General features: G+C 39.2%; 1 protein-coding gene and 1 pseudogene across 1 annotated transcript; both read left to right on the forward strand.

Annotated features, from left to right (window-relative positions):
* The first annotated feature begins 8,816 nt into the window (after positions 1 to 8,816).
* On the forward strand, positions 8,817 to 197,209 carry wdr11 (WD repeat domain 11). Its single transcript, XM_052089447.1, has 29 exons — positions 8,817 to 9,009; positions 17,246 to 17,357; positions 26,171 to 26,324; positions 26,777 to 26,950; positions 27,776 to 27,968; positions 48,458 to 48,623; positions 49,792 to 49,894; positions 51,889 to 52,093; positions 59,902 to 60,002; positions 66,834 to 67,013; positions 92,649 to 92,733; positions 113,301 to 113,407; positions 121,507 to 121,582; positions 122,971 to 123,079; positions 126,186 to 126,310; positions 127,813 to 127,960; positions 153,986 to 154,092; positions 154,175 to 154,289; positions 155,931 to 156,102; positions 156,647 to 156,755; positions 159,160 to 159,222; positions 159,470 to 159,535; positions 161,084 to 161,273; positions 174,085 to 174,180; positions 176,513 to 176,678; positions 178,131 to 178,228; positions 182,672 to 182,817; positions 190,762 to 190,841; positions 193,700 to 197,209. The coding sequence occupies exons 1-29, from the start codon at positions 8,912 to 8,914 to the stop codon at positions 193,900 to 193,902; spliced, it is 3,747 nt and encodes a 1,248-aa protein (XP_051945407.1). The 5' UTR covers positions 8,817 to 8,911; the 3' UTR covers positions 193,903 to 197,209.
* Positions 197,210 to 272,924: 75,715 nt separating this feature from the next.
* Positions 272,925 to 288,358, forward strand: part of LOC127617774 (neurexin-1a-like) — a 233,428-nt pseudogene continuing 217,994 nt past the window's right edge.

The following is a 288,358-nucleotide window of genomic DNA, read 5'->3' on the forward strand; positions in this document are numbered from 1 at the left end:
TAGACTGGGACTATTTTTAGCTTTCTTTTATATATCTATATATATAACCCTGTGTGTGTATATATATATATATATATATATATATATATATATATATATATATATATATATATATATATATAACAGGGTTAGGACGGTTACTTTTGAAATGTATTCCACTACAGATTACAGAATACATGCTGTAAAATGTCATTTGAAACATATTTTGTTTACAAATTGTATTGATTACTCAAGGTCAGTAACGTATTCTAAATACGTTGGATTACTTCTTCAGCACTGGTAGATTTTTTCACTTGTTTGCCCTAATATCAAAGGACTTACTAGAAAAAAGAAATTATGAGCTAAAGTAAATTTTCTTGATAAACAAATTTGATCGTGTCTAGTAACATGTGTATGTAAAATGGCTAGAAATAACATTTGAGCTTAGCGTAAAGTTTATTTCTATTTCTCCTGCTCCAAAGTTACTTCAAACTTATTTCTCTGTCTGCTCGTACAGGGGCAAAATTTCATCAAAATGTTGGGTGTGACAATAAACATAACAATTCTCAAGAGCAATTTTTGAAGGGGACACCAAGGGTTTTTTTGTTGTTGCCCCATTTGCATTTGTATTATATTATTTCTTAAATAATTATTTTAAGAATATATCATTATATTATTTACAATACACATATTTTAATGATATTTTAGGGGGTCCTGACCATGCACTTTGGATCACATTGTTTATATGTATAAATGTTTTCCATCTGAAAGGACTAAATATTATATTAAACAAAAGGATAACTTACTCTTCAGTATTCAAAATATGAAGAGTAAGTTGAATGTAACTGTATTCTAATTACCAGTGATTTAAATTGTAACTGTAGTGGAATACAGTTACTTATATTTTGTATTTTAAATATGTAATCCCGTTACATGTATTCCGTTACTCCCCAACCCTGTATGTATATATATATATATATATATCTACAGTATCGGGCTACCCTGGAACATGATTTTGCCTCTTTTAGCTCGAGCAACGCAAACAACCAACTCTTTCTGCTGAAAGCGGTGAAGCCGAATTAAGAGAGCCTTAATTCGGGTTTCCTTCAGCTGCAGGTTTATTGATGAGAGCCCTATGGGCCCGGTCGCTCTCCAGCGGCAAAGACAGCAACTCCTTAGGAGTTGTGAAAAGAAGGCAGATGGACGAGGGCCCTCAATCGATTCCGGTAAGCCAAACTATTCTAATGTTGTGGCAGTGGCTACAGGACTCAAGATCAGTAATCTTTGCTAGCAACTTAGCATTACTATCAGATAGAGCGGCACAAGACGCTTCCAGTGCAAGCATGCATGCATCCAAAACATTAGCGTTAGATTCCAGTGAAGCAATCGTGTTGGTATGGTCGAAAACCGCAGTTTGAACACTGTCTATCTTTGACTCGAGTGAAGAAATACTTTAATTAAATTCCGCCATGCTAAGCTCGCTGGTAGCGTCGTCAGCGAGGTCTGTTTTGGGGTCTTTCCTGCTTTGTTTAGTCGGTTTGTTAGTATCTTGAAACACAGTTATACAAGTTTCTCCAGTACGATCAGATTAAAACTGAAATGAGTGCATAAAAGGGCTCAAATGGTCAAGAAAAACACAAAGTGCTGGAGAAAGACACAAACACGTTGACTCCATCTGTCTATATATTAGGGATGTGCATCTCCATAACTGAAAAAAAAAATATTTAATCACCTTAAACAAAATTGGAAATGATAAATAAGTATTTTGTCTCAAAATAAATGTGATAATTTCCAGGATATTAATTTGCTACATGAATTTGCAAATATAAAACATTATTAAAAATTAGATTAAATGACCTCAGTATCAAACTTTAGACATACAAAGATCTCATGGATCAGGAATATTTTGCAGTTCATAGTGACAAACAGGTGTTTAGGAAAGTCCTGTGATCGTTTTTGATGATAGTGTTTTGAGAGAAAATAAAATCAAAGGAGCCTTTTACCCTGCAGAGTCTTTGGCCCCGTTGTACCCTATTATACAAGGCTTTTTTTGAGTGACTCATGTTTGTGAAGACAGAATTTAGAGATCAAGGACATATTTATCATTTTCTGAAATAAATGTGTTTTCTAAACAAAGTAAAATATCACATGGTTCTAAGCATATGCCTTGCTATGTGCACTTATTAGACCATCTCATTCTAGTGCTGAATGCTAAGGATGAGTCTAGCCTACAGCCTCAAAAGGACTGATCTAGGAAGGACACAGCCTAATTAGGCTTCTGCCTTCCATTTGAGAAGAACCCTTAATATCTTATTGGAGAAATGTTTGCAATGGTAGTATTTTTTTAATAAAAACTATCAATTGCAAGGATTCATACCTGTGAATGGAAATCTGTCATTATAAAAACATTTAAAAAGATCCTCATTCAGTAATAATAAATGACTGTGATTTGGCCCATCCTGGTGTTCATTTCCCATTAACTCACTGCTTAACCACCATAGTACGATACATTGTTAGAGAAACAAACTAGTTAGTCATGACTGTTTCCCAAAACTCTAGTTACTATGTCGCATATCCATAATTCGAACCACGTTAGTTCAACAATGTAGAGCTGTCATTAATGACATTGCTCGGGGGGTGGAGTAATAACTTCTGCAGAGATCGAATGTATAACAGCTCATTTACATGGACAGAAATCTGTTTCTTGTGAAAAAACTGCTCAAGACATGAAACAGACATTTACGTTTAAATGCACTTTGTTAGTGGTGTACTCTTTACATCAGGATACAAGTGGTTCGGTCAGTATGCAGATCCACAGCCAAATTAATCCCACATGTCAGCAATTATTGTGTGAATCATGTCATGCAATGTCATTACTTCATATTCAACTGCCAGAATAATGTCATTAATAAATTATACACTGTAAGTGTGATTAAGAATCCTATGTATGTAATGAAATACAAACCTTTATTGAGTATAAAATCTATGTAAAGATTTTATACTCAATATACAAGATAATCGCCATGATGATATAAGCCAAACATGACACAAAACACAAGTCTAAAGAGAGGCCTCATTTTTCCCAAGCCACAGCATGTTAACTATGGGGGGATCTTAAAACCATGAACCCATTAACAGATGAATACAATAATTTGATAATCAAATTAACTGTGCCCTATTACTGTCACAAATCACTGAAGAGACACTCACATTTAGCTATTTAATTTAGATGATAATTAGCCACCAAGGTGTTTCTATCCATTCATCAGGCGCATCAGTAGCAGGTGTAATAATGACTTTCCTAACAAATACAGTATCTAAGTGTGTATCAAATGCTCAAAATTGATGGCTTTATAAGAATCCTACAGCTTGAGGACAGAAGGCGAGGAAGAAGACATGTAGTGTATGTCTTCTGCCTCGCCTTCTGTCCTCAAGCTGTAGGATTCTTATAGGATTCTCATTAATATTAATGCCTACATGAGGACAAATTTCTCCCCACTTGACTCTCTATCTGATAGAGGACCAAGATACTTGAATTGCTTCATGTTGTGAAACCACACCTTCAGAGGGCCACAAGAAAAACTATGCCTTAAGTCCAGCAGTTCTTAGATGCACTGCATTATTGTGCTGTGGGAAGTTTTATGGAGGTTGTTGGTGATGGCCTGTGGATCAGCAAGTATTAGGTCAGCAAGGCTGTGAAAGCTGCAACACCTTAGCTTTTACAGCTTATAAACACCATGCTGACTTTCCCCAAAACAACACTGCAGTCACGGAAATCAGTCAAGGAAGAGGGGGTCATGCTGCTACTGATGATGATGATGATGATGATGATGATGATGAATATGATGATGATCCACTGAACCCACATCAAAGCAGAATGCATCCTGCAGGAGCAGAAGTCAGAGAACATTTAATTCAGAAAATATTAGGTTAATTTTTTCATTTTTAAACACAGTTTGGTTACTGTATTTTCATTATTTCATCTGACTGACATAACTTGTGTTAAACATTTTGTGTAATTTCCTACCTTGGTCTATGTTTTTTCCCCTCTGCAAACATTAATTGAAAGACTGCTACCATGTGTTTGTTTGGTTATTCATGCTGATCATATAAAGGGGTCATGACATGCTGTTTTTTCCCTTATAATGTTTCCACTTATAATGTTAGTATAGTTTTTGTTTTTTTCACCAAAACTAAGAAATAATATATAAATATATAAGTCAAAAACTCTCAGTTTCAAGCTCTCTGGTCCTTTAAGACTTCAATGTAAATGCCCACACTTCTTATTGGCTAACATCGTGAAGCCCTTCCAATACAGCAATTTTTGAAATGCAATGCAAAGAAAATGAACAAACTCTACACAACTGTCATGTATATGTGTTATGTTCATGTTGTTTCATGTCTTTTACTTTCTAGTTTAGTTCCTGTTTCACGTCATGTGATTCCTGTTTCCCTCCATGTTCATGTGTCTTGTTTTCATTGGTTCATTGTCTGATTACTTTGTTATTAGTCTTGTCTTTTCATTGGTTGCAGTTAATTTAGTCTTGTTCTCCCATGTCATGTATTTAACCCTAATGTTTTCCATGGTCCATTGTCAGGTATTGTTAATGTAACTCTGTTGTTTTGGTCAAGTCAAGTCAAGGTCAGGTCAGGTCAAGTCAAGGTCAGGTCAAGTCAAGTCAAGTCAAGTCAAGGTCAGGTCAGGTCAGGTCAAGGTCAAGTCATGTTATGTTATGTTATGTCAAGTCTAGGTCATGTTTATGTTTACGTTTTTAGTTGGGGTTATTGGAGTGCACGTTTGGAAAATAAACTGCACTTGGGTTCTTCACTCCTTCGTCATCGCTTTCATCTCTGCCTGTTGCCAACAACGTTACAACAACATTATAAAACTACATTTCAGGATTAACACATAAATGTACACCCTGAATGTATTAAAATTTTTACTCAAGCGGCACCATTAACTATCAAACAGTCATGATACTGTATATGTAATATTCATGAATTAAATAGTTAGCATGGATTTGCTGTTACGGTTTATCTCCCCATCTTTCAATAACAGTTCCTTTGCAAAGCTTGAATCATATTGTGACTGGTTCAAAAGCAATCCACTCTGATCTGAGCCAAAAACATACAATCCATGCTGAAATGTTATGAATATGCAAATGTAATACAATCCACGGTGATGGTGGAGCAGCAAGATTAAATAATAATTTGACATGGCGCCTTTCAAAAGCAGCATGAGATATATAATAAAGATCAAAGCCATTCATCTAGTGCAAGTTTATGTAGAAAAACATTTAAATCCAGATTTAAAGGTGTCCCGTGTAAGTCTCCTTTGTATGGAAAGCCAAGAGGGTCAGAATTCATGTGTTTTGTATTGCCATATTAAGCTTTGAAACTGCGTTTTCTAAACGCCGTAATGCGTTAAGTAAATGCTGTTAGGAGTTACATAAATAGCGTACTCCATCACACGTTAAGTTAACGCGCATTATTTTAGCGCCTCTTGTAACTTAGTTAGCGCATTAATTTGCTCATGTACATAAGTCCTCTAACGCGTTTGAGTTATCTACAACAAGTCGGAGGATTCAAATCATTTATGGCAACATTGTTGCCAACGTAGCGACAAGATTTAGTGACTTTTCAGACCTCTTTAGCGACTTTTATTCAAAAAAGCGACTAGCGACAAATCTAGCGACTTTTTGGAGAAACCTCAGCTACTTCTGTAGAAGAAAGTCGCCAATACTGCCCTGCGAGAGCGTGGTCTTGCTTTCCTGCCTGGACTTGGAGGCACACCTCTCTCTGCATCTACTCAGTTCAGTGAGACTGGCAGAGAGAGAGGTGAGCAGGCGAGAATGCGGAGCAGCACAATCAGTTGACGGCACGGCAGCTGACTTAGACGTGAATGAGCTGCGCATGTGCAAACAGCGTTGCCAAGGACCAATCACGAATCTGTATTGTTTGATCCCCTTTAGTTTTACATTTAAAGAGTTTAATTTGACCGTTTATTTGTATTCTTTTCATGCACTCATCACAGGAGATTTTTTGATGGTTGTTCATTCTGTTTCTGAACTCTCTGAATTCATACACTTACTTAGACAATTCTGTACATTGTACTTTATTCGAACACGTAACAAAATTTACATTTTGCTACATTTGTATATAGGGAATTAATAGGGAATTACAGTATGTACAGTAAGCACAGGGAAGCAAACACATGTAAAGGGCGGACACTATGCAAAATGTAAATGACACGCGGTGACATCACGAATGTTAATTAGTGTATGACGTCATCTAGCAACATTTAACGACTGTTCGAGCAGGCTTTAGCTACTTTCCATTTAAACTAGTTGGCAACACTGTACGGCAATGACGGCAATGAACTTTGTCTCGCAGTGCAAACACATATTAAATGACTTCAGCCAACTTTTGGCTAACTAAGCTGGATAGGAGTTATGTACATGAGCAAATTAATGCGCTAATTAAGTTACGTGAGGCACTAAAATAAAATGCGTTAACCTAACGCCTTACAGCGTTTTGAAAACACTGTTTCAAAGCTTAATACGGTGATACAAAACATGTGAATTCTGACCCTCTTGGCTTTCCATACCTTTGGATGAATCTCCAATGATATTCCCTCTCTCTTCTTCAACTGTGACTGACTGTGAGCACCAGTGGGCGTGTCCAAGAGTGCAATGATGAAAAATAGGTGTTTATGTCTTGATGAATAGGCAGACCTAAGCAGATGTAGTTGGTCTTTGTGATTCTACAAGCTGCACAAATTCCAAACAGGCTGTTTCTAGAGCCTTAAGCAATAAATGCTTTTTTTTATATTAAGGTGGAAGTTTTCAGTTCTGAAACTTACAGTATGTTTTTATAGTACAATGACCTCTTATATTTCAAAATATAAAGCAAAAATGTATTCCTCATGGCATGACCCCTTTAAGAGTTAACACCTGTCAAATGTAATTGTAGTGATTGTTCCACATTAACAAATTCACAGAGGATTTATCATTCAAGTGCATCAATTTATCAACATATTTATAAGTTTTGTAAATAAAAACTAGTCACTGAATAATCAGTTTTTCACATTCATTTTGTACAAATTCACAATATATGAAACAAAACAACATTTTAATAGATGACCGATAGCTTGTGACTGCTGCTGTATGTCTGCAGTCTATTAAACATAAAATAATGCAGGATTACTGCTGTAGTGGCATGGTCAGATTAGATTTTCAGTATTTGGGAGTAGCTATTTTTAAAAAAAATTTTTAAAGAAAAACAAAACAAACAAACAAACCATATTTCCTGCCTTATCCACGGTGAAGTCCTCAGAAATAAAAGGTGCTGTATTCTTTTTTGCATTTTATAATGTATTGCCTGACAGGTTTCACTGAAATAGAGTGCAACCATGGCTGCCCCATTTTTTTTAACCTGCCTTGCATCTAGAACTATTTTTAAAAAACTATTTCAATAGGGATTTTTAAAAAATTCTTCAAAATTGAGTTATGAGCTATGAACCAAACCAGCCGAGATGATTCACAACATTAAAACATGCTGCCATTTTTTATGCGATTTGACTTCCGTATTTTGTTTATACTGACAACTTATTCCATGCGTATTGTGAACAGGATGAGTCAATATTGGTGGCAATATAAATACTGACTGTGTGGAGAAAGGAGTCATTTAAAGATAAATGACAAATGCTTCAGATTATATAAATTGCATTTGCAGTTAGGGTTAGTGTCAGGTTAAAGGGATAGTTCACCAAAAATGAAAATTCTCACATCATTTACTCATCTTCATGATATCTCAGATGTGTATTCTTCAGCAGAACATAATTGAAAAAAAAAAAATAGAAAAATATCTCAGCTCAATTGGTCTTTAAAATGCAAGTGGATGGTAATTCAACTTTTGAAGCACCAAAGATCACAGATAGTCAGCATAAACATAATCCATACAAGTCCAGCTGTTAAATTAATGTTTTCTAATGTGACATCATCACTTTTGGTGTGAAAAAGATCAATATGTAAGTACTCTCTCTCTCTCTATATATTTTCTTCAAATGTGTTCTGGTGAAGAAAGAAAGTCATACACACCTGGTCATGAGGGTGAGTAAATAATGAGAGAATTTCCATTTTTGGGTGAACTATCTATTTAAGGGTAGTGGGTAGGTGTTATGTTTCTGTCTGACTCCAAATTAGACAGCCCGATTAATTTCTTCTAGACATGACCTTCTGAACTTGCCTCAGAATTGTGGTTCACATAGTATTTATAATCAACAATTGAAAATTAATTAATTCATTCATTCATTCATTTTTATGAAATTTAAATGACTTGGGGGAGTTGCCCAGGTTTAAGCAAATGTCATTAAGGAAATGTTTAGATTAGAGAAAGGAAAGGAAAATGTTGCTATTCGTAAGGGAATTTTCCAGGGAGGCTGATATGTAAATCAATATTGATTGACCAAACCAATAAAACATTTGCAGAAGGTTTACAATTTATTTTATATGATTATTATGCTTCCATACACAGATGATTTCTCCCTGATATCTTATTCATATCCCCGATATCGCATTCAATCAGAAACAATATATGACCCAAACTTTAAAACTCAATGAATGACAGCAAAAGCTTTATTCTGTTGTTCCAGTGAATAAGCATAAGTGAATACACCTGCATGACTTTTACAAATACTATATAGTTTATTAATGCAATATATAAAACATTAATTCATTAATTAGATAAAACAAAACTGCATGAAATTGTAAACAGTACATCTGTCTGAGAGCGGAACTATAGATGTGAAGGAACATTTTCCAGACTGAACAATAACGCGACGTACCGTAGACACTTCCTCATAACGCAGCTCGGCCATTCATTACATGAAAAAAGAACCAAAATATACCTCCTTTTTGTGTAGTTTTGTCCTATGGCTTCAACCATGATTCCTTACACTGTAAACATTAAACTGGCCGCTCGGACACTGACCGGAACCCTTAATTTACAGAACAAGACAGCAGTGGACTGGTGAGTAGCATTAGCATTAGCCTCTGCAGTCATTGGCTGTCAACACTTACAAGTGCTCTTCTTATTAACACAGTTTGACGCTTATAAACACCATTGTGGGTTCACAGACATGCATTAAAATGTTTCTCAAGTATCACATATTTGAGTAATTCGGCTGTCAAATCAGTCTTCCTTTGATTTTATTAAATGACAGGTTTGTCGCTGTTTATTTACTGCACAATATGTCCGTGTCATTAATATCACTAGATTGTACACATTACTTGTCAGTACTGTTACATCAGTTCATGCAATCATTGGTTGTAAACACTCACAATCCTAAAATAGCCTAAATAACGTTTGACATTTATAACCGCACTGTGCTGCTTTCTCAGACATGTGTTTATATGCGTTGTTATTGTTAAATAATTGAGTAATAAGGCTGTCAGCTTAATTTTCTTTTCATTCTCAGATTTGTAATGCTGTGAATACAGTCAACAAGCCAGTAAAGACAGTGTCAATGATATTAGATGGCACCACTGGTGTCTGAAGTGTATTAGTTTGTCTGTGACAAAGCACCGAGTAATGAGGGTATTTTTAATCATCAGTCGGTGGCTATTAAAATATTGATCTGAGCAGAGTTTCTGTCACACTCCTAGCTAATCATGGCTGCACCCTGCAGTTTGTAAACCACTATGCTGGACAAACGTCTTTGGCTGTTGCGTGTTAGTTTAGAGAAATATTTTAAAATGCATCTTGAAGTGAATTTCTCATTAAAATTGCACTGCCTTACAAAGGCATTCCATGGGTACGTTAATATACAGTTGAAGTCAGAAGTTTACTTAGATTTAATATTTGCAAACTATAGTTTTGGCAAGTCATTTAGGACACCTACTTTGTGCATGACATGAGTGTAAAGTTATGATGTAGAGAAGCAGAGAGCAGCTCAATGCAAATGTCTATAATACAGTACAAGGTGCAAATGAAGAAGCATAAACTGAAGGTGCATTGTACAGAATGAGGTGTAAATATATGTATGTGGCCATAACAGTGCAAGCAGCATCAGGAGGTAGAAGTTATGTGCAAGAAATGTGCAAGGGAATGTGCGAAGAAAAAAAAAAAAAAAAAAAAAATTAATAAAATAAATTGTTAGTAATTGTTAATATACAGGTGAAACTCGAAAAATTAGAATATCGTGCAAAAGTTCATTAATTTCAGTAATTCAACTTAAAAGGTGAAACTAATATATTATATAGACTCATTACAAGCAAAGTAAGATATTTCAAGCCTTTATTTTATATAATTTTGATGATTATGGCTTAAAACCCCAAATTCAGAATCTCAGAAAATTAGAATATTACATGAAATCAATAAAAAAAAAGGATTTTAAATACAGAAATGTCGGCCCTCTGAAAAGTATAATCATGAATATGTACTCAGTACTTGGTTTGGGCCCCTTTTGCATTAATTACTGCCTCAATGCGGCGTGGCATGGATGCTATCAGCCTGTGGCACTGCTGAGGTGTTATGGAAGACCAAGATGCTTCAATAGCGGCCTTCAGCTCTTCTGCATTGTTTGGTCTCATGTCTCTCATCTTTCTCTTAGTAATGCCCCATAGATTCTCTATGGGGTTCAGGTCAGGCGAGTTTGCTGGCCAATCAAGCACAGTAATACCATGGTCATTGAACCAGGTTTTGGTACTTTTGGCAGTGTGGGCATGTGCCAAGTCCTGCTGGAAAATGAAGTCAGCATCTCCATAAAGCTTGTCTGCTGAAGGAAGCATGAAGTGCTCTAAAATGTCCCGGTAGACGGCTGCGTTGACTCTGGACTTAATAAAGCACAGTGGACCAACACCAGCCGATGACATGGCTCCCCAAACCAACACAGACTGTGGAAACTTCACACTGGACTTCAAGCATCTTGGATTGTGTGCCTCTCCATTCTTCCTCCAGACTCTGGGACCTTGGTTTCCAAATGAGATGCAAAATTTGCTCTCATCAGAAAAGGACTTTGGACCACTGAGCAACAGACCGGTTCTTTTTTTCTTTAGCCCAGGTAAGACGTTTGACATTTAAAGCCCATGTCCAGGACCCGTCTGTGTGTGGTGGCTCTTGATGCAGTAACTCCAGCCTCAGTCCACTCCTTGTGAAGCTCCCCCACACATTTGAATGGCCTTTTCCTGACAATCCTCTCCAGGCTACGGTCATCCCTGCTGCTTGTGCACCTTTTTCTTCCACACTTTTCCCTTCCACTTAACTTTCTATTAATGTGCTTTGATACAGCACTTTGAGAACATAAAACTTCTTTTGCAATGACCTTTTGAGGCTTTCCCTCCTTGTGGAGGGTGTCAATGATGGTTTTCTGCACAACTGTCAGGTCAGCAGTCTTCCCCATGATTGTGAATTCAACTGAACCAGACTGAGAGACCATTTAAAGGCTCAGGAACCCTTTGCAGGTGTTTAGCTGATTAGAGTGTGACACTTTGAGCCTACAATACTGAACCTTTTCACAATATTCTAATTTTCTGAGATTCTGAATTTGGGGTTTTCATAAGCTGTAAGCCATAATCATCAAAATTATATCAAATAAAGGCTTGAAATATCTTACTTTGCTTGTAATGAGTCTATATAATATATTAGTTTCACCTTTTAAGTTGAATTACTGAAATTAATGAACTTTTGCACGATATTCTAATTTTTCGAGTTTCACCTGTATATAGGCCCCATTTCCAGCAGCCATAACGCCTTATCCTCGAGTAGTCACGCTAATTTGGTACCAAAATTCACTTGCCATTATATCAAACACAGTTGAAAGCTATTTGGTTCGTTAAATGAAGCTTAACATTGTGTTTTTGTAACATTGAGCTTTTGAGTTGCCACAGTATGCAATAGACTGGCATGTCTTAAGGTCAATATTAGGTCAAAAATGACAAGAAAAGAAACTCTAGAAACTCATCAGTCAATAATTATTTTGAGGAATGAAGGCTATACAATGCTTGAAATTGACAAAAAACTGAAGACGTAATACAAAGGTGTACACTACATTCTTCAGAGACAAATGATAACTGGCTCTAACAAGGAAAGAAAGGGATGTGGAAGACCAGATGTAAATAAATTGATCAATTGTCACACATTATACATACATTTCTGCATATACATGGTGAAATTATTTATTTTTCACATATCCCAGCTAAGCTGGGGTCAGAGTGCAGGGTCAGCCATGATACAGCACCCCTGGAGCAGATAGGTTCAAGGGCCTTGCTCAAGGGCCCAACAGGGGTGTCTTGGTGGTGTTGGGGCTCGAACCCCTGACGTTCTGGTCAGTAACCCAGAGCCTTAACCGCTGAGCCACCACTGCCCTTGTTTAGTAGATGTACAACTAAACAAGAGGATAAGTACATTAGTGTCTCTAGTTTGAGAAATAGACGCCTCACATGTCCTCCGCTGACAGCTTCATTGAATTCTACCCACTCAACACCAGTTTCATGTACAACAGTAAAGAGAAGACTCAGGGGTGCAGGCATTATGGGAAGAATTGCAAAGAAAAAAAACACTTGAAACAGAAAAACAAAAAGAAAAGTTTAGAGTGGGCAAAGAACCACAGACTTTGGAAAACAGATAATTGGAAAAGAGTGTTATGGATCTTAACCCCATTGAGCTTTTGTGGGATCAGATAGACTGTAAGGTGTGTGAGAAGTGCCCGACAAGACGGACACATCTATGGCAAGTGCTACAGGAAGTGTGGGGTGAAACGTCACTTGAGTATCTGGACAAACTGACAGCTAGAATGCCAAGAATCTGCAAAGCTATCATTGCTGCATGAGGAGGATTTTTTTATGAGAACTCTTTAAATTAGTTTAAGAAGTTCTAGGCCTAATTTTTCTTTTTTTTTTTATTGTCATAGTAATATTTCTCGTTATTAATGTCCTGACTATACGTTGTGATCAGCTGAATTTCACTTTGGTGAATAAAAGTATGAATTTCTTTCCATTAGAGCAAAATCAGTACATTATTTCAATCTTTTGGCCGCCATTGTATATATTGTATGTTTGTATATATCCATCCATCCATCTTCTGTGGTTTTTCCTTGGCTACAAATTCCACAGTTGTATTGAAACATTCTGTTACAGTTTATTGTGATAAATGTTGATGTGAAGATGTGAAAAGTCGTATAATTGATGCTGGTGCAGGACAGATGTTTTATTTTTACTTCATCAGCACTTTTCAGAATATTACGGTTGTTTAGACATTTGACATGTTTGAATTGCTAAATAGTGCTTTAAAATTGAAAATTCTTGTGTAGAATTCAAATTCACCACGATTTTGAGGGAAGCCTTATTTAATCGTGCATATGAGCTGCTCTGTGCTATCCTGTCACTGGAGCTTGATGCCATGTTGACAGACATGCACAAATAGAGCAGAGCACAACATCAGGCTTCAATCACCCCCACACACATCCTTGTCTCACATGAGAAACATATTTAGCGCTTATAAAGTGAGATGAAAATCAGAAGGTTGCTGCATCGCCTGACGGAAATTCGTGTTGATGTGGCTGGCCTGAGAATATTAAAATAAGCGTGAATCTTAAAAAAATATACATTTATGTTTACACGTTTTATCGATGACATTGCATCGTTGGTTATTTGATTGATGGATCGTTACACCCAATATATATATATATATATATATATATATATATATATATATATATATATATATATATATATATATACACACAGTGCATCAGAAAAGTATTCACAGCGCTCCAAAATGTATTAAATTCATTATTTTCCTCAAAATTCTACAAACAATACCCCATAATGACAATGTGAAAGAAGTTTGTTTGAAATCTTTGCAAATGTATTAAAAATAAAAACAAAAAAAATCACATGTACATAAGTATTCACAGCCTTAAACCCTAAACAAAACCTCGAGTTTAGCAGTCCAACATAAAATCATTTTACAGTAAAATAGAGCAATTTAAGTAACACTTAAATGTTTTTCTAACAGGAATAACTAAAACTATTGTATTCTGCATTAAATCTCAGTGGGGCAAGGAATATAATTTAAAGGATTTACAGACTGTAACAGTCACACGGTTTACGCCATTTTCTCACTCATACATGGCCGTTAAAAATTAGATGACGCATGGTGTAGAGTTACATTAGCAGCAGTGCAGAAATTACTTTTAACATGGGGTCGATGAGGAAACACTTAGAAAATCAACCCTCTACGATCATGTTGGAGAAAGAATCGTCATCGGCCAGTAAATGTTTGTTTTTACTAGCCAGACTTTTGACGACATGTAAGCATAATGTAACTAAAAAATATATTAAGCAAACTGAGAGAGGGGTCCTCTTCATGTATATTCACACAATATAGTATATTGTAATTAATTTTTTTGATTTTGCTTTATGATTTTAATCACATTTTAGCTTTTTAAAATTGTACAAATTTCACATTCTATCAATTTATATGATGTGAAGAAATCACATTTTTAATAATGAGACAAGCTGTTGTCACTGTTTGAAATTTTGTACACATTTGTAATAAAACAATTAACAAGGTAGGAACCTAATAATGAAAATTTGGGTCACGATTGTGAAATTTGGGTGACAATTAATTGTCAAACAAATAATTGCGATTATGACGATTAATTGCCTGTTTTAGGACTATGATAATTAATTGTCGGTTTTAGATGTTTCACGAATATGTTGATTAATTACCATACAAACTCACTATGTGTGCTTCATGCACACAACAATGTCATTTATGCAAATTTAGCTTGGGTCATATAATAAAATAAGGATATATGATTTCCTTTTCAGGCTTCAAAAACATGAATGACAGTCAAATAAAATTATAAAATTGAAAATAATTTAAATAATATTTTAATTATCAAAATATGTCTAAATAACTAAAATATATCGCTCTTATTTGTCCAATTTACTTTTGATCCATTGGACTTTTTCAATGTTTTGTTTTGCTTCTTTTGTAACCCAGCCAACCTGTATAGCTATTATATTATATTATATTATATTATATTGTGTTGTGTTGTGTTGTGTTGTATTTTGCAATAATAAAATATTTCTGCCTTAAGTCCTTCACTTTCACACATTATTTTAAGGCTTTGTTATTAACTCACAAGCCCTTATTTCTCATGAAGGAAGACTTTGAGATTTTGTTTCTTGTATTTGATAATTTCCACAGAAATAGAGCAGGATATCTCCTCTGTCTCACTGCCTGTTATTAACACTGTGTGAATAAACCCACAATGAGCACGGACATTTAACATTTCATGGCTGTTAAGTGAAACTGGAGTGCTTTGCGTTCACAAAATGAACCCGTTTCTATTTTCGCGGGAGTTTGGCACAAGTCTCTGTAGACGGCGTGCACATCAATGCTCTTGAGCAGTGGTTCATCTTCACACACGCTCAAAAGAGCTGATCTTTTGACGTCAGTGGTGCGGTTCCCCGAGATGCTTTGAGTTCAACTGAATGAGACATCATCCAGCTTCTTAATCAACTGCATTTTATTCAGTAAAGGGGCCTCGGACACTACACAACTCTATCACTGGCGAGTGAAATGTTAATATGTACTTGCCAGTGGCTAATAACAGACGTTTTTTGGTCACATAGTGCAAAATTTACTCGTATATGCGAGTGATTTACTCACAATGTAGAGGGCTGAAAAATCTATTTTAAGTGACAACTACGAACAGAAACCCGTGTTGTAATACTATGTCATGACTTACGCTGCGGCCATCTTGACAAGCGCTCCGGGACGTTTTCGCTTCAAGTGTTTGTTCATGCCGGTTGTACGGCTGTGATAAGCCATTACCAATTTGCAAGTTTTTTTAGCTGCTGCTTGTTCTTCTGGGAATCCATGCTTAAACCAGGCGCTGCCATTTTAATTATTCCATTGCGATGCACCGCCGCATGTTATGCAAATCGACGTATTTCTGTAATCGATGACGTCGATTACGTCGATGAATCGTCCCAGCCCTAATAACTGGTGAAGACTACCTTCTTACCTTTCTGTTCACTTCAATCCATCTTTAACTCACTAAAAACAAACTCCCTCTTATTAATAAAGCTGCACATTGGCAATTTTCTTCACGATAAGAAATGCACAGTGACATTATATTATGATTCATTAAGTCACGAGCATCGTTAAAATCTAGCTGCATTAAGCGTGCATGCTCGAGGGACAAGCGTCCCCACGAAAGAGTGTGCATCAGCCGGGTGCAGTTTCAATCTCTCCCCCTTAGATCAGGACATTTGCACAACTCATAGAAGAGGCACTGACCATACAGAGCAATGCCTGTTTCAGAGTTTGCAGTAATTTACATGATCTGCTTCTGTATTATTTGAACTTTAATAAAGCTATAATGCATTAAATATTACTGCAATTAAGATGTAACACTGGGGTGTTTCCACAACGAGAGTGCTTCTGAATTTACTTATTTACACATACTTTGCGATCTACATCACCTGAAGCTGTTTGGAAAGTTTAGAGTGCATCTGAACTGTGATCTGTGTAATTGTTCCTCTCCTCAGTCAGGCGTGAACTGCAGTGCTGCTCTCGCGCACCATCATTACAGTTTAATGTGATCTCATGTTACGTTAAATGAGATCAAACGAATATTCGACAGTGGAAAATTTTTGTCTGCAAATTTTTAGTTTCAAAAAACTGTTTCAGCGCAATTTGAGTGAAGCGCCCATAGACAGCAGTTATTTTCTGGACTACCAAAAGACTGTTTGTTTGTAAACAGTAACTTATAAAGTAAATATATTTCTGATCAGTACCGCTGCTCCCTATGTGCATATTACGCAGTCTGTGGAGGACAACAACTCACTAGGGGGGCACCGTCTTACCCTAGTGGGGCACCAGAATCTCCACCGGCTGCTCTAACTCTCAGATTATACGCTGTTGAAGGACCAGTTAGCAGTCACGGAACAGACGATCGGCTCGCGCTCCCACCCACCCACACTTAGGACATCAGTTTGGCCAGTGGCTGCCCTGTTTATGATGTTTTTTTAAATGCTTGTTGTAATGTATCATGTACCACATGTAATTGCGTATAATCGCTATTAATCGCAGAAAAAAGTACGATTAATTTTTTAAATGGTTAGGTTAGTTAATGGTTTTATAATGCAGTAGGCCAAAATAATGTCTGTTACATTCGTTTTTCTCTTTAATGTTTCAGTATAAATATATAATTTATATATAATTTCTTTCTTCTCTGTCTCTCTCTCAGGGGATGGCAGGGTCTGATTGCTCAGGGCTGTCACTCCAGTATCCTCATCATTGACCCAAAGACATCTCAGACCATTCAAGTCCTGGAGAGGCACAAAGCAAACGTGGTCAAGGTGAGTTTTAGGGGAGTCTCACTCAGCCAGAACTGACAATCTGCAGATAAGTCTGGTCCACATGACTGCTTATTCTGACTAAGATCGGCTTACAGGAAGAGACCTCCTGACTTCCATGCAAAGTGACCAACCCAAGTTAAATCTGAATAGTTCATACCACAACAATATATTGATAGCAAAAGAGCACAACATTCCGGGACTAAAAATCCCTATAGTTTTCTCCATAGAAAAAATATTTTTTAATAGTGCTGGATATTGATCTGATATTTCTGATTCACAAGCTTTTGATTCCAATTCGATATCGAGTCAGTATAATCTTGTTGTAATGTCCAATTTGCTGACATTATCTCTCAGCTAATGCTGTTAATTATAAATTGATCTTCTAACCTTCTGTGTAAGCCTTCCAAGTACAATTCTAAAATATTAATTTAACAAATTACATTTGAAATTACATTTGAAAAATGTAAAAATTCAGGGTATTAAATGTCTTGAAATTATATTATATTCATATATATATTGTGTATGTATAATTTGTTTTGTTTACATGCATCATTTGTACTATTTACTAGAGGTCGACCGATATTGTTTTTTTTCAGGCCGATGCCGATCTTTTGAAATCCGTGTCGGTCGTTGGCCGATATGTGCTTGTTTTTAACCTCTTATTTGAACCTTTTATTTGAAAGATAAAATGTAACACAAATAATTACTTAAGATAGACAAAATTTCTCAACAAATACATTTATTGAACACTTGACCAATCTGCACTTGTAGACTTAAATTAAAAATGTATAATGTAAAAACATATTGTATAAATAATGTATAACAAATATATTAATTAAACAAAGCAGGTGTTACGAACTGCTCCGAGACATGAAGGTTGAGATCCAAATGCAGCTTTAATTAAGGGGCAATCCAGACACGTAATCCAATATTCAGAGCATCCAAGAGAAGCAAAGGCATAACTAGGGATGGGTATCGTTAAGGTTTTAATGGTATTACTATCTTACCGATACTGCTTATTGATCCGGTACTTTAACGGTATTCTTAACGGTTCTTTTTGTTATATATATATATATATATATATATATATATATATATAAGATAAACGTTATATAGGCACAGTGATTTAATTTTAGGAAGGTCTACTAACATTACTGTTCAGGTGTGGTCTAAAAAGAAATCTAATAAAGTAATCAATTGTAAAATAACACTGCATAGTTTATCATAGATAGATTAATGCTTATTAAAGCAGAAGTTATTCATTCAAGAGCTGTAAGTGATTTTCTCTTTGCCTTTTGTTGTTTGATTCGCAGTAATGGCTCAATCGTCAGCATGTTTATTGGACAGCTTCCCCTTTAAGACCGAGTACAGATCTAATAGGCTCCTGATGCACAATATTTTCTCCCAATTATTTCCATAACTATGTCCATTTAAGACATAAACTGTGTTTAAGTGAATCTCCAAGCCGGTCGTTTTGACATATTTTTGTGTATATTTGATCGTTTAGACGCGCACATGAAACCCAAAGTAGCCTATACTTTGCTTGTCTCTTTGCGGTCTGTTTCGGAGCGTGCGCCGCATTGGGAACGGTATCTCTTGCGCTCTTTTAATTATTAAACGCGTCCTGCAATTTAGCAACAGTAGCATTTTACAACAATCACCGATCGTGCTGATTCTGACGTTAAGTTTCAGTTTTAGGGAGAAATGTCAGTGCACCGCTGTGAAGGGAAAGAAGTTGTGCTAGACAGAATGCGGCTTATGTATAAATATTATTTTTATAATCTTTGGAAGGCGAAATCTAAAATAAAATCCGACTAATATCACAGATCTAAACCAGGCTATGTTTGAATGTTTAGTTCTGTCCTCCGTCGTCACTCATTATGCAGGGCATCATGTTGTGCTCGCTGTGGCACCGTGTGAGCGAGATCTCTCTCTCTCTCTCTCTCTCTCTCTCTCTGACTGCGAATAGCTAAATTGCATCACAGACAAATGGTTTCATATTATTATACATAGAAATGGCTGGCGAGATAAAATAACTTTCTCTTTATAGCAATAATAAATGTATTTTCTTAATTTCTCCAGTACCGACAGCAGAACCGATAACGTCCGAGCTTACCAAAGCCAGTCCTTCAATAGCCTATAGTGCGTTGGTATCTTTTTTTATTACTTATTTCTCTGCATTGAGAGACAACCCTCTCAAATATAAGACACACAAACAGAACAAATAAAAGTCTCAGATTCACTGCCTGTAATTGCAAAAGTCTTGCTTACTTATTGTGACATGATAGCAACCCTTCTGCTGTGATAATGCAACTTCAACTACGCTATCAAAAACTGTGAACTGTATGTCAATGATTGACTTATGATCAATAATATGGTAGGAAACAATACATTGTATTCTAAAGCCGCTTTTTGTATTGTCTTATCAATGATTAACTCTTCTGCCACAAGAATGTAATGCATTTTAATTATCTGAATATTTTTTCTTTTATTTTATATATATATATATATATATATATATATATATATATATATACACTCACCTAAAGGATTATTAGGAACACCTGTTCAATTTCTCATTAATGCAATTATCTAATCAACCAATCACATGGCAGTTGCTTCAATGCATTTAGGGGTGTGGTCCTGGTCAAGACAATCTCCTGAACTCCAAACTGAATGTCAGAATGGGAAAGAAAGGTGATTTAAGCAATTTTGAGCGTGGCATGGTTGTTGGTGCCAGACGGGCCGGTCTGAGTATTTCACAATCTGCTCAGTTACTGGGATTTTCACGCACAACCATTTCTAGGGTTTGAAAAGGGAAAAACATCCAATATGCGGCAGTCCTGTGGGTGAAAATGCCTTGTTGATGCTAGAGGTCAGAGGAGAATGGGCCGACTGATTCAAGCTGATAGAAGAGCAACTTTGCCTGAAATAACCACTCATTACAACCGAGGTATGCAGCAAAGCATTTGTGAAGCCACAACACGCACAACCTTGAGGCGGATGGGCTACAACAGCAGAAGACCCCACCGGGTACCACTCATCTCCAATACAAATAGGAAAAAGAGGCTACAATTTGTAAGAGCTCACCAAAATTGGACAGTTGAAGACTGGAAAAATGTTGCCTGGTCTGATGAGTCTCGATTTCTGTTGAGACATTCAGATGGTAGAGTCAGAATTTGGCGTAAACAGAATGAGAACATGGATCCATCATGCCTTGTTACCAGTGTGCAGGCTGGTGGTGGTGGTGTAATGGTGTGGGGGATGTTTTCTTGGCACACTTTAGGCCCCTTAGTGCCAATTGGGCATCGTTTAAATGCCACGACCTACCTGAGCATTGTTTCTGACCATGTCCATCCCTTTATGGCCACCATGTACCCATCCTCTGATGGCTACTTCCAGCAGGATAATGCACCATGTCACAAAGCTCGAATCATTTCAAATTGGTTTCTTGAACATGACAATGAGTTCACTGTACTAAAATGGCCCCCACAGTCACCAGATCTCAACCCAATAGAGCATCTTTGGGATGTGGTGGAACGGGAGCTTCGTGCCCTGGATGTGCATCCCACAAATCTCCATCAACTGCAAGATGCTATCCTATCAATATGGGCCAACATTTCTAAAGAATGCTTTCAGCACCTTGTTGAATCAATGCCACGTAGAATTAAGGCAGTTCTGAAGGCGAAAGGGGTCAAACACAGTATTAGTATGGTGTTCCTAATAATCCTTTAGGTGAGTGTATATATATATATATATATATATATATATATATATATTGTTAAATATTTAAAGATAAATATGTATAATTATTTTTTCATTATATATTGAATTATTTTTATACGAGGGGCTTTCTCAGCAAATATTTGTAAATGCGATTAATCACGATTGATTAATCGGGACACCATGACATTTTTATCCATTGACAGCCCTAATTTTAAGGCCTCCCTTCAAACTCAGTGCCTCTTGACATCATGGGAAAATCAAAAGAAATCAGCCAAGACCTCAGAAAAAAAAATTGTGAACCTCCATTAGTCTGGTTCATCCTTGGGAGCAATTTCCAAACACATTAAGGTACCACCTTCATCTGTACAAACAATTGTACGCAAGTATAAACACAATGGGACCACACAGCCATCATACCACTCAGGAATGAGATGCATTCTGTCTCCTAGAGATGAATGTATTTCTGGGCGAAAAGTGCAAATCAATCCCAGAACAAGAGCAAAGGACCTTCTGAAGATGCTGGAAGAAACAGGTAGACAAGTATCTATGTCTACAGTAAAATGAGTCCTATATCGAGATAACCTGAAAGGCTGCTCAGCAAGGAAGAAGCCACTGCTCTAAAACCTCCATAAAAAAGCCAGACTACAGTTTGCATGTGCACATGGGGACAAAGATATTACTTTTTGGAGAAATATCCTCTGGTCTGATGAAACAAAAATTTTACTTTTTGGCCATAATGACCATTGTTCTGTTTGGAGGAAAAAGGGTGAGGCTTGCAAGCCAAATAATACCTTCCCAACCATGAAGCATGGGGGTGTAACATTTACCTTGTCTCGTTTTGCCCTTACCTCTTCTTTGCCCATTTTGTCCCTTTTTGTCTTCCGTAAGTTTTACTTTTGTCCCTTGTTTAGCTCCACAGTCCCCTTGTTAGCGTTCATGTTCTCTGTTATTAGTTTCACCTGCACCCGCCCCCTCTGGCTCTCGCACTCGCTCACAATCACCAGAGTATTAGTTTCACCCGCACTCGTTCCAATCACTAGATTATTAGTCTCACCTGCACTGTTCGTTTTCCCCTATATATACGCTGCCCTTTCGCTTCACTCTGGTTGGTTATTGTTTAGTTACCCCTTCGCTTTGCCAGCTCTAGTATTTCGCTAGCTTCCCCTGTTTGTACTACTCGCTGGTTTCGTCTCTGTGTATACTGATTTCCCGGCTTCGACCTAACGCTCCCCTTGACTACGCTTCATTGGATTTGCCCCGTTGTTGTTTACTGATTTCCCGGCTTCGGCCTTACGCTCCCCTTGACCATGCTTCTCTGGATTCGCCCTTTGTACTTTTGCCTGCTTTCTCAATAAAGCTGTTTATTCTACATTGTGACTAACTCGTCTTGTGTGTGCGTGACAGGGGGTGGCAGCATCATATTGTGGTTGTGCTTTGCTGAAGGAGGGACTGGTGCACTTCTCATAATAGATGACATCATGAGGACGGAAAATTATGTGTATATATTGAGACAAAATCTCAAGACGTCAGCCATGAAGCTCTGTCACAAATTGTTCTTCCAAATGGACAATGACCCCAAGCACACCTCAAAAGTTGTGGCAAAATGGCTTAAGGACAACAAAGTCAAGGTATTGGAGTGGCTATCAGAAAGCCCTGACAGACCCCCGATAGACAATTTGTGGGCAGAACTGAAAAAGCGTGTGCGAGCAAGGAGGCCTACAAACCTGACTGGTTACACCAGTTCTGTCTGGAGGAATGGGGCAAAATTCCAGCAACTTATTGCGAGAAGCTTGTGGAAGGCTACCCAAAAAGTTTGATCCAAGTTAAACAATATAAAGGCAATACTACCAAAGTGTAAGTAAACGTCTTTCCCATTGGGAATGTGATGAAAGAAATAAAAGCAGAACTAAATCAGGCTCTCTACTATTATCCTGACATTTCACATTCTTTAAATAGTGATCCTAACTGACCTAAGCCAATGCTTTCTACAATTACATTTCAGAACTTGTGAAAAACTGAGTTTAAATGTATTTGGCTAAGGTATTTGAGATTCACATGTGTTGTTTATAAAAAAAAATATAAAAAATGTGTTTAGCCAGAAATATCTACTTTAAGATGTGTTCACATTGCCAGCGACACCGCGACACAATCCCATTAATTTTCAATGAGAGCACAGCGACTTCTGGCGACACAAGCTTTCACGACCGTTGGTGACCAGATGTGGGCATGTCCAGTGACGCGACAAAGTTGAGACAAGTTTAACTTTATTTAAATAAATAGCAACTTATGGCAGCGACAGCCAATACGAGAGAATTCTCTCTCTCTCAGCTCCTGCAGTAATGGAAAGATCAGGGGACCCACCCTCTGCAGCAGCTCATCAACCTGGGTCCTGTCAAGCCTGAAGTACTACTGGTACTGGACTTTATCCAGGCGCAGCTCCTGCACCAGCTGGTGGTACTCACCGTGCTGACTCTGAGATTGAATGTTTTTGTGGAACAAGACAGACCGGCGTTTGCTTTTTCGCCGCAGATAAACAGCCGCTATGGCAAAGAGCACACCTTGTTTCTCGTTCATCTCTGCTATAAAGCATTTAATGTACTGAGTCCATTTATATTTAGTCTTTTCCCTCCAAAATGTTTGTTTTTAGCGGCAAGGAAACTGATTCGCTGTCAACAGCAATGGAATGGCATCTGTGAATGTCATTTATAAACGTTACTAGGTAACCAGTCTAACTGCCAACCTAACTACTAGCGTCTAACTGCCAGCCACTGGCGACCTGCAGCAACAAATTCGCTGGCAGTGTGAACGCAGCTTAAGGATAGCCGTCAATGGAGAAAGATGCTTTTTGTCCCCAGTGAGCTGTAGTTACGGCATCTCACTGCCAGGTAGCCACCTGGCCGATGCTAATTAGCCAAATACCCCTTGTATTGCGTAGACTTAGGGTTAGTGATTTGAACAAACCCCCATCACTAGGTATTAAGCATTGTAGTGGGAATTCACCTGTAAAATGAGTCCGGCCACTCCACTGGAAAAGATTAAGCAAAGAAAATCTTTATTCATGTGCCCGGGTAGCCCTCATACTACCAAAGTATACCTCAGAGTGCTACAAAGGTTAGTTCCAAAATACAGAATATTTATCCAACACAATTATACATATACATTTTTCAGAAGACAAAGAATCAACTAAATGATTGGCTAAATATAAAAAGTAATTACCATCTTTCTTTACCTTAAAAGGACAAGCTCTATTCTTCATCCACACTAGTCTTCCTCTGCACATTCCATAATAATAAAATGTGTTTCACTCTTCTGCTGTGTCCTCTGATAAAACTGTTCTCTGCCTCACTTTTCCTCTCTGACCTTTCCAGAGATGGCCATACCATCGGTCTGTGAAACTTCAGTCAGCTTGGCTACAAAAAGAGAAACTAATAAACTAATGCATTTGAACATGTTAATTTACAGGAAGCAATTTACAGTTAATAAGAAATAATAGAAAAGAAACAGAGCATAATGAGGATTAATAACAATTATATGTCCACATTATGCAACTCATCATGCACTGTGTGGTGAAGACTTTAAATTAATATATTTTCCCCCATTGTGAAGTCACAGAGCCACACCAGTTAAATTTGCCAAGGAAAGGTACGATTATTTATTCTGTTAGTTATCAGTCATAGGAGAGTGAGTGATTATTTTAATTTTAATTATGATTTTATGCGATGGTCTTTGTTGTCTTTACAATATTTCTCTTTTTCTTCCTCATTTTTCTCTAAAGAGCAGTCTTTTATCTTTCTCTGGAGCAGTTACATTTGCAGGATGTATTTAAGCATATCATAGCAGTTTAAAATAACTTCCCCTCCCCTTATAATGTAAAAGACACATCAACACATGCAACTTCAACTCATATAAGGAAAGCTTACACTTACAACCTTGACGGCTTACATATGCAACCTATATAAAGCTTACATATGCAACCTTGACTTACACTAGGCTTTAGACATGCCGTGACTTACGCAACATAACATAAAGACACAAGTTTGATTATGTAATACAAATGATCACTAATGCTACTGAATTAAATACTACTACTAAATGACTGTGAATTCTAATGATTACTAATACTAATCAACATGAACATTTTAGTCTACAGTGGAAACCCATTCATTTTCTAAACTATCGAACTTAGAATTTCCACCTGCAGATGATACCACACGAGAGATAATATTCCTGCATTAAAAATGTCTCAGACTAGAGTGGGAAACATGAACCCATTTTTATTAGGAACCGGCTCCATTAAAAAAAAAAACATATGATTTACGGTTCCTGAATGCGTTTTTTTTTTCTGACAATGTGGACCAAATAAAAATACTCTGACATTGGTTCATGCTGCACTTTTCAGAGGCAACGCTGCCCCGGTACTGGATCTACACGGTGAAACACACATCGCGACTAGTGCCATCAAATAAAAAAAAAATATTTTGGACTCTTATGAGCCTGTTCTTTTTAGTAAATCAAAAATACTTCTGTCAGAGCAGTACTAGCAGTTATGACTTCCCGCATGTCTAGCTCGAAACTGGTTATTGTGTTACAGTATGTAATGTTGTCCTTAAGACTCCTGAGACTTCAATTCGGCAGTGCAGTTAGGCCTACATATTATGACTTTTGTTCTAATCAGTAGAATGTTATTAAAAATAATAATAAATGAAGTATGTTAGCATAATTTGTATTTAATATATAGTTACAGTAGGATCAATTACTGGGTTGCATTTATGCTTCTTCAAAGTCATTAAAAGTGTGTGATGTCTTTTGCAAGAAAGAATTGCAAAAAATAAATAATGAAATTAGAACTGGAATCAAACCATTACATACAATTCCAGTGCACAGCTCAGACCTACCTAGAGATCAGAATATCATGATCGTCTACTTGGGTGTAAGCTCTTTTGACCAGGAGCAACCATATAGCAATGCCCTGGCAACCCTAGTATGGTGGCGATACGTTTTGCATGGGCATACACAACACATTCTTTTCACAAAATGTAAAACTCTAAATAAATAAAGTTTTATTGTCCTGCTTTTTCCTCCTCTAGGTGAAATGGTCCAGAGAGAACTACCACCACAGTCTCAGTTCACCTTACTCTCTGCGTCTGGCATCTGCAGACGCGGCAGGGAAGATCATTGTGTGGGATGTGGTGAGCGGTATGGCCCACTGTGAGATTCAGGAGCACTCCAAACCCATTCAGGGTAAGAACCATTCCTGCTTTTACAGTCTTAGTGCTAACTGAATGGAGAACTAAGAAAAGGAAAAGACATGAATTTTATTCTTGTATCATGATTTGACATTAAAACCAGGTCCTTTTTTTTAAGATTTGTTATGTTAGGTTGTGTTAAGAAATTCTATAAAAATGTTGTTATTATTTACTCACCCTCTTGTCATTCCAAACCATGATATTATTATTATTATTTTCCTGTGGAACACAAAAGGAGAAATTTTGAAGTATCCTAACAAAGATCTTTTCTATACAACAACAGCTCATAGTGACCACGTCTGTTAGGATTAAAAAAAATATTATTAATAATTATTAACTTTATCTTTGTATCACTGGTTGTCTGCTACAACAATCATGCCTTTTGTGAGCTAGTTCTTTTTAATGAATCACCCTTTGAATGAATCTCACATGTAAATGTTGTATTAGATATGGACTGGCTGTGGGCTCAGGATGCTTCACGAGATCTTCTGCTGGCTATACATCCTCCCAACTACATTGTTCTATGGAACGGAGACACAGGCACCAAGCTGTGGAAGAAGAGCTATGCTGAGAATATCCTGTCCTTCTCCTTTGACCCTTTTGAGGCCTCCAATCTGGCATGTGTGTATTAATTTGCAATATTTTCATACTAGAAATGCACAGATACTAGTGCTGTAATGCCAGCATTGGCAACTGAGGTTCGAATCATGAAAAGATTGTTCCTTTTGAATAATGTATTTTTTATAATAATAATTATTATAATAATAATTATAAATATAGCTGCAAGCAGCGATTCCGTGGTCAAGCCAATTATCAGCACCATGAGCAGCAAAATAACCTTTGTGACATATTTTTGGTTAGAGTCTGTTGAACAATGTATGAGGAGTTAGAAAAAGTAACCTTTCAATCATAAAAAACATATATTTTTTAAATGAATAAAAATAGCTAATTCTTAGAATTTTTGTCCAGTATGTGGCGCTGTTCTAAAACTGCTCTGGTAGTATCTGGGCATGATGGTTATCATGCAGGAAAGCATTCAAGAGTTTCTAAGCCAAAATAGCAATTCTTCTCTCCTGACCAGTAGGGGGCAGTTTGCCAAAATATTGCAGGTAAATTTAGGGTCTAATGGTGATGACGTTTTTTATCAATCCCTCATAGCGTTGCGGAGATACAGTCGCAAGTTAAATTTTGCGTGTACTTTGTCGTTTTCCTTGAAACGCCATTCGAAATGTATGATTATCAAAATTCTGTGAATACATTTTTGTTGTGAGTGAATCTAGATGATGCAGGCCAGTTTTCTTGCAAATCGGACAAACTGTCTAGAAGTTCAAAAAAGTATATATGTGTATATATATGAAGTATTCTTATGAACCATGAATACTTTGGCCTTTCACTAAACTAATTCTCCAATTTCTTCTATTTGCTTCTACCCATCTTTTGCCATAGTGCTGACCAGTGAAGGTATAGTGTTCATCACAGATTTTTCTCACTCTAAACCACCTGGCAGTGGAGGTAAAAAGGTTTACATCGCCAGTCCTCACTCAAGCCCTGCCCACAGCAAACCTGCCGCTGTCCAACCCACCGGCGCCAAGAAAGCCCTGAATAAGGTCAAAGTGCTCATCACCAATGAGAAGCCCACGTAAGTTGTATATCAAATAAAATGTCCAAAATAAGTGTTTATTTTTTATTTATCTTGACCTGGGTAACTGAAATGTGCACCACCCAAGGAACATAAAGAGACCAAGACAACAACTTTAGGTGGTGCTGTCCTAGGTAACCTATCATCTGCAATATGTCTACCAAGTTTTGTTACAATATGACAAAGCGTTCAAAATACCCATCAGTTTAATTTAAAATTCAAAATGACAGACAGGCAAAGTGGCCGATGGCAAAATCTGTATCATTGGATTCTTTATGACCCAAGGAATCCATACACACCAATGATTTTTGGGAAACTGGTTCAAAAATTGAAGACAAAAATATTTATTTTAGATTTATTGAACTGTAGGTGGCACTGTCAACAAACTTGACAAGTACCCTCGGATCATGGACCAAATGGCTCATACAACTTTTTGTTTCTATAGGCCAAAACGTTGCTGAGCTACAGCTTCATTTCCTGTTTTAGGTTGACATTGTTAACTTTGCGTTGCCATAAATTTTCAACAATGGTAAAAAATTCTTTAAATTTAAAGCAAAATTATTTTGTGATGGCTCTGTATTACGGAGCCCCCGAAGTGACCTGTGCAAAAAAAAAAATCTAAGAGACTTTCCGTGCGCACGAGAAACTTTCGCGTGCGCACGAGATACTTTCGCGTGCGCACGAGAAACTATCGCGTGCGCACGAGATACTTTCGCGTGAGCACGAGATACTTTCGCGTGCGCACGAGATACTAACGCGTGCGCACGAGAAACTATCGCGTGCGCACGAGAAACGTTTCTCGTGCGCACGCGAAAGTCTCTTAGATTTTTTTTTTTGCACAGGTCACTTCGGGGGCTCCGTACTACTATATAGTTTGGCCTAGAGACCCCAATTTGTTCTGAGGACTATTCATTACCACCCCTGTAAGTGTGCCAAATTTCATTTTCCTACTTAAGGTTAATAGGTTACTGCTGCTATAGATTACCATTGAAGAGGAATTATAATTATACAAAGAAAACAAACCCATACAATTGGTGCCTTGCATCTCCGGTGCTCGACTCCTGAAAACACTGTAGTCGGAGTCTTTCTTTGTAAAGATAAATCTCTAGTTTTAGCTCTGTCTTGAAGCATTTTTGTTTATAAGCGGGGGTGGACTAGAACTACAAACCAGTCCAGGGCCTTTGTCCCCTAATATCTGCCTATCTGTCTGTTTGACGGTCTGTCGATCTGGCCATTCCATTCTTCTTATCATCTGTCTGATTGTCCTTTCTCTCTGTATGTGTTGTTTTGGAGTGTGATGTCAGTGGGAGTTTTTCGTCTGGTTTTGTTGTCTATTGATCGTGTCTCTTCCTGTCTATTTGAGTGATGGGTGGTGTTCGTGAAGCCCCTCTGCTCACACCCTGTCTCTTCTCTTCTTCTTTCTTATTAGCAGTCGGGTTTCCCCTGCCCACATCCCATCACCCCCTGCTCTCCACAATGCACTCTGATTGATTGTGCTCATTCCCACAGTTCCCTTCCATCCTCTAAACATAAAGAATGACTCTGTCAGATCTCATTAGATCAATATTAGTGCTGCAGCACTTAAATGACATAAAAGTAACGAACATAACTGCAATCTGGGTTTAAAGGGGTTGTAGTCTGCATTTTTTTTAACACTTCAACTTGTAATATTAATAAACCAATAGGCCTCAAATGGGCATGCATTGCAGGGATTTTTTGATGGGTGTAACATTCTGTCTACACTGGAAGCGTCCATTGTGGCACATCTTACATGGTCATCATGTCTAGTTCCATTTTGCACAGCACACACTGGCGTTACTACACAAATTAAATGGTATAGAGCGTTTGTGTTGATGCGTACATTGTAGACAGCCTCAAGCCATTGCGGCACGTCACGTCAACGGATGCGCCGTGTAGACATGGTGTTATTAATAAAGCAAAAGGCCACAAATGGCTATGCATTGCAGTGATTTTGCGATGGATAAGGGCCGTTTTTAAGCACAACGCAAAGCAGAAACTCTTACAACAGCAATACGATAAAAGACGCCCTCTTTTTAATAAGCAGTTTTGTGTATTATTAAAAGAATAGTTCACCAAATTGTTTTTTATTTCTTTCATCATTTACTCACCCTTGTGCCATCTCAAACTCAAATTGCTAGGTAATACATACGACTCCAGTGGTTTAATCCATGTTTTCTCAGGCGATACAATCAGTTTTGGGTAAGAAACAGACCAAAATATGATTCATTTTTCTCTTTAAATCTTGCCATATGCAGTCTCCTTGGCAGATTTTTAAGTTCTATTACACTTTATCATTCTTGACACATGCACAGGACATGTGATTTTGGTCTATTTCTCAACCAAAACTGATCCTATCACTTAAGAATACATGGATTCAACCACATGACTCATTTTAATTACCTTTATACTGGCTTTATGTACTTTTTGGAGCTTGATTTGTATAGATATATTCACTTCATATCTCCATCAAAATATATTTGTTGTGTTCCACAGAAGAAAGAAAGTCATATGAGTTTAAAATGGCATAAGGGTGAGTACATGATGAGAGAATTATAATCTTTGGGTGAACTATTCCTTTAATGTTGAGAACCAAAAGTAGTTACTGTATATACCAACTCACATATCTATTCTATTCCGTCCTTCTTACCTCACCGTGAGTGAGTGGGTCAAGTTGCTGAACACCCAATAGGTGTTGTTAAAGGGATAGTTCTCCCAGAAAATACAATTATCCCATAATTTACTCACCCTCAAGCCATCCTAGGTGTATTTGACTTTCTTCTTTCAGCCAAACACAATCAGAGTTATATTAAAAAATATTCTGGCTCTTCCAAGCTTTATAATGGGAGTGAATGGTACTTTAGATTTTGAACCACAAACAAGCACATCTATCTGTCAAAAAGTAATCCATATGGCTCCATGGGGTTAATTAAGGCCTCTGAAGTGAAGCGATGCATTTTTGTAAGAAAAATATCCATATTTATAAACTATAACGACTGGCTTCAGGTAACGGCCGTCCACGCATTCACAAGAGAGTCGAGTTCCGGCATATGATGTACAGGTAGGTGTAGCGTAAGCTCAGGTGAGAAGTGACGAACGTGGAAGCGCATGGGATAGAGCAAAAAAAAAAATATGCTAGTCACGAATTAGAAGACAACAGCGAGGATTTTTAAAGAAAAATGTCAGATTTTGAACTAAGAGAAGAGGAGATTGAGTTTTTTGCCCAGAGTTTGAACCTATTTGTTTGAACCAGAGTACACCAACCAGGAACTCCGGGAGATGGAGGTGGCTGCAGCAGCAGCACAAACAAAATAATCTGGTAGACCGAGTGTACGGGAGACGTGGTGGTGCTCATGCAGGAAATGTGAGGTAATTCCAATAGAGGCTGAGAGTGTTTGCCATGAATGGACGATTGGAATGACTGGATAGATGCACCAATGCACCATTTTAAGACTAATACAAATCTACAAATCTACTCACTTGTTTTAGCCATTTTCCTTTGCTTTAAACAAGCGCACTTCCTCGTTCATCACTTCTCATCAGAACTCGACTCTCTCATGAATGTGCTGTTACCAGAAGCCAGTGATTACAGTTTAGAAAGTAATAAATATGAATATTTTTCTTACAAAAATGCCTCGCTTTGCTTCAGAAGGCCTTTATTATCCCCCTAGAGCCATATGGATTACTTTTTTGATGGATGGACCTAAGGTAGCATTCACTCCCATTATAAAGCTTGGAAGATTTTTTTTAATATAACTCTGATTGCGTTTGGCTTAAAGATGAAAGTCATATATACCTAGGATGGCTTGAGGGTGAGTAAATTATGGGATAATTTTAATTTTTGGGTGAACTAACCCTTTAAATGTAGGTGGTCATGTGTTAGATATCTACTGTCAGAAATCCAATGATTGCAGAACAATCTTTTAAGACAAGGGCTTAGCGCACTTGGGGAGTGCCTGAAGGAATGGTCTAGGAAGCCAGCATGCAATGCTCTAAAAAGAAGAGAAGAGCTCTTATTAAATTGCGACTCTCCTCACTCCTGTTGTGAGCCTGGCTAAAGGACGGCCTTTAGAAGAGTCAGGGCGATGATGACATGAGGGAAGGGCGGATTGTTCCGCCACAATGCGTACATTAACGTTCTTGATGTGCACATCCATTGTTGTTGTTTCCACGTTTCTCTCCTGTTGTTTACTGATGATTACATGTTCTTCTAGTGATTCTTTGTGACAACAATGGCTCAGTGGTGAGTGTTTCTACCTGGTGGACCCACTAATTATTGCAAATAATTCCAGTCGCATGTGCAAACTTGAGTATGCACGGTTAGAACAATATGGCAGCATGCGTTCAGTGCTCGATACATCATTATAATTGTACTGTAAACTTTATTTTCTGTCCTAATGATAATTTCTTGTCAGGTTGTCCCATAAGACCCCATTTAGCTCTTGTATTGATTAAATTGTCACAGCACATGCAACCGCACTTCCGGGTTCTTCAGAGCAGTAGTTTTAATGATGGATATGAGCAGAGCTGCAGTTTTAATAATCTTTTTAATAATCAATATTTTTTATGCAATAATATGTTATTAATAGCTGTCATGAAGGGATATCTACGGTTTATAGCAACAGAATTGTTCAGACAGAAATTTGTACTTGATTTAATAGGCCTGTTTGATTTTGTCAGACATGCAATCAGTTGCTGAATACACAACACTTCTAAAGCCTGAAAAACATGGGATGTAAAAATAAACTACCATCAGACATGCAATACTGCTTAAATTATTTGTCCATATACAGTACAGTTAATAATAATAATATTTGACATATTCAATATTTACATGTAATAACAGACAGTTTCAATTGAACAAGTTGTTTAATGGATTCAGAATAAGTGCAATGAGAAATAGTAAAAAAAAATTTTCTTTTACAAACAGTCACTACATGCTGCAATGTTGGCGTGAAGGAGTCCTGTTCATCCCGTTAGATCCAAATGAGGGTCTTGTTCATATAAGATCATTGTTAGATATAGCTTGTGGTTACACTTTTGAAATTAAATTCCTTCTTGAAATGTTAAAGTACCACTAGCAGCTGCGTGGCAGTTGTGTCTTATTAGAGCAGATGAGGTAACAATGATGGTGTTCTGTGAAATGTCATACTTTGTCAAGTACTGGCAATGTTCTAATTCACTGAACTTGTTGAAATTTAAAGAAACTTTGAATGAAGTTTGAATGAAGCACCCATTGAAAGCAGTTCTTTTCTGTGGTGCCAACAGATCCCGGATGTGCCGCCACTAAAAATATGTTTGTAAACAGTAATTCAATCTATAAGACACTGTTGTAAAGACTGTTGCTTTGAGGTTGGTAATATGATTTTACCATGGTTAAGGGGGTTTTAGGCATTGCTACACCCCTTACTTGTGCAAAGAATACTGTAAAGCATGCCCTTTTATGGCATATTGCTTTAATAATTCATTAGGTGTTATCTTGAAAGTTTAAGGTGGTTACAATTTATTTATTGTAAATTAAACTGATTACACTTTGTTTTATTAGGAATTAGGAATACCTTTATGATGCATTGCGTTTATAAGCTTCTTTGTATCTGCCTTGGTTCATTCTGCCAACTCTGTTTCCACCAGTCAGTTTGTAAACACAAGGAGGATAGCCATGTCTTTGTGTTTTAACGATGGTATCACCATGGGCAGTGTGTGGGACGGAGCCTCATATCTGTGCCTGTAGAACACGTTTGTGTGTGTGTGTGTGTGTGTGTGTGTGTGTGTGCGCGCGCGTGCCTGCATTCGTGTGTGTGTGTGCATGTGCTGATCTGACCGTGTGTGTGGGGGAGTAAAGGATAGGAATCTTACAGCTCAGGGGACGCTGTTCTAACACTGTTATGGTGGCTGTTAGCTTTTTTGATCAGCTCATACTGTAGCAGCAACATTGAAGAAGGTCAGAGATCTAACAAATCCTACGCTTACATCCACTCATCATGACATAAAAAATAACAAATTCCAATGCTGGATCACCACACATTATAACACACACGATCAAAATTGAAAACTTCTGTTCAAGAACTTAAGTTGTTTCCTCTGTATTTGACATTTCTCTGTTGCAAGCCATTTCATCTAGTGGTGGGGATAGAATTGGCCATCGTTAAAAGGGGTGGGGACAAAATTGGCCATGGCAAAAAGTTGTTGGGAAAAACTTGGTCATGACAAAATAAATAAAAATGGTGGGTGCATAATTGCCAATTGCAAAAAGTGATAGGTACAAAATTGGCCATGACAAACAAATTGTGGAGAAAACATCAACCACGGACAAACGTTGTTGGTACAAAATTGTCACTGGGAAAAAGAGATGTGTACAAAATTGCCAAGGAAATAATTCTTCTTATTTTCTACTGAAGACTTGAAGACTGGAATTCCTGTTAATTTTGCTGCTACATCATCCAGTGCACTAGTTCATAATAATGTGTAGCAATACATTTATATTAAAATAATGTGTAGTTAGAGGTTTGTGTTTCTTTACATATTAAAGAGTAATTCCAATTAGTTCCACACATTAATGTAAAGATATTCTAAACTGATTATGTAAAAACAACATTGGTATCGGATCGGTATCGGCCGATACTGAGGTTTCCCATATCAGAATCCGATCAGAAGAGAAAAAGTGGTATCGGTGCATCCCTAGTTGCCACGGTGTACAGTGTAGTGTTGTCACGGTACCACAATTTCAGTAGTCGCTACCAATACCAGTTTCGATACCACAGCAAAAATATGCTAATATGATAATCTGCTATTGAACACAACAGTTTAGTTATTTTTAATTAGTTAAATAATTAGTTTATTATTATTATTTTCAAGAACTTTCCAGAACCTTTTTTAAAGTTTATTTAGTTTTATCATCAAAATGGTGTCTAATAAAAAAAACTAAAAACTTTTTAACATGTCAGTGCTTTTTTTTTTGCCAAACTTTTATTCAACAGATGTCTTGCTTGTGATACTTTATTATTATTATAGAGAATATTACATTTTACTATAAAGTTGTAATATACTTTTATTCAATTTCAGGCATCTAGATTTTATTTTGAATCGTGCTTTTATTGTGACTTTTTTTTTGCCGTATGCTTCACTTTTCTGGATAAACAGTTTGTGACACTGCGCAGTGTGATCATTGAAGACTTAAGTCATGTCTGAAATCTCATCTCTTTAAACTGGCCTTTAAGTCTGATGAATGAAATGTAGCACACAGTTTTGGAGTGTTTGTATTTTAGATTACTGGTGTTTGTGTATGTGGTAATTTTGAAATGTTGTATGTTTTAAAGTATATTACGGTGACACACTTTCGTTAACTGTTGTTTTAAATGCGATATAAATAAAGCTGAGATTAGATCGCAGATGCTGTGACTTTTAATTATAGAAATATATATTTTACGATTTTACTCTGCTTTGTCATCTCATACATCGTGAATGATTCTCAATGTTTGTGGAGTTTCTAGTGGATGAGATGTTGGATTTATTTAATGTACACATCTCTTCCACAGTAAGATTGCAGCCTGTTATCGTTTTAATAAATCATACTAGGGCATGTCATGATTTTAATATGGATTAGAATTATTGTCAGTGTACAAGAAGTAACAGAGCACGAACAAAATATTCAAAATAAGCTTGTGAGCATTTTAAAGCTGTCGTGTGTCAGTCAAACTGTGTGCTGGTACCGGATAGATTCGGTGCTCGGTACTGCAGGAACACTGGTACAGTTAGGCCTACAACTTTTTTATTTTAGTATCGACTTGGTACCGAAGTAGCGGTACTTTTGACAACACTAGTACAGTGTTACCAGTTTTACTTGGCACAAGGGACAACACCGATGTGAAATTTTATACTGGTGGAAACATTATGCATGGAACACTTTCTTATATTTTTAAGAACAGATGACAGAAAAGCCGTCTATGCGCATGTATGACAGGCTGTTTTTACGGAGGCATGCAGTCTCGTTGAACATACGCATGTAAAAGGCTCTCACTCTTTTGTTTCAGCCTTCTGAAATTGTTTTGCAAGAACAGTATCATCTATAAGATTGCTGCAAATGACCTCAGACATCTCATCTCATCTCAGGAGGTGTTTTGAGTTCAGTTCACTTTATTTCCACAGAGCAGTTCATTGTGAACGCAACTCTGCAGCCTATACATCTGTGATTAAAACATAAACAAGTTCACCTCGAACCATGATTTATATTTCAGTGATTCTTATCATCATAATTATTGTTTACATTTAGAATTGTTGTTAGATCTTAATATGTATTTGACATTTTTTGTAATTTTCCACCATTGTTATAGACGGATACTTGCCTGATGGTAAATGGAAAGGTGGTTTTATATATGTTTTGTTTTACCACTTAATTATTTTAATTGCTTTTTCATTTCTTTTGAAGTGCAATTTGAATTTAGAAATGTCTTTGGTTTAATTTTTCAATACCTTTAATTTTCAGTGCAAAATCACTTAAGCAAGTATATTCACCAATCCCTCAGCTGGGGTATATATATATATATATATATATATATATATATTTTTTTTTTTTTTTTAAATATCGTGAACTTATTTCTTGCATATCACCCAGCCCCAACACATTCAAAGTCATCACCCTTCTGAAAAGCAGCTCAAATGGGTCCTGGAATGAAAGGTAATAAAACACCTTGGAACACCCAGAAAATAAACACATTAAACTCGCAATAACCCACAATAAGTGATGTATTTGCCCGGACAACGAAATACCCGACCAGTAGCCCATGATTGAGAGAATTCACAGATGAAGTTAGTTCGTTGCTCTTCACAACTGTTTAAAAGCCATCTTTCAAAAACACACATTTTAATTGCAATTCATTTTTTTCAGTTTCATTAGAATTTTTGGTTAAAATAAATAAAAAATAAAGTTCAAAGTTTGAAATCAAGCTGCCTTGCATTATTGTGTAGGCCAGAGGTGCCCACACTTTTTTGTGTGATGATCTACTTTTAAATGACCAACTCAATAACACAGTTTCATTTAAAATAAGAAAATGCTTGTTGGGACTACTGCAGGTATCCCTAAATGGAATTCATCTTCTAATTAAAAATATATAATAATGTTCAATGTTGATATCATTCAGTTTTAAAACTAAACCCAAAACACCCACAGCACAATAGATTACAATAGCCAGGGCATTTATGACACAATTTACGAAATTGCGATATACTGCACGGATTAGGCAAAACTGAATGGAATCGGACAGTTTTGCCTAATCCGGGCAGTAGCATCGCAATTTCGCGCTCTGTTCTCAGAAGTCCTTGGAAGGCGTGTATGCGCAAACCTAGTTGTCATGGCAACTGAATAAACAATACATCGTCTGGGCAATATTTACTCGTTAAGTGCAAGTCAGACAGAAACTAAAAGAAGAAAAGACATTATATTTATTTTTATTAAAATGTAACGAAAGTACATTTAAATTGTGTGTGATCTACCTGCATTCTTGCGATCGACTGGTAGATCGCGATCAACGTATTGGGCAGTGGTGTAGGCTATTACTTAACGAAAATTACCCTGTAGTACCACCTAGTGTCCAATCAGCGGTAAAACCGGTGTTAGTGTGTTTGAACATGAACACCGCACCGGTGTGAAAATGATTATACCATAGCAAGTCTAGTGGGACAAAATTGGCTTCTGTCCAATAAGGACAAACATCTCCGATGTCAAAAGAATCCATGTTGAAGCAATTAATAGTCATCGGCATGCTAGAGGCAGACATGTGAGGCGTCATCACCATTGTCATTGAAAACACTGCCTATGCATTGCTGACTGCAAGGAGTGCTTTTGCAGGAGTGTGATAAGATGAAAGATACATTTTGTTAATTTTCATAGTTGTTGTTTTTTATTATTATGGTGGTTTGGTTTTTCTATTTATTTTCTTTTGTTTATGTTTTTCATTGATGGATTTGAAAAGCAACAGGATCACAGCATGTGCAATTTATATATGCATCATTTGTTTTCTGTCAGCGGTCCTCCTGGTAACAGCTTCAGCATAAATGTTTGAGAGAAATGGGGCATGTCAGACGTATGTTCAAGTTTTCAGTGGGAGAAAGTATTATTTCAGTTGAAATCGATGAGCTTGTTGGAAATTAGCATTTTGAACGAAATGCTATTTTTGAGGTTGTAAGTTAGGACTGGAGGCTAGACCTTTTATAGTTCTTCTGTTGTTGGGCCGCTGTATTCATTTGTTGCACTGTTTATCAAAGAGCTTCAAATCAGATGTTTCTTATACACCTCACAGACTATTCATATACATCTATTTAAGAATAAAACTTTTGTTGGTGAGTGAAAAATCTAGCTTCAAAGGGTCATAAAACACCCCGCTTTCAGATGAAGTCCTCCTCACAACCGTTTTGAAAAATGCAACTCAACTGGGCATGGACAGCGTGGGAAAAATTGGGTTGGACAGAGCAGTGGAGAAAAAGGGGGCGAGCAATCTATCGTCAGTCAGTTGCCCATGCCGGATCTCACTAAATATCAGAATAAATATGACTAATTGTAAGATTTGTATGGCTGGCAAAGTTAAAGTCCAGCTTAATTTGTTGAACGGCATCAGTTTTTTTTTTTCTTTTTTTTTTTTCTTAAAAGACCACAACACACCCTGTTTCAGCACAGTTGAGTTCTCGGCACATTTTCCAAAAGATGCAGCCAGTGGAGTGAGGGGAGAAGGAACACAACAACTGTCTGATCCAGTCACTTTTGCATTTTTTCACTAATGCAAATAACAGCATCAAGAATTCCCATAATTACTTGTAACAAAATGCACAAATAAATTCTACACTGTTTTGTAATCTCACTATACAGTATACAGATATCAACCCTCTCCACTAAGGCGCTTGAAGGCAGCGGTGGTCATGTGGTTTATTGAATAATCATGACACAGTCTCATTAATAATTATAAGACACTGATGATGTGATGATGCACTATAGTACAGGGAAACTTCACAATGTGTGACGTTGACTCTGTTGATTTTAAACCAGGAAGATGAAAATAGCACAAAACATCTCTAAATTATCCACTTTCGTATTAAAATTAAAATGAATGGATATTAATTACAGCCTTATTCCAAATTTTATTAAATTAATTATTTTTCTCAAAATTCTACAAACAATACCCCATAATGACAACATGAAAGAAGTTTGTTTGAAATCTTTGCAAATTTATTAAAAATAAAAAACGAAAAAAATAACATGTACATAAGTATTCACAGCCTTTGCTCAATACTTTGTTGAAGCACCTTTGTCATCAATTACAGCTGCAAGTCTTTTTGTGTATGATGCTACAAGCTTGGCACACCTATTTTTGGGCAGTTTCTCAAGCTCCATCAGGTTGGATGTGGAGCATTGGTGGACAGCCATTTTCCGATCTCTCCAGAAATGTTCAATCAGGTTCAAGTCTGGTCTCTGGCTGGGCCATTCAAGGACATTCACAAAGTTGTCCTGTAGCCACTCCTTTGTTATCTTGGCTATGTGCTTAGGGTCATTGTCCTGTTGGAATTTGCTTAAATACTGATACAGGCAAATTATCAGTACTGGTACTACTCGACCTCAGTGCTGCATTTGACACTGTCGATCACAACATACTTCTTGACAAGCTGGAAAACTGGGTGGGGCTTTCTGGGATGGTCCTAAAATGGTTCAGGTCATACTTAGAAGGGAGAGGTTATTATGTGAGTATAGGAGACCATAAGTCTGAGTGGACGTCCATGACATACGGAGTCCCTCAAGGCTCAATTCTTGCGCCACTGCTGTTCAACCTGTATATGCTCCCAATGAGCCAAATAATGAGAAGGAACCAAATTGCTTACCACAGCTATGCAGATGACACACAGATCTACTTAGCCCTATCACCTAACAATTACAGCCCCATTGACTCCCTGTGCCAATGCATTGATGAATTAAACAGTTGGATGTGCCAAAACTTTCTTCAGTTAAACAAAGACAAAACTGAAGTCATTGTGTTTGGAAACAAAGATGAAGTTCTCAAGGTGAATGCATACCTTGACGCTAGGGGTCAAACAACTAAAAATCAAGTCAGGTATCTTGGTGTGTCTCTAGAGTCAGACCTCAGTTTCAGTAGTCATGTCAAAGCAATAACTAAATCAGCATACCATCATCTGAAAAATATTGCAAGAATTAGATGCTTTGTTTCCAGTCAAGACCTAGAGAAACTTGTGCATGCTTTCATCACCAGCAGGGTGGATTATTGTAATGGACTCCTCACTGGCCTTCCCAAAAAGACCATAAGACAGTTGCAGCTCATACAGACCGCTGCTGCCAGGATTCTGAGCAGAACCAGAAAATATGAACATATCACACCAATCCTCAGGTCTTTACACTGGCTCCCAGTTACATTTAGGATTGATTTTAAAGTATTATCACTGGTATATAAATCACTCAATGGGCTAGGACCTCAATATATTGCAGATATGCTCACTGAATATAAACCCAACAGATCACTCAGATCATTAGGATCACATCAGCTAGAAATACCAAGGGTTAACTCTAAGCAAGGAGAGTCTGCTTTTAGCTATTATGCCAGCCGCAGCTGGAACCAGCTTCCAGAAGAGCTCAGATGTGCTCCTACAGTAGTCACATTCAAATCCAGACTCAAAACACATCTGTTTAGCTGTGCATTTACTGAATGAGCACTGTGCCACTGTGTGTCCGACTGTTTGTACTGTATTTTATTTTATTTTAAACTGTTTCAATTATTCTTATTTTTTTATTCTTATTTTAATCTCTTCTATGTAAAGCACTTTGAATTACCATTGTGTATGAAATGTGCTATATAAATAAACTTGCCTTGCCTTGCCTTGTACATTGCTGCATTCATCTTTCCCTCGATCCTGACTAGTCTCCCAGTTCCTGCCACTGAAAAACATCCTCACAGCATGATGCTTCCACCACCATGCTTCAATGTAGGCATAGTATTGGCCAGGTGATGAGCGGTGCCTGGTTTCCTCCAGACATGATGCTTGCCATTCAGGCCAAAAAGTTCAAATCTTTGTTTCATCAGAGCAGAGAATTTTGTTTCTCATGGTCTGAGAGTCCTTAAGGTGCCTTTTGGCAAACTCTAGGCGGGCTCTCATGTGCCTTTTACTGAGGAGTGGCTTCCGTCTGGAGTGCTGCAGAGATGGTTGGTTCTTCTGGAAGGTTCTCCTCTCTCCACAGAGAAACGCTGGAGCTCTGTCAGAGTGTCATCGGGTTCTTTGTCACCTCCCTGACTGAGGCCCTTCTCCCCTGATCGCTCAGTTTGGCCAGGCAGCCAGCTCTAGGAAGAGTCCTGGTGGTTCCAAACTTCCATTTACAGATGATGGAGGCCACTGTGCTCATTGGGACCTTCAGTGGAGCAGAATTTTTTCTGTACCCTTCCCCAGATCTGTGCCTTGATACAATCCTGTCTCGGAGGTCTACAGAAAATCCTTGGACTTCATGGCTTGGTTTGTGCTCTGACATGCACTGTTAACTGTGGGACCTTATATAGACATGTGTGTGCGCCTTTCCAAATCATGTCCAATCAAATTAATTTACCACAGGTTGACTCCAATCAAGTTGTAGAAACATCTCAAGGCACCTGAGCTCAATGTTGAGTGTCATGGCAAAGGCTGTGAATACTTATGAACATGTGATTTATTTATTTTTTTTCTCCCCGTTTTTATTTTTAATAAATTTGCAAAGATTTCAAACAAACTTTCATGTTGTCTTTATGGGGTATTGTTTGTAGAATTTGAGTAAAATAATGAATTTAATAAATTTTTGGAATAATCATTTCTTTCCGGATGCACTGTACATATCTGGTAACATCTCAGAAAATGTAGTTTAGTGTTTCAAAACCCTTTAAGTGATTTTTTTCCATTGAACAAGTCATGCTGCATGCACTTCAAAGACACAAACAAATGCAGATACACTTGGAGACCATTGTAATCAGTGATGGAGCAGATGGAGGGCAGATGTGTCCCCTTGAGTGTCATTTCATAAAAAAAAAATCACATGCAGCACTTATAACGTCAGTCTACCTGTCACGGTAGTCTGTTTCTTGCTCAGCGCTAAGGTTGTGGGTTCCATTCCCAGGGAACACATGCTGTGTGTAGTACTTATAAAATGGAAACTTTGAATGCTCTATAAGACACTTTGGATGACTTGCCAATTGCAGCGTCTGTCAAATGAATCAATGTATAGAATGACTAAATGAATATTGAGGCAGATATCGAGCCCCTTTGGAAACCTTTACATAATCTCTTATGAGATATTTGTGTATGCCGAATCACTTTCCAGAGCTCCTTTATATTATGTGCAGTTAAAAAGCAATTGATGTTTTAAATTTGAGACTGTATAAGGAGTAGGAGAAGGACCAATTTAAAAATAAATAAATGGGAGAAATTACAATGTTCAATATGGCATAGAAAAGTGATTTTAAGTCATATATTAGCAAACAGTCTTTCTGCATTAAAATATATTTATTAGAACAGAACTTGCATGCCAGAAATAATTGCATAAATAGAGTTCCCATAGTTTGTTTTCCATGGAAGATTTTATTTTAAATAACATACACTTTTAAGACAGACTTGTGATGTTGTGTAGGTGAGTATGTTTTGCATTGACATCTGCTGTTTTGATATTGCGCTCCTGATATTGGTTTCTGTTTTGATGCATTACATTTTTTTATTTTTGGCAAATTACAGATTTCTCGCAAGTCGGTAAATTAATCGGTCAAAATAACCCATAAGTCCTTCCTAGGAATTTTTTTTACTAAAATATTCAATTAGTAATTTTTATGTCATAAAGTTCCAGACCGAAGTTGATGTAATTCGCCTAAAACGGGTCAAATTGACACCGGGTTCTACGCAGAGGTGGGGGACTCGAGTTGCAAATTTAAGGACTTGTGACTGAATGAAGAAAATGACTTAACTTTGACTTGAGATCCAGCGACTTGAGACTTGACTTGACTTGAACTGCATGACTCGACAATGACTTTAATGTTTTTTATTATTATTATATTCAGTAACTTATTATGTAATGAAATGTGTTTAAAAAATATTGCGAAAAATTTCAAATTGGACTGTGTCAATAAAAAAAGTATGAAAATATGCAACGCAGATTTCATCAGACATTTAAAAAATCACAAGGAAAGGTAAGTAAATAATTTCACTATCCAGAAAGATTCATATGTAAAATTACTGTTCAAATGTGTGAGGGTTGTCAGTAAATTAAAATAATTCACGATTAATCTCATGTTTTATAGCATGTCAACTTTGAAATTACCTGACATTGCCTCTAAATGTGTGTGCCTTTTCTAAACCTTCTCAACAGTCAACAATATACCATAACCATTTGTTGGCAATATAAAAACATAACAGAGAGATTTGCAGTCACAAAACTTTATTTAAAACGTGACAAGTAGTACAAAATATACAGAATGTCTCGGGACAAAATCCAAGTGCTCTCATAGTGATTGTGACTTCTGTAGACTTTAACTAAAGCCCTTGAATGCAATACTTTTCTGACTATTTTATAGAAATATATCTCTGAATAGAACTGACTGTCTTCAGAAATGTTTAACTTTTCCCTCCATATAATGCGGGGTTAGGAACCTTTTTTCACTTTTTTTTGAAAGAGCCATACCACAAAAAAATTATTTACTATTTAAAAATTGTTTTTTTTTCAATAAAATGCTTATAATACCCATAGACTACTCAAAAACAAACAAATATGCAAATATTAACAGGTAACATGATGGAATGGAATATGCAATATGGAACATGCAATATGGAATTGAGCACACGCGTTTGTGTGGTTCTCCATAAAATTACTTGTTCAGGTTCATGAAAAATGTAACTGCTTTTGGGCTGGGCAATATGTAAAAAATATTTTCATGATAATCACATTTAAAATATCACGATATCTGATTATATGGTGAATATTTTTGCTTGATTGATTTTGCTTTAAAAATTACATTAATTTATTGAAACACGAAAAACTTAAACAAAAGACATTTCTAAATGCACCTTAAACGAAACGAAAAAAGCATATAAACACCTCCCCAAATCCAAACATTTACATCTCCAACGGCCCCATTTGCCATCATGCAAGTATCAGTATGCGGTAACAGGTGCAAATTAAGAACTAATGACAATTATAAATGTAAAGATATCATAATAAATATGCCTATTAAATTCAATGTGTTCCCAGAAAATGCTGCCAAATGTGTGTTCTTATCAAGAGTGTTTGTTTTCCTTTTGTTAATACAGTTTATGCTGCCTAAAGAAAATAAAATAAAAATAATTTTGGTTCAAGGTGAACATGTCTTGTATTACTTTATGATTTAATAATTTTCATCTTTGTTTTTTTTATATAAAGATGCCTGTATATATTACTGAACCTGCAGAGTTGCGTTCACAATGTGTAAGAGTGAACTGCTCCGTCACAGCACCTCACGAGATGATCGGAGATCATGTGCAGCATTCATAGACTACACTATTCTTCCAAACAGTTTTCAGTTGAATGAAACAGAGAAAAAGGAGTGATAACTCTTTACATACGCTTGATCCATGAGACAGAGTCCCGTTGCACGCCTCTGAACAAACAGAGAATCAGACACGAGCATTGACGGCTTTTCTTTTGTCTGTTCTTAAAAATAAATAAAGTGTGTCTTCTTGACTTTTTGATTTCTTGTCATGTGTCACTCTGAGACGTCTTACAGGTCACCCACATGTTGTGAGGAGATGAGCAAAAATATTCCTGCATGAAATACATTTGGACAAGGAGCTCGCAAACTGGATTGAGGCTCGTCGCATTTTGCGGGTGGCGGGTGCTATATTACACCCTGGGTGCACATAAAAATATAATGAACATTCATAAAATCACTCGTAGAAAATGCTCTTAACAGACCCTGAATGTACGTCTTTATGAGAAGCAATTTCATTTTATCCTCTGAGCTCACTTTACACACTCATCAAATCAGACACGCATCGGCAGCTTTTCTTTCGTCTGTTCTTCAAAATATAATCACGTTTCATCAAACACCTAACTTTTTGTCTAATTTCTTGTAATATATCACTCTGAGAAGTCTTACAGGTCGCCTTTCTCAGTTGCTTATCCATCAGCAAATTACTCTTCATGAAAAATCCACATTTTACGGGTGTTCATTTCAAACCTTGTTCACCAGGAGTAGCTATACGACAAATTCGGAAGAAAGAAAATCAAAACTGTCATTGACTTCAAGCTTTGCAATCACACCCACTTTGATTTGTCTGAACTGCACTTGAGACTTGACTCGAGACTTGATGTTAAGACTTGAGACTTGCTTGTGACTTGAACATGTGTGACTTGCTCCCACCTCTGGGTCTATGGATGAGTTAAAAAAAAAAATGTTAATATTCAAATTCCTGTAGAACTTCTCTATCCATAATCCCAAATATATATCTACCAATCAAAGAAGTTTCTGTTACCATGGAAGTGGAAATTTCAGCCAAACAGCTCAGCAGTGACTGCTCACCACCATAAAGCTTTGCTAGTGATGTAATCAAGTTTCCCAGCACTCTCAAACTGCTGATATATTTATATAGATTGTACACCTGTAATCAATGACTGTAAGTTGGAATGCCAAGGTGTACGTTTTTGTTGGTTAGATTACAATCTGAGAAAAAGCACGGTTATCCAGTTTTAAGATTATTTGCAAATTTTCTTATGCAAACAGCACTGAGACAAATAAAGTCAAATTATATCACCTTTAAGCGTGTTAGTGGAAATGTTTCTCAGGGATATATTGATGCTATGCGCAGCTCTACAATATGAAAACTGATGAAAACACAACAAATACTGTAAATAGGATGTACATAGTAAGAGACTCTCCAGCATAGGGCAGAACACATGCTTATGCTTACAGGTGAAACTCGAAAAATTAGAATATCGTGCAAAAGTTCATTAATTTCAGTAATTCAACTTAAAAGGTGAAACTAATATATTATATAGACTCATTACAAGCAAAGTAAGATATTTCAAGCCTTTATTTGATATAATTTTGATGATTATGGCTTACAGCTTATGAAAACCCCAAATTCAGAATCTCAGAAAATTAGAATATTATGAAAAGGTTCAGTATTGTAGGCTCAAAGTGTCACACTCTAATCAGCTAAACACCTGCAAAGGGTTCCTGAGCCTTTAAATGGTCTCTCAGTCTGGTTCAGTTGAATTCACAATCATGGGGAAGACCTGAAAACCATCATTGACACCCTCCACAAGGAGGGAAAGCCTCAAAAGGTAATTGCAAAAGAAGTTGGATGTTCTCAAAGTGCTGTATCAAAGCACATTAATAGAAAGTTAAGTGGAAGGGAAAAGTGTGGAAGAAAAAGGTGCTCAAGCAGCAGGGATGACCGTAGCCTGGAGAGGATTGTCAGGAAAAGGCCATTCAAATGTGTGGGGGAGCTTCACAAGGAGTGGACTGAGGCTGGAGTTACTGCATCAAGAGCCACCACACACAGACGGGTCCTGGACATGGGCTTCAAATGTCAAACGTCTTACCTGGGCTACAGAAAAAAAGAACTGGTCGGTTGCTCAGTGGTCCAAAGTCCTCTTTTCTGATGAGAGCAAATGTTGCATCTCATTTGGAAACCAAGGTCCCAGAGTCTGGAGGAAGAATGGAGAGGCACACAATCCAAGATGCTTGAAGTCCAGTGTGAAGTTTCCACAGTCTGTGTTGGTTTGGGGAGCCATGTCATCGGCTGGTGTTGGTCCACTGTGCTTTATTAAGTCCAGAGTCAACGCAGCCATCTACCGGGACATTTTAGAGCACTTCATGCTTCCTTCAGCAGACAAGCTTTATGGAGATGCTGACTTCATTTTCCAGCAGGACTTGGCACCTGCCCACACTGCCAAAAGTACCAAAACCTGGTTCAATGACCATGGTATTACTGTGCTTGATTGGCCAGCAAACTTGCCTGACCTGAACCCCATAGAGAATCTATGGGGCATTACTAAGAGAAAGATGAGAGACATGAGACCAAACAATGCAGAAGAGCTGAAGGCCGCTATTGAAGCATCTTGATCTTCCATAACACCTCAGCAGTGCCACAGGCTGATAGCATCCATGCCACGCCGCATTGAGGCAGTAATTAATGCAAAAGGGGCCCAAACCAAGTACTGAGTACATATGCATGATTATACTTTTCAGAGGGCCGACATTTCTGTATTTAAAATCCTTTTTTTATTGATTTCATGTAATATTCTAATTTTCTGAGATTCTGAATTTGGGGTTTTCATAAGCTGTAAGCCATAATCATCAAAATTATATCAAATAAAGGCTTGAAATATCTTACTTTGCTTGTAATGAGTCTATATAATATATTAGTTTCACCTTTTAAGTTGAATTACTGAAATTAATGAACTTTTGCACGATATTCTAATTTTTCGAGTTTCACCTGTATGTGCATTCCAGGCACAGAATGGTGCGCTTCTTTGAAACCAGAATGCTTGGCGTCCCTTCAAAAGTATGTATTGTGGGTGTGCAACGTGGTTTATGGCATCTAAAAGATTTTTTTTTCTTCTGGTACAGCTTATTAAAACAATCTGTCACACTCCACCATGAAGAATCTTCAACTGACTCCACAAAAATATTTTCCACAACAAATAAACCAGTGGACTATGCATAAGAATGGGTACATTGCTTACAGCAGGCGATTTAAAGTCTGATAATGACTCCGATGGAAATTTATTGTTGAATGTTGAGTTGGTGTGTGCAGCCTAAGATTCACCTGGTGATATCTGGTCAAGCACCACGTGGACTCTGTCCATAAACGTTGTTACAGCTGCACTAACCACACAGGCACAGATATATTCACATTTGGGCTCGCACGAAAACTCTTTTATATTATATACTGTATGTATACAGGCCACTGATATATATATATATATATATATATATATATATATATATATATATATATATATATATATATATATACATACAGTTTATTATTTTTGTCACATGTAAATAAAACATTTCATGGTTTCAACCATAGATTCTAAATTTTTATAGATAGATTAACCATGACATTTTTTGTATTTATTTAGGATTTCATTGATCTCTGTTTCATGGAGTCAGTAGTTCATTCCTTCTCAGAGTTTAGGAATACAGTCTTTTTTTCTGATGGTCTGATATTTTTTGCTTGGAATCAACAAGTCTTTCTTGCCTATGCAGAAAATGAATGGTGGAACAAAACCTCTGGAACCAAGTCTGCTCGAAAAGTGGGAGGCAATTGTTCACTATATTTCCTAGATAGAAAATAGCTCCCTGGGGTTGTTGCCAAGATGTCTGCTTAGTGGACTCACTTGTCTTGAAGGGACATTTTTAAAATGGAATCGTGTAATATGTGATGGCATGCTATCCGTACATGTGTGTTTTTGTGTGTGTGCACAGGGCTGAAGCGGTGACTCTTAATGACTGTCTCCAGCTCTCATATCTGCCGTCTAAGAGGAACCACATGCTGCTGCTTTACCCTAGAGAAATCCTCATCTTAGACCTGGAGCTCAGCCAGACTGTTGGAGTGGTGGCCATTGAGCGCTCCGGTGTGCCCTTTATACAGGTGTGTGTCTGTGTGTGTGTGTGGTAGGGATGAGACAATCTGTATGCCAGCAAATGTGTCATTCTTACAAACAGTTTTATATGTTGATTTTTTTTTTTTTTTACAGTAAACTTCTGAATGATTTTAGGCATTATAGCAGACAAATAATGTCTTCGTAGGTGAACTGTATACTTTATGTGCCACTAGCATCACCAGATGGAATTACAAAAATAATTGCTGTTTTCCCAAACACCACCCTTGTGCGATGTGTTACAATCACACAGTCCCACCCCGAACTCATGTCAGTGGTTGAGGTAATGATGCTGTGTCAGGTTGATTGGGATGCTCAAACAAACATAAATGTTGAGCAAAAGTGTTTACAGTCTTCAGGGTTTACATTACAAGCCATGTGCTCAAGGTCATAAAACTACAAGGCAAGATATCTGTGACACGACCCGAACTGGCTCATTTACTTCATTGGTTTGAGTTAATTTTTCAAATATAATTTCTGGTTTGGGTTGGTGTTAATATTATTATAATAAGTGTATGATATTATATACAGTATATATAAAGGTGCCTTTATTCATTTGTGAATGACTCAAATGCAAAAAGATGATGCAAGTTTGTATATTCTGAACTGTGCGTTTAAGTGTTTTTGTGTATGAAATTGTATTTGCAGTTCTGATGAACACATTCTCTCTTTGTCTCTCTCTCTCTCACACACACACACACACACTCATTCACTCTTTCTCCCTCCATGAGTCTTAGTGTTGTTAAGTGTCATAAAGCACATGTTAGAAAGGCAAATTGCATGACTGATGGTGCAGCTGCAGGCACTCATACACGAGACTAGACTGACCGTGAGCATAAGCCAGCTACACACACACACACACAAACACACACACAAACACAAACTTGTTTTTTTATCATTGTGGGGACTCTCCATAGACTTCCATGCATTTTATGGATTTTATACTTATCTAATGATAATTTCAATCCCCTAAACGGGCATTTGACTTGGAGCTACTGAAACAAGGTTTTTGTAAGGAGTGGTTTGTTCAATTTTGATGTATGTTGAAGCTTCATGTAGACATTAAAAACAACACATAATAACAATAATAACAAGACTTAGTTGATTCATTTATTTTCAATAACAAATTTATTTTTGTGTGTTGTCTTGTGTGTGTAGGTAATCCCCTGTGCCCAGAGAGACGCTCTCTACTGCCTCCATGAGAACGGCTGCGTCACACTGCGTGTGTGTCGCTCCACAACACTTTCTCCTGATGAAACAGGCAAGAAAGGCCCACCTGCTTGCCCATCCATCTGTCCGAGATTCATATACAATAGACCGCTCTTTATAGTTTTAAATTGTTTCAATTGAATAGCATTTGGAGCCAACATTTGGGAAAGGATTATTTTGATTAACCATCAGATTGAATTATATAAGATAAACATTTTCACCATCTAATACTGATTTTCTGCTCATCGTATGCCGCACACACCCGCTGCAGAGCGCTACTTGCTAATACATGTCTGACAGAAGTGCTTAATGCAGACTATACTTTTAAATGTTGTTTTTTGTGAATTAGTAATCAAAGTCTTTTTCCAATCCATCATACAGCCTTGATGGATATCACACCGATGTCTCAGAGATCAAAGTCTGCATGTTTTACCACTTTCATAACTGTCACGTCCATAACAAAGAGATATGACATCCGTAACATCCGTGTTTTTTTTACCCATTTTTGTTAAAAACGACAGGAATTAAAAGGGCCAAGTTGTCTTTAGAGTGCCAACCCCTATAGATTCTGTGACTGTTATTATTTCTGGATTGTACCTTTCAGGTCACAAAGTTTTTACAAAGTGCTCATTGTCTTTTATTGCCATGTCTATACTGCAAGAACATTTGCTGATCTAAAATGGGAAAAAATGCTTGTCTATATATAAAGTCCAGATTCTATTTGCTGGGGTTTGTGATTATACAAACACATGCTTCAAATCAATGGCAAAGAGTACTTTATATGTGAAGTTAAATTCCATGTCTTAACTGCAAATGCCAGGTTTACAAATCTGGAATTGAACAATTAGTTATTGTCTAATAAAATTATCTTCAGAATTTAAAGGTGCTATATGTATGATTGACAACAAGCATTTGAAATAGGTACTGCAGTCCAAATTCAAAATATTGGAGAGTTGTATGCCCCGTCCCAGACTCAAAGCTCATGCGGGTTGCCAGAAAGTTGACATGCAAATTAGCCATCTCATCTGTTTTAAAGGATTTCTGGGCTTTAAGCTGTCTCCATCTTCCAAAGGCATCTTCAGTATTTATCCTTGTTTCACGTCGCCTCTGGTCATGGTGGTTTTTAGATGGATGGCAAGGCTTTTTAGGTCAGGTGGAATCTGTTATCTCTGATCCAGTTTGTTTGCTGGCTTCCATGGCTGCAGCACGCAGTGTTTTTGCCTGCAAACTTGTTCATTATCTGGCAACCCGGCGGTGTCGAAATACTATTGGTGAGTGGACAGTGGGCAGGATCACACAGGCTAAAATATAAACAGAAATTCCAGCCCAGAGTGGAAACTTCAAATTAGAATATACTGGCTGTAGCATTGTTATCAAAGAAGCCAGTATTACATCTTAGCATTTTTCCTAATTCTCTAATGACATATTATGTACATTTTATGATTTAGTGCAGTAAAAATATTACAGATAGCACCTTTAAGGCAAGGGACATTCCTTTGCCCCAAATTATTAACTGACTAGCAATAGCAAGCCGCATATCATGTCATAAACTAAAGGCTATAGTGTGCAACATTCTCCGGAAGTAAAAATCCCATAATATTTTTTTCCATAGGTATCTTAAAACCTTTAAATAAAAACATACTTACTGCAAGATCAGAGGTTGTTAAACAATGTTATATGCTGCTGTTGAAGCCATTAGTCTGTGTTATTTCAACTTAATAACAAAAATCATCATGTTTAATAGCAGAATTTCTGGTCAAGAAATACTCTATCATCTACTCTTTTATGAAGGAAAAAAGAGTTCAGGATCAAGAAGGCTGAAGAAGGGGGTGTGCACTGTTGTGCTCTTTAGCTTGTAAAAAAAGAAAAGAGCCCTTCAATATGTTTACAGAATTTTAACATGGATCTTCTAATAAGATTGTAGAGCTAGAATGTTTTCCATTTTATAATTTGCTAGTAGTCAGTCTCTGGTGAATTATGTCCTAATGATGAGGGATGTGTTTTGGAGTTTCCTGTAAACACGGACCATCTTCTGTGTTTATGCAGTGACGGATCCTGAACAGAGCACGCAGGAGTTGGTGTACGACCTCCGTTCACAATGCGATGCCATCCGCATCACTAAAACGGTGCGGCCGTACCGTGTGGTGATCTGCCCTGTTAATGAGAACAGCGCTGCCTTAGTGGTCAGTGATGGCAGAGTAATGCTGTGGGAACTCAAAGCCCATGCCAGTAAACCTTCATCCAACCTGAGGTATGGTTCATTAAACATATAAAACAAAGCAGCTACAGTATACGGGTACTTTGATTAAAGGTCAACTGTCAAGAAATAATGTAATTACTTACGTAATTCTGATGTTGATGCAATGAACTAGACTTCACAATATTAAGATTTGTAGATTTGCCTTGAGATGCTGTCTGACTGAAATTAAGGTGAAGTGTGTCCATTTGTTTAAGTGGTCTGACATATAAACCTCTAGGTTAACCAATAGTTTGGGACAGGACTACATTTTTGTCTGACCAAGTGCAGACAAGGCAAGTCTTTTGGAAAATAATATAATATACATAAAATATAATATATTTACTCTAGTACTTAAAGCCTTTTTTGGGCCATTAAGATTTTGTACTGTACATTGTGACATTATTTTCATGGCAGTTAATAATTTTACCCACCAATTGTCTTTACCACAATGTAAATGTGTGTGTGTGTATATATATATATATATATATATATATATATATATATACACAGTTGAAGTCAGATGTTTACATACACCTTAACCAATTACATTTAAACTTTTTCGCAATTCCTGACATGTAATTATATCAAACTATATTAGAACTTTCTGTCATATGTCAGTAAGGTTCACTACTTTATTTTAAGAATGTGAAATGTCACAAATACACTTTGTTTGTATTTGGTATCATTGTCTTTACATTTTTTAACGTGGGTCAAACTTTTTGGGTAGCCTTCCACAATCTTCTCACAGTACAGTGCATCTGGAAAGTATTCACAGTGCTTCAGTTTTTCCACATTTTGTTATGTTACAGCCTTATTCCAACATTTATTAAATTCATTATTTTCCTCAAAATTCTGCACACACCTGTCTATATAAGGTCCCACAGTTAACAGTGCATGTCAGAGCACAAACCAAGCCATGAAGTCCAAGGAATTGTCTGTATACCTCCGAGACTGGATTGTATCAAGGCACAGATCTGGGGAAGGGTACAGAAAAATGTCTGCAGCATTGAAGGTCCCAATGAGCACAGTGGCCTCCATCATCTGTAAATTGATGAAGTTTGGAACCACCAGGACTCTTCCTAGAACTGGCCGCCCGGCCAAACTGAGCGATCGGGGGAGAAGCGCCTTAGTCAGGGAGGTGACCAAGAACCTGATGGTCACTCTGACAGAGCTCCAGCGTTTCTCAGTGGAGAGAGGAGAACCTTCCAGAAGAACAACCATCTGTGCAGCACTCCACCAATCAGGCCTGTATGGTAGAGTGGCCAGACGGAAGCCACTCCTCAGTAAAAGGCATATGACAGCCTGCCTGGAGTTTTTCAAAAGGCACCTGAAGGACTCTCAGACCATGAGAAACAAAAGATTGAACTTTTTGGCCTGAATAGCAAGCGTCATGTCTGGAGGAAACCAGGAACCACTCATCACCTTGTAGCGGATTGACTGGGTTTTTCTTCTGGGTGCCAACTTATAAGTAAATTATAAGTACATTTTTTAATCTTAAAGTCAATCATACAAAGGTTCCAACTTGGTTTTTTAACAGATGAACCATATTGAACATAAGACAATCATATTACAGATAACAATAACCTAATTTGCATTGCATGAATTTTTTTTATAGTCATTTCATTCTCCTACTATAAAAAATAAAAACAAATAATAATTCATAAACAAAAAATAATATATATATAAATTCCTCGTGAATTCATTTCTCTAATACAGTTTTCTAGAGGTACATCTCCTACACCTGATTAATTCATACAATTGACCGTTGATCTGTAACCATTAACAATATAACTGGAATAATACATTTGTTACTCACAATACAATATTAAGCCATCAAAGATTTATAACAGAAGTTCAACACGCATTGATTCAGTCTACACACTTCGAACATTCATGATTCAATGATTCACTTCAAACTCTTCATGATTCATTCAACAGTTCAAATTCTCAGGATCTCTCACTGTCCAACAATTCAAAAGTCTCAGTTCAAAGATTCAATGTCTTAGTTCAACGATTCAGTGACTCAATTCAAACGCTCAGGACATCTCACTGTTCAACAATTCAGTGACTTGATTCAGTGACTCAATTCAATGCTCAGGACATCTCACTATTCAACGATTCAATGACTCGATTCAATGACTCAATTCAACGCTCCGGACATTTCACTGTTCGGCGATTTAGTGACTCAATTCAAACACTCAGGATATCTCACTGTTCAATGATTCAGTGACTCAATTCAAACACTCAGGATATCTCACTGTTCAACAATTCAAAAGTCTCAGTTCAAACACTCCTCAGCAACGGAACAAGCAAAGGTCCTCAAAAAAGAAAAATAAACAGTGAAATACTTGTTGGAAGTTCGGTCTGCACCAGAGTTCAGCGGTAATGGAAAACCGGAATTTCACTTCACATCAGCCATTTAGTTGTCATCTCTCGTCTCGTGGTCAGTATTGTTCCATAGCGAACTGCCAACCGTAGCTACCTGAATCCGGCTCAATCACTGTGTTTAGACTTCCAGTATTAATCTAATTTTCACCTCTAACCTCCAAGTTCAGACAAAAATACCGTTCAGGTTAGTGAGTAAAGTACATTCTCTCTCTAGCTACCCCCTTTCCATTTTGTTTCTTTACTTTTATACTCGCAACTCTCTATGACAACATCGCCCTCCTGTGGACATCAGCACCATTTTTGGTGACAACTTCCAGTTCGTCACAACCTGGCAAATACCATCCCTACAGTGAAGCATGGTGGTGGCAGCATCATGCTGTGTGGATGTTTTTCTGCAGCAGGTACGGGACACTAGTCAGGATCGAATGAAAGATGAATGCGGCAATGTACAGAGACATCCTTGATGAAAACTTGCTCCAGAGCATTCTGGACCTCAGACTGGGCGAAGGTTCATCTTCCAACAGGACAACGACCCTAAGCACAAAGCCAAGATAACGAAGGAGTGGCTACGGGACAAATCTGAAGGTCCTTGAGTGGCCCAGCCAGAGCCCAGACTTGAACCCGATTGAACATCTCTGGAGAGATCGGAAAATGGCTGTGCACCAATGCTCCACATCCAACCTGATGGAGCTTGAGAGGTCCAGCAAAGAAGAATGTGCGAAACTGCCAAAAATAGGTGTGCCAAGCTTGTAGCATTATACACAAACTTGCGGCTGTAATTGGTGCCAAAGATACCACTGTTGGGCCCTTGAGCAAGACCCTTAACCCTATCTGCTCCAGGGGCGCTGTTTCATCTCTGACCCCAGCTTAGTTGGGATATGCGAAAACAACTGCATTTCATTGGCTCTGTACCTGTACTCTGCACAATGACAATAAAGTTGAATCTTAATCTTAATCTTATTAAAGTTGCTTCAACAAAGTATTGAGCAAAGGCTAAAATGTTATTTTATTTTATTTTTTTCCATTTTTTTATTTTTAATAAATATGCAAAGATTTCAAACAAACTACTTTCATGTTGTCATTATGGTGTATTGTTTGTAGAATTTTGAGGAAAATAATGAATCTATTCCATTTTGGAATAAGGCTGTTACGTAACAAAATGTGGAAAAAGTGAAGCGCTGTCAATACTTTCCGGATGCATTGCATGTTGCTGGAATTTTGGATCATTCCTCCAGACAGACCTGGTGTAACTGAGTCAGGTTTGTAGGCCTCCTTGATCGCACATGCTTTTTCAGTTCTGCCCACACGTTTTCTAATTGTCATTATGGCCAAACAGTTCAATTTATGTCCACATGTGCACTTGCAACTATAGTCTGGCTTTTTTATGGTGGTTTTGGAGCAGTGGCTTCTTCCTTGCTAAGCAGCCTTTCAGCTTATGTCGATATAGGACTCTGTTTATACAGTATAATCTATATCTACAGATATAGATACTTGTCTACATGTATTCTCCATGTATCTTCACAAGGTCCTTTGCTGTTGTTCTGTGATTGATTTGCACTTTTCGCACCAAACTACGTTCATCTCTAGGAGACAGAATGCGTCTCCTTCATGAGCAGTATGATGCTGCGTGGTCCCGTGGTGTTTATACTTGCGTACAATTGTTTGTATAGATGAACGTGGTACTTTCAGGCATTTGGAAATTGTTCCCAAGGATGAACCAGACTTGTGGAGGTCCACAATTTTTTTTTCTGATGTCTTGGCAGATTTTTTTTGATTTTCCCATGTCTAACAAAGAGTCACTGAGTTTGAAGGTAGGCCTTAAAATACAGCCACAGGTACACCTCCAGTTGACTCCAATCAGAAGTTAAATTAGGCTTGACATAATTTTCTGGAATTTTCCAAGCTGCTTAAAGGCACTTTAGTGTATGTAAACTTCTGACCCACTGGAATTGTGATATAGTCAATTAAAAGTGAAACAATCTGTCTGTAAATAATTGTTGGAAATATGACTTGTGATGCACAATGTAGATTTAGACATACATAAATATTTGCATAGATAACAATAATTAAATATATAATGATTAAATACTTATAAATGGTTAGATTAAAATAATTATAAATTAAATATATATTATAAAAATGATAAAATAGATAATTAAAATACATTACTTAATTGTGGCACACGTGTAAAGCATTTAAAAAGACGGTAACACTTTACAATAAGCTTCCATTTGTTAACATTAGTTAATAATATTAGTGAACATGACCCGACTTCGGATAAGCGGTTGAAGATGAATGAACTAACAATGCACAATACTTTTACAGCTTTTATTAATCTTAGCATATTAAATAATTTCAACATATTAATTTCAACATACATTTCTCAAATCAAAAGTTGTGTCTGTTAACATTAGTAAATGCATTAGGAACTTACAAACAACAATTAGATTTTTATTAACAAACATTAATAGATGCTGTAAACAATATATTGTTAATTGTTTGTTCATGATGCCTAATGCATTAACTAATGTTATCAAACATAACCTTATTGTAAAGTGTTACCAAAAAGTGGCTTTAGTATGCAATATTTTATTTATTTCCATATTATTGAACTTATGTCTTTCAATCCATTTTGCCATTGAATTTGTCTATCATCCGAGATTTATTATAAGGGCTTTTCTAAGGATGCATCATTGCACACCTGTGCGTCTCGTTTTCGTCACGTCATAAACACCGTTTTCTAACATTAACTGAAGCTCCTAACCCATATCTGAATCATTTTACACACTGCACTGCTGACACACGATTGTCTGATTAGATAATCGCATGGATGATTGTTGGTATCAGATGGGCTGGTTTGAGAATTTCCGTAACTGTTGATCTCCTGGGATTTTCACTCACAACAGTCTCTAAAATTTACTCTGAATGGTGCCAAAAAAAAGAAACATTCAGTGAGCGGCAGTTCTGTGGACAGAAATGCCATGTTGATGAGAGATGTCAACAGAGAATGGGCAGACTGGATTGAACTGATAAAGTCTACAGTAACTCAGATAACCGCTCTGTACAATTGTGCTATTCAGAATGCAATTCTGAGATGCGGGTTGGTGCTGTTTTGTACAATATTAGGCAGGTGATTTTAATGTTGTGGTTGATCAGAGATTTTTGTGGTAAAATGTGTTTATGTGTCTTGTAAGTAATGTCACAGTGCACAAAATCTTAATGTATCAATAAAGACATGTATCAAAGTTTGCACACTGTTGCTCCCAAACCAATGTAATTACCTTATCAAGAGTTTCATTCTTATGAAGATCATGTAGCTCAAAGTCACTTTCGTTTCTCTCTTGGTGAGGTCATTAAATAGTTTTGGGAGCAACAGTGTACTTTGTTGCATGCTTCTATTTAAACTTTTTTTTTTTCTTTGGTCGTGCAATAGGATTTCAATAATTTTTGTTTTGTTCAATTAATTGTGTGTACTAAAAAATTTTCATTTTCTTTATGTAAATATAATTGAATATTATCATTTTTTATTTCTTTGATTTGGGGTTAAATATGACAAGGACATTTGTGTATTACATTTACACGTGAAACTCGAAAAATTAGAATATCGTGCAAAAGTTCATTAATTTCAGTAATTCAACTTAAAAGGTGAAACTAATATATTATATAGACTCATTACAAGCAAAGTAAGATATTTCAAGCCTTTATTTGATATAATTTTGATGATTATGGCTTACAGCTTATGAAAACCCCAAATTCAGAATCTCAGAAAATTAGAATATTGTGAAAAGGGTCAGTATTGTAGGCTCAAAGTGTCACACTCTAATCAGCTAATTAATCCAAAACACCTGCAAAGGGTTCCTGAGCCTTTAAATGGTCTCTCAGTCTGGTTCAGTTGAATTCACAATCATGGGGAAGACTGCTGACCTGACAGTTGTGCAGAAAACCATCATTGACACCCTCCACAAGGAGGGAAAGCCTCAAAAGGTAATTGCAAAAGAAGTTGGATGTTCTCAAAGTGCTGTATCAAAGCACATTAATAGAAAGTTAAGTGGAAGGGAAAAGTGTGGAAGAAAAAGGTGCACAAGCAGCAGGGATGACCGTGGCCTGGAGAGGATTGTCAGGAAAAGGCCATTCAAATGTGTGGGGAGCTTCACAAGGAGTGGACTGAGGCTTCAAATGTCATATTCCTCTTGTCAAGCCGCTCCTGAACAACAAACAACGTCAGAAGCGTCTTACCTGGGCTAAAGAAAAAAAGAACTGGTCTGTTGCTCAGTGGTCCAAAGTCCTCTTTTCTGATGAGAGCAAATTTTGCATCTCATTTGGAAACCAAGGTCCCAGAGTCTGGAGGAAGAATGGAGAGGCACACAATCCAAGATGCTTGAAGTCCAGTGTGAAGTTTCCACAGTCTGTGTTGGTTTGGGGAGCCATGTCATCGGCTGGTGTTGGTCCACTGTGCTTTATTAAGTCCAGAGTCAACGCAGCCGTCTACCGGGACATTTTAGAGCACTTCATGCTTCCTTCAGCAGACAAGCTTTATGGAGATGCTGACTTCATTTTCCAGCAGGACTTGGCACCTGCCCACACTGCCAAAAGTACCAAAACCTGGTTCAATGACCATGGTATTACTGTGCTTGATTGGCCAGCAAACTCGCCTGACCTGAACCCCATAGAGAATCTATGGGGCATTGCTAAGAGAAAGATGAGAGACATGAGACCAAACAATGCAGAAGAGCTGAAGGCCGCTATTGAAGCATCTTGATCTTCCATAACACCTCAGCAGTGCCACAGGCTGATAGCATCCATGCCACGCCACATTGAGGCAGTAATTAATGCAAAAGGGGCCCAAACCAAGTACTGAGTACATATGCATGATTATACTTTTCAGAGGGCCGACATTTCTGTATTTAAAATCCTTTTTTTTTTATTGATTTCATGTAATATTCTAATTTTCTGAGATTCTGAATTTGGGGTTTTCATAAGCTGTAAGATTTAATCATAAAAATTATATTAAATAAAGGCTTGAAATATCTTACTTTGCTTGTAATGAGTCTATATAATATATTAGTTTCACCTTTTAAGTTGAATTACTGAAATTAATGAACTTTTGCACGATATTCTAATTTTTCGAGTTTCACCTGTATGTCATTTAATTCTCATTGTATTTAATAAAACAGTTATTCTATTACAGTATTTTTACTGTAATGCAGCCAGAAAATGAATATTACAGTAATGCAAATCCAATGAGTATCACATTGAGATTAATGAGAATTACAAGCAAAGTCAATTATAAAATGCCCAAATAAAGCAATACAATGATATTTTTGGAAGACTAATGCTTCATTTTTATGAAAATGTCACAATGCAAAAAATCCTTTGGTCCTTTAAACAGATTTTCATAGTATTTACCCAATCATACATCATCTTTCTCTTAGTTCTGGCCAGCCGCCTCTGTATTCCCCTGTGAATTTCTGTGGGACGCCTTTATGTCAGAACCAGAAATGCATCCCGGATCTTTCTCTCAACACAATGATTGGTAAGATAGCCATCACACATCACACACACACACACACACACACACACACACACACACACACACACACACACACACACACACGCGCCGCGCCTTGCTTTCTTCTGGCACCTAAATATAAAACATTTAAACAGTCCCCTGAGCTTCATTCTCCTTCCCTTGATTTGAGGAGATATTTCCAGGCTGAAACCCCAAGGCTTCCCTCTGCTATCTGTCCTTTTCAGCAGGCGGCTTTTGTCTGCACATCTTATGTTACCTCTTAGAAGCCCACCACTGATAACACTGTTGTTGTCTATGGCCTGGTTTATCTCCTTTTATGTCTTTAAACAAAGGTATTAAATAGCATTGATGAGTGCTTCCTCTCGTTTTTTGTGCATGGACGATTTGGAAATCAAGCCTGATGTGCTTGTCTAGTGTGTACTTGTTTGCAGGCTGTCATGCGAAAGTGTGAGCGTATATGCACACGCTTATATATGGCATACATGTCTCACACTTCTGAGAGCACCGACACATTTGATCAATATCACATTTTTAAAGGGCCATATTCTACACTCTTGTTGAATTTTCTTTCTTTTTCAGTTACTCACCCTCATGTCATTAAAAACCAGTACAACTTCCTCTCTACCATGGAACACAAAAGGCAAATTATGGAAGAAAGTCTTGGTCATTTATTTCCGTATAATGAAACTGAATAGGGATAAGTGTAGTCAAGCTACAGGCTTTTGAAGTCATACAATAGTTTTGTGTGATGGAAAGGACTTATTCACCCATAAATGTAAATATTGTCAATATTTTCTTACCTTTATGCTGTTATAAACCCATATGACTTTCTGTCATCTGTGGCACACAAAAGCACACTCTGAATTAAAAATAATTTAATTCAGAGTTCCCACAGTCCCACATTTTACTGTCCAAATAAGGGAATTTATAGCAAATATAGAAATACCATTATTTCCATGACCTCGTCATGCCTCATTTTCCAGTCTTTGCGTTATCTGAGCACTCCAAATGAACCACAGACCAGCCACATGTCAGAAAAGCTTCTGAAGAGCACGTAAAGATGAATCACTTTGCAGCACTGTGATGCATGCGCCTTTTGCCAAGGTTCTCCCGCTATAATGCAAGTGAGGATTTTGATAGTGAAAGCAAAGCGCTACGTTTCACTTTAATTTAATATTTGCATAATGGCAAATGATTTGGGTCCATTAATACATGCTGTAGTAATGAATCGCATGAGGAGACGCCCGCTTCTTTATTTCTGTTGAGAAACATATTTTGAAATAGTCATAGAATCTTTTTTCATTTTCCTTCATGCAAAATAAGGGTTCTTGGGTTTAATCGGAGACCCTTATCATAATGTGAAAGTGAAGAATTTAGGACAAAAATATATTACTGTTGCATAATATTAAAGAATAGATTAGAATAGAACAGAACAGAATTGTCTGGGTTGTCTTGGTTATATTAAAAACTGTGTTCATGTAAAGTTGATCAAAAAGAGAGACATATTTTAAGTATTTGGAATTATTTTAACATTTAAAATATAATTTTTCATGTCATTCTATCACTGTGCAATATTTTAAGTTTTGAAACCTTAAAGGAAATCATTTAGCCCTTTTATGTGATTCCAAGTTCATTATTAATCCATTACAACATAAGATGAATGTGTATTAAGTTACATACAGTACACCTTAAGAAGTATGACCATTTATCACCATAATCATGATTATATGTATGACGATTTATTGTTAGCCAAATTATATAATCATGACTCCCATGGGGTCTGAGTTCTTATAAGGAGCTGTGGTGTGAGCAACAAAGGGTCTGAGACCTCATCAATGCTAAAAGGACCAAAAAAAGGAACTGTGTCCTCCTCTAAAAGCACTGAGGTCATTTGCAGCTGGTTCTCCTTTTGGTTCATTTGAACTGAACTGGGTTTGGGTCATGTAAAACTGACTATTTGTGAGACCATCCTTATTTCCAGGCCTGGAAAAGACATGAAAATGTATCAAACACTAAAAGTGATGGCAAAGTCATGGAAATTTCAAATAGTGAATGTACATTTTTCTAGTTTTCCTCTGCACTAAAATATCTCATCAGCTAGATAATGCTTTTGTGTATAATAAAACTTCCTTTCAAACCATAATTATGACCAATTTGTGAGCGAATCATTCTTATGAGTCTGCTCTTCTTAATGAATACGTTAAAATGGTTCACAAATCAGTCGGAATAATGCAATATCGAACTGATCTAAAACAAATGAATAATAATGTAAAGGGAACAGGGGAAAGGAGGAGGCGAGAACCAGCTTGAGAATATAAATAATGAAGAAATAAACCAAAAGACACAAACACACACGGACGGACAGCTGCCCGTAAACATTCTCTCTCTCTATCGCAACACCATACGCAGTCGGCCTTTATCCCTCTCGGAGGCTTAATTAGCCTGATAAGGGACCGGGTGTGTAAAATCACGACCCGGCCCCGCCCTCCACCCTGTCGCAAATAATAATTTAAAAAATGCCTGGAAAGGTAATGCAAAGTCATGAAACCTTGTGAATAAATGTTGTGGTGGTTGAATTCAGTAAAATGGTGGTACATATTTACTCACTTTACCAATTAAGAAAGCACCCTAGGTTTTCAAAAATTATGGCTAACCGTTTAAGTTCTGACATCTCTTATACATATACATCAGGTGGGGTTTATTCGGGCCGCAGCTCTTAAGATAACATTAGGCGTTTTATCACTATCATGTGGTCAGTGGCGAATGATCAGCCTTCGGTCGCTGCCATCTCACTTGACACCAAAAATGCATTTGATATGGTAGAGTGGGATTACCTTTTTAAGATTTTGTAAATATATGGGTTTGGGAATACATTGATTGGATGGATTAAGTTTATAGGTAGCGGCGGTACAAACAAATGGATTCATTTCGGATTAATCTAATTACCCCTTATTGTTCTGTCTGCCCCTGGAAACATTATCAGCCACGATAAGAAAGAAGGATGATTTTCCAGGTGTGGTGGCTGGAGGTTTGGAGCATAAGCTTTTGCTTTACGCAGATTATATTTTATTATTTGTCTCCAACCCTACTACATCTATGCCTTGCCTCCACAGAATTATTAATTCCTTTTCTAAGTATTCAGGATGCAGAGTTAATTGGTGTAAATCCGAAGCATTGGCTCTGACAGCATATTACCCAGCAATGGCTTTCCAGCCAGGCGCCTTCGGTTTTCAAATTATGTGGGCAGGTGGGCTTGCATTTATCTATGATTGGGAAGATTAATGTTATTAAAATGAATTGTACTCCAATATTAAACTACCTTTTAAAATATTTCCCTATAGATGTCCCCCTCTCTTATTTCAAGCAATTTGAGAGCATAGCGAAGTCCTTCATTTGGAATGGTAAACTTCCCATATTACATTTCTATAAATTACATAGGCCTATTGCCAAAGGTGGGCTAGGCCTACCCAAGATTTAGTTTTATTATTATGCATTCAGTCTCAGACATTTGGCTCATTGGTCACTTCCACCTGAGAGAACCCCTTCCTGGTTTTTTTATTGAAGTTCTTGTCCCTATTTCACCTTTGCCTTTCTGTCAAACTAATTGGAGAGGCTATGTTACATCATGTTATCTCTTATTTGCACTCGGTATGGACAAAAGTGTCCAGAGTGGTTAATTCAGACATTTATATAAATGTAGCCTCAAGCATATGGTTAAAACTTAAATTATGTATTAATAAATCCCCTTTCTGGATTGTGAGGGGGGATACTACAATCGGAGACCTATATGAGAGTGTACCCGCATGGGGCTGTGTTGAGATCTTTTGAAAATTTGGTTCATTATTTTGTGATTCCCAGATCTCTGTTCTTTAGGTATTTACAGCTGCGCCACCTGCTCTGTATTGTTTTGGGGTCGCATACACTCCCCTAAAGCGGCAGATACTCTAGGAGAGGTGATTACTGCTTTTGGAATTGGTCATGAGGAATCAGTGTAATACTCCCTGCTAATTCAGAGTCTGGGGGACAGAGCTTCAAATTCTCTCAAGAGATTATGGGAGAAAGATTTAAACTTGGTGGAGTGTGGGATAGGATTCTAAAAAAAGTCTAGTCTGCTTCTAGAGATGCATTTCAAGATTTTACATAGATTCTGTTAGACCCCCTCTAGATTATATAGGCTTGGACACCCATCTGCTAGTGATGCCAATCAGAAGATGGCGACACAACCCATGTTTTTTGGGTGTGTGTTAAGATCCAAGAGTTTAGTTGAAGGGTCAGAGTGTCATATGTGATGTTTTAGGCACTCAAATTTCATTTTGATGGGCCGGTCATATATTTGGGGGACAAAAAATTGGGTCATGTCCAGTATTATGATTGGCATGCAGATTATTTTAAGAGGATGGAAGTCAGATGGGGCTCCCGCCTTTCCACAGTGGGTGCCACCACGAGGACTTAAGTGCGCATTGGGAATTGAGCATTCCAAATTGGGGAGCAGAAAAAAAAGCACCCTAAAGTGTCATTAAAGTAGTGCATGCAACTTGTGCGTCATATTCCAAGACTTCAGAAAGCATACTATCACTTTTTATGATGAACAAACCATAAAAGGTTCTAAAAATCCAGCATGGAGGCTACGTGGACAACATCAAACCTCATTGGTTCTTGCACAGCTCGTGACTAAACTTCACAACCTCATGTCTTAAGAACCTGCGAGGTATGATGATATCAACATAGCCACCATGTTGGAATTCAGTGCTGTTTATGAACTTAATAAACATAAATCATTTAATTTGAGAATTTATAATATCTTAATTTACATTCTGTTCAATATACAAAGGGATTGCATGCCTTCAGAAGACTTGGTATCTGTGTTGGGGAAAGCTACTTTGATACTGTAGCTTCCCAAGCTGCAAGCTACTCATAACTTAAAATAGTTATACTACAGTCGAGCTACTCTTTTAAAAAAAAGTAGTTAGCTACATTGGAGCTAAAAAAACCCCATTATAAAACGGTAATTGTTACTTACTACAATATTACTGTAAAACTATAGTAGTGTCACGAACCCCGCTCCTCTGATTCTCCCCGCATCGTCTAGCACACACACGCACACTCCCTCGACCTCACTCCCTCGCTCCGCCCCCTCGAGCTTTTCACGCTCTTTTTGCTCGCACGAGCCCTCACGCCCACTTTGCTCCTACTCGCTCACATGCTCGTAGGCAATCTCCCTTCCTCGAGTTTCTCACGCGTTTCCAATCCCCCAGAACATTATGACCACCTGCACTCGCGTCATCTGCACTCCTGCACATTAGTTTCACCTGCACTCATCTCATCACCTGTCATGGTTTACACCTGCACTCGTCCCTATATATATCACTACCCTTTCGTCTCATGGTGGTTGGTTATTGTATTTAGTTTCCCGTGTCTTTGCCCCCGCTAGTCTCGGTCTAGTTTTGACCTCCTCTCGTTCATCTCTTAGCTTGCCAGCTCCCTTGTTCCCCTGTCTTTTGCTCCCACTTGTTATTCTTATTCTGATTACCCCGGCTTTGACCCCCTACGCTCTCGTTGACCACTCTCTCCTGGATTTGCCCCTTTACCCTATCTTGATTCCCCGGCTTCGATTTAACGCTCACCCTGACCATTCTTCACTGGATTTGCCCTGTTTTTGTACTGTTGCCTGCTTTGTTGGAATAAAGCAGTTTTCTCCGACATTGTGACTGTCTCGTCTTGTGTTTGTGTGTGCGGGTTACAAGTAGTGATTTTTTTTTTAATTGAACATTGTTCATTTACAATTATCATCAAAAAAGAACCGACTTTCCAATGCAAAATTTAAGGGAATAATTTATTTTAACTGAATCGTTTAAATGAACTGTCCCAAAGAACTGATTCAGTTAAATTATTTGTTTTTTCCCGGTGCTACATGAGAGAAAAAAAACTGTTTAGGTGAGCATGATTGATTACTCCCTCAGCTCAATTGCTGCTTTCGCAAACAAACTAGTGTTATGTGACGGTACAGTGCCAATCATTGGAAAATGTAGCTTGTAAATATAAAGCTAACTATTGTGAAACTACTGTCACACTTCTGTGTTAGTTGCGGCGCTACATTTAGTTAACTGTTCCCCAACACTGCTTAGTGTATAACAGAAATCCTGTTTGCAATGATCTGAGCTCGGCTGCAACAAACCTCTTAAAGCTCAGGGCACCTTCACACTATTACTTTTGGTGGGCTTCCGGGTCCGGTTGATGTCAAAGTTTGATTTGTTGGGTTGATGTGAAAGCTGTTTTCCGTAATTGGGTGTGCACCTATGAACTGCTCTCAATTATGCTTAAAAAGTGGTCTGTGGGTATGAAATCCAGCGTAGTTTGCTGCTGATATGAACAAAATCGTACTAAATTGCAGAAGTAAACCACTAGATGATATAAAAGTGTCTCACTTTCCAAATACGTATGGAGAGCACTGTATAATTAGCATCTTTGCATGGTCCTGGATGCCAATGGCTTCTTCTCCTGAGGCGCAACCTAGTTAGAGTGTTAACAGCTGCCACTTGGATTCATGGTGTTCACGTCGATGTTGTACCATGGTTCAGACCCAAATAATACATTGCGAAAAGAAACCTGCAGGAAAGGGGTAACTGAACTCCAGTTCGGACCAAGCAACCAAACCAAGTGTGAAAGCACCCTAAAAAAATCCTTAGTCACTAGGATATTCTTAACTTAATGGGTTTGGTGCAACCGGCAGCTGGGCCCTTTAAAATGTTATTCCCACCCAACATCTCTCTGAACTACTTTATTGTGTCATTCTGTATTGCATTAGATTAATTATCTGATCGGTCCTTGTTCCAGCTCACAGTCTTATTTCTGGAGTGGACCCCCCACGACCCATGGATGGAGAACAGGAAGTGCATCTGAAATTCCTGTTGACAGGGTTACTGTCTGGCCTGCCTTTGCCCCCCTTCTCCCTCCGCATGTGCCCACCGCTCACCACCAAGAACATCAGCCACTATCAACCCCTGCTGGCCGTGGGTGAGTTCTGCACATTCAAACACAACAAACTCTCTCACCCCTTAAAAGACTGACTGAAAATATCAACCAGAAAACTGCACACAAATCAAGTGTTCTGACAACAGCCTTCATTAAACAACAGATAATGGCATTTTTAAAATCATGAAAAATGGGCTCCTTGCTGTTTATGTGGGACTTCTTGTCTGTGTGGTAGGTTGTTTAAGCAGAATTAAACAGAACATCAGGTAAATCTAGAGAAAAAATAGCTATTTCTGATCTCAAGGTGGTTTAGAACAATGTTGCTGACACCATTTAAAACTTACAAGTTCACCAGAAAGAAAAAAAAATGTATTTTGGAGTCTTTTCTCAAGCCTGAAAACAAATGTTTAAACTCTTTCAGATTGAGGTTTAGCTTTAGTGTTAGGATTGCAGGTTTAGAGGCTCATTTATGACCAATATTCCACTATTGTTTAAGCATTAAAGGTTTAGACGCTCGTTTAAACTAAGGTTTAGATGCGCACAGATGAAGATCACGTACACGAGTCGAGAAAATCTGGCCGGCACACTTCACAGGTTTATGAAGAAATGTACATCACGCATACTGTGCGCGGAGCGATCCACAACACGAATGCACAAAGTATACTTTGGCCTTTAGGTTAACTTGAAGGTTTATGCATGTAGAGCGATATTTATACAGCTTACAGGTTTAGAGACTCATTTGGACTGATGATTTGCTTTAGATTATGGATTGCATTTTTTAAAGTTTGATTTAGACCCATGTTTAGCTATTGTTTAAACTTGCATTTTGATGCCGAGTTTATGATTAGTTTACGAGCATGTGCACTTGAATGTTTGACGTTTGCAGCAAACACCCAGCATAATTTACTTTTCATAAAAGTGTCAGTGTGATTTATTTCTCCACTGAAGGCCAATTATTATGAAGATATGAACAATACACACATTTACACAGTAAAAGAGATCATTGAAATTATAAAGAATTAAAGCTCAGGGATCACTACTAAATTATGAATATATTTGACATTTACTCAGGGTTTGTAAGTTTGGAATATGTTAAGTTTGAAAGTTTTAATTTTAAATATGTTCCTTGAAAATGCTTAATATTCTTTTCTTTGGTATTTTGTTGTAAAAGATTAAATATTATTTTGAAATTGAAATTAGATACCCAATCGTTATGTTTGTTCTGTCTTGCGAGCTCACCTGCACCAATTCGCGTCTTGGGTTGATGTTGCACACACACACAGAAGTATTGCATGTTTCACTGTGTTAGATTGCCATGTAGGAAAATATCCCTGCATCTCCTTCTTCCAAAAGATCAACATGTCAGTAGGCCCGATGTGGCCCCTTTACCAAAATAGTTTAAAATATTAATAATTACACACAATCACCTTTACAAATTTGTTTCAGGATTTTACATGAGTAAAATAAACTTTTATATTTTGACAAAATGTTATAGTTTCATATGAAATAATCATAGATACAATAAGGTAGAATTTATTAGACCTCATTTTATATCAACAGTGGCATTTTCTTAGTTTCAAGATGTGTTTCAGCTACTATTTATTTTTCATAAATACATTAATTTATTATTATTATTACTATTATTTAAGACTAGCACACTGACCATGGTAATGAGGAGCCTTTCCTTCTGTGTAATATGTGTATAAATATTTAATATTAGGTAACAAACGGGATAATAATGGGCCCATATAAGTAAATATGCTCTTCAATTTTTAAAAGGGGGAGAGACAACTTCCTGTATATTTTGACATCAACAACAAAAATAATGACACTTGATGCTTGTCCTTGTACTGGAAAACCATGAACAAAACTATGCAACATACATGGAAATACAAACCCAGGATACATTAAATACAGGTTATGATTAATCTGTGGCAGGTCGACACTTAATGTCCAATGTAAAATCTGTCCTGAAGCAAAACCAGTTGAGAACCACTGAGATAAAGATACAGACAGGAGCAGTCTGGAATCACTGTCGTGCACCTACATTATATGTTAACTGTTAATAATCATAGGACATTACTTCAAAACTCACACAGCTGATGTTATTTTTCATTGAGTTGTTCATTTAACATGCAAACTAACATGCTTTAGTTATATAACATGTTATAGTTACATTCTATTTTTATCATGTTTATAATTCTGTTTATTATAATTCTGTTAGCTTTCTTATTTTTCTATTTATTTATTTTCAAAAGGGAGACTTTTTTTTTACACATATGTACCAAGAGTGGACGCTGCATCATTCTTAAGTTTAACACATACTTCAATAAAATAAATGTTTCAAGTTTCAATTATAATGAAGAGTTTGCTCAAAAATAAATAAATAAATAAAATAACCTTTCTGTTTTCACTAATAATAGTAATTGTGTAATATCGTATACCGTGAAACCGTGATATTTTCTGAGACGGTTATCATACTGTTGCAACCCTACATGTCAGGTTGCTGTATTAATGACATCTGACTGGAAAAGTACATTTAAAATATTGCTATGCCGAGGAGAGATCAACTGCAAGGAATTATACTTAAAGGGTAACTAAACCCTAAACCAACTTTTTTTAGTTAATGATCTGTAAGAATGGGGCTTTATTAGTACTGGTCATTGATTCAAGTAATTTTTTTGACATTTGTGTATAAAGTGTTTTAATTCTACAATATATGGTGTAAAACCGTCTGAGTGCTGCCCTCTTCAGGTTGAACGGTGGCTACTGCAGTTGAATTTTCCTATTGGCTGTTTGCGCTACTTCGTGACGTAAGCGGTGACAGCTGACGTAAGCAGGTTCCAGCTCACCACGCCAGATTCATGTACATGTCGTCTTGCGACCGTTTGAGGAATAATAATAACATAGAGTCTGACAACAGCTGTCAATTAATCCCTCACTACGAGTCTCAGGTGCCCCCCCCGCACTCGGTTTGTTCCCTCTATCCCCGCCGGGGTCTGCCCACTTTTCCAGCATTTTCAAATATTTCTAGTGGGTGGAGTCAGACTCTGAGCAGGTGTTTAGTTACCCTTTAAGTATGCAAAAAACAAAAGACATATGGATTTGGACTTATCAGCCCTCAGCGACCGTTATGAAAGGTAGAAACAAGAATTTACTTTGGAATAACTTGTAAAATCGCATGAATGCTTAAAATTATGGCAGAAAGTTGATGTGATAAATTGAACATATTAGATTCAGTTTTGGGCTGTACAGTTAATCAAAATAAAATTTAAATCACCTTGACTGATTTATTAAACCCACAAAAAGTCTGCAGTTTACATTAGATAAATGTCTGTATAGTCTGCTTACACATGGTCCAAGCATGATACTGTGAACTCGTGTGCAGTGAACGTAATGTTTTGAGTTTGGTTTGTTAATAGTGCCCAGTGCATTTTTCTTATAATGTGTATTGATAATGCAAAATGCTACGAACTCTATTTAGTTTCACCTAATTTCAAACATTCATTTTTCTCCCCAATTTGGAATGCCCAATACCCAATGCACTCTAGGCCCTCGCCTCAATCCGGCTGGCAGAGGACGAATCTCAGTTGCCTCCGTGTCTGAGACCGACAATATGCGCACCTTATCATGTGGCTTGTTGAGTGTGTTACCGCAGACACATAGCGAGTGTGGAGGCTTCATGCTATTCTTCGCGGCATCCACACACAACTCACCACGCAACCCACCAAATGCGAGAACCACATTATAGCGACCACAAGGAGGTTACCCCATGTGACTCTACCCTCACTAGCAACCGGGCCAATTTGGTTGCTTAGGAGACATGGCTGGAGTCACTCAGCACGCCCTGGATTTGAACTTGCGACTCTAGGGGTGGCTGTCAGTGTCTTTACTCGCTGAGCTACCCAGGCCCCTATTCCAAACATACTTGTAATACCGTGACACTGGAGCACTTAAGAGGAGGGATGATATTTCCCCAGATCATGAATGTGGAGAATGTTAAAAACACTATACAAGATACACAAATGTCTTTTATATGTCTTCCGTCAAAATAAAGTCTTGAGGGTTTAATGTGTCCAGAGTGTGTAGTAATTAGGACAGATATATTACTGTTGTACTACAATAGCATTCAAATATTCAATAATAAATTTTCAATATTTAGTAATGTAATTAGAGTTTGCTTATGAAATCTGTTAAAAGTGATCAAGGTCGTCTCTGAATGTTTTGCATTAAATTGTTTAGAATTTGTGGGTAAATATAGATTTTTATTTGTATGTATTGATATGTTACCAATTTGAATATGATTACCACATACATTTATATTTAATATTGAATATTATTCTTACATTAACAAATTTAGTGGATAACTGTGTAGGAAAATATATATCTACTTAGTTTGTTTTCAGAATTTGCTTGCATTCCACAAATATTTAAGGAAATATAAATAATTGTTTTCTTTTTAAGAATCTTGCCTGCATTCTTCACCAATCTTTCCTACAGGTAAATGTATATATACTTAGTTTGTTTTGGAATTTGCTCATTTTCAATCCAATAATAATGTAGGGAAAAAAATATGCAAGCTAAATGCCAAATGAGCAGAATAGAAATCTGATCAAATTGCTCCACCATTACTCAAATTATATTAAAGAAACACCAGCACATTCAGCGAAAGTTTGGAGGTAATTGTACTTGTGTTATGTTGTTTGGCGTTGAAGTCCTTGATGTTCTTTGGCTTGGCTTGTGGAAATTTGTGTTTAGTTAGATGGTCTTTAAGTTCTGAAGAAGTTGGAGGGTCGATTATTTGAGCCACGACCCCATTTCCTGGCATCAGTCCGAATTTCTTGCTTTTTAATGCTTAGAGTAATTTCCCAGATTTAAAGGCCTCACTGCACACTTTCTTATTTTTTTTACTGATTCCAATACTAAGGTCCTACAACTGTCAGTGGAAAACATGCCTTGAAGGATTATATACTTGCAGATAAATGTTTTGCCGACAAGCAGTGGTACATGTTCTAAGGCCTTGTTTAATGTGTGCTCTAGCCTGGCTGAATACATTTAGAACTATCCCACACAGAATTTAGAGATGAGAATGCTTTGTGTCTCATTGAATCACTGAATGCTTGTTTTTTCCCCAACACCGTCTTCTTTAATCCTGTATTCAAATGGCTGATGAAAAATTTATACTCTAGAATTTGTGCTTTTATTTGAAGAGGAAAAAAAAACACGCAAATGCTTTCTTTCAAAATATAGCAAAATGTATTTGATATATCTTTTGATTATACACATAGGAAAGAATGGATAACCATAATATGTTTTCCCCCACCGTAAACCATGCCCTCATAGATACCCAGTGTTGCAGACTCTATCTATGTGTTAATGCAATGCTTTGGTTGTAATCATTTTAAGGTTTTCACTCTTATATCTGTTGATGTAAATTAACTCTTGAAACTTAAATTTTTATAGATGGGCTTGAAGTTACAATATATATATATATATATATATATATATATATATATATATATATATATATATATATATATATATATACATATATTTTGTATATATATATATATATATATATATATATATATACATATATTTTGTATATATATATATATATATATATATATATATATATATATACACACATTAGTATATATATATATATATATATATATATATATATATATAATTGCATTTTTGTCAACTAGAACTGATTAATGTTTAAAGCTTCAAGGTGCTGGAAAAAGGATTAGTATCTTGAAAGTGCTGGAAAAGTGCTTGAATTTTACTCCTAAAAGCTGTACAAACCCTGTACACAGCGAGAGGAAACACAGTTACTGCAGCGAGAACTCGAGAGAAATAAAAATCGTGAATGTGATAAAAATATAACAACAGCTGATTTCAATATGTATAGGTCCAGAACAAGAGCGTGCAGGCTTATTAATTATTAAGAAAAGTCTTATTAAGAAAAATAATCTTGGGAGAAACCTGCACTGTGGGGGCCAGTTCTCCTCTGTCTAAACAGCGTGAATACAATGCCAATATTCGTTTTTGTGGATAGTGCAAGTTATGGTTTAATTTAGCCAAGTAAGTGTTAAGTGCCAGTGTTTAAACAAAGATTTTGTATGGACTGTAAGATTAAGTTCACTTTGATGCGTTGTCCTTTGTTAGTTGGCTGATGAAGGTTTTTTTGTTTGGCAATTACTTGATAGTCTGTGTATTATTTTTAAGAGTGTAGTCCATCGTTAGACCAAGGTAATGCTGGCAAAGATCAGTGAGGTGCATTGCAGTTCAACCGGCAGTTAATTTCAGTGAGGTCCATCCTAAATTCAAAGTTATTTGTCAGTGGCTATGTCTTACAGTTGTAGTTGGCATTAGTTCATCCTCTTTAGTTGATTGTAGTAGACTGAAGTGATGTCTGGCTACGACCAGCTGCAGTTAGTCGTCATCACATCAGCAGTGGAGTCCTAAACCAAGCAGGAACAGAGCTGGATCTGGCAGGCTCTGGTAACCTCCGGATATGAATCGTGAGGTTGAGACAGGGAAACAAATATGATAATATTAGTGTGATGCCATTAAATTTATTGCAGTGTTATAGATTAATAGAGAAGTGTTTCCAGTTCCGGCAGCCCTAATTAAAGCAGCCTAAATATAAGTTGATGGATAAATTAGGTGTATACCTGGCTGAATATATGAGTCTTTAGTCTTGATTTAAACAGAGAGATTGCCCGTCCATGCCCTTGTCCTCGTCACAGTCAAATACTATCACTATTAAGACTATAAGCCAAATTACTTGAGTGGAGAGCGGCACCTTCCCTGGAGGGATGGTGTCCGTCTCGCTTTAGCAGGTCAGGTCTACCCCTATGCTATTGCTATTCTCTGGACACTACTCTGACATCCAGCCATTCAGTGATACTAATCTACTAAAACCTCATCACCATGACGAGCAGGGTGGGGACCAGAGCATATTACAGTGTCTTATTTTTGTTTTTGTTTAAGTGCACACACCTGTTTAACCCTCTGGGTTCGACGGTGGCGCTGGAGCGTCCTGCTGGATATTTTTGTCATTACAGCAGAAACAACTTAAAATACTCCATCATTTTTGGATATACAGATAAGTGTAAGACATCATTAGAGACTATAAAGGGTCTACTTTTATTTGTGTACACTCACAATAACAACAAAATCTTGTGCTTTTGTAAAATATGAAAATAAAAAGGGTGAGCTTTCAGCAGTCTATGTGTTCATGAGCATATTTCAGAAAAACGTCACAAAAATGAACTGAAACTCCACAAATACTTATCACACAAACAAGAAACATATGTCTAAAGAAAGCATAAAATGTCTACTTTTAAATAAAACAAATTTAAAACAAATATTCTCCTGCAATGCAATCTGTTTGAAACAAAGCTAATTATCTGTAATGTGATCACACCCACCAGCAGAGCACGCCATTCATACGCTAATGTACTGAGACGATCAAGGGAAATGTACACGCTCTCGACTATGAGGTTTAATGTAAACACAACACAACTCAACTTTTCTGCGTGTTTGCAATGATACACAGATGAGAAAACTCCAGGATATTATGGAAGAGTTAACATTTTCCTCAGAAGAAGAGCGGGACTCCGATGAACATTTGTATTTTGAAGAGAGACTTGATCCAGCCAAGGATACAATTTCAGACGAGTAAGTCATTTAGTTTTCATTAGTTGACATGCTATTATATATAAACATGTACATATTTTACTAATGGGACTGTTTCCAGACTTGCCAGCCAGGATTCAGCGTATTGACGTTTGAAATATGACTCATAATAAGCAAGTTTTAGTTACATTTAAATGCTGTTTCAGCTAAAGCATGTATTTCAATTGTATGCTGTATAATATAAATATGATATATAATGTGATATACAATTATATGAATGTTTAGATTATATTTGAAATAGCTTTTATGCTGCCTCATTATCATCAACAAAGCTTGTGCTTGCAAAAATCTGTTCAGGTGTAAATGAGTAAAATGCACTTTAAATATGCCCATATTAGAAAATCAGAGACCACCAGAAGACTGCAGAAATGATGCTGAAATTTCAGCTTTGATCACAAATTGCATTTTACAATATATTCAAATAGAAAACCGTTCTTTTAAATTGTAAAAAGAGTTCAGAATATCAATGTTGTTTCTGTATTTTGGATCAAATAAATCCAGTCTTGGTGAGCAGAAAATACTTCTTTTAACGGTAGTGTAGGTCTAAAATTAAGTAAAGTCTTTATGTAAAGAAAATATATTACGTCTTTTAACTTAAAACTTGATTTGGATCATTAAGTCTCCTCACATTCATTTTGTATTCCTCATTGATAGGCCCAGGGGAGGGTCTTTGTCTCTCATGTGTGAATTACAATGAATATTCATGATCATTCACGCCTCCTCGCATATTACCTTTCAACACTAAAATTGTCTTACAAAAGTTAAATTACTATATTGTTTTGTATGAATGAGTGATCAGGATGGTTTTCACATCATTTTGTAGCAAAAACTCTAGGCTACAAGATCCAGTTCTCAAAAGTCTTGTGGACAAATGTTTAGTATGTGTTATATGGCCTTATTTCAGTGACTTAAAATGTTATTTTTTTTCAAAAACTGTGCATAAACGTTATTTTCTCAAAAATACAAACCTGTACATACATGTTGCTCACATATTATTGTAGCCCAGTTTGTGCTGAATACAGTGTTATCAGACTTTAGCCATTCATATGTTTTTAAGCAACTGAAAAAAGCACAAATGTCAAGGCATGTCAAAACTTCTCCAGGGCCCAAAATACCCTCAGACCCCGGAGGGTTAACATTATCTGTAGTGATCTCTGACTGGCGAAGCCGGACATCGTTAGTTCCAACATAAATAACAATTTTAGAAAATCTACGTTTAGCAATAGCACTTGTAAATTTAATCTTATTTCAGACACCCAAGCCCCTGAAATGTATTTATCAATAATGGCTTAAGTCTCTATTTCCACGTTCCTTACAATATAATCTCCTAGAGGGCTCTTTCAACATTATTCTCAGTGGGTGCATGACTGAGTGGGGAGAATCTATTGGAAACCCAATAACATGAGCAGATGCCATGGCTTACCACAATTGTTTGTTGTTGTTGTTATGGTTCTTCTTGAGTGGCAAGGGTTTGATATCGATGTTAATCTTTCACGCAATTGTTTGCTGTTGTGTTCTGGGAGGAATATCACCTCGTGGCCATCAAAATAAAATCCTGAATTTAGCGTAAACACTGTTTATAAGCAAGTAACAGGATCAGACAGTTTAAGATATTAACTTTATGAGCATGAAGTACAACACACTTCTTTTTGAATACAAACAAGACTTTATTAAACTATTCTAAACCTAATACATAAAGTATTCTAGCGCACGCCCACACAAACATACGAAGTGAACAGTAAAGAAAGCAAGTTTTGGAATACTGGAAATGTAGAATATTGAGTTATGGCAATGTATGAAATTTAGCAAACCATGACAGAACGAACCATCAATCTGTCCGTTTCACCTTCATATTAGCCTGCAATAGCGTTATCGATTTATATCTAATATTCCAGTTTAGCGGGACATGGAAATACTGTACTTGGTTACTCGGTCAGTTGATGAGTTGTCAGAGAAGCCAATCAGGAATAATAAGTCAAGAGATGAATGAGCTGGGATTCATTCATAGGCAGGTTGCTGCGTTGGGTTCAAGGGCCGAAGGAAGTTGTGGCAAAGTAAACTACATTCAAGAAAGACTTTGCAGAAAACAAAGACTGGATTATAATGCTAACAGCTCAAAAAGAAAACGTAGACTCAGCATAGACTTTGTGTTCAGTGTAAATTCGGTACTCAGCATAGACTTTTTGTTCAGCATAGATTCTTATAAGGCGTGGACTCGGTTTCATCATGGTTCGTTCATTGTCATGAGGTTTTAACCTTTCTGACTAGGCACAACCCAGAAGATTTGAAGTTATAGGATTTTACCAAACATCACCATTCTGGAAATTAACTATGGACTTCCTAGATACCAAATATGAGGGTAATAAAATAATAATTGCAATGGTCATGTCAAGGGTTTTTTATTGTTGTTCATCCATATACAGTTAGTACAGTACACTGTGAAACGAGACAACTTTACTCCATGACCATGGTGCTACATAAATCAACATAGGACAAACACAGAACCACATGAGACTACACAGACTAAATAGCATTTATACATTAAGTGCATGTGCAAAAAGTACTGGACAGTACAATAAATTTGTAAAAGGAACAGGGCAATAGGCACAGTAAGAGACAGTGCAGGGCCGACCAGTACACATTTGTAATTGAGTAGTGCAAAAAGATGACACTTTCTAAAATGCTAAATGTAAACATAACATACTATGAAATAGTGTTTTTGGTCATAGCAGATATTGAGGTAGCAGCCAGGTATAAAGTGACAATGAAGTAAAGTGCAACTCTGGACATGTGCAAAAGTTGGATGGAGCTGCTCAGGATGCTCTCAATAGTCCCTCTATAGAATATAGTGAAAATGGGAGGTGGGAGATGTGCTTTTCTCAGCCTTCTAAGAAAGTTGAGATGCTGGGCTTTCTTGGTAATAGAGCTGGTGTTGAGGGACCAGGTGAGGTTTTCCGCCAGGTGAACACCAAGGAATTTGGTGTTCTTGACGTTCTCCACAGAGGAGCCGTCGATGTTCAGCGGAGAGTGGTCACTCTGTGCTCTCCTAAATTCAACAACCATCTCTTTTGTTTTGTCCACATTCAGAGAGAGGTTGTTGGCTCTACACCAGTCCGTTAGTCGCTGCACCTCCTCTTTGTATGCCGACTCATCGTTCTTGCCGATGAGACCCACCACGGTCATGTCATCGGCGAACTTGATGATGTGGTTCGAGCTGTGCATTGCTGCACAGTCATGAGTCAGCAGAGTGAACAGCAGTGGACTGAGCACACATCCCTGGGGGGCCCCAGTGCTCAGTGTGGTGGTGGTGGAGATGCTGTTCCTGATCTGGACTGAGGTCTCCCAGTCAGGAAGTCCAGGATCAAGTTGCAGAGGGAGGTGCCCAGGCCCAGCAGGTTCAGCTTTCCAATCAGGTGCTGAGGAATGATTGTGTTGATTGCTGAACTGAGTCTATGAACAGTATTCGAACGTGTGAGTCCTTTTTATCTAGGTGGGGGCCAGATGGAGGGTGGTGGCGATGGCGTCGTCTGTTGAACAATTGGGACGATACGCAAACTGCATTGGGTCTAGTGAGAGTGGAAGCTGGGTCTTAATTTGCCTCATGATGAGCCTATCTAAGTGCTTCATGGTGATGGGTGTGAGTGCGACGGGATGGTAGTCATTGAGGCAGGACCCTGAAGACTTCTTTGGTATGGGGATAATTGTGGTATGGGGATAATTGTGGTGGTCTTGAAGCACGTTGGAACGATGACGCTGCTCAGAGAGATGTTGAAGATGTCGGTAAGAACATCTGCCAGCTGGTCTGCACATCCTCTGAGCACTCTAGTATGTAATGTAATAACATTCATGAGAAGCGATTAAAAGAGTAATAAGAATAAATCATATGGTTAAAGGATAACATTACATGAGGTAGTCTGACAATATTTAAGGTAGATATACATATGAAAAATACAAGAACAATGTTAATTCCATGTGTTTAAGAGGGTAAAATGTTGGTAAACCAGATCTCTCTCTCTGTCTCTTTCTCTCTCGAGTGCAAGAAAGAGGGGGGAGGACCTCTTCCTAATTTTTTCCTAGACTGAGAGCTCCCTAATAGGATACCAGATTAAAAGTTATAATGGTTAATCCTTTAATTTATATCATGGTGATGCTTGAATTCTGTTATTGTAGATTATATAGTCAGACTAAGGCAGGTGTATAAAATGATCTTGTACGTTTGGTCCCACATGCATAGAGAGTAGGGCTGTGTGGAAAAGTGTTTTAGCAGAACGGCTAAGCCATTTGGCACAACCATTATCTCAAATCAACAACCTGAAGGAACAACAGTCTCTCAACAGGGGACTCCCCTAGGGTAGTACAATCTTTCTCACAGTTCTTTTGTTTAGTGAAGGGTCACAGGATGCAGCTGAGAGAGACTTTTGGCACCAAATCTTTAGATTCATAGTTGTATTGCCTGGAAGTGCCCTAAGGACATTCTTCCAGAAGGTTCACTTATTGCTTTGTTTGTCCTTGGGAATGTTTCGCTGCCTGCTGCACTTAAAGTTCTACAACAATAATCTAGTATTGAGGTCATGAATGCATTAATTAGTTGTTCAGCATCAGCAACAGAGAGGATATTTCGTGATTTAGCAATATTTCTGTGGAAGAATGCTGTTCTACAAACATTGGAAATTTGATTTTCAAAGGACAGATTGGTATCAAATATAACACAAGTTCTTCACTGTAGAGGACAACGTAATGGTACATCCATCGTGATTCAAATGGTAGTTTAGAGGCTTATTCTTAGAGGTTTTTGGACCAATGCTTCGTACCTCTGATTTGTTAGAATTAGAGGCTTATTTTTAGAGGTTTTTGGATCAATGCTTCGTACCTCTGATTTGTCAGAATTGAGTAGAAGGAAATTTCTGGCCATCAAATCATTGATTTCATTGATACCCTGCTAATTTGGAGAATTGTGAATTTCCGGTTTCAAAGAAACAAAGTTGGGTATTGTCGGCAAAACAATGGAAACCTATTCCAAGATTCCTGATAATATCTCCCAGGGGAAGCATACAGTATATAAGGAGAAAAGCAGAAGCCCTAAAACTGATCCCTGTGGCACTCCATTCTTAACTTTTGTTTGATTTGACAATTCCTCGTTTACACAGACAAAGTGGTAGCAGTCTGCTAAATAGAACCTAAACATGCTAATTAAATCCACAAATGCCATCATAATTCTCAAGCATATCCAAGAGAATGTTGTGATATATGGTGTCGAAGGCAGCACTAAGATCTACAATAAAAGCACTAGAAGAGAAATGCATCCACGATCAGATGATAAGAACAAGTCATAAGTGCAGTTTCTGTACTGTAATGGGTCCTAAATCCTGACTGAAATAGTTATATACACACAATTTATCTGTAGAAATTAGTATAGTTGGAAGGACACTACCTTTTCTAGTATTTTGGGAGAATAAATGGTATAAATAGTATAAATGGGAGATTTGAAATCGGTTTATAATTAGCCTGTTCTCAAGGATCAAGCTGTGGCTTCTTAAACTTTTCATGAGTAGTGTCTAAATTCCCCTGCAGTGCCCCTAAGAGTGAGTTATTTCTGCACGTGACACTGCACAGGCGGTAGAGGGGGCAGAGTGTAGATGAGTGTTTTTTTATTATTAGATTTGCTGTCATTTAAAAAAAAATAAAATTATACTGTAGTGAGCAAGTGGGCTATGTGTGCTGTGCAGTATTTATTTTATTTATATATAGTTTTACTAAAATTAATTATATAATATCAACTGTCCGGCTTGCCACTGTGTGACATCTCAGACATTGTGTTTGTGTTTGCGTGTGTGCTTGTGTGTGTGTGTGTGTGTGTGTGTGTGTGTGTGTATGTGTGAGACAAGCAATAATGTAAACAGTCGTGGCTGCCTGATAATCACCTCCGCATGTGTTCACTGTGAGTTTGAGTTTTAAACTGTTATCGTGTTGCTTTTGTGATCTATTACTAATAAGCAGACATGGCTGTGTGCATGGGAAGATCACATTTATGTGTGATGGCTGTGCATATTATGGCTGCCCCCTGATAGTTGACTAACCATTAGTTGATGAGAGGAGTCTTGTTCAACCAAGTTTTGATTGGTCGGTTGGTTGGGAAAATACTCTGTTACTCTGAAATACTCTGAAATTACCGCTGGTTGGATGCTATGTGGTACTATGGGATAATTTTCGTTAAGCAGGGTTAGGGTTAAGCCTACACAATAAAACAAAACACCTTGATTTCAAACTTTGAATGTTATTGTTTATTTATTTAAAAAAGTTCAAATTAAACTGGAAAAAAATAAGTGTGTCTTATTCAACTTATTGAAAGATGGCTTTACAAGAGTTGTCAATATCTCTCAGGCACAGAAGCTTCATCTGTGCATTCTTTAACCGTTGGGTAATTAGTTATCCAGGAAAATATATCATGTGTGTGAAATAAATTAATTTTGTTCCCTCCTTCACTATATATATATATATATATCCAATTACATTGGAAACCCCGGGGCTGAGGGATCAGTGAATATTCTTGCTTAAGTGATTTTGCATTGAAAATTATATAATTTATTTAAAAAACAAAAACTTATATCAAATACAGTTCTAAATTCAAATTGCACTCCAAATGAAATGAAAAAGCAAATAAATAAATAATAAAGTGATAAAATAACCACATTTCCATTTACCGTCAGGCAAGAATCCATCTAAACATGCAGGCAGAAAATTACTTGCACAACTGAAAACATAAAAACAATTATAAATGTAAAAATAATAATTATAATGATGATGATAATAATAACTGAAATATAAATCATGGTTCGAGGTGAACGTGTTTTTGTATTATTTTATATAGTTTGTATTATTTTACAGGCTGCAGAGTTGCATTCACTGAACTGCTCTGTGGAAAAAAAAGTGAACTGAACTCAAAGCACCTCCTGAGTTGAGATGTCTGAGGTCATTTGAAAAATTGGAATGCAAAAACAAAGAGTGAGATCCTTAGATGCGTGTGTTCCTCAAGAATGCACGCCCCTGTATCAGTGAGTCATATATGCGCATTAGGGGTGGGAATCTCTAGACACCTCACGATTCGATTCGATTACGAGTCAGACAGCTGCGATTCGATGATAAAACGATTATCGATGCATCTTGATGCATCTTTTTTTCAATACAGAATTTTTTTCTCACTGACTGCTTTGTACTTTTAAAAGCAAAATATTTGTAATGATCCATAATGAATTTACTTCCAATAACTTTTATTAATACAACAAATGGAAGCAATGTGGCAAGTCAAATCAGTCAAAAAAAATTAGCATTTTGCAGAGCCAATAATCATACAAATCTTTCTGTACTAGCAGCTCTCATACAAAAATTATGCTTGTGGCATATTCTGAATAACTTGTAAATTGCACTTAAACTAAATAAATAATATGAATTGCACTTATACAATGATAAATAAGAGTCTTAAGCTTCTGACTTTAAACTAAATCCTGAACATAAGAGTCCCTCAGATAAAAAAAACAAAAACATTTTTCTTTATACCACAATAAAAAGCAGAGGGGAGTCAAAATGTTGACTACCTTTTTATAAATGGCTGACACACTAAGTGGAGGGCAGTAATACAGTAAACTCTGTAGAACTTAGTAAGACTCTGGGTTTACTTCCAGGTATGAAATAAGTGACGGTGCAAATGTGTTTAGCTAGTGATGTGAAAGATCTTCTGTAAGAACAGGAGCTGGTCAACATGTTCAGATGCAAACGTGCTCCGCTGTGCAGTGACTATATCTCCTGCTGTAGAAAAAACTCTTTCTGCAGAGACACTAGGGAATACATAAGAATAATACATAAGCGTGGGGATCGCCGTGTCAGTGTAGTATTTACGAGATGGGATGTTGTATCTCGGCTCCAACGTGCGCAACATACCCCAAAAGCCCTGGTTTTCAACAACCGAGAAAGGACGCAAATCCTTGGCAATAAATATTGCAATCTAATTTGTAATTCTCTTAGCCTTTTCGGAGCTGGTTGGAAGCTTTGACATCGCTTGCTCGATTGTCGTCTGGTTCGCAGCTACAACCGGCAGTTTATTTTCTTCCTCCAGTTGGAAACTTGTAGCCTAATATGGTTTTTCATGTTTGTCGTGTTTCCAAAATATTTTATTTTAGTTTGACACAACTTGCGTACAATGTGGCTCTTGTCTAACTCACGTTTACCTTCGTCTTCATAGAATCCAAAGTGCTTCCATACACTTGCTTTTAATCCCGAGGGTGCTTGTCGAATTTCCTACTGAGCCATCTGTGACTTGTGTTAAGCGCATACCAAAAGACTGTCCCGGCGCTGTAGTTGCACACTTACGAGGTGCGTCTTTTGCGTTCCATCAACATTACGTTAGCAAGAAACATTCATAAAATCGATGCTTAACGTTTGTGAATCGATTCAGAATCGTGCAAGTCCGCATCGTGATGCATCTAAGAATCGATTTTTCCCGCCATCCCTAATGCGCATAGATGGCTTTTCTGTAATCTGTACTTAATAATATAATAAAGTTTTTCTTCAAGTGTGTGTCTTTGGTTCTACAGGCAAATTATTTGTAATATTAATTTGATAATAATAATAGTCTACATAAAATAAACATATTACATGTTTGAAAAGACTCTTTGAATGGCTGTTTGTGTGACAAATGACAACCGCTAATTATGTAAACAATGGCAGCACGCATCAGAGGAAGGTAACATTTGATGTATTGACTGTGCATATATGAGCTGTAAACGTTGATCTTGGCACTTTGGTGATGAGTTGAATGTATGTGTATAAAATAAACATATCGTGTGCTTCGAAAGACTACATGGGTAACTGTTTGAGAGAATATAAATTACAGACACTTGACCAGAGCAGCCTGTGTTGGCTTGAAAGCCAATTTGAATCTGGCAGCTCGTAATATAACTGGCTGTTGCAGAAATACTTACTGTATGTGTGACACTACTCCACGTGGCCCAGTTATTAACTGTCACATATGTGTGATGGTACGTATGAAATCGTTAATAAGTGTATTGAAAACTGCCATTTTAATGTTCCTTGGGACTTCTCCTAAGGATAGGGAGAAGTTAATAATATTTAGAAGTGGTTCTGAGATTACAGGGATCACCTCTTTTAAGAGCTTAGTTAGTATTGGATACAACATTTTTGTTGTTGCTTTTGATGTTTCGATACGTTTTGTTAGCTCTTCATGACCTGGTGTGTATGCAACATCATTCAAAATCAAATAGTTTCAGTTATAGATAAGTTGAGGCGAACGGAAGGAGTAATTTTACAGTGGCATCAGACAACTGAGGATATTTCGTCATCACAGTCAACCAAAATGAGGGCAGAGTGCAAGAGCTATAGAGGTGTCGCAATCTGGTGATGCTCTTTAATTAGACTAACTGATCCTCCATTTTGATTGTAAGGTCTTTGCCTGGGCAACTGAAGGGGTCTCTGACCCAAACAAATGAACTGAAATCCTAACTGAAATAATTGCTGTTGTTGTTTCAGTCCATCAACATGGTAATATATTGTGTCTATCAAAGGAGAGATATTTATCCTAGTCTCTTGCACACAGGCAACAAAGTTGGGAAACATCAACATTTTTATTAATCAGCTTAACATGCCAAAGAGCCTGTTTGCCAAAAAATGTACTGACTTTGTCTGAAAGAAGCAAGATGTTCGCATCTCTCCCTTGCATTGATGTGTTCAAAAGATTCAACCTATCGAAAATGTCTACTCGTCTGCACTAACTGGCAACACGTTTTTTCCACTTCATTAATGCAGAGGTTAACATCATGGAGACAGAAGGTAATTGTGAATGACCTTTATACATATTTTCTAAAGGAGATGAAGCATATTGATGTTACATGTTCTAATTATGTTTACAGTCACATTAGGCACATGTATATTTTTTCTGTACTTCAGTACTATTTTAAGTCAATATAAAATTCAACCTTGAAAAAAATGTGCACCCCCTTTTGGGAACCACTGTGTTACCCAGAACAAAATCTGCCCCAGAGCAGGTTAGTCATGGAGTTTCAATGATGATTAACACCGGGGGGCCTGGAGAGCACAGCGAGTAAAGACACTGACTACCACCCCTGGAGTCTCGTGTTCGAATCCAGGGCATGCTGAGTGACTCCAGCCGGGTCTCCCAAGCAATACAATTTGCCCGGTTGCTAAGTGAGGGTAGAGTCACATGGGGTAACCTCCTCATGGTCGCTATAATTTGTGGTTCTCGCTCTCTGTATGTGGCATGTGGTGAGTTGTGTGTGGATGCCATGGAGAATAGCCTCCACACGCGCTAGGTCTTCGCAGTAATGCGCTCAACAAGCCATGAGATCAGATGCGAGGATTGAAGTCTCAGATGCGGAGGCAACTGAGATTTGTCCCCTGCCACCCGGATTAAGTCAATATGCCACCACGAGGACTTGGGCATTCCAAATTAGGGAGAAAAGGGGAGAAAAAAATGTATGATGAACACAGGTAAAAACTGACTTGATACCTTCATGGCATCAAAAATGCAGGGTTGGCTCTGAACTAAATTTACCAGGCTAAAATAAAACTTTCCTGGCTAGTCACCTAAACCTACACTGACTGCATATCATTCAGCGTATTCAGTATAAGATCCTCATTCTCTCTTGTAAAGCTCTTAATAATCTTGTGCCTCAATATCTAGCTGAGCTACTCCAGGTATATTCCCCACTACATTCTGTAAGGTCGTCTGATGCTAGATTTTTGGCTGTTGCAAAATTTAGACTAGCTTCAATGTGTGCTAGGTCTTTTAGTGTGGCTCCCCCTAATCTTTGGAATTCATTCCCTCCAAATCTAAGGGCAGCACCCTCTCTGTCTGATTTTAAAAAAAATTAAAAAAAATGCTCAAAACATATATACATATTTTCATGCTATTTTCAAGATTAATTTCACTTTCAAAATTATTATAATTTTTTTATATAATGTTTCTTGTGCTCTGTATTCTTGTGCTCTGTTTTTGTGTTGTTTGATATATCTGTTAACCAACTTTGGATTTTTGAAAGGTGCTATATAAATAAAACATTATTATTATTATTATTTTTTAACAAAATCATAATAATCTAGTATTCTGGTAAAATCTGGTATTTAAAAAAAAAGTTCTCGAATCTCAACCCCACATTTAAATTTTTTTCTTCCCAATTATCATTTTTAAAGGATTAAAGAACTTTTCATAACTTTTGAGTAACGTTTCCTCCCCCCTTTTTTGTCAGCCCTTCTCTGATGGTCCTGACTGTTCACCACTTAGCAAGCATGTTGTAGTTGTCTTAACCTTGAAAAGAGAATACCTGCCAAAAATTGCACTTCAGACTTTCTCTCTCTCTCTGCTGCATTGCACCAGAACCTTTGACTATTCATTCCCAATAGCCATTTTAGTCTTCATTACAGAGCCTCAAAAAAGAGATCTTGACGAGTGGTCATTTTAGCACTTGAGGGTGAGAAACTCTATCTGTGATTGATTCTCCTGTCGTGCCATTTGAAGCTACACAGTTGTACCATTTTAGATACACTGGTATAAATCAGTCTGGTCTGCAGAGGAACTGTTAAAGCTTGTGACCCAAAACCCAGAGTCTCGGCTACTCAGAGAGAGATGAAGTGAATGTTAATCTGTCTGAATCACTCATGTCTGAAATTACTGTCCCTTGTCTTGTGAAACTTTGTGATTTCATGAAAAAACTCAGTCTGCCATGCACTTACATCTGAAGTGGTCATGCACCAGGGACACAAGAAAGGCAGTGCCTCCTCAAAAACTTTGGATAAGAATAAATGATAAAATACGAGATTTTGGGAAAAAAACAAATCTGAAGTAACACTTGTGATGTGAGGGAACGGAGAAATATAGGTGAAAAGTCATGTAAGAGGAGCAATGGTCCATAAATCAACCTGAATGGATCAACCTGGTGGAAATTGAGAGTATTGATAACATAAACAACTCATCTCCACTTTTAGTCACGTCTGATTCTAAATGAACTTGAAATGATGATCTGTGAGTGAGTCAGTTTCACTTACAGTTGAAGTCAGAACTCATTAAAAAAAATGTTTTCAATCCACAGATTTAATATTAGCAATCTATAGATTTGGCAAGTAATTTAGGTCATCTACTTTAAAGTAATTTTTTCAACAATTGTTTACAGACGGATTGTTTCATTTTTAATTGACTATATCACAATTCCAGTGGGTCAGAAATGTACATACACTAAGTTAACTGCCTTTAAGCAGCTTGGAAAATTCCAGAAAATTATGTCAAGACTTTAGACAATTAGCCAATTAGCTTCTGATTGGAGGTGTACTGAATTGATGGTATATAATTTAGTACGTGTATTTTAACGCCTACATTCAAACTCTGTGCCTCTTTGGGAAAATCAAATAAATCAGCGAAGACCTCAGAAAAAAAATTGTGTACCTTCACAAGTCTGGTTCATCCTTGGGAGCAATTTCCAAATGCACGAAGGTATCATGTTCATCTGTACAAACAATAGTACGCAAGTATAAACACCATGGGACCACGCAGCCATCGTACCGCTCAGGAATGAGACACATTCTGTCTCCTAGAGATGAACGTAGTTTAGTGCGAAAAGTGCAAATCAATCCCAGAACAAAAGCAAAGGACCTGGTGAAGATGCTGGAGGAAACGGGTGGACAAGTATCTATATACACAGTAAAACAAGTCCTATATCGACATAACCTGAAAGGCTGCTCAGCAAGAAAGAAGCCAGTGCTCCAAAACCGAAATAAAAAAGCCAGACTACAGTTGCAAGTGCACATGGGGACACATATCTTTCCTCTGGTCTGATGAAACAAAATGGAACTTTTTGGTTATAATGACCATCGTTATAAAGGAAAAAGGGTGAGGCTTGCAAGTTAAAGAACACCCATCCCAACCATGTGTGTTTTGCTGCAGGAGGGACTGGTGCACTTCACAAAATAGATGACATCACGAGGAAGGAAAATGCTGTGGATATATTCAAGCTACATCTCAAGACATCAGCCAGGAAGTTAAAGCTTGGTCGCAAATGAGTTCAAAATGGACAATGACCCCAAGCATACCTCCAAAGTTGTGGCAAACTGGCTTAAGCACAAAAAAGTCAAGGTATTGGAGTGTCCATCACAAAGCCGTGACCTCAGTCTGATGAAAATGTGTGGGCAGATTTGAAAAAACATCTCCAAGCAAGGAGGCCTAGAAACCTGACACAGTTACACCAGTTCTGTCTGAAGGTGTGGGCCAAAATTGTGAAAGCTTGTGGAATGCTCCCCAAACGCTTGACTCAAGTTAAACAATTTAAAGGCATTGCTACCAAATACTAACAAATTGTATGTAAACTTCTGACCCACTGGGAATGTGATGATATGCTTGTTGATGTATTATTGTTATTACAGGACAATTTATCATCATTAAACAGAGTTGAGTAATTTTGCTCAAGTTTTGCATCACTGCCAGTAAAAACTGTAGAAAAGGATATGAATACACACATAAATAGGGGTCCAACAATCTAAAGTATCACTGCAAAGTTGAGAGAAGTAGATATTGATAAATCATTGTATCTGTGCAGCTCTGCACTCACACCAACACATTTAAGAAAGAAAAAAAACAGTTTAGCCTCTGCACTCGACATTCACTGTCACACTGCTTCAGTGCTCTGGCCATCAAAATCTCAACTCAACTCTTCACTTTCAGTCAAACTGCCTCATTTACAGTCTTATCTTTCAGCTCTGCTGCTCCAAACTTACTGCTACATGAGTGATTTGTATAGACTGAGCAGACTGTGTAATGGACAGTGACATTAGCTGGGTTTCCATCATTGTTGATGTGCATATTTGGATAACACATAAAAAATACTAGATTGAGATTTTGTCTGCGTGCCCCAAACCGCAAATAATTCATTTCATTTAAGAGCCACAGTGGCTTTTGTGCCAATATCCCCAAATGGGACTATTCTGTTCTCTTAAACACATGGTATCGAAACACTGCTTTATTTGCAAATTGTTTTTGTGAGATTCCATTATTTTTTTAAATGTATCAGGACATGCTGTAAAGTCGCAAAAATCTGTGAAAGCCAAAACTGTACATTTTGTGTATTTCTGCTGCTTTTGTTAACTTTTAGTTTATTACTGTTTAGCAGTGGCGGCCTGTGCATTTTAAGTCTAGGCCTTCAGTGTGATTCATGCTATTAAGAAAACACCATTTCACACTGATTAAGACACCTTATGGACATCATACATTACGTTGCAGCCAACTAATAATACCAATTGTCATTTTGAAAACCCATCAATGAACAAATGCTGTCTGAATGCTCAAGGTAGACTAATCGTAACTGCGGCATGATTGTTTTGTTAAATATATTATTAAATAAAGAGTTAGATACGTCTTTTGGACGGACATTCAAAAATCATAATTTTTCATATGAATCTACCAAGGAGGTCTATTACACTTGGAAAAAGCTATCTGATAATATTTGCTTGCAATACATTTCACTGAAGGCTCTAGACATCCTATGAAAACTCTTGATGTTGCTATAACAATGCAAAAAACACTTACTAATTTAAATGAAGTGAAAATCTGCCCTCCATTCCTGTTTAATAAATTAAACGACCATACGGTCATGCAGAATGTCTCAGGTTTCTAAATACATAAGGATCTCTTTCTCTGTGGCAATAACGCCAGCCGTCTTTGTCTTGATCTTGCCTCTCGCGCTCTTCACTTTCGAATTACGTACAGTACTTAATGTGTGATTGCTGGACTACACCTACCAAGAACAAATCATGATGAACTTGACAATCTGTTATTATGTGTCTTTTCATTTGCACTATTGAGCTGTTCAGTGGAAATTCTGAAGGCCTAACGGGGTGGAGCTCAGACTCTCGTGCTGCTTCGGCTAACAAACTCGGCTTCAGCAATCACTTCGTTTGTAAGCGTTGAGGAATTCGTTTGTAGATGAATTAATTGTGAAGCAATTAAAAATGCATAGGTAAAAAGGTGAATGAGAATGACAGGATGAAAAAAACATTTATTTATTAGGCATGTTAGGCCAGCAGAGGAAGGCTTTGCTGACCCTGAGAATTTACCTCTGCTGTATTCACCTTATTCAGCCCTGCCCCTTTTCCATGCTTCACTCTTCCGAATTTTGTCATCTAACTTCTGGTTTGTATTGAAGCTACTGAGAAGAGTCAATAAAAATGGATCACGCGTGAGAGCATAGACAGTATTTTTTAGTTGATGATGTGAGTCTGCAGCACCCTTTACTATGTGATAATGCTCATTAGGTGTTTTTTTTTTTTATTTATTTTTTACTGTAAATGCTCGTTTTTACCACACCCGCAGAGGTAAATTGGACCTGGCAGATCACATTCGGACAGCTATGATACACTGCTCTATTTCGTAATACAAGCATTTAATTGTTAGACTGCTTAATTTTTAGATTTCGACTTGTTAATAATTTATGTAAAAATGTTTGGTTGATATGACATTTCCAACAGTGACTGCTCATATTATTACACATGCAAGTTCAACATTAAAGAGAATTTCAAATGCACTTTTTAAAATTATTTTGGCACCCTTCATTTTCAGAGGCTTAAATGTGATTAAAGTGGTTGTAATCGGAATATAAAAGAAAACATACTCTTTCCCGCGTGTGTGTGTGGGGGTGGATAAATATAGCAGCACCCCTCCTCCGTCCTGGTTTAACGCTCAAACAATCTACTCACACTAACCATAATGTGATGGGTGAATGACATGAGATGATGGGCATACGTGTCGGACAGAGACATTTGTAATGACTGTGTTGTCTCTTGAAGTTTCATGAGCACAAAAGGCACATCAGTACATCCACAGCTTGAAGGTAGGATCGTGTGTATTCATGAATGAAGTACTCTTGTTTTAAAATCTCCCGGTCTGCTTCCAGTTGTTATGACATCCCCTGAACACATTAAAACACTCATGATAGCTTTTGACAACTCTATAACCTGTAAATCCACTTTACTAGCAAATTACACTTTGACATCAACACCACATCAACCATATTGAACCGCTAGAACGGAAGTTCAGAGACAACATTTTCAAGATGGTTGTGTGCTAGTTTCTCTGGCGCATAAGGTGAATAGCCTGTCCATGGTTACCAAGCAACATAGGATATTGCTGCATTACAGACTTTTACTTGCAAAGGTGCATGTTTTGCAGATAATTTGATTTTTAGGGTATTAAATTGGTAAAAAAAAAAACAAATGAAACAATATGTGGCTCCATAGTGCCAGTACTATACAGTTGTGATGACTGTTTTTTGACAGTGCCTTAGCCATCAAAATTTAAGAAGTAGGTATGACATTAAGCGATGGTCAAAGTTAGTTATGTTGAGCTAAATTGAACCTAAACTCATTTTTACTCCAAATTAAAATGTTCGTTCTCCATCTGGATCGCTTGTATCTGTCGTTTTTTTTTGTTGTTGTTGTTTTTTACATGGAACCAGAAAACAGACCAGCGGCAATCCGAAATATCATGGCGCCACCCAGAGGTTGGTCAGGAAAGCTGTGTATCAAGAATAGAGTCTGTACAATTAATTGATGAATTGATGGAGGTGATGAACGATTGATTCATTTTAATAGACATGTAAAAATACAAAAAACTACAACAACTAAACTGTAAAATGAACACTGATTATGGACATGCAGAGAAATACTGTATAAAGTAGAAGTATTATTTCCCTCATTCTGTCTCACAAACACACATAAAGACGTCATACGCACTCACTCACAAACACACTCTCACTTCTCATTACAAGCAAATAACAACAGCTAAAATTAATCTCACAGAATATTTGCCACATAAAGAGACAATGTAATTAAAATTTTATGACTGCTGTCTAAAATTTTTCAAGCTGCCCTGGTGTCATTACATTAGGAACAGACACAAGCAGCATTTTTCCTGGAAAATGACATGATATGAAACATTATTAGTAAATCAAATGATGTATTCATTAAATATTTTTGTGGACAGCAGTGGTTATGGCCAGTTAGTTGGCATCATGAAAAATGATTCCTTATCGATCATCATAGTTTGCAGTGTTTTTTTCTTTATATGTATATATATATATATATATATATATATATATATATATATATATATATATATATATATATATATATATATATATATATATATATATATATATATATATATATATATATATATATATTTGTATACAGTGTTGGGTGAAATCTAAATGCAAAGTAATCGGTATTGTATTCAAATACATTTTTGTACAAAAAGTAGTGGATCACATTACATTTTAAATTCTGTAATCTTATTAGATTACATTTACTGACTTTCCATTAAATATATTACTTTCAAGTACATTACTTGACATTTAAAAAAATGTATTTATGTTGAATACATGTAAAACAAGAAGGGAGAAACACATGGGGCTGAGTGTATGACTATGAACAAGGATGAAATATAGACAGTATTTTGAATTCGTTTTTAAAGAAGTAATTTGTAATAGAATACTTATTGAGATAACTTACCCAATGCTCTTTGTTTAGCTCTTGGTTCATAAGACTGAATATTTCGTATTTGTATCATATTTTGTAATATGTCATGTGCATTTGTAGACCTGATACTAAAGAGTAAAAACCAAGATCTTAGCTTCTATAATTGTCTCTTGGTCATTCTCTTAAAATCTCCTTACATCTACACACACACACACACACACACACACACAATTCATGCCCAGGAAAATTGGTTTGCAATTTGTTGTAACCTTTCTTAGTCAAAGTGCCTTTTTTCTGACGATCAGACGTGTGTGTGTGTGTGTGTGTGTGTGTGTGTGTGTGTGTGTGTGTGTGTGTGTGTGTGTGTGTGTGTGTGTGTGTGTGTGTGTGTGTGTGTGTGTGTGTGGTGTTTTCACCCCTTAGGTACAAGCAATGGCTCTGTGCTTGTGTACAACTTGACCAGTGGCCTGTTGCACAAAGAGCTGAGTGTTCACTCCTGTGAGGTCAGGTAAGATAAGACTGCTATACATCCATACAAAACATGATGCAATAGGCATTTGCTACTAGGCAGTACATTTGTTGCTATTCAAAATCTTTGGGTGCAGAACAGTGGTAGAATGAACAGTACCAAATATTGCCAGGCAACAGTTGTTTTTGTAGATATCTGCTCAGATTTCTAACCTAGTAAGCTACCTTGCAGTCTATTACCTACATAGGTAGCAACATGGAACCACTTAAGTTAGGGTGGGAGAAATGCAATTCATTGCGATTCTTTCTCTAACGATTCTGAATTGATTCTCAAAAATTCTGAATAGATTCAGAGTTTAATTTAAACCGGGCAGCAAATTTGTAATAGAATACTTATTGAGATAACTTACCCAATGCTCTTTGTTTAGCTCTTGGTTCATAAGACTGAATATTTCGTATTTGCGTGCACACTACAGAACTGATTGCAGACTTGTTGTGTCAACCACACTACCATCGTCCTGAAACTATGATCCTGAAATTAATTCATAAACTCAAGCACATAGCAACAGGAGAGTTTATTTGTGGTAGCACTTCAATAAAACAACACATACAAGATGCTTGATTGATTTCTTAAGCAGAAACCCTACTATTTGTGTCACTTTACCATCACGTATGGTGTGGAATGGAGAAGCTGACATCTGCACTCTCACAGAAGCAGATATCTCATGTAGCCATCCTGGACCAGCAACAGATAGTTATGGTTATTTACAGGCTAGAGAGCGATACATTCTGAATGAAAAATTAAATACTATTTAATACTGAGTGTGTGTATTCATAAAAAATAAAAAAAGTAGGGCAAGATGTATCGTGATGCATCGAGAATCTTAAGATGAAGATTCGTGCCTCTGCTATTAACTGAACCCTTTGCAGCAGTGTACATAGACAGAAACTCTGTGTGTCATACAAATAGTGCTCTTAAAGTGAAGGGCAAGTGAGACTCAACTCACAATTTATTTCAATAGAGTTTGGCATTAGCATACTGCTAACAATGTGATACCCTAATAAGCATAACAATTTGGGGTTTCCAATAATTGACATTGCCTTAAAATAAATATTGAGTGGAGGACTATTGTGGAATTGCAGTGAATATTGTCATTGTATGGATTTAAAATTCCTATAAAAGTGAAATATGATGCCACAGTGTTTACAGACTGCATTATGGTTGGCTGAGGGCTGCAAACCCAATCTCAAGAGATTCATCAAGCGATGGTCTGCATCTAAACTTCTAAAGTTAATATTTGTGTTTGTGAGTTCACAGCAGGGTTCAGACCCCATGACACACCAGCAGCCCTAATTTTATTCATTACCCTTCCCTTAATGAAAGTAGACACCATTTCTCCCTGACTAATTTACCAAGACAATGAGTCAATTACAGTATGTCATTAAGCAATAGACCTTTTTCACAAACTGTGATGACGCATTTCCGCATTACTTAGCAGCGTAAATCTAGCAAACTTAACATTTTGAGTGTAAAATTATAACATAATGCTTTGTTATATTAACCTGGAATTAGTTTAAAACATTAGTTACCACAGCTGCAAGGGGGTTTCTTATACAGCTGCTGAGAGAATGACAGGACATTTAGCATTTTCTCTCATCTGAAAGTCGCAATCCACTGATAGTCGCTCTCTATTTTGTTCCTCTTTTGGAAAGTGGTCTCCCATTCACTCCCATACCGTGCGATCTTTTATTTCTGCGTTCCAAAACCCGGATGGTGAAAAAGGTCTGTTGATTGAAAACAAACGGCATCCATTGTCCATATTCCATATTAAATTGGTGACTCTCAGTGCAACTTGATTAATTAATGAAGTGTCAACACTTTTCCGATGGCACATCCTGGTTAAAAAGCAAACTTTGCTATGTTCCATACAGTAAGTAAGTAGAGGTTGTTGAGCAGAGTCAGTTTTAATTGCTGGACAAACAGATAAAATCCTCATTCATAGAGATGTTCGTTATTGAGTGTGTTTACATGCACAAATCAGCTTATTTAAAAAATCTGACAAAGCAAGAAATCCGTGTTTACATGACATTTGAAATAATCACGTTATTTCTCTACTTTTGATGTCAAATTGTGAAGAGGCATGCGCTCAACACGTGCGCACATTGGATGAGCCGGTGAGAATGCTGGTTAAGGTGTTTACATGCCATGTGAAATCGGTGTAATGGGCAAAAATCTATCCGTTTCGATCAGTTATTCTTACGCCGTTTATGACCTTATAAAGTAATGCCGTTTATTGCATTTACATTCCTATTTTTGTATTGCTAGGAATGAAAAATGGTCCAATTTCTAAATCAAAACAAACATTTAAAATACATGCATATTCCCATTGTCTTCCATCTTGCGTAACATTTTCACTTTCATGATCCTTTAAACACCTTCGTTTTACTCTGACTGACAAATAGTGAGTTGCTGTTTGATTTCATGTTTACTAATGTTTAATGAACGGAGTGTTAATTGGGACTTATTGCATTTAAAATGAATGATTACATTTTCATTAAAACATTCAGTAAGTAATACAAAAGTAATCAAACTAGATTATCTAAAAAGTATAATCCAAAAGATTGTTACAGATTACAATTTTAGTCATGCATTTTTATATATATATATATATATATATATATATATATATATATATATATATATATATATATATATATATACACACTCACCTAAAGGAACACCAGTAGGAACACCTGTTCAATTTGTCATTAATGCAATTATCTAATCAACCAATCACATGGCAGTTGCTTCAATGCATTTAGGGGTGTGGTCCTGGTCAAGACAATCTCCTGAACTCCAAACTGAATGTCAGAATGGGAAAGAAAGGTGATTTAAGCAATTTTGAGCGTGGCATGGTTGTTGGTGCCAGACGGGCCGGTCTGAGTATTTCACAATCTGCTCAGTTACTGGGATTTTCACACACAACCATTTCTAGGGTTTACAAAGAATGGTGTGAAAAGGGAAAAACATCCAGTATGCGGCAGTCCTGTGGGCGAAAATGCCTTGTTGATACTAGAGGTCAGAGGAGAATGGGCTGACTGATTCAAGCTGATAGAAGAGCAACTTTGCCTGAAATAACCACTCGTTACAACCGAGGTATGCAGCAAAGCATTTGTGAAGCCACAACACGCACAACTTTGAGGCGGATGGGCTACAACAGCAGAAGACCCCACCGGGTACCACTCATCTCCACTACAAACAGGAAAAAGAGGCTACAATTTGCAAGAGCTCACCAAAATTGGACAGTTGAAGACTGGAAAAATGTTGCCTGGTCTGATGAGTCTCGATTTCTGTTGAGACATTCAGATGGAGTCAGAATTTGGCGTAAACAGAATGAGAACATGGATCCATCATGCCTTGTTACCACTGTGCAGGCTGGTGGTGGTGGTGTAATGGTGTGGGGGATGTTTTCTTGGCACTGTAGAGTATGAACGGAAAATCATGAACTCATTAATTCTGAATGCAATGCACACATTTTTGCGAAGGATCCTAAAACCCCCACACCCTGTGACTCTCCATCTAAATCACCAGGTAGTGCCAGCACGTTTGGGAGTTAGAATGCTTCTTGACGTTTTTACAACCCAAAGAGCCTCTCCTGAGACACTAGTGATATCGCCATCTACACACTGAAAATCTATACACGTTCATACCATTTAAAACCAAAGAAATGGCTTATTTTAAGGAAATATGTTTTATTCCCTTATGCTTGGGTATTTCTGCTGTTATATCAAACTAGTTAAGATTGTTTAGTTGTGTAGTTAAACTCTGAGGCCTTATATAAAGGGTCTTAAAATATATACTCACTTTTAAGTGTACCAAATACAAGTTTCTTGGTATCAAATTAAACCTTACGACTCGCCCTAGCTGAATATATATATATACGGTTACATTAAAATGTATTCTGCTATGTTTTACCATCTTTTGAGTGATTCAAACCACATCCAGGACACTGTCGTAAATTAGGCAAATGACGAGCCTTGACAAGACAAAGGGAACCTTCTCGCGCCAAAACTAAGGAGCTTCATTTGGTCATTCCTCCCAAAGGAGGTGTGACCTCCCTACCTTAAAAGTCCGGATCTGGTGTTGAATCGTCCTCTTTTGTCTTCTCTCCTCGCTTTTATCTCTCTTCAAGCTCTCTTGCTTTTTCTTTTTGTGTTACTCTCGTCAGACATGTCTTTTGTTTTATTTGGCGTTTATCTCAATCTTTTTCTTGTCTTCGGACAAAGCTCAACTCTACGCTATCCTCCGGGTGAAAGGACTCTCTCTCAGTTTCAACCATTACTCCTAAGATGCTTTGCACTTCCCGCGAGCGATCCACGCTCCGGAAGCACCAACAGATATCCTCCGGCTCACGGACGCAACGAGGACATTCACGCACACACGCAGTCTTGTTCAGCGACAGTCAGAGGTCCATTTTGCAAGTATTATCCCATCTAAATTCAAATGCGTTAAAGTGTGTAAGTCCCTTGCTGGCTCTTAAGGTTTAACTGTTGTAACAAATCTCTTATTTTAATTACTGTCTTACTTTGTTTGTTATATGTTAAATGTTTGTTGTTAAATGTGTTCTACGTTTGTTAAATTTGTGATATATCCTAGTTCCTTGTATTAAACCCAATTATACGCTTGATTGTCTGTGTTTGTTGGTCATAAAACAAAGCCTCTTTAATGTGCGATCTAAAGCTACGAGCTGATATTATCAAAGTAAGTTAACGTGCTTTGATTAAGTGAGCTTATACTAAGAATAAACCTTCTGGAGAATTGCTCAAGAGTATCGAGTAAAGTGGTTGAGTGGACGAACTGATTGGTTGCGGTACGGGTTAAGTCCATTAAGGTGTTCTGAAAATTAATACAGCCTGTCTGCATGCGATGTATATTCCTAATTAATTATAATTAGTTGTGTTTAATTATCTATATATATCTGAAGCAGACTTTTGGGCTATATAACCCCTGTTTTGGGGCAATTTAGAATGTATTGGTATCTGGTTCAAACCGTATGATTAATCATTGATTACAATCATTAATATTAATTGTACATTTCCCAAACCTGAACCAAGAAACCCTACAGCACACTTTAGGCCCCTTAGTGCCAATTGGGCATCGTTTAAATGCCACGGCCTACCTGAGCATTGTTTCTGACCATGTCCATCCCTTTATGGCCACCATGTACCCATCCTCTGATGGCTACTTCCAGCAGGATAATGCACCATGTCACAAAGCTCGAATCATTTCAAATTGGTTTCTTGAACATGACAGTGCGTTCACTGTACTAAAATGGCCCCCACAGTTACCAGATCTCAACCCAATAGAGCATCTTTGGGATGTGGTGGAATGGGAGCTTCGTGCCCTGGATGTGCATCCCACAAATCTCCATCAACTGCAAGATGCTATCCTATCAATATGGGCCAACATTTCTAAAGAATGCTTTCAGCACCTTGTTGAATCAATGCCACGTAGAATTAAGACAGTTCTGAAGGCGAAAGGGGGTCAAACACAGTATTAGTATCGTGTTCCTAATAATCCTTTAGGTGAGTGTATATATATATATATATATATATATATATATATATATATATATATATATATATATATATATATACATATATATATATATATAAAAATCATTTTAAATCTGAAGTGCTGCATGGGGATTCCGTAAACACCTCCATATGATGAAAACGAATAGCTGAATATGTACAAATACAATGTTTGGCCTCATGTGCAAAGGCAGGCCTACACACCATCATAAGTCAAGTGGTTTTTATTGTCGTTTCAACCATATACAGTTAGTACAGTACACAGCAAAACGAGACAACGTTCCTCCAGGACCATGGTGCTACATAAAAACAACAAAGGACCAACACAGGACCACATGAGACAACACAACGAAATAAAATACCTATATAAAAAAAACCTATATATACCTATATAAAGTGCACGTGCAAACATGTGCAAAAAGTACAGGACAGTACAACAAATTTCTGACAATGAACAGGACAATAGACAGTGCAGCGCCGACCAGTACTCAGTAGTGCAAAAAGATGACAGTTTCTAAAAATGTAAACATAACATACTATGAGATAGTGTTTTATGCACATAGCAGTTATTGAGGTAGCAGACAGTTATAAAGTGACAGTAATTAAAGTGCAACTCAGGACACGTGTGTGTCAAACCAGTCTCTGAGTATTGAGGAGTCTGATGGCTTGGGGGAAGAAGCTGTTACACAGTCTGGCCGTGAGGGCCCGAATGCTTCGGTACCTCTTGCCAGACGGGAGGAGGGTAAAGAGTTTGTGTGAGGGGTGTGTGGGGTCGTCCACAATGCTGGTTGCTTTGTGGATACAGTGTTTTTGTAAATGTCTTTGATGGAGGGAAGAGAGACCCCAATGATCTTCTCAGCTGTCCTCACTATCCTCTGCAGGGCTTTGCGGTCCGAAACGGTGCAAGTCCCAAACCAGGCAGTGATGCAGCTGCTCAGGATGCTCTCAATAGTCCCTCTATAGAATGTAGTGAGGATGGGGGTTGGGAGATGTGCTTTTCTCAGCCTTCGAAGAAAGTAGAGACGCTGCTGGGCTTTCTTGGTGATAGAGCTGGTGTTGAGGGACCAGGTGAGGTTCTCCGCCAAGTGAACACCAAGGAATTTGGTGCTTTTGACGATCTCCACAGAGGAGCCGTCGATGTTCAGCGGAGTGTGTTCACCTTGTGCTCTCCTAAAGTCAACAACCATCTCTTTTGTTTTGTCGACATTCAGGGACAGGTTGTTGGCTCTACACCAGTTCGCCAGCCGCTGCACCTCCTCTCTGTATGCTGACTCGTCGTTCTTGCTGATGAGACCCACCACGGTCGTGTCATCGGCGAACTTGATGATGTGATTCGAGCTGTGCATTGCTGCACAGTCGTGAGTCAGCAGAGTGAACAGCAGTGGACTGAGCACACAGCCCTGGGGGCCCCAGTGCTCAGTGTGGTGGTGGTGGAGATGCTGTTCCCGATCCGGACTGACTGAGGTCTCCCAGTCAGGAAGTCCAGGATCCAGTTGCAGAGGGAGGTGTCCAGGCCCAGCAGGTTCAGCTTTCCAGTCAGGTGCTGGGGAATGATTGTGTTGAATGCTGAGCTGAAATCTATGAACAGCATTCGAACGTATGAGTCCTTATTGTCTAGGTGGGTGAGGGCCAGATGGAGGGTTGTGGTGATGGCATCGTCCGTTGAACGGTTTGAACGATACGCAAACTGCAGTGGGTCTAGTGAGGGGGGCAGCTGGGTCTTAATCCTCTGGGGTCTGAGGGTGTTTTGGGCCCTGGAGAAGTTTTGACATGCCTTGACATTTGTGCTTTTTTCAGTTGCTTAAAAACATATTAATGGCTAAAGTCTGATAACACTGCATTCAGCACAAACTGGGCTACAATAATATGTGAGCAACATGTATGTACAGGTTTGTATTTTTGAGAAAATAATGTTTATACATGGTTTTTGAAAAAACGAAAATTTTAAGTCACTGAAATAAGGCCATATAACACATACTAAACATACTAAACATTTGACTTTTGAGAACTGGATCTTGTAGCCTAGAGTTTTGCTACAAAATGATGTGAAAATCATCCTGATCACTCATTCATACAAAACAGTATAGTCATTTAACTTTTGTGTGACAATTTTAGAGCTGAATGGTAATATGCGAGGAGGCGTGAACGATCATGAATATTGATGAGATTCACACCTGAGGACACAAAGACCACTCCTCTGGGCCTATCAATGAGGAATGTGACAGAGAGAGAATTAATGTGAGGAGACTTAATGATCAAAATCAAGTTTTAAGTTAAAAGAAGTAATCTGACTATATATTTTCTTTACATAAAGACTTTACTTAATTTTAGACCTACACTACCATTAAAAGAAGTCTCTTCTGCTCACCAAAACTGCATTTATTTGATCCAAAATACATATGATAATATGCTGATTTTCTAATATGGGCATATTTAAAGTGCATTTTAACCTGAACAGATATTTGCAAGCCCAAGCTTTGTTGATGATAACGAGTCAGCATAAACACATTAAAATATAATCTAACATTCATATTATTTTTATATCATATTACATATCATATTTATATCATACAGCATACAATGTAAATAACAACATTTACATGTAACTAAAACTTGCCTATTAGGACATGTCAATACTTTGAATGTCAAATGTCAAACTTTGAATCCTGTCTGGAAACAGTCCCACTAGTAAAATATGTACATGTTTATATAAAATAGCATGTCAGCTAATGAAAACTAAATGACTTACTCGTTTGAAATTGTATGCTGGAACAAATCTCTCTTCAAAATACAAATGTGCACCTCTTCGTCTGAGAAAAATGTTAACTCTTCCTTAATAGCCAAGAGTTTGATCGCCTGTGTATCGTTACAAGCACGCAGAAAAGTTTAGTTGTGTTTGTTTACATCAAATCTCGCAGTCGGGGGCGTGTACTTTTCCCTTGATCGCCTCAGCACATTAGTGTATGAATGGCGTGCTCTGCTGGTGGGTGGGATCACATTACAGATAATGAGATGGACCGGTAAAAACTGTACATCGCTTTGTTTCAAACAGATTGCATTGCAGGAGAATATTTGTTTTAAATTTGAATTGTTTTATTTAAAAGTAGACAATTTAAGCTTTCTTTAGACATATGTTTCATGTTTGTGTGAGAAGAATTCGCGGAGTTTAAGTTAATTTTAGTGACGTGTTTCTGAAATATGATCGTGAACACAGAGACTGCTGAAAGCTTACCCTTTTTATTTTATTTATTTAAAAAAAAACACAAGGTTTTGATGTTAATATGAGTGTACACAAAAAAAGAAGACCCTCTATAGTTTATAATCATGTATTGATTGTATTTATATGACCATAAATGACGGAGTATTTTAAGTCTATGTTACTGCTATGTGACAAAAAAACAGCAAAACGCGCCGGCGCGTTTGCCGACCCCAGAGGGTTAATCTGCCTCATGACGAGCCTCTCGAAGCACTTCATGATGATGGGTGTAAGTGTGACGGGATGGTAGTCGTTGAGGCAGGACACTGAAGACTTCTTTGGCATGGGGATGATGGTGGTGGCCTTGAAGCACGTTGGAACGACGACGCTGCTCAGAGAGATGTTGAAGATGTCAGTAAGAACATCTGCTAGCTGGTCTGCACATCCTCTGAGCACTCTGCCAGGAATGTTGTCTGGTCCAGCAGCCTTCCGTGGGTTGACTGTACGTAGAGTTTTCCTCACATCTGCCGTGGTAAGACAGAGCACCTGGTCGTTGGGAGGAGGGGTGGACTTCCTCGCCATCACATCGTTCTGCACTTCAAACCGAGCGTAGAAGTCGTTCAGCGCATCTGGAAGGGAGGTATCTTTGTCACAGGCAACTGATGTTGTCCTGTAGTTGGTGATGGCCTGGATGCCCTGCCACATGCGCCGCGTGTCACCGCTGTCCTGGAAGTGACTGTGGATTCTCTGGGCGTGTGCGCGCTTTGCCTCTCTGATTGCCCGTGACAGTTTGGCCCTAGCTGTTCTTAGGGCTGCCTTATCGCCTGCTCTGAAGGCGGAGTCTCGGGACCTCAGCAGCGTGCGCACCTCCGCAGTCATCCACGGCTTCTGGTTGGAGCGTGTGGTGATGGTCTTGGAGAAAGTGACATCATCAATGCACTTGCTGATGTAGCTGGTCACTGATGCTGTGTATTCCTCCAAGTTGGTAGAATCACCATATGTCGCAGCGTCCCTGAACATGTGCCAGTCAGTACACTCAAAACAGTCCTGAAGAGCAGAGATGGCTCCTGCTGGCCAGGTTTTCACCTGCTTCTGAAGCGGTTTTGTGCATCTGACGAGCGGTCTGTATGCTGGAATTAACATAACAGAGATGTGGTCTGAGTAGCCGAGGTGGGGGCGGGCTCCGCCGGCACGCGCCTGGGATGTTTGTGTAAACAAGATCAAGCGCGTTCAGCCCTCTCGTTGCAAAGTCCACATACTGATGGAATTTAGGGAGCACTGTCTTGAGATTTGCATGGTTGAAATCTCCGGCGACAATAAACAGTCCGTCGGGGTGAGCGTTCTGCAGTTCGCTCATAGCCCCATACAGTTCACAGAGCGCTTCCTTAGCGTTAGCGCTGGGGGAATGTAAACCCGGTTATGCAAACAGTGGTGAATTCCCGTGGTTGATAAAAAGGTCTGCATCGAACAGTCACAAGCTCCAACAGCGATGAACAGTAACTAGAGACTAGCATAGAGTTCTTGCACCATTCCGTGTTGATGTAAACACACAAGCCACCACCGCGAGTCTTACCGCAGAGAGCTGTATTTCTGTCGGCACGAAACGAGGCGAGCCCGTCTAGCTGAATGGCGGCATCCGGAACTCTGTCGCTGAGCCACGTCTCCGTGAAAACAAAGACGCAGCAGTCTCTAAACTCACGCTGCGTAGCCTGCTGGAGTCGGATATAGTCCAGTTTATTGTCCAGGGAGCAAACATTTGAGAGCAGGATAGACGGGAGAGCCGGCCGGCTAGGGTTTGTTTTTAGCCTAGCATGGACCCCGCCCTCTTTCCGGCTTCCGCTTTCGCGACACCGCTTACGACGTCCTCTCCCCCGGCCACGGGCATCAGGCGACGCCGAGGGCTGGAGGCCTGGTCTCCGCAGCAAGCCGAGTATGCGTAGCGCCTCCTGCAGGTCATCATGCAGCTTGGTTTTTGCATGAGTCTTATATTTCAGTAGTGTCTGGCGATGGTAGACACGAACACCGGTTGCTCCGATGTCCATGTGTTGCAAAAGTCGGGTTTTTTTAACAAAAATTAAAAAAAAAAAATTAGCCTTGCTTCCAGCGACAGTATGCGCCGCATCTACTTGCAGCCCTGCTGCTTCCATATGTAGCCTCGTTGCCCAAGGAAGTAACGTACATACCTGACCTTTGGCCATGCAATCTCTATCTCGCTGGACGAGCCAAGAATCTCCGTGTTTCGCTCACGGATCCGAAGGAGACTGCCGATCAATTGAAGAAAGAACATTTCTCTTCCTCTTTCAACTGAGTCGACTTCACTAATATCTCCGCCAACCCGCTGCCTTACCGCCCAATGACAGAGCGAGAAATGGTGTTGATGTTTGTGTGAAAAGAAGGTCAGAGCGGGTGTGTGGTGTGAGACTGGGCTTTTCAAATGTACTGTAAAACACATTTAGGAGGTGGTGTCTTGTAGTTGTTAATGTCTTTCAGGCCTCTCCACACTAATGTAAGGTCGTTAGCTGAAAACTTGATTTTCATCACTTTATCTAATCTCCTTTTTCAGTATGTTTTTGGCCAGATTATACAAGATTTTATCCCCACTTCTGTAAGCATCCTCTTTGGCCTATCGAAGCTGCTTGAGTTGTGCTGTAAACCATGGTTTGTCATTGTTGAATGATAAATAAGTCCTAGTAGGAATGCACAGAATCCCACAGAAATGTATATATTATGTCACAGTATCTCTTAGCTTGTCCAGATTGTTGTCGGCTGCCAAAAAAACACTCCAATCAATGCAGTCAAAGCAGACTTGTAGTTCCAGCTCTGCTTCATTGGTCCATTTCTTTACAGTCCGTACTACAGGCTGTTTATGACTATAGATTGGAAGAAGATGAACCAGACAGTGATCAGAGAGTCCCAAAGTTGTTATAGGTACAGAGTGATATGCATGCTTTAATGTTGTGTAGCAGTGATCCAGTATATTTCTGTCTCTGGTGGGGCATGTAATGTCTGTATTTTGGTAGTTCACAGGTGAGATTGGCTCTGTTGAAATCGCCAAGTATAAAAAATTAGTCCGGGTATTGTTGACTACTTTGAATATGCTAAAATATAAAACAGTTTTGATTTATTTTGGATTTTGTTTAGTCACAGTATAATTCCCATATTTCCATTTCTATTATTCCATAGTTGTGATGACTTTACTATTATTCTAAAATGTGGAAAAAAGGAATGAAAGAATAAGTGAACCTACATTTTTGAACAGTAGTGTACATAATTAAACTAAACTTCTCTCTTCCATCCCATCTGTACACCAACTTTCATTGATGTAAAAGCATATTCCACCACCTCTCTTTTTCCTCGATAACTTCACGATGCGATCCAGTCTGAACAGCTGGAAGCCCAGCAGATGTAATGCGCTGTCCAGAATGACTTCACTCATCCAGGTTTCTGTGAAGCTCAAGGCAGCAGAGGTTAAAAAGTTCTTGTTTGTATGGGTGAGGAGAAGTTTTTCTGTTTTGTTAGTAAGAGAGCAGAGAATCGCTAGATGAATACTCGGCAGCACTGTTCGAAAGCCAAACTGTCGGAGCTTGACCAGCACGTTGGATCGCTTCTCTCGCTTGCGTCTCTTGACACGCTTGAACAGCACCGCTGCTCTTCCAAATAAAATGTCAGAATTGTCAAAAACCGTGAAAAGATTGTCTGGTATGTGCTGCCGAATGTTCAGCAGTTCGTCCCTGTTACAACTGATAAAAAAAAAAATTTACTAAACACACGACAAACAAACAAAAACCGCAAAAGATTTGGAGAGCTCAACACTGAGGCGGCTATTCGCGGCACCATCATGTGTCATCATGTACATTCACATAAACTTATCAACATTTGTGTGTGTGTATAAAACAAACAGAGATGAGATGGAAGCATGTGTTTTTGTATATCTATGTCATGCTATTGGGTGGCGTTCTGTTCTCTCTGTACACTCATTTGTGTTTGGGTTGCAGGCAGCATGTTATGTTAAGAATTTTGCTTTTTGTTAGGCTAATGAGGTTCATGTTAATATTAATAAGTGTCAGCGTTTGATTTTATGGACATGTTTGTTTACTTCTGCTCTTTTCTATATCAGCTGCATATTTTCAGGAGAAGTGAACTAATTAATCATGTGGTCATTTTACATCTCATTAGTCATCTCTAACTAGTTCACCCTGTCGGCAGACTTCCCCACGGTCTCATTGCACAGAACATAATTCCTTCTTTTTCTCTTTCCTTTTTCTGAATGCACAGAAAACTTTCTCTAGACTGACACAGAATTCTGATCTATATGTTTCAATTTAATGAAGACTGTTCATGCATGGAGGTAGCTACAGCATCACTAAGATCAGTGCGGTAAGGTTGTGCTTTGTAGGAGTCAGAGGAGTGAGTTTGAAAGGAAGTTCAGTAAGTGAAAAGGCAGGAAATTCAGAATATTCAATCAAAGTTTATGTAACACTCCTAGAATCAGTCCCTTATGTGACCATATCATTGAATACCAGATTTCTCTTGCTCTTTTAAAATAAAAGGGTTCAAAGTACTATGTAGACATACTCAAACTTTCAAAATGCAAAGCTCCTTCCCCAGTCCACCTACAGCATTTCATGTCGTTCCAAACACATAAGGAGAATTTTCAGTCATATGATAGCTTTGTGTGGGAAGCAGACAGAAATTTAAATTATTCGCTGAAAATGTTCTCTCTGACTAAGCTCTGAAATGTAATTTGCATTTAGATTAAAAAAAAAAAAAAAAAAATGGGAAAAGTTTATTTTTCATACCCTATTGGCAAATAATTTTTCTTTGTTTCTAACTGAAACTTAGCTGAAACGGTTTCTCTGAAAACTTAAACTGAAAATGTAATATCTAATGCATTCTGCTTCTCGTGCATTCTGGTGATTTAACGCATTAATTCAGTGCGATTAATTGTATTAAAAATAACGCATTAAAAAAAATTACGCAATTAATCGCAATGCCACCAGACCGTAATAAGGAAGATTCCTGAGAAATGCAAGCTTGTAGTACCACCTGTTTACTCCAGAGGGCAGTAATGGAAATGTCATCTGTATGGCAACGCGAAGTTTATACAGTGAAGAAAACAACCATCCAGCAGCAGAACAAAACAAATTATTGTGTTCTTGTGTTCAAAACACTTGATGGAATTCGAACTTTAAGAGATCTCAAGATGTGCTCTAAGTATTAAACTATATTTTTTGTTATCAATTTTTTTTTATCATTGATGATGTTAGGATATTGTTTAACATACAAAATGACGAAGACAATCAAACAGCCATTACAAAGGTAGATAAAAATCAAAATTAACAGTTAAAATTTTGATATGTAAAAAATAAGTAATTAAATAGAAATAATAATAGATAAATAACAAATAAAAAACTGGTCAGTTACACAAGAGTAAATGACAAAGATACATCAAATAATATTTGAGACATAATATGCTTCAGAATATATGCAAGACTATATATGTACAGCAGATTATATAAAAGAAATACATCCATACAAAATTCTTGACATTGAGACCTGTGGAATAGCACTGAAAGAAGTCTACGACATTTAGAGAAGAAGCGAATAGAACCAGAACCATAATTATAACGAACTATATAAAAATAATAAAATATAAATAAAAAAAAATAAAAAAAAAATAAAATAAAAACCAAGACCAGAGAGTGTATGTGGTTGGAGGGGAAGGGAGGGGAAGGGGGGGGGGGGGGGGGGTCTCCTTAATTTAAATCAGTAGACCTTTAAGCTTCTCCAAAGTTTGGGCCCAGAGTCTAATGATATCTTCTCTTGCACCGTGAATGTGTGCAGTGGACAATTCGAGATACACCACATCTATAAATGTGAGAACCCAATTATTAAGAGAATGTGGAGGTTTCCATCTCATTGCTACTAGTTTCTTGGCAGCTGTCAAACCAGCTAAAAACACTCGTTTCTGAATTTTGTTAAGGTGGACATCAGAGAGATCATTTAAATTAAAAACAGATGGGGACAAAGGGACCGCAACATTTAATAAAGTGGACAAATTTGTTTTAACCATAATCCAAAAGTTAGCAACCCCCGGGCATTCCCAAATCAAGTGAAAGAAAGTGCCAATTTCCCCTGTATGGCAGAGGGTACAATATGGATCAGGTTTAAGCTTCATTCTATAGAGTTTACGTGGAGTCATATAAGTCCTATGTATAAAATTAAGATGGATTTGTTGATGATCCGGATTCCTAGAAGCACGCATTATCATAACCCAGACACTGTCCCAATCAAAACTGGGGGAAAGGTTCGGAATATCTGTCCGCCAGGAGGAGTCTATTGTCAGAGGAGGATATATTTTTTCCAGAAAAAAAACATATAATTTAGAAATAAAACCTCTTGTTCCCTGTGTCTCACCTAACACTTTCAACAAAGGGTGGTCTTTGAGAGGAGCCATCCAAAGGACTCCATAGGCCTTCATGGCTGCCCTCAACTGCAAGTAAAAGAAAAAGGTGGAGCTCTGCAAGTTGAATTGAATAGAAAGTTCCTCAAAGGAGTGGAGGCCCTTGTCACCCATTATATCACCCAAGGAGTGAATCCCTTTGTCGTACCACTGTCGACACTGACCAAACTTAATAGGGTGCTTATCAATGCGCAAACCCTCATTATTAAAGATAGGAGAGTAGGGATTCCAATTAGAGCCGATATCACAAACTTTTTCTGCTGCTCTCCAAGTCGACAGAACATGCGACACCAAAGGACCAAAACGGAGTTTACACTTATTTAAAGGGATATTAGCGAATAAAACTTCATCTAGCTTCAGAGGAAGAACCATATTTACCTCCAGGGGATGCCAAGAAACGTCAATTTTATCATCATACCAGCTAAGGGGACATAGTGTAAAAGCCCAGTGATACAACTTAAAATTGGGAAGTGAAAGTCCACCAGCGAGTCTATCTCGTTGCATCGTGGAAAGTTTTAGACGTGGCCGTTTGCCATTCCAGACAAATTTGGTAATTATGCTCTGCAGCCTGTCCCAAAAACGAGCAGGTGGAGGCAAGGGCAGCGTAGAACTCACAAAATTAATTTGAGGAAGCACATTCATTTTGATAATTGATACACGTGATCTGAGAGAATTTGGGAGTGATGACCAATTATCCAGGTTACATGAAATTTTTTATAGGATACCCTCATAGTTAGTCTTAACTATATACTGCAATGAAGAACCAATCATAATACCCAAATATTTAAATTGTTTGACCACTGGTATACCTGAGGGTAGTGCTGTATTTCTCATTGCTTCGTTCAGTGGAAGAAGTGCTGACTTTGTCCAATTTATTTTATATCCGGAAATCTTACCAAAGCTGCCAAATATAGTTAAAATATTAGGTATGGACTGTAATGGATTACCTAAATAAAGGACATCGTCTGCATACAACGAAATATGATGATTGGTTCCATATATTGTGATTGGGGTGATAGATTTATCTGTGCGTATTGTCTGCGCCAATGGCTCAAGTGAAAGTGCAAAAAGAAATGGACTTAGTGGGCAACCCTGTCGAGAACCTCTGGCTATGTCAAACAGTGAAGAACAAGTTCTACCTGTCAACACTATGGCTGTGGGGTTTGCATACAACACTTTGATCATACGAATGCAAGAGGACCCCAGGGCCATAACCTTCAATACGGACCATAGATATGGCCATTCCAGAACGATCAAAGGCTTTCATAGCATCTAGTGAAAGGACAGCGACAGGAAAAGTCAACGTAGATGTGCCATGTATTATATGTAGTAATCTTCTAACATTATCAGATGCTAACCTAGTTCTAATGAAGCCTGTCTGGTCACAATTGACCAGCTTAGTCATGACTGGCTGAAGCCTTCGCGCAATCAGTTTGGCGTAGATTTTCAGATCAGCATTCAAAAGGGACAATGGCCTATAACTTGAACAATCGTTAGGGTCCTTGTCCTTCTTGAGCAAAAGTGAAATAATTACAATATTAACGTCTTTAGAGAAGGACCCTCTATCAACAGCAGCTTGAATCATATCAAAAAGTAGAGGGCCCAGACGGTCCCAGAAGGATGTGTAAAATTCTGGGGGAATTCCATCCAATCCAGGGGATTTACCACTACACATATCAGAAACAGCCTCCTTAAGCTCATCTAAGGTAATAGGAGTATCTAATTTTAAAGAGTCTTCCTCAGGCAACTTGGGAAGCGGTATTTTGTTTAAAAAATTGTCACAAGCATCCTGGTTATGTGATACCTCCGAGCTATATAATTCAGCATAAAAACTGCGAAAAGCAGCATTAACCTGTGAGGGTTCATTAAGGATGACACCATCTTTTAACTTAATTGCGCTGATATCTGAAAAATGTTCATTGGACCGCAATGTAAGGGCAAGTAAATGGCTAGGTCTAGCCCCATTAAAATAGTACAATTGCCGTGTCCTATGAATTACAAATTCAGCATGCTGTTTCATAATAGAATTTATCTCCTTTTTCGCTAAATCAAATTGAAGCCTTACATTGTCATCATATCTTTGTTGCAATAGACCATCTAATGTTGTAAGTTGAGACTCTAAATCGTCTAATCTAGATGAATGAGCTTTCCTTATTTTGGAAGCATAACATACAGTAAAATTCCTAATAAACCCTTTAACAGCATCCCAGAGTATCCTCGGGTCATCAACTGAACCTTTATTTATATCGACAAAGTCTGATAGTTGAGTTGAGAACTTGGTTTTGAAAGTTTCATCTCGGAGAAGCGTTGTGTTGAAACGCCATCTAGGGGCCCGAACTGGATTAGAATTTAACAAAACAGAAGCCTTATGATCTGAAAATGCCACTGGCAGCAAGTTAACATTAACAATATTATGAAACAAGTCTCTAGGAGCAAAGATAAAGTCAATTCGAGAGAAAGATTTGTGTCTGGATGACAAATGGGTGAAGCCACCAACATCAGGATTTAATATACGCCACAGATCCACCAACCCGGTATCATTGATCAAGGAGCATAAAGCCTGCGAAGCATATTTTTTATCTAAATTTTCGGAGTGTCCGGACCTATCGACTGAATAGTCAACAACGGCATTAAAATCAGCGCCAATGATGAATTTGGAGTCAGAAAGCTCCAGAAGTACCTTAGTGATCTGCTTGTAAAATTCTTTTTCAAAAGTATTAGGGGCATAAATTGAAACCAAGGCAACATCTCTATTTTCTATATTAACTTTCGCAACTGTTATTCTACCTTTGCTATCTGCCCAAGTATCCAACAGTTTAAACCGCAAATTACGCTGGCATATAATCGCCACCCCTTTAGATTTAGTTGAAGCTGAGGAGCAAGCAACAACATGGAAGAAGCGATTAGACATACGATTTGTATCCCTTTTGACCAGATGAGTCTCTTGTAAGAAAGCTATATTTATTCTTTGTTTTCGCAAAAAGTCCAAAGTAGCAACTCGTTTCACTGGGTTATTCAGGCCCCTTACATTGAGGCTGAGAACGTTCAACTTGACACCATCAGCCATTTATGAAGTGTTAAAACGTTAAACCATGCAATTAGCAGGGAAATCAGACTATACATAGGAGAAAAGGACGGGAAGGAAAGGGAAACTTTAATCTCTGGTCCAGGCTTAGCTAAACTAGTATTGGAACTATATACAAACAAAAACAGAACAAGGAGAAGATTGGGTGCACCCATGTCTATAACTCCTGTAAAACCAAAATGAGAAACTAGGATCTACCATTCAAAAGCGCAGAGAAAAAAAAAACTCACCTGCTCAATATCCTAGCTTAGATCAAAAAAATAAAAGCTTTGCGGCAAACAAAAATGTATACATGAGAAAAACTCTCCCATTATTTTTGTCAATCACCCATCATTAGTTTGAACATACAAGAAACAAATTCCAACAATATGTTGTTTCTAAAAGCAGCAAAAACTCATCGAGAAATTAAAGGCCAAAAGGATCACATATTACCGTCCATATAAGCTTTGGCATCTTTCGGATCTCTGAAAGTTTTCTGAATGCCGTTCGCCTTAAAGACCAACACGGCTGGGAAATTCATTTGAAAGCGAATGTCTTTCTTAATGAGTTCAGCACAGATCGGGTTGAAGGCTCGCCTCGTGGCACAAACTGTAGGTGAAACGTCAGGAGCGATACGGAGAAGTTGATCCTTGTATTGAAGCTTGCCTTTGCGTCTAGCTGCAGCCAGAATTGTAGCGGCATCTCTTGAGCGATGTATCTTGATAATGATAGGGCGAGGGCGGCCATCTGTAGGCGTCCCACGCCCTCGGTGTGCGCGGTCAATTGCGATAGACGGAACAGGTAACTCAAGCAGTTTTGGAATGAAAGATTCAAAAAAAGTTATGGGATCACTTCCCTCAAGAACGATCCTCCTAGCCTAGAATGACCTTCCCGCCTAGAACGACCCTCGAGATCTGTAACCTTCTCCTTAAGTGCCGTATTAAGTTTCTCAATAGCAGCCAGTTTCACTTTTAGCGGAGCGATGTCATCTTCCAGGGCGGAGATACGAGTCTCTGAGAGTCGGTGGCCGCAGCGACCTCATCAATGCGTTTGATACTATCCACTTTCACATCCAACCCTGACTCCAATTTAACGAAGGAATCATTCAGCATCTTTTGTGTGCGCCGACCTTCTTCCGCCATGACTTGGGCAATTTGTTTAAGTAAAGCTCCATGTGATAAGTCATGTACGAACTCTCACGGCTAACCTCATGATCGCTGTTAGCACTAGCCTCGGTCGAATCAGTACCATCTTCCGTAATGCCTCGGGAAAGATCCGGCTTGATCTGTTTTGATGGCTTGGGCATGATAAATTAACAATGAAGCAACTAAATAATGATTTCAGAAAGATGGGTGAGGGTAGATTATAAAATACAGGAACGTGGTCTGGGAGAGGTGAAAAACGTGACTGATCACTCCGCCGCCATTTTTGATCCATTGTATTAAACTATATTTAACTTGACACAGTGACCTAAACATTTTATGTTTATGACGTAACGCATCCGAGACGCTACACAAGCATGTCTGACGCAGGTCCTTAAACAAGCCCTCATAATAAATCTCGAACTGATTGACAAATTCAGTTGCGAAATGGATTGCTGTGAACTGTGATCAATAATATGGTAGTAAACAATACATTGTATTCTAAAGCCGCTTTTTGTATTGTCTTATCAATGATTAACTCTTCTGCCACAAGAATGTAAAGCATCTGAAAATATTCAGATAATGTAATTATCTGAATATTTTGTATTTATATATATTAATTTGTAAATATTTAAAGATAACTATGTATAATTTCATCATTATATATTGAATTATTGTTATATGAGGGGCTTTCTCAGCAAATATTTGTATATGTGATTAAATGCAATTAATCACGATTAATTTATTGAGGACACCATGTAATTAATTTGATTCAAAAATTTGATTGACAGCTCTAATAATATATATATATATATATATATATATATATATATATATATATATATATATATATATTGAATTGAATTATTATTATTTATTTATTTAATTTTTTTTATAAAATGATTTAACATATGACCACCCATTTTTTATACATCAATGCCTCTTCTGTGTTCAACAACTTGGCAGGGACATGGTTATGCTTTTCACATGTGAGGTTATGTACATATAAAAGTTGTAAAGGCACTGTAACATTAAACAGTTTAATTCAAAGAGTCAGAGAGAGGGTGGAAAATGGTCATGAATGGTGTAATAAACTTTGAACTATTCTCTGAATCTCATTTCTGTTGTCTATTCTTCTCTCTCACAGAGGGATTGAATGGGTTAGTTTGACCAGTTTTCTGTCCTTCGCCACCTCTGTTCCCAACAACCTTGGACTAGTGAGGAATGAACTGCAGCATGTGGATTTACGCACAGGTACATTGCTATTATTAATCATTTATCTATTCTTTATTACTTAAGAATATGCTGTTTGCAAAATCTTGGAGATTTGCCAGGCCAGTATTGTACCAATAGTGGCACAATGTTTCAGATCTTTCTGATTCTATTTAGAGTGATTTTAACCTCTTTAGCTCTCCTGCATATTGTGGCTGCTGCCTGATTTTTCACACTTGAATTTAAAAGCTCACCTTACACATTTACAGTGGACTGATTAAAAAATATTCGTCTCATTTTACAGAACCCATAACAAAAAAATAATAAGTCATAAATTATATTGTATATGTTTGTCTTATGATAAACATACATGCATTTATTTATTTTAATGTTGTCTTTGAATGTCTGTGATTCATTCCTCTGGATGTCAGCAAGTTCTAGGAAAATACTAGAAGCTTAATTTAGATGATGATGTATATAATATTTCATCATCAGTATTATCAGAACATATTTGCCAATGATTTATTCTTTTTTTTGTTGTACTGCATATTTTGTTCTGAACCTCTTATTCACAGCATTGGATTATTGATTCAAGCCAGCTTGAATCAATAAAGTAGAAAATAATTTATTTAGAAGAAAACATCCCAAGGTAAGAGCTGATATAGAGTTTGTGGCAGAAGCAGTGATCGGACCAGACATGAGATGTTTGTTTTTGTTGTATAACAGATAATTTTTCACTTTGTGATTCTTTTGATAATCATTGGAACTGTGGTGTGGGGTGTTCATAGTCATATTCCTACATCATCACCACAATGTGGCACATATTTATGTCATGGAGGTTTTCAGCTCTTACAGTATATTATTTTATAAAACATAACATCAAAAGTGATGGAGTTCTTGAAAAGTTCAGATTCTATACTTTCAAATGGTATCTAGGGGCTGTTCAATTTTAAAGACAAACTTCTGGCCCCATCCATATTGGTATGCAGAGTTGAAGTGACAGGTTAGAATAAACCACAACAGCTAATAAGGGTTAAAAACTCTCGTTTGATGCATTATGTGTCTTATTTGCTTTGCACACTGTCAAACAGTTTATACAGAAAGACTAAAGATGTCCCAATGCTCACATCAATACTACCAGTGTTATTATTTGTATTAATGTTTTAAAGCTGTGTTTAATCATGCAGGTCGGTACAGACAGTGACGGATAGAGAATGTCTATAAACACATTCATATATCACAGTTTGAGCACTTCCATCTGTCTGCAAGAATAGATGAGTTAATTAATACTGGACCTGCCTTTTAAAGTCTCTTTGTAGTTTATCACTTATTAACAGTGTTTTGATGCCAATTATAAATACTGAATTATACAACAGTGCATTACATGAATGAGTGATGTTCTGACCTTGCAAGCAAATGCTCTGATTTGCTTATTTTTGTGCCACAACATTGTAAACACATGTATATGATTGGATAATTTGAACCATAATAAAAGTTATATTTGACTATGAAGCTTTTATGTAATTACAATGTTTTTGGACATACTTTAAGGACCACAAATCTGGCAGAGGTCACAGTGAATGGCTTTGAGTTTTAGAGGAATAGTTCATCCAAAAAAGAAAATTCTGTCATTATTTACTCACAATGTCATCCAAAAATCACCATACAAGTATAAAAAGAGTAGACCAAATGATTTTAAGTCTTCTGAAGCCAAATGATAGCTCAGACAAACATTTAAACATGCATTTTTTCGATCACTCGCCCCATTTGCATCTTGGCACAGTAAATTTGCATGAAATGAGACACTGTATGAGAGCTACAGAGCAGGGTTTTCAGTGAATGTGAAGTTCAAAGTGATTGTTCACCCAAAAATGAAAATTCTCTCATCATTATGCACCCTAATGCCATCCCAGATGATTAATATTTTAGCTCTGTAAAGAATAAACTTAGAAAATCGGCTGCGTCATTATTTTAGTTTTACACAAAGATAGGCATATCTATTACTTCGTCAGCACCCCTTGTTGCACAATGAGCCAATTGTGTGAGAAACACAAGCATATCTGTTAATCTGAGCATAAAATAGAATTGTGTATCGAGCGTAGAACCGCTCTCTAACTACTGAAAACACTGTATCATGATCCTCATGCGTGCTCTTAAAATTTTGACTTTACTAACAAAATACAGACAGACCAGAGCTGCGCACATAAACTTTGAAGTGAGCAGTGCGTGCAGACTGTTCATTTATTTAATTATATCGCAGCCATTTGCAGTTTAATAATCGCACAATGCCATATTGTAATTTTAATTTTATCTCGAGTAATTGCGCAGCCCTAATCAGAATCTAAAGATTGGAGAGAGAATAAATGAAACATTCGGGTCTTCAGTTCTTCATTAGACCCTGCTTCCACATGCATCTACATTGTATTTTGGCCTCGCTAATGTTACGAATAATTTAAATTAATTTAAACCGACTGAACTCTCTAGACTGTAATTTAAGAGTCAAGCATTTTTTTTAAGGGTCACATGACACAACAAAATAGCTTTGATTTCCGTGAAGTTCTTCTATGGGCACAGAGCCAACAAAAGTGCATCGGGCAAGAATTGTCTTTAAGTTACATTTTTTCTCTCCATTGAAACCTGTTTGTGTGTAAAGAGTAGCGTCTAGTTTTGTTTGATGTTCAGCTTTAAAACAGTTATTCATTTTTTTTCTCTGATAAACATGATGTGCACTTTAACAATATTGCCACAAAAGTTTACAAAACATGTAATTATTTTCAATAACTTTCCACATGAACAAATCTGTGGGTCGTTTTGCTTCATTTTAATATACATGTTGTCATATTTTATTTTGTTATCTCTGTACAGTAAGATTCTATTCATTAACATTATTAAATGCATTGTGTGTCACGTACTAACAATATACAATGATTTGTTCTTGATTGACATTAATCAAAATATCTAAATGTTTCTTCTCATTAGTTCATGTAGTATAAACTAGTGTTATACAAATTTTCACTTCAATGATGCATTAGTATATGTAGAAATGAACATTAATGAAGAATAATAAATGTTGTACAAACATTTATCTTGACATATTTATTGTGACAATGTATTTTGACAATTACTTTTTGAACTGGTTCTGTCGTAGTTCAATTTGTTAAAAATACAGAGAGAACACTGAGGTTTAATAATAGATAAGATTGCATGACAAATTAATATCAAGCAATTTTGGCATACTAGCAGTGCATTTTGGCATACTAGTATTAATGGTTTTGTCCATCTGTTGTGATTGTGTTTGCTTGACAACGCATAGAGAATCAAAATTTTTTTTAAAACTGTTTGATACACAGCTGAATGTCATGAGCTTAATTAATGATACATTTGAAAAACAAACCTGAACATAATCCCACTGTACACATATGTGGGCATACATTTTTAAGAAAAGTATTTGTGATATATATATATATATATATATATATATATATATATTAGTTGAATTATTTTTTCATGTTTATGAGGGGCAATTAGTTACAAATCATAAATAAAGTGACGTCATCAATGGAGTGAACAGAGATTCGTGCTTGTTAGCTTTCATTTTCCTCAGCTGAGAAGCATCATATTCAAGCAGTATATTCTGTATTTCGGGTCTCAGTGGGATTTTTAGGAATTGTCTTCAATCTGTTTTAAATGCTAGGATTATTTCTTGCAATGACTGAATTTTGTCACTGTGTTCCTTTTTGTTCCTCATCATTTTCTCCTTCAAAGGGAGATATCCTGTTTTGCATCTGTCAAGGCAAAGTCTTGTTCCAATTTGACTAATTCTTGTGTTCAGTTGTCTTTTATTTAATGTAACTCAAACTGTTGTTTGCCTCACCATGTTAGCACTTGCAGTCTGATGACCATGCTGATAATGTTCTTGAGGACTTGATGACAGCGACACAGCCAATTAAATCACACTGCCATTTATTTATCTTGTTTTATCAGTTTCACATATTTGTACGATTTGTTTGAGAACAGACTTTCAGAAATCAAAATGTATGCATTTTTTTTCTTCTTATAATTATATATTTAAAATCAAAGTATAATCTCTAATAGTCTGGGTGGGCCTGGGTCTAATTGATAAGGGATCCAATTACCAAGGGTGCTGAACCCATTGTTTGTCTTCAGAAGTGGAGTATATTGGCACATGAGTCATATGGAGTGTGAAGATTCACATTTCTCCTTTTCTGGAAGAAAGACAGTCATCTGGTTTTGGAATAACATGTAATGCTGTTCCAAACTACTTTATGATACTTTTGATTATTTTTGGAGTTCAACACCCTCCCCATAGTTCCCATAATGGAAAAGTCCCAATAACTGAAAAGAAAATGGACCTTTACCAACAACTAAACCTAACCAATTTGAAATGAAAAGCACATATTCTGAAGCAACCATGTCATTTTGTGTCACTTCTATGGCACTTTCACTTTCGTGAGTCTTTGACTGGACTCGAACCGCAGCCGTCAAGCCCAAAGTCCAATGCTCTAGAGGGTGAGCTACCAAACATTACAAGTGTTAAAATTGATAATTTTTCAAATCATGCGTTAAATGTGGTAATTTTAGGTGTCATTTTAATCCAATACACTTTTTGTCAAATTTGGTGAAAATCTCTTCACGGTCCGCTATCTGTCTGTTCTGTGTGTGCACTCACTAAAATCTGGTGTTTGCACACAGCCCTGGATCTGTAAATGGGTAAATAAACAAATTGGATCAGACCGATCCACACAACTCTTGTGTGTGCATGAATTTGGGGGCTTCTAAAGGAGCACTGAAGGAATGGGTGTGTTTGTTTGTCTGTTGAGTTCAAATATCAACAGTCTTTCTCAGGAATTGCTTGAACCACCTTTAAAGTAAAAGTGTTTTGCTGCCATAACATAGCGGGGTTGAGTAACAGAGCAAAAAATAAGTGTTTATGAAGTCATAATCAGCCATTGTCCTCGTGATTTGTGTGAAAGTGAATAAAACGCACAGTTGGTGTTGGGCCTTTATTGTTAATATCACCAGGAAACTGCAGCGAAATGGAGAAAGTGGCATGTAAAAGTCAGTTTGCAAAAATGGATATTGAGTAACGTTCATTGTATGAGAACAATTAGTTTACTATTTTTGAATATGAGATCATACTTTGATTTTAAGTATATAATTATAAGAAGAAATAAAATTGCATACATTTTGATTTCTGAAAGTCTGTTCTCAAGCAAATTGTTCATATATATGAAACTGATAAAACAAGATAAATAAATGGCAGTGTGATTTAATTGGCTGTGTTGCTGTCATCAAGTCCTCAAGAACATTAGCAGCATGGTCATCAGACTGCAAGTGCTAACATGGAGCAAATAACAGTTTGTTCTACAAAGAAAGTGATTGTGAAGTGAAACAAGATTGTGAATAAATTCCGTCAGTATATTCCAATTTGTTGGTGAACTATTCCTTAAAAACCTCCCTTTATTCACCGAATTCCCTAATAAGTTGACTTTAATTAATTTATTAAATAAACTTGTTCCCTCAAAGAAATTGCGAAATGGTGTTTCCAAATATTTTGTAATAAAGTTCACTTAAAGGGATAGTTCACTGAAAAATTCAAATTAATATATCTTGTCATTTACACATCCTCATGCCATCCTATAAGTATTTTACTTCTTTCTTCTGCAGAACACAAATGTAGATTTGTTTTGAAAAATGTCTCTGCTGTATCGGTCTGTATAATGCAAGTGAATGTTGACCAGATCTCAGAAGGTCCAAAAAGGACATTGAAGTTTTGGTGTTCAAATAGAATAAACTTAACCAAAGGGGACACAGATCACTCAAAACAACATAATTCTACAAAAGAGCTACATTTCCTAATGTCAACTATTTAAATGCCCCCATAAGTTCCCTTTGACCAAGAACACATAATTAAATAATGCAAGCACAAGGGATTATGGGCATTTCCTGTAAGCTAAAAGAAGTTATAAGAATATTGATATTTAAGTTATAAGTCCACATTACATTTTAAGGTATGTTAAATTAAGACAACTTGATTTTTCCAGTAATGTCAACATTAGGGTTAACAGTGAATAAACTTGTTATTCTACAGCCTCAGATTTTAAAGTGGAGAAAATATTACGCCTGTGGCAATGAAGCTGCATAAATGAGGCATATCCTGTATCCTTTGTTTGTTTACCTTTCCAAAACACTCTGTGATTGATGACACTGTGTGTGTGTTGATCTGGTTTTGATTCATTCTGTTTTATGTTTATGGGGTTTCACTTGTTTATGACAGTGTTGTTCTGAGATTTTTCTGGGTCATTTCTCTGTGTGTGTGTGTGTGTGTGTGTGTGTGAGTGGGGTAGTTGTGCAAAATGCAAAGCATGGCCCTCTTCATCACTTCTGTTTTTGTTGTTGTTTACTCTCTGCTGCTGTCTCCAGTCTTCATTAGGACCTTAATGAGAGCACTCTCCATACACACTTTTGTCTCGAAGAAACACTCACACACACATGCACACATGCAAGTTAGACACTTGAGTGTCTGGAGAGTAAATTAAGGCTAAACGCATTCTCACATCATTAATGAGTCAATAGAGAAGTAGCTGCCTGAAGTTAAAGGTATTTTTGTTTATATTTAGTTGGCTAATGGGACAGTCGTCTTAGACTTTATACTCACACCTATGGATGTTGTAGATGCAGCCTCATGCAAAAGCAAGGTTTTCCGTTATCGATGCCATTGAAGAAATACCTATTCGCAGTCAGTGATGATTAACCGCACAGTCGTGAGGTATTAAAGTATTAAGGCAGTGATTCTCAAAATGTGGGGCGTGCCCCTGTAGGAAGACTGACCCGTCCTCAAATCTCACTTTCACACATTCAACAAAAATAGTGAAAATACAAATAAGAACCGATGTGCGCAATTTCTTATCCTCGGCCTTTTCTCCTGACTTGTTTAAACTTGCACCTGGCACCGCAGCGCATCCTGAGTGCGCAGCTCTTGACAGCCCAAAGCGTTCATGTCAGGTGTGCTCATGTAAACAAGGTCATTCTTGCATGCACACCAGTTTCAAATTTGTGAGGAGAAATTGAGAACCGCTGTATTAAGGAGCGAGTAAGATAGATAGTATTATTTATGAATACAGAACAGCCAATGATAAGAATTGTAAGGATAAAGAGGCTGTTATTGAAGATTGAGGCAGTTAAAAACTATATTACACCTGACATCAAAACCTCAGCTTACAGGAAAACCTCAGCTCATTTCTCATGTGAAGAAGGTTTTTACATAAAAGTCTTAAAGGCACAGCAAAAAATGGCCGGCTTAAAGGAATATTACAAATTCAATACATGTTGAGCTCAATCAAAAGCATTTGTGGCAAAATATTGATTTCAGCAAAAATACATTGACTCGTCCGTTCTTTTCTTAAAAAAAAAAAGAAAGCAAAAATCGGGGTCAGAATGAGGGACTTACAAAGGAAGTAAATGGGCCAATGTGTTAATGTTACTCACCAGTGTCATGTCCAGACTTTTTTGACTGGGGTGGTCCTTGTGGGGCACAGGCTGATTGAAGAGTGGCAAAATTGCTCTGTTGCGTTAAAATGCTACCTGCATGTTATATGTATATTGTGATGGAAGGTGACGGAGATCATTTTTTATATATAAATATATATTGATATATATTTGGAATATTGGAATCTTTGGTTTTTTTAATAAAAAAAAAGGACTTTTTCTTTTAAAATTAGACCAATATTTTGCAATTAGCCCACTGTATGTGTATAAGGTTAGCTTGTAGTGTGAAAGCAGAGAATCAATGGAATACAAGTTGTAAAACAGTGAAAGAATGATGTTATGTCCAGTGCCCAATTCTTTTTGTTAACTCCAGTGTCACAGAAATGATACACTTGCTTTTTGGGGTCCACTTTAGATGAAACTGTAACTCTGTCATAGCAAGAAAATAAATTGCAACGCTTATGCAGTCACGGCTTTATCGTTTTATTGTTTTATTACAAATATGAGTAAACATTTCTCCTCTCTTTGTTGCAGCATTATTGTCATAAAATGCTTTTGTCTTATTGACCCACACTCATTTAATATTTTGTTTTATGAAAAACAGAATATAATGTTCTCTCTTTCTCTCTCAGGGCGGTGCTTTGCATTTCGGGGTGAGCGCGGGAACGATGAACCAGCCATTGAAATGATTAAAGTGTCACATCTGAAGTGAGTTACACAAACAAACTCACACTTCTGCCTTAAACACCTCAGTGAGCACTTAAACACTTCAGTCCCAGTGCGTTTCCTCAGTGGTGATTAATGTTCAGCGGGCACACACAAAATGCTCTTAAGAATGATTTCCTGGAAGGTGTCTGGGGCACTTTCACATCCACTCACTCAATCTCTCTCTTGCAGTACTTTAACCTACTCAGTCTGAGCACATCTAACCATTGTTTTGTGAAAGGTGAGGTAGCCCAGTGATAAGTAGCGATTGTTTAACCTTGCAGTAGTGGTCATTTTATTTATCTTTTGTCATTGTTTCACAGCTATCATCTTATTTACTTCCCAAACTTCAAGTGCTTCGGTCAAGCTTGAATGAATCGGTGTCTGCTGGTTATCAGTCAGCCTTGACACTTTAAAAGTGCAACCACCAGTTTCTGCTGCTGACTGATAGTTACCAGAAAAATAAATAAAGTACCATCAAATACTAAGCAGTGCATGTTTGAGATCTATCCAGAGAACTTTAATAATATTTAAGTCTGGGAACATGGTGACTCAGTGGTTGAGGCTCAGGGTTACTGACCAGAAGGTCGGGGGTTCAAGCCCCAGCACCACCAAGATGCCACTGTTGGGCCCTTGAGCAAGGCCCTTAAGTCCAGGTTGCTCCGGGGGGATTGTCCCTGTAATAAGTGCACTGTAAGTCGCTTTGGATAAAAGCGTCTGCCAAATGCATAAATGTAAATGTAAATTGTCTGGTTGTAATATCCAACCGCTTTTGAGCCTTGTTTCTTCACTAATGTGGGACAGATTGCGTTCATACCAGTGCTCCAACCCACACACACTTTTTTAGCCTTCTTGGTTACAGAAGTATTTTTCCTATTTCTTTATTTTTTTCCATAGGAATTTTTTAAAAGCATCCAACCAAAATCAAATCAACCAGCTCTGAGGTGAATCAGAACATTACAAACTTTGATTTAATGCTAAATGCATTTGAAAGAAAGTCACTACCATCCCATGAAGCATTGGAATGAAATAATCATATTAAAACAATGGAAAAATGTCAAACTTAAAAGTTGTTGATTATACGTATGTACTGCATAAAAACAAGATGGTTAATTTCATTGCAAATCATCCAGATATATGTAGTTTGAGATTGTAGGGAGACACTCGATTTTGTCATTCACTGTGCTTCATGGAAGTGGGCAGTGGCTGCAGGACTCATTTGGTGTGCTTTGTTTGCCACAATTCTCTGATTGGTGGATCGTTCAGGAACGATGTTTACATGAACTGTACTGCAGAGTACAGAAAGATCCTTTCCTAGATTTTCTGAATGCCTGTTCAGGACTAGTAAACAACTGAAAGTATTTTTGAGCAGTGTGTTCTGTCTTTTGTAGGCAGTATCTGGTGGTGGTGTTCAGAGACAAGCCTCTGGAACTTTGGGACGTCCGCACCGGAACCCTGCTGCGCGAGATGGCCAAGAACTTCCCTACTGTCACTGCCCTGGTACTGTAACACACTCACAACTCACATGGGTTTATTACCAGTTCTCAGACGAGATATTACCCTTCAGATTTCCTCTCTCAGCAAAGTGGCTTCATGACTTCATTACCGCCCAGTGAAACTCATAAAGAAGCAAAGCTCCTGTCTCGCTCTTTCTGAAGGGGCAATAAACATTGTAATGATGCCACCAGCGACGGCTGGTGAATAACCCCAACAATAACCTTAATAATACTTGCAGTCCCTCGCCCATCAAGCCCTGCCAGCTCATTTGCCTGTTGATTGCTCCCTGAGGCTGCGTAACAGTTCCAGCTACTTCTAACCATCAACTAGTGATTTAAAGCACAGAGAAATGATATGCATAGCACTCAATCCATTTATGAAGTTTGTTCCTTTGTTTGTTTTTCGTCGTCTACGCATGTGTGTTGGAGAAAAGTTTGACTCCTTGGCTGAATTTTTCAGACTGTCAAAAAGATACTTTTCACAGAATTTGTTTTGTGATGGAACTGCGAGGGGTTCGTTAAATTGTGAAAAAAAAGGTCTATGCTAAAGTAAAAATTCACTTTTACATGGTGTTTGTATATAAATGTGAGTTGGCAGTGTGTGTACACAACCACTCTACAGTGTTAAAAGTCGACCCAATCCTCTTTCTTATATTTCTATAAATCAAAAACATTGTGTCAAAACGAATGGTGTTCGTTTCTGCTCTAAGTTGACGTCACGTTAGAGCAGGCCTCGCCCACGACTGGTGATGGACTACACCCTATTATCATAGCTCCTCCCCTACGTGATAATACACAGTCCGCCATTTTTTTTCAGCACTGGAGCAGATACATAATGTCTCAGAAGAACAGAAGAATAATGTCTCAGCTTCATAAGAATCATAAATGTTCTGTTGTTGCTGTAAAAGTGAACATAAGAGTCTTCATGTACTCCCGGCATCGGAGCCACTGAAGATGCAGTGGACAAGTCTGACAAGGAAATGTGTCCCAGAACATAAAAAAATGTGTGAATGTTTGTGCAAATAATTTTACACCGGACTGCTTTGTGAATGAGTGTCAATAAAAATTTGATTCTCAAGCATGGATCAGTACCAACTGTTCATGTTCCAGCTTTATATCCTGAAGATGTAAGTATCGCACTTTATATTATGTGAATGTTTGCAAATCGCCTTTCCGAATGTGCTTGTAAGCTGATTCTGCAGCTAATGCAGCTAAAGATACCATTGTCTCTGATTTTATTAACAGAGATCAGAGCTATGTCGTTATTTTTAGCTTACTGTCTATATAATTCATAATCACACCTTTGTTATGCACAATACTGTATTTTTGAAAACTATTTACATTTTCTGTGAAAATAAGAGAGTTGTACTAAAAGTGGAATGTTTACTTGCAAAGGCCAGCTCATCTGCACAACATATCAGTACCACGAGGGATGTTTGTTGCCTGACTGACTCACCACAGCTGTGTAGTGTAAATTAACCATTCAGAAATGTCCTGGTTCATTCTCAGAGTTGTGACTTCTGCTGGAGTATCTCCTTCATTAGTGTCCTACTCTGGTTAATACATATATTGCTGAACTCCGGCATTTACGGCGTCAGTCACATTGGTCCTGATTTGTAGTATGCTGTAGTGACCATCATCGGCGAGCCTCTTTTTTTTATATAAATGTGAATTCTGTGAACTTGCTAAATAAACATTAGCTAGCAATACTATGTACATTTTTAAATAAATATCAATAACTTTTTTTTGCAAATTTTGTCCTCTGTAAAAATCTGCCTGAAGTAATGCAAGTTTTTTTTTTTTACGCTGTTCACGAGCTGTAAAGACACAGCCCTCTTCCTGAAAGGGGGTGGGGAACAGCAGCTCATTTGCATTTAAAGAGACACACACGAAAACCGCGTGTTTTTGATTCTACCCAAAAAGAGACATTTTCAACATGGTCATGGTAAATGATCCGTGGGGTATTTTGAGATGACACTTCAGACACATTCTGGGGACACCCGAGACTTATATTACATCTTGTAAAAAGGGGCATAATAGGCCTCCTTTAAAGTAATAAAATAAGGGGTACTCCAAGCAAATGACCACTCTCAGGAATTTAGCTCACAAAAAAGGTTATGGTTTTAACTAAGTCATGTGATTAATCAGGATTAATCATTTTACAATAAGACAAACATTAAAATATAATCGTACATATATTTTCTTTATACTTTGTCCCAAAGAACTTGCAAGAAATTGGTTAGACGTAATTTATTTTAATTATTTTAATATGTACAGAGTTAATTAGACATATTTTTACAGTAATAAATATTTGATACAAGTGTACAGTATGTGTGCATGCCATAAAATTAGTGGTCATGTTGTAATTACAATTTGGGCAATATTTCTGGCGTTCTCCAGTTTACTTTTTTAATAATACGATCAAATGATCAGATTTAATTCATATAAAAATGTATTGGCAAGAGAATCTTAAGTGTACATTAGCATTATTAGACACTATACATACAGATATAAAACATATTGAATGCTGAAGTTTAAAATCTCAAAACTTGTATTTTCTCTGGCTGCTGTTCAGTCTCTAACACCTCATGCGGTTTCGCCTTTGACTCTGGATCAGATGACAGTGAGTGAGCATTTTGAAAAGATAAGGCATCTTGCCCGGATCTGTCCCACATCTGGCTCACCACTTGCGGGTGAAGTCTCCATTCTCTGTGCAGTAAATCTGCTCTTGTGTTTATTATCCCTGGGACATGTGTCGCACATGATGAATAAGAGTGTTCTGCTCCACACAATCAGTTTCTGTGCTAGGATGTGCAGTCGAATCTAGCGTGTACCTCAAGGAAATTTATGAATTTCAATTTTAGTAAGGTTTACATTTTCAACTGATGTGCGGTCACTAGTGTGGATATGCAGCTTATTTATTTATCCATTCCAGTTATATGTGTACATAAAACAAAAATGTTTGGTTAGTAAGAAAAGATCCGAACTAAAGTGTGTGTGGTTGCTTCAATCACTGCCTTCACTTTATGCTGTGAAATTCTAGCTGCGTACCATGTATGTCTTTGAGCATTTGTTCTATATGGTAACATTTAGTTTGTATTTCTAAACAGGAGTGGTCTCCCTCACATAACCTTAAAAGTCTGAAGAAAAAGCAGCTTGCAGCACGAGAGGCCATGGCCAGACAGACTACTCTCGCCGATGCTGAGCAGAGCAGTGTTGAGTCTTCCGTTATCAGGTCTGACCTCTGCTTAAAGGAATTGTTCAGCCAAAATTATAATTCTATCTTTAAAAAAAAAAATTAATTCCAAGTTCCAAATTCATTTGACTTTCTCTCTTCCATGGAGCACAAAAGCAGATATTGAGCAGAATGCTCTGGAAGGTCAAGCACTGTGTCGCACATAATGAATGGCCTGGCTCGTAGTTCCAGTTCATTCTAACGGTATCAGTATGGTTCAGGTCTAGGTTTTGTGCAGGCAAGTGAAGTTCTTCCAAACCAGACACAGTAAACCATTTTTTTTAATGGATCTCACGTGGTCCACGGCTTTCCTGTAAACTGTTGTAAGAGTGAAGCGCACAATTCTCTAGCAGATAATGAAGTTAATGGAAGAAGCCATAAAAGTAGTCTATACTCTATAGTGCTATAGTGCGTTATATTCCAAGTCTTCTGAAGTCATACAGTAGCATACAAAAGTGAAGAACAGATCCAAATTGAAGTCATCATTCACTGATAATCTTTCCCTCTTCCAGAGCTCTCAAATCTCATTCACAGTTCTGCATGTTCAGGGTCGCGGTGTGAAGATGCGTTACACCAGGTGATTGTCAGTGATCATATGATTTGGAATATAGTGCACAAGTCATATTGAGTAATTTTATTGGGCTTTTTGTCATTTTTGGAGCATGGGAGTGAAAATCCCCTCCACTATCAATGATGGTGAAACAGCAGTGAAACTGTGAAAATAGAGCAAACAGCTTGGACATTCTATTAAACATCTCCTTTTGTATGCCATGGAAGAAATAACTAAATCATGTTTGGAACGACATGAGGTGAGTAACGGATGATAGAATTTTCAGTTTAGGGTCAACTGTCCCTTTAAAGCACTTCACAACTGTCAACAGTATCACGTATGTTATCCTTTATACAGTATATATGTTTGTGTGCGCATATATACATTATATATAAACTTATTAATCTAAAAAAAAAAAATCAAGGTTACAATGAGGCACTTACAATGGAAGTGAATGGAGACAGTTTTTGGAGGGTTTAGAGGCAGACATTTGAAGCTCATAATTTTATAAAAGCACTTTCATTAATTATTGTTAAAACGCATGTATTACTTGAGCTGTAAATTTGTTTAAATTGTAATTTTTACAGTTATTTTAGGGTTTGTTGACAATTCATTGTCATGGTGACAAAGTTGTAAAATTGACTAACTTAATACAGAACGTTTAGTGATTGATTTTACTACACTAAAATCATGTTTACATGCATATTTGTTTTTGTATTGTGGCTAAACCTTTGAAACAGTGAGTATTTTAACCTTCAAAAATTGACCCCATTCACTTCCATTGTAAGTGCCTCACTGTGCCCATATTTTTTCTTTTTAAAAAAGAAAAAGAGGGACGAGTCAAAATTAATTTTTGTGTTAATTTATATTATTCCACAAATGCTGTCGATTGAGCTTAATTTGTATTGAACCTGGAATATTCCTTTAACAACATGCCTTCTCTCTCTCATAGTCTGCTGCAGGATGCTGAGAGTAAGTCTGATACGAGTCAGGGCATCTCGGCTCGTGAGCACTTTGTGTTTACTGACACGGACGGTCAGGTCTATCACATCACTGTGGAAGGCAACAGTGTGAAAGACGGTGCACGAATCCCTCCTGATGTGAGTGTCCCTCATTTGTATGTGTTATGCATCCTCCTCCCCATGTTCCCCTCTTGAATTCTCATTACTAAAACTTTCAATATCTTTCTCCTTGTCAGTCTTTTCCTCAGTCAAATCTCTCAACCCTGGACACACACAAATGCCCAATTCTTCACAAATTGTAATAAAATAGCAACATTCCCACTTTGAAATGTATGTGATCACTTGAATGTTTTAACATAAAAGTGACATTTCCTTTTAATGTCTCTTATTTTGACCAAAGTTATGACATTATCACTTTCTACCCCTAAAACCACTTGTCCTCCGACCATAACTCAGTTCCTGAGAAAAGCCCCGAAATGAAGATTAGTTACAGACAACATCGTGGCGGATGAGTAAAACATTGAATAGACATTTCAGAAAGTTGCTTTTACATACATTATATGTATTATTGTACTAAATACATGTGTTATATCGAAAGTGCTTGTTTTTAGATTAATATTTTCATCCTTTTATTCGTGAATTGGAATAATCTGGATAGAGCTGTAAATATTCTTCTTCTGCATGGATCAAATTTGAATTTTCTTGCATTGTTTTTAATTAAATTTGCAGTTTCAAACTTTTGAGTTAACAGGAGATGAGAGAAAATGGCTCTCTGCTCTGTTCTCATTATCCTTTCATCTGCTGCTGGGCTTCGTTCACATTATAACCCATAATGCTTATTTCCGATTCTTTGCTCAGATCCAAACTTTTTGCTTTGTCGGCTCACATTTCGTGTTTATAAGCGACCTATATTTGTCAGCTGTGATACATCATATTCTTTATTATCAACGTTTCCCTCTCCATTTTTTCAAATCCATTCTTAAGATCCATTCTTTTTGCATTCAATCTCAGAAAGTTCAGACAGGAATAGTAGCACACTGCTTACTGCTATTAAAACAAATAATAATAATTACAATATGTATAAATAGTCGAAAAAGTTTATACTTAAAAATAATACTTTGAGTCTTTGCATGCAGCACGCAGCAAGTGCTGTCCATTTAAATTAATCTTATTTTACATTTTAAATTCATTTTTGTGCAACTTTTGTCAGTCTGATCAAATGAGCCAAGAAAGAGAGTATAAACTTGTGATTTATATTGCTTCAGTCATCAAACTGGAAAAATGCACAATGTATCGATGACTCCAATGCTATCGGACAATATTACCAAAAGACCATCAGTCTTGTTTTGAATTGTCTGACTTGACAATTGACTTAATTGTTTTTCTTTTTGGTTTTTCAATTTAGCCAGTATAGCTTTTAGACCAGGTTACAAAAGTATTAAAGTAATCCATCTTTTCTACTGTACTTTGATTTCACTGTATCTGATTTTAACATGCAATACTAGTAGATTCAATCTTTTTTATAAAGGAGCACAATTAGTTTAATTCAATCATTACATTATGTTAAATTTAGGTTGCAAATGAACCATTCTTAATTGAAACCTTAGTTCAAACTGTGGACTTGTGATCCCACTGTGAAAATAAGATGGACTTTATATTTGAAGTCTGGTTTGCACAGGATATAATTGTCAGTTTTTGTTTAATAGCTTTCATTTTCCACATTGTTTAAAGAAGAGCATTGGGCAACATCCTTTATAAATCAAATCCTGGAAATAAATTGTATCTAATTAATTGAAGAAACAATCAACAGATTTATCTCAACGAATGTATTTCAAGTAAGAGTAGTATGGTAGTATGCCATTCTGGAATACTGTCTGTCTTGGCCACATGTCAGATGTTCTGTGTCTTTTATATTTGCTCATTTTATTAAGTTGGCTTGTGAGAGCCAACTTAATGAAATCCTATTTAAACTTATTAAGTTGGCTTGTGAGAGCCAACTTACTGAAATCCTATTTAAACTTATTAAGTTGGCTTGTGAGAGCCAACTTACTGAAATCCTATTTAAACTTATTATTAAGTTGGCTTGTGAGAGCCAACTTACTGAAATCCTATTTAAACTTATTATTATTATTATTATTCTGTCAAAAATTTACAACTCGAACTCCTCCTAGAGCTTTAACTCCACATACTCCAAACTCGGCTCAGACACTCAAACTGTTCTGACTCGGTATGCAATATCTTTTCTAACTGATCGGACTTATGGTTTTCCTAAAAATGACGATCAAACTCGGAAAAAACTCCCATTGACTTAACATTGCGGAATGTTCAGATTTTCAAACTCCTCAACTGCCAAAAATTCAAATCTAAATCCCTTGAAACCAGAGACTAAATCAAACTGCCATTCTATATACTATATGAGCCATTGAGACTCATTTAAACTAATAAACTCATCTATCTATGACACTTATCTATCTATGACACTTATCTATCTATGACACTTATCTATCTATCTATCTATCTATCTATCTATCTATCTATCTATCTATCTATCTATCTATCTATCTATCTATCTATCTATCTATCTATCTATCTATCTATCTACTTTAAACTAAATTCAAACTTCAAACTAATTTAAACTTCAAACTAATTTTGTTAAAATCCTCTTGTTTCTAAACTCAAACTTGTACACTAATAAACTCATAAATTCATACACTTATGAACTCTTAAACTCAAATGAACAAACTTATAAACTCTAAACTCACACACTGAGTGTGTAAGTTAGTGTGTGTGTGTGTGAGCGTGTGTGAGCGAGTTAGTGAGCATGTATGTGTGTGTGAGTGTGTGAGCGAGTGTGTGAGCTAGTTAGTGTGTGTGTGTGTGTGTGTGTGTGTGTGTGTGTGTGTGTGTGTGTGTGTGTGTGTGTGTGTGTGTGAGCGAGTGTGTGAGCTAGTTAGTGTGTGTGTGTGTGTTTATGTGCATTAGTGTGTGTGTGTGTGTGACAGTTAGTGAGCATGTATGTGTGTGTGAGTGTGTAAGTGTGTGAGCGAGTTAGTGTGTGTGTGTGTGTTGTGTGTGTGTGTGTGTGTGTGTGTGTGTGTGTGTGTGTGTGTGTGTGTGTGTGTGTGTGTGACAGTTAGTGAGCATGTATGTGTGTGTGAGTGTGTAAGTGTGTGAGCGAGTTAGTGTGTGTGTGTGTGTTTATGTGCATTAGTGTGTGTGTGTGTGTGTGTGTGCACATAGCAACCACTCAGAACACCCTAGCAACTGACAAACAACCACCCAGAACACCCTAGCAACCACCCAAAATACCTTACAACACCCTAGCAACCACCCAGAACACCCTAGCAACCACCCAAAATACCTTAGAACACCCTAGCAACACCATAGCAACCACCCAAAATACTCATCTATGACACTTAAACTATTAAACTCATTACTATCTATCTAGCAACTAAGTTAAACTTTTAACTACTTTAAACTACAAACTACTTTAAACTTTAAACTAATTTAAACTTTAAACTCATTTAAACTATAAACTACTTTAAACTTCAAACTACTTTAAACAATAAACTACTTTAAAATTCAAACTAATTTAAACTTTACACTACTTTAAAATTCAAACTAATTTAAACCTTAGACTAATTTAAACTTTAAACTAATTTAAACTATAAACTACTTTAAAATTCAAACTAATTTAAACTTTAGACTAATTTAAACTTTAAACTAATTTAAACTATAAACTAATTTAAACTTCAAACTACTTTAAACTTCAAACTACTTTAAACTTCAAACTTTCTGGTCCAAACTTTCACAAGCCAACTTAAAGTTTGTCTCGACGAACTTTTTCTAGTTAAGTTGGCTTGTGAGAGCCAACTTACTGAAATCCTATTTAAACTTATTATTATTATTATTATTATTCTGAGACTAAAATTACCAAGACTAACTCCTCCTAGAGCTTTTAAGCTACAGGCACCAAACTCGGCACAGACCTTCAGACTAATCCCGAATAGTGTGCTATATCTTTTCTAACTGATCGGACTTACGGTTTTCCTAAAAATGATGATCAAACTCGGAAAAAACTCCCATTGACTTAACATTGCGGAATGTTCAGAAATTCAAATTCCAACTGACATTTTCACACACACAGACAAAAAGGGCCTGTCAGCCCTGCATCTCTCCCTCTCTCTCTCCTCAGAGGATTTCTTTTTATCAAGCAGCTGAAAAAGTAATGACCTAAAATCTTCCTAGCCACACGCTAAAACATGCTAAAAACGTGCTAGCATCTATCTGAGGGTCAATATCTATCTATCTATCTATCTATCTATCTATCTATCTGAGGGTAAATATCTATCTCTCTCTCTCTATCTATCTATATCTATCTCTCTATATATCTAAGGGTAAATATCTATCTATCTATCTATCTATCTATCTATCTAGCAACTAAGTTAAACTTTTTTAACACTACACTGTAGAACTGGCTCATTAGAGTCATTCATTTTGGAATCAGACTACACTGGTCACACTGTATGTTTCACATTGTAGATTCAAAAGAACCGGCTCATTAGAGTCATTCATTTGGGAATCAGACTACACTGGTCACACTGTATGTTTCACACTGTAGATTCAAAAGAACTGGCTCATTAGAGTCATTCATTTGGGAATCAGACTACACTGGTCACACTGTATGTTTCACACTGTAGATTCAAAAGAACTGGCTCATTAGATCATTAATTTGGGAATCAGACTACACTGGTCACACTGTATGTTTCACACTGTAGATTCAAAATAACCAACTTTAAAATTCAAACTAATTTAAACTTTAGACTAATTTAAACTGTAAACTAATTTAAACTATAAACTAATTTAAACTTCAAACTACTTTAAACTTCAAACTACTTTAAACTTCAAACTACTTTAAACTTCAAACTACTTTAAACTTCAAACTACTTTAAACTCATTTAAACTAATTTAAACTTCAAACTACTTTAAACTTCAAACTACTTTAAACTTCTTCAAACTTTCTGGTCCAAACTTTCACAAGCCAACTTAAAGTTTGTACTCAAACTTTTTAATCTAGTTAAGTTGGCTTGTGAGAGCCAACTTACTGAAATCCTACTTAAACTTATTATTATTCCGATTCTTCTTAGCGGTGAAATTTCTATATCTATCTCCTCCTAGAGCTTTAACTCCACATACTCCAAACTCGGCACAGACACTCAAACTGTTCTGACTCGAAGTTGCTATATCTTTTCTAACTGATCGGACTTACGGTTTTCCTAAAAATGACGATCAAACTCGGAAAAAACTCCCATTGACTTAACATTGCGGAATGTTCAGAAATTTAAATCTCAACTGACATTTTCACACACACAGACAAAAAGGGCCTGTCAGCCCTGCATCTCTCCCTCTCTCTCTCCCTCAGAGGATTTATTTTATCAAGCAGCCAAAAAGTAATGACCTAAAATCTTCATAGCCACACGCTAAAACATGCTAAAAACATGCTAGCATCATGCTAACACATGCTAGCATTGACTAGCGAAGTGTTAAAACAAGCTAAAAATGTGCTAGCATCATGATAAAATCGCCTAGCGAGTGCTTAAAACATGCTAAAAGCGTCTTAGCATCATACTTAACACAAGCTAGCATCGCCTAGCGAAGGGCTAAAACATGCTAAAAGCGTCTTAGCATACGCCTAGCGAAGTGCTAAAAATGCTAAAACGTCGTTAGCATCATGCTAACACATGCTTAGCATCGCCTAGCGAAGTGCTTAAAACATGCTAAAAGCGTCTTAGCATCATGCTTAACACATGCTAGCATCGCCTAGCGAAGTGCTAAAAAATGCTAAAAGCGTGCTAGCATCATGCTTAACACATGCTTAGCATCGCCTAGCGAGTCGTTAAAACATGCTAAAAGCGTCTTAGCATCATGCTTAACACATGCTAACATCGCCTAGCGAAGTGTGAAAACATGCTGAAAGCGTGTTAGCATCATGGTAACACATGCTTAGCATCGTCTAGCGATGTGCTAAAAAATTCTAAAAGCGTGATACCATCATGCTTAACACATGTTAGCATCGCCTAACAAAGTGCTTAAAATATGCTAAAAACATGTTAGCATCATGCTAACACATGCTTAGCATCATCTAGCTAATTGCTAAAACATGATAAAGCGTGCTAGCATCATGCTAACACATGCTAGCATTGCCTAGCGAAGTGCTAAAACATGCTAAAAACGTGTTAGCATCATGCTAACTGAGGGTCAATATCTATCTATCTATCTATTTGAGGGTCAATATCTATCTATCTATCTATCTGAGGGTAAATATCTATCTCTCTCTGTCTATCTATCTATCTATCTGAGGGTAAATATCTATCTATCTATCTATCTATCTATCTGTGTCTATCTATCTATCTATCTATCTATATATCTATCTATCTATCTAGCAACTAAGTTAAACTTTAAACGACTTTAAACTACAAACTACTTTAAACTTTAAACTAATTTAAACTACAAACTACTTTAAACTAATTTAAACTTTAAACTCATTTAAACTTCAAACTACTTTAAACTTCAAACTACTTTAAACTATAAACTACTTTAAACTACTTTAAACTAATTTAAACTTCAAACTACTTTAAACTTCTTCAAACTTTCTGGTCCAAACTTTCACAAGCCAACTTAAAGTTTGTCTCGACGAACTTTTTCTAGTTATTATTATTAAGTTGGCTTGTGAGAGCCAACTTACTGAAATCCTATTTAAACTTATTATTATTATTATTATTATTAAGTTGGCTTGTGAAAGCCAACTTACTGAAATCCTATTTAAACTTATTATTATTATTAAGTTGGCTTGTGAGAGCCAACTTACTGAAATCCTATTTAAACTTATTATTATTATTATTATTCTTAGCGGTGAAATTTCTATACGCTACTCCTCCTAGAGCTTTAACTCCACATACTCCAAACTCGGCACAGACACTCAAACTGGTCTGACTCGAGTTGCTATATCTTTTCTAACTGATCGGACTTACGGTTTTCCTAAAAATGACGATCAAACTCGGAAAAAACTCCCATTGACTTAACATTGCGGAATGTTCAGAAATTTAAATCTCAACTGACATTTTCACACACACAGACAAAAAGGGCCTGTCAGCCCTGTGTCTCTCCTCTCTCTCTCCCTCAGAGGATTTCTTTTATCAAGCAGCCAAAAAGTAATGACCTAAAATCTTCATAGCCACACGCTTAAAACATGCTAAAAACATGCTAGCATCATGCTTAACACATGTTAGCATTGACTCGTGAGTGCTAAAAAGGCTAAAAATGTGCTAGCATCATGTTCAAATCGCCTAGCGAAGTGCTTAAAACATGCTAAAAGCGTCTTAGCATCATGCTTAACACATGCTTAGCATCACCTAGCGAAGTGCTTAAACAATGCTAAAAGCGTGATAGCATCAAGCTAACAAATGCTTAGCATTGCCTAGCGAAGTGTTAAAACATGCTTAAAAGCGTCTTAGCATCATGTTAACACATGCTTAAAATCACCTAGCGAAGTGCTTAAAAATGCTAAAAACATGCTATAGCATCATGCTTAACACATGCTTAGCATCGCCTAGCGAAGTCGTTAAAACATGCTAAAAGCGTCTATAGCATCATGCTTAACACATGCTTAGCATCGCCTAGCGAAGTGCTTAAAAATGCAAAAATGTGCTTAGCATCATGTTAACACATGTTAGCATCGCCTAGCCGAGTGTTAAGACATGCTTAAAAGCGTCTTAAGCATCATGCTAACACTTGCTAGCATCGCCTAGCCGAGTCGTTAAGACATGCTAAAAACATGCTTAGCATCATGCTTAACACATGCTTAACATCGCCTAGCGAGTGCTAAAAAATGCTAAAAATGTGCTAAAATCATGCTAACACATGTTAGCATACGCCTAGCGAGTCGTTAAGACATGCTAAAAGCGTCTTGGCGTCATCTTAACACATCTTATCATCGCCTAGCAAAGTGCAAAAAATGCTAATAACGTCTTAGCATCATGCTAACACATGCTTAACATCGCCTAGCGAAGTGTTAAAACATGCTTAAAAATGTGTTAGCATCATGCTTAACACATGTTAACATCGCCTAGCGAGTGCAAAAAATGCTAAAAACATGCTTAGCATCATGCTAACACATGCTTAGCATCGCCTAGCGAAGTGTTAAAACATGCTAAAAGCGTGCTTAGCATCATGCTTAACACATGTTAGCATCGCCAAGCAAAGTGCTAAAAGATGCTAAAAGCGTGCTAGCATTACGCTAACACATGATAGCATCACCTAGTGAAGTACTAAAAAATGCTAAAAGCGTGCTAGCATCTATCTGTCTGTCTATCTATCTATCTATCTATCTGAGGGTCAATATCTATCTATCTATCTATTTGAGGGTCAATATCTATCTATCTATCTATCTATCTATTTGAGGGTCAATATCTATCTATCTATCTATCTGAGGGTAAATATCTATCTATCTCTATCTATCTATCTGAGTGTCTATCTATCTATCTATCTATCTAGCAACTAATTTAAACTTTAAACTCATTTAAACTATAAACTACTTTAAACTATAAACTACTTTAAACTCATTTAAACTCATTTAAACTTCAAACTACTTTAAACTATAAACTACTTTAAACTAATTTAAACTTCAAACTACTTTAAACTTCTTCAGACTTTCTGGTCCAAACTTTCACAAGCCAACTTAAAGTTTGTTCTCAAACTTTTAATCTAGTTATTATTATTAAGTTGGCTTGTGAGAGCCAACTTACTGAAATCCTATTTAAACTTATTATTAGTGGTGCTTGCAAAGCATCACTATTGTAATCTCACATACTTATTAGTGGTGCTTGCAAAGCATCACTATTGTAATCTCACATACTTATTATTAGTGGTGCTTGCAAAGCATCACTATTGTAATCTCACATACTTATTTTTATTTTTCTTCTTTTTATTAGTGGTGCTTGCAAAGCATCACTATTGTAATCTCACATACTTATTTTTATTTTTCTTTTTTTTATTATTATTCTATCTCCGTACAAAACTTCGGCACCTAACTCGTCCCGCACCGTTTGGCGTAGACCCACGAATGAGGTGTCAAATCGAACGGCCTATTGAGGACACGTGTGCTATGACTTTTATAGCTGATCGGAGTACGGTAATTGCCCCAGGGGCAAAAAGCGGCCGAAAAATCCCATAGACTTAACATTGCGACAAACTTTGACGCGTCACAGCTCCGGCGAGGATTTCGCAGAAAGCGTGTGATTTGCCATATTTGAAGAGGCTGGCAGGCTCTGTAAGAGCATACCTCAAAATGGGGTAAAAGTTGCACCCTGGGGGCAGGAGCTGCCCAAAAATGCCCCAATTGACTTACAATGGTGTAGGACGGCCCATGAAATGAAATGGCATTGGGATTTGTATTCAACATAGCTCTGGATCACAGTGTCATAGAGACAATGGGGCGGGCTCATTTTACTCAGACGACCAATCAGTATCTCAGGATCATTTTGCATCTATCAAGCCACGCCCTAGCAACAATTTAGAGCACCTTAGCAACAAGTCCCATAGACTTCTAATGAAAGACATCAAAGGGATATCTCCGGATAGAAGTGTCATAGAAACACAAGGGTGGTCTCGTTTCACTCGGGGCAGCAAACAGCCAATCATGAATCACCTCAACACTTCCTAGCCCCTCCCTAGCAACCATTGTCGAGCACCTTAGCAACCAAAATCCATAGAGGATATCTTCCATTCTGAATGTCACAGAGGCATGGGAGTTGGTTTATATCATTCATACTGACAAGCAGCCTTTGGAGATTAATGATTGGCAGCTGCCAAGCCACTCCCTAGCAACTAAACAGAGTACCCTAGCAACCATTTAGCAGTAACTATATCTCTGCACCAGAAAATCAGAGAAACTTCTGGGTTGATTTATTTCAATCAGGATGGCAAGGACACTTCATTAGTATCACTAAGGTAACTGCCTAGCAACCAGATGGGGTTACCCTAGCAACCGAGTAACAAATCACATATCTCTGCATCAGAAAAGCGTAGAGACTTCGGGTTGACTTATTTCAATCAGGATGGCAAGGACACTTGATTACTATCACTATGATTACTGCCTAGCAACCAGATGGGGTTACCCTAGCAACCGAGTAACAAATCACATATCTCTGCACCAGAAAATAGTACTGACTTCGGGTTGATTTATTTCACTCAGGATGGCAAGGACACTTGATTACTATCACTATGGTAACTGCCTAGCAACCAGATGGGGTTACCCTAGCAACCGAGAAACAAATCACATATCTCGGCACCAGAAAAGAGTACAGACTTCCAGGTTGATTTATTTCAATCAGGATGGCAAGGAGACTTCATTAGTATCACTAAGGTAACTGCCTAGCAACCAGATGGGGTTACCCTAGCAACCGAGTAACAAATCACATATCTCTGCATCAGAAAAACGTAGAGACTTCGGGTTGACTTATTTCAATCAGGATGGCAAGGACACTTGATTACTATCACTATGATTACTGCCTAGCAACCAGATGGGGTTACCCTAGCAACCGAGTAACAAATCACATATCTCTGCACCAGAAAATAGTACTGACTTCCAGGTTGATTTATTTCACTCAGGATGGCAAGGACACTTGATTACTATCACTATGGTAACTGCCTAGCAACCAGATGGGGTTACCCTAGCAACCGAGAAACAAATCACATATCTCGGCACCAGAAAAGACTACAGACTTCCAGGTTGATTTATTTCAACCAGGATGGCAAGGACACTTCATTAGTATCAATATGGTAACTGCCTAGCAACCACATGGGGTTACCCTAGCAACCGAGTAACAAATCACATATCTCTGCATCAGAAAAGCGTAGATACTTCTGGGTTGACTTATTTCAATCAGGATGGCAAGGACACTTGATTACTATCACTATGGTAACTGCCTAGCAACCAGATGGGGTTACCCTAGCAACCGAGTAACAAATCACATATCTCTGCACCAGAAAACAGTACTGACTTCCGGGTTGATTTATTTCACTCAGGATCGCAAGGACACTTGATTACTATCACTATGGTAACTGCCTAGCAACCAGATGGGGTTACCCTAGCAACCGAGAAACAAATCACATATCTCGGCACCAGAAAAGAGTACAGACTTCGGGTTGATTTATTTCAACCAGGATGGCAAGGACACTTCATTAGTATCAATATGGTAACTGCCTAGCAACCAGATGGGGTTACCCTAGCAACCGAGTAACAAATCACATATCTCTGCACCAGAAAACAGTAGTGACTTCCGGGTTGACTTATTTCACTCAGGATGGCAAGGAGACTTCATTAGTATCACTATGGTAACTGCCTAGCAACCATATGGGGTTACCCTAGCAACCGAGTAACAAATCACATATCTCTGCATCACAAAAACGTAGAGACTTCCGGGTTGACTTATTTCAATCAGGATGGCAAGGAGACTTCATTAGTATCACTATGGTAACTGCCTAGCAACCAGATGGGGTTACCCTAGCAACCGACTAGCAAATCACATATCTCTTAATCACAATAACGTAGAGAGTTCCGGGTTGACTTATTTCAATCAGGATGGCAAGGAGACTTCATAAGTATCACTATGGTAACTGCCTAGCAACCAGATGGGGTTACCCTAGCAACCGACTAACAAATAACATATCTCTGCATCACAAAAACGTAGAGACTTCCGGGTTGACTTATTTCACTCAGGATGGAAAGGAGCCATGTATTGTATTACCTTGGTAACTGCATAGCAACCACATGGGCTTACCCTAGCAACCGAGTAACAAATCACATATTTCTGCACCAGAAAATCATACAGACTTCTGGGTTGATTTATTCATGACCATAATTTTTGCTCTTTTCAAGTTACAACATGCTGTTTGACGAGTTTTGCCACGGCAAGCACCACTCACATTTTCTTCAGGAAATGTCCCCATCTAGTTATTATTATTCTTCTTAGCGGTGAAATTTCTATACGCTACTCCTCCTAGAGCTTTAACTCCACATACTCCAAACTCGGCACAGACACTCAAACTGGTCTGACTCGAGTTGCTATATCTTTTCTAACTGATCGGACTTACGGTTTTCCTAAAAATGACGATCAAACTCGGAAAAAACTCCCATTGACTTAACATTGCGGAATGTTCAGAAATTTAAATCTCAACTGACATTTTCACACACACAGACAAAAAGGGCCTGTCAGCCCTGTGTCTCTCCTCTCTCTCTCCCTCAGAGGATTTCTTTTATCAAGCAGCCAAAAAGTAATGACCTAAAATCTTCATAGCCACACGCTAAAACATGCTAAAAACATGCTAGCATCATGCTTAACACATGTTAGCATTGACTCGCGAAGTGCTAAAAAAGGCTAAAAATGTGCTAGCATCATGTTCAAATCGCCTAGTGAAGTGCTAAAACATGCTAAAAACGTGCTAGCATCATGCTAACACATGCTAGCATCACCTAGCGAAGTGCTAAACAATGCTAAAAACGTGATAGCATCAAGCTAACAAATGCTTAGCATTGCCTAGCGAAGTGTTAAAACATGCTAAAAGCGTCTATAGCATCATGTTAACACATGCTAAAATCACCTAGCGAAGTCGCTAAAAATGCTAAAAACATGCTTAGCATCATGCTTAACACATGCTTAGCATCGCCTAGCGAAGTCGCTAAAACATGCTAAAAGCGTCGTTAGCATCATGCTTAACACATGCTAGCATCGCCTAGCGAAGTGCTTAAAAATGCAAAAAATGTGCTTAGCATCATGTTAACACATGTTAGCATCGCCTAGCGAAGTGTTAAGACATGCTAAAAACGTGCTAGCATCATGCTAACACTTGCTAGCATCGCCTAGCGAAGTGCTAAGACATGCTAAAAACATCTTAGCATCATGCTTAACACATGCTAACATCGCCTAGCGAAGTGCTAAAAAATGCTAAAAATGTGCTAAAATCATGCTAACACATGTTAGCATCGCCTAGCGAGTGCTAAGACATTCTAAAAGCGTCTATGGCGTCATGCTTAACACATGCTTATCATCGCCTAGCAAAGTGCTAAAAAATGCTAATACGTGTTAGCATCATGCTAACACATGCTAACATCGCCTAGCTGAAGTGTTAAAACATGCTAAAAATGTGTTAGCATCATGCTAACACATGTTAACATCGCCTAGCGAAGTGCAAAAAATGCTAAAAACATGCTTAGCATCATGCTAACACATGCTTAGCATCGCCTAGCGAAGTGTTAAAACATGCTAAAACGTGCTAGCATCATGCTAACACATGTTAGCATCGCCAAGCAAAGTGCTAAAAGATGCTAAAAGCGTGCTAGCATTACGCTAACACATGATAGCATCACCTAGTGAAGTACTAAAAAATGCTAAAAACGTGCTAGCATCTATCTGTCTGTCTATCTATCTATCTATCTATCTGAGGGTCAATATCTATCTATCTATCTATTTGAGGGTCAATATCTATCTATCTATCTATCTATCTATTTGAGGGTCAATATCTATCTATCTATCTATCTGAGGGTAAATATCTATCTATCTCTATCTATCTATCTGAGTGTCTATCTATCTATCTATCTATCTAGCAACTAATTTAAACTTTAAACTCATTTAAACTATAAACTACTTTAAACTATAAACTACTTTAAACTCATTTAAACTCATTTAAACTTCAAACTACTTTAAACTATAAACTACTTTAAACTAATTTAAACTTCAAACTACTTTAAACTTCTTCAGACTTTCTGGTCCAAACTTTCACAAGCCAACTTAAAGTTTGTTCTCAAACTTTTAATCTAGTTAGTGGTGCTTGCGAAGCATCACTACTGTAATCTCACATACTTATTATTAGTGGTGCTTGCAAAGCATCACTATTGTAATCTCACATACTTATTAGTGGTGCTTGCAAAGCATCACTATTGTAATCTCACATACTTATTTTTATTTTTCTTCTTTTTATTATTATTCTATCTCCGTACAAAACTTCGGCACCTAACTCGTCCCGCACCGTTTGGCGTAGACCCACAAATGAGGTGTCAAATCGAACGGCCTATTGAGGACACGTGTGCTATGACTTTTATAAGCGTATCGGGGTACGGTATTTGCCCCAGGGGCAAAAAAGCGGCCGAAAAATCCCATAGACTTAACATTGTGACAAACTTTGAGGCGTCACAGCTCCGAGCGAGGATTTCACAGAAACGTGTGATTTGCCACATTTGAAGAGGCTGGCAGGCTCTGTAAGAGCATACCTCAATATGGGGTAAAAGTTGCACCCCTGGGGGCAGGAGCTGCCCAAAAATGCCCCAATTGACTTATAATGGTGTAGGACGGCCCATGAAATGAAAAGGCATAGGGATTTGTATTGAACATAGCTCTGGATCACAGTGTCATAGAGACCAGGGGTGGGCTCATTTTACTCAGACGACCAATCAGTCTCTCAGGATCATTGTGAAGCTATCAAGCCACGCCCTAGCAACCATTAAGAGCACCTTAGCAACAAGTCCCATAGACTTCTATTGAAACAGATCAAAGGGATATCTCCGGATAGAAGTGTCATAGAAACACAAGGGTGGTCTCGTTTGACTCGGGACAGCAAACAGCCAATCATGCATCAAATCAACACTTCCTAGCCCCTCCCTAGCAACCATTGTCGAAGCACCTTAACAACCAAAATCCATAGAGGGATATCTTCCATTCTGAATGTCACAGAGGCATGGGAGTTGGTTTATATCATTCATACTGACAAGCAGCCTTTGGAGATTCATGATTGGCAGCTGCCAAGCCACTCCCTAGCAACTAAACAGAGTACCCTAGCAACCGTTTAGCAGTAACTATATCTCTGCACCACAAAATCAGAGAGACTTCTGGGTTGATTTATTTCAATCAGGATGGCAAGGAGACTTGATTAGTATCACTATGGTAACTGCCTAGCAACCAGATGGGGTTACCCTAGCAACCGAGTAACAAATCACATATCTCTGCATCAGAAAAGCGTAGAGACTTCGGGTTGACTTATTTCAATCAGGATGGAAAGGACACTTCATTAGTATCACTATGGTAACTGCCTAGCAACCAGATGGGCTTACCCTAGCAACCGAGTAACAAATCACATATCTCTGCATCACAAAAACATAGAGACTTCCGGGTTGACTTATTTCAATCAGGATGGCAAGGACACTTCATTAGTATCACTATGGTAACTGCCTAGCAACCAGATGAGCTTACCCTAGCAACCGAGTAACAAATCACATATCTCTGCATCAGAAAACGTAGAGACTTCCGGGTTGACTTATTTCAATCAGGATGGCAAGGACACTTGATTAGTATCACTATGGTATCTGCCTAGCAACCAGATGGGCTTACCCTAGCAACCGAGTAACAAATCACATATCTCTGCATCACAAAAACATAGAGACTTCCGGGTTGACTTATTTCAATCAGGATGGCAAGGAGACTTGATAAGTATCACTATGTTAACTGCCTAGCAACCAGATGGGGTTACCCTAGCAACCGAGAAACAAATCACATATCTCGGCACCAGAAAAGAGTACAGACTTCCGGGTTGATTTATTTCAATCAGGATGGCAAGGACACTTGATTACTATCACTATGGTAACTGCCTAGCAACCAGATGGGGTTACCCTAGCAACCGAGAAACAAATCACATATCTCGGCACCAGAAAAGAGTACAGACTTCCGGGTTGATTTATTTCAATCAGGATGGCAAGGACACTTGATTACTATCACTATGTTAACTGCCTAGCAACCAGATGGGGTTACCCTAGCAACCGAGAAACAAATCACATATCTCGGCATCAGAAAAGAGTACAGACTTCCGGGTTGATTTATTTCAATCAGGATGGCAAGGACACTTGATTACTATCACTATGGTAACTGCCTAGCAACCAGATGGGGTTACCCTAGCAACCGAGAAACAAATCACATATCTCGGCACCAGAAAAGAGTACAGACTTCGGGTTGATTTATTTCACTCAGCATCGCAAGGACACTTGATTACTATCACTATGGTAACTGCCTAGCAACCAGATGGGGTTACCCTAGCAACCGAGTAACAAATCACATATCTCTGCACCACAAAATAGTACTGACTTCCGGGTTGATTTATTTCACTCAGGATCGCAAGGACACTTGATTACTATCACTATGGTAACTGCCTAGCAACCAGATGGGGTTACCCTAGCAACCGAGAAACAAATCACATATCTCGGCACCAGAAAAGAGTACAGACTTCGGGTTGATTTATTTCACTCAGCATCGCAAGGACACTTGATTACTATCACTATGGTAACTGCCTAGCAACCAGATGGGGTTACCCTAGCAACCGAGAAACAAATCACATATCTCGGCACCAGAAAACAGTACAGACTTCTGGGTTGATTTATTTCAACCAGGATGGCAAGGACACTTCATTAGTATCAATATGGTAACTGCCTAGCAACCAGATGGGGTTACCCTAGCAACCGAGTAACAAATCACATATCTCTGCACCAGAAAACACTACAGACTTTCGGGTTGACTTATTTCACTCAGGATGGAAAGGAGCCATGTATTGTATTACCTTGGTAACTGCATAGCAACCACATGGGCTTACCCTAGCAACCGAGTAAAAAATCACATATTTCTGCACCAGAAAATCGTACAGACTTCTGGGCTGATTTATTTATGACCATAATTTTTTTTCTTTTCCAGTTACAACATGCTGTTTGATCGAGTTTTGCCACGGCAAGCACCACTCACATTTTCTTCAGGAAATGTACCCATCTAGTTTTTATTTTTATTTTTCTTCTTTTTATTATTATTCTATCTCCGTACAAAACTTCGGCACCTAACTCGTCCCGCACCGTTTGGCGTAGACCCACAAATGAGGTGTCAAATCGAACGGCCTATTGAGGACACGTGTGCTATGACTTTTATAAGCTGATCGGGTACGGTATTTGCCCCAGGGGCAAAAAAGCGGCGAAAAATCCCATAGACTTAACATTGTGACAAACTTTGAGCGTCACAGCTCCGAGCGAGGATTTCACAGAAACGTGTGATTTGCCACATTTGAAGAGGCTGGCAGGCTCTGTAAGAGCATACCTCAATATGGGGTAAAAGTTGCACCCTGGGGGCAGGAGCTGCCCAAAAATGCCCCAATTGACTTATAATGGTGTAGGACGGCCCATGAAATGAAAAGGCATAGGGATTTGTATTGAACATAGCTCTGGATCACAGTGTCATAGAGACCAGGGGTGGGCTCATTTTACTCAGACGACCAATCAGTCTCTCAGGATCATTGTGAAGCTATCAAGCCACGCCCTAGCAACCATTAAGAGCACCTTAGCAACAAGTCCCATAGACTTCTATTGAAACAGATCAAAGGGATATCTCCGGATAGAAGTGTCATAGAAACACAAGGGTGGTCTCGTTTGACTCGGGACAGCAAACAGCCAATCATGCATCAAATCAACACTTCCTAGCCCCTCCCTAGCAACCATTGTCGAGCACCTTAACAACCAAAATCCATAGAGGGATATCTTCCATTCTGAATGTCACAGAGGCATGGGAGTTGGTTTATATCATTCATACTGACAAGCAGCCTTTGGAGATTCATGATTGGCAGCTGCCAAGCCACTCCCTAGCAACTAAACAGAGTACCCTAGCAACCGTTTAGCAGTAACTATATCTCTGCACCACAAAATCAGAGAGACTTCTGGGTTGATTTATTTCAATCAGGATGGCAAGGAGACTTGATTAGTATCACTATGGTAACTGCCTAGCAACCAGATGGGGTTACCCTAGCAACCGAGTAACAAATCACATATCTCTGCATCAGAAAAGCGTAGAGACTTCGGGTTGACTTATTTCAATCAGGATGGAAAGGACACTTCATTAGTATCACTATGGTAACTGCCTAGCAACCAGATGGGCTTACCCTAGCAACCGAGTAACAAATCACATATCTCTGCATCACAAAAACATAGACGACTTCCGGGTTGACTTATTTCAATCAGGATGGCAAGGACACTTGATAAGTATCACTATGTTAACTTCCTAGCAACCAGATGGGGTTACCCTAGCAACCGAGTAACAAATCACATATCTCTGCATCAGAAAAGCGTAGAGACTTCCGGGTTGACTTATTTCAATCAGGATGGCAAGGACACTTCATTAGTATCACTATGGTAACTGCCTAGCAACCACATGAGCTTACCCTAGCAACCGAGTAACAAATCACATATCTCTGCATCAGAAAAGCGTAGAGACTTCCGGGTTGACTTATTTCAATCAGGATGGCAAGGACACTTGATTAGTATCACTATGATTACTGCCTAGCAACCAGATGGGGTTACCCTAGCAACCGAGTAACAAATCACATATCTCTGCACCAGAAAATAGTACTGACTTCCGGGTTGATTTATTTCACTCAGAATGGCAAGGACACTTCATTACTATCACTATGGTAACTGCCTAGCAACCAGATGGGGTTACCCTAGCAACCGAGAAACAAATCACATATCTCGGCACCAGAAAAGAGTACAGACTTCCAGGTTGATTTATTTCAACCAGGATGGCAAGGACACTTCATTAGTATCAATATGGTTACTGCCTAGCAACCACATGGGGTTACCCTAGCAACCGAGTAACAAATCACATATCTCTGCATCAGAAAAACGTAGATACTTCTGGGTTGACTTATTTCAATCAGGATGGCAAGGACACTTGATTACTATCACTATGGTAACTGCCTAGCAACCAGATGGGGTTACCCTAGCAACCGAGTAACAAATCACATATCTCTGCACCACAAAATAGTACTGACTTCGGGTTGATTTATTTCACTCAGGATCGCAAGGACACTTGATTACTATCACTATGGTAACTGCCTAGCAACCAGATGGGGTTACCCTAGCAACCGAGAAACAAATCACATATCTCGGCACCAGAAAAGAGTACAGACTTCGGGTTGATTTATTTCACTCAGGATCGCAAGGACACTTGATTACTATCACTATGGTAACTGCCTAGCAACCAGATGGGGTTACCCTAGCAACCGAGAAACAAATCACATATCTCGGCACCAGAAAAGAGTACAGACTTCGGGTTGATTTATTTCAACCAGGATGGCAAGGACACTTCATTAGTATCAATATGGTAACTGCCTAGCAACCAGATGGGGTTACCCTAGCAACCGAGTAACAAATCACATATCTCTGCACCAGAAAACACTACAGACTTCCGGGTTGACTTATTTCACTCAGGATGGAAAGGAGCCATGTATTGTATTACCTTGGTAACTGCATAGCAACCACATGGGCTTACCCTAGCAACCGAGTAAAAAATCACATATTTCTGCACCAGAAAATCGTACAGACTTCTGGGCTGATTTATTTATGACCATAATTTTTTTTCTTTTCCAGTTACAACATGCTGTTTGACGAGTTTTGCCACGGCAAGCACCACTCACATTTTCTTCAGGAAATGTACCTATCTAGTTATTATTATTCTTCTTACTAAGAAATTTCTATATCTAACTCCTCCTAGAGCTTTAACTCCACATACTCCAAACTCGGCACAGACCTTCAGACTAATCCCGAATAGTGTGCTATATCTTTTCTAACTGATCGGACTTACGGTTTTCCTAAAAATGACGATCAAACTCGGAAAAAACTCCCATTGACTTAACATTGCGGAATGTTCAGAAATTTAAATCCCAACTGACATTTTCACACACACAGACAAAAAGGGCCTGTCAGCCCTGCATCTCTCCTCTCTCTCTCCCTCAGAGGATTTCTTTTATCAAGCAGCCAAAAAGTAATGACCTAAAATCTTCATAGCCACATGCTAAAAACGTCAGCTAGCATCATGCTAACACATGCTAGCATCGCCTAGCGAAGTGCTAAAACATGCTAAAACGTGCATAGCATCATGCTAACACATGCTAGCATCGCCTAGCTGAAGTGCTAAAAATGCTAAAAGCGTGCTAGCATCATGCTAACACATGCTACATCGCCTAGCCGAAGTGCTAAAACATGCTAAAAACGTCATTAGCATCATGCTAACACATGCTAGCATCGCCTAGCGAAGTACTAAAACATGCTAAAAACGTGCTAGCATCATGCTAACACATGCTAGCATCGCCTAGCGAAGTGCTAAAAAATGCTAAAAACGTGCTAGCATCATGTTAACACATGCTAACATCGCCTAGCGAAGTGCTAAAACATGCTAAAAACGTGCTAGCATCATGCTAACACATGCTAGCATCGCCTAGCAAAGTGCTAAAACATGCTAAAAACGTGTCTATCTATCTAGCAACTAAGTTAAACTTGAAACTACTTTAAACTACAAACTACTTTAAACTACTTTAAACTACAAACTAATTTAAACTATAAACTACTTTAAACTTCAAACTACTTTAAACTTCAAACTACTTTAAACTTCAAACTACTTTAAATTATAAACTAATTTAAACTTTAAACTAATTTAAACTATAAACTACTTTAAACTTCAAACTACTTTAAACTATAAACTACTTTAAACTATAAACTACTTTAAACTATAAACTACTTTAAACTAATTTAAAATAATTTAAACTTCAAACTACTTTAAACTTCTTCAAACTTTCTGGTCCAAACTTTCACAAGCCAACTTAAAGTTTGTCTCGACGAACTTTTTTTTCTAGTTATTATTATTCTTCTGAGACTAAAATTACCAAGACTAACTCCTCCTAGAGCTTTTAAGCTACAGGCACCAAACTCGGCACAGACCTTCAGACTAATCCCGAATAGTGTGCTATATCTTTTCTAACTGATCGGACTTACGGTTTTCCTAAAAATGATGATCAAACTCGGAAAAAACTCCCATTGACTTAACATTGCGGAATGTTCAAAAATTCAAATTTCAACTGACATTTTCACACACACAGACAAAAAGGGCCTGTCAGCCCTGCGCCTCTCCCTCTCTCTCTCCCTCAGAGGATTTCTTTTATCAAGCAGGCAAAAAGTAATGACCTAAAATCTTCCTAGCCACACGCTAAAACATGCTAAAAACGTGCTAGCATCTATCTGAGGTTCAATATCTATCTATCTATCTATCTATCTATCTATCTATCTATCTATCTATCTATCTGAGGGTAAATATCTATCTCTCTCTATCTATCGATCTATATCTATCTCTCTATATATCTAAGGGTAAATATCTATCTATCTATCTATCTATCTATCTATCTATCTAGCAACTAAGTTAAACTTTTTTAACACTACACTGTAGAACTGGCTCATTAGAGTCATTCATTTGGGAATCAGACTACACTGGTCACACTGTATGTTTCACACTGTAGATTCAAAAGAACTGGCTCATTAGAATCATTCATTTGGGAATCAGACTACACTGGTCACACTGTATGTTTCACACTGTAGATTCAAAAGAACCGGCTCATTAGAGTCATTCATTTCGGAATTAGACTATACTGGTCACACTGTATGTTTCACACTGTAGAGTCAAAAGAACCGGCTCATTAGAGTCATTAATTTGGGAACACACAAAGACAAAAAGGGCTTGTCAGCCCTGCATCTCTCCCTCTCTCTCTCCCTCATTGCATAGGGATTTTGTATTGAACATAGCTCTGGATCACAGTGTCATAGAGACAAGGGGTCGGGCTCATTTTACTCAGACGACCAATCAGTCTCTCGGGATCATTGTGAAGCTATCAAGCCACTCCCTAGCAACAATTTAAAGCACCTTAGCAACAACTCCCGTAGACTTCTAATGAAAATATCAAAGGGATATCTCCGGATAGAAGTGTCATAGAAACACAAGGGTGGTCTCGTTTGACTCGGGGCAGCAAACAGCCAATCATGAATCACCTCAACACTTCCTAGCCCCTCCCTAGCAACCATTGTCGAGCACCTTAACAACCAAAATCCATAGAGGGATATCTTCCATTCTGAATGTCACAGAGGCATGGGAGTTGGTTTATATCATTCGTACTGACAAGCAGCCTTTGGAGTTTCATGATTGGCAGCTGTCAAGCCACTCCCTAGCAACTAAACAGTACCCTAGCAACCGTTTAGCAATAACTATATCTCTGCACCAGAAAATCAGAGAGACTTCTGGGTTGATTTATTTCAATCAGGATGGCAAGGAGACTTGATAAGTATCACTATGGTAACTGCCTAGCAACAACATGGGGTTACCTTAGCAACCGAGTAACAAATCACATATCTCTGCATCAGAAAAACGTAGAGACTTCCGGATTGACTTATTTCAATCAGGATGGCAAAGAGACTTCATTAGTATCACTATGGTAACTGCCTAGCAACCAGATGTGGTTACCCTAGCAACCAAGTAACAAATCACATATCTCTGCACCAGATAATCGTAGAGACTTCTGGGTTGATTTATTTCAATCAGGATGTCAAGCAGACTTGATAAATATCACTATGGTAACTGCCTAGCAACCACATTGGGTTACCCTAGCAACCGAGTAACAAATCACATATCTCTGGACCAGAAAATCGTAGAGACTTCTGGGTTGGTTTATTTCAATCAGGATGTCAAGAAGACTTGATAAGTATCACTATGGTGACTGCCTACCAACCAGATGGGGTTACCCTAGCAACCGAGTAACAAATCACATATCTCTGCACCAGAAAATCAGAGAGACTTCTGGGTTGATTTATTTCAATCAGGATGGCAAGGAGACTTGATAAGTATCACTATGGTAACTGCCTAGCAACCACATGGGGTTACCTTAGCAACCGAGTAACAAATCACATATCTCTGGACCAGAAAATCGTAGAGACTTCTGGGTTGGTTTATTTCAATCAGGATGTCAAGAACACTTGATAAGTATTACTATGGTGACTGCCTAACAACCAGATGGGGTTACCCTAGCAACCGAGTAACAAATCACATATCTCTGCAACAGAACAACATAAAGACTTCTGGCTTTGTTCATGGGACTCAGGGTAGCAAGGATCAATCAATCAATCAATCATCCATCCATCTATCTATCTGAGGGTCAATATCTATCTATCTATCTATCTATCTGTCTCTCTGTCTGTCTGTTGTCTATCTATCTATCTGAGGGTCAATGTCTATCTATCTATCTGTCTATCTATCTATCTGAGGGTAAATATCTATCTATCTATCTCTCTATCTATCTGAGTGTCTGTCTGTCTATCTATCTATCTATCTATCTATCTATCTAGCAACTAAGTTAAACTTTAAACTAATTTAAACTAAACTAATTTAAACTATAAACTACTTTAAACTAATTTAAACTACAAACTAATTTAAACTTCAAACTAATTTAAACTATAAACAAATTTAAAATTTAAACTACTTTAAACTTCTTCAAACTTTCTGGTCCAAACTTTCACAAGCCAACTTAAAGTTTGTCTCGAAAAACTTTTTTTTCTAGTTCTCATTATTATTCTACAGTCTGTAAGTGTTAGTCTCTCTCCCTCTGGATATTTTTGCAATTTAATTTTCCTACTCTGGTTGTTCTGTGAGACTTTTTCTTAAGTTTGATCTCATTAGCCGTCCTGACTGCAACATAAGATGAATTTCGAAATCGGCTGTTTTAATAAAGCAAGAGCCATTTTCATTTGATTTTGCCAGTGAGGACAGTTTGCATTCTCGTATACAGTATCTGTTCCTTTATTTAGAGTTTGAATGTTTTGATAACATGTCAGCCACAATATTTGTAACCTACAATGAATAATTATTGATATGCACGTTTTATGAACAGTAAATCATCAATTGTGCATTGTGAATCACAACATTACAATCTTTGTTTTGAAGCAAAAAGTATTTGAAAAATTGAACAAAAAGACAAAGTTACAAGACTTAACGTCTTCATGTTCTTAACTTCTTTCATTTGATAATAAAGTACTACCCCATGATGCACTGTGAATGACATAATACAATTTAAATCAATGGTATTTAAGGTATTTTATAAGTTAAGAAACAATATAAACTCAGCATTATTATTTTAAAGAATATTTTGTAAAAATCCAAATAATTTTACAGATCTTTATTGTTAAGGGTTTTAACAATGTTTTCCATGCTTGATCAATGAATCATAAACAATTAATGAACATGCACCTGTGGAAAGGCAATTAAGGTCACAGTTATAAAAACTTAGGACACTAAAGGGACCTTTCTACTGACTCTGAAAAACACCAAAAGAAAGATGCCCAGGGTCCCTGCTCAGCATGAACGTGCCTTAGGCATGCTGCATGGAGGCATGAGGACTGCAGATGTGGCCAGGGCAATAAATTGCAATGTCCATACAGTGAGACGCCTAAGACAGCACTACAGGGAGACAGGAAGGACAGCTGATCATCCTCACTGTGGCAGACTATGTGTTACAACACCTGCACAGGATCGGTTCATCAGAATATCACACCTGCGGGACAGGTACAGGATGGCAACAACAACTGAACGAGTTACACCAGGAATGCACAATCCCTCCATCAGTGCTCAGACTGTTTGCAACAGGCTGAGAGAGGATGGACTGAGGGCTTGTAGGCCTGTTGTAAGGCAGGTCCTTACAGACATCACTGGCAACAACTTCACCTATGGCCACAAACCCACCTTCGCTGGACCAGACAGGACTGGCAAAAAGTGCTCTTCAATGACGAGTCATGGTTTTGTCTCACCAGGGGTGATGGTCAGACTCACGTTTATCAGCGAAGGAATGAGCGTTATATCGGAGCAGGATCGATTTGGAAGTCACAGCAAGAACTGGCAAATCTGGCGCAGCCCATGAGGAGGAGATGCACTACAGCTGTACACCAAATACTGACTGTTACTTTTGACCCCCCCTCCCTTTGTTCAGAGGCACATTATTCCATTTCTGTTAGTCACATGTCTGTGAAACTTGTTCAGTTTATGTCTTAGTTGTTGAATCTTTTTATGTTAATACAATACAACAATTTGAGTTAATTTTAGGGTGATTCTCAACTGTTATTAAAAATGTAAATAAAAAAATATATATATTTTACTACAAAATCAAAAGTAACCAGCAAGTTCTTTTTGGTACATTACTATTTTTACATTGTGAATTTATCTTCATGACAATTGTAAGCAATAACTTTTTATTAAGTTTTGTTAGAATCGCCTTTTAACTAATGAACTGTTCAGCATTATGCAGTATAATTTAATAATGAGTGTTAATGCTACTCATCGAAGTTATTACCTACTTTTAAAACATTTCTTTCAAGACTGCTTTACAAACAAAACCAATATTTTCTTTAAATGGAGATAACTATTTTATGTCTTAGGGGGCTTTCACACTAGCACGTTTGGTGCGCACCCCGGTTCGAATGACGTCAGAGTTCGGTTCGTTTGGATGATGTGAATGCTGTCTTCCGAACTCGGGTGCGCACCCGCGAACCGTACTCGGGTCCGCTTAAAAAGGTGGTCTGGGGTACGGTTCATGTGAACTCCAGTACGGTTCGCTGCTGATATGAATGCAACCGAACCAAACCGCGGAAGTGAACCGCTATTGATGACGTATAATGTGGTCGTCAGTCTCACACGCGTCACTTTCAAAATGAGCGGAAAGGGTTTACTTTCGTGCGTGGTGCGTGCGTGCGTGTGTGTGTGTATACATTTACCTTGACGAAAAGCGGGATTGACGCACACGCACACGCACTGCAAGCAGAGAGATGATTTCTGCTTGCCTTCGCAAAAATTGTCTTCGGTGGACAGCCCGCTGTCTTTTGAACGATTTCAGTATTTTTGCGGCAGACAGACGCAAGTATGTTTCTGTATCTTGATGTTGAAAACAAAACCAAAGGTTAAAAAAAAGAAGAATAAATGTGAACTGAGCACGTCTATTCATTGAATTTTGACGCCTTTTCATTTCGCGGTTATCAAGCAACACGATTACGCACCAGCTGCAGCTTGATGACGCAAGCGTACCGCGGTTCGGATACAAATATATAATGTGAACACAGTCCATCGGGGGGAGGGGGGAGCAATCGAACTCTGGTTCGGAACAGGCAATCGAACCAAGTGTGAAAGCCCCCTTATATACAAGAAATAGATTTTTTTTTTTTTTCATCACTTTCAGGGCAGTATGGGGAGCATCGCCTGTATTGCGTGGAAAGGAGACACTCTTGTTCTGGGAGATGTAGATGGAAACCTCAATTTTTGGGACCTGAAGGCCCGTCTGTCAAGGTACAAATCACTATAAGAACTGAAAAGTCAAACTAATGACTCTCCACATGTTTGACACTGTCTGATCATGTATATTCTCTAGGGGTGTACCTACACATCGTGGATGGGTGAAGAAGATCCGTTTCGCTCCAGGGAAAGGCAACCAAAAACTCCTGGTGATGTACACAGATGGAGCCGAAGTCTGGGATACCAAAGAGGTGCATCTACAGTCCTTAAAACTTATCTTTGTTTTTTGTTTGTTTGTTTTTTTAACCAATTGATGTTGTTTCTAATAGAAATAAGATCGTTACACAGATACGCTTTAGTAGTGTGAAGCACTAAACAGTGAAATTGAAAAGGTATTTCTCAAATATTATTAGCTTATAATCATTAGAGTAAAGCTTTATGGAGTCATTTTCAGTAATTGCCAAAACAAATTACAACCATCCTCTATGAAATTGATATAGCAGAACACTGCATTAACTATTTGATATTTACACACTAGCTCAAGCTTAGAATAGAGCGCAACAATGACAGCTACGTTTTGCAGCAGCCTCAGAAGTAATTTTCACATTCATTTTCTCCATATGCATTTATATTTTTTATTACATTTTTTCAAATCATGCAGCCCTAAATCTTACTTATAGAACTCTGCTCTACTAATATACAGTCATGTTTTTATAAAACACAAATGACACAGGCTACTGTTAGGTCTTTATATATAAGGTCAACCTTATTCTTTCTCTAGTATTACCAGCATACATTTAGAGCTTGTGAGTAGCTCAGGGCTCTGGCAGCTAGCTATAAGATGGATGATGTTAGCCACAACTGAGTTTGAGCAGAATCTCATCCTGACTTTAATTGGTGTTTGGTGGAGCTCTGCCTGCAGGACACCTCAGGGGAGAATGTGATGCTGTACACCCAGAGACAATCACTATAATGGCCCTTCAAATCAGGCTCTTCACTCTGTCTTTCTCCTCGTTTCTTCAAGTGTTTACTTAAATCAGAATCATTTTCATTGAAGTTATGATTTCTGAATCTTGACAATTAAAGTTATTTTTTCCTCTGAAAAGGTCAACATTTTTGCTGTTGAGATGATGGACATATCATGGAAACAGCATAAAAAAACAGAGCTTATATATTGATGTTTTATTCTTTAGAGTTAATAGTTAATTGGACTTTTGATATCCTCAGAGAGACAAATTGCCAAAACCTTCAACAAAAAAAAAAACTTTCAATAAATAATAAAAGAAAATAACTGCAAAAATGGCTCTTAGAAACATTCAATTAAATAATAAATGATCTGCTGATGAAACAAGTAATCAGATCTGCTTGTGTCAAAATAATAGACTTAAAATGTTGGAAAAACTAATTTTGTGCGAATTTGACATAGACACGTACATGAAAATTACCGTTTTAAGGTCAACATGAAACAGCATTTTGTACTCCACTTTCTGTAACGTTATTTATAAGTGAAACAGAATATTCAACAGGAAAGAGGATTAGAGGGTTGGAAAATAAGAGGGCTTGGTGACATCAGCCGAATAAGAAGTTGTTTCAGAGGCCTCTGCTTTGTTAGCACCAATTGGATGGGCCGCTAAGTTTAAAGCATAACTCGAAATTCACACACTGTACTTACATTTAATGTGGTAATTCAGCTTAAAATTGGAAAACAATAAGTAGTGCTTTGCCTCAAATTTGCCACAAATTAACGTAAATTAGCAGAAATTAAAACATTTTGTTACTGTACCCTGGGTCTTGTTTTGGTTTGTTCGAGATTATCTTAATGACACACACACACACACACACACACACACACACACACACACACACACACACACACACACACACTTGTGCAGGTGCAAATGGTGAGCAGCATCAGAGTGGGGCGCAACGTGAGTTACAGGATTCTGGATATCGACTGGTGCACGTCAGATAAAGTGGTGTTGGCATCAGATGACGGCTGTGTGAGAGTTCTGGAGATGGCCATGAAGTCTGCTAGTTACAGAATGGATGAGCAGGACCTGACAGGTGTGTGTTTCTGACTTAATTTTACTTATAGGGACAAATTTGCTGAAAAATGTCCCTAGATATTTTCTAAATATTACAAAACCTGCTTTTTTGGGCATCCTCAGAAGAATAAGGATAACTTATCCTGGTCATATTTACAGAGCCAGAGAGGGCATTTTTTTGTAATAGCTTTGTTCCCTTTCAAGAAGTATTGCATTTCCTTGCTATAGTTTGCTCTCCCTCACAATACCTGTTGTTGTGTGACACTGGAATCAGAAATTGTTGGGTGGGGTGCTTCTTAATTGTCTAATTGATGCTTCCTTATTTCCGCGCTCCTCGTCCCCCAGCCCATGACCCAGATATTGCTCTTAAGTGATGCTTGATCGAGAAAGGATATTCTATTTGACAAATACCCCTTGCTTAGATTCCTTGTTCCTAAAACTTTACAGAAACGGTACATTTAAGTTTTCTTTTACAGTTGTAGAAGCATTGATTGTGAGTTATTTCATAATTTCTATTGGTTTTGCTGGTCACAAACTTGATTTTGACTGATGTGTTTCCTTAGATCCAGTGTGGTGTCCATATCTTCTGCTGCCACGTGCTGCTCTCACACTGAAGGCTTTTCTGCTGCTGCAGCCCTGGTCGGATAAATTCACCATGGACATTGCACATGTGTGCGTGGCACCTCATTATACTGTCAGATCATTCAGAGCATGACTGCCTTGAGTTGTGGTGGATCTGCACTCACCAAAAATTAACTATATATATATATATATATATATATATATATATATATATATATATATATATAATAAGAAAAGCTGTTTTCTCTGAAAAGCTTTACATTTGGTGTGAAAAGGCAGGTTAAAAAGAATCTTGAAGCGATTTTATATATGTATACGTTACCTTAAAGCTTTCAAGGGCTAATTGGCCTCTCGGGACAAAGCTGTTCCCATCCATTAAAAATGTAATGTGCACGCCAGTCGGAGGCTTTTGAGGTTCACTTTGATTTATTTGATACAAGAACATTTTAGAAAAATGTGGAGCAGAGTTTTACCAAGCATTGCATAATGAGCTATTGCCAGTCTATTTTCACTGTCATTTAAATTGAACACTGTAAAGCAGTTCAATGGAAAGGAGGCGACGATAACCGGCTTATAATATATATCTAAATAATATTTTTAATAAAGAACTAAAACCAAAAGACACAAACACATACACATAGGATGGACAGCTGCCTGTAAACGCTCTCTCTCTGTTGCACCACCGTCCACAGTTGGCCTTTATCCCTCTCGGAGACTTGATTAGCCTGATAAGGGGCCGGGTGTGTAAAATAATGACCCCGCCCTCCGCCCTGTCACAAACACCTTCCTTGTACGACTACACACATTATTTATTTGCAATGGTACATTGTTACTATATTGATTAAATGTTCCCTGTATTTGCAAATTGACATATTGACCTAGTATTAATGGCTGTTTCTAGCACACTGCTGCCTATGCATCAACTTTGATGCACTTAGATTTTTTCCAGTTTTGAATATAATCATCATAAATTAATTCCTTAATTTGGGGTTTCCTGCAGGGTTCCCATGGTCATGAAAGACCTTTAAAAAATGTAATATGATGTTCATGGAGTGTTTTTGTAGAATTAAACTTTTATTAAATTAACTCTAAAAATTGTTATCCATTATTCGAGGAACAATTGGAAAGGTCATGGAAATTCATTGGTCAAAAAGATATTATTAATACACTCTGCTTATTCGTAGAGTTGGGAAATTGCATGAGGTCTGGAGGAAATATAAAGCTGAGTATTATTGGCATAACAGTGAAAATGAATTCCATGTTCTCTTAAAGGAAGCAAGGAGAACAGCAGATTATCTAATACAAAGCCCTTTGACACTCTATATTTAACTTGCATGTGATTTGACAGTTTCTTGTTTACACAAATAAAGTGGTAATCATCAGACAAGTAGGATCTAAACCAGGCTGATGCCTTTCCACAAATGGCCTACATGATTCTCAAGTTTTTGTACTATGATGGGGCCTAAATCCTGACCAAAATTATTCACAAATTAATTATTTTAGTTTTTTAAAACGTATTTTACACATAAATTGGAGATTTGAGATAGGTCTATAATTATCCAATTCACCAGGATCATGTTGTGGTTTCTTGACAAGGTGTTTGATAACTGCCAGCTTAAAGTTTCTCGGGACATGCCCTAAGGATAGTGAGGAGTTAATAATATTGAAAAGAGGTCCTGAGATTACAGGAAACACCTCTTTCAGTAGCTTAGTAGTTATAGGGTCTAGCATAAATGTTGTTGATTTTGCTGCTTTAATTTGTTTAGTTTTTTTAGTTCTTGTATTATAACAGTGAAAGATTGAAGTAGCTCATAGGGGATATGAGACACTGTCTTCTGTGGTTGATGGTTGAATAATTAAAATTTTCATATGTTTTTAATTTTATCAGGAAAGAAATTCATAAAATCATTACTACTAAGCTATGAGGAAAAACGTTGTTTAGTCGAAGCATTGTTTCTTGTAAATCTAGCCACTACACTGGACTGTATCATTAAGTAGTGGTCAACTGATGAGCTTTTTTTTAATATTTGTTTTTTTATATATATTTACTTTTTTATGGCTAATGCCAATAACTAGAGGCCTGGGGGAGTCGATGGCTGATATAATGATGGTATCAATATGATATAGGATGATGCAATTTAGTTATAGCTACTGAGAAAGTACACATATACGTAGAAATTAAACACTTTTTGCACAGTAAACAAATTTTTACAGTGTTTACCTGAAATTTCACTAAAATATTTGAAAACAGAAATTGTTCATTATCCATTAACCAAGCTGTTGGCAGATTTTGGAACTGACTCAAAGGAGACTTAATGCTTCTTTTAATAAAAAAATAAACAATTTTATTAGCCAATGCTGATAATTACATGGCCAAATCTCAATATCTTTGTTCAAATAATATTTTGCATTTGACTTAGTGTCCACAACTGACCACCGTTCTGATTCAAAACATTTAGGAAAAACTTATTTTATTGTGTATTTGCATCCACAGAGACTACGTGGAGAAGGATGAAATAAAGGGACTGATCCAGGAACAGCTCAACTCTCTTTCCAAGTACGTCCGCTGCACAATTACAAAGATAATGCAAGTAGGGCTATTTAGGGCTATTTCCTTTCCTTCAAAGAAGCATCTATAAATAAAAGCAGGGACACAATCTTCCTCTGATGCACACTGTGTTTTATGTGCAGGAGTTTCATAAAAGAGCTTTCTGTCCTCTCACATGTTGTTTTCATCCATCTTTGGGAAATGTATCTAGTTCTTTTTTCAGCGACCTCAAAATTATCCTGTTTTTCCTCTTTAGTGACATCAAAAGTGTTCTCCTGGATCCAAATCTGAACTTGCTGCAACGCTGCCTCCTTGTGTCAAGGTGAGTGTATGTCCATCTGTTTTGAATTCAACCTTGATTCAGCTCATTGTACATTGTTCTCGAGAGAACAGGGGATGTGTCATTGCTTGGAAGTAATGGTGATAGCATTTGACCATTTGTTTTTGAAAGTTTCTGCTTTTGGCATCCTAGCAACAGACACCTTTCACAAAATTGACACAAAGAAAAGGCAGATAGGAAAATATACTTCCATTACTGCTCAAATACACTGCAATATATTGTGATTATCAATTTGATTACTTTTGTGGTTCTTACATGATGAAACTTTATAGCACTGTTTACGTTTACTTTACATTTATTAATTTAGTAGTGAATAAATAAATTAATATTGTTTTCCAAATTAACTAACAAATAAGAATATAACAAGCAGAACACTTTGAGTAGGTTCTACTGTACCTATTGGATGCTAGAATATAGGACTGGCTTCCGATTCACAAGCTCTCGAGTGGAGTACTATTTCGATTCTGGTTCTTGTGGGTATAATTCATTTATTATAGCCATTTTGCTTGAATGTGAAATACATTCTCTCAGCTAATGCGGTTAATTTTAATTTGGTAAACTTGGTAATTGGTACACTTGGTACTTCTACAACTTCCATCCATCGTCAACCGCTTATCCTGTGTACAGGGTCGTGGGGGGCTGGAGCTTATCCCAGCTAACATTGGGCGAAAGGCAGGGGACACCCTGGACAGGTCGCCAGTCCATCGCAGGGCCACTTCTACAACTTGTTAAAAAAAATTACATCTTTCAAATTTTATATCATTGTTAGTTTTTCATAATTTTGGTCACATTTTAGCTTTTAAAAAATGTTCAAATTCCATGTATCAATAAGTACACAGAGCAAGCCATGACTGCTGAGTGCATGAAGTGTCCAACATTCCACACTTTTTTCGGTTGAAGAAGTATATCATCCAGGTATTCTTCTTTTTGCTACATTTTCAGTGTAGATGTACTACTCATGTACTACTAATTACACTACAAAATGAATTTGAATAGTGCAGAAATGTGCGACATTGTTCAAGTTCTAAAAATGAACAGAGAATTTAAAGCATTGGCCTATTGGTTATTGGTTACTTGCATTATAGTCTACGAAACCGTGTACACGCAAAGTGACCGTAGTATTACATCTCGAGTTGTTACATCTTTGAGCTCCCCCTGCTCTTGCTATAGATGTGCTGCACAGCTTCTCCAGGGACTGGATGAACTGGATGAAAGACTATTTTATAAATACACTATGAAGTCACTTTCGATAAAATAATCTACCAAATGCATAAAAGTAAATAGAAATGTGTCAAACGCTCAGCTCCACTGAACCATTTTTTTTTTTTTTTACCATTTTTAAATTTACACCACAGAATGTCATAGATATTCCCTGACGATCAGTGTAAAAATGTGACCCATTCAACTTATTCAAACACTTAAAGACACTTTGACATTCATCCCATGACCGTTTTTAATTATATGACTGCAGGGAAACAAATAAACACATCTGAGTTCTCTTTATCTCATTCATTTTGCATCATTTATCAGGCTGTTTGGTGATGAATCAGACCTTCAGTTTTGGACGGTGACGGCTCATTACATCCAGTCTTTTGCCAAAAGCCAGCAGCCCAGTGGATCAGCCCCAGAGGGCCTGGCACCAGCTGAGGGCCCCCAGAGCACTCTTGTCAGCCACCTAGACATCTGCCACGACACCCTGTGTGAAAGCTCTTTCTTCCAGGTATGAGTCGCTGACAGCTCATGTGCTGAATAATACATGGAGGAAGAGAATATTACAGGCAGTGAATAGACAAGTGAAGAATGCTTTGAGCACCCCTCTGCTCTTACTTTAGATGTTTTAGTCCATTATTTATTTTTTATTTTTGTTGGGAGGACTGGTTAGTGGTGTTTGCCAAGGCAAGCATCACTATTACTATTGCTTATACTAGGGGTTAGGGATTTGAACAAACCTGTAAAGCTAAGGAACCATTCTGTTGACATTTGCCATCATGTCATTCTACAGAGCCCCTTAGAGGAAGGGGAGGGGATTTCTTTTCTGAAATTGTTTTGCGTTCACTTGCAATAAGTTTAGCTTTTTGTCACAATTATGTTGGGTTCCCTTGCAATAGATTGCAATTCATCCCTCGCAAAAAATTGCTTTGGTTTTCCTGTATTACTACTATGGTTTAACCATGCATATCAAAACATAGTTGCTGTGGTAAAACCATGTTTACTTTAGTAAAACCAGCATTCATTTGCATAAGGGATGGATAAAGGTATTGTGATGGAATGCAAAACTTATTGTGAGGGAACTTCAGAAAATAAATGAACTCTCTGTGTCCTCTCAGGGGCTCTGTAGCATTTAAGAACCATATAAATTTCTTCTATGGAAGACGAAAGGTGAATTTTTGAAGAATATTCTGTCCGCAATTATAAATGTAATTGAAGTGAACAAGGACTGGGTCTGTCAAGCCCCAAAATGAGGAGAAAAGCATCGTAAAAGTAGTTCATATGACTTATAAATGAAGCCAAACAATAACTTTTCTTTGAATTGAATCAATGGAGCTCAAATTTACAAAAGAATGGAGATTAGAATGGGTTAGAGGCATATGTTGAATTTATGATACACTGATCCTTGAGTGTTCCCCCAAGAGAGAGCTGTGAAAATTAGCACTTGAATATTCAGCAGAACTTCAGGGTTTAATTACAAAAGACTCTTATTACTTGTCCTAAAGGGAGAACGGCTGTCGTGAGATTGGAATCATTGGATTAAAAAGGATTGAACAAATTTGAAACCTGTTATTAAAAACAGTATGTAGTACAGTAATAGAGAATGTGTCACAAGAAATGTTTTATTAATGCACCACTAGCAGCAACAAATGTAATTGCAAAATAACTGGAAAACAACTAAAATGTTGCTCTTGCCCATGCGAAACCAAACAGGAAGTTTAGCCCCAAACTCACGCTTTTAGATGAGTCGAAGTGTTTAAACTCTTCAGGAAAAATCAACCTATGAATGCCTTACTTAAAACTCTCTCTACCCATTAAAATACTTTTTTGTCATCATTTACTCACCCTCATGCCTTTCCAAACCTACATGACTTTCTTTTAATGCAGAACACAAAAGGGATGTTTTCATGAAAATGATTCTTTTCAATACAGTGGCAAAAATAAAAAATATTCCATGCAACATGTGTCGTATTCCAAATCTTCCAAATGCATAGGATAACAGCTTGGTGAGATACCAAATTTACAGTTTGGTAAATAAAAATGGAAGTCATTTATCAGCATTGAAGCTTGTTGAAAGTGGCTTATATGTTCACATGTGAACTTAAGTGTTAAAAACTACTTCTCATGTGAATATTATTAATATTGTCAGTAAATTAGTTATTATTTACATTTGTAAAATAGTCACCATTAAGTTGACATAAATAATATAGTGTCTACATAATTTGCCTAAATGAAGCATCTTAATTGTAGAATCTTGTCAAGAAATTGTCCTGATCCTTTTTTACTCTAAAATCTAAATAAGGAATAATATTTTGCATATGGAAAATTAAGCCTATTTTTAGGGCAATTCAAATTTTTACATTATTTTAATGAAAGTTATGCAAATTTTTACCCCCCAATTATTATTATTATTATTTTTTCTCTATTTATTTATCCACTTGCAATCTCTACAATTTGGAATGCCCAATTTCCTCTACTTAGTAGGACCTCATGTTTTTGGTTACTCACCTCAATCCGGGTGGCAGAGGACAAGTCTCAGTTGCCTCTGCTTCTGAGACCGTCAATCCGCACATCATATCACGTGGTTCACTCTGCATGACACCGCGGAGACTCACAGCATGTGGAGGCTCATGCTACTCTTCACAATCCACGCACAACTTACCATGCGCCCCAATACAAGTAGGTTAACCCATGTGACTCTACCCTCCCTAGCAACCGGGCCTATTTGTTTGCTTTGGAGACCTGGCTGGATTCACTCAGCATCCCTGGATTCGAACTTGCGACTCCAGGGGTGATAGTCAGCATCATTACTCGCTGAGCTACTCAGGCCCACTTTACCTCCCAATTCTTATTAACGCAACGAGAAAATATATATATTAATATATATTGTAGAAGTATTTATACTACATAGTACTGTCTTGTTACTGCCTAGAATCTTTCTTCCATTTTTGCTGATTTTAATGTAGGAAATCATTTTACACAGCATCTTTTTTTATAAATAAAATCGAATGAATAAAAATTCCAAATCATGGAAAACAATGGGAATAGTAAAAGTAAAAACGTCCACATGTATTATCGTAGTGATAATGTGAGTGAAATGTGTTTGTGTCCTGAAAATAATGTCACAATGCAAAAAATCGTAATAGTCCTAAATGTTGGAGATCTTTTGTTTATGCAAAATATAATTTTGTGGGATTTCAGATTAAATACAAGCAGGACATTTTCTTGACAGGATTAATGAGAATCACCCTTTGAGTTCACAGATTTCGAGCACCTTTCCTCTAACTGATTCTCTTTTGCATTCATCTCTACTTCTCCTCCTCCTTATTTAAATGAGGCACAGGTGAGAAGTCTGCCCTCATTTGCTCTTCCCGGGGGACGATCCATTTGTCCCGCCACTGGCTGAAAAGACACCAAGACAATAAATGAGTGTGCCCAGACAAGCAATTCAGCAGTGCTTGCTTTATTTCACCCTCAATTACTGCCTGCTGTTGTCTCACTAAGGGACGTTGGCGACATTTTCTCTGATTGAGATATGTGATTCTGCTGCTTTGATGTTTTGTATAGTTGACATGAGTCCTGCAATCTTAACAGCTGCAGAGCAGAACAGCTGTATCTTTCTTAAAGCACAGTAAAAACTTGATTCATATTTGTGCTGTGAAGTTGACTATATTGATCCTTTTTGAGGAGTTATTACTTTTCTGGGTGGATGAACCTTATGGGTGTATTAGAGTGCAATGATGCCCACCCAATTTTCAGTCGTCTTGGTTCCGAAAGTATTTTTCCCATTAGTTTAAAACATTTCGAAAGGGATTTTATAAAATCTTCCAATAAAGAGTTCTAAGCTATGAACCAAACCAACTAGCTCGGAGGTGAATTACATTACAAACTTTGAATTGAAGCAAAAACATTTTTGAAAGTCATACCAAAAGACTGAGTACTTAACATCTTTAATGAGGGAATGAGCTACAATCCTCTAAAGCATTATGAATTACATAATGGAAGGATGGAAAAATATAAAATTATTGCTTTAAAGTTGTTGATTTTAAGTATAGAAACATTATATTAAATTTTTCTTGCAAAATATTCAGATATTATAATTGAACCATGGTGCGGGCCTTTTCTCTTTAACATTCTTCAATCGAAGGAGGGCAGCACTATGTAGAGTGCTAGAGAAGACTATATGTGTATTTTCTGTGACTACATTAAGTTCATCTCAACATTTTGGCATACTTAGTATTTCGGACAGGTCAGGAAGATTTTTAGTGAAGCTATGTTTAGTGGTCTAAAAAATAGTTCAACTCAAATGACGTGTTGTTTAATTCACTGACCTTAGCTAACTGCAACATATAAGAGATGAGGTAATGACCTGAGATGGCATCGCTTTGTGGCAGAATTTCTATATTATCAACATCACCTCCATAAGACAGAATTATATCTAGCAATTATGGCAATGAGTTGGTCCTGTCACATTTTGTCTGACCCCAACAGAGTTGTGAATATCGATAAATGTTAACCTAATGCGTAATTTCCATTATCTATATAAATGTTGAAGTCACCAACAATTAAAGCTCTATACACAGTAACTTCAAGATCTGACAGAAAATCATTACATTTTCTAAGGAAGTCTGTGTATGTTCCTGGGGGTCTGTAAATAGTAGCTAGAACTAAAGACCACAGAGATTTTTGAGGTGAGGGTTCTATTTTGTCGTCATTTTCTTGTTTGACATCAACCTATTTTTCTTTTCTTTTTTTAATGGCTTGTTTTGTGTTTAGTTTTGTTGGGAAAAAGTACAATCTATATATGATATCTAGATGATACAGTGTCTATGTGTTGTAGTATGTGACATTTGTGACTTCTCAAGGTAGCTAGCAGATGGTTGGTTATGCCAGTCTGTCTGCTTCCTGACCTAGCAACTACTCCAGAGGCTTCTCAAATTTCTTCCGTGCCATGGAGTGCAATTTGCATAGATTTTCATTAAATTTGACCCAAATCATTATCAAAGGACATAGATTATTTACTGTAGCCATCACTAGATGATATATTGTATGTATCTTTCATATAGCCTACACAACTTGTTTTCAGTTACAAGTATGTATTTTTGCAAGTTGACAGCTTGAATGAAACCTATTCATACAAATTGCATAATAAACGTCACCATTTCTAATCGTACAGTTACACAAGTTTAATACACTAACCTGCAAACTCATCAGCGTCACTTTGTTCATTCTTGAAGATGTACAAAAACCTTCAGAACTTTTGTGTGTATGGTGACTATACACAACTTTGAACTGCCATCTGCACCGCATCGTCAAGTCATGTCCTAGCCGCAATGTGACGTGGCGCTTCTTGTCTGTTGTGCGACCGCCTTAACACTATAAAGACTATAAGCCAAATAACTAGAGAGGAGAGGGGCATCTTCCCTGAAGGGATGGAGTCTGTCTCTCTTTAGCATGTCAGATCTACCTAAAAAAAAAACTCATCCAATTGTCTATAATTCCTATGCTATTATACATTCCCTAAGCACATAGTTACATGATTCAGGCAAGGAGACATCTTTATAATAACTTTATTAACACAAGATTACCACATGTCATGATAAACCAACTCGTGGCAAAGTATTTGAAAGTGGCTCTTTATGAATATAGACCGTTTTTGGCAATAAATCTGCTTGGGTTGTGATTCATTCATTTTGAGAAGTACCAATCAAATCCAGGGAATGTGTGTTTCGTTGCGAGTCTTGCCACAGCAGAGTGAGAGTTTGTCCTGTGGTGAAAAGCTCTCAACGCAAAATGAGACTTTCACTTTTGCCTCCAGACAATCGCAGATCTGAAATTGCACAGAATAAAAATGAGATTTTCTTAAAACCCAAGTCTCATATCTCCAAGGCTTGATAAGCAGAGTTTATTTTTGTGACATGTCATTTAGAAAGCAATCTGTCTGATAACTTTATGCTTCTCACATGCAGGTATTAAAAGACAGAATCTAAATGTCACCCTTCACTGACTTCCAAGATATTACTGAGATAAAACTGCTTGCACAGGGAGATTTCTTATTTTTAACACAAATCACACTGCATATTTTATGTTCCTGTGACACAATGATTTAAAACAGCAGAATGAAGCTGTACAAGTCTGGTATCATTTGAAGTATTATTTATTGATTTTTCATATTAATCTCTGCTTCGTCTAAGGTTATGACAACAAGAAAAGCTATTTTTTTTATAAAGTGTGATCAGTTAAAGACATCTGTCTTTAAAAACACCTGATTTGCATGTGCAGCATTCTGCTTTCATGCCTCCATTGTACAATTGAGCAGTTGATTGGTAAAGATTTACGCATAGAGAATGTCAAAGCTTAATTATCTCACTCAATCGACCGCCTGTTGCTTTCGATTTTTTTGCCTCAGGATAAAGTGGCACATAATTGCTGGTCAATTTCCGAAAGCCATATCCACTAGTGAAATGGAAAAAACTGACTCTAGTTTAGTGGTTGGCGATAACATCATGGCCGACATCTGATGAACGACTTTGCTCGCTGCATTCATGCACATAGAAATAAGCTATATATGTTTGTACATTAGAAAAAAAAATGTACATTTATATTTAAAAAAAAAAAAAACTTCAAAGTGTATGTGTCATTTGTGAATTAAATCATTTGTTTTTGGGATCATTAAATATAATTTCATCTAATATACAGTATATACTGTATTTTGGACAAAATCTCATTTATGCAGGGCAAATTTTTTTTATTTGTTAAATCCATGGTTAAACCCTGCTGTACATATAAAGAGTGCATGCACAACAAGTTCAGATTTAGTTTATGCTGCTTGAAAAATATCAAGGAAAAACAAATGGGCACATGGTATCTGCTAATATAGTAATTAATATATAATTAAGCGCAGTCATTTAGATTGCACACAATTTGTACATATAAAATTGTAGGGAACATTAATCAAGCAACAATACTGAAAAAGAGTAAACATTCACTGCTTATTTCTGGAAAATGTTATACGCTCTTTACAACTGAACACAAAATCTGGATGAAAAATTGCTCATTTTAATTTAATTTAAAGTCTGATAGCATAAAATGTGTAACCTACTAATGTATCAAATCATCAGTAGCCTAATATTCATTCCATGGAGACAACTGTTTTATCATTTGTAGAGGCATGTTTGATGGCTTGTTTAAAGTAAATAAAGGTAATTTAGAACTGAAAATAAATTAAAGCATTATTTGCAGTGGCATATGTGCTAACAAAGAAATATTTGACTGACACAAATGATACAAACGGCTGGTAGACCCAACTAGAATGTACATTTCCTGAAGAAAATGTGAGTGGTGCTTGCCGTGGCAAAACTCGTCAAATAACATTTTATAACTGCTGAGATATGTTTTTTTTTACTCGGTTGCTAGGGTACCCCCATCTGGTTGCTAGGCAGTTACCATAGTGATATTTATCAAGTCTCCTTGCTATCCTGAGTAAAATCTGTCAACCCGGAAGTGTCTACGATGTTCTGATCCAGAGATATGTGATTTGTTACTTGGTTGCTAGGCAGTTACCATAGTGATTCTAATCAAGTGTCTTTGCCATCCTGATTGAAATAAACCAACCCAGAAGTCTTTACGTTTTTCTGATGCAGAGATATGTGATTTGTTACTCGGTTGCTAGGGTAACCCCATCTGGTTGCTAGGCAGTTACCATAGTGATACTTATCAAGTCTCCTTGCCATCCTGATTGAAATAAATCAACCCAGAAGTCTCTACGATTTTCTGGTGCAGAGATATGTGATTTGTTACCCGGTTGCTAGAGTACCCCCATCTGGTTGCTAGGCAGTTACCATAGCGATACTTATCAAGTGTCCTTGCCATCCTGATTGAAATAAACGAACCCAGAAGTCTCTACGTTTTTCTGATGCAGAGATATTTGATTTGTTACTCGGTTGCTAGGGTAACCCCATCTGGTTGCTAGGCAGTTACCATAGTGATACTTATCAAGTCTCCTTGCCATCCGGATTGAAATGAATCAACCCAGAAGTCTCTATGATTTTCTGGTGCAGAGATATGTGATTTGTTACCCGGTTGCTAGGGTACCCCATCTGGTTGCTAGGAAGTTACCATAGTGATACTTATCAAGTGTCCTTGCCATCCTGATTGAAATAAATCAACCCAGAAGTCTCTATGATTTTCTGGTGCAGAGATATAGTTATTGCTAAACAGTTGCTAGGGTACTCTGTTTAGTTGCTAGGGAGTGGCTTGGTAGCTGCCAATCATGAATCTCCAAAGGCTGCTTGTCAGTATGAATGATATAAACCAACTCCCATGCCTCTGACATTCAGAACGGAAGATATCCCTCTATGGATTTTGGTTGCTAAGGTGCTCGACAATGGTTGCTAGGGAGGGGCTAGGAAGTGTTGCGGTGATTCATGATTGGCTGTTTGCTGCCCAGAGTCAAACGAGACCACCCTTGTGTTTCTATGACACTTCTATCCGGAGATATCCCTTTGAACTATTTCATTAGAAGTCTATGGGACTTGTTGCTAAGGTGCTCTAAATGGTTGCTAGGGCGTGGCTTGATAGCTTCACAATGATCCTGAGAGACTGATTGGTCATCTGAGTAAAATGAGCCTGCCCCCTTGTCTCTATGACACTGTGATCCAGAGCTATGTTCAATACAAAATCCCTATGCAATTTCATTTCATGGGCCGTCCTACACCATTGTAAGTCAATGGGGCAAATTAGGGCAGCTCCTGTCCCCCAGGGGTGCAACTTTTACCCCATATTGAGGTATGCTCTTACAGAGCCTGCCAGCCTCTTCAAATGTGGCAAATGTCACGTTTCTGCAAAATTCTCGCTCGGAACTGTGACTCGTCAAAGTTTGTCGCAATGTTAAGTCTATGGGATTTTTTCTGCCGCTTTTTTGCACCTGGGGCAAATACCGTACCCCCGATCACTTATAAAAGTCATAGCACACCTCTCCTCAATAGGCCGCATAATTTGACGCCTCACTCAGGGGTGTGTGACAAAAGCTGCGGGACAAGTTACGCGCCAAACTTTTGTGTGGAAGAATAATAATTATTGCGAATAACAATAGTGATGCCTTGCCTTTTCAGATATGTACGTAACTAAGCATTTCATAATTTAATAAATGTCTGACTATAGCCCATAGTCTGTATTTCACCCAGAGGGGCACCTCAGCCGATTTTTGGCAAAGGGGCACTGTGCAACAAGTATACTACAGAAAAATCGAACTTTTTTTATCGGTGAGCATAACTTGCGTGGAGCGCCGCTTGGGCCGTGAGCGGTTGAGCAGAGCGCACACATGGAGCGGTTTATTGAGCAGAGTATCACACCACTCCGCTTCGCTCAGATGCACTGTTGTACCAAAGGCTAAATATAATTGATATATATATATACACACACTGGCGGCCAAAAGTTTGGAATAATGTAAAGATTTTGCTGTTTCGGAAGGAAATTGGTATTTTAATTCACCAAAGTGTCATTCAACTGATCACAAAGTATAGTCAGGACATTACTGATGTATAAACAGCACCATCACTATTTGAAAAATGACATTTTGATCAAATCTAGACAGGCCTCATTTCAAGCAGCCATCACTCCAACACCTTATACTTGAGTAATCATGTTAAATTGCTAATTTAAGATCTGGGGAATTTGAAGGCCAGTGCAACACCTTGACGTTTTCATCATGTTCCTCAAACCATTCAGTGTGCATTGTGGCAGGGTGCATTGCTGAAAGAGGCCACTGACATGATGTAAAAATACCAGACTCATCAGGCCAGGCAACATTCTTCCACTGCTCTAAGTTCCAGTTCCGACTCTTGAGTGCCCATTGTAGGAACTTTCGACAGTGGACAGGGGTCATCATGGGCTCTCTGTCCGGTCTGTGGTTACGCAGCCCCATACGCAGCAGGGTGCGATGCACGATATGTGTAACCATAATTAACATTTTCTGTGACTTGTGCAAAAGTAGACCTTCTATCGGTTCGGACTAGATGGGATAGCATTTGTTTCCCTTGTGCATCGATGAGCCTTGGGCGCACAACACCCTGTCGCCGGGTTGTGGTTTGTCCCTCCTCGGACCATGTGTCAGTAGGTACTTAACACTGCTGACCAGGAGCAACCCACAAGCCTTGCTATTTCAGAGATACTCTGACCCAGTTGTGGCCCTTGTCAGAGTCGCTCAGGTCTTTGTAACTGCCCATTTCTCCTGCAATCAACGCGTTGAATACAAAAACTGATTAATTTACCATCTAATATACCCAGACCTTGACATGTGGCCTTGTTAGGAGATGATCAATGTTATGCGCTTTACCTATGAGTGATCATAATGTTTTGGCTCTTCGGTGTATGTATATACAGTGTGTGTGTGTATGTATGTGTATATATATATATATATATATATATATATATATATATATATATATATTTATGTGTGTTTACATACAGTTCAAGTTTACATACACTTACGTTTAATTCATTAAAACACATTTTTAACCATTCCAATAGTTGTTTAGAGACAGATTGTTTAACTTTGCTATATCACAATTCCAGTGGGTCAGAAGTTAACATACAAGTTAACAGTGCCTTTAAGCAGCTTGGAAAATTATGGCAAGGCTAATTCAGCTTCTGAAAGGCTAATTGGAGTCAAATGGAGGTGTACCTGTGGATGTATTTTAAGGCCTACCTTCAAACTCAGTGCTTCTTTGCTTGGCATCATGGGAAAATCAAAAGATATCAGCCAAGACCTCAGAAAAAAAATTGTGGACCTCCACAAGTCTGGTTCATCCTTGGGATGCAATTTCCAAATGCCGGAAGGTATCATGTTCATCTGTACACCATGGGACCATGCAGCCATCATACTGCTCAGGAAGGAGATGCATTCTGTCTCCTAGAGATGAACGTAGTTTGGTGCGAAAAGTGCAAATCAATCCCAGAACAACAGCAAAGGACCTTGTGAAGATGCTGGAAGAAACAGGTAGACAAATATCTATATCCACAGTAAAACAAGTCCTATATCGAAATAACCTGAAAGGCTTCTCAGCAAGGAAGAAGCCACAGCTAAAAAACCACCATAAAAAAGCCAGACTACAGTTTGCAAGTGTACATGGGGACAAAGATCTTACTTTCTGGAGAAATGTCCTCTGTTCTGATGAAACAAAAATGTTACTGTTTGACCATTGTTATGCTTAGAGGAAAAAGGGTGAGGCTTGCAAGCTGAAGAACACCATCCCAACCATGAAGCATGGGGGTGGCAGCATCATGTTGTGGGTGTGCTTTGCTGCAGGAGGGAGTGGTGTACTTAACAAAATAGATGTCATCATAATGAAGGAAAATTATGTGGCTATATTGTAGCAACATCTCAAGACATCAGCCAGGAAGTTAAAGCTTGCTCGCAAATGGGTCTTCCAAATGTACAATGACCCCAAGCATACCTCCAAAGTTGTGGCAAAATGGCTTAAGGACAACAAAGTCAAGGTATTGGAGTGGCCATCACAAAGCCCTGACCTCAATATCGGATAAATAAATTGGGGGCAGAACTGAAAAAGCGTGTGCGAGCAAGGAGGCCTAAAATCCTGACTCAGTTACACCAGTTCTGTCTGGAGGAATGGGCCAAAATTCCAGAAATGTATTTTGAGTAGCTGATTGAAGGCTGTTCAAAACATTTGACCCCAGTTAAACAATTTAAAGGCAATTCTACCAAATACTAACAAAGTGTATGTAAACTTCTGACCCACTCGGAATGTGATGAAAGAAATAAAAGCTGAAAAAAAATAATTATTTCTACAATTCTTCTGACATTTCACATTCACTTAAAATAATGATCTAACTGACCTACGACAGGGAATGTTTTTTATGATTAACTGTCAGGGATTGTGAAAAACTGTATTAGTAGCTGAGTTATAAGTATTTGGCTAAGGTTTATGTAAACTTCTGACATCAAATGTATACTCTATATACAGTTGAAGTCAGATGTTTACATACAGTTAGGTTGATATCATTAAAACTAATTATTTAACCACTCCACAGATTTCATATTAGCAAACTATAGTTTTGGAAAGTCATTTAGGACATCTACTTTGTGCATGACATGGCTGTATATATACATACACACACACACACACACACACACACACTATACCCAATAAATAAAAACAATCTTCTAGAGAAAATATGGGTGTTTTCCTAAAAGTTTATGTCTACATACTGTATGTGGAGAGCAGGACTAAGTTGTGAAAAGTTAAATAATGCTAAGCTTTAGATAATTATTATTATTTTATCAATTTGTTTATTATTGGTTATTGTTGTTGTGTTGGTTACTCATGTTTTTGATACTTTACAGACATTAAAACTGATTTTCTGTAAAGCTGAATAAATAATTCTTATTCATATTAATGGCCAGCACCATACAATCACCACCAACCATGTTAAAATTATCATTATAAATTCTGAATATAACATCATCTGCAGACTGAAACTGAACATTTGGTCAAATTTTAAGAGTAAATTGCTTGGCTGCAAAGAAAGCTATAGGATGTCCCCTTGCTCCCTATTTAGTGAATGCCATAATCTCCATTGTGCTGTCTGTCTGCACTGGTCTCAGAACAGTTCAAAATGCACCTTTGTTTTCATCCTAACTCCAAATAAAGCCTCAGAAAGCAACATTTGTCAGCTTTTAGAATCGCAATATGGTCAATGTAATTATTAAGCTGCGAAACACTGTGATTTAATTAAATAAACAATTTGCTCGATTCACAATCCTTGAGTGAGGGACATTTATGATATGCGATCTCATAATATTCTGTTGATTAATCGCTGCTCATGTTTGTTAAATGACAGTGTTTACTGTAAAGTGTTTATATTATAGTTTGCTATTCAGTAGATGATAATAAGAGTACATATTTTGTTTCCCTTATCTGTTTGTTTGAGCAGCTTAGAACACAGACATTTCAAAATAGAGTCACTGATGTATTTCTGGCTTGTTTGTAGTTAAAAGTACCATGCTATTGACTTTTTTCTTTGTTGCATTTTGGTTGCAAATCATTGGTATTTTGGGTGCATTATAAACAGCATCTGCAATTTTTGTATTCTACCTGCACTCATGTAGCCTCTATATTTTTGCCCTTTAAACTTTTTTTAAACATTCATTAAACATTTTTTAATGCATTCAATATACCTGTTTTATAAATCTCCTGACTAATCTGTTATCAATTTTCTTACAACACCTTTGTTACCGGTATCTGCATAATTCAGTATCGATACCTCCTTTTCACCCTCTCTTTTCTTTTTCTTCCTTTCAGAGGTTTCAGTTGGAGCGGGTTCGTCTTCAGGAAGTCAAGAGGTCCAGCTATGAACACACCAAGAAGTGTGCTGACCAGCTCCTGCTACTGGGTCAGGTTAGTTACTACAGTCTGTAAAGTACCCTTATCTATCTATCTATCTATCTATCTATCTATCTATCTATCTATCTATCTATCTATCTATCTATCTATCTATCTATCTATCTATATATATATATATATATATATATATATAGGTATGTATAGGTATGTATGTATATTTAAGCAAGAGTGCTGTATGTTCAAGTGCTGCAGGTAAGCACAGCCATGCTGATATATGGACAATACAGCACAGTTGAGATGAACAACAGGTCAACGAATAAGTTAATGAACCAATTTAATGGATTAAGAGAGAGATTGGGTGTGCGTCTGTCGTGACTCGCAAGCAGTGATGAACAGTAATGTTGTAGCTGTTTGTTTAACTCTATTCCTCAGCTGTAGTGTGGTAGTAATCCACTGCTGTATAATTCCTGAGGAATTCTTATTTTCACAATGACACAAACCATACTGTCCTTTGCCATGTTTAAAGTTTATGTCCCCTCCCAACTTGAATATAAGGGTGTGATTATCTGTCGCGACTCTCAGTTTTGATCAGCATCTGGCATCTGATTCTCTGTTAAGAGGAGGATTTAGACTGAAATGAAAAGACTACGTATATCAGATTCGTTTAAAATGGGTATTAAAAAGCTTACCTCAACTGCCGTTTTCATCAAACATGAAGAAAAGAGAGAGTAAAAATGCATTAAATCATCAAGATGCAGCATTTCAGCACCATTGGAAATGAAAAGCGACCAAACACAACAAACACAAAGCATTGACATACATATTACACAATGGGAAGAACTGACTGTTCTGCTGATATCAGAAACATAGTAACCATGTCCTTCTTGAATATCATGTGTACATCTATGACATGCTCTTTATACACATAGAAAAGGTAGTGCTCGTCGGGACTAATTAGATGTAGGTTCCATTAAAATATAGAGAATATAAGTACATATTGAGCATCTGACATACAGTACAACATCATGGCTTGTATTAACTGCAATTGTCAGGGACATCATTTTTTGTTTCACTATAATTCCAGAGACATGCACTCATGTTTGATAGTTGGGGCATTTTGTTTACCTTTCTAAGACAAACAATTTTGGTACCGGGATGGGTCACCTCTTGATGCCCAATGGTAAATATGGGTCTTCCAGCAAAATCTCTTGATTAAACTATTTGTTTAAATATAAAGTGTTTTTAATGGGTTTTTCAGTAGCTCCTTATCCCAAAACATCACACAGATCAGCATTTATATTACATAAGCCTGTACTGCAGTCTCCTGCTTTCTGTAGAGTTGGTCGAAGCAGAAATCAATGCTGGCTATGTGAGAGGAAGGGATTCTCAATTACTGACAGACCTGTAGATCACCCACAGCATACGACCTTCAATTACTGCTACATTACACAACACACATCTCAATCATTCACAGCTGTCCTTTTAAGAATACTTTTAGGAGTTCAAAATATATGATCAGGGGTACACAGCCCTGGATAGCACACATACATGTGCATCACATTCTAATGAAAGAGTTAGTTCACCCAAAAATTATAATTCTCATCATTTACTCACCCTCATGCCATCCCAGATGTGTATGACTTTCTTTCTTCTGTAGAACACAAATTAAGCTTTTTAGAAGAATATCTCAGCTCTGTAGGTCCATACAATGCATCTGAATGGTGACCAGAACTTTGAAATGCAAAAACACACAAAGGCAACATAAAAGAAACCCATACGACTCCAGGGGTTAAATCTATGTCTACAGAAGTGATATTATAGGTGTGGGTGAGAAACATCAATATTTAAGTCCTTTTTTTTTTACTATTGATCTATAATTTCACATTCACATTCTGAAAGAGTAAGTGGGGAATTATTGTAAAAAAATTACTTAAATATTAATCTGTTTCAAAAGAAACAGATCAAGTTGTACAAGTTGTAACTTGCACATGGCTGGTGCAACTGACCCCTGATGATCATGTTATACAGCATGATTTAAAAACATTTTGTATACTTGAGTGTCCACTCAGCGTCCACAAGGAAATCTGCCATTTTGATAAAAGTTATCTTGCTCTATGTCACAGTTTTGCTAAAAATTAATTAGTGATCTAGAAATAGCGCACAATCATAAGTATTTCTTATTCATTTTGCATGTTAATTATTTTTTTTCATAATCTTAAAACTTTCTTTTTATTTCAAATGTTTAATTAGATTTTGAATCCCAGATTTTCAATGTTGACAATATTTTGGACCCCACTGAATTGGCTTTCACAATAACTTTGAACATGGCTCATCCAGTCAGAATCCTGTCTGGTTCATAATTGTTATTTTCACTTTCTTTCCTCAGACGGACCGGGCGGTGCAATTACTCTTGGAAACCAGTGCAGATAACTCCAGCTACTACTGTGACTCACTCAAAGCCTGTCTGGTGACCACCATCACCTCTTCTGGCCCCTCTCAGAGCACCATTAAGCTGGTGGCCACCAACATGATTGCCAATGGCAAGCTGGCAGGTACAGCTAAGGAATAGTTCACCCAGAAAAAGAAGAAAATCATATACTCAGCCATGTTCTGTCTTACGTATAACTCAAAGGGGATATCTTGAAAAATGTCCAAGCTGCTCTTTTCCATACAACAAAAACATACAGTGTGACCAGGGTCTGTCAAGCTCCAAAAAGGATAAAAGAGCACAAAATAGTTGTCCATAACTCCTGCTCTTTATTCCAAGACTTCTGATAACATTAAGGCATAAATTCATGGAAATACAACAAATACTAATAATTTATTAAATAATAGAATTAAATATGAATTCATATATAATTTAATAAATAGAATATACGTAATTATTAATACAACCCTGTGACGAGGAGGAGGGCGTGGCCGGGTCGTGATGGTGGGCACTGAATCAGCTGATTAGCGGGAGAGCGAGATAAAGGGGAGCCGGAGGCACCAGTTAGAGAGAGAGAGAGATAGATGCATGCGGCTGTGCTACATGTGTGTCTGTGTTTGGTTCTGTCTGTTTTAAGTTAAGTTTGACATTAAAACTTTGTTTACTGTTCAGCCGGTTCCCACCGCCTTCTTGCCCATCTTTGAACTGTTACAAACCCCAATTCCAAAAAAGTTTGGACAGTATGGAACATGCTAAAACAAAAAGGAGTGATTTGTAAATTATATTCACACTTTGCTATATGATTCACCCACCTACTGTTTGAAACTCATTTGGTGTTAGGATTGTATCTATAAGATGCCTAAAATGGATGCCTAGTTGAGCAGCTCACTAGAGATTTTCAGCAGAGCTGGAGTGTGTGAATCATGTGAAAGGTTAAACAGACTGTCGTTATTCCCCCAAGCCATCAGACTTCTCAATACTCAGAGACTGGTTTGACACACACACACATGTCCTGAGTTGCACTTTAATTACTGTCACTTTATAACTGTCTGCTACCTCAATAACTGCTATGTGCATAGAGCATTATCTCATAGTATGTTATGTTTACATTTTTAGAAACTGTCATCTTTTTGCACTACTGAGTACTGGTCGGCGCTGCACTGTCTATTGTCCTGTTCATTGTCAGTAATTTGTTGTACTGTCCCGTACTTTGCACATGTTTGCACGTGCACTTTATATAGGTATTTTATTTCGTTGTGTAGTCTCATGTGGTCCTATGTTGGTCCTTTGTTGTTTTTATGTAGCACCATGGTCCTGGAGGAACGTTGTCTCGTTTTGCTGTGTACTGTACTAACTGTATATGGTTGAAACGACAATAAAAACCACTTGACTTGACTTGAAATAGTACTCTACAGCCTCACTATGTTCACCTGTATATACTGTAGATTCAGACACTACAGCTTTATTGGGCCACCTGCACAGATATTCCACACAAACGCTTCTGACAATCTGCTTTCTGTGCCAGTAATTGGCCATACCCACTCACTGTATCTATTTATTTCTGTCTCTCTCTTAGAGGGTGTGCAGTTGCTCTGCCTGATTGACAAAGCAGCAGATGCGTGTCGTTATCTGCAGACGTATGGAGAGTGGAACCGTGCTGCCTGGCTGGCCAAGGTATCTCACACAGACATTTTCACTTTCTTAGTAGTGTTGTGAAAGGCAAATATCTGACAGTTACTGTCACTTAGGACCAAACTCACTAAGAATGAACTGCACCCACTGATAGCTTCATTTATTTGCACATGCAGTTTGTGTTGTTTTAGCTCTAGATTCATTAAAATAATTATTCTAATCAGATAATGGAAAAGAGCATTATTATTTTTTCCCCAAAGGTGGAGTGCCTATAACTATAAGTATTTAAGATCTTAATATCCTTAAGTTGCTGCTTCTGAACAAAATTTCCTTTTTGTATCAATGATTCAATGGTCGAAAACCTGGTCACATGGGTCACATGTCATGAAGCAAGTTTTTCTTGTCCAACAAAGCAAAGTACAAATAATTTTGAAATTAGACATTACCTTTATTTTTATTCATACAAAAACAATGTATGACAATGTATGACACTGCTTGTCCTTATACTGTGACACCTTGTAGAGATGTACCAGTTTCTACAAGTGTCTTCAATCTCACTCCATTCTTAGTGGCTGACGTTCAAAAAGCCTTAAAAGGACTGGTTCCTGAAAAACCCCCAGGACCTGATCTTATAGAGCCCTATTTCTTAAAAATAGCTGCTGATTGTGTAGCACAGCCTCTAACGTACCTTTTTAACCTTACTTTAGAGAGCAATACTATTCCCAAAATATGGAAATCTGCATTTGTTTGTCCATTATTGAAAGGGGGTGACCCGTCAAACTTAAATAATTACAGGCCAATTTCTAATTTGTCTGTTTTGGCCAAAACGCTTGAATCCCTGGTGAGTGATCAGATGAAAGACTTCTTGCATGTACAGGACATTTTATCCCCATTTCAGTCAGGTTTTAGGAAAAAACACAGTACCATCACAGCTGCAATGAAGGTGATAAATGACATCTCTGTTGCTCGTGACAAGAAGCAGCACTGTGCATCACTTTTTATTGATTTGTCAAAAGCTTTTGACACGGTTGATCATGATGTTTTAAAGATTAGGCTTCTTAATTCGGGGTTTTCAAAGAAAACTGTCTCTTGGTTCTCAAACTATCTTAGTGACAGAACTCATGCTCATCATTAAGCATGATGGTGTTCAATCTGGTATTTTACCAATCCTTAAAGGGGTTCCACAAGGCTCTGTATTAGGCCCTCTTTTATTTACTATTTATATAAATAATCTTAATCGGCATGTGTCTGATGCAAACTTTCATTTTTATGCAGATGACACAGTTATTTATTGCTGTGCACCCTCTCTTAAACAAGCCATTGCACATTTACAGAATGCCTTCAATGTGGTCCAAAACACTTTGCAACAGTTGAAACTTGTGCTCAATGCAGACAAAACAAAATGTATGCTTTTCACAGGACCTCGGAAAAGACCACTGAATGTTCCCTCAGTGATTACTCTTAATGGACGTGAAATACAGACTGTTACAACTTATAAATATCTTGGTATTGTTATTGATGATTGCCTATCATTTCAGCCTCATGTTCACTGTCTAGTGAGAAAGTTGAGGCTAAAATTGGGTTTTTACTTTCGAAATAAGCTGTGCTTTTCTTTTAAAGTTAAAAAACGGTTAGTGGCATCTACTTTTTTATCTGTGCTGGATTATGGTGATATATTATATATGCATTCATCTGCTCAATGCCTTCACATGATTGATGCAGCCTATCATGCATCGCTGAGATTTATTACTAATTGTAAAGCTCGCACCCACCACTGTGAGCTGTATTCTCGTGTAGGGTGGTCTGCTTTGACCACACGGAGGCTTTGTCATTGGTATACATTTATATATAAGGCTATTCTTGGTGTGCTCCCATCCTATTTATGTTCACTTCTTATGAAAAAAAAGAGCTGGTCATTACTCTCTCCGTTCTCAGGCTGTTGTCTTGTTTTCTGTCCCACATGTCAGTACTGTGCTGGGTAAAAAGGCCTTTGTTTATTCTGCTCCCTTTACATGGAATTTGCTGCAGAACAACTTAAAACTTAGTAAATTGATTCCTTTGAGTGTTTTTAAGTTGAGAATGAGATGCTTTGAGTTGGACTCCCTCACATGTCAATGTTTTTATTGAGATTTCATTGTAAGTGCATAATTGGCTTTCATTTGTGTGTCTTTGTACGTATGTAATGATGTGATGTAATTTTGCTGCCTATCTTGGCCAGGTCCCCCTTGCAAAAGAGATTTTTAATCTCAATGGGTTTTTCCTGGTTAAATAAAGGATAAATAAAAAATAAATGTAAGATTCCAGAAATGGGCTATTCTTAAGAATAAGTGCTTGATGTGCCTCTTCAGTTGCTAAACCTATCTAGTTTGCTTTGGATTGCATCATTTAGTGTCCAAAAACCAAAAAAATCCTTTTATTCTTTTTCGGAGTGTCTATTTGCAACCCGGTGTAAATAGCATCTGCCACACAGGGCAACTATTTGCACCACAATAGTCTGGTGGAACCACAGAAATATACCACAAACTAGACAATAGATTTCGCTGCAGTGGCGTGGTGTGTAAAGATGGTGTGAATGTGTACTGTTGTCCTTGGGATAGTGGTTCGAATCCGTGTTTTGTCCCACTCTTTTCCCATTCAATTTCCTGTTTCCACTCATAATATTTCCTATAATACTACTAAAAATAATATAATAGAATTAATATAAATTTTGATTTCATCAAAGAGATTTGGTCATGGTGAATGTCGAGGAGTGCATTAAAGGGTTCGATCCGGAGGCAAGGTGTGTCGATCGCACTAGGTCCCATGGCTCGACATCGCTTGTGTGTACATTGCATCACTGTATTACTAATATTTTTAGTAACTATGTTTTTTGGCGGAAACCATAGTTTTAATGCAATTAACCATGGTTACAGTACCGCAGCAATATGGTGATGTGATGTGTCATGGCACGCCTGCCCGACCCCCAATCGGGCTAGTCAGCCGAGAAAATGGTTAAAGGTAGCTGTGTACGGCAGTTCGGGAGAGAGAGAATCACATGCAGCTGCCGTGTGTGCATTTGTGTTTGTCTTTTTGTTTCATTAAATATTACTTTGACTGTTCAGCTGGTTCCTGCCTCCTACTTGCCCATTTGAACCCTGTTACAGGTGATTAAATTGTAACCATGGTTAATTTTGTCGTTACTGTAGAAAAACCAAGGTTATAGGTAAGGTTATGGTTAGGTTTTGGGGGATGGGGTTAATGTAGTGTGTCTTTGGGACTTTAAATAAAAACAATAAATGCACTGCAGTGATGCCCATATGCTGTATTAATATTTTAATATGGGTGCAAATAATATTTGCCACTATTTGCCATGAAAGTGCTGGGTTTATTCTGGGTTTAAGAGACTGTAAATTCTAGAGATCCCTCCACTTACTCAGACACACACATCCATCTGACACTTATCACAATTATGTTTTCTCTGAGAACTCTGGAATCGTCTGGGTTGGTTGAGTTGAGATGGAATGGCCCAGTGTTTCCCAACCATTGTGCCACAGGGATACAAACTCCTCACCTTTCAGAGAAATTCACCATTTTGAAACCATAATCGGTCACTTTTGTGATTGTTCAGAACAATGATTAATGTACAAAAGTTTATGATATTTATACGTGTAAAGGGTCTTTCACATGACTTGCGTCAGCGCTGCAGAATACATTGAAGTCTATGAAGTGATGTCACAACAAAGTGTTTTTCACACACAAGTTTTTGCTTCACCGATAATGTCTTTGAGAGTACGAAGCAACAATAAATATTTAAAAACTCTCCAGATTTGTGAAGAGACATTGAATGTCTCATAATTTCTTTTAAATAAATATTACCTTATCGTTTTCGGATATCAGAGACCCCAGTTATTGAACTAATTTAAATTCATCAAAACGCTTAGACTTAAACATAAATTAGTCCTTTTATTACTTTCTGCTATCAAAGCAACTGCAAGCTTATTTTCTCTCTTCCAAATAGATGTTTTCAATGTTTATTGTGCGCACCTCCCACATTTTTACGTGGCAAACTCTTGTCATGTGGAGGGCAATGCGGCGCTTGACACGGGGTTCAGACCCCAGAACCAAATTAAAACTGCCACGAGAAGTCGTCTGTTCAAGGCAAAGACGCAAAATCTATCAGTCTCCCTTGATGCGTTTGATTACGCACAGGCCAGTTTAATTTGATGCTTTTAACGATGGTTAGCCAATGTTGGATGGTGGTGTGCCATAAAATTGTTTTGTTGTAAAAAGTGTGCTGTGGTGAAAAAAGCTTGGGAAACACTGGAATAACTCAAAGTATTAAAATTTTCTATCAATTTAATAAGTGCTGATTCTTTCCTAGACTTAATTACAATATTTCATTTACTTGCTATTAAGTACCTCAAACAAACCACTTACAAACATTGTTCCATGGACATTCTATCTATATGTATATGTATCTTTAGATCTCTTCTCCATCTATCTCAGGTGCGTCTGAACCCAGCAGATAGTTCAGATGTTCTGAAGCGCTGGGCAGAGCATCTGTGTTCTCCTCAGGTCAATCAGAAGTCAAAGGCAATCCTGGTCCTGCTCTCGCTAGGGTGCTTCCAGAAAGTTGGCGAGATGCTGCACAGGTCTGCTTCACTTTTCTTTCTCATCCCTCCTTCAGTCCATCAAATAGCCTGTTGTATTCTGTCATTTCATAAAGTTTCATGGTGTACCCTTTGCATTATAATGTAGTTACTGCTGTATTGTAGTTCATTAACTGTAAAAGAATAAGTTCAGCCAAAAAATATCAGTTCTGTCAGCATTTACGCACCCTTATTTGGGCTGGGTAAAAATATAGATTTTCCTGAATGATCCAGATATACATTTTTTAAATCCCAAGATTTTACTCTATGGGCAACTTTCTTCAGTGTGAGTAAATAACTCACATATGTGACCAAATTTCATGCTGTGCAACTACAAATGTCTAAACCAGTGACTGGTTCAGATTTCATTCGCCAGTAATTATGTAGTATATTGGTGAAGAAGTTCATGTTGCAGCCTTCTGTGGTTTAGTAATGGCAAAGGCCATATCACAAATTAAATAGCAGCCTTAAACATGGGATAAGCAGGATAATCAATTTCTCTTCATTGCAGTATAATGCAGTATAATCCACAGAACACCTAGCCATGGATTATCCCTTACATTTATATGTGTATAAATACATGTGTATGTACATCATGTTAAATAGTGGAATACATGGAATGTGTGCATAAAATGTGTTTTCATAATATACCAAGATCCCCTGTATAATTAACAGCATTAACTTAGTGAGAACTGCATTCAGATGTAAGAAAAATTGTCATAATAATGAAATATACCCAAATAAATCTGAATCAAATCAAAATCTGACTTGAATCAGGAAATCTATATCAATACCCAGCCCTACCCTCATGTCGTTCTAAACACTTTGGAACATTCTTCTGTGGAACACAAAAAGAAAAGTTAAGCAGGATATCCTGGCCATTCTTTTAGCATAAATTCTAAGTAAACAGATGCTGTTGCAATTAAATAAATTACCATATACAGCACTAAAACAGAAGTCCTTACAACTTGTGCATTACATTCCAAGCCTTCTAAAGCCATAATATAGCTTTGTGTTAGGAGCAGATTTGAGACCTGAAGATTTTCAGTGAATAAGGACTTCAGTTTCTCACATTATGGTATCATATGGCTTCTGAAGACTTGTTACATAGTGGAATATAAAGTACCATCCATTAACTTCCATTGTAAATACAAGAGCAACATGAAGATTCTGCTAAACATGCCCTTTTGTGCATCATGGAACGACTTAAGTGTAAATGATAAAAGAATTTGGATTATTGGGTAAACTATTCCTTTAAAACGTCTAGGTTACGTATGTAACCCCCGTTCCCCGATGGAGGGAACGAGACGTTGTGTCAGAGAAGCGACACTAGGGGTCTCTCTTGAGCGCCGATATTCACCTCTGAACTATGAAAAAAGGCCAATGAGAGTTGGCACCCAGTATTTGCATGTCCCGCCCCTGGACATACGGGTATTTAAGCGGCGCAAATACGAGAGTTCATTCAGGATTTTTCTGAGGAGCCAGAAATGGTCCGGCCACAACAGTGGCTCGGCTCAGCGACGTGGCAGGGGAGACACAACGTCTCGTTCCCTCCATCGGGGAACGGGGGTTACATACGTAACCTAGACGTTCCCCTTCTGTCGCTCTCTCCACGTTGTGTCAGAGAAGCGACACTAGGGGTCCACTTATAAAAGTGCCATGCGCTGAGCTGTGTACGTGAACTGCTGATACAGGAGCGAGCAGGTATTCTTACGTGCAGGATCGACCAACTGTATCAGGCTGCACGCACTCTTCCCCAATGCCCCATTTAAGCCATCAGGATTCCTTATCGTTACCCTGGAGGGGGGAACAAGGTGCTGGCCGCCAACCTGGGAATGGGCCAAGCCTGGCCGGGCCTCTTTTCTCTCTATGTTTCTCGCATAGAGCAACTAAGGCCGGGGCCCTTACACGCATTGAGGGAAGGGGGTCTTAGCCCTTATTCAGGGCGGAGAAGACCCTGCGGAGGCCATGCCTACCCAAGAGGGGAGGCAAGTGTAAGTGGCAAAATCATCAGAGGCCTGACTTAGGGCCTATGTGGAAAAGTTGGTGCGGTGGTGGATCCAGCCTCATAGAGGGGGGAACATACAGCACGGCAACCGAGGCAGCCATGACTGCCTAAGGGAAACACGGGAGTCAGCTCGCCAGAGGGGACAGAACCGTGGTGTTACACACAGGGGGAGTCCGAAGGAGGCCTTACCTGTGGAGCACCTATACCAGTAGGGTAGCTTGCAGTACCCGCAGTGGCTTGGGTCGGCGAGTTCCTCCGCTGAACTGCGACCCACGAGGGCTAGGGAGGAATCAACCAGTGTCCCAAACCTGAGATCTCCTGGGAATGAAGGCGCACTGTTTCCCCTGGTTAGGGGGAAGGGCGCTAGGTGCAAGCGATTCACCCGGTCAGATCGTGGGCGTGCTACCAAATTCTAAGGGCTCGGTACCTGAGAAAACACGGGACGATACTGACTCAACTCGGAGATTGTAGAATCTCACAAAAGTGTTAGGTGTTGCCCAGCCCGCTGCTCTACAAATGTCTGCTAGGGAAGTGCCCCTAGCCAGTGCCCATGAGGACACAACACTCCTTGTGGAGTGGGCTCGGACCCGCAGGGGGGGGCACGGCCTGGGTGTGATAAGCCAGGGAAATGGCGTCGACAACCCAGTGGGCGAGTCTCTGCTTGGAGACAGCGTTCCCTTTCTGCTGTCCCCCAAAGCAGACGAAGAGCTGCTCAGAGCGTCTGGTGCTCTGTGTGCGGTCCAGATAAATACGCAAAGCGCGTACTGGACACAGCAGTGAAAGGGCTGGGTCTGCCTCCTCCCGGGGCAGCGCTTGCAGGTTCACCACCTGATCCCTGAAGGGTGTGGTAGGAACCTTGGGCACGTAGCCCGGTCACGGTCTTAGGATCACGAAAGTGTCTGCCGGACCGAACTCCAGGCAAGCGTCGCTAACAGAGAACGCATGTAGGTCCCCGACCCTCTTGATGGAAGCAAGCGATATGCAGGGCCGTCTTGAGAGAGAGGGCCCTGAGTCCAACTGAGTCAAGCGGCTCGAAGGGGGGTCTCTGGAGTCCTGTAAGGATGACCGAGAGATCCCAGGAGGGGAACAGGTTAGGCCGGGAGGGAGTTATCCTCCGGGAACCTTTTAGGAACCTGACGATTAAGTCGTGCTTACCAAGAGACTTGCCGCCTACGTGCAGTCGTGGTGGGCCGCGATAGCGGCGACATCCACCTTGAGGGTGGAGGGGGACAGCCTCCTCTCCAGCCTCTCCTGAAGAAACACGAGCACTGACCTAACTGCGCACTTCTGCGGGTTTTCGGCCCGGGAAGAACACCAGTCCGCGAACAGAGGCCACTTTAGAGCGTTAAGATGCCTGGTAGAGGGGGCTCTGGCTTGATTGATTGTATCTAAGACGGTCGATGGTAGGCCGGTTAGATCTTCCGCATCCCGTCCAAGGGCCAGATGTGGAGGTTCCAGAGGTCTGGGTGCGGGTGCCAGAGCGTGCCCCGTCCCTGAGAAATAAGGTCCTTCCTCAGGGGAATTCGCCAGGGAGGGGCTGTCGTGAGGAGCGTGAGGTCCGAAAACCAGGTCCGGGTGGGCCTGTAAGGGGCTAACAGAATGACTTGCTCCTCGTCCTCCCTGACCTTGCATAGCACCTGTGCAAGAAGGCTCACTGGGGAAAATGCATACTTGCGCAGCCCCGCAGGTCAGCTGTGTGCCAACACGTCTGCCCCGAGGGGAGCCTCTGTCCGGGCATACCAGAGCGGGCAGTGGGAGGTTTCTTGGGAGGCAAACAGGTCTACCTGAGCCTTGCGAACCGGTCCCAAATCAGCTGGACCGACTGGGGGTGGAGCCTCCACTCTCCGCCAGGAAAGCTTTGTCTTGACAGCGCGTCCGCTATCACATTGAGGTTGCCGGGGATGTGAGTGGCGCGCAGTGACTTAAGTCGCTGCTGACTCCAAAGTAGGAGACGACGGGCGAGCTGTGACATGTGGAGGGAGCGTACGCTGCCTTGGCGGTTTATGTAGGCTACGACCGTGGTGCTGTCTGTCCTGACTAGGACGTGTTTGTTCCGAATTAAGGGGAGAAACTTCTGCAGGGCCAGAAAAACAGCCAGCAGCTCTAGGCAGTTGATGTGCCAGCGCAGCGGGCCTCAGTTCCACCAGCCTGCGGCTGCGCGCCCGTTGCATATGGCGCCCCAACCCAATTTGGAGGCGTCGGTTGTGACCAGAACGCGTCGGGACACCTGCTGCAAGGGTACTCCTGCCCTTAGAAAGCAGAGGTCTGTCCAGGGTTTGAAGGTTTGGTGGCAGGCAGAGGTAACTTTTACGTTGTGCGTGCCATGGCGCCATGCTCGTCTCGGGACTCGAGTCCGGAGCCAGTGCTGAAGTGGTCTCATATGCATCAACCCCAGCGGCTCGGCCACCGCGGAGGATGCCATATGCCCCAGGAGCTGTTGGAAACGTTTTAGCGGGACCACAGCGCCTGGCTTGAAGGAAGTGAGGCATTTCAGCACTGACTGAGCATGCTCGTTGGAGAGACGTGCTGTCATTGAGACTGAGTCTAACTCCAGACCGAGAAAAGAGATGCTCTGGACCGGGGAGAGCTTGCTCTTTTCCCAGTTGACCTGAAGCCCCAAACGGCTGAGGTGGCTGAGCACCTGGTCTCTGTGTGCGCATAGTAACTCTCGGGAGTGGGCCAGTATGAGCCAGTTGTCGAGGTAATTGAGTATGCGTATGCCGGCTTCTCGGAGCGGGGCAAGAGCTGCCTCTGCGACTTTCGTGAAGACGCGAGGGGACAGAGACAGGCCGAAGGGGAGGACTTTGTACTGATACGCCTGGGCGTCGAACGCGAACCGTAGGAAGGGTCGATGTCGAGGGCGAATTGAGACGTGGAAGTATGCGTCCTTCAGGTCTACTGCTGCGAACCAATCTAGATGCCGGACACCAGATAGAATTTGTTTCTGGGTGAGCATTTTGAACGGGAGTTTGGACAAGGTCCGATTGAAAACTCGCAGGTCCAAGATCGGTCGTAAGCCACCGCTTTCTTGGGTACAACGAAGTAAGGGCTGTAGAAACCCTTCTTCGTTTCGGTTGGAGGGACAGGCTCTATCACATCCTTTAATAGAAGGGAGGCGATTTCTTCGCGCAGGGAATGGGCATGTTGGCCGTGTACTGCGGAAAAATGTACGCCCACGAAGAGGGGCGGAGACCTGGCAAACTGAATTGCGTAACCGAGTCGAATGGTCCGGTGCAGCCAGCGTGATGGGTTGGGCAGTGAAAGCCACGCCTCTAAATGCCATGCTAGGGGCACCAAGGGGACGAGTTTTTTGGACGTACCCGGCAGGGCTTCGCAGCGGTGCGGAACAGGTAATGCGGCGTCGGGAGGCAACGTGGCGTCCCGAGGCTCTGGTGCTGAGAATAAACTCAAAGCACTTACCTTGCTCCGCGCATCCGGCAGGGGACGGGTTCATGACTGAGGAGGAGGTCTGATGTTGGCGTCCTCTGGACTCGTCTGAACCGGCTGGCCGGGGAACAGTCGTGGGGCTGAAGGCGGGGACACTGCGTCCATGGAGCCGGGACTGTTGAGGCCTGAAAGCAGAGTGCCATGAGAACGACATTTGTGGGCCAGGTGACCCCAGAGACCACAAGGAAATAGCTCTGTAGAGTGTAAAGAATTGAACAAATAATTCTCCTCCCGGCCCTCCACCGGGGAACGGAGTGGTCTTACCAGCTCCGGAGCTAACGTCTCGTTCTCTGGGTCTGTCATCTCAGGAGTGCCTGGGAGCCTTCTGGGTCCTCAAGGGGGTCCGTGAGACGATGGGCGTCCAACTTCTGCGGGGAGCTCAACGCTGGGGCTGAGAGCTGGGCCCACTCACTTGTTAGTTGAGGCGGAGCACCACTTTCTTTCTTTCTTGAAAGCCGCAGGAGGACGCCCTCGGCGAGCAGACAGGGCATGGCCCCTGGCGGCAGGTTTGCTGCAGGTCAGGATGCTTTTTTTGCTTGAAAATAGCCTTCGTCTGTTTCTTCACCACTGAGGACTGCTGGGTGAAGTCGTCAAGTGGTGTCACCGAATGGACGGAGCTGGGAGACGGGGCGTTTGAGAAAGCGTGCTTTGTCTGCCTCCCGCACTGCCTGTCCATCGCTGCGCTTCTGGACCACGGAGTGGCCATCGCCTGTTTGAGTGCAGTTCCTGCAGCACGTCAAGAACAGGACCACCCAAGTGCAGATTTTGAAGTGCCCTGGCCCGGTGGACTTGCAGGAGGGGGCCATGACGTGCAGGGGGGAGCGGTCTGGGACCGTTCTACCACCGAGGGTAGCGAGAGAGGAGGAGCGAGGAAGCTGGGCTTGCTCAGCTCGTCATGCACGTCCGGGAAGGAACCTGGGGGGGGGGCACGGCTGTGAGCGGCGCACATGCCCGCGGAACCAATTAAGCCCGGGGAAGCATAGCGGACCTTCTTGCGTCAGGCTCAGACTGGGCGGAGACCCGAAGGTGGCGGCCCAGGCGAGTTATCCGCATCCGATGCCGCTGTTACGCTCTCCGATGCAGCGGTAATGTCATCATCCAATGCCGGGGAGCTCGAGGGACCGGACGGTAGGCTGTTAAGTGGACCGCACTAATCCCGAGCTCGGGGGAAGCAGGCAAGCGTGCCGGGGAGGCGGGAGGTTTTCGAGGGGATTTACCTGGCGAAAGCGTCCCATTATTCTCCCCAGATCGTTCTCCATCGCCCGCGGCGCCTGTCTCAATCCCGTAGGAAGGAGGTGAGGCGCGGGGGGCGGCTGAAATGGCTCTCTCTCACTACAAGAGAAAGCAGAGATTGCAACGCTGCCGCGGTTCTCACACTGAAAACATAACCCATTGGAGAGAATGCTCATCCCGAGCTCTGACGGAAACAAGCAAGCATGCAGGGGAGGCGGGGGGGTTCGAGGGGGTTCACACGGCGAAACGGAGCCCGTCACTGTCCCCAGATCATTTTCATTGCCCGCGGCGCCTGCCTCAATCCCGTAGGAAGGAGGCGAGGCGCGGGGGGGCGGCTGAAGCGGCTTTTTCTCACTACAAGAAAAAGCCTACGACCGCAATGCTGTCATGGCTATGTTCTCGTACTGAAAACATAGACCATTCTTAAAAACGCTGCCTGTGTGTGATCGCAACCCAGGAAAGCAAGGCAGTTTTTATGGCCGCCAGAGGTGGGGAGAATCAACGCATCCAGAAACTACACAGAGGCGGAAAATCGTCTTTAAAAAGACGCGTCCTGAGAAGGATGTTCAACGCCGCTGTGTTTTGCTCTTTTAGAGCGAAATTCACTCTTTTAGAATAACTCTTTCGAGTTGTCTGCGCTGTCGAAGCGCCCAGGGGCAAGAATGCACAGCCGTGCACGAATGAGAAAGCCGCTGTTATGCGCCGTCAGATCCAACAGCATGTAGAGCGTCAGAGGATTAAACAGGAACTTGGTGTGTAACTCGCAGCAGACTGCATGCACGACCATCGGCTCCGAAGAAATTTTCTGAATGAACTCCCGTATTTGCGCCGCTTAAATACCCGCATGTCCGGGGGCGGGACATGCAAATACTGGGTGCCAACTCTCATTGGCCTTTTTTCATAGTTCAGAGGTGAATATCGGCGCTGAAGAGAGACCCCTAGTGTCGCTTCTCTGACACAACGTGGAGAGAGCGACAGAAGGGGAACTGTAATCAAAGAAAAAAAAAAGTGATGCAATTTTAAGTGATAATTTTTGTTGTCATAATATAATAATTTATCTGTTGCAATGGATTAGTGTGTTCCTTATTTCCAATCACAGGGAATATTGATTGGCATATCCTTTGCTCAATGCAAATAAACTGTGTGAGAGGCACTGCATGTTGAGAAAGGCAGCAGGCACTGATTTGATATTTGAATGTGCATGATAACAGACATGATGCTCTGATGTGTCTCAGAAATGTCTTCAAATTTCCCCACAGCATGAGATATTTCGACCGCGCTGCACTCTTTATTGAAGCCTGTTTGAAATATGGTGTGATGGAAACCAATGATGACGTTAATATCCTTCTGGTGCATCTTTGTTTTTCAAAGCATAGTCAAGCCCAAGAGCCAAAATACTACATTTATATATTATACATTATTTCCTACAGAGCAGAGTGCCCTATTCTTCTATTCTAATCTTTTCTATTTGTAAAAGTACTTTTGGTCTAAAATGTATTTTTCCTATTGACACATTAAGTTGAAAATAACCATCATGTTTACAAACGTTTACAAACACAAATATTTTTGTGAAACCTCATAAGACAGATTGTTTCACTTTTAATTGACTATATCACAATTCCAGTGGGTCAGAAGTTTACATATACTAAGTTAACTGTGCAATTTCTAAACACCTGAAGGTACCACATTAATCTGTACAAACAATAGTATGCAAGTGTAAACACCGTGGGGCCATCATATCGCTCAAGAAGGAGACAAATTCTGTCTCCTATAGATGAACGTAGTTTATCTAATTGTGAAATTGTGAAAAACTGAGATTAAATGTATTTACTAAGGTGTATTTATACTTCTGACTTCAACTGTGTGTGTGTGTGTGTGTGTGTGTGTGTGTTTGTGTGTTTGTGTGTGTGTTTGTGTATACACATACACTAATCAGCCACAACATTAAAACCACTGAGGTGAAGTGAATAGCATTTATTATCTCGTTACAATAGCACCTGTCAAGGGGTGGGATATATATTAGGCAGCAAGTGAACAGTCAGATCTTGAATTTCGAGTGTTGGAATCAGACTGGGTCAGAATATATCCATATATAGTCTTGTGAGGTGTTACCGGTATGCTGTACCTACCAAAAGTGGTCCAAGGAAGGATAACCGGTGAACCGGCGACAGGGCCATGGGCGCACAAGACTCACTAGCCCATCTGATCCTATCCAACAGAAGAGCTACTGTTGCACAAATTGCAGAAAAACATAATGCTGGTCATGATAGAAAGGTGTCAGAACACACAGTGCATCGAAGCTTGCAGCATATGAGGCTGTGTTGCCGCATACCGGTCAGAGTGCCCATGCTGACCCCTGTCCACTGCCGAAAGCACCTACAAATGGGCACATGAGCGTCATAACTGGACCATGGAGCAATGGAAGAAGGTTGTCTGGTATGATGAATCATGTTTTCTTTTAGATCATGTGGACAGCCGGGTGCGTGCGCGTCGTTTACCTGGGGAAGAGATGGCAGCAGGATGAAGAGGCAGTGTGATGCTCTGGGCGATGTTCTGCTGGGAAACCTTGTGTCATTGCATTCATGTGGATGTTACTTTGACACGTACCAGCTACTTAAAGATTGTTGCAGACCATGTACACCCCTTCATGACAATGGTATTCTCTGATGGCATTGGCCTTTCAGCAAGATATTGTGCCCTGCCACACTGCAAAAATGGTTCAGGAATGGTTTGAGGAACATGACAAATGGTTCAAGGTGTTGACTTGGCTTCCAAATTCCCAAGATCTCAATCCGATTGAGCATCTACTGTATGGGATGTGCTGGACCAACAAGTCCGATCCATTGAGGCCCCACCTCACAACTCACAGGACTTAAAGGATCTGCTGCTAATGTCTTGGTGCCAGATACCACAGGACACCTTCAGAGGTCTTGTGGAGTCCATGCCTAAACGGGTCAGAGCGGTTTTGGTGGCACAAGGGGGACCTACACGATATTAGGCAGGTGGTTTTAATGTTATGGCTGATCTGTGAATGTGTATATAAATATAAGTGTGTGTATGTGTGTGTGTATAATAATAATAATAATATATATATATATATATATATATATATATATATATATATATATATATAATATTAACAATTAGCATATATTCACATTTAAAAGTGTCACTCACATACTGATGATTCTTGCACACAGGTGTGTATACACATTTTTGTCTATTTAAATTCTCTATCTAAATGATATTGCATCTAACTATCATCTTACAGAGTTTTGTAAGTCGCCTTTGGTTTGCTCACTGGGTGTCAAAAGACGAATTATGTTCTTTTCTTTTTTTTAAGGCATAATTTGCTGACCGTTTTTTATTTATTTATTAATAAGCCGCACAGTGATGACTTACAGCTTCATTTTCTGTTAAAAGATAATTTTCTGTAAAGCTGCTTTGAAACGATTTGTGTTGTGAAAAGTGATATAAAAATATAGAGTATATGGCTTCACTTGACTGAAAATAGCAAGCAAATCATATTTCATGGCTGTGACATAAATTACAGGTTATTGGCTATAGATAAGAAATAAAAAATTTGATCATCTTAATTCATAACGATGTGAACACTAGCGTTTTGTAGGCCAGTGGCAACTTTACACAAGATAATAAAGTGTGGGAAATGTTTTATTATTCAATTATTGCAGGTTTGAGTTCAGTGTTTTCATTTTCTGTGTTTTGATGCAGTTGCATCGAATTTGCTTTTGCCTGTTTTGTGCGAGGCAGACATAAAAGAGCGCTGTTTAACAAATTTGCATTATGAGCATCCACATTAATGCGTTAACAACGGAAAAAGTATGTGATTAATAGAGATTTAAATATTTGAATTGATTGACAGCCCTAATCGTTTAATTGTAAGCAGTGCTTAATTACAAACACAATGACCACTTCAGCTGCAAGTAAAAATGTTTGAATGTTTTTGGATTAGATATCAAAGCAAGTGGCCATTATTTTAGATAGTTAGCACAAGCTAATTTTTAGTGTGCTTTAGTGAAGTTTTCAGAAGATTTTCTAGGTTTAAAGTTATATAATAATATCTATTCAATTTTCATTTCTTAAACTGGTCTTTTCAATGTTTTATATGACCACACAAATACATTCAGTGCAACACATTTTTATTCCCAGCACTTTTCCTTAACCAGCCATCTCCACATAAGCTTATAGGTGCTGCCTTCACCGACTACGCCAAGTTGCTCCGCTCCATTGGGCTGAAGCAGGGTGCTGTGCAGTGGGCCTCCCGAGCGGGAGAGGCAGGACAGAAGCTGCTGGATGTGCTGTCCCAGACAGAGGGCGCGGGGCCAGAGATCAGCCCTCGAAATGAAGAGGCGGAAGACACTCTAGTGACTATAGAATGACTTGCATCAAATGGAATGGTGGGAGAAGAGGGTACACTTGTTAAAGAGCAGTTATAAAACAAAAACTGTCACAGCATGTCTTCACTGCAAACGAGCTGAGCGGTGCAATGTCAGTTATAATGGGAGTGTGATCTTTTGTTTTTGTGCTGTAATGTCGCACCGCTCAACTGCAGTGTATGCATGTTGTTTGATTTATGCATGTATGCAGACAGATGACAAACAAACATGTCTTTTGTCATAGCTTCTAATTGTTTCTTTGTTGTATTTTCTAATTGTTTGCTGGTTGTGAGGTGTGCTGTGATGTTGTGTGTCGTTTTATTCACGCCAAGAAAACATTCCTCTAACACCTACCATCATACTGTAATGCATTCCAAACCTGTTTTTGCACTTTTATTGTCAACCAAAAACTTTTCCTTCTGACATAAAAATTATATAATGCAATATCTGTGTTTGATGGTGAATATGCTTAAAATTCCACATGGGGAGCCTAAAGATTGTCTAAAGGCAGGATATAGTGAAGATTTCAGAGAGATGTGTTTAGTGAGTGTGTTGAAGTCAATGGAAAACATGTCCGTTTTACTCCAAAATCAAAAGAAAATAATAATAAATAGTTTATTTTGTGTTAAAGCTTAAGAATATTTTAAGGTTTATAAATACTTTTTTGCATTGTAACATTATTGTCATGGCTTTGTGATAAATAAGCATAAATGAAACACATTTCAACAAATACAGCTATGGTGTATTCATATGTAAAGAGATCAATGGAAAGGAGGAGGCGAGAACCGGATTGTCAATATAAATAATAGTTTAATATAAAACTTAAACAAAAGACAAACACACACACACACACACACACACACACACACTCACGACGGACATGTCCGTAAACTATCTCTCTCTCCCACACGATCCTCTGCAGTCGACCTTTATCCCTCTCGGGAGGCTTGATTAGCCTAATACGGGACTGGGTGTGTACGATCACGACCCGGCCCCGCCCTCCGCCCTGCCACATTCCTCCCTCGTTCTCTCAGGCTGGGGAGCCCCCGGACTGACATACACCCCCAAACCCTGGGGAAGGGCGTTCTTTAAGCCTAGACTGCCGGCAGGTCATCCCCATCTAACTGGACGAGGGAGGGGACACCTGTAACAGTGTAGTACCCCCCCAAAAAACACTGTAAAATTTAAAAGAGATTGAAAAGGCCAACGCAGAGAGAGAGAGGAGAGAGAAATGAAAAAAAAATAACTCTTACTCGCCAGTTCTCCGATACGCCCCAGCTTGATCCTCGGCCACTCCTCCACCCTCTATCGGATGACAGCCGCGCCTCTCCGGGCGGATCAGAGGCAGTCCTCCAGCCCCTGGCAGACGGAACACCCTGCAGCGTTCTCGGGTAACAGAAGGGGTCTTCCTCCGCCCCTTGCAGCGGTTGGCAGTGAGCCCCTCCCCGCTCGTGGTCGGCGGTCTTAAACCCCGCTGTGTTTCAGCGGCCGGTAGGCGACTCCTGCGCCCCTGGCAGCAGCCCTGACTGCTCCAGGCGGTCAGTTAGGAGCCCCTTCTCCCTTCGCGGTCGGCAGCCATCGTCCTCTTTCAGGCGTATGGGCTCCTCGTCCCCCGGCAGATGGCCGCGGCTGCTCCATTGGGGTGGACGGTAGTGGTGAGAACTCTACTACGGCGTATCCCTCCTCCTTCCCGGGTTTCGGCACCAGTGTAAAGGGATCAATGGAAAGGAGGCGGCGAGAACCGGCTTGTCAATATAAATAATAGTTTAATATAAAACTTAAACAAAAGACAAACACACATGTCCGTGAAAAAGACATGTCCGTAAACTATCTCTCTCTCCCACACGATCCTCTGCAGTCGACCTTTATCCCTCTCGGGAGGCTTGATTAGCATAATACGGGACCGGGTGTGTACGATCACGACACGGCCCCGCCCTCCACCTTGCCACACCATACTTTACAATTTAAGTCAGATTTTATTTTTCACATAACAGTAATGTTAATTACATTTTCATTAATTACAGTAATGAGAATGTGAGGTGAAATTTGCTTAAAATAACAAATTTTTTAAGCAAGCTATATCTTCTAATTTCTTTTTAATTTGGGGGTTAAACATGACCCAGACAAGTTTTCTGTTTCAAACTATTAGACTGATATTAAATGGTTATTAAATGGCTATTTTAAGTTATTAAAATTAAGGTTATGCCATTTTTTTTATTAATCTAAAAACAATTGGAGTGCCTGGTTCTGTTAAACTTGGGGGTTAAATAATTCTGCTTTTTTTTTTGGTAAATATATTGCATCTCTTTTAAATGTTCAACTTAAATATCACAGAGTGAAAATTATGACATGCTTATTTCAGGATCAAACAAATTTGAATCTTTCTTCAGCCTATAATCTAACTCAAGAAACTGCTTCCTTTATACTATCAGTAACACTTTACTATAAGATCATTACATTTTAAACAAATTTGAGTCTTTCTTCAGCCTATAATCTAACTCAACACACTGCTTCCTTTATACTATCAGTAACACTTTGCTATAAGATTATTACATGTTACAGTAAGTAATGCAGCATTTAGTCATCTTGGTTAATGTTAATATATACATATACTAATACATTTTTACATTAGAAGTCGTATAAATTTACATTAAAGTATTATGAGCAAACAATAGCAAGGAACAATATTATATTTATAAGGTAACATTGACTGAGATCAATAAATGCTGTTAAAAATAAATTCATTTAGTTCATGATACCTCCATGTAATGCCTGTTGTGCATTAAACAAAGATTATTGAATTGAACATCACTGTAGTGTTACTATCTTTCAGTTATTGCAAAGTGATGGATATCATATTTTACAATCTATAATTCAAGATATTTAATCAGTTCAGATATAAAGGAAAGCATTGTATACTTGCTCCTACACAATATTAGGCAGGTGGTTTTAATGTTGTATGTATGTAAGTATATGTATGCATATATGTGTGTATATATATATACACACACACACATATATGCATTCATATACATACATACATACAACATTAAAACCACCTGCCTAATATTGTGTAGGTCCCCCTCGGGCTAACCCACATCTCAGAATAGCATGATGAGTAGAGATGCAGAATAGAGATGCTATTATTTTCACCACAATTGTATAGTAAAGTTGAGCGGTTATCTGAGTTACCATTGACTGAACCTGTCTGACCATTCTCTGTTTACCTCTCTCATCAACAAGGTGTTTCCATCTGCAGAACTGCCGCTCTCTGGATGTTTTTTGTTTCTGGCATCATTCAGAGTAAATTCTAGAGATTGTTGTGTGTGAAAATCCCAGAAGATCAGCAGTTACAGAAATACTCAAACCAGCCCATCTGACACCAACAATCATGCCACGGTCCAAATCACTGAAATTCTCCTGACCCATATCTGCATGCTTTTATGCACTGCACTGCTGCCACGCGATTGGCTAATTAGATAATCGCATTGATGATTGTTGGTATCAGATGGGCTGGTTTGAGTATTTCTGTAACTGCTGATCTTCTGGGATTTTCACAAACAAGTCTCTAGAATTTACTCAACAAAAAACATCCAGTGAGCAGCATTTCTGCAGATGGAAACACCTTGTTGATGAGAGAGGCAAACAGAGAATGGTGAGACTGTGGACATGGACAGATACTAAACATTTAGCTTAAAACCCTTCTTTCTGTAAGGGCCCATTTGTAGGCGCCATATGTTCTAAGATCCCACCCAGTACTATGAACCACATTTAAGGGTTACAAATGTGGTGAGAAGAATGCTATTCTGAGATGCAGGTTGGTGTTGTTTTGGTGGCTCGAGGGGGACCTACACGATTTTGGACAGAACATACAGCATGTCACAGCAAAATTACAGCAGCAACATATGCAGACCAACAAGAAAGTTAATGACTGATGCAATAATGAACAGACTTCTATATATATATAACTTACTGTGTGTGTGTGTGTGTGTGTATATATATATACACACCACAGACAGTACACACAGTAAGTTATATATATAGAAGTCTGTTCATTATTGCATCAGTCGTTAACTTTCTTGTTGGTCTGCATATGTTGCTGCTGTAATTTTGCTGTGACATGCTGTATGTTCTGTCCAAAATCATTCAAAATCCTCTTTCCACTCATATTTCCTGAGATTTGCTGTGCTGTTATGGTTGTATATTGGTTTCCACATTGCTTTAGGCCTCCTCCTAAGAGATATTTAGATGTTGTCATTAAAATAATATGTTGCAACATACACTTAATATTTGTGAGGGTACGTTTGAGTCTTTGAATTAAAAACAGTCCTTTTTATCAATCATAAATGACGAATTAATTTACACCGATCAGCCACAAGATTAAAACCACCTGCCCAGTATTGTGTAGCTCCCCCTCGTGCCACCAAAACACCACCAACCCACATCTCAGAATACCATTCAGAGATTATATTCTTCACCACAAATGTACAGTTACAGAAATACTCAAGCCAGCCCCCATCTGGCACCAACAATCATGCCATGGTCCAAATCACTGAGATTACATTTTACCCATTCTGATGGTTGATGTGAATATTAACTGAAGCTCCTGACCCATATCTGCATGGTTTTATGCACAGCACTGCTGCCACACGATTGGCTTATTAGATAATCGCATGGATGATTGTTGGTGTCAGATGGGCTGGTTTGAGTATTTCTGTAACTGATCTTCTGGGATTTTCACACACAACAGTCTCTAGAATTTTCTCTCAATGGTGCAAAAAACATCCAGTGAGCAGCAGTTCTGCAGATGGAAATGTCTTGTTAATGAGAGAGGTCAACAGAGAATGGTCAGACTGGTTTGAACTGACAAAGTCTACAGTAACTCAGATAACTGCTCTGTACTATTGTGGTGAGAAGAATGCTATTCTGAGATGTGGATTGGCGCTATTTTGGCGGCATGAGGTGGACCTACACAATATTAGGCAAGTGGTTTTAATATTGTAGCTGATCGGTTCATGGGCTTAACATAATTATGTTTTTTGGAATTACCTTCCTTATTTTCATTTTGTTATGATTGTGAGTAATGAAGTTTTGTCTTTATCATTTAAATGTTGTTCCTTTGTAAATGTTTACATAGAGTGAGTTCTGCACGTATATGTGCTTACCATATCGTTATATGTTTATAGATAAAGCAATAAATCGTTTAAAAGGTATTTGCCCCCATTTTATTTCCTCTATCATTTGTTGCGCAATGCTTTTTAAAACACATTTATAAAAAAAAAAATACAATTGAACATTTTACAATGAACCACAACAAACAACATGAGCATAGGCTAATATCCGCCATATGCTACCTAAACTTCATTATCAGTCATCGCAGTGGGGAATTTTGGTTTATTCTTTTTCACAGAACTGCTTAACCTTGCTATAATGTTTGGTTACCGAAATCGCTTTTTCTGATATCATGAAAATATAGCAGTACAATTGAAGTACAAGGCGACTTTAACTCCATTTGTCATCTGAATGTGCGCACATAAAAAATTGGGCTGGATTAGAAAAGTCTAAGTAGTCATAAAATAAATCATGAAATCAGCCACAATGCAGAACAAACATGCACAGAAATGAAAGGGTGCAAAACAGAGACTCATCTTAAACTAAAATGTTATTGTTTTGACTTCAGGGAAGAAGAAAAATGAATATCTGAAAACTGGTATGTCATCCACATTTCAGATAAATTTTAGAGTTAGAGTTGCTTAGAATGCTTAGAGTTAAAGCATTTTGCTCAAGATGGAATTAAATGTGTATGAGATCATTGTCATATTTGATGTAATAGGTAAAGGCAGTATTCAGTGTAAACACAGAGAAAGAGAGGAACACTTTTGCTCTCTTCAGATCTGGATGTCACCTTCAGTCTCAACACTTATCCATCAGTTCCCTCTACAGGATATCCTGTATGTCTTGTTTATTTGGGGCCTGCAATGGAGGTCTTAACACTACTGTTCTTCAGGTATAAATGTCTGTCACACAGGCAGAATATTGGGTTAAGATTCAGAACAGCTATGCTACATTATGGATACCAATAAACTCTTTTCCCTACCGAGAACTTGGTCAGGCTTGCTTTTCTTTTATGTATCAGATGAATTTTAATACATTGGCAAGCCACCTGATATCAGATCAGCCAAATACAATATCTAATATATACAATATATTCAGTGTTAACTTACAAATTCTAGCCCAGCCCATTTAATTCTGCCTGCAAAGTTTCTCCGATTCCCCTGGTGTGAAACTGAACTTGATTTCAATTTAGTGGAGACAATTTGTGTAATTCGAAACAAATAGAGTTTGTCCAGCAACAAAGATAGCTAGATAGGGGGAGTCAAAGTTTAGTGACTGTATAAGGTGAATCTCTTTGGGAGCGCTGGCTGGCAGCCCTTTAAGACTGAGCACACTGGGACATTTAGAGTCTGTGGTGCGATCTTCCTGTAATATTGATAATAATGGCTAATACTGTTTTGAAACAGTTTTTTTTTACAAAAGATATAAAAACAAAATAAATACAGCGTCATTCATTCACTAGCTTAGAATAAACTAGCTGTAGCTTTACATATCTGGTTTACTGTCTCCAGCCTGAAGCTGCTATGAACAACTGGGTCAGATGAACCTTCTGGCTACGGCTGCAGCTGCACTAAGCCTGAAGAGGTTTTTTTTGTTTTGTTTTTTGCTTCATCCTTTTTCTCATCTGATGAATGGTGACATGTTTTTTAAAATAGAAAACTGTCGGATATCCATTTTGGATCGCCTCATTTCTGCACTATACTCTATTGCCAGTCTCACTTAAATACAGGAGAAAGATGTGCATGACAGGGTCCTTTTCGGTGTTTGGAACAGCATACTACCATACAACTCTTACTATTTCAGCCACATCTATATATTACAGAAATGGTAAGAGCAGTTGTATGCTATTACGAACTGTGGAAATTTAATTGTTATTAATCCTCATTATGCTTAGTTTCTTTTCAATTATCTCTTATTAACTGTAAACTGCTTCCTGTAAATTAACATGTTCAAATGCTTTGATAATTAGTTGTAGCTTTTGTAGCCAAGTTGACTGAAGTTTCTTTGTATGGCCATCTCTGGCAAGGTCGGGGAGGAAAAGGGAGGCAGAGAACAGTTTTATCAGAGGACACAGCAGAAGAGTGAAACACATTTTATTATTATGGAATGTGCAGAGGAAGACTAGTGTGGATGAAGAATAGAGCATGTCCTTTTAAGGTGAAGAAAGATGGTAATTACTTTTTATATTTAGCCAATAATTTAGTTGATTCTTTGTCTTCTGAAAAATGTATATGTATAATTGTGTTTGATAAATATTCTGTATTTTGGAAGCAACCTTTGTAGCTCTCTGAGGTATACTTTGGTAGTAGGAGGGTTACCCAGGCTTGTGAGTAAGAGTAAAGAATGTCTTTGCTTAAGTTTTACCACTGGAGTGGCCTGACTCTTTTTATAGATTGTTTTTCACCACATTTCTTGGCGCCCCATTGGTGGGTTCCAACACCTCAGCGGATTGACTGATGACAACTAGACCAAATTTGAAGAGCGCTCTGAAATTGGACGGGTGGATTTCTCGAAAAATGAGTCACTCACCTAGGAACAGCAGTTGCTCATGCTGAGTACGGGTGAATTTCCACCACAGAACACAGCCACTGAATCCACATGCCAGCAACTTTCTGCTCGCTTTAAAGTGGGGAGGGGCTGATGTCACCAGAGCTCCTAGCAACCATAACAGAAACTCTGTTTAAAGATTCGGGAAAATATAGATGTACAGTAGATGTGAGTGAGAAAGAATTTGGGGCTAAAGAAAAATTATTCAGGGCTATAGCTCGGAAATCCCAGGGCTATCTGTAACCCTGTTCTAAACTTTTCCACTACATTGTCTAACCCCTAAAACCCAATTAGGGAATAAGCTTGCTCTGATCAATTATATTCTGCCTCAAGTATTTTCCTGATGTTAGAAAAGATATATAATGTGATGCATCGTTTGCATGGTGGAGACTTCTGCTGTGAACTCTTTCATCCATAATGCAACTAAACTTTGGAAAATCTGAATTTGAGCATCACTCTTAGAAAATTCTTACACAATATCAATCCTCTTCCCAGTGGCAAACGTTTGTAGGCCCCCATATATTTCACTCCACCAGTAATGGAAACCTTTTGACTTGGCCGTTGCTTTGACCTGCAGACCCATTTGTCCCCTCAGATGTTACAGTTACAGGTATCTCTTGTAGTGATCGACCGAAATATCACCAAGGCTATTTGGTAATTTAAAATAATTGGCAAATACATTTTCCTGTTTGGCCAATTAGTTTCACAAGTCACGATTGTGTTGAGAACTGCCTGCTTTGCACATGAAGGAGCCATCCGTAAATGACTGTTCCTTTTTCTGTTACGTGCCATTGTTACCACAATAATAGGCAGGTGCACAACAGAGTCTCATTCAAGCAGTCCCCTGACTGAACAGACATGATGTGTATGCGTTTCAATCTCCCTGTTTCTCCTCAACAGTTCCCTGTTCGTTTTAACTCTCTTGTCTTATGATTCCAATACAACTATCATTAAATTGGGATTTTGGTGGTAGGGGAAACTCTCAAATAAACATCAAATAAAATAATTCCATGATTAATGTAGTGTTTATCAAAGATAAATGATGTATTTTAAAAGTTGGCAGCCAAAAATACTTATATTTTATACCTATACTATACCTATATTTTTTATTCATTCTGGCAAACAGCAATACATGGGAATGTAAATTATGGTGTGTGCTACATTTAAAAAATGCAGCATACAGTGTTTATTCGCCACCTTCTGGCATCACCAGAAATAGTCACTGAAAGAATCATTAAATGGATCTGAATGAATTTTGGTGAAGGTAGTCTAAACACTCGAACCTCTGGGATAAAAATAAATACTGCAATGGACAAGCACAGAGTAAAAAAATAAAAATAAAAAATGTGCACATGCACAATTGTCATTATTGTAATTGATCAAATGATTTATTCAGCACCAGCTTGTGCACAGTCTTTTATTGTGAAACAGAATCAAGTGCTCCACAAGATGAACAATAATTTTTTTTTTCAATTAATTTGCGATATTTAAATCTAGTGTTGGGGTCGAGTCCATCTTAGTCGAGTCAGAGTCAAGTCTGAGTCTTTAAACAATCGAGTCCGAATTGAGTCCGAGTCCAAAAGAGTACAAGTCAGACTTAAGTCCGAGTCGAGTCCGAATGAATCTGTTCATGAATCGGAATTAAAATTTTAAACATTAACTCAACATCAATATTTTGAGCTTATTTTAAACTTCACAACTAAGAAAAAGAGTTTGTCAATATAAATGTAACAAAAACACCTCTGTTGCATTTCATATACACATTTTATTATCAGTATCCTGCTGAACAGCCTATTCTTTAGGTGTATGAAGACAAAACTGTCCTTCAACACAAATCTTATTGCGTTCTGTTGACATTTCAGTTATTTGTTGCTTTTTCCCCTCCACTCAAACATAGACTAATGTTTCAAAATGTAATTTAGTTTTTATTTCTACTTTGTCAATTTAATTTAGTTTTATTTAAAGTATCCCTATCTAAAGAAATAATAGTATAAACTGAGATTTCTTTATGAATCTTTTGGGGAAATACAGTACATACAAATGAATCAACACAGTAGTAATTAGCATTCACAGAGAAGATACGTCTCACGATTTGACTGCAAATGTGTAACCCGCACACACACACACAAGATGAGACAGTCACAATGTCGGAGGAAACTGCTTTTATTTAATAGCAGTGCAGGCAAAAGTACAAACAAGGGCAAATCCAGTGAAGAGTAGTCAAGGGGAGCGTGAGGTCGAAGCCGGGGAATCGGAGAATATAAAAGGGGCAAATCCAAAGAGAGAGGTCGTGGAAAGCGTAGGGTCAAAGCCGGGGTAATCAGAATCAGCGAGATGGGACTAGAGGGAGCAAAAGACAGGGGAACAAGGGGAGCTGGCAAGCTAAGGGGTAAACGAGAGGAGTACTAAACTAGACGAGACTAGCGGGGGGCAAAGAGACGGGAAACTAAATACAATAACTAACAGGAGTGAGACGAATGGGCAGTGATATATATAGGGGAAAGTGCTGGTGTAAACAATGAAAGGTGATGAGTGCAGGTGTACATAATGTTCTGGCGATTGGGAGCGGGCATGTGAGCTCGAGGGGGGAGATAGTGTACGAGCATGTGAGCTCGTAGGAGCAAAAACGAGCGTGCAAGCTCGAGCGAGCAAAACGGGCGTGGAAGCCCGAGGGAGCAAAACGGGCGTGGAAGCCCGAGGGAGCAAAACGAGCGAGGAAGCTCGAGGGGGCGGAGCGAGGGAGCGGGGTTCGTGACAGTACTCCCCCCTCTAAAACGGACGGCTCCTGACGGCCGAGCTCTGTAGCGAGGAGCGCGACCTCTGGGAAGTGGTGCTGGACGATCCCAACAAACAAAAAACCCTGAACAGACAACCCACAAAACACACAACAAAATTGAGGGCAGTCCAAGGGGCACAGAGGGAAATGAGACAGTCCATGGGGTCAATGGGCAGTTTCAAGATAAGGTCAGGGGGAACATAGCGGACAGGCGGGTGGTCGGGAGATCTAGGGGGCATCCAAAGGGCAGAGACTGGGTCAGGGGGTCTGGAAGGCGATTGGAGGACAGGGACTGGGTCTGGGGGTCTGGAAGGTGAGGCCAGGGAAGAGGCCACAGGACAGGGAGGGGGTCAGGAAGTCCGGGCTGAGCCATGAAAGGCGGTGCCGTCAGAGGTGGCACTGTAGGCGGCTCTGGAGGTGGGGTTCTGGAAGGCTCTGGAGGTGGAGCCGAAGGAGGCTTTAGGGGCGAAGGCCTGAAAGGCTCTGGAGGTGGAGCCAATGATGGTGGCGCCGTGGGAGGCTCTAGAGGCGGAGGCCTGGAAGGCTCTGGAGGTGGAGCCGAAGGAGGCTTTAGGGGCGAAGGCCTGGAAGGCTCAGGAGGTGGAGCCAATGACGGTGGCGCCATGGGATGCTCTAGCGAGGTAGGCCTGGAAGGCTCTGGAGGTGGAGCCAAGGGAGGTGGCGCCGTGGGAGGTCCCCAAGGTGACGACCTGGCAGGCTCTGTAGTCTCGGGGGGTAGAGCCGTAGGAGGCCCGAGAGGCGGAGCCATAGAGAGCTCTGGAGTCTTTGGGAGCAGAGCCGTGAGGGGCTCGGGAGGTCGAGCCATGGGAGGCTCTGGAGGGGGAGCCGTAGGAGGCTCGGGAGGCGGAGCCGTAGGAGGCTCGGGAGGCGGAGCCATAGGAGGCTCGAGAGGCGGAGCCCTAGGAAGCTCTGGAGTCTCTGGGAGTAGAGCCGTGAGAGGCTCGGGGAAAAAGGTTGTGGAAGACTCGAGAGGCTCTAGAGGTGGGGCCCTGGAAGGCTCGAGAGGCTCGAGGGGAGGAGCCATGAAAGACTCGAGAGACGGAGCCCCGAGAGGCTCGGGAGGAGGAGGAGCCCTGGAAGACTCGAGAGATGAAGCCCCGAGAGGCCGGAGGGGAGGAGGAGCCCTGAGAGACTCGAGGAACGGAGCCCTGAGAGGCTCGAGGGGAGGAGGAGCCCTGAAAGACTCGAGAGGAGAAGCCCTGAGAGGCTTGGAAGGAGGTGGAGCCCTGAGAGACTCGAGAAGGGAAGCCCTGAGAGGCTTGAGAGGGGGAGGAGCCCTGAGAGACTCGAGAGGCGAAGCCGTGAGAGGCTTGAGGGGTGGAGCCATGAAAGACTCGAGGAACGGAGCCCTGAGAGGTTCGAGGGGAGGAGGAGCCCTGAAAGACTCGAGAGGGGAAGCCCTGAGAGGCTTGAGAGGGGGAGGAGCCCTGAGAGACTCGAGAGGCGAAGCCGTGAGAGGCTTGAGGGGTGGAGCCATGAAAGACTCGAGGGACGGAGCCCTGAGAGGCTCGAGGGGAGGAGGAGCCCTGAAAGACTCGAGAGGGGAAGCCCTGAGAGGCTTGGGGGGGAGGAGCCCTGAGAGACTCGAGAGGCGAAGCCGTGAGAGGCTTGAGGGGTGGAGCCCTGAGAGGCTCGAGGGGTAGAGCTCTGGGAGGCTCGAGAGACTTGAAAGGCAGAACCCTGGGGGGCTTGGGAGGTAGAGCTCTGGGAGGCTCGAGAGGAGCAGCCCTGGGAGGCTTGAGAGGAGGAGTCCTGAGAGGCTCAAGAGGAGGAGCCCTGGGAGGCTTGGGAGGAGGAGCCTTGGGAGGCTCGTGGGGTAGAGCTCTGGGAGGCTCGAGAGACTTGAAAGGCAGAACCCTGGGGGGCTTGGGAGGTAGAGCTCTGGGAGGCTCGAGAGGAGGAGCCTTGGGAGGCTTGTGAGGCGGAGCCCGCGAGGGCTCTGAGGGGCGAGCAGAGGCTGGCAGAGCCGTGGAAGACTCTGAGGGCAGAGCAGAGCCCGGCAGAGCCGTGGAAGACTCTGGGGGCGGAGCAGAGCCCGGCAGAGCCGTGGAAGACTCTGGGGGTGGAGCAGAGCCGTGGAAGACTCTGGGGGCGGAGCAGAGCCCGGCAGAGCCGCGGAAGACTCTGAGGGCGGAGCAGAGGTCGGTAGAGTCGTGGAAGATTCTGAGGGCGGAGTAGAGCCCGGCAGAGTCGTGGGAGACTCTGAGGGAACCTCTGCGGTCTTGAGCACAAGACGAGACTGGGGAGAAGGGGCCCTCTTCCTTCTCTTACGTCTTCGGCCAACAGGGGACGTGGCCATGGGGACGGTCGAGGCTACAGGCGCTGGCTCTGGGGCGGTCTAAGCTACAGGCCCAGGCTCGCTGACCGTGGCAGATGTGGGCGCTGGCTCGTTGGCCGTGGCGGGCATGGGCGCTGGCTCGTTGGCCGTGGTGGGCATGGGTGCTGGCTCGTTGGCCGTGGCGGGCATGGGCCCTGGCTCGTTGGCTGTGGCAGGCATGGGCGCTGGCTCGGGCACTGGCTCGTTGGCAGTGGCAGGCATGGGCATTGACTTGCTGGCCGTGCCGGGCTTCGGGACTGGGACCTTGACAGGCTTCGGGACTAGGGCCGTGTCAGGCTTCGGGGCTAGGGCCGTGTAAGGCTTCGGGGCTAGGGCCGTGTAAGGCTTCGGGACTAGGGCCGTGTAAGGCTTCGGGGCTAGGGCCGTGTAAGGCTTCGGGACTAGGGCCGTGTCAGGCTTCGGGGCTAGGGCCATGTAAGTCTTCGGGACTAGGGCCGTGTCAGGCTTCGAGACGGGGGCCGTGGTAGGCTTCGAGACGGGGGCTGTGGTAGGCTTCGAGACGGGGGCCGTGGTACGGGGGCCGTGGTAGGCTTCGAGACGGGGGCCGTGGTAGGCTTCAAGACTGGGGCCGTGGTGTGGAACGCTGGTTCAGTTTCTGCCTCCCCCACAGTAAACGAGGAACCAGCGTACAGTAGGGCGAGGTCAATAAACTGAGCCAGGTTGAGAGAGCAGCGACCACCAGGCATGAATGATGAGGCTGGCTCATTCAGTCCATATTGAAAAATGTCTTTCAGAGCCACCTCATCAAAATTCACCTGGTTAGCCAGGGCACAAAAATCCACAACATAAGCCTCCAAGGGTTGGCTCCCCTGGCGCAAAACCAAGAGTCGGGCTGCTGGCTCCATAATGTCAAGGGCGGGGTTATGAGTTACACAACCGCTGCCTTGCATGAAAAACCCTTGGTTAGCGTCAGAGAGCATATGGCGCTCGCGGATGCATGGAGAGCATCAACGGGCTCAGGGGCAGACACAGGTGAAACAGGGTGAAATAAATCAGACATAGCACATACCTGCTGCCCCTGGGCCGCGAGTGCTTGGTCAAGTTTCCAAACAGTAGCTCCTCGCGCTGAATGTGACGTGTACCTCCGCTCTAGTGAGCTGCGCGAATCCTCAGCGCGGGGCATTGTGACTGTCTACGGTGTGGTTGGTTATTCTGTAACCCGCACACACACACACACGATGAGACAGTCACAATGTCGGAGGAAACTGCTTTTATTTAATAGCAGTGCAGGCAAAAGTACAAACAAGGGCAAATCCAGTGAAGAGTAGTCAAGGGGAGCGTGAGGTCGAAGCCGGGGAATCAGAGAATATAAAAGGGGCAAATCCAAAGAGAGAGGTCGTGGAAAGCGTAGGGTCAAAGCCGGGGTAATCAGAATCAGCGAGACGGGACTAGAGGAAGCAAAAGACGGGAACAAGGGGAGCTGGCAAGCTAAGGGGTAAACGAGAGGAGTACTAAACTAGACGAGACTAGCGGGGGGCAAAGAGACGGGAAACTAAATACAATAACCAACAGGAGTGAGACAAATGGGCAGTGATATATATAGGGGAAAGTGCAGGTGTAAACAATGAAAGGTGATGAGACGAGTACAGGTGAAACTAATGTGGAGATTGAGACGAGTGCAGGTGTACATAATGTTCTGGCGATTGGGAGCGGGCATGTGAGCCCGAGGGGGGAGATAGTGTACGAGCATGTGAGCTCGTAGGAGCAAAAACGAGCATGCAAGCTCAAGCGAGCAAAACGGGCGTGGAAGCCCGAGGGAGCAAAACGAGCGAGGAAGCTCGAGGGGGCGGAGCGAGGGAGCGGGGTTCGTGACAAAATGCTACATCCAAAAACACTGGAAAAGCCCGCTGATAACATTAAGGCCATGTCATCACAGACATGATTTTCTAGTTCATTTGTGGGAAACCGCACAATGCAGAGCAGTTCTGCGTGTTGTTCATGTACCTAAATCCCTGATGAGTCCGTGTGAGTCTCGCAGCAGCTGCCGCAGAAGATAAAAAAATAATAATAATTGATATTTGCTTGAGCCGCAGCCGTGCTGGTCTACAATCAGTCTGAAACCTTAAAATACCAACCAAAGAATATTTCATTGAGCTCTTCTGCAACCACAAAAACATGGAGAATAATAATTTTGAGTCATAAATTTAACAGAATTGTCCTTCAGCCAGAGATGCAGACTAAAAAAAGCCATGCATAAGTTACCCAATGGTTTACAAAAAAATAAATAAAAAGTTGTTAACCAAGATGAAACCGCAATGCGAGCACCGTGTTGGCTGCACAAATGCCACACACAATTTTACCAGTTGTCTGGTCTACCTGAAAGTGTGAAACTACCTTGTTTAGTTTCTATTACATTGGATACATACCCATCTTTATGTTTTCGTCGTGCCAGCCACCTCGGTAGTCGATGTTATACAGTAGTCTCTGTAGTAACATTCAAGTGTATTGGTTGACTGATGAGTGTGTCTGTGTACATGCAATTGTGTGTGTGTGTATTTACTTAAACACAGTGAAACAACTCTGGCTACGTCTGTGACTTCAGGGGCTAATACAGCTGCATGCAGACAGAGATGTGTTCATTAATTTCTGTATTATTTATTTATTTCATTGCATCACAAATGTCATGGATTCAGCTGGACTCCCGAGTCCCAAATGCTCTAGTCCGAGTCAAGTCCGAGTAAAAATGCATCCATGTCCATTAAAATTGGACTTGTGACTTGGACCCGAGTCCGCTTTTCACTTTTTCTCAAGAATAATCTGGGTAAGGAATTAAAACACTATCTCAATAATCAACAATAAAGCAATAATCTCACATATGAGTGAAATATGAGCAATTAATCTGCAAAATATCTGCAAATTTCTACACTTTAAGGGGTGTGTTTATTTTGTTTTAAGTTTTAAGTTTATATTATATATTAAGTTTATTATTACCTTTGATATATTTGACTGTGCTCTAAAAAAAAACATGGAAGTAGTAGTCAAAGAAAATTTGATAGTTCCAGACTGTGTTATTATCAGTGGGTTAAACAACACTGCAATTGATTAAGTGTTTTGAGTTTTTAAAACAATATGGGAGCATCTCTAGAATAATTGAGATTACAGACAGTAAATCAGAGTACTTTGGACAGGTGACAGCTGAATTCGAACATGGCTTTGTCATGACAGCTTTAGAATCACTCTTCCTACCTTATCACAGACAATGTCATGGTGATCCTGAAGTAATTCACTACATTTAGAGTCTTGCAAGCCTGTACAGTAAAACCATTGGCACCACGACCAAAAAGCCTTATTTGTCTGAATTGAAAGAATAAGCTGAAATGAGTGACAAGCAGTTTGAAGATGCCCTGAGTGATGAGCTCAGCAGGATTAGTGATTCAGTCAGTGACAAACCTGTGCTTAATGATGGAGTCTGACTTTCACACACGTTTGGAGTCTGACTTTCCCCCCTCACCTTGTGAGCCAGTAATGATGCCGAGTGAAATTCCTCAGTTAGATTCATCTAAACCTCTCATGAACACAATTCCTCAAACACCCAAAACAATTGAAGTGTGTTTCTTCCTTTAGAGGTGACAAAGTCCCGTTATATTGTCACCCAGTCAGTTCAACAACCCTGATGTCCAGTGAGTTGTATTTGAACATGTCAATTGGAGTAGTGAATTTGCTTCTCAGCCTCACACCATTGAAGTTGAAACACTTTTCTGGAAAAGTTCCACATCCAAATTTTGAAGTCGACTATGATACATGGTGCACTAATGTTTACTTCTATCTGAATGATCCTTTGATATCTGATGCACAAGATGTGAGGCAAATCACTGAGAGCCTCTTACCCCCAGCTTCAAACATTGACAAATCATTAGGTCCCCTAGCTTCTCCAAAAGCTTACCTTGACCTGCTTGACTTTGCTTATGCTAATGTTGCAGATGGGGATGAGCTTTTCGCTACATTTCTCAACCTTAATCAGAATGCTGGAGAAAAGTCCTCTGATTTTCTGCATTGGCTCCAAACAGTGTAACACCCCCCAAAATCTTGAAGTAGAGTTTACACTAATTTGGGAACAACAGTACCGTTTCTAAAGGTAGGCTATGGAGTAGAAAAAATAAATATATCAACACTGATGATAAACCAATAAACCCAAGTGTATTTACAAAACCAATAATATTTACAATAATATCAAACAAGGTGTATTTAGATGTAAAAGTGAAGTCCAGAGTGCACAGAGTTATTTACAGTGTTCAGATCAGCCTCACCGGGTTTTTTGTATAGTCCGTGAGCACGATCAAGTGATGAAGTGATGATTGACCAATGTCCTCTGATAAAAAGTAATCCTGGCAGCGAGCCAAATGTGTATACTTCCAGAGAGGAACAACGTCTCAGCGCTTCCAGGTCAGCCACCAGTGTAATCCGATGTATGAGTGAAGATTTGAAAATGAGCGTACTCGCAAATGAGCGTCTGACAACCGGCATAGCGGTTCCTTAAATAGAAAGTCAATGATACTTCCTGTTTACGTGGCAGGAAAACACGTAACATGAAACGTGTGAACAGAGATGGGGATCAACACACAACAGCTGAGGGATTGACAGATAACAGAGGAAAGCAATATAACTAATAAGCAATAATGACAAACATAAATATAGCTGCGAGCAGCGATGGCGGGCCCAAGCCGGTGGCACTGCCACCCCCGTGCCTTTAGGGTTGCTGTGCACGATGGGCAATAACGTAACCTCGCTTTGACCGTCGAGAAGATGTGTGCTGTAGAGCTCGCATAAGTGTGTGCTCTGCAAAAGTGCGCATCGAGGGCACATATCGACCACAAAGTATGCGTGAGCACCCTTCCGATACCTAAAATGAAAAATGAGACACCCTACGGTCTCATGGAGTTAATGGACACATGGAATAAGTACACAAGACTGAAAATTCATATGAAGTGTGCCATTTAGGACAGGGCCTATGACCGTGAACCACAATAGTCACATCTATGAGATAATTCAAATGTAGAATAATTTTTGATGTCATAGGATGTCATAGGTCAATATCTTTTGCAGCACTTAAATGTGTTAATCCAGAAGGCCAGTATTTATCTGGAGGTCTTTGTACAGGTTTATCAATGTAATTATAATTTATGCTTATGTGTTCCTATGATATGCAATGGAAGTACATTTTTATGTTTAACATGGGTGTATTCACAATACATAGCATACTGATATAATATCTTAAGATTATTTATCATTATGTTAAGTACATCACACAAATGTGACTGTATTCACCTGTAATGTCTCCAATAAGTACAGTATATTGGCCTGTATGGCCATGACATATTGCCTTAGCTAGACTTTAGCTAACCTATTACATTAGCTAGTAGCTCATGAGTCATGAATGTTAGCAAGACACAAGTTAACTATATTTGCTTTTGGCTAATTAGCTGTATAGTCGAGGCACTGTACACGCCACGGAGGGAGGGAGGGAGGGAGGGCATCGACAAAATCTCATCTACCGACCTGATGTTTTGATTTTTTATTTAATAAATATATTTGTTTGACAGGAAGCTGTGCGCAAACAGGAATATATATATATTAATTTATTTATTAAAAAATAAACACCCCAGAAAAAAGGGCACTTTCTCTCGAGGAAGCAAAAAGGGCAGGTGCTCAAGCCCCTTTGATGTCTATGTGTGCACGTGCCTGAGGGTGAGTAAATGATGAGAGAAATATCTTTTTGGGGTAAACTCATTTTATTTGAAAGACTATCTAGGTACATAATAACACTGCATTGCTGTGACTGTTTATAAATTTCAAAATGTACAAGCTCACACTTTAAATGGTCAGTGCTTTGATTTTTAAATCATTAAAATAGCAACAGATCAGAGAAGAAAAATGGAGATTGAGTGATTATTTTTACATTTTACATGCCATTCAAAAACGTGGCATTTTACAGCGTAAGAGAGAAATTAAAAACTTAAAATAATACCATTTGTACTTTCCAATGACTTGGGATGTCTATGTTCAGGGCGAAGGCTAAATTGTTACTGTCTCTTTAAGAGGGTTTTATCGCATGTTACGATATTAAAGGCACAGTTCAGCTTATTCTTTTGAGAACTGAGAAGTATCATTATTTTCGTTTTGTGCCGTGCTTGTTGCATCTGTATTCATTGTGAGATGATAAAATACAGACTGCGTGAATGGCTGATTTTGTTCACTTGAATTTTGTGACGTGTTTCAGAAAGATTATCGCGAAGACAGAGACAGCGCAGCCGGTTTATTTTCTTTATTTTACAAAAGCACAAGGTTTTGTTGTTATTTTAAGTGTACACAAATAAAAGTACGACTTTCATAGTTTGTGATGATGTATTAAATGTATCAGTATGGGAACAAATAACGCAGTATTTTGTTTAAGTTGTTTCCGCTGTTTCGAGAGAAAAATATAGCAGGACGTCATCTGGAATAATGCCAGAATTTAATATAATTATACCAGATTTCTTTCTCAACTGTTTGTTCACTTGAGACATAACAGACTCCTCAATATATCATGTATTTTTACACTTTGTTGTATGAAATTGTCCGCTCAGACGTAAGCAGCAGGCGTTCGAGCGAAGCGTTAGACACGACGCTGCTCGATCGCTGTGTCACTCAATCTGCTCGCAAACATGTACTTGAGTTGTTTTCACATTTGTTGAGTTGAATAGTGTAAAATCGCTTGAATGTTCAAACAGGCAAACATTGTATACAACCGACAAACCTTTGTGAAGATGCGAGCAAAGTTGAAAAGGCAACTTTAAATCGCAACGTCAATTAGCTCTCCTCTCTCGTTCGGCTTAAAGCCAAAATGTTCCCACACCGGAGCTGAAGATTGCGGCTTTGAAATCAATTCCATGTTGGACTCGTTCTTCCTAACTGGCTCGCTGAAGATGTCACGAAACAGAACACTTTAAAATGCAGTTGGTTCACGCCTTCTCTTCACCTGACGGTGTCCGCTCTCTCTCTCTCTCTGTGTGTGTGTGTGTGTGTGTGTGTGTGTGTGGACACGCTGCCTGAGCCCCGCCTCCGACACAGAGTGCAGACAAGATGACAGAGGCAGCGCGATCAACTAAAATGTTGGTGACATTCATTTTAATGTAAAAATGAATCTGATTATTATTTTTAATAATAAAACAAATGATCAGTTGCAATATATCGCGGCACCAAAAATGATCGCGCTCATTTCCATATATCGTGCGATAAGTCGATATATTGACTATCGCGACAGCTCTAGTCAGACAACCCTAAAACAACATCATACTCGGAAGTTTTGATACGTTAGGATCGATAAGCCCATCCCTACTTTCTTTAGACATGTTTCATGTGTTGGTTTTAAGAAAGACTCGGAGTACTCATAAAACTCACAGAACGAAATATGCGTCACACTTTACTGCGTTCTCAACAACATGTAAGTCTTCTTCATACGTTAAAACAACGAGAATACAGAAAATAGGCTTAGAACTCCACCTAGTGGTTATATTATAGAATTAAAGGAGAAATTACATGAGACAGCTTTATAACTTAAATGGCTTTAACTGAAATAGACTAAAGTTTAATATAACTATTCTGATAAGTGTATATTTCCAACATCATGTTTGTGTTATCCGTTTCTGTAAGTTTTTGTGACGTGTTTCAGAAAGATAATCGCTTAGACAGAGCTGATAGTTTATTTTCATCTTAACCGGACATCACAGTTGATCACTGAAATAATTCATAATTCAATATATTGATACCCGATTTCTTTATCAACTGTTTGTTCAATTGAGACATAAGGGGTGATTTCAAAGCATTTTGAAAGTGACACACTTCCTTCTGCCAGTTGGTGGCGCTATAACTTTGACTCACAGTAGTCACATCCATGTGACACACTGCTGAAGTTTCATCGAGATCAGTTAATGTATGCAAAAGTTATAACGCACTTCCTTGCTTTTATGCTTCCTTTGTGTGCTTTGTGGAGCTTCAAAGTTCATTTGCAATGTGTTCCACATTCAAACCAAAATATCTGACTTTCTGTTGGTCTGTTTGTTCACTTGAGACATAAGAGGGTGATTTCAAAGCATTTTGAAAGTGACACACTTCCTTCTGCCAGTTGGTGGCGCTTATAACTTTGACTCACAATAGTCACATCCATGTGATACACTACTGAAGTTTCATCGAGATCAGTTAATGTATGCAGAAGTTATAACACACTTCCTTGCTATTTGCTCCCATTATATGCTACCTTTATGGGGTTTTTGGAGCTTCAAAGTTTCCTTTGCAATGTGTTCCACATACAAACAAAAATATCTGACTTTCTGTTGGTCTGAGCTAATGACTGTAAATTAGAAAGTTGTCCGGCTGGATGAGAACAATATAATTCCTGAGTTTTGTGACTCTAGGTCGAAGTATGAAACCAATACCCCACTTTTGTCTGAAGGTGGCGCTACTGAGCCCCTGCACCACGCATCAAAAAAGAAAATTCAAGTTTGAAGAGCTGCCACAACAACAGTATTTAAGATATCAATAATCCTTTCACACGTCTACATCTGCCGGGTGTTTACATTATACACATAAAGTTTGAAGTAAATCGTGTAACAATAAGTGGGTGATTTTAAAGCATTTTGAAAGTGACACACTTCCTTCTGCCAGTTGGTGGCGCTATAACTTTGACTCACAATAGTCACATCCATGCGATCGGCCTCTTACAGCTGAACACACCGCTGAAGTTTCATCGAGATCAAATAATGTATGCAGAAGTTATAACACTCTGACTGTTTCTCGTTTCTCGCCATCATTTCGCTTCTCGCCACGGCCAAACCGTTAGAGATATCAAAAATCTGCCGGCAATTTTTCATGCTCAATGTCTTGACATCATGCTGACCGAGTTTGGTGGCGATTGGTGGAATTCTCTGGGAGGAGTATTCCAAATTCCATTGCGTGCGCTTTTCAAACAACCCTAAATAGACGGTTTCCTGTTGGTCTGGGGTAAAAAGTAAAAGTATGAAGGATATATGAAACGATGAGATCTATATGTGTACCCAGTTTCATATTATTACATGCAAGCGTGTTTGAGTTATAGACCAAGTTTTCGGACCCTGTTCCAGGGGGCGCTGTCGAGCCCCCCTGCCACGCCCGGGTACCAGCTTCAGCCCGGCCCTAATGACCGCAGGTTCTGACCCGTGTGCAAAGTTTCAAGAGTTTTTGAGCATGTTAAGAGCCCCAAAAGTGCCCCGTAAGTCGTAAAAAAAATAATAATAAATATAGCTGCAAGCAGCGATGGCGGGCCCAAGCCGGTGGCACCGCCACCCCCGTGCCTTTAGGGTCGCTGCTGGCACCGCTACCCCCGTGCCTTTAGGGTCGCAGTGCACGATGGGCAATAACGTAACCTTGCTTTGACCGTCGAGAAGACGTGTGCTGTAGAGCTCGCATCAGCGTGGGCTCTGCAAAAGTGCGCATGGAGGGCACATATCAACCACAAAGTATGCGTGAGCACCCTTCCGATACCTAAAATGAAAAATGAGACACCCGGTCTCATGGAGTTAATGGACACACGAAATAAGTACACAAGACTGAAAATTCATATGAAGTGTGCCATTTGGGACAGGGCCTATGACCGTGAACCACAATAGTCACATCTATGAGGTAATTCAAATGTAGAATAATTTTTGATGTCATAGGTCAATATCTTTTGCAGCACTTAAACGTGTTAATCCAGAAGGCCAGTATTTATCCGGAGGTCTCTGAACAGGTTTATTAATGTAATTATAATTTACGCACTGCTGAAGTTTCATCGAGATCAGTTAATGTGTTCAGAAGTTATAACACACTTCCTTGCTTTTATGCTGCCTTTATGTGCTTTTTGGAGCTTCAAAGTTCATTTGCAATGTGTTCCACATTCAAACCAAAATATCTGACTTTCTGTTGCTCTGTTTGTTCACTTGAGACATAAGAAGGTGATTTCAAAGCTTTTTGAAAGTGACACACTTCCTTCTGCCAGTTGGTGGCGCTATAACTTTGACTCACAATAGTCACATCCATGTGACACACTGCTGAAGTTTCATCGAGATCAGTTAATGTATGCAGAAGTTATAACACACTTCCTTGCTATTTGCTCTCTTTATATGCTACCTTTATGAGGTTTTTGGAGCTTCAAAGTTTCATTTGCAATGTGTTCCACATTCAAACCAAAATATCTGACCTTCTGTTGGTCTGAGCTAATGACTGTAAATTTGGAAAGTTGTCCGGCTCCCTCCCCCTCCCCTCCCCACACACACACACACACAGAGAATTGGCAGGGGGCACTTTGTCAGAGAGAGACAGAGAGAGAGAAAAACACAGAACGGGAGGGGCCACTCTGTCTGTCAGAGAGAGAAAAATTTCAAGAAATCCACATTCAAACCACAATATCTGACTTTCTGTTGGTCGGAGCTAATGACTGTAAATTAGAAAGTTGTTCGGCTCGACGAGAACAATACACACGGCGAGTTTTGTAACTGTAGATAGAACTAACTAAGTTATAACACACTTCATGTGTCCTTTTTAGTCCTAAATCAATTTCCTCGCCACGGCCAAACCGTTCGAGATATCAAAAATCCGTCCGCAATGTAGCATCCTCAATATCTTGACTTCATGCCGACCGAGGTGGTGGCGATTGGATTCATTCTCTAGGAGGAATATCTATAATTCCAGAGCACGTGTTTCCAACCAACCCATAATAGCCGACTTCCTGTTGGGCTGGCGTAAAACTTAGAGCACGAAAGTTGTTCGGCCCGATGAGATCTTCAAGTGTACCGAGTTTCATATTATTACATGCAAGCATGTTTGATATACGGACAAGTGTTCGAATCCCATTCCAGGGGGCGCTGTCGAGCCCCCCTGCCACACCCGGGTACCATCTTCGGCCCGGCCCTGATGGCCGCGGGTTCCGACCCGTGTGCAGAGTTTCAAGAGTTTTCGAGCACGTTAAGGGCCCCAAAACCTTGAAAAACAAAAATAAAAGCATTCTCATTCAACAGCCAAATCACCCCCTCCCCCAGACACAGACAGACGTAGGGTCAGTGAGAGAGGCAGAGAAAATTCTCCAAAACATCCACATTCAAACCAAAATATCTGACTTTCTGTTGGTCTGAGCTAATGACTGTAAATTAGAAAGTTGTCCGGCTCGATGAGAACAATAAAAATACTGAGTTTTGTGACTGTGGGTCAAAGTGTAAAGCAACCCCCCCACTTTTGTCAAAAGGTGGCGCTACTGAGCCCCTGCACCACGCCCGTTTCTGAAACTTTGCACATGTCTACTGGCTAATAAATGTGATGTGTCTGTCGAGTTTCATGCAATTTCAAGTATGCTAAGAGTCTCAAAAGCATCAAAAAAGAATATTCTAGTATCGAAGATATCAATAATCCTTTCACATGTCTACATCTGCCATGTGTTTACATTATACACCTAAAGTTTTAAGTAAATCGGGTAAAAATAAGAGGGTGATTTCAAAGCATTTTGAAAGTGACACACTTCCTTCTGCCAGTTGGTGGCGCTATAACTTTGACTCACAATGGTCACATCCATGCGATCGGCCTCTTACAGCCATCACGCTGCTGCGGTTTCATGGAGATCAATTAATGTATGCATAAGTTATAACACACTTCCTGTTTCTCTTTTCGCGCCATCATTTCGTTTCCTCGCCACGGCCAAACCGTTCGAGATATCAAAAATCCGCTAAGCGTTTTTCATCCTCAATGTCTTGACTTCATGCTGACCGAGTTTCGTGGCGATTGGTGGAATTCTCTAGGAGGAGTATTTCACATTACATTGCATGCGTTTTCCAAAAAACCCTAAATAGACGATTTCCAGTTGGCCTGAGGTAAAAAGTAAAAGTATGAAGGATATATGAAACGATGAGATCTATATGTGTACCGAGTTTCATATTATTACATGCAAGCGTGTTTGATTTATGGACCAAGTTTTCGGACCCTGTTCCAGGGGGCGCTGTCGAGCCCCCCTGCCACGCCCGGGTACCAGCTTCAGCCCGGCCCTAATGGCCGCAGGTTCTGACCAGTGTGCAAAGTTTCAAGAGTTTTTGAGCACGTTAAGAGCCCCAAAAGTGCCCCTAAAGTCGTAAAAAAAATAATAATAATCCTAACGAAAACAATAGGGCCTTGCCTTTTCAAGGCTTGGGCCCTAATAATAATAATAATAATAATAATCCTAACGAAAACAATAGGGTCCTACGCACTTTGTGCTTGGGCCCTAATAATCCTAACGAAAACAATAGGGTCCTACGCACTTTGTGCTTGGGCCCTAATAATAATAATAATAATAATAATAATCCTAACGAAAACAATAGGGTCCTACGCACTTTGTGCTTGGGCCCTAATAATAATAATAATCCTAACGAAAACAATAGGGTCCTACGCACTTTGTGCTTGGGCCCTAATAATAATAATAATAAATATAGCTGCAAGCAGCGATGGCGGGCCCAAGCCGGTGGCACCGCCACCCCCGTGCCTTTAGGGTCGCTGTGCACGATGGGAAATAACGTAACCTCGCTTTGACTGTCGAGAAGATGTGTGCTGTAGAGCTCGCATCAGTGTGTGCTCTGCAAAAGTGCGCATCGAGGGCACATATCGACCACAAAGTATGCGTGAGCACCCTTCCGATACCTAAAATGAAAAATGAGACACCCTACGGTCTCATGGAGTTAATGGACACATGAAATAAGTACACAAGACTGAAAATTCATATGAAGTGTGCCATTTAGGACAGGGCCTATGACCGTGAACCACAATAGTCACATCTATGAGATAATTCAAATGATTATTTATCATTATGTTAAGTACATCACACAAATGTGACTGTATTCACCTGTAATGTCTCCAATAAGTACAGTATATTGGCCTGTATGGCCATGATATATTGCCTTAGCTAGACTTTAGCTAACCTATTACATTAGCTAGTAGCTCATGAGTCATGAATGTTAGCAAGACACAAGTTAACTATATTTGCTTTTGGCTAATTAGCTGTATAGTCGAGGCACTGTACACGACGCGGAGGGAGGGAGGGAGGGCGGGCATCGACAAAATCTCATCTACCGACCTGATGTTTTGATTTTTTATTTAATAAATATATTTGTTTGACAGGGAAGCTGTGCGCAAACAGGAATATATATATATTAATTTATTTATTAAAAAAATAAACACCCCAGAAAAAAGGGCACTTTCTCTCGAGGAAGAAAAAGGGCAGGTGCTCAAGCCCCCTTTGATGTCTATGTGTGCACGTGCCTGAGGGTGAGTAAATGATGAGAGAAATATCTTTTTGGGGTAAACTCATTTTATTTGAAAGACTATCTAGGTACATAATAACACTGCATTGCTGTGACTGTTTATGAATTTCAAAATGTACAAGCTCACACTTTAAATGGTCAGTGCTTTGATTTTTAAATCATTAAAATAGCAACAGATCAGAGAAGAAAAATGGAGATTGAGTGATTATTTTTACATTTTACATGCCATTCAAAAACGTGGCATTTTACAGCGTAAGAGAGAAATTAAAAAACTTAAAATAATACCATTTGTACTTTCCAATGACTTGGGATGTCTATGTTCAGGGCGAAGGCTAAATTGTTACTGTCTCTTTAAGAGGGTTTTATCGCATGTTACGATATTAAAGGCACAGTTCAGCTTATTCTTTTGAGAACTGAGAAGTATCATTATTTTCGTTTGTGCCGTGCTTGTTGCATCTGTATTCATTGTGAGATGATAAAATACAGACTGCGTGAATGGCTGATTTTGTTCACTTGAATTTTGTGACGTGTTTCAGAAAGATTATCGCGAAGACAGAGACAGCGCAGCCGGTTTATTTTCTTTATTTTACAAAAGCACAAGGTTTTGTTGTTATTTTAAGTGTACACAAATAAAAGTACGACTTTCATAGTTTGTGATGATGTATTAAATCAGTATGGGCACAAATAACGCAGTATTTTGTTTAAGTTGTTTCCGCTGTTTCGAGAGAAAAATATAGCAGGACGTCATCTGGAATAATGCCAGAATTTAATATAATTATACCAGATTTCTTTCTCAACTGTTTGTTCACTTGAGACATAACAGACTCCTCAATATATCATGTATTTTTACACTTTGTTGTATGAAATTTTCCGTTCAGACGTAAGCAGCAGGCGTTCGAGCGAGCGTTAGACACGACGCGGCTCGATCGCTGTGTCACTCAATCTGCTCGCAAACATGTACTTGAGTTGTTTTCACATTTGTTGAGTTGAATAGTGTAAAATCGCTTGAATGTTCAAACAGGCAAACATTGTATACAACCGACAAACCTTCGTGAAGATGCGAGCAAAGTTGAAAAGGCAACTTTAAATCGCAACGTCAATTAGCTCTCCTCTCTCGTTCGGCTTAAAGCCAAAATGTTCCCACACCGGAGCTGAAGATTGCGGCTTTGAAATCAATTCCATGTTGGACTCGTTCTTCCTAACTGGCTCGCTGAAGATGTCACGAAACAGAACACTTTAAAATGCAGTTGGTTCACACCTTCTCTTCACTAGACGGTGTCCGCTCTGTCTCTCCCTCTGTGTGTGTGTGTGTGTGTGTGTGTGTGTGTGTGTGTGTGTGTGGACACGCTGCCTGAGCCCCGCCTCCGACACAGAGTGCAGACAAGATGACAGAGGCAGCGCGATCAACTAAAATGTTGGTGACATTCATTTTAATGTAAAAATGAATCTGATTATTATTTTTAATAATAAAACAAATGATCAGTTGCAATATATCGCGGCACCAAAAATGATCGCGCTCATTTCCATATATTGTGCGATAAGTCGATATATTGACTATCGCGACAGCTCTAGTCCGACAACCCTAAAACAACATCATACTCGGAAGTTTTGATACGTTCGCATCGATTAGCCCATCCCTACTTTCTTTAGACATATGTTTCATGTGTTGGTTTTAATAAAGACTCGGAGTACTCATAAAACTCACAGAACGAAATATGCGTCACACTTTACTGCGTTCTCAACAACATGTAAGTCTTCTTCATACGTTAAAACAACGAGAATACAGAAAATAGGCTTAGAACTCCACCTAGTGGTTATATTATAGAATTAAAGGAGAAATTACATGAGACAGCTTTATAACTTAAATGGCTTTAACTGAAATAGACTAAGGTTTAATATAACTATTCTGATAAGTGAATATTTCCAACATCATGTTTGTGTTATCAGTTTCTGTAAGTTTTTGTGATGTGTTTCAGAAAGATAATCGCTTAGACAGAGCGATAGTTTATTTTCATCTTAACCGGACATCACAGTTGATCACTGAAATAATTCATAATTCAGTATATTGATACCCGATTTCTTTATCAACTGTTTGTTCAATTGAGACATAAGGGGGTGATTTCAAAGCATTTTGAAAGTGACACACTTCCTTCAGCCAGTTGGTGGCGCTATAACTTTGACTCACAGTAGTCACATCCATGTGACACACTGCTGAAGTTTCATCGAGATCAGTTAATGTATGCAAAAGTTATAACACACTTCCTTGCTTTTATGCTTCCTTTGTGTGCTTTTTGGAGCTTCAAAGTTCATTTGCAATGTGTTCCACATTCAAACCAAAATATCTGACTTTCTTTTGGTCTGTTTGTTCACTTGAGACATAAGAGGGTGATTTCAAAGCATTTTGAAAGTGACACACTTCCTTCTGCCAGTTGGTGGCGCTATAACTTTGACTCACAATAGTCACATCCATGCGATCGGCCTCTTCCAGCGATCACACTGCTGCGGTTTCATCGAGATCAATTAATGTATGCAGAAGTTATAACACATTTCCTGTTTCACTTTTCGCGCCATAATTTTGTTTCCTCGCCACGGCCAAACCGTTCGAGATATCAAAAATCCGCTGTCAATGTTTCATCCTCAATGTCTTGACTTCATGCTGACCGAGTTTCGTGGCGATTGGTGGAATTCTCTAGGAGGAGTATTTCACATTCCATTGCATGTGTTTTCCAAAGAACCCTAAATAGACGATTTCCTGTTGGGCTGAGGTAAAAAGTAAAAGTATGAAGGATATATGAAACGATGAGATCTATATGTGTACCGAGTTTCATATTATTACATGCAAGCGTGTTTGATTTATGGACCAAGTTTTCGGACCCTGTTTCAGGGGGCGCTGTCGAACCCCCCTGCCACGCCCGGGTACCAGCTTCAGCCCGGCCCTAATGGCCGCGGGTTCTGACCAGTGTGCAAAGTTTCAAGAGTTTTTGAGCACGTTAAGAGCCCCAAAAGTGCCCCAATAGTCGTAAAAAAAAATAAATAATAATAATAATAATAATAAATATAGCTGCGAGCAGCGATGGCGGGCCCAAGCCGGTGGCACCGCCACCCCCGTGCCTTTAGGGTTGCTGTGCACGATGGGCAATAACGTAACCTCGCTTTGACCGTCGAGAAGATGTGTGCTGTAGAGCTCGCATCAGTGTGTGCTCTGCAAAAGTGCGCATCAAGGGCACATATCGACCACAAAGTATGCGTGAGCACCCTTCCGATACCTAAAATGAAAAATGAGACACCCTTCGGTCTCATGGAGTTAATGGACACATGAAATAAGTACACAAGACTGAAAATTCATATGAAGTGTGCCATTTAGGACAGGGCCTATGACCGTGAACCACAATAGTCACATCTATGAGATAATTCAAATGTAGAATAATTTTTGATGTCATAGGATGTCATAGGTCAATATCTTTTGCAGCACTTAAATGTGTTAATCCAGAAGGCCAGTATTTATCTGGAGGTCTTTGTACAGGTTTATCAATGTATTTATAATTTACGCTTATGTGTTCCTATGATATGCAATGGAAGTACATTTCTATGTTTAACATGGGTGTATTCACAATACATAGCATACGATATAATATCTTAAGATTATTTATCATTATGTTAAGTACATCACACAAATGTGACTGTATTCACCTGTAATGTCTCCAATAAGTACAGTATATTGGCCTGTATGGCCATGATATATTGTCTTAGCTAGACTTTAGCTAACCTATTACATTAGCTAGTAGCTCATGAGTCATGAATGTTAGCAAGACACAAGTTAACTATATTTGCTTTTGGCTAATTAGCTGTATAGTCGAGGCACTGTACACGACGCGGAGGGAGGGCGGGCATCGACAAAATCTCATCTACCGACCTGATGTTTTTTATTTAATAAATATATTTGTTTGACAGGGAAGCTGTGCGCAAACAGGAATATATATATTAATTTATTTATTAAAAAAATAAAAATAAACACCCCAGAAAAAAGGGCACTAATTTCTCTCGAGGAAGAAAACGGGCAGGTGCTCAAGCCCCCTTTGATGTCTATGTGTGCACATGCCTGAGCGTGAGTAAATGATGAGAGAAATATATTTTTGGAGTAAACTCATTTTATTTGAAAGACTATCTAGGTACATAATAACACTGCATTGCTGTGACTGTTTATAAATTTCAAAATGTACAAGCTCACACTTTAAATGGTCAGTGCTTTGATTTTTAAATCATCAGTGATTATTTTTACATTTTACATGCCATTCAAAAACGTGGCATTTTACAGCGTAAGAGAGAAATTAAAAAACTTAAAATAATACCATTTGTACTTTTCAATGACTTGTCTATGTTCAGGGCGAAGGCTAAATTGTTACTGTCTCTTTAAGAGGGTTTTATCGCATGTTACGATATTCAAGGCACAGTTCAGTTTAATCTTTTGAGAACTGAGAAGTATCATTATTTTCGTTTTGTGCCGTGCTTGTTGCATCTGTATTCATTGTGAGACGATAAAATACAGACTGCGTGAATGGCTGATTTTGTTCACTTGAATTTTGTGACGTGTTTCAGAAAGATTATCGCGAAGACAGAGACAAGCGCAGCCGGTTTATTTTCTTTATTTTACAAAAGCACAAGGTTTTGTTGTTATTTTAAGTGTACACAAATAAAAGTACGACTTTCATAGTTTGTGATGATGTATTAAATGTATCAGTATGGGCACAAATAACGCAGTATTTTGTTTAAGTTGTTTCCGCTGTTTCGAGAGAAAAATATAGCAGGACGTCATCTGGAATAATGCCAGAATTTAATATAATTATACCAGATTTCTTTCTCAACTGTTTGTTCACTTGAGACATAACAGACTCCTCAATATATCATGTATTTTTACACTTTGTTGTATGAAATTGTCCGTTCAGACGTAAGCAGCAGGCGTTCGAGCGAGCGTTAGACACGACGCGGCTCGATCGCTGTGTCACTCAATCTGCTCGCGAACATGTATTTGAGTTGTTTTCACATTTGTTGAGTTGAATAGTGTAAAATCGCTTGAATGTTCAAACAGGCAAACATTGTATACAACCGACAAACCTTCGTGAAGATGCGAGCAAAAATAATCTGTCAGACATAGAGCTGTCACGATAACTACTTTTTGTTGTGCGATATATTGCACATAAATTAATTGTGATAAACGATATTATTGTAATTTTCAGACCATTTTATGCCACTGATTACATAACGACAATATAATAGCATAATAATGCAAGTACACTGTTTCAAAGAACAAAGAACATTGTATTCTTATTCTATTCAATATTTAGACATTGTGAAATGTGAAAAAATATATCCCAAATAAATAAAACAAGTAAATAAATACACTTTCGTTAACAAAAAAGTGCAAGGTATCAAGAACTAGATCAAAACAAAGTAGGCTAATATGTCAATTTAAACTTATAAAGTGTCTCACACAAAGGCACAGATGCATCAACAGGACATTTCTGCTGCCAGATTAGTTTTTTAATTGTTAGGCAGATTCCGAGAAAGGAACACCAACACGTTTACCTTGTGGGGCTTAAGGCAGGATCTTACTGGGGTAACAATGTTACCAGCTGTGCTAAACAGTCTTTCTTATAGCGAGTTACGCTATCCGTGAGTGTGCGCCATTTCGCGCTGTCACGTTTATATTTGCACTGTCGGGAAAAGGCATCTGCAACAGATAACTGTCTGGAAGAAGGCCCCTCTCCAACTCCAGCTGCAGTTGTTGTTCCCAGGTTGAAAAACTGGGTGGGATGGTTATGTTTTAGGTGCGATTTTAAGTTTGTTGTGTTGCCTCTTTACGCTGCTACTGTTTTAAAACACAGTCGACATACCGGCTCATTCACGTTAATTAGCTCTCCTCTCTCGTTCGGCTTAAAGCCAAAATGTTCCCACAGCGGAGCTGAAGATTGCGGCTTTGAAATCAATTCCATGTTGGACTCGTTCTTCCTAACTGGCTCGCTGAAGATGTCACGAAACAGAACACTTTAAAATGCAGTTGGTTCACGCCTTCTCTTCACCTGACGGTGTCCGCTCTCTCTCTCTCTCTCTGTGTGTGTGTGTGTGTGTGTGTGTGTGTGTGTGTGGACACGCTGCCTGAGCCCCGCCTCCGACACAGAGTGCAGACAAGATGACAGAGGCAGCGCGATCAACTAAAATGTTGGTGACATTCATTTTAATGTAAAAATGAATCTGATTATTATTTTTAATAATAAAACAAATTATCAGTTGCAATATATCGCGGCACCAAAAATGATCGCGCTCATTTACATATATCGTGCGATAAGTCGATATATTGACTATCGCGACAGCTCTAGTCAGACAACCCTAAAACAACATCATACTCGGATCTTGATACGTTAGGATCGATAAGCCCATCCCTACTTTCTTTAGACATATGTTTCATGTGTTGGTTTTAATAAAGACTCGGAGTACTCATAAAACTCACAGAACGAAATATGCATTACACTTTACTGCGTTCTCAACAACATGTACACAAGTCTTCTTCATACGTTAAAACAACGAGAATACAGAAAATAGGCTTAGAACTCCACCTAGTGGTTATATTATAGAATTAAAGGAGAAATTACATGAGACAGCTTTATAACTGAAATGGCTTTAACTGAAATAGACTAAAGTTTAATATAACTATTCTGATAAGTGTATATTTCCAACATCATGTTTGTGTTATCCGTTTCTGTAAGTTTTTGTGACGTGTTTCAGAAAGATAATCGCTTAGACAGAGCGATAGTTTATTTTCATCTTAACCGGACATTGATCACTGCAATAATTCATAATTCAATATATTGATACCCGATTTCTTTATCAACTGTTTGTTCAATTGAGACATAAGGGGTGATTTCAAAGCATTTTGAAAGTGACACACTTCCTTCTGCCAGTTGGTGGCGCTATAACTTTGACTCAAGTAGTCACATCCATGTGACACACTGCTGAAGTTTCATCGAGATCAGTTAATGTATGCAAAAGTTATAACACACTTCCTTGCTTTTATGCTTCCTTTGTGTGCTTTTTGGAGCTTCAAAGTTCATTTGCAATGTGTTCCACATTCAAACCAAAATATCTGACTTTCTGTTGCTCTGTTTGTTCACTTGAGACATAAGAGGGTGATTTCAAAGCATTTTGAAAGTGACACACTTCCTTCTGCCAGTTGGTGGCGCTATAACTTTGACTCACAATAGTCACATCCATGCGACCGGCCTCTTCCCGCGAACACACTGCTGAAGTTTCATCGAGATCAGTTAATGTATGCAGAAGTTATAACAAAACTTCCTTGCTTTTATGCACCCTTTATGTGCTTTTTGGAGCTTCAAAGTTAATTTGTAATGTGTTCCACATTCAAACCAAAATATCTGACTTTCTGTTGCTCTGTTTGTTCACTTGAGACATAAGAGGGTGATTTCAAAGCATTTTGAAAGTGACACACTTCCTTCTGCCAGTTGGTGGCGCTATAACTTGGACTCACAATAGTCACATCCATGCGATCGGCCTCTTCCAGCGATCACACTGCTGCGGTTTCATCGAGATCAATTAATGTATGCAGAAGTTATAACACATTTCCTGTTTCACTTTTCGCGCCATAATTTCGTTTCCTCGCCACGGCCAAACCGTTCGAGATATCAAAAATCCGCCGGCAGTTTTTCATCCTCAATGTCTTGACTTCATGCTGACCGAGTTTCGTGGCGATTGGTGGAATTCTCTAGGAGGAGTATTTCACATTCCATTGCATGTGTTTTCCAAAGAACCCTAAATAGACGATTTCCTGTTGGGCTGAGGTAAAAAGTAAAAGTATGAAGGATATATGAAACGATGAGATCTATATGTGTACCGAGTTTCATATTATTACATGCAAGCGTGTTTGATTTATGGACCAAGTTTTCGGACCCTGTTTCAGGGAGCTGTCGAGCCCCCTGCCACGCTCGGGTACCAGCTTCAGCCCGGCCCTAATGGCCGCGGGTTCTGACCAGTGTGCAAAGTTTCAAGAGTTTTTGAGCACGTTAAGAGCCCCAAAAGTGCCCCAATAGTCGTAAAAAAAAAAATAAATAATAATAATAATAATAATAATAATAATAATAATCCTAACTGAAAACAATAGGGTCCTACGCACTTTGTGCTTGGGCCCTAATAATAATAATCCTAACGAAAACAATAGGGTCCTACGCACTTTGTGCTTGGGCCCTAATAATAATAATCCTAACGAAAACAATAGGGTCCTACGCACTTTGTGCTTGGGCCCTAATAATAATCCTAACGAAAACAATAGGGTCCTACGCACTTTGTGCTTGGGCCCTAATTAGTTTAATTGTCATAACCCATATATATATCACATCCCCTTATGTGGCCACGCTACATAGATCCCCCCCCCCCCCCAAGCCATCGGCATAGGAGCAGATCGTCCGTACCAGCGTTTTAGGTTCACCACATTTAAAATATCTGTTTTACATGGGTCTCCCCAACGAACAGTGTAATTTATTGGCCCCATTTTTTTTATTATTTCAGCTGGTGCCTCCCACTTGGGCGCTAACTTAGCAGAGTATTTATTCAAGGAAGACGAGAGAGGGTGAGTTTTAACCCTGACTAGATCACCCGGCTGAAACTGCGCATCTTTCCGTCGGGCATTATAGTATCTAGCTTGTCTAGATTGTTGCACCCCTACTCGGTGCTTTACCTCCTCTGCCATGATGTTCTGTCTTTCAATTATATTATAGGCAGTTTGGTCAGGAGTGGGGTTTTTGAGGATTAACCTCTCTAGTGGACCGTGTAGCTGTCTGCCCATCATTAATTCAGCAGGTGCTCTACCTGTAGTTTCTTGATGTGCTGTGTTGATAGCAAATCTTAATTCAGGCAACCACTGGTCCCATCTCTCATGATGTTGTCTCACATATGACGTAATCATTGCTTTTAACGTCCTGTTAATTCTTTCCGTCAGGTTTGTCTGAGGGTGATAGCTGGTAGTAAGTTTTTGAATACTTCCCCAGGATTTGCAAAGCTCTGCGAGCACATTGGAGGTGAATTGGGCTCCCCGGTCAGAAATTATGTATTTTGGGACCCCCCATCGGGTAAAGATTTCTTCCCTGAGAATTTTGACAATCTTAGGGGTCTTACTATCTCGAAGGGGGAACAACTCTACCCATTTGGTGTAATAATCAACAAACACCAGTAAGTAAGTGTTTTGTTTCTTACTGTTCGGGAAAGGTCCCATGAAATCCATCCCCCAAGTGTGACATGGTTCAGTAACTTGCGTATGTTGTAAGAATCCGCTTGGTTTGGTATTTTCATGTTTATATTTTTGACAGGTATCGCATCCTTTGACGTACTGCCAGACATCCTTACGGACAGTGGGCCACCACGCCACCTCCAAGAGCCTCAGTAAGGTTTTCAGCCGTCCCAGATGTCCTCCCAGCGGGTTATCGTGTACGTAATGCAAGAAACCAGGAATTAATGCCTGAGGAACAACCAGTTGGAATTTATTTCCATTGTTCTTGACAGGAACCCGGCGATATAACACCCCCTGGTGGACCTCAAAGGTAATTTGAATTTCTTGAACCTTTCTGTTTTTTTGGGCCAATTGGAGGAGAGACACCGTATTGTCATGTCTTTTTGCTTGTGAGATTTCCTCTAACGTGTGGGGTATGTCTGAGACACATTTTGATTTTACTATGGCCAGACAATGGCACACTTTCACTTTCAGAGGATTCACAGACTCGTGACAAGGCATCTGGACCCAGGTTCAGACATCCTCTTCTGTGATGTACTTGGAAGATGAATTGCTATAACCTAAGAGTCCACCGGGTCAGCCGAGAGGAGGTTTTAGGGCTATTGAAGGCCCAAGTTAAGGCAGCATGGTCACTATAAATGTCGAACTGTCTTCCTTCCAGGTAATGTTTCCACTTTTCCACCGCCCAGACTACAGCTAGACACTCTTTTTCAGCCGTTGAATAATTCACTTCGGGTCCACGCAATGTTACGTGATGCGTAAGCTATTACCCGTTCCCCTCAGGAGTTTGCTGGGTAATAATGGCTCCTAAGCCCACATCACTGGCATCTGTATGAACCTGGAAAGGTTGGTTGAGGTCAGGTTGCATCAATACTGGGGGTTCTGTAATATTTGTTTAATATTCTCCAGGCTGGTTTGACACTCAGGAGTCCAATCCCACTTCACTCCTTTCTTTTTTAGATTGTTTAATGGAGCTGTGATGTCGGCAAAATGGGGAATGAACTTGTGGTACCACCCGGCTAATCCCAAGAAGCGTTGGAGGGCTTTAATGTCTTTGGGAGGAGGATATTCAGCTACCGCTGTGGTCTTTTCAGGGTCGACCTCTACTCCTTTCTCTGAGACTATATGTCCAAGAAACTTCAGCTGCTTCTTAAAGAAGTGACACTTCTTCATGTTCAGGGTAAGTGATGCTTGGTTTAGTCGTTGCAGGATGGTGTTCAGATGTTGTACATGTTCTGATAAAGACCGTGAATAGATTATGATGTCATCAATGTAAACGAAACAAAACTTCCCTCTCAACTCTGCCAGGACCTTCTCCATCAGCCTCTGGAAGGTGGCAGCGGCATTCCGTAATCCATATGGCATGGAGCGGAACTGGAATAGACCTTGGGAGGTGATGAAGGCTGTTTTGGCTTTACTACCTTCCTCCATTTCAACCTGCCAGTACCCTGACTGCAAATCCAATGTGCTGAACCAGGAGGTGCCTTCCATGGATTCTAAGATGTCATGAATGATGGGCATTGGATAAGCATCAGGTACGGTCTTACTATTAAGCCTCCTATAGTCCACACAGAACCTGTAGGAACCATCGGGTTTGGGGACCAGGACTACAGGTGATGACCAAGGAGAGAAAGAAGGCTCGATGATATGGTCTCGTAGCATTTGTTCTACTTGCTCATCAATAATCCTCTTCTTGAAAGGTGAGACTCTATAAGCTCTGGATCTCATGGGCATTTCGTCGGACAGTGTAATTTTGTGCTGTTCCACAGAGGTTTTTCCCAAGACTTGAGAGGTGGTACGAGGCCAATTTTCCATCAGCTTTTTAATTCCTCCTGATTGTCGGAGTCCCAGCTGGGAACAACTTGTGTGGGTAAGTCATATGCGGCTGAATTCCAGGTTGGAGGTAAGGCATAATAGAGACTCACCGCAGCGGTCGTGCCTATGTTTTCAGCCATCAGACGTGAAGACAATACAGGATTTAGAAGTGCAGTTAGAAATGAATGATATATATATATCCTTTGCCTATTTTCAGTCCATATCTCCATTGTCCGACATCCACTATGGCTTCAGCGGTTCTCAGGAAGTCCAGACCAGCTATAAGGGGAAAGGCCAGGTGAGCATCCTTCATAATATAGGTGTCCAACCTGCATATCCTGTCATGCCACTCATAACAGACTGTTTTCCTGTTGATTGCCTGGTGCATTTTTCCATCAGCCATAATGAACCGTTGAAGAGGGCCTGAAGGGTCAGGTTTCGCTTCACCTCCTAACTGTCTCCACAGGCTTTCCTGCATAAGGGTGTATGTGCTCCCTGTATCCAGCACCGCCTTCACCTCTTGTCCTTTTATTGTTATTGGCACTACTAGAAGGGATGTCATTGGGTGGAGTTGAGCAATGGATACTCCTGCTAGATTTTTAGAGGTATGGCGTTCAGGTGGTCTTTTATTTGTTGTTTCTTTGCTGTTCAATTTTCCCACTTTCTGCCAGTAATCTTTTGCTCCCATCCAGTCCTTCTCCACCATAGATCCCACCTTTACCAGCTGTTCCACTGATTTCACCGTCCCTCTCAGACAGCCCGCAACCCTTGGGTTGATGTTATTGAGAATACGGCTCACCATCTCCTCTTCTGTGATGGCCGGCTTCCATTTGAGGCAGAGGGCTCGGTAATCATAGGCGAAATCTCTCAAATGCTGATTGGGTTGCTGCACCAGTGACCTCAACTTGTCTTCCACTTCAGTGAGGTAATCCTCTGGAAGAAAAGCAGACATGAAAGCATCTTTGAAGGATTGCCTATCTGTTACCTTGTTCTTTTCTGCCTTCCACCAGCTTAAAGCGGGTCCTTTGAGCACTGTGCTCAGGGTGCCAACGAGCTCCACACTAGGCAGGGGTCTAATGGCCAGATAATTTTCTACCTGTTCGATGAAATGTAGTACATCTGCTGTCTCTCCAGATTCACAGAAGGAAGGAAATTCCAGACGGATAGGGGGTTTCCCACAGAAAGATGACATACTGGGCATACCTGTAGGGTGAGCCAGGTTCGATATTTGTGCTCCAGCAGTGACATCATAGGTAGCGTTGCCTCTGTTAACAGGGGGAACTTTAAGTCTTGTTGCTGGTACGGGAGTTTTCAAGGCATTGACTGTAGATGGGGAAGAGGCAGGGTAAAAAGGCTGTATTTGAGAACGAGATGGGGTACTGGTGAATCTCAACTTTTTCATTTGGTTTTCCCATCTTGCATCTCTCCGTAGGAAACAGTCAACCACCACTCTCTCCAACTTTTCTACAGACCTCTGGACATGATCTTCTAACTCTGCTAAGCCAGCGTCCACTGCCTCCCGGAAACTAGTTTCCCTATTAAGGGAACTATCTACAGACTGTTTTAATTACTGTTCATTATGTTGTATTTTTGCATTAAGAGCCAATAAATCCACCTTAAGTTTATCAATCTCCATTTGCATTGTTTGTACAACATTTATATTCACCATTTCTTTTTCATCATAATCATCATCATCTTCATCAGAATTATATAAAGAACTAAGAACAGATGCTATTTCATCTGTCGGGTTACATCTGGTAACAAACGGGCCCGCATTGAAATCAGCATCCTCAGTTTCATCAGAGCTACACCTTAACTCATGCACATCAGTCTCAATTTCATCATTATGTACATTAATTATTCCTCCATTTGCCTGTGTCATTTCGGCCATATTTATGAACACAAAAAAAACACTATAACAAAAAAGAAACGGCACGTAGTTCCCCGTACGGGCCACCACTATGTAACACTCCCCAAAATCTTTAAGTAGAGTTTACACTAATTTGGGAACAACAGTACCGTTTCTAAAGGTAGGCTATGGAGTAGAAAAAATAAATATATCAACACTGATGATAAACCAATAAACCCAAGTGTATTTACAAAACCAATAATATTTACAGTAATATCAAACAAGGTGTATATAGATGTAAAAGTGAAGTCCAGAGTGCACAGAGTTATTTACAGTGCTCAGATCAGCCTCACCGGGTTTTTTGTATAGTCCGTGAGCACGATCAAGTGATGAAGTGATAATTGACCAATGTCCTCTGATAAAAAGTAATCCTGGCAGCGAGCCAAATGTGTATACTTCCAGAGAGGAACGACGTCTCAGCGCTTCCAGGTCAGCCACCAGTGTAATCCGATGTATGAGTGAAGATTTGAAAATGAGCGTACTCGCAAATGAGCGTCTGACAACCGGCATAGCGGTTCCTTAAATAGAAAGTCAATGATACTTCCTGTTTATGTGGCAGGAAAACACGTAACATGAAAACACGCAAAGATCTCGCGTGAACAGAGATGGGGATCAACACACAACAGCTGAGGGATTGACAGATAACAGGGGAAAGCAATATAACTAATAAGCAATAATGACAAACATAATTAGTTTAATTGTCATAACCCATATATATATCACATCCCCTTATGTGGCCACGCTACAACAGTATTGAATTAATTTGTGAGAAGGAACGGCCTTGCAGCTACAGAGTTGGACAAGCAACTCTTAATTTTATTTTTAGGTTTCTGAAATAATGCTTTGATCATTAATCTCCAGCTTGAGCAATGCAAAAAGCAAAACCCCCCATCTTTCCCAGAATTATTACTCATGTTGCGCACTGAAGAGGACTGGCAAGCAGCCAAAACTATACGGATGAGACAGCATCTTGGTGTCTCAAAGCCAAAGACCCAGTCTATTGTGTAGGTTGCATGTTTTCCTTGCTTTACAGACCTTGACTTACCTGTTGAAGGTGATTACTTACCCTCTGCCACTGTTCAACCTTTGCAAAAGCAAATAACTATGCTGCAAATGCAAATTGCAAACCTTATGGCTGCTAAGGAGAAACTAGTGAAAGGGAAAGGCCTCATGAAAAAACAAATCAGGTCAATTATAAACAAGACAACAAGCAGTTAAACAGATTGCTACAGCAAACCCAAAGCCTAAACCCTGGTATTGTTTCAGATGTGGTGAGGAAGATCACATTGCATCCTCTTGCAATAATGGGCCAAACCCTACACTGGTGCAGGTTAAAAGAAAGGAGCTTAGAGAAAAGCAGTGTGATTGGGAAATGCAGAATGGTGCATCTCATCATTAAAACTAAAAGAGGCAAGTAATAAATCCCATCCCACCTCTCACAAAGCACAAAAATGTACAATCAATTAAAATGGCATTCATCAGAGCCAAGAAAGCTTGCTGTAGTAAAAGTATATTAAACAGAATGCTGCTGTCTGTTAGATACAGGATTCCAGGTCACGACTGTGGCTCAGTCATTCAACAATCACTATCATTCTGACCAACCCATCCAACCGATCAACCACTTACTTAAAGTAGTGGGAGCAAATGGTTAATCAGTCCCATATATGGGATATGTTGAAGTATCTATTAAGTTCCCTAAAGATTTCCTTGAGTCAAACCCGAAATATCCACACTCGCTCTAGTTGTTCCAGATACCTAATCAAGCAGTGAGGTACCCTTGTTAATTGGCACTAACACACAAGAAACTGGATGTATCTTTCATGCCAGTTCAATTGGTGATGAGACATGGGCTTTATTAGAGCAACCATCAGAGTCTGTTCTGGCTGGTGGGGTGTTTGTGGATAACTGTCTGATAACTCTACCAAAGACCAGTCCATTTATAGTGCCAGTCTTTCTAAGAATGAAACAATCATGACATTACACTTCCCAGTAATTGTGTCTTAGCTGAATTTAGTGTTCCACATCAGCTGATTCAAGACCCTTGTGAAAAACTGACATCTGAATGCTGGTCCATTCAGCAAGTGAGAACTCAAAATGCTAAGTTCCAGTTTGATTTTGTACAGTCTCCATTACCTGATGAGTGGACGAAATGCATTATGCAAAAGTTGAATTCTTTCTCTGATGTGTTTTCCCATCATGGTTTTGACTCCAGTCATGCAACTAAGATAAAGCATCATATCAAATTAAAAGATGAGACACCATTTAAACAGAGATCAGGCCTATTTCACCCATGAGATTACGAGGTAGTAAAGAGGCATTTGCAAACCCTTGTCAATGCAGACATACAGTAATCAGAGAGTCTGAGTCTACTTTTGCCTCTACCATTGTTGTAGTTTGCAAAAATAATGGTTAGTCAAGCCAAGGGTTAACTCGAAGCGAAGCAAAATACCCAGCACACAAACTTGAATTCTTATCACTTAAATGGGCTATTGTAGAAAAGTTCCATGATTATCTATATGGTAGTCACTTTACTGTGATTAATGACAACAACCCGTTGACGAACCTGCTCACCACTGCCAAACTAGATGCTGCAAGTTATCATTAGTTAGCTGCTTTATACACTTTATACAGATGGGTAGGCATCACATGGATGCTGATGGGTTATCAAGAAGACCCCATGATACATTGGAAGATGATTTTGCTTCAGAAGAAGAGAGCCAGAAGATCAAGCGGTTTACTTCAAATCTCTTAGCATCCTCAAGCCTATTAAGCGATCTTACTGCGGAGACTATTCATGCGGCATGTCAAAGACATATTGTTAGCCAAGTTTTTACCCACTCTCCTTACCTTGGCTATGTAGAGTTCTTAGCAAATTAGTCGTTAGCTGTTCCTGCTAACTTTGATGAACAAAAAATTTAGTTTGGCATTTCATTCTTACCAATGTACAGTGAAGCAGACCTCAGGAAGATACGGAGAGAGTATCCTATCATTATTCAGGTACTCAATCTCTTGGAATCTGGTCAAGAGTAAATCTGAAGTTTGACAATCCTAATCTTAGGTTGATTCTGAAGGAGTTGAACCATCTTCAGATGAAGGGCGAACCTTTGTACAGAGCATAGTTGTGTAAAGGTCAGACAGTATTTTAGCTTGTACTTCCAGAAGTGTTGCGACCAGTTGTTCTCCAGAACGTCCATGATGACATGGGTCATTTAGGTCAAGATTCTACTGGTCAAAAATATCCTTGGATGTAGAGCATAAAATAAAAACATGTGAGAGGTGTTTCAGGAGGAAAACTCAGCCAGTGAAGGCTGCTCCACTTGTTAACATATGAACTACAAGACCCCTGGAATAAGTGTGTATGGATTTCCTCTCATTGGAGCCAGACAGACGAGACACTATGGCTTTCCTGAGCAGCTTCTTAGCGACTAAGGAAGAGACTTTGAGTCTCACATCAAAAGAGAGTTGTGTGCCATTGCAAGCATTCGAAAAGTAAGAACAAGTCCATATTATCCCAGAGGCAATCCAGTAGAGTGATTTAATCACACCCTCCTCAGCATGTTCGGTACTCTGCAGGACAAAGAGAAACTCATTGGCATGATTAAACCAGTGACCCACACTTACAATTGCATAAAGAGTGAAGTTACCAGGTTTTCACCCAACGAGCTCATGTTTGGGCGACAACCAAGGTTACCTATAGATATTGCTTTTGGGTTACCTGTCACAGAGAGTAACATCAGTTCTCAATCACGGTATGTCAAAAATTTGAAGAATTGCCTTGAACACAGCTATGATATTGCAATTGAGAACACCAAAAAGGTCACTGAAAAGAACAAGAAACACCTTAATAAAGAATCCACCCTAGAAATTGCAGACATGAGTTTGCTGACCGGTGGAAATCCATTATTTATGTTGTTACCAAGCGAATGTGCAACTTACCAGTGTACCTTGAGAAGCCTGAAAATGCAGATGGACCTGTTCGGACACTACATTGAGATCATCTTCTTCCTTGTGGGTTCCTTCCTGAAACAAAAGAAGCAGAGGAAGTAATTACTCCAGCTAGGAAACCAAAAACAAGACGAGACTGCATTCAGTCTGAAGAACAACCCCCTTAGTCAGAAGGTGAAGATTATTGCAACACACTTACCATTTCCAGATTCCACAGAAAAGCAAATTGTGGAACAGGGCTGCCAAGTTTCACCAAAAGTTCAGAGTGAGATTATGTGGTTAGGGGGTGGAGCGATCCAAAATTTGATGCCCCTCTCTACCACCCAACAAAAAACAGATCCCTGCTATTTTACATATTGTTAATAATTGACTAGCACAAGTAGAAATGAAGACAATTGGAAAATTTGATAAAACAAAACAAATTCAGACTAATAAAATAAAATAAAATATTTATAAAATTTAAATGAATACAAATGGATGTATAACTTTATCCTCAGTTTAGAGTCTAAAAGAAAATTGGGCACATTAATAGGGCATGAGGTTAAGGAATGATTCAAATCAGCCACTTAGGTTAGCAGTAGCGCGTGTGTGTGTGTGTTTGTGTGTGTGTTTCGATTTACAATCTGTGTTCCAAGTTGTAGGTGTTTGTGGCAGATTTTGATGCCTTGATAACAGAGGTAGGGGTTTGAAACCCACTTGAAACTTTGGTTCAGTACTGGCCATCTTCACCGTCATGTTGGACGAAAGGGTTCCATCAAGAGAAAAACTGTTTCGGGTTTTGGTTTTGTTCAGCCCCACCATGGAGAACACCATTTCAGCATCAGCATTTGAATGTGGAAGTACCAACACCAACTTGGCAATATGAGACCAAAACTGCTCATATCGGTTACCTTTGAAAAATGTACATAGGAAGCCTAATTACTCTCTTAAGTATTTTCACAGGCATTAAGACAATGTATATTTCAATGGGTACAGAATAATTCTTACCTTATTCTTAATTGATCCTATGTTCCATCAAAAGCTCTCAACATCAAATGTAGCTGGGTCTGGGGCATGGGAAGACATCAGATGTGGAAATAGGTTTTACTAGTGTATATTGGTACAATTATTATGAAATCAAGACATCAATACCCTGCAATGCAGCTTAAATCATTAAGATTACTTTAAGAGAAAGACCTTAAAACACTTATACAGGTGTTTCCAAATGCCCACCATAATGGTGACAACTCAGTTTCAGGAATTTCTTTTTAACAGTGTTGTAACTAGTAGAGCCTAGTCCATACACCCGTTTGAGGTTCATATATATAATGCACCTTGGCATCTTGTGCTGTCATTCCACTAACAGAGGCTGGGACACAAAACTGTGTAATGTGCTTGTTGACTGGAGTGCCTGTTCTTTGGCCTGATGCCCCTTGTATTTTATATGTCTGTACACATCTGTAACACCTTGATTGGCACAGGAATTCTCCTGTCTGCACACAGAGCACCAATAGTTCGAGCTGGTGGTGCCTATAGTAATGAATGGCCATTTGGTTGACCATTCACTTTTAAAAGTACACCTATAGGTGGCTGCTCCACTAAAATCTTTCTGCTTTTTCCCTGTTTGTACTGCCTCCTCCACTGTTTCCTCCACAGATCTTTCTGCTTCTTCCCTGACATCTTTGAAACAGACAAAATGTATGTTTAACATTTGTATAACTTTTGATTGCCTGGGCATCTAGAACTTGAGAGGGGTACAATTTCTGGTGAAAATGTGAAGTGTGCCCAGCTGTCCATAGTCTCCAGCAGTGTACTGAAATTAACTTCAGGTTCCTACTACCAGAACACACACAGCTAGCTAGTTGTTATGTTCCCCAAGACTAAATTGTTGTTTTCTGACATGATATCTTACAAAGATGCCAGAATAACACGGATATTGCTACAGCAGTGACTAGCTATCTAGTGCACCGGTGGTAGATATTTTGCCACAAAAACATAGAAGTTGAATATTTCATAAACCATGCTACAGAACCTTCAACAAAACAAAAGCAACACAATCGGGAACAAGACGCACATTTTGACACCTTTCATGTAATTCGAATGATAAAAAATTAGGTGGTTACCTACTGTTTGACCATCCGCTTCAGCTGAAAGACAGCATTCAGCTCACAGTAGACCCTTTTAAACCCTGTTCAAGGAGGTAATGTTGCACCATTATTCCAGTGATTCTTCCGGCTTCGACTCCACTCCAACTAACTACATGTAACATGTAGGGTGTTTATGTAATGTGTGTGCGGAAAGGATCTCCCGGCACCAAGCAAGCACAAGTGAAGGGGATGCAAGCAAGCACAAGTGAGGAGATGTATACGTAGAACAAAAAAGAAGCAATTGAACTTTTTTGGGATTCTCAGCATGAGAAATATGAGGTGTGGCGTGTGAGCGTGTGAACTGGTTGATATGTGAGTCTCATGGTCAAAGCATGAGACTCGGCAGCTATGTTGTGGAAGTATACAAGTTACCTAAGAAATGCCTTGCATCCGCTCAGCCTTATAAAGGGAATAATTTACCAAGATGTATCTTGCCTCAGTCTGAAAAAAGTCTTAGCTCAAAACAACAAGCTTCACCTGATGAAATTCCTGTGAAGGAATCTTCTAGTAATACATTTGTCCCTGCTTATTTTGAGAATGAGTCTCAAAACATTGACGATTCACATGAAATAAGAATTTAGGAAAATAACTTTTGTTGAAAAGCACTTACCTGTGGAAAATAACCTACCTGTCGGAGTGAACTTACCTGTTGAAGGGAACTCATCTGATTTGTATCCTCTTGATGAAGGACATAGATCAGACTGTATTGAACAAGACAAGCAATTAAAAGGAATGGGGAGTATAAATAATTTAGAAAGCCAATCCGATGAAAAGCCCAGTAACTGTTCTGTCCTTAGATCTGGAAGAACTCGTAGACCCCTTGGGTTATTTCAATCATTGAACAAGATATGACTTGCAGTGTCCACTCAATAATATGATGTTTAAATAACATGAAGTGTCTCATGTAACCCCTATGAAAATGTGAGTTGAATAGCTTTACTATTGACTTAAATCAACCTAATTGCTCTTAGTCTGCCCAGCAACAAATGTGTAAAAGCAGGTAAATAATTCTAATTGGCTGTAAATTTGCTAAGTCCCGCCCGCAAGTCCCAATGCCGGAAAGGTTCTTATTGAGCAGCCACAGATAGAGACAGGAGAGAGGAGACCGCAAACTGTGAGAATGCTGTAAAAATAGTTTTAATACTTGAACTAATTTTGAAGTTTGAGAGTTTAATTTTAGATGTCAGCACCAGAGCCCTCTGAGTTTACCTTAAAGATAAATTCTGACCTAATTGATTCTTTTGAAGCCTTGGTGAGTCTTAATTGAGTTTTAAACCAATGTTAACTCTTTAACGACTATGTACAGAGCTGCTATTATACAAATACAGTGTTCTTTTGATTATTACTGAGTCGAAGTGTGATTGAATTAAGTTGAATATGCATGTAAATTGTAATTTTGGTTCTATGGTGTCAATCTTTCACTGTGTTTTACAATTAAGTTGCATTTTAGCTCAAATACATGTTAACTGACCTGTTAGCTGTTTTGTTAAAGAACAATATCTAGCAGTGTTCACAAATGCATTTGAAAAATGTTTTAAATGATATATATATTTTTTATTTGTTTATTAAATTAAAGATTATTCACAATTAAACAATAAAATAAAATTCAACAATACAAAATTGTCAGACAGAATTTTAGTTGTCGAATAGTCGTTTGATTGTAACATGTTAGAAAGTAATGTTGTACTGTAATCGGATTACATTATACAGGAATTACAGTTACATACATGAATAAACTTAAATTACTTGGATTACACATTTATTGCTAAAACAATGCATTTTAAAATGTATTATGTTCCTATGTTGGTAATTTTATGTGTGTTGCTGTGTCAGTTAATGAGCATGCGCTTTAACAAACCACCATGGCATTTAGAACATGTATCAAGGCGATGGCAGATGTGTGAGCTGTGTTACTATGGACGCAACAGAGTGTAGTTGTTTATTTAAATTGAAAATGAAAGGGTAGTTTTCATGCGCTCACAATCAATCCGAGCGAGCTCTGTGTCAGCGTGCTTCCAGCCCTGGCTGAGGCACCCAAAGCTGGGCCACCAACAAATCCTCCTTAAGTATCCACGCTCTACCCAATCATCGCACGCCTCCCTCGTTCCCATCTGACAGAGCGATATATAGCTCACAATGTGGGAACATTTGCAGAACAGTGTCTTGAAAAAGACATCGCTAAGCAAACAGCTTTTTATTTTCTTCATTTACTGTACAAAATAAAGCACAAACACAGTGCGATATCATTACAGATGTCCAAGTTATAAAGGATACTCAGTTTGTCCGAGCACAAGCAGGGATCGACTCTCTGTAAAGTTGTGTAAACACACATATGTATTTGCACACCGAAAAGAATCAGCAAGCATTCAAATACACAATGGTTTTACTATCAAAGCTATCCATTTTCAGAAATGTTTTCAGTCTTTTACACCAACACAAACATAGGTAAACAACACACACAACTAAGAAGGTTGTAGATAGCGGACACACACACACACACACACACACACACACACACACACACCCCTGAAGATACTACTACAGCATATTTGAAGTTGCATTTTTAGAAATGTATTGGATCTCTTTAGCCAAGTAACTGTCTTTGTCATTTTGCTGTAATTTGGTTAATATTTGAGTCAATATTAAAGTACTAAAAGAGCTAATAGTGTCAATTAGTTTTTCCCACAGTTTTGATTAGTTTTAGAAAGTAATTTCAAAGTAAAGTAATTAGTAATATAATTAATTATCAGATTAAGTAATTAGTAAAGTAATATAATTACATTTACACAAAAGTAACTGTAATCACTAATGGATTACTTTTTTGAAAGTAACATAACCAACACTGCATGTGATCACATTAAACTGTAATGATGATGCTGCAGTTTAGCTGCTAAAGAAAATGTACATTGTTTTAAACGAGTTTTAGATATTTTTACTGGAAAACAAGCCCAAACAAATCATAAACGTATTTTGTTGGAGTGTATAATGATGAAGACTACCCTCTCTAACCTGTCTGTTCTTTTCAATCCATCTTTAACTCATAAAAAAAAACTCCCTCTTATTAATAAAGCTGCGTATTGCCAATTTTCTTCACTATAAGAAATGAACAGTGACATATATTATGATTCAATAAGTCACGAGCCATCGTGTTATAATCTAGCAGCAGCAAGTGCGGGCTCGAGTGACGAGTGCCCCCATGCCAGAGTGTGTATCAGCCGGATGCAGTTTCAATCTCTCCCCCTTAGATCAGGACATTGGTGCAACTCATCGAAGAGGCACTGACCACACAGAGAAATGCCAGAGTCGGAGTTTGTAGAGCATGCACAGAGACGTGCAAACCGAACATGCTTCTCCAGAACATCCTCTGTAGCATTGGGAAATATAATTAATTGGTTTGTTCTGATATTTCGTAAAAACAAGAACAATTATTCAATGGCTTCCCAGCGCTAGTAAGGACATACTGTAGAAGAGAGCTTAAAACACTTGCACATCTGTCCCTTATGCGCACACTCAGCTTGCATTCACGTCTACAAAAAAATTGTTGGGCCTCATGTATTCAGATATATGACAAAGGCAGGCCTAACACAGTCATAAAGTCTTACTGATAAAAACTGTGCCAAAATCAAACAAAGGGAGTACAAAACAGACTACAAATCCCATGAAGCCTTGCTCACTTTTCACCTATGTGTGAAAACTCCTACTGGATGAGGCGCACAACAGAACACCCCTCAACCATGATGCCATCTGGAGTAGAAATACCTCTGAGACTTCTGGGCATTGCTTCCAGCAGCTTGCCGTGCGTAGATGCAGCTCATTGCTGCTCTCAGGTGTAGCCTCATTGCACAAGGAAATAACGTACGATTTGAAACTGTGGCCATACAATCTCTATCTCGCTGGATTACTCTGTGTTCCACCGAACACTCTAATGGATCCGAAGGAGACCGTAGAGCAATCCGCATCTTCATCTGTTTGCCTGCAGAAGTGAAGAAGATTTCTCTTCCCTCTTGAACCAAGTCGACGTTGCTGATTTCTCTGCCAGTCGAGAATCAGCAGCCGTACCTACAGAGCGAGGAAACGGCCTCTGTCGTTTGGGAGGAAATCTCCCGAGCCTCGAGGAACCGAGTCGGAGTCAAACGATGGATGAACAAACATTCTACCTGCGTCCTCACGTGAGCCAAGTAAGAGGTTTTTATCTGGGCAGAGATAGAATATTATAGTGTGTTATTCTTGTGTATCAAGGTTATTGATTGTACAGTTTACGGAGTGCCGAGTCCACTCATTGCTGCTAATAATACTCACGGTATTAATGTAACGTACTGTTACCACAAATGAGATTTGCTGTGTCGTAATGTGTAGACTAGCACACTGGGTTTATCCATTAAAGAACCAAAGACTCTGTCTCTTAGTGATAAACTAACAGCTCCTCTCTCCCATGATCGCACTACTTTATTCTCTCTCTGTCCCCTCACAAACATTTGACGAGTAGATAACTTGGTGATAAAGCTCAGCTTTGTCCCCAATTTATCGTACAAGCGGAGACACGCAGTAAACGGACAGATGCCATTGACCGGCTTCTCTCCACCCATATTCTCTGGGCGGAAATCTCACGTAACGTACTCACCACGAGAGTCACATCCGCCATTTTGTACGTGTCACTCATTACACACACACACAAACATACCTTCCTCTCATGTGTTATAGGCTTATTTTGGTTACCATAACTAATCATGTTTCTGTTTAGTTTGTAGTTGGAAGTTTATTGACTGCATTGTATTGATTATTAATTGATATTACTGCATCAGTAATCTTTGTGATATTTCTTTTTTTTTGCGTATGCATGTGTATACATGTGTCAAAGACTCAGATTCAAGACTTCATTGATTCCTTTTGAATGTTGATGTTCTCTGGACGTCGATTTTCATAAGAGAACGACCTAATATTGAGACTGTTATACTGTCTGCTTATTAGTCCCTGATTCCAGGGTGGTGCCCCAGTGATATTAATCCTTTTTAATGTTCTATTGATTTTGATAATTGATAATTATCTTTGATGATTGTTGAATTCAATAGGATCAATAAGCTAGTGTTAATTCTAATCAATGTTCCATTGATTTTAATAATTAATGATTATCTTAGATAATAATTAATATTCTTTTGAATTTGATAATTGACGGTTATCTTTGGTGATTATTGATTTAAAGGATTTAAAAGCTAACACTGATTCAAATAATTTTCTATTGATTTAAATAATTGATAATTATCTTGATAATTATTAAGTATTGCTAATAACCAAACCCGCTCCTGAATGTAGCACACTTCCAAATCAAGTGCAATCATTTTTATCAAATTTTGATCGGATTTGTAATGCAAGTAACAACAGAAGAGAAGTTATTATTGTATAGCTATAAAGAATAATTCCTTGAAAAATAAAGAGTAATTCGGCTCTCCCCTCCATGGACAGACTCTACACCAGGGGTGCCCAATACGTCGATCGCAAAGGCAATGCTGGTAGATCGCACAAAATTTAAATGTACTTTCGTTACATTTTTATAAAAATAAATATAATGTCTTTCCTTCTTTTAGTTTCTGTCTGACTTGCACTTGAAGAGTAAATATTGAATATTGTTTATTCAGTTGCCATGAGGTTTGCGCATACGCGCCTTCCAAGGACTTCTGAGAACAGAACGCGAAATTGCAATGTTACTGCCCAGATTAGGCAAAACTGAATGGAATCAGACAGTTTTGCCTAATCCAGGCAGTAGCATCGCAATTTCGCGCTCTGTTCTCAGAAATCCTTGGAAGGCAATTCATGGCAACTGAATAAACAAAACCTCGCCTGGTCAATATTTACTCGTCATCAGAATGAGGTAAATGCCCTGGCTATTGTAATCTATTGTGCTGTAGGTGTTTTGGGTTTAGTTTTAAAACTGAATGATATCAACATTGAACGTTATTATATATTTTTTTTATTAATTAGAAGATGGATTCCATGTAGGGATACATGCAATAGTCCCAACAAGCATTGTCTTATTTTAAATGAAACTGTGTTTTTTTACTTGGTAGATCTTATTGAGTTGGTCATTTAAAAGTAGATCATCACAGAAAAAAGTGTGGGCACCCCTGCTCTACACACAATGCTGAGTGTAGGAGAAAAGCGCAGAGCATCCTCAGTTACTGACATCACCCAGCTCACTCACATCATGGACATTTAATACCTCACACACCTTACAGATTGTGTTATACATAACTACTTCAGCCCCTCTTATTTTCTTGGGCACCTTTATCTCTGTCATACAGAGTATTTCCCCATTCCTTTGCTTTGTGCATTAAGTTTTTATTTATTTCCTTATTTCTTTATTCTCTTTATTATTAAACTTAATATGGATATATAAGGTGTTTCTTTTCTTTTTATGTATGTTTATAAAGCTGACTCAGAGAGATACGCATAAGAATTCTAATGTACCTGTCCTGCCCTGTGCAAATAGCAAAATAAATCTAAATCTAATCTAATCGAATTCCTTACATCACTTCATAAAGTGATAAAATGTAATCTGATTCGGATTGTTGTGATGGTCACAACCAACGCAGATCTATGTTCTTTGCAGTGCCACTAAATGGAAGTCAAAAAGATAGAAATGTGAATGAGTATAATATTTTGTATAAGATTACATTGTTACATACCCTATCCTTTATTTACATGTAGGGCCTACACAAGAGCACAAAGTATGCAATTTATTATGCAGGCCAGGTTTTTTTTTGCATCAGAAATCTTCCGTATGGAAGATGGCGAGCCACCCAGTGTTGCCAAAGACTGCATGAGATAGGAACACAACAATGGAAACATCTTCACAAAGATCTATTCTAATCATCCAAAAGTGTGGTAGGATTTTTCAGAGCTTTGAAATTCTTAATTATTTTCCCTTTTGGAACCCAAATCAGACTGTGCCTGAGAACATTTCTTCCCCAGTTGAACATACATTTTTGCCTTTTAAAGAAAGACAAAAAAGGGGTGCACTTAGTCACCAATCTGGGGTCAACTGAGATTTTTGAACAGAAACCACAACTACACAAATACACACATACTGACAACAAAACTCATACTCAATGTTCTGTTTTGTACAATTATTAATTCGGTTACATTTACTGCACTTACCTTTGATGTTCTTGTGTGACTTCCTGTTAATACGCTGTCATGAGGCTGGATTTATGCCTCGGCAAGGTATTCTTAATATACATTAGCTGATATTCATAAATGAATGGTAATTTTTCAAAATGGGATTTTAATTTGAAACCCAAGCTATCTTAAAGTGTGAAATATATTGAACACAGAGTCAAAAAGTATCAGTTGTAGCAATGGAATTGTTCTGGTCCTGCCAGTTATTTTATCTTATGAAGTCAGGCGACCCCTTGTGGTTAAATTGGGCACAGCAGAAGATTTAGAGAAAGTGACCTCATATGGAGACAGTCTATCAGGATGTTAGTTGAGTAGACACAGTGAGAAATAGTGCATGTTTGTATACTGAAGTCCAAGGACATCTTCTCTTATACGCTCTTGATAAGACTTTGCTTGTAATTAAAATAGTTTGTTAACATACATAAAAAGTTTAATTGCATTTTGGTTTGTAAGAATGTAATAGTGATGTTATCCAGGACAACATGTTTCTATATTGTCAGTTCTATTAATTTCCCTTTATCTTTCAACCAGTGATGTTGCTTTAAAGGAATCCGAATGGCTTATCTTTATAAGATATAAGTGCAATTTATAAATTACAGAAATGTAGCTCAGCCCTTTGTTATACGTGCATGTTACTTACCAGAGTTTGTATTTGTTTCACACCATTCATACGATAAAGATACATTCTCAACATCACCTTGTGGTTCCGGCAGTTATTGTGTGATGTGATTAACTTGCTGGATAATTGATTGAGGATTCAGTAAGGCCAGTATAGTGAAAAGGAAACCTATGATCAGGAACACAGATGTAAAGGCTGCATTGCCCCTTATACTCCCCAGGCAAACACGATAACTGCAGTAGCATGCCTTGATTGATACTGGTACCTCAGACAAGCCAGAGCTTCAAGTTATCCACTTAATATGCAGCACTCAGACTTAGAAGTTCAATCTGTCACCTCCTGTTCAGTCATGTCATCCCATTTGACCAAGTGATCCTGTTCTTCAGCTGTATTAAATGCTAGCATGGCAGCAACTAAGGCACGAGCTGAGATTGCCCTGGCTCTAGCTTCATTCTCAAAAAAAAGAGATTGAAATAAAAACAGAAAAGGCCTGTCTAGATTCTACCCTAGACACTTGGGAGAGAGAAAGAGAAGCAGAGGTGCACTAGCTAAAGCTGCGGTAATGGAGGCTGCAGTCAACAGAAGTTGAACACTGTACTGAGTCTCTACACAACAACGCACTGTAGAGTATATGAATGAAGAGTGCCTGCGTTGATGGTACACATTTACCTAGAAACAGATCTATGAACAATATCAGCCAGTAACACTCACAGTCCTCTAACTTATCAGCATATGGCGGGTTGGAAGATAAATCCCCTCCACTAAGGGGACGTCTAATGTCTGCCAAATGCGGGTAATGCATATGTCAGTGAGCATCTTATCGGGCAATGGAGCCATCCTACTCCCTTGAAAAATCAGTAACACCATTGTAAGGAAATACAGTTAAACCCAGTAAAGAGACCAGTGTGAACAATGATGACCAGGAGTCAATGTTGAAGTTTAAATCAATAGAGAGAGAGTTTACTGACGACAAAGTTCTCCACATTTCCAAAGGCAAAAGATGGAAACAGAAAATGAGTTGAGGATCCAACCTCGAACTAACTTAAATTACATAATCGAATTACATAAACAACAGTAATTATATGCAAATTAATTGATATCATTTCTTATGAGTACAGAGATCTGATATGTGAACATTACAGACAATTCTTGAAATCTTACAAACATGTTGTTCTGTTTAACTACGTGCCTGCAATCACTCAAAAGTTTATATTTTTAAAACACTAAGTCAAGTTAGTAAGCAGAAATGGGTCAGAGGTGAGTCTTCTCTTTAGATAAACTGGCATCCAGTTCCTTTGTCTTAGTCACATGATTCTCAAAATTACAAACAATCCCTCCAATGACGTTATTAGACAGAACACAAAATTGGCTGTCTGTTCTCTCAAGGTTGAGACACACTCACTGGGACTCAATAGGCCTTATCCAGCTGTAACAAATATGGGCAATACATTCAAGCACAACAGAAAAGTTAGGCAGAAAAATACATTTAGTGATGAATGCAAAGAATGTACTTCTGTCAGTAATTAATGACCTAAAATTTAAACCCAATAAAACGCATAATTAATTTGATCAATGAATACAGCTTCATTTCACATGTGTACTTGTTCTTTGGGAGCTGGGCAAAATGAGAAAGCACTGTATCTAACTGTATTCCTGACATGGGTCAGACACTCAGTCACACCTCAGAGGTCAAATACCCAAATGACATTGTGGAGCGGAGGGGGGGCGGGGCCGGGTCGGAATATCGCGCGCCCGGTCCCCAATCGGCCTGATGAGGCGCGCAAGGGATAAAGGCGGCCGGTGACGATGGTTCGAGAGAGAGAGAATTACGGGCATGTCCGTCATGTGTGTGTTTGTTTATGCTTTTGGTTTAAGTTTCACATTAAAATATAATTTATGTTGACAAGCCGGTTCTCGCCTCCTCCTTGCCCATTCTTTAACTGTTTTACATTGGTGCTGAAACCCGGGAAGGAGGAGGGATGCCCGTCGCAGAGTCCTCGACACTACCGTCCACCCAGGGGAGCGCCGCTGCCATCTGCCGGGTGACGGAGTAGCCCGACCGCCCGGATGCGGGGTATGGCCGTCGTCCGCGGGGCAATTGGGGACTAGATACCCCAACCGCCTTGAACGAGGGAGCCGCTGCCGGGGGCGGAGGAGTGCCCTGCCATCCCCAGAGATGCGGAGGGGTCGATGGAAGACCGCCATCCGCGAGGGGAGGAGGGAAGAAACTCTCCGACCGCCCGGAGCGGTAGAGCCGCTGCCAGGGGCGGAGGAGTGTCCCCATTTGCCGCCAGAAAAGCGGAGGCGCATTCTACCTGCTGGGGGTCGACGGTTTCACTCCGGTTCACCCAGGGTTGGAGCGGCTGTCGTCTGCCTGAGTGTGGAGGAGTGTTCGAGGACCACGCGACGGTACATCAGAGAACCGGTGAGTGAGCTTTTTCTCTCTCTTCTCTCTCTCTCCCTTTCGCACCGTGTTGGCCTTTTCCCTCTCCTATTTGTTGTTTTTTTTTTTTTCCCCTCCTGTCTCCTCCCAGGGCGAGGAAGGCGGGAATGACCACGCGGGACGCAAGATACACCCCGCCCCAGGGATGGGGGGGGGTGTACATAATGCCGGTGGCACCCCGGCCTGAGATAACGTCGGGAGGAGTGTGGAGCGGAGGGGGGCGGGGCCGGGTCGGAATATCGCGCGCCCGGTCCCCAATCGGCCTGATGAGGCGCGTGAGGGATAAAGGCGGCCGGTGACGATGGTTCGAGAGAGAGAGAATTACGGGCATGTCTGTCATGTGTGTGTTTGTTTATGCTTTTGGTTTAAGTTTCTCATTAAAATATTATTTATGTTGACAAGCCGGTACTCGCCTCCTCCTTGCCCATTCTTTAACTGTTTTACAGACATATAACATTTATGATTTTAACATAACCGGAATAAATGAACTTGACTAAAATGCTTTTATTAACAGTTGATTATAACAAGTACTTTTGAATGTATTAAATTCATCAAAAGGCTGAAGAGACGGGTTAATCCACTCCTTCACCATGCTATGAGCACGCCAGCTAGCACACATTACCCAGGTCACCATAGTCATTATCCGACCACTCCTGCCCGCCACTCTGGTGATACGGCCTCAACAGATATTGCGATATGTATAGTGAGAAGCTAACTAGTGTCAACTGGGCTTACTCAGTTTGATGATAGGACAGAGAATTATCTAGCATGGAAATCATCATTCCTTAATGCTTTTGAGACCTTGAATCTCACTGCAGGGGAGGAGATGGATCTTTTAATTAAGTGATTGGTTACAGACTCTGCAGAAAATGCTTGGCTTGTTAAGTCAGTAAAGGTGAGGAACCCATCAGCTGGGTTAGATCTTATATGGGAGAGGTTGGATAAGATGTACGGGTCACAAGAAGCCATTGAAGGAGCACTGTTTGCAAAATTAGAAACATTTCCCAAAATAGCACCCAAAGACCACCTAAAGCTCATAGAGTTAAGTGATTTGCTGTCTAAAATAGAGTATGCTAAGCAAGAAGTATACCTACTAGGGGTTTCATATCTTGACACTGCCAGGGGAGTTAACCCCATAGTTGAAAATCTTCTATATGGGCTTCATGAGAAAGGATAGAGGGCTCTCACTTTAAGCAAGAAAACAGAGTTGCCTTCGGACCATTCTCTTTCTTTTCAGAATTTCTGCACAAGCAAGCCAAGCATCACAATGAGCCAAGTTTTCACCTCGCCTAATTTTCTATTGCTCCAAATAGAAGAGACCAGTTCACACCAATGCCCGCAAGACAGTTACTGTGCATAAAACGAATGATTCGCCAGCTTCTAATACTCCACCCATTGTTGATGAAAATCCAGTGGACCATGTTCCTAATCTATAGTATATTTAATTTTTAAAACCTCAATTCCAGTTGTTCCTTTTTAATTTAGAATCTCACAACAATACATTTAATTAATTTTTCAACAATGAGAATAGTGATTACTTATCATTAGTTAAATTTCTAAACTGCTTTTTTTTCATAAAGTATTACCAAGGGCAATAAACTGTGCAAAAAATAAATAAACTGTGCATAAAATAAATTATTCACCAGCTTCTAATTTTCCACCGATTGCTGATGGCCCAGACAAGCAATGCCCTGTACATCGCAATCCACATTCACTGCAAAAGTGTAGAGGCTTCAAATAAATGTTAATTTATTCATGTAAAAGAATACGGAGAGCACACAATATCCATTTAAAATGCTGTGCCTCAAACACATGTGGCTTGACATTGTGAGGCAACTGTGCAATGTTCTGAATGGAAAAGCGACAAACATCCATCAGCCCATCATCCAGGCCCACCATGACATTTAAAACCCTCTCCTTCACCTAAACAGCATAGCGGGGAGAAGGAAAATACATCTGATATTGCCATTTCATCCAAATGTACAGAGGTATGTGGTGTAGTCTTCAAAGGAAAATCGTGCTCGAAAATATGCCTTGTTGAATGTATACCCAGATGGCAATCGCCACAAATGCAAAATCATTTATGCTATACTGGTTGACCAAAGTAATAGGTCACTAGCATGGTCAAAGTTCTTTGATATGTTTAACATACATGGTCCCATGGCCCAATATACACTGAAATCCTGTTCTGGGGTAACTGAAACAGCTGGTCAACGAGCTGCTGGCTACATTGTAAAGCTTGTTAATGGTAAGAGTCTTTCACTACTCACACTCCTAGAATGCCATATGATTCCTGACAACAGGGTTGAAATCCTTACTCCAGAAGCAGCAGGCCGTCACCATAACCTCAAACACATATCACATGAAATACCACCTCTTCATAAAAATGCTGAGATCCTGTAGTTGTTAGGACAGGACATGTTAAGGGTACACAAATTCTGCCAACAAATCAATGGACCACATGATGAGGCATATGCCCAAAAGCTGGATCTGGGCTTATAATTGGTGACCTGTGCCTGGGCAGCGCACATCAGCCCTCGGAGGTCACTTGTATGAAGACTTACATTCTTGAGTCTGGCAGGCCTAGTCACTTTCTTCCATGTGAGAGCCATTTAACAGTTAAGGAAAAGTTAATGTCCCCTCCACAGAACTTTCAGGTTCAGTTCTTGCGAGAATCCCTTGGCTGGGGTCAACAATGAAAATACTGTTCAGTCAGTGTTTTGCCAAACCAAGCATGACAATAAACTTGCGCCTTTAGTAGAGGACCTCCAGTTTCTCAGGACCATGGAAAATTTATTTTTCCAAGATTCCACAAACAGCTTGGTAGGCCCATTACCATTTCGTAATCAAATGTCTGCCTAACAACTGCTGTGAGTTGCTTCAAGTCTCTGAGCCGAACACTTGGGAAACATTCAGAAATGAATGGAATTCATGGAATTCATTCAGAAATGAATGGAGCTTGCTCCCCCAATACAAGGCAAGAAGTACTGGTATCTGCCATTAGTTGTACCACCCATAGAAGCCTAATCAATGCATGGTTTTTTTATTCCAGTGCTAAATTCGGTGGTATTTCCCTGAATGATGTGCAATGGGCCAGACATAAACAATAGCCTGTTGGGTGTCCTGAAGAGATTTTGGAAAAATCCAATTGTGATCAAAGCTGACATCCAGCAGATTCTCTGCGTTTTGTCTGGTATCAAAACAATGACTCAACTAAAGATGTAGTTGACGACAGAATGAGGATGTATGTGTTCGGGAACAGCCCCTCACCTGCAGTAGCAATTTATGGGCTATGTAGAGTAGTTCAAGAGGGAGAAGATGAGTATGGCAGGGATGTGCACCACTTTGTTGAAAGAGACTTTTACATGAACAATGAAAGGTGTCTTTTCCGATACTTCCATCAAGGCCATCTCTGTGGTCACATACCTCAAAGTCACAATGATGATGGAAAAACAGAAGTGGATTTTATATTAGGGAAGTCAAAACTCACCCCTCAGCCAGATTTTACAGTTCCCAGGCTGAAGCTCTGTGCAGCAGTGATGGCTGTAGAGATTGCAGAAATCATAAGTGAAGAAATAGACCTAGGTCAACTTACAGTAAAGTGGTTTTGGGTTATATTCACAACCAGACACGCCATTTCTATGTCTACGTAAATAACAGAGTACAACACATTAGATAGTCTACTAAACCTGAACAGTGGCACTCCGTGCCAACAAATGAAAATCCAGCTGACCATTGTTCACACTCTGTCTAAGCTTCGAAGCACCTCACCTCCACATGAATTACAGTGCCTTTATCACAGTTAAAATCCAACATCATAATAGCAAAAAGTATTTGAGCTTATTGACCCAAATGATAACATAGAAATTTGTCCTGTGGTGAAATCCTTGCCCATTCATGTCTTTGAAGACCAACTTTGAAGACAAAGTTGTTCAACAACGACTGATCAAGATTTGTCTGAACTAGTCCTCCTAGTGTCCCCAAGCTAAAATTTCAGTGAGTTATGGACTGTTCTGGCCCTGCCAATTATCTTTTCTTTTTAAGTCAGGCGACCTCTAAAGAGGACTTCATAAGCAGACAGTCTATCAGGAAGTTAGATGAGTAGACACAGCAAGAAAGAATGCTTGTGTGTATATTGAAGTCCAATCTCTAATAAGCTCTTGATAGGGCATTCCCTGTAAGTAAAATAGTTTAGCATACTGTTATGACCTGTAGTTTGGTCACTCAAAATGGGTCACAACAAGGGAAGGGGAAGACAATAGATATTTACGAAACTCAAAGGAAAACTCAAAATAGTATTCTAAAAGGTGCCAGGTGTGTAAAGTAACGAATTTCAAATACTCACTTTACTGTAATTAACTACTTTTTCTGAAGAATTGTACTTCTTTAAGTAGTTTAAAAATTGTATGCTTTTACTTTTAATTGAGTACATATTAAGTGCTGTGTTCGCTAATTCCCTGTCCTGAATGTATTTTTATCAATCTGCTTGATTGGCTACGAGAGTCTCGTGACTCCCGTCAAATCGAATCACATGTAAAACACTTGAACAGCAACTGCAGATCTGGCGCCATATGTGGAGAATGCCTCAAGCACAGTTCAAAACCTGAACATCACGACTGCAACTGAAAGGGATTTTCGCAGTGCAAAAGGCCAATTGCTTGATTGTGTCATGTGAGTTTAACTTGATCAATCCATATAAAATCATTAATCCTGCCTCTAATTTGAAGAAACATATCAAGGTAAATTTCATATGTCTGCTTACTAGATTCTATTACTAGTAGATTCTACTACTAGAATCTACTACTACGTTATAGACACTTACTAATGTCTATAACATAGCCTGTAATTTCACTATCTATCACTGAGAGTATTGGGCTGCTGTGGGAGATGTTATCAATAGGGCTGGGCAATAAAAATGATCTACATGTTTATTTATTGGAAAAAAGAGAAACTTTTGAGTAATGTTCTATATTTAGCCTGTGTTCTACATCTAGAACAGGGGTGTTCATTACAACAATCACGATAGCAACTGGTTGGTTGATCTAGAATCTAGATGAAATCTAAAAGATTGAATTCTTTCAATCTGTAACTGTGCACTGTTTGATTGACAGGCGGTAAATGTTTGTACGCTTTATATGCACGTGTGCTCTGAGAGCGCTAATGTGGTTCGCGCCTAAATGATCCAATACACTTTATAATTCTGCCAATGTCCATCTTGGTGAGGATTTAAAGTAAACGCAGTCATTTATGTCTAAAGTGAACTTTAAACAGTGGGACAAAAAGTGTATTTGTATCAAAATGTTGGACTTGAAATGCATGTATGTGAATTGAGCACTGTCTAGTAGGCTATGCCGTATAAAGGTTATTAATCAAACAAAAATAACAAGGAAACGAGAAAACCACTCTCTACGTTTGGCTGAATAACTTGAGTAGCTTTAAAAGTTTTCATGTAATAAAGCAGTGACATTTTTAATAATAATATATTTTTTTAAAATATTGTTTGTTTTTATTAATACTGACCCCTGATGTAGAGAGTGTTAATTGGTATAATAAATTACCAGGAATGTAGAGATGATAAAATAATTTATAATTATGCTTAGCCTTTATAAAGATCAACATTTGTACAGCAATACTTCAGGCAGAACATTATCTCATCATTTACTCACTCTCATGCCATCCCTGAGTTGCCTGATTTACTTTATTCAGAACACAAATTAAGATTTTTAGAAGAATATTTTAGCTCTGTATGTCCATACAATGCAAGTAAATGGTGACCAGATCTTTGAAGCTACAAAAAGCACACACAAGCAGCATCAAAGTAATATATACCACTCCAGTGGTTTAATCCATGACTTCAGAATTGATATAAGTGTGGGTGAGAAACAAATCAACATTTAAGTAATTTTTTCTATAAATTCTTCTCTCTACACTGTAGGTGGCGATATGCATGAAGAAAGTGAATCACCAAAATCATAAGAAGAACAATGTGAAATTTAAAGTGGAGATTCACTGCGCAGGGAGGAGAATTAATAGTAAAAAAGAAATTAATAATTGATCTATTTCTCACCACATCTATCATATCGCCTCTGAAGACTCCACTGGGGTCATGTGGATTGTACTTTTATGCAGATTTATGTGCTTTTATGAGCTTCAATATTTTAGCACTGATTCACTTTAATTTTATGGACCAAAAGAGCGGAGATATTCTTCTAAAAATCTTAATTTGTGTTCTGCAGAAGAAAGAAAGTCATACATATCTGGGATGGCATGAGGGTGAGTAAATGATGAGATAATTTACATTTTTGGGTGAATTATTTAAGCGTGATGTAGCCCCTGTACCAAACCACTTTACCCATGCCTGCTCTACCTCCTCTATTGTGCAGGACATGACGTGCCAAGTGATTCTGCTTGTTTAGTATTTATTTGTTTTATGCACAACAATAACGCTCTGTTGGCATTAAGGGAAATTTAGACCCTACACATAAACTGATTTTAATGTAATTGTTTCATACATTACGATTTAAAATGGTGATCAGTTTATTGAAAATAACTTTTTAATCTTCATTTCTGTTATCATGTCTCCCTGTTATTTTTTGTAATCAGATTCATGTAGTGTTTATTTGGGATGGGATTCATTAATAATTTGGTATTCGAATATTTAAGCTCATAAAAACGAATATTCTATTATTTAAATGAAGGTAATTAATGAGAAAGAGTCAAATAATTTTTTTTAGTCATAAATGTTTCGTCACCAAAAAAAACAAGCTTCAAATTATATTCAAAACAAGCTTATATCATGTCCTGTGTATTTAAACAAGGAATGTGTGAAAACAAAAACAGTATAGAATGAACGCATTTAAGCTCATGCAAAGCAAAGAAAAAGAAACCGCTAATGAAGTAGACTGACTCAGTTAACACAATAAACACATTGCATATAATAGTTATCATGTTAATATTGTATCTCATGTCATGTTTTTGTTGAGAAAAACAAGCTTAGCAAACTATACTCGTTTATACACACCAGTTTAAATGATGGAATGCCCCTTACCTCAGCAAGCAAAGTCTTTCTCGGATGCCATGTTTGTTTTTTACAGAAGCATCACAGGGATTACATTGCTACAGGGATCCCTTTCTGATGAGCTGCACATATACGAGAGAAAAGTGTACACCGCTTATCCAGTACATTTAAACAGGAACCCAGATTTCTCTCAGTAAGCCACATTCTCACAATAACCTGCTTTTTTGGTGTCCATCTGAGCATACTGACAGAACCGTTTGTTCAACAAATGTGATCAACTTGTGTCCACATTCAGCAGCGCCACCCAGTGCATTCTGTTATAACTGCCAGTTTAAGTTTGTGTGTTCAGGATTTAACATGTATCTCACTGTATATATGGCCAACAAAGCACAACTCAAATAAATCAAAATTCAAATAGTATTTTTACTATTCTAATAATTATTGCATAACGAATATTCAAATATTCGACTACTCGTGCACATCTCTAGTGTTTATCATAGATAAATTATGTATTTTAAAAGCTGGCATACAGTGTTCATTATAATGGGGCACAGGTTTTACAACTCGGTACTCAATACTCACTACTCATGAGTACTTTTAAATGAGCTACTGTTTTACTATTACTTGAGTAGTTTTTAGGATAACTACTTTTACTCTACTCATATTACATTTTTCGGAAAGTAACAGTACTTCTACTTGAGTATGATTTTTCAGTACTCTTTCCACCCCTGCCTGGCACTCACTAAAGAGTCAAAATAAAGACTCCAACTTCAAAAACAAATTAGAAGGGAGGAAGAGGCCAAAATGTTTTACCTCAAATGATAGATAATTACAGAATTCAAAATAAGAAAACTGAGGCAAACAATTTAACCCAAATAGAAACCACTGAAATAACAGGAAAGAGGTAAACAATTTACCTCAGAAAGGAGGGAGGAGGAAAACAAGTGGGAAGCTGATGTTGCTTTATAGAATCAGAATGTTGTATCTTTCTTTATAAGATATAAGTGCAATTTCTAAGATAAATTAGCTCAGCCCTTTGTTATACTTACCTGGAAGGCCAGGCAGGCCAATGGGGTGACCAAAAATGTCTAAAAAAAAAAACAGCTAAATGCTATAAAAAATTAAAAAAATGATTTTTCAAGATATATTTATAGTTTCAAGAAGCAAAACTAAACTTAAACATACATACAGTTTTTTTATGAATACACTTACAGCAGTTTGTGTGCTATAAATTTGATAGGCTAAAACAAATCTAATCCTCAAAATAATACAATAATCCACAATAATAATTCTGTATTGTAATACAATTTAACTGGGTTAAAATTTTTAAAATGTAGATAAATAATTCATTTTATTATTGTATTGTTATATATTTGTGCATTTAAAAGAAAATGATTCAATGTTATTCTTTGTTGTGTTTATTAAGTGAAAAACATCACGGTTACTGTTGTAACCTCCATTCCCTGAGGGAGGGAACGAGATATTGTGTCGAATGAAGGGACAAAAGGGGTCTTCCTTGGGAGCCTTGCATACCTCTGAACTTGAGAAAAGGCCAATGAGAAATTTGCAGACAGAATTTGCATGTTCCGTCCCCAGACGGGTATAAAGGCAAGCGGGCGTGTGTCTGTAAGTCAGGTTTTTGCATTGAGGAGCAGAGAATAAGGTACAGCCTTTTACAATGGTAGGTCTAGTGTCGTGGCAGAAGGGACACAACGTCTCGTTCCCTCCCTCAGGGAACAGAGGTTACAACAGTAACCATGACGTTCCCCTTCTGTCACTCACTCGACATTGTGTCGAATGAAGTGACACAAGGTGTCCCGTTCAAAAGCGCCATGCACTTGCCCATATTACGTGAACTGCCGACACAGGTGCAAGCAAGCTGCTGCATACTAGAATCAGTGGGAGAAACCTCCGCAGGGCAAGGAATACAGCCAGCAACTCTTGGCAGTTCATGTGCCAATGCAGCCGGGGCCCTTTCCAGGAGCCAGCGGCAGCATGCCCGTTGCACATGGCACCCCAACCCAGTTGAGAGGCATCTGTGGTGACCACGACACGTCTGGAAACCTGCTGTAGGGGGACTACAGTCTGCAGAAAACAGAGGTCTGTCCAAGGGTTGAAAGTCTGACGGCAGGAGGGGGTGATTAACACAGGGTATGTGCCGCGGCGCCATGCCCATCTCGGGACTCGAGTCTGAAGCCAGTGCGATGAGTTTGATGATGGCGACATCTTCCACTGGAGCCACATTCAGTGGGGAAGGAGCTGGATTCCCTTTCAGCTGCCTTGGACATGAAGGAGCTGAGGAATGCAGATCTCCTGGAAGGACAGAGAGGGTTCTTGCAATCTGGAACACGCAGATATACAGCCCTTATGTCGGTGCAAGATTCATCATCTGGAACACGCAGATGCACAAAACCTGAAGAGAAGATTTGCTCGCCAGAGCTAAACCTTGTCACTATAGTTATCTCCCTGGTATAGGGATTCCAAACTTGCCATTGCAATAGTCTCTTGTAGTGAGACTTGGTACTTGGTCGATCTTCTTCTGTCTCTTGGATGGATAATATGAACTTTGGGTTATCTGTTATCGTCTCTCTCTCTCTCTCTGTAAAGGGGAGGCATAGCACATTGTATAGTTTGTATTCTGTTACATCTCCTACCACTCAGGCCACAGATTCAGAATGTTGATTATTATTCTGTTATTGCTCCCAAACTCGAACAGCTGGGAGCACAGAATGGAGAAATATTACAAAAGTGTATTCTGTTAATGACCCTCTGGATGGGGACTCAGGACAAAGCTGTGGCTGTTGTAAGGATGCTTTATACCTTCCTGATGAGAAGGAGGTTTCAGTTTGGCACCTTCCTGTTTCTGGGTTATGACTGGCAGCTGACATCAGAGGGTCCCACACAGTGTGGCTCACCCTCCCATCTCTCTGTATAACTATTTGCATAGTCTAAGTTTCAGAGTTAAAACTTTAAAGTTCTTTAAAGTTTTATCTATTCATTGTTCCTTTTCCAAACCTCTTCATCTGATGATATAGAGACCAAACATGATATTGAAAGATTAAATATTATGCATGCATTCATTTATAACACCATAGTTCAGTTTGTGTGAACTATTGTGCTAATTGAACACAGAGGCGGCGGCAGCCGATTTTGCCGGGGCTTCAGCCCCGAATGTTTTGAGTGTAGCTCCGAATGTATTTTGAATAGTTGACTGACAAATATGAAACCGGACAATAGCCTATGTAAACCCCCGAAATCATAAGTTGCCTTATTTCATTGTGCTTTGGCTTTGCACATATTGCATACAGCCTGTAAAAATAGACATAGGCATAATCTAGCCTATAGAATAAGTTCCTTTGCAGTCGGTAGCCTATGGGCGACTCCGTTTCTTCCTCTCTGTTGAATATGCAGCAGGTAGAGGAGGAGCTTGCACAGTCGTTGACATCAACTAACGTTACTTAGTGGCGAGTTAACGGCAATTAGCAGGAAAGACAGCAAAAATTAAGCAAATGAGGCTTTGGGGATTTTTCCGAAAGAAATCAGTGGGTAAGAATTCACATTTGTTTTTGTCCTTAAAGTCTTAAGATCATCATCTAGCTGGCTTTCACCCACAGTAGGCTAAACCTCAAGAGTTGTAGCCTCTAACCTCCTCATTTAGATTTATGCAGCTTGGTAGCTCCGAGTTAACGCAGTTGGCTCTCATGCTGGAGACCACGGTTCGAGCCCTGTTCGGAGTGTACTTTTCTCGTTTATCAGGTGTTGTTTTCGCTAAGGATAACCAATAAGCATTAACAAAAAAATGTATGTGTGACTTGATTTGTGATATTAGTTTGTAGGAAATATACACTTTGATTTGATTAAATGGTTTTGTAGAGTGTAGCAAAGATGAGCTACAGACTGAGGAGCAGCAGCTGTGCCAGAATCAGGCATGGAAACTGGTAACAATTAATAAGTCACTTTACTTTAGAGAAAGTTAAAAGTGAAACATTGTTTATCTCAATGATCCTAATGAAAGGATTTTGACAGATGAATTATTCTCATAGAGATGATGAGAATTATATACAGTTCGATGCCATAGTGTGTCAATGAACTTAGACTAAAGTCATTCATGTATTGCTTTAACTTAGGATCTTATACATCATTTTGACTATTTATGTCAAAAAATATAAATGATTTATATTCAATATTTTTTTTTACCTCACTTTACTCACTATAATATAACTCTTTTGTGATGAATTTATGTTAATGTACATGAAAATTCAAGAGTCATGATAGATCTAAGGGCAATCCCACTGATCTGCTCTTCCCAATACATTTTCTTCAATGGTATTGGTCTACAATTTGACATATGTAGCACTTGATGAATTAGTTGTTTGAAGCTGATTTGCAATAAGTTATGTGCTGTATCTGTTCTTTTGCATCACAGATGATTCAGGGAGGAGAGAGGATGTTGAGGATAGTCCTAGAGTGGAAGATTTAGGAACTGTAGAAACAGGCCCAGCCAGAGCAAAACTCAAAGAATACCCTCTCACCAGCTTTGGACTACAGAGAAGTGGTTGCTAGTGTGAAAATAAAATTGTCTGGGCTAAGCCCCGGATGTCCTTTAATGCTGGAAACGCCTCTGATTGAACAACTGCAATTGTAAAAAAAACAAAAGAAAAACAGACTGTGAACAAACATGGAGTGGATGTATTGCAGTTGGTGTCCATGTTAGGAGTAAAAGTTTGTGTTTAAAGATTTGTCTTTGTGGCTTCTTTGTTTCAGATTTTGCCACATGGTAAGTCAATGCTGCTTCGAGAGGTCTTGAATAATTTGTATGGTCCTTCTCACCTTTGGTCTTAAGGAAAACCTTATGGAGTAGGGGGTTTGAGAGATTGCTAAGAAACCACTCATGCACCAATGAAACGTATTTTCCAATGTGTTAGAAGGTCCGGGGCCTTACTTTCTGAAGTATCTAGTAGTCCAAGCAGCTTATCTGATGGCTGTGCTTGACATTTGTTTGTGTTGGTCCTGCCACGATCCAATTAAAATGGAGCCACTCTTCTTTGCCTTTACAGTAAGAGAGGTGCTCTGCCATAAACTGGATCCTGGAATGTCATCTGGTCCAATTGTTCACCATATATATATATATATATCTGTGTTTGAATTGAATTGAATAATATGTGATTGAATAATATGGTAGTAAACAATACATTGTATTTAAAACCCAGACAGATATATATAATTTTTTTATATTAAAAGATAAAAGATGTATAATTATTTCATCATTATATATTGAATTATTGTTCTATGAGGGGCTTTCTCAGCAAATATTTGTATATGCGATTAATTGTGATTAATTAATTAACAGCATGTAATTATTTTGATAAAAAATTGTCATTGATTGACAGCCCTAATATATATGTCATGTTCTCTGTTGTCTTTTGTTTTGTGCTTTTATGCTGAAGCTTAGTCTGGCTCCTGTTTCGGTTTTTGTAGTCCTTTGTAGTTTCTTTTATTACCTTGTCTTGTTTCACTGTTGCCCTTTGTGTTTCACTTTTGTCACTTTTGGTATTTCTTAGTTTTCACTTTTGTCCCTTATGTAAAGCCATAGTCTCTTTGTTAGCGTTCGTGTTTTCCGTCATTGCCTTCACCTGTCCCTCGTTAGTTTGCCATTGGTTTCTGTTTATTACCCTGTCATCTTGTTTGAGTTCTGTCTGTTCATTGGCCCCTGTTTTCCCATGTCCATGTATTTAAACCCTGTCTGTTTGTTCAGTCGCTGTCGGTCGTTGTTTGTGAATGTTACCGTTTCATGGTCATGCCTCTGTCAGTGTGTGCTACCTCCTGTCGTGTTCGTTCATTCGTTCGTTCTTTCGAGGATTACCCTGCTGTTCGTGGATGTTTGTCAACTCGTGTTCACCCGTGTGTGAGTTTGTGTTTGTTTACTTTTCCCCTCGTGGACTTTTCTTTGTGTTTACCTTTTTGTTACTTACACATTAAACTGCGTTTGGATCCTAACCTTCTGTCTGCCGTCTCCTGATTACCCACACCGTGACAGAACGACCGACCACACAATGGATCCAGCGGTTATCCGGGCATGCTGCCACCTCCTGAACCTGAAGCAAGGAAGCCGTCCGGTGGAGGATCACATTAGGGACTTCCTGTACCTGGCGAGCGCCACCGACTATCCTGACTCCTCCCTGGTGGTGTTCTTCCAGGCTAGCCTGACCGGTACGCTCCAGGAGCGGTTGCCGCCGACAACACGGGGCTGGATGCTCTGTGAATTCATTGAGGAGACACTTCTGGCATGCGGCTCACTGCTTACTGTGGAGGTGGTTGAGGATCCTGCCTCTCCTCCCACGGCGGTGACCCTCCAGTCATCCTTGGCTCATCCTCTTTCACCTGCCCCACCGGTCAGCGAGCTCGCCCCCACGCCAGTCCCATCTGTCAGCAAATGCACCCCCACGCCAGTCACTCTCTACGAGCCAGTGCGGTCCACTTCGTCTGCCCAGAGGAGGAACAGAAGACGGGCTTCCGCCTTCCGGCCAACGTCAGCCACGGTCAGCGAGCCAGAGCCCACGCCTGTCACGGTGAGCGAGTCAACGCCTTCGCATGTCACTGTGAGCGAGCCTGTGCCCACGTCAGCCACGGTCAGCCAGCCGGCACCTCTGCATATCACGGTGAGCGAGCCAACGCCTAGGCACATCACTGTGAGCGAGCCTGCGCCAAGGCATGTCACTGCGAACGAGCCTGTAGCCTCAAGCGTCCCTGAGCCAGCGCCTGTAGCCTCAACCGTCCCTGAGCCAGCGCCAGCAGCCATGACCGTCCCAGGGCCAACGCCAGAAGCCAGGACCGTCCAACAGCCAGCGCCCCTCGAACCTTCTAGGGCTCTGCTTCCCGAGCCTCCCAGGGCTCCGCCCCTCGAGCTTTCCAGAGCTCCGCCCCTCAAGTCACTCGGGCCTTCCAGGGCTCCGCCCCTCAAGTCACTCGAGCCTTCCAGGGCTCCACCTCTCGAGTCTCTTGAGCCTTCTAGAGCTCCGCCCCCTGAGCCTCCTACGGCTCCGCCTCTCGAGCCTCCTTCGGCTCCGCCCCCAGAGCCCCCTACGGCTCTGCAACCAGAGACTCCAGAGCCTTCTAGAGCTCCGCCTCCCGAGCCTCCTACGGCTCTGCTCCCAGAGACTCCAGAGCTTTCTACGGCTCCACCTCTCGAGCCTCCTACGGCTCCACCTCTCGAGCCTCCTACGGCTCCGCCTCCAGAGCCTCCCGAGCCTCCTACGCCAGAGCCTCCTACGCCAGAGCCTCCTACGCCAGAGCCTCCTGAGCCTCCCACGGCTCTGCCTCCTGAGCCTCCCACGGCTCCGCCTCCTGAGCCTCCAGAGCTTTCCATGGTTCCGCCTCCCTTGGCTCCATCCCCTGAGCCTTCCTCAGCTTCGTCTCCTGAGCCCTCCTCGGCTCTGTCTCCTGAGCCCTCCTCGGCTCCGTCTCCTGAGCCCTCCTCAGCTCCGTCTCCTGAGCCTTCCTCAGCTCCGTCCCCAGAGCCTTCCAGGCCTCCGCCTCTAGAGCTGCCTACGGCGCAACCACCCTCGGCTCCACCTCCTGAGCCATCCTCGGCTCTGCCTCCTAGGCCTTCCTCAGCACCGTCTCCTGAGCTTCCAGAGCCTCCCTCAGCTCCGCCTTCTGAGCCTCCCTCAGCTTCGTCCCCGGAGCCCCTCTCAGCTCCGCCTCCGGGACCTGTCCCGGTCCGATGGCCTCCTCCCAGGCCCCCTGAACCGGCCCCTGCTCTACGGCCATCTCCCAGACCACCAAGACATGTCCCTGTCCTGTGGCCACCTCCCAGGTCCCCTGAACCGGCCCTTGCCAAGTGGCCAGCCCCCGGGTCATCTAAACCAGTCTCTGTCCTGTGTCCACCTCCCAGGCCCCCCGAACCGGTCCCTTTTCCTTGTCTGCCCCTCGTTGCCCCCTGGACTGCCTGTCGGCCCCTCGTTGCCCCCTGGACTGCCTATCCGCCCCTCGTTGCTCCTGGACTGCATGCCTGCCCCTTGTGGCCCCATGGACTGCCTATTTGCCCCTTATTGCCGCCTCGGACTTCCTGATTGCCCCTTGTGCCCCCTTTGGTCTGTCTGTTTGCCCCTGGTGTCCTCACTTTGTTTCTCGTGGTTTTTTTTTGTCATTTATTTTTTAGGATCGTCTGGAATCCGATCCTTTGAGGGGGGGTTCTGTCATGTTCTCTGTTGTCTTTTGTTTTGTGCTTTTATGCTGAAGCTTAGTCTAGCTCCTGTTTCCTGTTTTGGTTTTTGTAGTCCTTTGTAGTTTCTTTTATTACCTTGTCTTGTTTCACTGTTGCCCTTTGTGTTTCACTTTTGTCACTTTTGGTATTTCTTAGTTTTCAATTTTGTCCCTTATGTAACGCCATAGTCTCTTTGTTAGCGTTCGTGTTTTCCGTCATTGCCTTCACCTGTCCCTCCTTAGTTTGCCATTGGTTTCTGTTTATTACCCTGTCATCTTGTTTGAGTTCTGTCTGTTCATTGGCCCCTGTTTTCCCATGTCCATGTATTTAAACCCTGTCTGTTGGTTCGGTCGCTGTCGGTCGTTGTTTGTTAATGTTACCGTTTCATGGTCATGCCTCTGTCAGTGTGTGCTACCTCCTGTCGTGTACGTTCGTTCGTTCGTTCGTTCGTTCGTTCGTTCGAGGATTACCCTGCTGTTTGTGGATGTTTGTCAACTCGTGTTCACCCGTGTGTGAGTTTGTGTTTGTTTACTTTTCCCCTAGTGGACTTTTCTTTGTGTTTACCTTTTTGTTACTTACACATTAAACTGCGTTTGGATCCTAACCTTCTGTCTGCCGTCTCCTGATTACCCACACCGTGACAATATATATATATATATATATATATATATATATATATATATATATATATATATATATATATGAGATTTGTGTTAAACTATCTGTAGGTTATGGTATATTTTTCAGTTATTATTATGTTTAAAATTGTACATATGGTCTAATTTGTAAGTCTAAAGGTATTTTCCACCTGTTGTTGTAGAGTGATTTTTAAGTCATGAACACTAAACTAGTATTGTTTTATTATTTTAAACCTGACAAACAAATTTTTTCCAAATGAAATTATTAAATAAATAAAATATTTCACAAAGGTTCTGCTTAAAAAGTGCTATCTTTCTTGAAAATAAATGAAACGGCGTTTAAATGTATAAATGCATTACAAAAGTTTATACCATGAGTGTGGCTTAATTTGGGACAGACAGATAGATAGATAGATCGATCGGTCACGCACTCACGCTGTCCAAGGTGCTGCAGCGAGCGGCGCCTCCCCGCCAGTGCCGCATCACGTGACCAGCTGTGTTCAAGAGCTCGAGCACATCCACTCCCCTCACGGCTTTACCTCCGTAACTCAACCAAACTATTGCCTTCTTCTGCCGACTAGAACCACAGCATACCGGGTAAACACATTTCCACTTCGTTTCAAACAATATGCGCTCTCTGTATGTATATGTTGTTTGTATTGTGCAGAGACATATACATCATAGAAAGAGCGCTCATTAATGCTTTTAAATGCGCTTGTTTGAGGATAAAAAAATCTGTTTGGTTGAATCATTTGCTATTTTTGTCTTTCATAGATTCAGGGGAGTGCGTCTAAAGCTGTTGTATGACACGTACTTTGATAGATTATATATAACATATACCATGCATGACTTTATGTTCATATGTTGAAGAATATGAGCTCATGTAAGAGTTCAGCAGTCTTATGGGGCGTATCACATTTGATAGGCTAATGTTAATAAGGACAACATAACTGCGTATAGTATTTAACAATCCTTTATATTATATGCAGTTATTTCATTTATATCTTTATCCTTGACAAGCGGACATTTTACAGCTGTGCATTAATATTGATTTTATATTAGTATTGATAGTAGCAGTTCACTGCTGAACCTATTTGATCATAAAATAATGATCTGACAAATAATGAAAAATAATGAAAAATATTTGTTACAAATGTACATGTCTTTTATAACTACTTAAGGTTAAACATAGGCTACACTAAACAACTGGGACGTGTTTTACAGAAGTCTGGATTTGGATTAGCAGGTATTGCTCTAGCTGTATTTCATAATTTAGACATGCATGCGAATCAATTTTTAATGGACAATAAAAGGCTGAAATTGAGCACATCTGTGTTGATTCATACAGATTCTCTCTCCAGATCAGGTTTATTTTTGAAAGTCAATTTCTGTATGGGCAGATGTTTTACATGAAATCTTATCCACAGCTACTGAACATTTATACCACTGTCCAGGCCTATTAAATAGTGGGGCATGTTGTCACACTAAGTAGTCACAATTGTTGCTATTTCTGCAGTTTATTGACACAAACTGAAAAATTAGCTATCTAAATAAAAAGGCCATCTTCTACAACAATTTAAAATGTAATATATCTGACTATAAAATGTATCTAATGTCTTTTCAGTTTAATTTAAATTATTATGCATTTATGAAACTCTAAACAATTCATGAAATAGTAAAAAGGAAAAAGGAAACAAAAATATGTATGTATGAAGTGTATAAAATTACAGCATAAAAAACTTATAGAAATGTGACTTATTGCCCTGACCTGGCATTAATGAAAAATACTTTTGTCCTGAGAACAGGATTTAAACTTTTGGTCAAAACCTACATTATATAGTTGCTTTGCCATATTTGACCCTTGCCTTATAGGGTTAGTTCACCCAAAAATGAAAATTCTCTTGTCATTTACTCACCCTCATGCCATCCCAGATGTGTATGACTTTCTTTCATCTGCTGAACTCATGTGAAGATTTTTAGAAGAATACCTCAGCTCTGTAGGTCCATACAATGCAAGTGAATGGGTGGGAAAATTACAAAAAAGCTACAAAATGCACATAAGTGCAATATAAAAGTACTCTATACCGTAGCCAGGGATTGAAAATTAGTGTGGTCCACGGTGATGTGTCAAGAAGTTTACCAAAATTACACCTACAAATGCAACATATTCTATACACCAAAATTAAATATAAAAATTAAAGGACTAAAAACAATAACAATACTGAAATAATTTTTTAATCACAAATGCAGTTAACAATATTAATACTGAATATGTGTCACATAAAAATGCACATTTTAAAATAAAGCATTGATTTTGAGTTGGGCAGCAAAATGTATTCATATTAACTACAGAAAAAAAGACTAAGTTAATTAACAACTAATTTATCTAGGTCTATGTTAACTCTGTTACATATTAATATTATCCAAAACAATCAGTTGTTTTCCTTTTGCCAGACTCTTAAATATTTAAAGGTGCACAATTTTTTTCCCCTTTAAAAAAGTTTCACTCCTGAAGAAATGAATTATAATTTTGAAACATATGTACAAAAATCATGACCACTCACATGAGATGAGCACTGTAGTCATATCAGTAACCTTATTAAAGTTGTTTTATACTATATGGGGCAGGGGCACCCTCATGGGGGCTACCATTTAAGAATCACATGACCAGTTTAATACTACTGGCTTAATCTCAGTATCCGTTTTGTTATTGGACACATTCACTCACTGATTAAATTAATCATGGCTGATTGTGAATAGTGAATTTCTAAAATGGCATCTGTAACTGAAAACTGCTGATTTTGAATGATACTGCATCCACACCACTAGGTGTCACTGTAAATCCAAGATGACATGAACAAAGAGTGTAAGCTACCTTTAATTCACATTTTTCAATTAAAGTTCATTAGAACTAAACATATTTTACAAAGTCATAACTTCATACTTAATTCATGAGTGTACAGGCTTTAAAGCTTTTTTTGTTAAATTCTGCTTTATAGTTGCATTTATGACAATTTACCATTGTTCGTGCATATATCCAGAGTTTAACTATGGTATTAGTAAGATCATGGTAATCACAGGTAAAAAAAAAAAAAAGATCACAATGGTTAGGTGTAATTATTTTTGTTAGGTGTAATTAGCCTTTAAGTGTCTTGTATCAGATGGGTTTATAACAGAGAATTCTGTGTCAAATTCAAATGGTCGCATGTGACTCAGTGTTAACCTTGGGATAGCATGGTGCAGAGCAGGTTCATCAGATTAATGAGACCAGCCCACTTTTACCCTGCTCTGCCCCGCAAAATGCGCTGCGCAGCTTCAGGTAGTGCCATTTCGTCATACTCATAGTATTTGTAGTACTCTGTGTAATGTTTCAGTATTTGAAAGACTCTTAAGAACAAAATTAGCCCTCCCTCAAAATTTTCTGTGCAGTTGCGATTGGGTAGTCATTCAAAATAGCCAAAAAGGACAGTCGACACGAGTGACGTAAATATTTGTGTCGTCCATATTTGTCTTTGGATAAAGTCAGCCAGTGAAAAGCTAGATAATTTTTGACTGATGGGTCGTGTAGCCAATGAAGAGATGAAAACAATGTTGTTTATATCCCTGATGCTGATTCGCAAATAATTCAGAGTGGAAAACCGGGGACTGTGTTTGTGTGGTTTTGCGCTTTTACGCATGGTGTGCAGATATAGCATGTTTCTGCAGTACTGTCGACAAAGAACTCAGCTTTTGGACACACGATCTGATCCATACCCCCTGTTCAACTGGACATCCAGGGACGTAGAAAGGACTTCTGGACCTAATGAGTGCATATTGCTCTGGGCCCCTTTTCTATTAAAAAATTAAGTTTAGAATTTGTTGTGGAGCCCTCCTGGACCTGAGGGCCCCTAGAATCATTACCACTTTTCACCCCACTTGCTACAGCCATGCTCATGCATGTCATTCAAGCGAGATGAGCCACCCTCCCCGGCTTCGCTCACAGTGAGTTAGACCCTGGACTTTTTTAAAACGTCTAACTGACTTTTTTTCCCAAATGACATTTAAATTTTTTCACTGCTTGCTTTGCTGTTCACCCAGGGCCTTTAGCCTCTGCCTCAAGCCAAGATTTGAGTATCCGCAGTGGATTGGGTCAGCGAATTCCTCCGCCGAATTGTGGACCCATAGAGCTAGGGAGGAGACATCCAGGGATCCGAATATACGGAATCTCCTGGGAGAGAAAGCACACAGTTTTACCTCGACCGAGGGAAAGGGCACTAGGTGCAAGCGATCCACCCGGCCAGTCTGTCAGCGTGTTTCCGAGTTCTACCGGCTTGGACCTGAGAAAACACGGGACGATACTGACTCAACCCTGAGATTGTTAACTCTCGCAAAGGTATTATGTGTTGCCCAACCCGCTGGTCTACATATGTCTGCCAGGGAGGTGCCTCTGGCCAGCACCCACGAGGACGTAACACTCCTTGTTTAGGCTTGGGTGTGATAGGCCAATGAAATGGCGTCCACCACCCAGTGGGAAAGCCTCTGTTTGGAGACAACATTCCCTTTCCGCTGTCCACCAAAGCAGACAAAGAGCTGCTCAGAACGTCTAAAGCTCTGTGTGCGGTCCTATTAGGTACGCAAAGCACGTACCGGACACTGCAACGAAGGGGCTGGGTCTGGCTCCTCCCGGGGCAGCGCTTGCACGTTCACTACCTGGTCTCTGAAGGCCGTGGTAGGAACCTTAGGCACATATCCCTGTCGTGGTCTTAGGATCACATGTGTGTCTGCTGGACCGAACTCCAGGCAAGTGTCGCTAACAGAGAACGCTTGCTGGTCCCCGACCCTCTTTATGGAGGTGAGCGTGATCAGCAGGGCAATCTTTAGAGAGAGGGCCCTGAGTCCAACTGATTCTAGCGGCTTGAAGGGAGGGGTCTCTGAAGGCCCGTGAGGACCACTGAGAGATCCCAGGATGGGAACAGGCTTGGCCGGGAAGGATTTAACTTCCGGGCGTCTCTTAGGAACCTGATGATTAAGTCGTGCTTACCCAAAGACTTGCCATCTACTGCGTTGTGGTGGGCCGCGATAACAGCAACATACACCTTCAAGGTGGAAGGGGACAGCCTCCCCTCCAACCTCTCCTGCAGGAATAAGAGCACTGACCTAACTGCGCATCTCTGTGGGTCTTCAGCCCGGGAAGAACACCAATTCACGAACAAGCGCCACTTCAGGGCGTGAAGTTGCCTGGTAGAGGTGGCTCTTGCTTGGCTGATCGTGTCTATGACGGCAGGTGGTTGACCAGCTAGATCTTCCGCGTTCCATCCAGGGGCCAGACGTGGAGCTACCAGAGGTCTGGGTGCGGATGCCAGAGTGTGCCCCGTCCCGTCTCACTGGGGGAAATGCATACTTGCGCAGCCCCGAGGGCCAGCTGTGTGCCAGCGCGTCTGCCCCAAGGGGAGGCTCTGTTCGGGCATACCAGAGCGGGCACTGGGAGGTCTCTCGGGAGGCAAACAGGTCTACATGGGCCTTGCCGAATCATTCCCAAATCAGCTGGACCGACTGGGGGTGAAGCCTCCACTCTCCACCGGGCCAGCGTTGTCATGACAGCGCGTCCACTACCACATTGAGTTCGCCGGGGATGTGAGTTCCCTGTCCACCTGGGGAATCGCCGTGGGCCGCTCCGCCGCCGAGGGTAGCGAGAGCGGATGAGCGAATGGCTTTGTGACGTGTGGACATCAGCTCATCATGCACTTCCAGGAAAAACGGGATGGGGGGGGTGCGGCTGTGAGCGGCGTGGAGCCCCCTGGAACCAGTCATCCAACCGTGATGGCTGTGGGGAGGATGGAGGGTTCCAGTCCAGCCCCACCCGGGCAAGCATATCGGACATATCTGTGTCAGCCTCAGCCTGGGCGTACTGGCCCGAAGGCGGCAGCTCAGGGGAGTCATCAACGTCAGACGCCTCGCTCTCCGATGCAGTGGTGAGCTCATCCACCTCGAGTTCTAGAGGATAGGCAGGCTAGCTGTAAGGGGAGTCAACGAGCGTGCCGGGTGGTCCGAGGGGGCGTACCCGGCGGAGCTGCACCCGCTGCCGTCCCCAGATCGCCGCCATCGCCAGCCGTATCGTCCTCAATCCCGTGGGAAGAAGGAGCAATGCGGGGGATGGCTGGAGTGGCGTGCTTTCTTTTGAAAGCGAGCCGCGACCGCAACGTTGCCATGGTCATGCTCTCACAGTGAGAACATGAACCATCCACAAATGCTGCCTCGGTGTGATCACAACCCAGACATATGAGACAACGCCTGTGGCCGTCTGAAGCGGAGAGCACTCTACCGCATCTAGGAACTACACAGGGGCGGAACGGCATCTTTACAAAGACGTGTCCTGAAAAGGACATTCAACTCAGCTGTGTTTTCTCTTTCTGTGAAAATCACTCTTTTATAAAACTATTTTTTTTAAAATAGTTTTGCGCTGTTGAAGCGCACAGGGGGAAACTGCACTTCCGTGCAGAGAAGGAGAAAGCAGCTGAAGTGCGCCGTAGATCCAACAGCAGGCAAGCGTCAGAGGAATAGGAACGGGTGTGTAACTCACAGCTGACTGCAACACGACCATCGGCTCCGAAGAAAATTTCTGAATGAACTCGACGTATTACTTATAACGTTTTAATCTGTGTATTTTAGCATTTATGGGCCGGCCCTATTCACTTCCATTGTAATTGCCTTACAGTAACTTTAAATATATGTAAAATAATATATAAATGAGGGACAAGATTGTGGAAATCATCATTATGCCACAAATGTTGTTATCTGAGCTTAACTTGAACTGAAGCCAGAACATTCCTTAAAGAGCCTAGATGCAGTATCACAAAAGAGCAAAAGTTCTCAATGACCAATGCAATTGCAGAAATGTCCTATTTGTAGTGAGCCATGAATAGCCTTCTTTATTCCACAAGTGAAAGCGTCCAATTCAATTGGATCATAAATGTGTGCCCATCACCATGTAGACTAAAAAATGAAATGTTAACCTAAATGATGTGCTAAAAAAAATCTAAATTCACTGGTTTGATTCATGTCAAAAATATTGTTTAACATCATATAATCAACCTGAATACTTTGGGTTACATGAACAAAATACATTTTAAGGGTTAGAACAAGTAGAAATAGCTCCTTAAGGTAACAATTTCAGATTACAGTGTAGAATATAGCAACTTGTTCTTAAATACTGATATCTGTGCAATAGTTGTGTATGACTAGGGATTTAGCAGCTAATTCTTTACAATATAAGTACAAATGAGTCACTTGAACATTTTTATTTATCTCTTTCCAGTATCAACAGAAGTGTGTTGAGATATCAGCGATGACGTCTACTGCCTGCTTCAAAACCACCATATCATACAAATAGTAACATATGAGTCAGCAATACGGGAATGGATAACACGGATCTCTGAAAATACTGAAACATGTGGATGATTAAGAAAATACAGTAAATTAGAAGAAAAAATCTGTATTGATTACTGATTGAATAAGAAGGTGTTGACTTATCTGTATAAGAGGTGTTGAAACCTCCTGCGATAGGGGTGCATGGTTGAGATATATCTTGTCCATCTGTTTGGTTTCCATCACTCGTAAATGCAATATTGTTTGTCACCATTATAATTCTTACAAACACACACACACACACACACACACACAAAGAAATCGTACAAAATCTCAGCAACGCTTACATCATGATATTTCAAATGCAACATGGTAGCCACCTAATCTGGATTGGACTGGTTGTATGTACTATGGTGGACGCTGGAACTCATCTAGAATTCACTGGTGCGGATGGACAGTGGGCCACATTTCCCATGTGGAACGCTTGCTGTGAGAGTGAAATGAGCTTCAGCATGAAAACCAAGAGTTCAAAGGGGCTACTGGTGTACTTTGACGATGAAGGTTTTTGCGATTTCCTCGAGCTGCACATACTGAATGGAAAACTCAAGCTCCGTTTTTCAATTTTCTGTGCTGAGCCTGCTTCCCTGCTTTCGGACACTATTATCAATGACAACCAGTGGCATGCTGTTGCAATTAGGAGAAACTTCAAAAACACCACCCTTGTTGTGGACAAAGAAGTGAGGTGGGATGAAGTTCGGTCCAAAAAACGGGATATGACTGTTTTCAGTCACATGTTTTTAGGAGGGATTCCAACAGAATTGCGATCAGTGTCTTTACAGCTGACGTCGAATGCTGTGAAAGATCATGCACCATTTATGGGCTGGATAACAGACTTGAAAGTCAACAATTATGAGCCTGTCATTATTAACAGTGTCAGGGTCGATGCTGACCTCTGTGGTGTAGACAACATGTGCTTAAATGGAGGTGTTTGCAGTGTTGTTAACAATGAGCCAACTTGTGACTGCTCTGAAACCGGCTATCAGGGAAAGGACTGCAGTGAATGTAAGATATCTGGATTTTTAAATAAGCATCATTTCATGTGATTGATAAAAGGGTGTTTTTGTATATCTGTAAACATGCCAAGACTTATGCATGCATTTCCACTTAATTGCATTTTATGCATTACCTTTTATGAGTTTAAAAATATTTTTCAAACATTTGCTGTCATTTTTATTGAAATTTCCCCCTTTTTATTTATTCTAACTGATCCCAGAAAATGTTATATTTGTAATGTCCTGTTTGCCCTTTGTATTTGCAATAATTGTGTAATTTCACTTTTTACTGAAAGTGGCATGTCTCACCCAGAACAATTAACTTTGTTTCCCTTAAAGGGTTAGTTCACCCAAAAATGTAAATTCTCTCATCATTTACTCAATCTCATGCCATCCCAGATGTGTATGACTTTCTTTAATCTGCTGATCTCAAATTAAGATTTTTAGAAGAATATCACAGCTCTGTAGGTCCACAATGCAAGTGAATGGGTTCCAAAATTTTCATTGTACATAAGAGCAACATACAAGTACTCCAGACAACTCCAGTGTTTTCATCTATATCTTCTGAAATTATATGATAGTTGTTTGTGAAAAACAGATCAATATTGTAATCTTTTTTCCTTTACTTGCACAAGTTTGCATGCCCTTATAATCTTTGCATGACTGGTTTGGCTTGCTGTCCACAACCAAGCTCGAGGAGGCAACTCAAAACGCGAGTGAATTTATAACCCCCCAAAAATATAAGCAAGGAGGATGATTTAGTTATCATAACAATTTAGTTTTAATTGTTGGTTAACCCTCTGGGGTCTGAGGGTGTTTTGGGCCCTGGAGAAGTTTTGACATGCCTTGGCATTTGGGCTTTTTTCAGTTGCTTAAAAACATATTAATGGCTAATGTCTGATGACACTGTATTCAGTACAAACTGGGCTACAATAATATGTGAGAAACATGTGCGTACATGTTTGTGTTTTTGAGAAAATAACGTTTATGCATGGTTTTTGAAAAACAAAACAAAAATGTAAGTCATTGAAATAAGTCCAAATAACACATACTAAACATTTGTCCACAATACTTTTGAGAACTGGATCTTGTAGCCTAGAGTTTTTGCTACAAAATGATGTGAAAACCATCCTGATCACTCATTCATACGAAACAATATAGTAATTTCACTTTTGTAAGACACTTTTAGTGTTAGAAAGGTCATATGCGATGAGGCATGAATTATCACAAATATTTATGTGATTCACACCTGCGGAGACAAAGACCCCTCCCCTGGGCCTATCAATGAGGAATGTGACAGAAAGAGAATGAATGTGAGGAGACTTAATGATCAAAATCAAGTTTTAAGTTAAAAGAAGTAATCTGACTTTACATTTTCTTTAAATAAAGACCTACACTACCATTAAAAGAAGTCTCTTCTGCTAACCAAGGCTGCATTTATTTGATCCAAATTACAGTAAAAACAGTGATTATTGTGAACTCTTTTTACAATTTAAAAGAACAGTTTTCTATTTGAATATATTTTAAAAGGTAATTTGTGATCAAAGCTGAATTTTCAGCATCATTACTGCAGTCTTCAGTGTCACATGATCCTTCAGAAATCATTATAATATGCTGATTTTCTAATATGGGCATATTTACACCCAAACACATATTTGCAAGCACAAGCTTCATTGATGATAATGAGGCAGCATATACACTAGTTAAAATATAATCGAAACAATCATATCATTTTATACCATATTACGTATCATATTTATATCACACAGCATACAATTTAAATACCTGCTTTAGCCAAAACAACATTTAAATGTAACTAAAACTTATTTGGAGTCATATTAAAACTTTCAATACTCTGAATCCTGACTGGCAAGTCTGGAAACAGTCCCACCAGTAAAATATGTACATGTTTATATAAAATAGCTTGTCAACTAATCTAAGTAAAACTAAATCACTTACTCATCCGAAATTGTATTCTCGGCTGGATCAAGTCTCTCTTCAAAATGCAAACGTTCATCGGAGTCCCGATCTTCTTCTGAGGAAAATGTTAACACTTCGTCACTATCCAGGAGTTCCCTCACTTGTGTATTGTGCTATCTTTCAAACACGCAGAAAAGTGAATGGACTTGTTGTTTTTGAGACACAGTCAGCGGCGTTTACCATTTGCATTGATCGCACATTACCGTATGAATAGCGCGTTCTGCTGGTGGGTGTGATCACATTAGGGATAATTAGCTGAGCTAGGAGAAATTGTACATCGCTTTGTTTCATACAGATTAGATTGCAGGAGAATATTTGTTTTAAATTTGAATTGTTTTATTTAAAAGTAAACATTTTAAGCTTTCTTTAGACATATGTTTCATGTTTGTGTGATAAGTATTCGCAGAGTTTCAGTAATTTGTTTTGAAGTGTTTCAGAAATATGCTCACGAATACTGAGACAGCTGAAAGCTCACCCTTTTTATTTTCTTTATTTTACAAAAGCACAAGGTTTTGTTGTTATTGTGAGTGTACACAAATAAAAGTAGACCCTTTATAGTCTCTAATGATGTCTTACACTTATCTCTATGCCCCAAAATTACGGAGTATTTTAATTTGTTTCTGCTCACTTTAAAAATCCAGCAGGACGCGCCGGCTCCATTGATCCCAGAGGGTTAAGTTTATTAGTATAGAGATCCCTCTTCCCCCAAAGAGTAAATGTTTAGAATTTGAGAGAAATAACTCCTGCAGAGAATTAACATGGCACTGCAGCTGAAAAATCGGAAGGAAAAACCACTGCGGCTGTATCAGAAGTTAAATAAGCACAGTCGCAGTTGTAGGATATTTAGAAGGGAATTTAGGGTTTTGAAATATGTGGGCTATAAACTAAATTAAGCTGTACTTATTTACATTATTAGGTAATGAAATTAAATGGAATTAGTCGTGTTCAACAACCATTATAAATTAGATAAATGACAAATAACTAGATTAATTTCTCCACCATTAAAATCTCTTTGTATCCGCTCACAATTTCTACTGCAAGAAATTAGCTTTAATAAGTGAATTGTGATTAATTAACTTATTGGAGTGATATTATACTCATGGCTTATTGAAAATAATATCACACATATTTTGGTTTGAAGCGGAATCTTTTAGAAACAGAGATGAGATTATTTATCAAAATATACCACAGTCATTCATATTTGAATACAGACAAACTTTATTGCTATTCTAAACATAAATCTAATCTAACACATATATACATAAGACAGGTTGGTGAGAAGAGTGACAGAATGTGAAATAAATGATCAATACTGGGAAAATGAACTTTATGGAGTCTGCTGACAATGCCTTAAGAACCATTTAACCTTATTTGAGTCTACATCGATTTGCTATCGGATTACCCAAAGTATTTAACAAATACACCAGCACTTTGAGCACAATATTGGAGATTTACTTGCATGTAGTGGTGTTTCCTTGCTTTGTGTTGCTTGGTTCTTGGCTCTTGGTCGAAAGTTTGTTCCGTCGATGTTTTGGACCTCTGTAAGAGTTATTGTCTGTATGAATGATGAGGTTGGCTTTGAAGCGAGGCCTTCTCATGGACCATAGAGAGTGAGAGGCTTCCTCGGGACTTTGAGTCCCGAGCTTCCTTGGACATCACATGGCATGGATCTGGTTCCGACGAGATCCAGAGAAGACCACGAGGGAAGAGTCAGAGTGAAGTCTGAGCAGTCAGCAGAGAAGAAGAGACATCCAGAGAGAAGAGACTTCAACAGAAGAAGATACTGAGGAGCGCGTGTTCTTCCTGTTTGGAAACATTTGAACTGAAATTGGCCGCATTCCCAAAGGTGTCTTGCGCTATTCAGAAGTGACTTTTCAGAATCACATGGTCAACTGGGCTGTCTTTTCCGACAGTTAATTTATGGTCCTTTGTTTTGGATTCTTACAAATTTCCCACACAAAAATAGTCCATATTTAAACATAAACTTTTTTATCTTGAGATTGGTACAAGAGACATGATATTCATTGTCATCAGCTTCCTCTATGTAACGAAGTGAGCATTTGCATACTAAACTTGACATTCTTTCATTAATATTGTACATGTAGGTAACAAAACATGAGAATCCCTGGTTAAAAATCATACTGGATAATTAATTGGTTATACAGCATGGATAAAATATTACACACATTTTAAAGAGGTATATCAGGCTACAATCATTAAATTGTCATTCATACAAGTTACCACAGTTCAAAACAATTACCTAGCAAGCCTAGGTATTGTATAAATCATGGATTTAAATGCATTCTGTACATTTTAGAAGGTTTAATCGGTAAAGTACTGTGACTTTGTGTGAGATGTTTCTGGATTAAGGAATGTCCTTTTTAAGATGCTGAACAATGATCACGATGTCACGTGATGAGTCTAAGTGTAGCAAACTGGTTTATATCGGAGGACAGTATCTTGTGTGTCCCGATTCTCTCGGGAACTCCAAGAGTGTGTGTTCTGTCTTTTATTGCTTTGACCTTTGAATTTAGTTCCTCTTTGCAGAGAAGTTTTCAAGTCATATTGGATCTAGACAAGTCTCTTTGTTAGTTTTATTGGCCAGATGTGAGACTTACTGGCACCTATGTCTTTCCATTTATGACGTTGTGAAATTTCAGGATTAATATTGGATAAATCCTAGATTCAAATCATGTAGTTTCAATTCTTCTGCATGTATAATCCAACACAGCGGTCTTGAACATTCGGAATGCACTGCTGCGGCAGTATCAACCGGGGCGCTGCTGCAGCAGTATCAGCTTGAACCGGAGTATCTGATATTGAACTTCAGTCAGCCTTCTCCATTCAACCATGACATGGAAGTCCAGGAATTAGGAAATGTGAAGCTCACAAATGTCACAGAAGGAGTGAAGGTTTCTAAACCCAAAGGAGCCGGCAACACCCAAGAGGAATCCCTACCAATGGAGCGGGAACCATGATAGGAGTCACGTAGAGCTTCCAACAAAGGAAGTGATATGTGAGATGTGAGAGCCTACATTGCATCTGGATGGTAGGGCTCACGCTGCGATTTGAACGGGAAAGTCCATAATCAGATCTTTTGGAGCTCGCGCTGCATTCAAATGGGAGAGCCCAAGCAGCATCCAGATTTTTGGGGGCAGGGGTTGGGGGGAATTTCCACTGCAGGGCGAAGTAGGAGGTCGAAGTGAAAACCTGGTGGGGGAGCGTAATTAAAGGATACTTAAAAGGAGGTGAAGGCTAGATGTGTTTGCTTGATGTGTGCAAGGTCTGTTCTGATGTATGAATGGAAGGCTTCTGAAGACCATCTCCCAAGCTGTTTAATTTGGTGATTGGGAAAACCTTTCTATCTGGCAGTGGTTGCAGCTCCTATGTGGAAAGAGTGTGAGGAAAACATATGGGCTTGGAAACCAGAGCGGGTGAGGACGTATTTTAGTTTTTTCTGGATACTGGGCTATGTTTTAATCTATGAAAAGGGGGGAAGGGGAGATGAGATTTGGGTGCTTCTAGAAGACAGGAAGATGGACAAGGATTGATATGGATGAATTGGTATAGGCAAGTTGAAAATGAAGACAAAATGCCTCTTTTTGATTGATAAGTTTTAGTACATTTGATGAGAAAGCGGATGGTATCATGGTCTAATATTTGGAGATCGGAGGAGGTTGGTTGGATGGCTGGATCGAATTTGGAATTAGTGGTTAGTTCGGAAATTCTGAGGATGCCAAAGAATGCTAGGATGAATATAGTGTCTAGGGTTCTTGCTGTGTTGGGAGGTAATAGTCCGGAACGAATGAAAGTCAGGCATTATTCAAGGATTTTAATTGTTATTGGCTGTCTGGAGAGGAGCTGGTATAGTTTTTGAACTCCTTTGATTAGGAGTGAGATCTGTGGATCTGCTGTAGTGGGGCATTTCTGGCCAAATATCAATTTGAAGAAAAATTGGATGCTGCTAAGGTAAACCCTGATGGTACCAGGTTAGATAGATTTGACTTGGCTTAAATAAGTGACTGTAAAGAGATCAATGGAAAGGAGGAGGCGAGAACCGGCTTTTCAATATAAATAATAGTTTAATGATAAACTTAAAAGACAACATAAACACACACATGACGGACATGTCCGTTAACAATCTCTCTCTCCCGCACAATCCCCTGCAGTCGACCTTTATCCCTCACGGAGGCTTAATTAGCCTAATACGGGACCGGGTGTGTAGGATCATGACCCTGCCCCGCCCTCCGCCCTGCCACAGTGACAAATGTGGATATAGAGACTAAGGAGAATTCGAGAAATGGCTGATTGTAAGTTAGGAGGAATTGCTTAAAAGCTCTCCAAGCAGTCTAATATGATTTCAGGTTTCTGGGGGAAACAGTATTAATGATGGAGTCTAAGGTTTGTGAATGCAGATGTTTAAACAGGTGAGTTACAGGAATATCAACTCTGAAAAGCAATGTACTGGGATTGGAATCTGGTCTGCATCTGGGGCCAGTGATTTGAATTTCTGGAGAAAAAAAACGAGACAGAGCATCAGCAATTCGTTTTTTATGACCTGGAATATGTTCAGCTTTAGTGATGAATTATTTACATGCTGATAACCAAATACGTCATCTCAAAAGGGGCATGATTTTGTGGGAATTTGAATGGCCTTTTTTGATGCACTGGACAGTGGCCATGTTGTCACATTGGAATGAGATGCTCTTAGATGACAATGGGGTAAAGCTCGTAGAAGGCTGATGATGTGGCAGAGGGTGTGGGAATGGAGAACTCAGGTGGCCAAGTTGAAACGAACCAGCATCCTTTGTAATAACCTCCAAAACCCACGGAGGGAGTGGCATCGGTAAAGAGGGGAAAATCAGAAGGGCGAGACAGGATGTCACTGTAGAAGAAAGTCAGCCCATTCCATTGTTGGAGAAACATGAGCCAGAGATTCAGGTCAGCATGGCAGGAGCTTAGGAAAAGATGATCATCTAGGGCAGGGGTCCCCAAACTTTTTTCTATGAGGGCCACATCATTTTTCCTTTCTATAATGGAGGGCCGTAGTCTAACAGAAAATGGGCCGGAGTGATTTATTGTGGAGATTTTATTATAATTTTAAATGGATTTACAGTATTATGCCTCCTAATGCTAGATTAATTTATTATTTATGCACCATACATATCAAGTGATATATAGCCTATTAAAAGAGCATTATTACTATCGTAATGACATTTTTTCATATTCATTGCTATTGAAATCAAATTATTTACTTACTCATGCGTATTAGGCTAATCAGTGTAAACTATGTCCCCTTGACGCGCCAACCATACTAGGAGCTCCGTCAGTCGTGATGCTGGCCAGCTTAGACCAGTCTAGATCCAACTCTTCTATCGTTTGGCACACTTTACCAAAAATATCCTCCCCTGTCGTAGTACCTTTGAGACTTTTTAGGGCTGCCAGCTCCTCGGACACTTCAAAGTTTGAGCTAACTCCGCGAAGAAAAATGAGCAGCTGTGCCGTGTCCTGCACGTCATTACTTTCATCCAGCGCTAATGCAAAAAAATCTAATTCTTTCACTTTTTCCTTCAGCTGGGCATATTATACCCCATTTCTTCAATTCATCTGGTGATTGTACTTGCGGACAGACTCATCGCATTTAAGACGTCTTTCTTATCGGGGCACACCTCCTCCGCAACAGCATTCATACATTTCTTTACGAACTCACCATCACTGAATGGCCTACCGCAGGTTGCAATCAGTTTAGCTACCTGAAAGCTAGCTCGAATGGATGACTGGTTCAACTGGGTTTGCCGTACAAATGTATTTTGCTGAGCAGATAGTCCACTTTTTAGCTTTGACACTTTGTCTGCTCTCATTTGGCCTTGTAAACTCGCATACTTGTCTCTGTGGCAGGTTTCATAGTGTCGGCGCAGATTGTATTCTTTGAACACGGAGACTGTTTCTTGACAGATGAGGCAAACAGCCATTTCTTTGCATTGAACAAAAAAATAATCACTTGTCCACTTTTGGTTAAATACCCTGCATTCTGAATCAACTTTTCTCTTTCCCAACCGTTTGGCCATTTTGTTGTCACTTTAAATTTTCTTGCTGGATCGCGTGCACCCGCTCGATCACGATGGAACGTTAATCCGGGTGAATCTAACAAATAATTTGGCTACTTTAATAATTATAACTAAGGGAAATTTTATTTTGAAAGCCAATATGTATTATCAAATACAAATATGATATGATTAAAACATATTTAAAATTAAATTGTAAAAATATTTCTCTGCATGGCATTGTTCAGAGGGCCGGTCCAAATGTGGGGGCGGGCCGTATTCGGCCCGCGGGCCGTAGTTTGGGGACTCCTGATCTAGGGCATCCTTGAGGCACTGTGCATATGGCAAAGTTTAAGTGGCCCAGCAGGTAGAGTAGGTTGCGTTTGCTGCAATGGGTTGATTCTAGCAGTTGAGAGGAGAAAGCGATTATCCTATCTATTTTGTCTTTAGGATGGGAGGCTTGGAATTTTGAGAAGTCAAGGATAATGCCAAGGAACTCTAGAGATGTAGAAGGGCCTGCTGTTTTTTCCAAGGACAGAAGAACTCCTAGCTTTTTTTTAAACTTTTTTGACAGTCAATAAGTGAGCTGCTGGGGGGAAATAGCTTGGGGAAATCATCGAGAAGATGGACAAGGTAAGGGAACGCATAGTTGTATTGCAAAATCAAAAAAAGTGCTTCAGATAGTAAATCGAAAATTTTGCCCCTGCTTTTGCAGCCAAAGGTCAAATGGACTGCAAAATAAAAATTTCCCCTCCAGTGAAATCCGAACAGGTGCCAACAATCTGGGTGAATGGGCATGATTTTAAAGGCTGAGGTTATGCCTACGTTTACTAGCCAGGCTCCTTTGCTGGCATTTTTAATGAGGTGGATCACTTGATCTATGTTGTGGTAGTTAAGGGAAAATATGTCAAGGGGAATGAGGCTATTGATGCTCGGATGTGAGCTGCTATGTGGGGTGAAGAGATCTATGATGAGGTGTTTTTTTACAGAACATTTTCTTAAAGCTATTTCTATCAGGCTGATGCGAAAAGTTTGAAGGGGAGTGAGTCGAAGGGGCCTATCATGAATCCGGATTCCACTTCTATATGGAAATAAGGGTATCAACTGTTTCCGGTCCAGCTATTGCGGACTGAAGGTTAACGCATTTAAGGCTAGTGGTCGGCAGGCTTGCCAACCCTGGGTTGAAACCTTCTTTTAGGCCTGAATTATTTGTCAGGATGGTTTTAAGTTTCGTGAGCTAATGGAGACAATAGATATTTCTTAAGTCTGTATTGGAGCTTGCAGGAGAGCGGGGTACAGGGCGAGCATGGGATCCACCGCAGAAATTACATACATGCAAAAAACGACATCTTTGTCTGAAGCAGCCAAAATTATTGAAGCTGTTTACTGACTTGTTTGCCTGAAATAGATTTGACAACTCGTCTTGAGGAATCTTTCCTGGAGTCCGGGACTTTCGAGGTGGAATTGATGAGTTGAGGTGTTTCTGATTGGATTTGGGGTGCTGGATTGAATAAGGAACAAGATTTGTGCATTATGGATCTGCATAATGCACACAAGACACTGTGGCAACCCGTAAAAACTTGGTTGTGTAGCTCTAAGTTAAGGGCTCCCCAGTAAAGGCATTGGTTCCATTGGGCAACCCTACTGGCAAATTTTGCAAAGCGCTGGATGCATAGGAGTCTCTGGGGGATTCGAGAGTCCAACATCCGAAGGAAAGAGCTGGATTTCCAGTATGGACATGGTGCCGTTGTGGAAAGGTCGGTGCTTGGAGAGCTGACATTATGACGAGGTAAGAGGTCGCTTTTATATACTGGTAATTCATTGGTAGATTAGATGGTCATGGTGCTCCCGAACGTATGTTTATAAAACTTCATTTCACTTTCTCCTTCATCTGTTTTTGGTGATCTCTTTCTCACCCACACCTAACATATAATTTCTTAAGATATGGATTTAACTACTGGAGCCATATGGATTACTTTTATGCTCTATGTGGATTTTAGAGCTTCAACATTTTGGCACCCATTTACTTGCATTGCATGGGTCTACAGATCTGAAATATTCTTCTAAAAATCTTAATTTGTGTTCAGCAGAAGAAAGTCAACTATCCCTTTAAGCTAAAATAAAAATTTACATATTTATTGTCAAATGTGTTTATCAAATATCGATCAATGTTTTGAAGACTAGATCATTTAAAGAAACGCATATGGATTGGAATGGTTTGGTTCAGTGTATCATTATAATATCTAATCTTAAACTGCAGTGGTAAGTGAAAGTGAGAAACAAATGTGCATCATAACTAAATCTGGATCTGTTAACAACAGTCATAACACAGACCTGGAATGATGTTGGATGCTCAGTGCAATATACAGTGTATAATATCTGTACTGAAATCTCTCTTAGTTTTGAGAAAATGTTCTTTGTGTTTACATTGTGTGCTCCAGCCTACAGCAGACCAACTGGGTGCAAGAGTTGGCACCAGAATGACAGGGGGCATTAGGAATTTCTGAGGGGGAACTTACTTGCCAGTATTCGCTAATTAAATGCAACACTGATAAAATGTTCAATTGTCGCATCTGAAAGGCAGGGTAACTAATAACTTCTGTTGACATGTATCCATTTAATGTATACCTTGCTACAAATGAGACCCTCAACGCTCAAAAAAAAAAAAAAGACATAGTGATTTGATACGTTTGGTTCAAGTTAGTGTGCATGACCCCCTGAGGAGTGTTCTGGAATATTCGGTAGCAACTATCGGTTGGCCGATATATCGCAGAGGCCGATAAATTGGTCGATATTTAGATTTCTTTAATGATCAGTATCAGCCTATCAATTTTCCCTTTTGGCAGATTGGTTTCTTAAGGCCACGAAGGTATAGATAATTGCTTGTTTGCATGTGGAGCATCTGAGACATATAAACGACCAGTCACAGTTTGTTTTGTTGTTACATGCTATCGTGTTCTACAATAATAGACTGGTGTGCAACACAGTCTCATTTAATCGTTCCGCATATCAGAGCCACAATGCTTAAAATGCTTGCCTGATTCCCTGCATCTCATTACTGTCTTGTCTAATGATAAAAAAGCAAATATCAGTAAAACTTCTTCATATACTGTCTGCAAATATTCAGTTATCACTTTTAAACAGATGTAATTCACGAACCTCAGGAAAATCCAGCATTTCTTCCCGTCCAGCTCTCATCTAATATCTTTTCTGAAGCGTGTATTCCATCAGCCAGAATCAAAAAATTCACTATATATTAAATTGTGTGATATATCGGCCACCCTGCTCTCTGGATATCGGCTTCGGTTGAACACTAGTAGCTACATGTCAACTTCCCTTGTGATTATGTTAGATAGCAGGGACTAAAATGAAATATTTTTCATTTTGGTTTGTTCTGAGCAAAAACTGTGTTTTTGTTGTTCCGGCTCAGAAGTCCCTTTCCAAAAGGTTACTGGTTAGAACAAAATAAAATAACGGCTAATAAAGTTCTTCTTAAAAGGACAGTACTCTGTGCTATGGGGCAGGTGAAATACCAATTGCAGTGTTGCCAGATCTTGCTAGTGAAATAAGCAACCTGTTCTGGAAAAACAAGCCCGAAATAAACCACTCCCCTCACAAAAATAAGCGAAAATAAGCTTTTTTTCTTGTGTGGTGGATTCATCAGCTTAGAAATCATAACAAGCCGTTAATTAACTAAGTATACTGTAATTTTAATTACAGATCTGCTTCTCATTCAAAATCCACCAGCATCAAATCTGTATTAATGCATCATATCTAACTCATTGAAGACTGGGAAACAACTGAGAAATATACTTTTTACTTCTAATAATGTTTCCCTTGTGTTTGGTAAGCTGGTGAGTTTAATTATACACAGTTGTGAAAATGGTCTTCATTCACAGAATGCAACATCCACAACAGCTGTGATGCAGCAGTTTCCTTCAGGATGAAAGCACGTTTAATTTTTTCGAGCAACATGAAGTGGTGTAGCTCCAAAAGATTTCTGTGATAAACCCTTTGGTTTCATGAAAATATTAGCAGAACAGGTTAAAACCAGTTAACATTATTTAAAAATAATGTTTTCACTCCAGAACAATTTATTTAGTCCCTGTTGGATAGATGTTTTTTTTTTAAACCATAATTAAAGTAACAGCTAGATAATTATGCGAGGAACAACAATTGTCGATTAATTTCTTCTTTGATAAAATAGATTTCATTCATTTTCCGGAGCTTGCAACTAACGCAGGCTTTCTCACTTTCATCCTTTTGCTATTTTAAATGATGTAGTGTAGACAACAGTTTGATTGAATACTGAGCAGAGCTTCATTATTAAGTGGGTTAGAAGGTTATTACTGAGAGATGTATTATTTGCATGCTCAGAGTCTGCTGTTATTCTGTATACATATACTGTCAGGACCAATGCCCAAAACACTTTCATGTGAATAAAGTCGTCTATGAGTCATTTAGCACCAGGTTTTCCATAAACGTGCTGTGCATGATGGGAGAGGGGCGGCACTCATCCGGCTACGCCCTGGCCCCGTCTCAAATGGCTCTCCTCGCATGCCGGCTATCCTGGGCCAATCAGAGTCCCGCGGCACTGTGGTATCATTATATTTGGGGGGATTCTGACTTAGAGGTGTTCAGTCATAATCCCACAGATAATAGCTTTGCACCAGTGGCTCCTCAGCCAAGCACACGCACCAAATGTCTGAACCTGTGGCTCCTCTCGTACTGAGCAGGATTTCTATTGTAATAACACACCATCAGTAGGGTAAAACAAACCTGTCTCACAACGGTCTAAACCCAGCTCACATTCCCTTTTAGTGGGTGAACAATCCAACTCTTGGTGAATTCCACTTCACAATGATAGGAAGAGCCAACATTGAAGGATCAAAAAGCGAAGTCGCTATGAACGCTTGGCTGCCACAATCCATTTATCCCTGTGGTAACTTTTCTGACACCTGCTGCTTAAAACCCAAAAAGCCTGAAGGATCGTGAATCCCCACTTTCTCAATCATTTAGCAAACGCTTATCCAAAACGACTTACAAATGATAGTAAAAACCATATTTGAATTAAATAATTGTCAAAGCAAACATGCCACTACTTTTTACTACAGTAAGTATAAAATATTTGTGGTTATATTTATAAAAGTGCACCAGATGAGGAGATCATTCAGATACATTTGATAATATGTATGAGTATTAGTCAACTTAAAATAACAATAATGATAATTATATTAATATATTGTAATTATAATAATAGTAACCTTTTTATAGCTTGAATGATTTTGTCAACATGATCACACATGAAATGGACATGCTGCTTCCGAATGTTTATGTACCCTGAAATCGACCCGGTTCTGCTAAATCACTGACATGCGACATCCCATATAAGACAGTTTTGCATTAATTCGAAAGGGTTCAACTATCCCTTTGGCACTACTGATATCCTAATGATTAAGCAATCTCTGAAACGCGTGTTCTGGTCCCATGGAAACCAGGAAGTAATTGCGTTCACATAAATAATTGTAAAGAGAGTGTTCATAGGTATTTCTATATAAAGTGTGGTTCTAGCAGATTTACATTTGCTTATGTTTGCATAGACACTCAAATATACAATATTGACATATTGCCATCTAAATGTAAACAACATACAAAGGTTTTCTAATCCTTATCTTGAATTCATATAATTTATTGGATGATTTTATAATCAATGATATTAATTAAATGTTTAGAGCCATGACATTTATTAAATGCAGTTGAAGCATGTGACAGGGCAGAGGGCAGGGCCAGGTCGTGAATCCACACACCCGGCCCCTAATAAGGCTAATCAAGACTCAGAGAGGGATAAAGGCCGACTGGAAGCTGCAGTGCAAGGGAGAAAGTGAGATTTACGGACAGCTGGCCGACACCTTTGTGTGTTTGTTTTTTTTGACATCGTACTAAACTATAACTAATAGTTTAATAAGTTGCTTATTAAACTATTATTTATATTGACAAGCCAGTTCTCGCCGCCTCCTTTCCCACTAAGACCTTTACAAAGCATTTGCCTAATTTTACATTATAATCATTTAATTCTGTTCTGTGCAATTTCTGGTGCCTTTTTTAAAAAAAGAATTTGTGGGACACAAAATGAGTTTTCTGAATATGCTGTGGGGGAAGCATATTAAACATAAAATACACCACAAAATCACCATACAATGGTCATAAAAGTGATCTGTTCTATTTGTGCACTATAGTCCAAATCTTCAGAAGTCATTTGATTGGCTTGTGTGAGGAAAAGACCAGAATTTAAGTCTTCATTCTCTGAATTGTCCCTATTCACCGTGCCGGCCATAACAGTCAAATCCTCCACTCAAACATTCAAAATTTGCTGCCTCAAGAAGCCAGTTCCCCTCTCTACCTCACACAAATCTGCATACTACTTTTGTACTGTTTTTTGTAATTTTTTGCAATAGATTATTGTTAGTACATTTTTCTGCCTGGTAAAAATTAACTATACTAAAATTAGTATTCTGTAAATACACAAGATTGTCTACGTGCTGTCATATGTGCTACGTGCTTTCAGCATATATCCAAACGCACAAAATGCACATGTATGTTATATGTATGTCATGTTAAATACGAATACCTACGAGTAATAATACGATCAGGCACCACCCTGTTGACACTTCATCACAACAACACTTCCTGCTTTGTCCACAAGGGGCAGTGATTCAAATTTCAGGTAAGCAGACTGATTTCAGCAGCAGAGCTTTATACCTCCTGTCGACGAATTCACAGTGTGATCAGT

Source organism: Xyrauchen texanus, chromosome 24, assembly GCF_025860055.1.
Source record: "Xyrauchen texanus isolate HMW12.3.18 chromosome 24, RBS_HiC_50CHRs, whole genome shotgun sequence".
NCBI lineage: Eukaryota > Metazoa > Chordata > Actinopteri > Cypriniformes > Catostomidae > Xyrauchen > Xyrauchen texanus.

Coding starts and splice junctions, on each gene's coding strand:
- wdr11 (XM_052089447.1), top strand. CDS start 8,912: ATGGCTTCAACCATGATTCCTTACACTGTAAACATTAAACTGGCCGCT. Junction 17,358..26,170: donor ACAAAGCAAACGTGGTCAAG/GTGAGTTTTAGG, acceptor TTCCTCCTCTAG/GTGAAATGGTCCAGAGAGAA. Junction 159,536..161,083: donor CGCTGCCTCCTTGTGTCAAG/GTGAGTGTATGT, acceptor ATCATTTATCAG/GCTGTTTGGTGATGAATCAG.